The sequence below is a fragment of the Lemur catta genome, chromosome 16 (assembly GCF_020740605.2).
Source record: "Lemur catta isolate mLemCat1 chromosome 16, mLemCat1.pri, whole genome shotgun sequence".
Classification (NCBI taxonomy): domain Eukaryota; kingdom Metazoa; phylum Chordata; class Mammalia; order Primates; family Lemuridae; genus Lemur; species Lemur catta.
The window spans coordinates 11,720,726-11,987,337 of NC_059143.1; the positions used below are offsets into that span (position 1 = coordinate 11,720,726).

General features: G+C 39.7%; 4 protein-coding genes across 5 annotated transcripts; 1 reads left to right on the forward strand and 3 right to left on the reverse strand.

Moving 5' to 3' along the window:
• Nucleotides 1–50,927: 50,927 nt before the first annotated feature.
• LOC123621566 (myosin regulatory light chain 12B) lies at nt 50,928–63,232 on the reverse strand. Its single transcript, XM_045527394.1, has 4 exons — nt 63,107–63,232; nt 52,637–52,835; nt 51,795–51,956; nt 50,928–51,440 (listed from the first exon to the last, which is right to left on the reverse strand). The coding sequence occupies exons 2-4, from the start codon at nt 52,818–52,820 to the stop codon at nt 51,268–51,270; spliced, it is 519 nt and encodes a 172-aa protein (XP_045383350.1). The 5' UTR covers nt 52,821–52,835; nt 63,107–63,232; the 3' UTR covers nt 50,928–51,267.
• Nucleotides 63,233–69,127: 5,895 nt separating this feature from the next.
• LOC123621565 (myosin regulatory light polypeptide 9) lies at nt 69,128–77,222 on the reverse strand. The gene is made up of 4 exons (XM_045527393.1): nt 77,098–77,222; nt 71,926–72,124; nt 71,322–71,483; nt 69,128–69,638 (listed from the first exon to the last, which is right to left on the reverse strand). The coding sequence occupies exons 2-4, from the start codon at nt 72,107–72,109 to the stop codon at nt 69,466–69,468; spliced, it is 519 nt and encodes a 172-aa protein (XP_045383349.1). The 5' UTR covers nt 72,110–72,124; nt 77,098–77,222; the 3' UTR covers nt 69,128–69,465.
• An 857-nt stretch (nt 77,223–78,079) lies between these two features.
• On the forward strand, nt 78,080–225,810 carry MYOM1 (myomesin 1). 2 transcript variants are annotated; one of them, XM_045527395.1, is made up of 40 exons: nt 78,080–78,400; nt 80,587–80,748; nt 94,380–94,455; nt 98,257–98,598; nt 118,458–118,598; nt 122,299–122,584; nt 123,053–123,210; nt 132,012–132,104; nt 134,109–134,197; nt 134,301–134,363; nt 141,316–141,480; nt 144,903–145,064; nt 149,970–150,111; nt 153,115–153,314; nt 155,675–155,731; nt 161,300–161,424; nt 166,622–166,805; nt 167,615–167,789; nt 170,260–170,381; nt 171,607–171,897; nt 173,766–173,962; nt 177,889–178,015; nt 180,949–181,133; nt 185,199–185,313; nt 197,183–197,339; nt 198,887–198,993; nt 199,112–199,156; nt 204,572–204,708; nt 205,811–205,955; nt 206,707–206,766; nt 207,062–207,129; nt 210,292–210,405; nt 211,052–211,139; nt 212,136–212,174; nt 212,275–212,380; nt 215,520–215,683; nt 218,860–218,896; nt 219,151–219,173; nt 221,424–221,479; nt 225,045–225,810. In XM_045527395.1, the coding sequence occupies exons 4-40, from the start codon at nt 98,282–98,284 to the stop codon at nt 225,336–225,338; spliced, it is 5,034 nt and encodes a 1,677-aa protein (XP_045383351.1). In that variant the 5' UTR covers nt 78,080–78,400; nt 80,587–80,748; nt 94,380–94,455; nt 98,257–98,281; the 3' UTR covers nt 225,339–225,810. The 2 variants fall into 2 exon arrangements, with proteins under 2 accessions (XP_045383351.1, XP_045383352.1); XM_045527396.1 differs by lacking the exon at nt 171,607–171,897 and having other exon boundaries at nt 78,085–78,400.
• Nucleotides 103,896–104,718, reverse strand: LOC123621568 (60S ribosomal protein L7-like). Its single transcript, XM_045527398.1, has one exon. It carries the CDS (start codon nt 104,700–104,702, stop codon nt 103,956–103,958), a length of 747 nt encoding a protein of 248 aa, XP_045383354.1. The 5' UTR covers nt 104,703–104,718; the 3' UTR covers nt 103,896–103,955.
• Nucleotides 225,811–266,612: the final 40,802 nt, after the last annotated feature.

Below are 266,612 nucleotides of genomic sequence, written 5' to 3' on the forward strand. Positions count from 1 at the left end.
TATCTGAAATTCAAATTCCACTGGGTGTTGGGCATTTCTGTTTGTTAACTCTGGACGCCCCAGCTGGAAGCTCCTCTTTCTGGAACTCTAACCACTGGCCGCCAAGTTATGTGTGGGGCATGCTTTGGGAGTTGGCTGGAAGTTATTTGAATCTGGTTACTTTCTTTCTCCTTGCGCAGGAAGCCACTTACCGAGATGAGGCGAGGAAGTGCTAATCAGATGCTGCTTTCTAGAAACTCTATTGAATAAGTAGCCTCCATCTCTTCACCTTTCTTCAGTCTTGGGACGGGGATAGTGAGAATAAAGTCATTCCACTAAAGTCATTTAAAAACTCTGTTTTCATACCCTTTACTGGATTATCATCCTTTAATGTAGTTTTGAGTCAAAAGCCCCATTCCTGAGGCATAGTAAACATCTTATTATCTGATGTTTCCCCTGGGGACACGTGAGCAGGAGAGGGGCAGTCCTGGAGCTGGTTCGGACTCAGTGTATTTCCGCAGACTGAGGCTGAGCCTTCCCCTTTGGTCTCTCGGAGTATTCCCAGCTCTGGGCCCCCTGTGAAGCAGCAGAAGGTAGCAATCGGGGTAAGGGCTCTAGCATGTGACCACTTTGTCACCTACTACCTGTGTGTCCAAATGCAGTGACTTAACCTTTCTGTCTGTGCCTCCTTTTCCACATCTATAAAATGAGGAAAATGTTGCTATTGTGCCGATTACACAAGTAAATAAACAGCACTTAGTGAATTGGTTAAATCAGTAGATCACACCCTCCATGCTTGGGCACGTCCCCTCTTGAGACCTCAATGACCCCATCTGTGAAGTGGCTGTAGCTTATTCACGCGACCTACAGGAGTCATAAAGAAACAAGTTAATAACCTTCAAGCAAGTGCAGGTTCTTAGAGAATAGAGCCGTTCTCCTGGGAAAAATAAAGTATTATCATCAGGGATGAATACTTAAAAAAAATGTGGGAATTTTTCTGTAAGACACAAAGAAAGCTATGGGGGGCGGGGGCGGGAAGCACCCTTTGGAATGGGAATGCCTCCACAGTATTGAGTCCCCAGGCTGCTCCTGAGCGAGCGGCCCGTGTGGCTACTTGCAGGCAGGGCCCTTGGAACATATCCTGCTTTGCCTTCAAAGTGATTGCCCAGCTGTGCCTTCTCTCATCTCCAGGATGTTAGCACCAAGCAACTGGTGACAATTAAATCTGAGAACCCAACAACCAGAGCACTAAGATAGAAGATTGCTTCGCCGTTGTGTTCCAACAGGTGTGGAGAGCTAGAAGGAGGGAAGCTTCATGAAGGAAATGTCATCAGGATTAAGGAAATGTAGATAATGATGAAAAATGGCACAACTACCGAAGCACTATATTAGGAAAGGGGTGTGGCACTAATATTTCGTACAAATGCCTGCTTTAAACAACAAGAATCATCACTTGTCAGGCTCTCAGAATGGTGGCGAGTGTCCTTGGAGTGGAGTCTGAGCACATATGGTTTTAAAAGGCCCCAGGGGTTAAGAATAACTAACTTTGTAAATTCTAAGTCTCATATTTGCATTATATTTTAGTGAAGACAAATTGGAGGCTGGCTCAAGAAAGTCACTCTATATTATTTGCAGTGTGTTGCATGTTTCTATGAACTGTATGGTCAACTGTACATCATGCTCATTTCTGGGCATGCATTCATTCCTGATTACCTCCTTCTGTTGCCTTATCAAATTCTGATTTAAAGTACCCTCCAGATAGGCCAGGCACAGTGGCTCATGCCTGTAATCTCAGCACTTTGAGAGGCCAAGGCGGGAGCATCACTTGAGGCCAGGAGTTCAAGATCAGTCTGGACAACATAGTGAGACCCCATCTCTACAAAAAATTTCTAAAAATTTAGCTGGGCATTGTGGTATATACCTGTGGTCCCAGCTACTCAAGAGGCTGAGGAGGAAGGATCGCTTGAGCCCAGGAATTCAAGGCTGCAGTGAGCTATGATGACACCACTGCACTACAGCCTGGACAACAGAGAAAGACCCCATCACACACACAAAAAATAAGTATAAATAAATAAAGTACCCTCCAGATATTGGATCTAGATAACTCTCAGAATTAGATGGCTCCCTCTAGCCATGAGAGTCAAGAGGATATTTTTAAGAGTGGGAGTGTAAGCAGTCCCTCTTACATCTGGCTATGTTAGATTGATTTCTTTCTGGGTGCATCATGAGCTGTATGTCAGAAGGATGGCAGGCTTAGGAGTAGACCTGCAGCATACTGGGACGAGTTCATTAGCAGGCTAGATTTCACCAAGCTTGGAGCCCTGCAGAAGATCACCATATTCAAATGTTACTGTGAAACCATAGAAAGAGCTGACCCGCTGGAGAGATGGCTGGAATTTAAAGCCTAGTTCTTCTGTGTACTGAGTAAATGACTTTGGTGGATTATTTTAAGCCTTCAGAGTCACAGTTAAAACACCATCCGTCTTAACTTCTTAAGGAACGAGTGAGCCAGCACACATGTGGAAATCATAAAGCCCTGTCCAAATGCAATGCATTAATAAATAAGCACATGCTTAGATGAGCAGGTTTGGTTTGCCCTGGAGGTTGTATTTATTACACAGTCTCCAACAGCAAGGACCCATGTTTCACTACATGGTGCCCATGTGTGGTATGTACGAATTAGCTGAAAATGATTCTGTTATTATCACCAAAGGACAAGTGCGGTAAGTGAATTTTGTAAAACAATCTTGAAGACTATGGTCTCTATGAAACACTCTTATCTACGTGAGTAAGCAGAGAGAGGCTTACACAGGTTACAAAGGACTTCACAATGGGGTCACCCATTTCTCCGTGGTACCCAGAAAGGCATTCCCATTCCAAAGGGTGCTTCCTGCCCCCACCATAGCCTTCTTTGTGACTTACAGAAAAATTCCCAGGTTTTTTTAAAAGTATTCATCCTTGATGATAACAGTTTGTTTTTCTCAGAAGAATGGCTCCATTCTCTAGGCATCTGCACGTGCTTGAGGGTTATTAACTCATTTCTTTATGGCTCCTGTAGGTCACATGGATTAGCTACAGCCACTTCACAGATGGGGTCACTGAGGTCTTGAGAGAGCACGTGCCCAAGCATGGAGGGTGTGATCTACTCATTTAACAGATTCACTAAGTGCTGTTTATTTACTTGTGTAGTCATCATAATAGCAACATTATCCTCATTTTATAGATGTGGAAAAGGAGGCACAGACAGAGAGGTTAAGTCACTGCATTTGGACATAAAGGTAGAAGGTGACAAAGGGGTCACATGCTGGAGTCTTTGCCCCGATTGCTACCTTCTGCTGCTTCACAGGGGACCCAGAGCTGGGAAGACCAAAGAGGAAGATCCAGCCTCAGTCTGTGGAAATACACTGAGTCCCAACCGGCTCTGGGACTGCCCCGCTCTCCTGCTGTCATGTCCCCAGGGGAAAACATCAGACAGTAAGATGTTTAATATGCCTCAAGAATGGGGCTTTTGATGCAAAACTACACTAAAGAATGATCATCCAGTAAAGGATATGCAAAACAGAGTTTTTAAATGAGGTAGTGGAGTGATTTTCTCTTCACTGGAGATTGAAGGAAGGTGGGGAAGAGATAGAAATATTAACGGGGGCAGATGCTCATGTTTGCTAATGGGTGTACTCATTCCCTGAAGGCAAATCCATGAGAAAATCGTGTTGAAATACTAACCCTAATACTAATACAGAGCACAAGATCAGGACGAACGCAGGTCAGGAAGTTCCTAGCACCACTGATTTCACAGCTGGGACCTCCATTTCCAGCTTGAGGCGATCCTGCCACATCCACCAACGGGGCCCCCTCCCTCCTTCTCCCCCTCCCTCCGAGGTTGCTAAATAAGTAGTGTAAGTCATGTCAAAATGTTTTAAATAAAGAAATAGAAGAAAAAAAAATCACAGAAAACATTGTACCTAGCAATAGTAAGATTTGTTTCATGAAACTTTTGTTTTAGTTTAGCCAGATTGGATAGATAGATAGTAAGAGAGAGAGAGATTAGATAGAGAGACATAGATTAGGTAGATAAAGTATTGGGTCCTATGTGAAAAAAATAATGTTCTTACAGTGACTGCTTTCCAAAAAATGTCTAACATCTTCTATTGAGAGTCTAACGTCTTCTATTTTTAAAAGATATTCGGTGCCTACTCTGTATTAACAACTCTTCTCATGGAGATTCCAATGGGGGAGGGATTATGAGAGAGAGAAAAGACAGGCAATGAACAAATAGCAATACCCTTTGGGCCCCCACTTTCTCTGGTCCTGATACCTCCAGTGACACACTCGCTCTGCGTGCAGATGCAGCCCCGGAGGGTCCATCTGGTCTACCGTCCTAGGCTGATGCTTGGCCTTTGAGCTGGCCTCTGCCTTAAAGGTTGTCCCTTACAATGGATCTTTGCACAGACGGCTGCTTTCAGCCACAACCTGCCCAGTCTTCCACTTCCTTTTTGAACTCTTCATTGTTTATTTCACCCACCCACATTCTTGAAATAGCCCTGTGGTTTTTTCACTCTCTAGTGAGATATCTAAAGATAACCAGGCAAAATATCACATAAATATACAGTTCAAGAACCTGAATGAAGAAAACTGCTGAATGTTATAGCTGGAAGGAATCCTGGAAATTATATTTTTTAACTCCCTTATTTTCAGATGAAGAAAATGAGATCCAAGAGGGCTGTGATTTGCTCAAGGTCAATGACATCCAGTAACAACAGATCTGACACTAAAGCCAGCTCTCCAGACCTCCTGGCCAGCACTCTTTCATTGAGCCATGCAGCCTATCTAAAAGAAATCTGACTTTAGAGAACACCAGAAATGCTTCTTTTCCAGATTGCTGAAGATGCAGCATCATTCTGCGATGGCTTGTCTCTATAACAATTACAGGCATGGAGAAAATGGAGTGAAACATTCTCATGATGAAAGACTGAAGGAGCTCTATTATTCATTGGGATAAAAATTGTAAAGCATCACTGCATTCGTAGTCTTAATAAATCTCCCATCTTGTAAATGATTTCATTTATTTACTCATTCATTCATTCAATCAAACAATATTTACTGAGCACTACTCTGAGCAGACAGTGTTCTGAGTGCTGGTGATATATCAGTGCTTATTAGAGAATAAGTCCCTGCCCTCATGAAGTTTCATTGTCGTGGGGGTGGAGGTGGGTGGGCATGGTAGGCACAAAGATGTTCCACTCAGATCCCCCTTCAAGGAAGAACGTGCTGCCCAGCTGTGGAGGTGGTCAGCAGTAGACTCCAGGCCTCAGCTCCTTCAGGGTCAGTCTCAGCTGCAGGCTGCTCTTTTACCCAAGGTCATACCCTTCCCAGGGCAAACTGCATCCAGTGGTGCAGTATAAAGGCTTGGCCATTTCCATCCATTATGAAACAATTCTATTGGGCAACACTTGGCTCTATAGCTCTCTGCCAAACTGGCCAATGTTTTGTCGAGCCTGCATTGAAATTCACCTTCTCCCTCTGCCTAATCCTGCTTCTGCCATTTCTCCCTTTCACAGGTACTGAGCCCTAATAAACATCCTGCGTTCCAAACTGTCTCACTGTCTCAGTGTCGGCTTCCAGAGAACTCAACTTGCAACAGTGTGTGTGTGTGTGTGTGTGTGTGTGTGTGTGTGTGTGTGTGTGTGACTGCTTTAGATAAGGTGGTAAATGAAGACCTTTTTTAATAGGATGAGATTTCAGCATCTGAGCAGAGACCTGGAGAATGTTAGAGAATAAGTCTTGCAGAGATATGAGGGAAAACAAGATCTCAGGCAGAGGAGAGAGCTAGTGCAAAAGCCTTGAGGCAGAGGCATGTTTGGTAGGTTTGAGGAACAGCAGAAGGGCCAAATAATTTGGAGCAAAAATGGAGAAAGGAGGTAGGAAATGAGGTGCAAAGGGCATGTGGGGTACGGGTGAGGGATGACACTGTCCCGTCACACAGGACTTTGTAGGCCATGGTAAGAGCCTGGCTTTTACTCTGAGATACAAGAGCAGCTTCAGAGGGTTTTAAGCAGAGGATTGACATAATTCGACTTATACTTTAAGAATTTCACTCTGGGCAAAGGTAGAGGCAGGGAAGCCAGATGGGAGGCTAATGCAAGAATCCAGTATGAAGCAATGGTGGCTTAGATCACAGTGAAAGCAGAGCTGGTGGCAAGAAGTCGGGGGCTGGATGTGTGTTGAAAGTAGAACCAAAATGAATTGGAAGTGGGGCACAAGAGGAGAGAGAGCAAGGGTAACTTCAAGGGTTTTGGTCTGAACAACTGAAAGGAAGAAGTTGCCATTTGCTGGATCAGGAGTTAAGTTAGGGACATGTTATGTTTGCAAATAGAATCTGTTAAGTCCATAATTAATATAACTTATCATCCAAGGAGGGACACTTAAAAATAAAAGACCATGTGATTAATAATTTCTAGGGAATAAGAGGTGTAAATCTGGATTATCCAAGGCAAATCAGAACATATAACCTGGGGTAGCCCAGGACTCAAGAGAGGGTGCTGCAGCACGTGTTGGGGGAAATGGCACTCTGTCACTGGTGTCAGAAGGTGTCTGGCCTGAATATATGTGTCCCCCTAGAATTCATATGTTGAAACCAAACCCCATAGTGATGATATTAAGAGGTGGGGACTTTGGGAGGTGATTAGGTCATAAGGACTTGCTCTCATGAATGGGATTAGTGTCCTTATAAAAGAAGCCTGTGACCCTTTTTTGTCCTCCCACCATGTGAGGATGCAGCAGGTGGTGCCATCTATGAAGGAGAGAACGATCCTTCACCACACGCCAAACATGCCGATGTCTCGATCTTGAACTTCCCAGCCTCCAGAACTGTGAGAAATAAATTTCTATTATTTATACAGTATCCAGTCTAAGGTATTTTGTTATAGCATACCAAAGGGACTAAGATATGAGGAAAACTTTTTCTCTACCCACCTTGGTTCAATTGTCAGAGACCTGAGAATGAACTAACAATGGACAGACTAACGAAATTAAAAACAAGGTTTATTTACACATGCAAGTGGGAATACTCGGCAATGAATATTGCTGAATAGCCCTGAATACTCCCTGAATAGCCCTGAATACTCCCTGAATAGCCAGGAGTGAAAGTTTATATACCAACTTAACAAAAGGGAGGGGAAGGTTTGGCTCTGATGGGAAAGTAGGGAAGGTTCTGTTGGGCTTTTTGATGCTAACAGGTAGCTGAAGTCTTACTTGCTGGTACTAAGGTCAGTCTTCTCCAGAACAGGAAACTTCCTCGGAGGGGGGGTCAATGGTGGCTGTGATTCAGGAGGTCCTGCTTCAGTTTAGATCATGTTTCTCTCTGTGACTGCTGGTTGCTCAGATGTTTTTAGTTTATAGTAACTTTCAAATCACTTTGGTGGGCTGCTACTCCTTTCATTGGCTAGCTTTGTGAGTTGGGCAAGCGACTGTGCTCTAACTAGGAGAGAGTTGTGGGCCATCGAAGGTTTGCTCTGAGAGAAATGTATCCCATAGAGTTAACACGTTGACTGCCACATTAGAAAAATAAATTTTCCTTGGGGACACTGTGTTTTATTATGAAAATAGAATAAAAAACTTTGAAAACAAAACAATCCTTTCTAATTTAATGAAACATTTGTTATTTTTTATTGCTTTCTGTGCCTGGCTTATATACAGCTCACACGGCACTAGAATCAATTTTTGCACTGCACACGCCATGTGAGTTGTATGTGACTCACAACATACTTACTGAATTTGTTTCTGGGAATTGAGTCTTTTGTCATTACACAGGTATTTAGTTGTGTCTGGAGTAGACCGTGGGTGGTCCTGAATGACAACCTCTCAATCATAGCCCCCGAGTATGTGCAACAATGTAACATGGCCACATACTATTGTAGGATTTTGTTCAAAGAGCCACCAGGCAAACATTCAAGGGAAGTGCGCAATCGGAAGTTATGGTGACTGGAGAAGACGGTCCGGCACGTGTGGTATGCTTGGGCAGCCGGCTGGAGGAGGGTGACAGGAGGTGGGGGGGACGTGCCAGCTTGACAGCAAAAACAATGAGCAGAGGTTTCGCAGCTTGCAGGCATGGACCTTCCCGCCTAGCCACCAGTTCTACTTTGGTATAGCTTCTGTGACCAGAGCTGTGATCATGACGTAAATTTATTTTGTGTTTTTCATTCTCAAGAGAAAATGTCTGGAGAAAACGGGCATATGGAATTGTTGGAGGAAATGGGGAACAAAGTTTTGGACATGAGTGATGAAGACATTGATCTATTTAGTGATGTCTCAGAGGAGTGCCGTTCTAGTGGAGACAGTGGGGACAGTTCTGATAGCAGATGCAGCCCACCGAGAAAAACTAGAAGAATATTACATGCAGATTTTTCCAGGGGGAAGGTTGTTCAAAATCTATTACTAGACCTTGGACAATGGAAGCAGTTGTGGCCAATTTCAGTGAGCGTGACTCTTCGTCAGGTGTTTCTGAAGAACCTGTAGTGACTAGTGTGAGTTCTCTGACCTGAGGTCCAGTTTCAAGAAGCAACATGAAGATTTTTGACATTGTAACCCTGGTGTTCTAACCAAGATTTCAGTAGATCTCATGAAAAAACACCTTATGATGTTTTTCAAATTCTTCCTAACAGATGATATTATTGACTATATGGTAAAGGAAAGTCACATCTACACAAGTCAGACTTCACAAAAGGGTAATATCAAACCCCACTCCCAACTAAAAAAATGGTGTGATGTTACTTCTCTAGAAATGGAACAATTTGGGAGAGTATTGTTTTGGATGGGCCTTAGCAAGATGGCAAGACTTCCAGACTATTGGTCAAAAAATATTTTGTATGACAATTCACTGGAAAAGCTCATATCATGTAATGCTTCTGAGAAACGCTTCTGAGAATGTGGCATTTCTCTAACAGTGAAGAATGTCCTCCTGGTGACCATCTTTTCAAGATGCAGCCACTTCTTGATCATCTTCTTGAAAGGTTTCAGGTTGCTGTAGTTCCAGATAAGGAAATATGTACTGACGAAACAATGGTGCCATTTCGTGGATATTATATATGCTTCATGAGGCCCTGGGCTCAAAAGTAGTGTGAATTAATCCAACTCACATGGCAGTTAACGTGTTAAGAGCCCAACCATGTGATTTCTCGGCAACTTGTCCAGTATAAAGTGTTTCAACTGAATTACCTTGGAAGTGGTAAACCAGTAGTCAGACAAACCCAGAATTCAATTGGATATCATGTTAATACCCTGTAAGAGTTATGAGATCCTGAGACTAAGAGAATACAGTCATCAAGCAAATTCAAAGTTCTTCAGAGGGTCAAGGAAAATACATTTACATTTGTTAGGAGCCAAAGAAATACAAAATCCAATCACGTGATGTGATAGGAGCAGACTCCTCTAAGGAAAGAATAAGGAGGGCCTTGGTTGTGGGCTACTAAACCCATCCCTCTCCTGCAATTAAGTGGTAATTGACATAGCAACCGCAAACAGAATTCAGTTAGTCACCAAAGAACTCAGCATCCTGGCTGAAATCTTCAGACCTTTTACACTGCACTTATAAATCTTGGGTGGTTAAGCAACCTCAAGCTATAATTACATGGGCAAATTGTAGCCTGAGTGGGAAAGTGCCTCATAACCCCAAGAAGATTTGAGGGAACCGAACTCATGGTATTTGTATTTTGGAGTTAAGGAATTTGTACATATTTGATGTTTTATAAAGTTGTCATGTTTTAAGATGATTGAATTATTTGAGTAGCTGCTTTGTAAATCCAATTTAAAATATGCAAATGAATAATTGATTCTGATGTGTGTAAGTTTATATCCAAGACTGAATTATTCAAGAGAACTTCACATTAAACATAAGTTTAATTTGACATATCAAATGTATAAGAATTACTTAGTGCTCAGGAAGGTTTTATTTCTTTTCAGACAATTATTTAATAAAACCAAATGTGTATTAAATGTATAAGTGCAGTGTAAAAGGTCTTAAAATATTTGATTTTATTTATAAATAAGACTAAGTTTTAATCAAAGTTTTCAGTACAGTGATTGCCAAAATTGTTAGACATATTAAAATAGAATTTATAAGCTGGACTTAAAATCCTAAGGAAGCATTACATTGTGAGATTTGTACTTTAATATATTGAGTATTAGTATTAAAATTTAAATTAATTTTTTCCTATAAACAAAACCACCCATGAAGATAATCCAAAATTCACATTTCACACAGATTGATGTGAAAATTAAGAGTGAAAACCACTGTCAGGTAGGGCACATTGGCTCTCGCCTGTAATCCCAGAACTTTGGGAGACCGAGGATGACTTGAGCGTAGGAGTTGAAGCCAGCCTGGGCAACATAGCAAGACCCCATCTCTACAAAAAATACAAAAATCAGCTGGGCATGGTGGCATGCACCTGCCATCCTAGCTGCTCTGGAGGCTGAGGCTGGAGGATTGCTTGAGCCCAGGAATTCAAGGCTGCCGTGGGCTGTGGTCATGCCACTGCTCTCCAGCCTGAGTGACAGATCAAAACTCTGTCGACAACATAACCTCGATGACATAGAGGTTATTAAAATCCATAAGACGGTGCTTCCCAACCCTTTGAGCGCATGGCAGTACGTCCCATTTACCAGCCAAGGTGACTTTGGACAAGTTGCCTGACTTTAAGCTTCACTCTCTTACGGGGTTGTTGCAAATACGAAGCAATACAGACCAAATTTTAGTGTTAATTTCTTTAACTGTAAAAAAAGAGGACATTATTAGCATCTAGCAAATACTACTGTTATGAGGATGAAATTTATGTAAAGATCTTACAACAGTGCCTGGTATTTTTACTGTTGTTATTTCCAGAATACCGAAGTGGACTGCAAAGACCCTAAGGGAGTGTGTCCCAACAGTTGGGCCCAATGGTGGGTGTTTACAGCCTTGGACATTCTGTCACACAGCCCCACTATCTCCTATCATCACGGCCAGGTCTGCAGCAGAGAATTCAGAGAATTTATGAGTCTACAGAATTCCAGTTTTGGAAAAATTCCTCCGGGAGATTCTAGAGGTTTAAGCCAGGGAAGATGGGGTTCTAAAAGTAGTTAATATTTGTCGCTCATTCCTCCTGACAACACTTGTTGACACAGGGGATACAGAGATGAACCTGACCCTCACCTGTCCACGAAAGAAGTTCATTACTTCACTCCAGGAGCTATGATGGAACCATGCATAGTGCATAGTGGGGCACAACGGAGAGAGAGGTTTCTCTTACTGGGGGAGTGGGGAAATGACTCAGAGGTGAGGGGATGCTTGGGCTGCCCTTTGGAATGTTGAGTAGAAGCTTGAGAGATTGATTGGGAGAGTGAGAAAGGTGGGGAAGAGCTTCCAGTGGAGAAGGCGGTGACCTAAGGCAAGTGACTTTTTTTTTTTTTGAGACAGGGTCTCACTCTGTCACCTGGGCTAGAGTGCAGTGATGTCATCATAGCTCACTGCAGCCTCAAACTTCTGGGTTCAATTGATCCTCCTGCCTCAGCCTCTTGAGTAGCTAGGACTACGGGTGTGTTCCACCATGCCCAGCTAATTTTTCTATTTTTCTCTAGAGATGGGGGTCTCACTATGTTGCCCAGGCTGGGCAGTGACTTTTAACCTGGGCTACACATTAGAATGACCTGGGGACCTTCTACAAAATGCGAATGCTTGGGCTCCCCCCAAGAGCTGTTCCATTAGACTCTGTAAGGGTGGGCCCAGGCATTATCTGTTTTAAATACTTCTCATTTGACTTTAATTTGAAGCCAAGAGTAGAACCACTGACCTAAGACTAGGATTAGTGAAAAAGAGGAGGTATGGTAAGGTTAGGAGGTGCTTAAAGAGAAACTGGATTAGGTTGGGAAGACTGGCCGTTGTCACATCATGGACAATGACAAAACATATTGTTTTACAGGTAGCTTTGTTCCTGATTTAAAAAACAAAAAACAAACAAACAAACAAAAAAAGCAAACTACACTAAACACCACTGGCCTCAAAGGGGCTGCTTTCATGGCAATAACAGGATCAGCACCTAATTTTTATTTATTGAATAAATGGCTAACCCAGAAGCCCAGTCTTTGTAAGTTAGGACTACTTTTTAGAGGTCTCTTTAGAATCCTGACTGGTTTCTCTGCTCTTCCGATCTCCCAGTCAAAAGACAGGCTAGCTTCGCAGTGATAATGATCACTGAACAGTATTCAGAATATTGCTGCTTCTAGAAAGACATTCCCTCATCAGCCCCTAACCCTGGATGAGGCTAGTTACACACAATTTAATTTCAGCAGTTTAGATTTCAAAGTATCCAAGCAACTAGTATTCTCATTTTGTTAACATTCCCCAAATCTTCTATGTCTAGTGTGTAATTTGAGGAAGCAGTTGGGCCCTTGAAGCTCTTGGCAGACCTCTTGTCTGATGAATATTTTAGTACTTTCAGTAGCCCTTCAAAATTGGCAGTTCTCCCTCCAAAGATTCGTTCAAGCACATGTGATAATTTGAAATTAAAATGCTGCCAGATTTTGCGTTTGTAAAAGTAACTTTGATAGTACAGCACCAACAGATGAATTTTGTCAGCCATGAATGGGTAAGCGCAGCTGTTTTCTTTACTCACGAGAAGGACTGGAAACTAAAATTACAGGGTAGCCTATGGGCCTATGATTTAAATTTTTACACTGACTCTTCTGAAGTCTAAATAAATTAATGATGTTTTGTTGGGTTAAGTACATTGCACTCCATAGTACAAAAATCAAAGGTTTTAGAGTAAGAGTATCTTAATAACTTCCTAAAATAGTCAAAGAAATGCCTGAAGCTATTTATTAATAATTTATTTAAAGCCCCTTATTGGGTAAAGAGAAAAACCCATAAATCTCTGTAAATCACAAAGTCTAAAGGCATTCTTTTTTTCTAATTTCTCAATTCATTAAAAGAGTATCTTCAAAATATGATTCATAAAATCTCTCCCAATCTAAATATTAAATAGAAGGTAAATTTGTATAATTAGAAATAGTCTCTGTGATGAAGTCCAAAAGAAGGGTGAAGTATATAGGTAAATAAACATTCTTTTCTGAATGTTCATCACATAGTGAACTATTTTCTAGTTTTAGCTGGATAAGAAATTAGCTTGTTCAGTAAGATATTAACAACTAATACTTATTAATTTTTATATTTATTAATGGATTCATTTTATATTTATCCATATAAGATGTGCATAATCATTCACTTACTCATTTGTTCATTCATTCATCTATTGAGGGTCTGCTTGCTTTCAAGGACTCTAAAACACAGGATTAAGCTAGAGTCCTATCTTGGGTTACCTCACAATTTACTGGGGAAGACAGACATGTAAATGTATAATTATAGAGCAGTGTGGTAAAAGATATAGATAAGATTTTCAAAGAACTACCAAATTACTGGGGAGAGAATAGTTACTATTTAGAAACCAGAGTCAGTGGGTTCTCCATAGAGGAGCTGACAGTCTCTGCAGAAGGGGTAGCTCCAAATCTTTATCTTCAGCTTAGATCTCTTCCCTGGGTTTTGGATTTGAACATCCGAATGTCTACTGGATAACTCATCTAGATGTACTACAGGCATTTCAAAGTCCAAAACCAAACTTCTTTTCTCCACACAAACCTATTTTTTCTCTCATACTGTCTACTTCAATTAGTAATATCACCACCCATTCGGTCACCCAACCTCAATACTGGAGAGTTATCTCTGTGTTGTAGTTATCTGCTGCTGTGTAACAAACCTCCCCAAAACTTTGTGGTGTAATATTTCACAGTTCTGTGGGTACATTGGCTCAAGTGGGTGGTCCTTGTTGGGTTCTCTCAGGTGAGTAAAGTCAGGTATTGGCTGGGGCTGCTGTCATCTCATGGCTCAGTTGGACTAGCTGCCCAAGATAGCTCACTCCCATGGCTGGTAGCTGGCTGGTAGGTGGGACCTCACCTGGTAGCTTGGGCTTCTCCCAGAATGAGAGGTGGGTTCTCATTCCAACAGACCCAAGCAACCTTCCTCCCTCCTAGCCTTAGAAGTCTTGTGGTACAATTTTGCCTCATTCTATCAGTTTTAATGGACCAGCCCATAATCCATGTGAGACTACATTACTGGGTATAGTTTGTTGGGGACCATCTTTAGAGACTAGCTACCACGTCCTGACTGTTCCCTCTCCTCCATTTACTTTCTAATAGTCTCTAATCTCTTCTCTCTATCCTGACTGTGAAGGTCTTAGTCCTGCTTCTTGTCATCTGATACCTGGATTGTTGCAATAGCAACCCTCTTCCATCCCCAGCTGCTCTATCTTGTTCTGCCTTCTATCTTGTTCCTCTTTAATTCATACAAGACATCCTTTCCAAAGGTAAATGATCTTTTAAAATAAAAGACTTTATATTAAGAAATACAACCAGGCCGGGTACAGTGGCTCACACCAGTAATCCTAGCACTCTGGGAGGCCAAGGCGTGAGGATAGCTTGAGCTCAGGAGTTAGAGACTTAGCCTGAGCAAGAGTGAGACCCTGTCTCTACTAAAAATAGAAAAAATTATCCCAGCATGGTGATGCCCGCCTGTAGTCCCAGCTACTTGGGAGGTTGGGGCAGGAAGATCCCTCGAGCCCAGGAGTTTGAGGTTGCTGTGAGCTATAACAACGCCACTGCACTCTAGCCTGGGCAACAGAGCAAGACTCTGTTTCAAAAAAAAAAAAAGAAAGAAATGCAACCAATATACAGAAAAGTACATAAAATATAAAAGTAAAGCTTAACACATTATTATAAAGCAAGCTTCTTATAACCACAAGCAATAAAATATTGCCAGCACCTTGGGAGCCCCCTCATGTCCCTTACCAATACGCCCGTTCCCCTGTCCTCCCTGCCCCCTGCCATAACTACGCTCTTGACTTTTATGGAAATCACTTCTTTGCTATGTTTTATTCTTTTACCATCTAAGTATTCATCCCTAAACAACACAGTTTAGGTTTGCCTGTTTAAAATTTTTTATACATGTATAATTTCATTTATAGAAAAGCTATTGTATGTATACATGGTTTTTTGTGTCTGGCTTCTTTCACCCAAAATTGTGTAGATTTGTTTATCTCATGCCTCTATCTGTAGTTCATTCATTTCACTGCTGTATAGTATTCCATTGTATAAATAGGTAACGCTTTATTTATCTGTTCTAGAAATAGGGTAGGCTGATTACTTCTACTGTTGTCTTCTTTTTCAAAATTGTTTTAGGTATTCTGGTTTCTTTGCCTTTCCATATAAATTTTAGACTACTATTGTCTTTATCTATAATAATCTTGCTGAGATTTTGATAAGAAGTTTGTTAAACGTGAATATCAATTTGGGGAGAATTAACCTTTTTCTATGTTGAATATTTCAATCCATGAACACTGTATGTGTCTTAACTTATGTAGACATTCTCTATCATTAGCATTTTGTAGTATCTCATATATGAGTCCTATACATGTTTTGTTGGATTACACATATATTTCATTTTATTTTGAGTGACTGTAAATAGTACTGTATTTTTAATTTTGGTATCTGTGTGTTTATTGGTAGTATATAGAAATATGACCGATTTTTGTATATTTATCTTACATTATGTGATTTGCAGAATTCATTTAGTAATTAGAGGAGTTTTCTGTAGCTTCTTTGGTATTTTTTTATGTAAAAAAATCATATCTTTTGCAAATAAGAACTACTTTATCACTTCTTTCCCATTTTGAATGTCTTTTATTTACTTTCTTGCCTTATTGCACTGGCTAGGGATTAAAAACACTGAATAGGAATGGTGGGAGTGAACATCCTTACCTTGTTTCCAGGTTTAGGGAGAAAGCATTCATCCTTTCATCATCAAGTGTGATGCTAGCTGTAGGGTTTTTGTAAATGCCTTCTATTAGATTGAAAACGTTTCCTCTATTCCCAGTTTACTGAGAGTTTTGATCACCAATAGATGTTGAATATTGTCAAAATGTTTTTTCTGTTTCCATGTCCAGTCATGTATCGCTTAATGACACAGATACGTTCTGAGAAACGCATCCTTAGGTAATTTCATCCTTATGCAAACACCGTAGAGTGTAGGTACACAAACCTAGACTGTATAGCATAATACACACCAGGGCCATATGGTATAGCCTATTGCTCCTAGGCTACAAACCTGTACAACACATTGCTGTACTGAATACTATAGGCAATTGCAACACAATGGTAAGCATTTGTGTATCTAAACATAGAAAAGGTACAGTAAAAATATAGTATTATAATCTTATGGGACCACCATGGTATATGCAGTCCATCACTGGCTGAAACATTGTTATACAGCACATGGCTATATATGATCATGTGTGTTTTCTTCTTAGACTGTTAATATGATTACATTGATTGATTTTTGAATATGGAGCCAGCCTTGAATCATTAGAACAAACCCTAGCTGGTCATGGTATATATTAATAATTCTTTTTATATCTCTAAATTTTATTTGCTAATATTTTGTTAAGAATTTTTGCATCTGTGTTCATGAGGAATATTGATCTGTAGGTTTCTTGCTTATTTGGGTTTTGTTTGGTTTTGTTTTAGTACTGTTTTTGGTTTTGACATTAGGGAAATACTAGCTTTATAAAATAGAAAACTGTTCTCTTCTGTTTTTCTGGAAGATATTATGTAGAATCATTGTTAGTTCTTGTTTAAATGTTTGGCAGAATTCTCCAGTGAAACCATCTTGTCTTTTCTTTGTTGAGGAGTTTTGTTGTTTTTTTTTTTTTTTTTTTTTTTTTTGCTTAGGTCAGGACTTTATTCACAGAAAGTACTCAGTAAACATTAGTTATTAATATTATCGTCATCACTGTCATCATTCTTTTTTTTTAAATTCAAGATATTATGAGGGTACAAACATTTTGGTTATATGAAATGCATCTGCCTCGCTCAAGCCAGGGCTATGAGCATGTGCTTTCCCCATACAGTGTGCCCCGTTTCCATTAGCTGTGGGTTTGCCCCCCACCCACTCTACCCCTACTCCCCCACCTTCCCGACCTGACCGGCACCCAGTGAGTATTACTACCTTGTGAGCATCTTAGTGTTGATCAATTAGTACCAGTTTGATGGTGAGTATACGTGGTGCTTGTTTTTCCATCCTTGTGATACCTCACTTCCAAGGGTGGGCTCAATCTCTATCCAGGATAATATAAGAGGTGCTAGATGACCATTGTTTTTTGTAGTTGAGTAGTATTCCATGGTATACATATACCACATTTTATTAATTCACTCATGTATTGACAGGCATTTGGGTTGTTTCCACATCTTTGCAATTGTAAATTGTGCTGCTATAAACATTCGTGTGCAGATGTCTTTATTATAGAATGTCTTTTTTTCCTTTGGATAGATGCTTAGTAGTGGGATTGCTGGATCAAATGATATTTCTATTTTTAGCTCTTTGAGGTATCTCCAAATTACTTTCCAAGGGGTTGTACTAATTTGCAGTCCCACCAGCAGTGTAAGAGTGTTCCAATCTCTCCATATCCACACCAGCATTTGTTATTTTGGGACTTTTTGATAGAGGCCATTCTCATTGGAGTTAGGTGATATCTCACTGTAGTTTTGATTTGCATTGTTGAGGAGTTTTTAAATTACAAATTCAATTTCCTTAAGCATTATAAAGCTATTCATATTACCTATTTCACGTTGGGTTAGTCATAGTTTATGTTATCAGAAGAATTGGTTCAATTTATCTAAATTGTCAAATTTGTGTGCATGATGTCTGTGCAGTCTCAGTGATGTTTCCTGTTTCATTCCTAAAATTTCTAATTTGGGTCTTCTCTCTTTTTTTCCCCTCTGTCAGTCAAGCTCAGCAGAATTTGCCAATTTTATTGATCTTGTCAGAGAATAAGCTATGTCTTTCATTGATTTTCTGTATTGTTTTCTGTTTTTAATTTCATTGAGTTCTGCTTTTATTTTTATTATTCCTTTCTTTCTATTTGCTTTGGGTTTATTTTCCTCTTCTTTTTCTAGGTTCTTGACTGGGAGTTTAGATAATTGCTTTAGACTTTTTTCTTCTAATATATTTAGTACTATAAATTTGTCGTAGAATTGCCTTACTTCTGTTCCACAAATTTTTCCATATTATATATTTATTTTCATTCACTGTAGTATATTTAACAACATCCCTTCGTCTTTGACCCATTGATTATTTAGAAGTATGTTACTGAGTTTCCAAATGTTTACAGATTTTCCTATTATATTTTTGCTACTGATTTCTCGTTTGACTCCATTGTGGTCATCGAATATGCTCTGTATGATTATAGCTCTTTTAAATTGGTTGAAATTTGCTTGACGGCCCAGGTTATGATCTGCCTTAGTATATGCTCTGTGGGCACTTGAAAAGAATATATGTTCTGCTGTTGTTGGGTGCATTATTCTGTAGGTGTTGATTAGATTCTATTGGTTGATAATATTGTTGAGTTCTATATTCTGCTGATTTTTTGTCACTTAATTGTTAATTACTCCTTTCTAATTTTCCTCTCCATCCTTCCTTCTGTGTCTCTTGTTTCTTCCTTTATCTCTTCTTTTTCAGGTTTCATTGTGGTTATTTTAAAAAGCACGTCTGTGGCAAATACACCCTCAGACACTTTTTAGAGGATTAAATGATAAACAATACAGTAAGTCCTCCCTTAATGTCATTGATAGGTTTTTGAAAACTGTGACTTTAAGCAAAATGGTGTATAATAAAATCAAATTTTTTCCCTCATCAACGTTATAAGGAAATGACGTTGAAAGAAATGATGTTATTCAAAGACCTGTTGTATACCATTTCACTTAAAGTTGCAGTTTCCAAGAACCTATCAACGGCATTAAGGGAAGACTTAATGTATTTATAAGCAAACTCTGGAGATTAGTTCATGGCAAATAGATGTTAATTTTTGTAGCTCAAAGAAAAGTTGTGAAAACGTCTACAATTTTCTTGTGGGTGTAGTGAACGTTAGTTGTGTGTGATCGTTTTTAAAGCACCAAAGGTTTGAAAATCTGAAATTGTTTTTCAGGTGTGCCTCAACCTAATGACTTTGAATTCATTACTTATTGTGTTGAATGTCATTTTTCCTTTCTGTAGATAGATGTTCCAACCAACTCTGCTCATGGCAGTCTAGGAAGTGATTGAGGCTCGGCTCAATGGCTCACGCCCGTAATCCTAGCACCCTGGGAGACCAAGATGGGAGGATCGCTTGAGCTCAGGAGTTCAAGACCAGCCTGAGCAAGAGCGAGACTCATCTCTACTAAAAATAGGAAAATTAGCCAGGCGACATGGTGTGAGCCTGTAGTCCCAGCTACTCAGGAGGCTGAGGCAAGAGGATCACTTGAGCCCAGAAGTTTGAAGTTGCAGTGAGCTATGATGATGCCATTGCACTCTACCCAGGGCGACAGAGCAAGACTGTTTCAAAATAAAAAGTTGATATTCAATAATGATGTTTCTGCCTGAAACAATATCAAGGTAAGATATTTATACTCTACCTTTCTTAAAAGATTACTAGGTAGCTGTTAGGATGAACCCTTCTAGATTAGTGAGGAAAATCTACAGTGAGTTAACCTGAGAAAACCGTGCATGCTTTGTAAAGCATAATCTGTTTTCCTTTAACCTAGTGGTTCTTAGAGCTGTTCATATGACAGGACACAACGCAGCCAGTGAAGTGTGCATTGTGTTCTCATCTATATCAGCTAAATTACAGAAGATGTGTACAACAGGGCACATTTTCTGAGACACAGTGCACATGTAAGGTAAGCGCAATATTCTTTATTTGCATGAGAGAATTTGGTTAATTGTTAAACTTCCAAAGTTACCGTAGAATAAGTTGACAAGCTGACAAATGCAAAATACCAAACAGTTAAGGATAAAAGGAGCCTCTCTGTTAGGCCAAATACAATACAATGAGATTGGCAATCTTACATTATTTAATTCTGATCTTAAAATCTACCACTCACCATATTTTTTATCTATAATTGACAAATAATGTAATAATTGATAATGACCAGTGTTGACAAGAGTAAGAGCAAATAGGCATTCTACTACATGGTCAGTTGGAAGATAAATTAGTAAACCTTTTAATAGGGTACTTTTGCACAGACTACCAAAATTTAAAATGCACTTATCATTTGATCCAGTAATTCTACTACTGGGAATTTACCTTATAGTATATATTTGCAAAAGTATCCCTAGTTATATGCATAGAGAGATGTTTATTATAGCATTTATTATGATGACAAAATTCTGGAAATAACCCAAACATCCATAAGTAGGGGACTGATTAAATTGTGATGTACAGTGAAATAACATTCACCTGTTAAAAAAATAAGGTAAATTTGCATGCTTTGTGTAAATATCTCCATATATGTTATTGAGAAGAAAAGCAAAATATAGGCAGTATTTAATATGGTGTCATTTGTATAAACATCTTCAAGACTATACAAAAATGTTGATATTTGCACAAAAATTTCTCAAAGGATAAATAATTATGGACATTAATTATATTTAAAGAAAGGGACTGGAAGTTAATGGAGAGGGAGACTTCATTTATATCTTTCTGTGCTGCTTGAATTTTTTTTACCCTCTACATATCTTGTTTTCTAAAAAATCACCTCTCCCATGAGAACAATTAACTGCACAAAACATCCATTCAAAGAGTTTCTCAAACTCAAATTTTTGTAGTCTCATAATTCTAGATTTGAGACCCTCTTTTCTCATAAATAAGAAAGCTGAGATCCAGAGCATTCAGATGACTTGGACTTGAAAGTGATTCAGCAAGTTGGTGACAAAGCCACATGAGAAATCAAGTCCTCATCTGACTTAGTCCCTGGCCAAATGACTGACTATTGCACATCACTACCTTGATTTTGTGGTGTCTGGGAAGTTTCTCCAAATGTGCCTGAAATTTCAGTTCATTTAGATCTCACCATTAAATAACCATTTTCTGAAAAATATCATGCATCATACATATTAAACAGTGGCCTCAAAGTTATTCAATGTTTTCGTTTAATAATTCTGAAGTGTCCTAAATGCATTGAAACAAGCAATCCCCTCTAAACTGAGGTCACTGCTGGTGAGACACCCCTCTGGCTCATTGGTGACTGGATATACGAGCAAAGTGCACAGCAGTCTGTCGGTCCACCCCTGTGTTCACAGAACACATGTGTGAGCTGTCCGGCATTGCACCAAGGTAACTAGAAATGATATTTAGACCTCTTAATAAACTAGTGTAGGTCAAATCTTCACTCATTTTTAAGTTATTTTTTTAATTGAGGTTTAACTTGTATTCACTAATGTGTCCAACTCGTAAGTGTTAAGCTTGACAAATCTTTACACACACACACACACACACACACACACACACCCTGTAGCTACCACCCAGAAAAAGCCAGGGGGCTGCCCTAGGCTACTTCCCATGGACATCCCACAAAGGTAACCCTATTCTGGCCTGTAACACCAAAGGTTCATTTTCAATACTTCACTATTAAAATAAGTAAATAAATAACAAAACCCAGCAACTGGTGATACGGGATGGTGGGCTGGATAAGGAAAAGGAGCCAAGTGTTTTAATCGATTTCATTTTTTTAAAAAAAGCCTCTCTCACTATCTTTTAACTTATCTTTCTTGCTCACTGTGTTCTTTGAAAATATAATTGTGTGAAAGATCTTAGATTAATGCATCTTCTAAAGGAAAATTTTTCTAGACTTCTCTTCTTATTGTTTGGTTGTACCTGAACTTTTGGCATGCTCTAGCGATCAGAGAAAACCTAACAATGCGGAAGGAGGAAAAGAATTACAGAAGGACGTTGTTTTTTTCCCTTGGGTTCTATTTTTCATACCTGCTGTATTTCTCACTGCTTTTACTAAGCTCTACATATTCACCAAATGTGTGTATAACATCTCAGAATACACATATTGAAATATTGTTATTTCTCATTTAATGCTTCAGAATAAATAGGAAAAGACTGTAGAATTTGAGTATAAAGACTTCAGGGAGAAAGCAGGTCTGGAAATGGATTTTGTTTAAAGTTTGGGGATAATGATGCTGCAGTCCCAAAGCCCTAACTTAAAGGATAATGAAATTGGACCCCATTGCAAAAGGCGTGTCTGGTATGGAATACCAAGGTGTCAGGGAAGGGGCAGCCCCTGATGAGGTGCAGCTAAGCCCAGAGATTCAGCATCTGGCTATCAGCTGACCTCATGTGACCCTCCCTCTACCTACCTAGAGCAGATGCCCTCTGCTGGCATCTGTGGGGACTGAGAGAGCTCCACTCCAGCACCCTTTCCGCTGTGTAGAAGGAAGCTCAGAAACAACTTTCGGGAGACTGGAGATGGCAGTGGCAAAGACAGCCCTATCCCCTACAGACAGTGACCCTGTCCCTGGACACTTAGGCCAGAGAGCTAGGACCTGAATAGAAAAGCTTACAAAACAATTGGGTAAAAACCTTGTGCAGCATCATATTGAGCGGTAAAGATGAAATTCACAGTTGATCTGGTATAACACTATAAAAGCCATCTTCACTATAAGTTTAAAATGTGGAAGCAAAAATGATCATTGATATTTATTTAAAATCTTGATTGTCCCACCACACTATACACTTGCCCTTTAAACTACTCTCTACGGATATATTTTTTTCAGACTACAAATATTTTCTGACATTGTGCAACAAGAAATATGAACATGCTGAGAATGACAAATGAAAATCAGAGTGCCCATAAGTAGAAGTGAAACCTCAGGCAGACACAAAATGATATTTCACTCTAGAAATAAGAATTGAGAGGCTGATTCTGAAATGCTATGCCTTTTCAGTGGACTGGCCTGGGACAGGGTGGCAGAGTTCCTCTGTTCTTCCTGCTTTCACAGGGGTGTAAATTCTCCCTGAGCTTCAACCATCGCAGAGCTCACATTACTCACTGCACTTCCTACGAAGAGTTCTGATTCCATCCAATTCCTGCAAGTTGGGATTCCTGTGCGTGCAACAAAGCAAAAGCTACAACTCATCTCTCTTGACCATGGCACTCATTTAAATGAAAACCAGAATTACCAACACATTTCCTCTGAATTTACATTTTCCTGGAAAAAGAAAACAAAAATCTCTGCCTATATCTACATACCCCAAAAGATCTATATAAAGTGAAAACCCTTCCCTCTTCCAAAAGAAAAGCAAAGCTACTGAATAGTGTCAACGAAAAGTCAAACTGCCATGGTCATCAACCATGTCATGGTGCATCTGAGTGACCCAAAGGGGTAGCAGAGGTAGTGGGAAGCAGAGGTGCACAAAGGGAAGCTGCAATTTTGTCTTCCTTTCAAGGACGTGGGCAGGAAAATGAGTAAGCAATACATGACAGCTCCCTGGGCCCTAAGGTCAGTATTATAATTTTGGAAGGCAATGTCTACAACGTAAGTGTCTCATTAAAACAAAAAGGAGGGCAAAGGAAGGACATGTTCATCCTAAAGTAGAAGAGTATAATTTTGAAAGAAATATTTGAATATATGAAGGTTTGAAATAATTGAAGGTTAGCGGCAAGCTTGCTCTGAGCAAGTGTATGGGCACTGTTTTCCCAACAGCACATGCTCATTCGTGTCTCTATGTCACATCTTGGTAATTCTCACAATATTTCAAACCTTTTCATCATTGTTATATCTGTTATGGTGACTGTGATCAGCGATCTTTGATGTTACTACTGTAATTGTTTTGGGATGCAACAGGCTGCACCCATATAAAATGGCAAACTTAATTGAGGAATGTAGTGTGTTCTGACTGCTCCACTGACCAGCCATTCCCCCATCTCTCCCCATCTCTCTTTTCTCAGGCCTCCCTATTTCCTGGCACACAACAATATTGAAATTAGGCTGGTTAGTAAACCTCCTATGGCCTCTAAGAGTTCAAGTGAAAAAAGAGCCACACATCTCTCACTTTCAATCAAAAGCTAAAAATGATCACTGTTAGTGAGGAAAACATGTCAAACGCTGAGATAGGTCAAAAACTAGGCCTCTGTAGCAAAAGTTGTGAATGCAAAGTGAAAGTTTTTGAAGAAAATTAAAAGTGCTACTCTAGTGAACGTACAAGTGACGAGAAAGTAAATAGCCTTATTGCTGATGTGGAGAAAGTTTGAGTGGTCTGGATACAAGATCTAACCAGCTACAACATTCCCCTTAAGTCAAAGCCTACACCAGAGCAAGGCCCTAACTCTCTTTAATTCTTTGAAGGCTGAGAGAGGTGAGGAAGCTGCGGAAGAAAAGTTAGAAGCTGGTAGAGCTTGGTTCATAAGGTTTAAGAAAAGAAGCCATCTCCATAACATAAAAGTGCAAGGTGAAGCAGCAAGTGCTGATGGAGAGGCTGAAGCAAGCTATCCGGAAGATCTACTAAAGCAATTGATGAAGGTGGTTGCACTAAACAAGTGATTTTCAATGTAGAGAAACAGTCTTCTGTGGAAGAAGATGCCATCTAGGCCTTTCATAGCTAGAGAGGAGAAATTAATGCCTGGCTTCAAAGCTTCAAAGGACAGGCTGACTCTTTTGTTAGGGCTAATACAGCTGGTGACTTCATTAATAAGTTGAAGCCAATGCTCATTATGAAAATCCTAGGGCCCTTAAGAATGATGTTAAACCCACTCTACCTGGGCTCTATAAATAGAAAAACAAAGCCAGGATGGCAGCACATCTGTTTACAGCATGGTGCACTGAAAATTTTAAGCCCAGTGTTGAGACTGCTCAGAAAAAGATTCATTTCAATATATTACTGCTCATTGACAATGCACCTAGTCATCCAAGAGCTTTGATGGAGATGTACAAGGAGATGAATGTTGTTTTCAGGCCTACTAACACAAAATTCATTCTGCAGTGCATAGATCAAGAAATAACTTTGATTCTCAAGTTTTATTATTTAAGAAATACATTTCATAAGGCGAGAGCTGCCACAGATAATGATTCATCTGAAGGATCTGGGCAAAGTCAATTGAAAACCTTCTGGAATGGATTCACCATTCTAGATGCCATTAAGAACATTTGTTCTCTTCTTAATCTTCTTGTAAAAAGAAAAAGAAAGAGAACATTTGTGATTCACAGGAGGAGGTCAAAATATCAACATTAGAAAGAGGGAAAGACATGAACCAGAGTATGGAAGAAAGAAAGGAAGTTGTAGTTTGGTGACAGTGAGTACATTACCCTGGCTGCATTGACTGAAGAAAGCATTTAGGGAAATAAGGTGACCTGAGTGTCTTTGAACTGGCATCTGCTGCAGGGGTGGGCTGAGACAGTGACCCAGCCCTGCTGGTGGCCATTGCCAATCTGAAAGCTGATACTTCATCCCCTAAGGAAGAATACAAGGTGACCTCCCCACTCTCGATCTTTCTTGCCATTTCCCTCCCACTTCTTGCCACCAAACTCCTCTTCCTTCTCCGGCATTGGGAAGGATGGTTACAAAAACAATATTCATTGCCTGACCAAAGCCATCATCCAGGTGTCTGCTGCCCTCTTCATGCTCTACTACAGGAACACTGAAACTCACCTGGAGGAATTTCTGGTGGTGATCATCCTTCCTGACCCTGGGTATGCCGGAGTCCTGTTTCCCTCATGTACTGCTTCAAAATACCATGATGTCAGGAGGTATCCTGGGCCTTCCACCTAAACCAAGTGTCTACCAGCAGGACCCGTAGAAGGGCCCTCGGGACCTACCTAACCCCTACCTCAGAGGAAGCTGTGGTCATTTTCTCAAGGGGTGGGAATGGGATGGTGCCACTAGGGAGAGAGTCAGGAGCCAGAGCTAATAGACAGGTGCACAGAGGAACAATCCAGAGCTGAAGAGTCAGAGAGGTGGGGCAGGCTAGGGGCATGGAGGATGGTTTATGGAAAAAGTTAGGGAATTTTGGCCACATGCATGAACTTTCCAATGAATAAACAAGTGACATACAAGTATATTTTCTACCTTCTGGTGCCAGAGCTCGAGTTCTGACAGGCATGGGTCCCTTCAACATTCATCACGACTCTAGGATAATGCTGGTGGGCAGAGATGGTCAAACACCATATTAAACCATAATGAGCTCGTAGTCCTCCCACTGGAGCGGCTACTGTCTCCTGCACATTCGTAGGACCATTATCTCTTCTCTCCTTTTTCCAAATGTGCTCAGCGAAGATTCAGCCTCTCCTACTGCAGAGTCTCGCTCTGTTGCCCAGGCTAGAGTGCCGTGGTTTCAGCCTAGCTCACAGCAACCTCAAACTCCTGAGCTCAAGCAATCCTTCTGCCTCAGCCTCCCGAGTAGCTGGGACTATAGGCATGCACCACCTTGCCTGACTAATTTTTTCTGTATATTTTTAGCTGTCCAGATCATTTCTTTCTATTTTTAGTAGAGATGGGGGTCTCTCTCTTGCTCAGGCTGGTCTCAAACTTCTGACCTCCTCCAGAGTGCTAGGATTACAGGCGTGAGCCACCGCACCTGGCAAGACAGTGGTTTCTTGAGATGGAATCTACTCCTGGTGAAGATGCTGTGAATATTGCTGAAATGACAACACAGGATTTATAACATTACTTAAACTTAATTGCTAAAGCAGTGGCAGGGTTTCGGAGGATTGACTCCAATTTTGAAAGAAGTTCTATTGTGGGTAAAACACTCTCAAACAGCATCACGTGCTACAGAGAAATCTTTCATAAAAGCTAGAGTCAGGTGATGGAGCAAACTACACTGTTGTCTTATTTTAAGAAATTGCCGCAGCCACCCCAGCCTTCAGCAACCACCACCCTGATCGTCAGCAGCCACCAACATCGAGGCAAGACCCTCCACCAGCAAAAAGATGATGACTCCCTGAAGGCTCAGATGATTGTTATAGCATTTTTAGCAATAAAGTATCTTTAATTAAGGAATGTACTTTTTTTTCCTTAGGCATCATGCTGTTGCACACTTAATAGACTACAGGATAGTGTAAACATAACTTTTATATGCACTGGGAAACCAAAAATTTTGTATGGCCCACTTCATTGCAATATTTGCTTTATTGGGGTGGTCTGGAACCAAACCCACAACATCTCCAAGGTATGCCTATATCATGTTTATTATTATTATTCATGCCAATTAGGCATTTTAAATGAGCTAGACCCATCATTATAGGCTAGTCTGATTTTTTAGGAGACAGCTGTCTAAGGAGGAAAATAAGAAGGGTGAGTATCAGGCAATAAAATGCATCAGTAAGATAGTTTTCTAATCTTCCCTGAAGCTCTATCCTGAAGTGTCATAAAATGTCTTCATTTATTCAGTAAAAATACTTTCAGATTACCATAACCAATAGAGTTGGGAGCTGAAAGACAGCCAACAGCACAGGAGAGAAAAGAATTATCACTTCTTGGTAAAATTTTATAAATGATCTAGTAATTAGCTTTCTAAGAGAAACAGAAGTACCGTAGTGTCTTCAGACAAGTCGGAGTCACCGCTCAGCCCTTACTGCCAGAGCTTCCAGCAGAAGGACCCCGGGGCCAGTAAAGGGAGAGGTTTCTCTTATTCTGACAAATTTATCCGACCAATTTCCAATTGTATATTTTGTCTCCATCTAGGGATACCTGAAGAGGATAAGATGAAAAACTTGTGAGGCTAGACCACAGAATCTTCCCTAAAATTAAATGAAGTGAACAAGGAAGACGCACACAGAAGTCCCTCCTTCCCCCACTGCGGATTATCAGAACCCACACGCTTCCCTTATCTCTTCTTTCCTCCAGCGGCGGGGAGCGGCCTGGCTGCCGGGGAAGGGCGTTGGCAGGTGAAACAGAGGTGAACTGCGGGAAATAAATGCCTACCTTTTTCCTTTGTCAGAAACAAAGGCTTCATGGTTCTACCCTGACTTGGAGAGCAGCTAGAACCAAAGACTAAATACACCCCACCAATAAAGTGTGATGAATTTGGGTACAGGATTTTATTTTATTATTATTATTATTTTGAGGCAGAGTCCCACTCTGTCACCTTGGCTAGAGTGCCATGGTGTCAGCCTAGCTCACAGCAACCTCAAACTCCTGGGCTTAAGCGATCCTACTGCCTCAGCCTCCCGAGTAGCTGGGACTACAGGCATGTGCCACCATGCCTGGCTAATTTTTCTATATGTTTTTAGTTGTCCAGCTAATTTCTCTCTATATTTCAGTAGAGACAGGGTCTTGCTCTTGCTCAGGCTGGTCTCGAACTCCTGAGCTCAAACAATCCACCCGCCTCGGCCTCCCAGAATGCTAGGATTGCAGGCGTGAGCCACCGCGCCCTGCCCTGGGTACGGGATTTTAAATCCAAGTACAACAGAAAGAGCAATGACCAGTACACCAGTCATGAGACCCCAAGAACCCAGCTGAAGCCCCTCCTTTCTTCCCACTCCCCCTCATTCCTGTAGAAACCAAGAGTTGCCCCCACTGACTATTTTTCCCATTTCCTTAAAAAAAAACTTCGCATTTTTACTGGGCACAAGGGCACCCAGAAAAATGTGTATATTAATATTTCTAAGCCACCCTTGTAGTTAGGTTAGGCTAAACCAACGTGTACAACCTGTGGAAAGGTATTTAAATGGAGTGGACATTCCCATTTTCTCTTCTTTTCTCTTTCTTTCTGGCTGTAAAGCAGATGGGATGGCTGAAGGTAGAGTGAGCCTCTTGGACCACATAGTGAACTTGAGCTTCAGACCCTATCACTGCAGAGTGATAGCCTATGCAGACTTCCAGGTGAGAGAGCAATCAACTCTCTGATTTAAGTCACTGTTACTTTGAGTTTTCTCTCTCAGAGTTGAGTCTAATCCCAGGTAACAATGCTCCCTTCAACTTTTCCTCAGGCAAAGGGAGAAAAGAGAGAATACAAAAGACTCAGCCTCAAACTTAGTTTCTAAGAGGAAGACAAGTCTCAGAGCAATGTGGAAAAGATAATACATAAAAATTTGGCTGGGCATCACGCCTGTAATCCCAGCACTTTGGGAGGCTGAGGTGGGAGGATCACTTGAGCCCTGGAGTTCAAGACCAACCTGGGCAACATAGTGAGACCCCATCTCTACAAAACTTTTTTTAAATTATCCAGGCAAGGTGGCAAGTGTCTGTAGTCCTAGTCCTAGCTTCTTGGGAGGCTGAGGCAGGAGTATGTGTGTGTGTGTGTGTGTGTGTGTGTACATATATACATATATTTCTTACTGATTCTGTTTCTCTGGAGATCCCCACCTAACACACAATCCTAAGTAAAAAAATGAACACCACAATGCACTATTAGAAAATTAATTAGAAAGCAAGGAATAGAACAGACATGGCTGAAAACTAAATTAATAACATGAAGTAAAAGCCTGTGATCATCATGGAGAATGAAGAGGAAAAAGATAAAAGTATTTAAATATTAGCAAACAAATTAGGTATATAATAGACAGCAATAGTCTAACATCATAATGATTGGTATCCAGAATTACAGACTGTAATAAATGGAAGAGAAATGATGTTCAAAGATATGATAGAAGAAAAATTTGTTGAAACAATGAAGGAAATAAATTTGCATATTGAAAGGGGCTACTGTGTTCCAGGACAAATTGTTTAAGAATGATAAAAACAAATACCTATCTTAGTTAAGTTACTAAATTTTACAGCAAAGAAATAATTTTTTAAGCTTCCAGCCCTCCCCCCTAAAAGAGAAACTACCTACAAAAGAGAAAAATGGGGCTGATGTCAAGCTTTTACACATCAGTAGAAGCTTACAAAATTCTGAGAATGAAAAGAATTTGATTCAAGAATGATACACCTAATCAAATTGCCTTTAAGTATAAAGGAAATGACGAACATTTTGCAGATGTTAGAACTCAAGGAATATAAAACTCATGAGCCCTTGATAAAATAAAGACTCTTTGATGATAAAATAAAGGTAACTCAGAAATGAGTCAAACTACAGGAGCATGAATCAAGCGTCATTCTCAAAGTGTGGTCCCTGGACCAGCACCATCAGCATCACCTGGAACTTGTTAGAAATGCAAATTTGGGGGCCACTACTCTAGAACTACTGTATCAGATACTCTGGGGTGGGGTCTAGCAATTTATGTTTTTTCAAGCTAGCCATCCAGGGGGTTCTGATGCATGACAAAGTTTGAGACACGCTGGAATAGAGAATCTGTGGCTAAAGAACAGGTTATAGGCATTTGATCTATTTAAATAGAGAAGGAAGTCTAAACAACTTGAGGAAAATTTGGTTAAAGAAAATGACAAAAATTCAAAAAGAAACATTAAAAATATATAGAACTAGCAATAATTAGGAGTTAGGAACATGTGAAAAGAAGTCTAAGTTACCAACTTTTCATCTTTTATAGTGCAGAATCAATCGATAGCATACAAATTTTATCACTAAAGGCCGGGCACAGTGGCTCATGCTTGTAATCTCAGAGTTTTGGAAGGCCAAGGCAGGAGGATAGCTTGAGACCAGGAGTTTGAGACCAGCCTGAGCAACAAAGCAAGACCCCATCTCTACAAAAATTAGAAAAATTAGCCAGGCAAGGCAGTGCATGCCTATAGTCCCGGCTACTCAGGAAGCTGAGGCAGGAGGATCACTTGAGCCCAAGAGCTGAGGTTGCAGTGAGCTATGATGGCATCGCTGCACTCCAGCCTGGGCAACAGAGTGAAACCCAGTCTAAATAAATAAACAAATAAATGTATTTATTTTATCACTAACAAGAGATTTGGTCTATTAGATACATTTATGAAAGGTTACTGTTAGAAGATCTAAAAGTAAACAAGGTTTCCAAATTTCAAAAAGAAAAGTATTTACTTAAAGCAAGGGAAACAGAAATCATTAAGTAAAACAAAGTATATTAAAAATACGAAATACGATATGATGAAAAATTAATATCAAATATATGACATGAATAAGTATAAAAGTATTAAATATATAGTAGAGGAAAAAGAATCAGATTAGGTAAAAAGAATTAATGTCATATATAAGAGCATTAGAAACAAAGCTATTCAGAAAGATGAAAGAGAAAGGTAGATCAATACATCTCAACGTAATGAAAGCAAAAAAAAGAGCTGATACTAAGATCAGTCAAGGATGAGTTCAAAGCAAAAAGAAAAAAGGTTGAAAATGATAAAGAGGTGAATTTTATGATGGTAAAGGAGTGATTTATGCCTGCCATAAATCTTTATGGATCAATTTTCATATTCTTAAAATACATGAAGAAAAAAATTACAAATACACAGAAGATGGTAAAAAAAGATAATAATAGTAAGAGACATTAATTCCTTTGGAAACTCAACTCCAGTTCTACTTTGCAAAATAAATATGCAAAAATACCCAGGAAACAGCAAGGAAATGAATATGCAAAAAATACTAACAAAGAAAAGAATTGAAGGAGGTTAGTCCTACCAGAAATTAGCATCAATTATAAAACTTCAACCATTATTAGACAAATGGAGTAGATTAAAGAGTCCTGACAAAACCAAAACCATAGAAGTATTTTTAGATGATAAAAATCTGTGGGACAAGAGTAATTATTCAATAAATGGCATCAGTTCAATTGGCTAACCATTTAGGGTAAAAAATAAGTTTCAATTTCTGCCTTATTACAAAAAATTCTGAGACAGAATTTTATGTAAAATACAAAGCAAGTGAAACATTAGAAAAATTTGTGTGGAAAAAAGTGTGAAAATTTTAAATATATAATGTTGAAATGGATCTTCTTTCTAAGCAGAGCACAACCCCACAAGCCAAAAAATAAAAGATATACACTTAATTAGAGGAAAATACAAGGTTTCTGTTTAGCTAAAAAAAAAACAAAATTCAAATGAGTACGGTTTTTAAAAAATAAGCAACAAAACCAGGGAAATATTTGCCATACACATTACTGAAAGGGGCTAATTTCATTAATAGATACAAAAATTCTTATTCAAAAATAAGTTTGATAAAATCAAGTTTCTGGGCTGAGTACTGTGGCTCACGCCTATAATCCTAGCACTCTGGGAGGCTGAGGTAGGAGGATCACTTGAGGTCAGGAGTTCGAGACCAGCCTGAGCAAAAAAGAGTGAAACTCCATCTCTACTAAAAATAGAAAAATTAGCCGGGTCTCGTGGAGTGCACCTGTAGTCCCAGCTACTTTACTTGGGAGGCTGAGGCAGGAAGATAACTTGAGCCCAGGAGTCTGAGCTGCAGTGAGCTATGATGATGCCACTGTACTCTATGCAGAGTGACCGTGAGACTCTGCCTCAAAAAAAAAAGAAGGAAAAAAAATTGAGTTTGTGGAGGGTGTAAATAAACACACTACTAACTCCTGAAAATCTTTTGTCTTTTTTAAAACATCTTTATTGATATGTAGTTGACATATAATAAATGCACATGTTTAAATAATTTGATCAGTTTTACCTGTGCAACCATGACCACATGAAAATAATGAAGATATTTGTCACCCCAAAGTTCCCTTGTATCCATGTAATCTTTCTCTCCCTCACTCCTCTTCCCCACCCTCAGTCCCCAGGCAAGCACTGATCTGTTTTTTGGCCCTATAGTATGCATTTTTATAATTTTATATAAATAGAATTATACAATGTATACTCTTTTTTGTCTGGCTTCTTTAACTCAGCATAAATATTTTGAGACTCATGAGTGTTGTATGTATCAATAGCTCATTTTTCAAAAATTGTTGATTGGTGTTCCATCATATGGATATTCTAGTTTGTTTAGCTGTTCACCTGTTGACAGACAATTGGGTTGTTTCCAGTTTGGGGCTATTACAAATGGAGTTTCTATGAACATTGATATATAAATCTGGTATGGACATCTGCTTTTTATTTCTCTTGGATAAAAACCTAGGGATGGTATAACCTGATGCGGAAAGATATCCAAGATATGGTACTAAATTTAAAACTAAATATAGCATGTACACTTTGGTTCCATTATGTACATTTTTAAAAGGTATATAATTTTGTACGTGCTTGATCACAAACTTCACAGTTTAGCTGAATTCCAAATGGCTGGCTATTAAAAATCAATATTTAGTTAAAGACTGAAGCAGATTAACATCATAGAATGAACTTGTAGGTTACAAGAATAAATCTGAAATTTAATTTAAAAATTCAAATATTAGTTAAAATTTGCTGGTCACATTTTTTTTTTTCTTGAGACAGAGTGTCATTCTGTTGCCCAGGCTAGAGTGCTGTGACATCAGCCTAGCTCACAGCAACTTCAAAGTCCTGGGATCAAGCAATCCTCCTGCCTCAGCCTCCCGAGTAGCTGGGACTACAGGCATGCGCCACCATGCCTGGCTAATTTTTTTTCTATATATATTTTTAGTTGTCCATATAATTTCTTTCTATTTTTAGTAGAGACGGGGTCTCGCTCTTGCTCAGGCTGGTCTCGAACTCCTGACCTCGAGCGATCCTCCCACCTCAGCCTCCCAGAGTGCTAGGATTACAGGCGTGAGCCACTGCACCTGGTCCCTGCTCACATTTTTAAATGATAAAAATCTGTGGGACAAGAGTAATTATTTAATAAATGGGATTGGTTCAATTGACTAACCTTTAGGGGAAAAAATAAGTTTCAATTCCTGTCTTATTCTAAAGTAAATTTGAGAGAATTTCATGTAAAATATAAAGCAATTGAAATGGTAGAAAAGTTTGTGTGAAAAAACTGTGAAAATTTTAAATATAATTTTGAAGTATATCTTCTTTCTAAGCAGAGCACAACCCCACAAGCCAAAAAATAAAAGATACACATTTAATTTGATGAAAATGTAAAGTTTCTGTTTGGCTAAAACAAACAAACAAAAAAATCCCATAAATACAGTGTAAAAAAAAAAGAAACCAACAAAACTGAGGAAATATTTAATAACAAATAATTAAAGAAAACTTTTTTTTCCCCTCCCCCTCAAAGAAAACTTTTAAAAAATTTTTAAATTATTATTATTTTTAAATAGAGACGTTTCTATATGTTGTCCAGGCGTGAGTGCAGTGGCTCTTCCTAGGCACAATCATTGTGCACTACAGCCTCAAACTCCTGGCCTCAAGCGATCTTTCTGCCTCAGCCTCCAGAGTAGCTGGGACGACAGGTGCTCACCACCATGCTTGGCTTAAATAAAATTCTTAAGAGTTATTTTGATCACCTACTTCACCAAACAAGTCTACAGATATTTGAATTTTAATACTCTATAATCTCAATTATTCTCCTTTATATGAATACTTAATTTGTATAAGCATTTGTGGTCTCAAAGATGGATTTTTATTCTTGTAAAGTTATCAAACTAAGTTTTAATCTTTGTACTAAAAGTCAATCTATTGCATTATATTTTATTTTATTTTAGAGACAAGGTCTTTCTCTGTTGCCCAGGCTAGAGTGCAGTGGCATGATCATAGCTCACTGCAGCCTTGAACTCCCGGACTCAAGCAAAACTCCTGCGTCAGCCTCCCAAGTAGCTGGGATTACAGGTGTGAGCCATGATGCCAGCTATTGCCTTATTTTTTTAACTATTCAAAAACTCCTAATATATCTAAATTAATATCTAAACAAATGAGTGTAGTGGATTGCAATAAAACTTTATTTATACAAGCAGGAGGGAAACCAGATTTGGCTTAAGGGCTGTAAATTGCAGACCCTCCGATCTAGATGATAATTGATCATACACAAGACTGAGAATGCCAGGATTGATATTGAAGTAGGCATTTGACTATTCAGTCGTCCTGAGGCCAAAGATGTAGCCAAATAGCAGATTTTGTCAGAACACTGAGGATAGGCTTAACTACGGAGCTTCCATGATATATGCCATACAAAACTTTATATATACCTTGATACATAAGCGTACAAAATTTTTGGAAAGATAAATAATTGTAAGTCTTGGTTATGTCTGGGGAGTAGAGAGGAGGCTGGGGTTAGGGATACTTTTACTTTTCATTTTACACACTTGTTTACTCTGAATTTTTTATCATGTGCATTTATTACTTTAAAATTAAATCAAAGGACATTTCCTCATTGAATTATTTGGGATACACAGGATTAGAAAGTTTGCTGTTTTGTATCAAATAAATATTTGCTGTTGTGGCATTTTCTTTTAAATAGGAGATTAAGATTAGCAGACCTGAAATTCCCTTGTAATGATAATATGTAGCAACTCCTATAGCAGGATAATTCAATTTAGTTGTTTTGGCACAGGACGGCCTTTGCAAGATCAACCTGGCATGCCAACCCATGTGTTCAAAAGGCTATAAGGGGCATAAATGGAGAACATATTTGACTAAATAATATTAAAAGGCATGAAAAACTTAATTCAGTTCATTGATAATGTTTTTAGTCTTCTGTTATCATATTGATCATGTCCTTGATTCAACAAATTTTTACCAAAAATGACTTTATGATTAATGATAATAATGTGCTGCAAGGCAGAATACTTATCAACAAACTTTGGAGAAATATTAATGACTAATGTATCTTGAGTACTTATAATGAGCCGGACACTATGCTAAGTGCTTACCCTGAATTATAAGGACCGATACTCACCCCACCCTTCTGACGTGTGTGTGCTAATATTTTCCCCATTTTACGGGTGATAAAAAATGAGGCTTGAAAATGTTTACAATTTTGTCCAGAATGGTACAGCTGGTTCTGAGAGTCAAACCTGAGCAGTCTGATTTGAGTCCTTCCTTATACTCTTATATTTGACCCACGAGGATAGGATAGCGTGGATAATTCGGAACGCAATTGGATTGCCTGTGGCATCCCCTCTGTGACTTCCCAGTGTGTCAGGAGGTGGGAGGACTGGAAGGGAAGCGGGGGATGGCTCCAGAGTCACCTCCCCAAATATGATTGGTTTGAAATAGTGAATAAAATTGGCACTCCGTTTCTGACACAGTGTCACTGGGGCTCCAGGAGAAACAGAACTTTTCAGAGCGTCAGTAAAACTTGTGCAGATTTTAAACTGGATCTGCGTTTCTCTGTCTACTGACTGAAGAGTGATTGTCATGGAAGAATCATCATCCACTCAACGTCATCAATTCCTCCCGTGACCCAAATACTCTAACGCAGTGGAAACACTGCAGGGTTTCTGGCAGTGTTTAGGAACGCGGCAAGCACACTCTCAGCAGCAGGCTGACCTGGGGTGAGGGCCAGAGGGCGGAAGAGAAGAAACAACGCCTGGAAGAAGGAAGCCAAGACTGCAGGAGCTGAGCGAAGAGGGGCCGGAATCTTATCTGCCGAGGCCCAGGCAGCAGGTGCAGCTGGAAGAGGAAATACTGTAAACGTGAAGAGGGAGGCTCCCTCAAACCCTCGAAAGTCTGAGTTTGCACCCTTAATGACCCACACTCGTGGAAAGATGACATTCGCAACCAAGCCAGCTGTTTGCTGCAAACATTAGGGCCGCATGAGATAGCCGGGCCTGGAAGGTTGGGGACCCAAGGTTCGCTGTGGCCCAGCAAGCTCGTGCCTCCGTATTCAAATGTTCCTCTGTCTTCACGTCTTTCTCTTTTTGGTGAAGTCTGGCTTAACGTTACTGAAAACAAAGTCCTAATGCTTATTAATAATTTACAGATTCTGTTTCCATTGTTCTTGACCAAGATCCAATCTCTTCAGAGGTGGGCAACTCTAAGTTCATCTAATGAATCTGAAAATCCAATATAAGTGTGTGAACGGTACCGCATGCAAAGGTATAAACACCATGCCCCTCAGTGGTAGTCACTAGAGTGCATTAATGCCTTAGCCCCTCAGCCAGTCAGTGAAATAACATATGCAGACTACCACATGCCTGCATGGAAGGTATGGAAGGACCCTGTAAACCCTAGGTGCTATATAAATGCAGCCATGCATTGCTTAACGATGGGATACATTCTGAGAAAGGCATCGTTAGGTGATTTTGTCATTGTGCAAACATCATAGAGTGTACTCACACAAACCTAGATGGCGTAGCCTACTACACAACTAGGCTGTGTGCTCCTAGGCTACAAACCTGTACAGTGTGTCACGGTACAGAACTCCGTAGGCAACTGTAACACAATGGTTAAGTATCTGTGTATCTAAACACAGAAAAGGTATAGTGAAAATATAATATAAAAGACAAAAATTGGTAGCTCTCTATAGGACACTTACTATGAATGAGCTTGCAGGACTAAAGTTGCTCTGGGTGAGGCAGTGAGTGAGCGGTGAGTGAATGCGAAGGCCTAGGACGTTGCTGTGCACCACTGCAGACTTTACAGACACTGGACTCTTAGGCCACACTAAATTTATGTAAAAAAGTTTTTTCTTCAGTAATAAATTAACCTTAGCTTACTGTAACATTTTTACTTTATGAACTTTTAAATTTTTGTCTGTTTGGCTCTTTTGTAGTAACACTTAGCTTAAAACACTAATGCATTGCGCAGCTGTACAAAAATATTTTCTTTCTTTATATCCTTATTTTATAAGCTTTTTATTTTTTAAATTTTTTAGTTTTAATTTTTTTTTTTACTTTTTAAATATTTTTGTTAAAAACTAAGATACAAACACACACATTAGCATAGGCCTACACAGGATCAGGATCATCAATGTCACTGTCTTCCAGCTTCACGTCTTGTCCCACTGGAAGGTCTTCAGAGGTAGTAACATGCATGGAGCTGTCATCTCCTGTGACAACAATGCCTTCTTCTGGATGCCTCCTAAAGGAGCTACTCAAGGCTGTTTTATAGTTAATTTTTTTTAATAAGTAGAAGTATAGTCTGAAATAACAATTAAAAAGCATAGTATAGTAAATACATAAACAAGTAACATAGGCATTTGTTATCATTATCAGGTGTTATGTACTGTACATAATTGTATGTGCTGTACTTTTATAAGCCTCACAGCCCAGTAGGTTTGTTTACACCAGCATCACCACAAACACGTGAGTAACGCATTGTGCTACAACCTTATGACGGTTATGATGTCACTAGGTGATAGGAATTTTTCAGCTCCACTATAATTTTACAGGACCACTATCATATATGGGATTTGTCTTTGATGGAAATGTCGTTATGCAGAGCATGACTATATAACGCATCAGTTGTACTTCAGTGGTTTCTAAATCCACTCTACGTAAGAATTCCTGGGGAGCACCTGTCAAGCATCTTCCATAGCTCTTTCCTCATTGATTCTGGTTCGATGGGTCAGAATGGGACACTATTTCTAACAAGCCCCCAATGTGCTTCTGGTGAGCAGACACTGGACTGGTTTTTGAGAACTACCACATGCAGTGGATCACACCCACTGCCCCTGCTCTGATCGGCCAGCCCTCCCCTTCCTTCTATCCAAGTAAATCTTGTAGTAGTTTCTATTCCTATCTTCTACCCAATCTAGGTCTTCTCTCATATCATGTTGATCTGCCCTCCACCTTCACAAACACCAAATATAGATCATCCTTTCCCTGAAAATTATTTGTGTGGAAAACAATTGGTATAAATTGGGCCTAAACTTTAAACTGCAGGGAATATTGAAATGAACTATGAGAAATACAAGATACTAGTGGAAAACTTTTGAATTGTTTATATAGACATTTTGGAGACAGCATTATAAGTTACACAAAATAAGGCTGTCCATGCAATTCAGGAAATCTAACCACAAGTTTAAAGGGAACAAAGAAACATGGTAAGGGCACTGTGAGGATGCAACCATGGGAATCCACACTAAAGGAAGCTCTAGATGTTGCTATGCTAAGTATGCTCCATGAGCCAGCAGTACCAGCCTCACCGGGGAGCTTGCCAGAAATGCAGCATCTCAGACCCCACTCCACATCTGCTTACTGAAACAGAATCTACTTTTTAACATGATCCCCAGGTGACTTGTGTGTACCTGAAAGTTTGAGAAGCACCATTCTATTAGAGAAGATGCTCAATTTCCCCAACAAGTAAATTACAAGAAAAAAAGAGAAAAGAACATACAGATTAAAAGGGACTATGTGATCTATCAACAAGATGTGATATGTGAACTTTGTTAGGTCCTGATTTGAACAAGTCAGTTGTAAAAAAGAGGCAATAGGGGAAATTTGAACACTGAATATTATTATGTAATGATATTGAGAAATCACTGTCAATTTCTTAACATCAATTAATGGTGTTATGGTTATTTAAAAAGGAGGGGCCTTGTCTTTTAGAGATATCTGCTTTTTTATGTATGGACAAAATGATACCATGTCAGTGATTTGCATCAAAGGAATCCAGTGGTTCATGTAAAAGGAGTGAGGAATAGGATGGAAGGAAACTGGGAAGGGGTTATAGATGAAACAGGATTGGCAATGCATTGATTATTGTTGAAGCTAGGTCATGCCTACATGGCGGGGGGAATGTCATTATATTATTTTGTCTGTGCTATGCAATCCTAGCACAAACCACCTGGGGAGTAAGGTCAAATTTCACAGGTTAAGGGCACAGCCCCCCACAAGACTCCTCTTCCTTAAGATACCAGATGGAAGCTCCAGGGTTCCTGAGCCACCTCTGTTTCTGACCAACTGACTACAAATTCAGGGATTCCCACTACCCCCTCAGGTCTGAATTCACCAGAATGACTTACAGAACTCAGGAAAGCACTATACTTAGGATTACAGTTTTATTATAAAGAATACAAGTCAGGAGAAGCCAAATAAAGAGGTACATAGAGCAAAGTCTGGGAGCGTCTCAAACTCAAAATTTCCATGTGCTCGGGACCTGTCACCTTTCTGTCACATCCAAGTATGATTGCCACCCTGCAAGTTTCCCCTTGCTTCCACGTCCAGAGTTTTTATTGGGGTTTCATTACGTAGGCATGATTGGTTGAATCGTTGGCCATGTGATTGAACTCAACCTCCAGCCCCTCTTCCCTCCCGGGAGGTCAGAGATCAGGCTGATATCACATGGTTCAAAGCCCTAACCCTCTAATCACGTGGCTGGCTTTTCTAGCACGCCCAGACCCTATCCTGAGTGACATCATTAGCATAAACTCAGATATAATCTGAGGAAATTATTTTGTAAAAATTTGTCCTTCCACAATTTTTGGAACTGATTAAGGTTGTAGTCTTCTCGTCTGATACTGGAGCTTGAAGTCCAAAGGGTGGAGAGGTGGGAAGGGAAAATGAATGTAAAGTAGAGAAGATCACGAACAGGCTGGAACCCACAGCGGGAACTGTCACCCAGGAGGACAGATTAAAACTCATGTCTGTTGACATTGCCTCTGGTGTTGCCAGTGGGAACTCATCCTCATGGAACTAAACCCAAACAACAAGCCCAGGAGTCAGGGAAGCTGTGAGCGGATCCAGGGGAAGGTAGAGCAGGCCCAGCTGCTACTTCATGCCGATGAGGTGAGTCAGTAGATCAGCAACGATACGTGTGAGCTACAAAACAGCTGCTCCTTCCCACCTGCCTTCCAAATCTCACCTTGTGAATCTCCCTTGTGATCCACCATAACCAGAAGGACACAAGAAATGAACTATGTGACAAATGTAGTTCAGCATAACCAAGTCAATATATTACAAGGCCACCACACTGCACCTAATAAAAAGTAAACATCTGTAAATCAATCAATCAATCAATTAGTGCCTGGAAGTGTTTGTTTAAGGGCCAAGCTATTTCCCAAAGAAAACTGAGACATACCTGGTTAAACCCCACCCACCGCTGGAAACATGTTTGCCTTACCACCTGTCATTCCTTCTCCACTCTAGAATAAGAAGAGAGATTCTCCCTCCACCTGATCTATACTCCACCCTCTCATGCTCTCCCAAGAATCATGCTTCATTAGTTAACTGCTGTGTCTCTGGCTTAAAAATCTTCTGTTCCAATTCTATGTCCTCAGCTCATCTTTAAGAAATCTTCTCATGATTCTGTAAACCCATATAGCAAATACCCTTTCTTTTTTCTTTCCATTACTGCCAAGTCTATTCATGCTATTGTTACTTCTGTAATATGATTTTTCTGTAGTATTTGAGAATATTTAATTCTTCTATATATAATAAGAGAAACAAGCAAGCAGAACAATGAGTGAAACTCATAAAACATGTTTGAGGCACAATAGCAAATATGTTAAGTTAGAAATCTTTTAAGTTAAACACAAATAGCATAAAGAGAGTATTTGATGAACATAGATAAATTAAATGAAACCTACAAGAGTGGTACTTATAGATAGAAAAGGATTGGAGGACCAAATAAACCTAAAATATTAAGCACGAATAACACATCCTCCAGAATGATAGCTATGTCATCCTTATATCAGCTACTGAATGGTGACAGCTATTCTTGCCCCATATGACCTCTGTCCAAGAAATGCAGATAAATCCACAAGTCCACAGTTTATTGGTGAGTTTCTGTTGTGCACAGGCTACTTTCCCTCCATCTCTTTCAAAGAGCAAGCATGTGTTGGTTTCAGGCACCTTCAGTCTGCTGAGTCCCCTTGCTCACCTTCAGCTCTAGTCCCTGCATCAGATCACAGCATCAGCAGGGAATTCTGATGAGAGGGAGAGAGAGAGAGGAAGAGAGCGAGAGGGATGGAGATGAATAGGTATAACACAGGAGTTAGTTCGTATGGCTCTTCCACCCAACTTGCATCCTATCCTCAGTGTAATAACCTACCCCATCTCATTCCTCTTGCTTCTTGCTTTGTGTTTTAAATTGATTCTATAAAATTTGTATTTCAGGCATCTTAATTTTATCTCACTCTGTATATTTTGTGAACTCAAGGACAGCCTGTCTCATAGTGTAGTTGGAGGTAAGATGACCAACTTACCCTGGTTTGCCTGGGACTTTCCCAGTCTTACTACTGCAAGTCTAGTATCCTGGGAACCCATTCTGTCCTGGGCAAACAGGAACAGTTGGTCACCCTACTTAGAGGTAACCATTGCAACAAGTTCATTTCCCACGGAAACAATCTCCTTCTTCACTGATTGTAATCTGGTTTCTATTAACACCACTTGCTATGATTTGAATGTGTCCCCCAAATATCGTGTGTTAGAGACTTAATCCCCAACGCAACAGTGTTGAGAAGTAGGACCTTTAAGAGATGATTAGATAATGAGGGCTTTGCCCTCATGAATGGATTCAGGCCATGATCACAGGAGTGGGCTCCTGATAAAAGGATGAGTTCAGCTCCCTTCCCGTCTCTCTTGCACATGTGTTCTCTTGCCCTTCGGTCTTCCTCCGTAGGGTAATGTGGCAAGAAGACCCACACCAAATGCAGACTCCTTAACCTTGGACTGCTCAGCCTCCAGAACGGTAAGAAATAAATCTTTGCTCTTATAAATTACAAAGGCTCAGGTGTTCTATTGTAGCAGCACAAAAAGGACTAAGACAGCATTCTACCAAAAATGTTCTCACTAAGATCACCAGTTACTTCCATATCGTGAAATCAAATGTACACAATTTATTTCGCTGAAGCAATGGACATTTTAAAATCACATTTTCTTCCTTGAGACCCTTTTCTCTTAGTTTCCCCACATGTCTTGCATTATCTAGATGCTTTCTGGATTTAGGTGGACCAGATGGACGCCAAGCAGCTGTAATTCAAAAAATTCGAAACTGAACTCATCATCTTCTCCCCCAAAACTTTCTTCCTGAGCTCTCTATATCTCTCCACTATCCCTCCACCCACCCAGCTGTGTAAGGCAGAAAGTGAGTGATCCTAGGCTCCTCCCCAGTCCCATATGTGTGTTCCATGTTGGAACACACGGAACTCAGGGCTCCTAGGAACTTTAGGGCTCCTAGAACACTCACCAGCAGTTGCAAGTAACCCACAAAATCAGGCTACTATGGTACCTGCTTGCACTTTCTCCCTTCACTTTCCGTCCCACCTGGCCTCATCTCCTTCCTCCCTTCTCCTGGATTAGTTTGAATGATTTGGTACTAGCTTCGGGCTACTTACCTAGGTTTGTTGTTGTTGTTGTTGTTGTTGTTGTTGTTGTTGTTGTTGTTGTTTTAATACAAAATCTTGCTCTGTCACCCTGGGTAGAGTGCAGTGGCACCATCATAGCTAACTACAACCTCAAATTCCTGGGCTCAAGTGATCCTCCTACCTCAGCCTCCCGAGTAGCTGGAACTACAAGCCCAAGCCAAAACACCCTGCTAATGTTTCTATTTTTAGTAGATACAGGGTCTTGCTCTTGCTCAGGCTGGTCTCAAACTCCTGGCCTCAAGCGATCCTCCTGCCTCGGCCTTGCAGAGTGCTAGGATTACAGGCGTGAGCCATGGTGCCCAGCCTGCTTACATGGATCTTGATCTGACATAGGCTCAGATGCTGTCTGGTCTTTCTCCTCAGCTCTTTCAGGCAGACCTGCAATGATGTCCTAATCCCTGTTTGTCAGGGGAGGAAAATCACAGAGTCACTCCTACTGTTGTTTTTATCCCTGTTCTCTTTTCCTGCAACTGCTGCCTTACTCATCAGCTCATTTGTCCTTGGCTGATGTGCTGCAGGAGCTGCTTAACTGGTCTCCTAACTCTGACATTATAATATTATCCATACCCATATCCCCCTCCGATACATTTTCTTTCCTGCTATCAACAATCTTTGTAAAACACGAATCTTATTGAATGTCATTCACCGGCTTAAGGGTCCTTCCAACTCCTCAGCTTGCCATTTAAAGCCCTTCATCTTCCTTTCCTACTTCTTACCCTGTCTCAGACTCTGTGCTTCCACCATGCTGAGCAATTTGCTATCCCTGATATGCCATGGTTGTTTCTCATTTTGCGTATTATTAACTCTTCCTGAAATGCCCTACACTCTCCTCTCCCACCCTCCTCCCACCAGCAAGCAGCAGCACACACTTTCCCAGTCGCCCACATGCCCGTCCAGGGGCAGCTGGGTCACGTCTTTGATCAGCACCATCACAGTCTGGGTTGGATGCCCCTGTAGATATTCCTGTATCAGGCTTAAGTTACACTAATACTTATCAGACTATTATGAGCATGTATTTTTAAAAAATAATCTATCTTTCCTACTAGATCATGAACTTCCTGATGTCTGGCCAGCACAGATTTTGGCATACGGCAGGTATTCCATCCATGGTTGTTAAATGAATATGTAAGTAAGCAGCCTGAGTAAGGCAGACTGAAAGATACAGCTAAGCTGTGTGCAGTCTGCATTCTGTGTTGTCATTTATCTATTTGTTCTGGGCCCTGTGCAAAGAGGGAGAACGGATCATGCTGGAAAATCTGGGGGGAATTAGAGAAAGGGCTGGATTCATGTCCCAGGAAAGTGAACATCCACCTAGTGATGGCAGCAAGGAAGGAACCAGGATGGCAGAGCCAAAGAGTTATGTGGGTCTGGACACTCCAGGAAGACCTTGAGGGTCTTCTTCCAACTCATTCATTTTCTCAGTCTCCACCACTCCAGCCTTAGTTCATATCTTTCCAAAAAGGTGGGCCTCCCAGTGACGGGGAAAGGGAGGTGGCATCCAGGCCCAGACCACACAAACTCCAAAGTCCTCACCATCTTCCATAGCTAGGCTATCGGGAGATCTCCCCACCTACAGTATCCAAGAGCCACTTGCTTACGTGGGAACAGAGCTTGGCCCTTTGACCTCTCTGTGGTAAAGCCATAGCTATAGACGTGCCACATTAATCTCCCCTCAAACTGAAGTGACAAGTAGGATTTTATTCCTCTTCTGCAAAAGGAGAAATTGCTCTAGCGGACTACTTTTAGATGTGACTAGTCTCATGGAATAGATTCTTTTGTTAAGATGATTATCAAATGTTTTAGTCTTTAATGGGAAGTGCAAGCACAAATTCCAAAATTTTTAAAAGAAAGTGTTTACAATGAAATTTAGTTTTCCTCTCACTCCTGGCCCATGGCTACTAAATTCCCACTTCAACGGCAACCAGCTTTTGGCATGTCTTTCCAGAGCTATCTGATGGATTTATGTCTGCATGAACACACACGTGTGCACACATGCACAGAACACACATACTACGTATGAATAGATTTCTAAACACAGTATGGACACTTTCTCGGCTCTCTTTTAAACTGAGGTCATGGATTTCCATATGTGCTTGTCACTTCTGGCCTCTATGACATAACAAAGCACAAATACTGGAACACACACTGGCCCTGGCCCACACCACCCCAGCCTGGCCCACCCCAGCCCCCGTCCACACGGCCAGCCGGCAGCCAACCCCCGCTCAGTTTGCTGGTCAGCGTCTCTCCCCCTGGTCAGGAAGTAGCCCATTTTGCTGTCTACTTCCAATTTAGCCCAGATGCAAAGAAAGTAGGGCAATGTCTTTGTATTTCCTAAACCAAACATGTCTTTTCCAATAAAAGAAAAATGTGCCAGGGAAGAATTTTGAAATTGAGGTCTGTTTTGATAGATTCAAGTAAAGTTGCACATGTCTGGTGAAGGTGACAGACATGTGCAACACATGGGGTCAAGAAAGGAAAAGGCACAACAAAAACCACATGCATAAAAAACCAGATCTACACTGAAAAGAAAAAATAAGCATGAATACTAACATTGTCAAGCCCCATGATTGTGGAAAGTGTAGAAACACCTATTTTTCATCTCTTTAAAATTGCCTTGTCTGTTTCCTCTTTGTAATAACTTGATTGCATCCATTTGCCTTCTGCTCCACTTGGTTCACTCGGCCCCGGCCAATCCTGCCAGCCTGAAGGCCAGCCTCAATTTGCACGTCTCTCCAGTGTGGCCCTTGTGGACTGGCGGAGAGCCGTCCTCTACCCCTTCCCTGGGCAGGGCGCGGTGGACCCCACTCCCACCTGCCAGCCAGCCAACCTTTCTGGGCCACCCATGTGGCAAGCCCATTAGATACCTGGGGTTTCCTGCTTTTGTGGGGTTGATGTTCTGTGAAGATGTTGGGGGTGCAGACTCTTTTTGTCTGTCAACAGGGAAAGAAATTGCCAGACTCACAAGTTAGGGAAAAAGGTTATATGAATGTGATATAGCTCGGGGGGTGGGCTACAAAGGTCCCCTCACTCTCTTAGACCTGGGAGCTAAGACTAGAGATGGAGTAAGAAGAGAGGCTCAGATGCAAACCTTTTTTGCCCAGGGAGAGTTTCTCAGCACCACTGATTGAAGTTCACCTTGGTCGTCTCTGTTTATCCCCCAGGAAGCAGGCACTGTTCCCCACTGGCGTCTCTGTTTACAGATTCTTTTCCTTCCATATTTGCATCCAAGATTTGGGCCCCAAAGGCGTGAAAACACTGTGGGAAGGAGGAGGGGGAGAAGAAAGATGCTGAACTCAAGGGCAATTTAAAAACAAAAAATGCAGGCCAATCCCACTGGCTAGTAATTGGGGTGAGCCTAGGGGGATCACAGAAGCTGAGGAACCCTGGATTAGGAGGGTAGTTCTGGTGCTTTGCGGCCTTAGTCTTCCAATCTGAGAAGCTGGACTTTATCTCTCAAGATGCCTTTCAGCAAGGGGACCCTGCTCCCAACTGTTTGTAATCGGGTAGGGATGTCACATGGATAACACATTGAACTTCTTTAGCTGTCTCTAAAATAAGCAGGAAATCTTGGATACTCTCAGTATAAACCTCTTAAAACCGAGGTTTTGTTTTTCACCTGTTTGCTTGAGCTCTTAGCTATGTGATTGGCTGGTAGGAAGGCCAACAGTGGTAGTCTGGAGAAAACATCATTGTCAGAACAAGCATTTTTTTTTTTTTAGAAAACTGTCTTTGACCTCTTCAGTGAGCTGTTAGACACCAGTCATAGCTCCAGAACCGCTCTGTTTGAGACTCTGATAAACGGAGGGAACTAACATTTATGACATATTTGTAAGGTGCTGGGCATTGTAACACTCCCAGAGAGAAGGATCATAGTTTTTGTATCACTCTCAACACTTGGATATAATGTACCTTTCAATAAGTAAGAACCGAATAAATAGATCCTAAAAAGATTACTCGAGGAAAGTACAATAAGCACAACCTCCCTCATGCACCAACGTCAATTTACACTCAGACTATTTAAAAACTTGAATAGATTAAGGCTCTCAGATTCATTTCTGCTGTGCTAGTTCCCAGTGTGCATGAGGAAATCTGCATCATCATCAAGTTCATTCAGAAAGAGTGTCTGAAAGGAAGCCTTGTGCCCTGGGAATACAATCAACAGCAGTAGGAGTGGGACTGGTGAAAGATTAGGTTGGTTTCCTGCAAGATATGCTGAAATAATTTTTTATATTTAAACACACCCATTCATACACATCCCACAAAATATTCTAATACCCTTCCGCCAAACCGCTGCAGGTTTATCTACTTTATTTTTTATTCTGATTATATTTCCAGGAGGCAGAGAATAGCTACACTCAAAAGCTGTTTCATAGGTCATCTTGTTGGAGCTGACTTTAATAAGCGTAGATTGTGTGACTTGATAGAGAATATTATCTAGAACTATTATACAAATAGTCCTCAACATTCTTGAGGTAGTAACAATAGCACTCATATATAAGGCATAATTTGACAAAAGTATTTTCATACATAGCTACTGGCTCTGTGCTTTACTCTTCTCATTTCTAATAATGAAAATAGCAATAATGACTTGCATAAGATAATCCAGTGAGGAAGTGGAGAAAGTTGTCTTATAAGTGCAAAGCCTATGATTGTACTCTCAACAAAGTCATTACTTCAGTGTGAAAGCAACCAGAGCCTAGCTGAGATTCTGGCACTTTCCAAGCATTCAATAAATATTTGCAAATGAATGATGGAAAGAAGGAAGGGAGGAAGGAAGAAAAGAACCAAGAAGAGGGAGGGAGGGAGGAAGGAAACCATTTGCTATTGATATTTGTAAAAGGGAATGCGAGACATTGCTCCCTAAATTTGGGGTTCTTGGAATAGTATGGATTTCACTGTAATAGAATTTTCATAATTTTTTCTCTTTAAGCAACAGCTTTGACCAAGTTACGGCATTACTGGGACGAATGTAGTTTACATACTCATGACTGGCCACTTTATCATGGTCAAGTTCATTAGGGAATGGGTTACTACAGAACTATACTAAGAATAATAGTGCCACCTAGTGACACTTCGAGTTATTGCTTCCCAAAATTGCACATGACAATCGTTATAGCAAGATCCACTTACACTAAGTACACAGTGTGATGTGTGCAATCTATTATCTTCATCATTTTTCTATCCAAGAAACCCTTTCTCAAAATTTTCATGTGATAAACTTTCACAACCTCATTCAGATTTCTCAGATTATATTTTTATGGAGTCTTTTACACCAGTTTTTTCAGTAGTTTATATTTCAACGATTGTCTTTTTAATATTTTAAGACATAGGAGTTTTGAGATGCAACGTTGACAGAATTACTACTTTTTAGGACAGACAATATTAAATATACATCTTGATTGTGAGACATTCTGATCAGGCTATAGGTACTCATTATTTAGTTAGGAAATTATAGGCTTAATGAGAAGCAGCCTATCTCGGTCAGAAAGCTCAGAAACTAGATGTCGTCTAGTCTGGTTACACAAAGTTAAGTCAGGTAACTTCTGTAATTCAGTATTTTCATCTGCAAAATGGGATGACAATGCCTTCTTATCCACTTCCTAAAGTTTTGAGGATCAAGCCCAGGAACAAATGCTTTTAAAACTGCCCTACAACAGTAAGAACCTAGTGGTGGTGTTTCCACGATAATTATCCTGAGAGCTCAGCTGCTTGGGCTCAGAAATGGCCTCATTGCTCACTCAATGTATATCAGGGATAATAAAAACAGCTATCTCAAGGGCAGTCGTGTAATGTGCTTAGTACATAGTAAATGCCCAGTATGAATTTTTAACTACATGATCACACACACACACACACACACACATTCACTGTGATGGCCACGGATAAACTGTCAACATGGGAGATCATCACTATGTGGCTCTTCAAAAGAGAAAGATATTAAATAGACAGAATCTTCATCATCATCACTGGTAATTTTATTAGACACCAAAGAGAAACAAGATCTTGGCCCAGGTGCCTTACAGTACTAGATTCCACAATGCTCTTTACAGATAAAGTAGATGAAACAGAACAGTACGTGTCAGGTAAAACATAAGGCATTCAAAAAACTACTGATTTTTCTGTTTTTAATATTCAAAACTTTTCTTCCCCCAAGTTTTCAAATCTGGCTTTAGGTAGAGTTGTTGAATAAACACACTTACAGTCATGCCAGAGACGGTAACACAGCAGAGTCGGCGGGGAGGGAACAGGCAGGACCACGAGAGGTATTTTATAGCATCTCCCCCATTACCTGAGTCCAAGCTGCCCTCATTTCTTGCTAGGACAAGGTGATAACCTAACTGGTCTTCTTGCTTCTCGTCTTGCCTTTTTATTCTACACACAACAGTGATGTTGAGTTTTTTAAAACATAAATCATGTTTCTTCCCTGCCTGAAGCCCTGTGATTTCCCACGTGGACTCTGCAGCCAATACCATCCTTGTGCTGGAATCATCCTCAGCTCTCCCAATGCTCCTGCCCCACGTGCCTTGGGGAGAGCTGTCCCCTTTGAGTAGACAGCCTCGCTCTGATCTTCCTTTGGGAACCCCCTTCTTGTCATTCAGATCTTAGCTTAACATCACCTCTCAGAGGCCTTTCCTGCCCACCCTCTGACACGTGTGCTGCTCTTCTCTACACAGGACCGATCTGACATCTCGTGTGGATTGTCACTCAGCCGAGAATGCAGCCCTGTGAGGGCAGTGTCCTTTTCTATCCAGCCCTCCAGCAATCCCCAACACCTAGAATAGTGCCTGGAATACAACAGGTGATTGATAAGCAGTGCTTTAATAATGCTCAAGATTAAACCACTATATTTTCCTTTTCTTAAACATACAGCTATTTTCCACTTGGTTTTTTGACACTTCATGGTGACTAAGCTTCTAAGTTGAAAACATACTTGTGGGGCCTTGGACAGGAGCCTCAGCCTTTCTAAACCTCGGCTCTATCAATAAAAATTAGGAATACCTTGTGGGTCACGAGGATTAGGTAATACATGTGAAAGCTCATATGAGCTGCAATTACTAGACCTCCAGAGTTGAGGTGTTCCTTCATTTTAAAGATGATGAAAAGGAAGCCCAAACAAACTGATACCAAATGAATAGATTTGCCTATTGCACCAGCTATAAAGCACAAATATTAAACAAATGCATTGATTTTAAGCATGTAAGATACCATTACAACACTTTTATGAGGGTGAGTAGGTGCTGAACAATGTTGGGCAACTTCAATTAAATGGATTTTTTTTCATTTTTTAGACTTTTTTCTTAGTTCTCATATTGCTTGGCCTTGAGGATTTTAAATGAGTTTACAGCAGCCTTGTCTTTCTGTCCTTCCCTTCTGTCTATACTATGTGAACTGTCTTCAAACAACAATAGCATTATTTATAATCTTTTACCTTCTATTTTTTTTTACCATGGATAGAATTTTCCAAAATTGTTTTCAAATAGTCAATTGCCCCAAGATTATTTTAAATTTCAGTAATGACTACAGCATCATGTTAGGATGCAATGGAAATGTCTTGACTCTTTTAAGCATTTGGGGCTTTTCATGGTTCCTGTAGCACCATGAGCTCTGGAGTTAGGCAAGCTGGTAGGAAGGAACTCTAACTTTCATTTACTAATAGTGACAATGATCAATTACTTAACTACAGTGAGCTCAGCTCCCCTACTTGAAATACGGGGCTAATAATCTATTTCATAAGGTTGTTGGGAGGATTTACTGAAAATCATACCCATATAATGTTCCATAACAACTACTCTTTTCTCCAGAATTTTGCCTCATCTTCTTAGAATCTTAGATTAATAAAATGTTTAATGTTTTCTCAGATACATCTAAAGGTATCACTTAATAGTTTAAACATCTGACTTACCCAAAACAAAAAAAAAGCCTAACTGGTTTTTAAATGCATAATGATGTTAAAGTGTACTTAAAAGTTCTGAAGAACACTATCCCATATCCATATATGTGAAAAATCAATTTTGCCATGAAATCTGAATTATATGAAGTCAAAAACCTGAAAAAAGGACTACCCCCAACTACCACTCATTTGTTCAGCTTGCCATTACATTGCATTTGAGTCAGCATAATCTTTATTTCAAAATAGCATTTTTATTATATAAAAATGTAAAAATCCAGCAAAACCAGAAATATGGATGTATTTTCCTGGGCTTTCACATTTGTTGATTTTTATTCTCAATCTCTTTTTCAATACAATTTACAACCCCATCCCCATTTCCAGTCTGATTATACAAGTGCTAAGTGGCAGAAAGATCTGGAATAAATACATCAAAAAAAGAAAAAGGCAAAGCTGTGAAACTAAGTTGCATGCAACAGGTTCTATGAGGGCGGGCGAAGCATCTGAGAAATAAAAGAGTAAGACAATGTAATTGGAAGGTTCCAGCTAGAGTTCTTTCAGTCATCTTTGTCTTTTGCTCCATGTTTAAGGATGCGCGTGAACTCGATGTAATTGAAATTCCCCTTTTTGTCAATGGGGGCTTCTCTGTACAGCTCATCCACTTCCTCATCTGTAAACCGATCTCCCATGGTTGTCAGCAGCTCTCTCAGGTAATCTTCCTGAATGGTGCCTGGGAAGCAATAGAAAGAAGGGAGCCATGAATACTTCCTGGCACTTTAGTGGTGCATTTCTAAACCCATTTCAGAATATCCATATCTACACAAACAAAATAAATCAGCAAACTAAGGCAACATGTAATTAGATCATTATGTTTTCTAATTACTTTTAGAGTTTTTTTTTAATATTAGATCAAATCATTTTAAAAGCTCAGAAATAGATTATATGCTTACAAAATTAACCTTAAATATTGTCTAGAGGTTAAACAAACACAAAAACCCCAAATCTTCATTTCAGAAATATTTCAGAGAAGTGCTTCATATAGTCTGGAATGAGGCTAGACATAAAAAAAACAAACAGCACTCACCTGTTGCTTCTTCATCAAAACAAGCAAAAGCATTTCTGATGACATCTTCAGGATCTGTGCCATTTAACTTCTCACCAAACATGGTGAGGAACATGGTGAAATTGATGGGGCCTGGAGCCTCATTCATCATGGCGTCAAGGTATGCGTCAGTGGGATTCTTCCCTGTAAGATTTGAATTTTAACATTTAAGGACAAAGAACTAACTTCAATAAATAGTTACTTTGCCATTGTTATGCTCTCCAACATATTTTTTAAATTTACATCACTTGAAACTAATTTTTCAATTGATTTTCATTAAGAGCATTTTAAAAAGACAATTTTGACAACTTAAAAAATCTTTGATAAAAATGTATTCTGGGCTTAGGTTGAATGTTGCTTACTCATTGATACTTTATATCAACTTTCTCTTCATTAGTTTTCATTAAATACAAAAGCCTGAAACTATGAACCAGGCAATGTCACATTATTACATCTTGAATATTGATAACATTAAAGGTCCATCAGGGGAGTTAGTTCAATAGTAGTTATTAAAAAAAAACCTAAATATTCATGTTTCCAATTGTGGTACAGTTGCCCATGAACTGGTATGCTTCACACATTTTATTTATAAGTTGGCCATTTAAGTTAAAACTACTAGGTTGGTTTAGAATTGGGAGCTTATTTTGAACAATGTTAAATATTATTACAGCTATCACCAAATATGGCACTTCCTATACCCAGAAAGTTCTCAAGAGGCCTTTTGAGACAAGGAGAATAATATTTGTATAGCCCACAAAAAGTGATTCATAACAAGCTGAATTACTATTTTTGGGAAAAGGCATATAAAGAAGATAAAAGTCTACCCAGAGAAGCAAGCATATCATGCAAATCTTCCTTGTCAATGAAGCCATCTCTGTTCTGATCAATCATGTTGAAGGCCTCTTTGAACTCCTGAATCTGTGACTGGTCAAACATGGCAAACACATTGGATGTTGCGCGCTGAGGGCGCTTCTTGGTGGTCTTGGTCTTTGCCTTTTTGCTCGACATGGTGGCTGTTTAATTCTGGAGTTAAAAAAAAAAGGAACATGGAAGAAAAAGGAATACATAAAACATAAAGCAAAAGAGAATACATAACACCTAAAGTTAGTGAGTAAAAATATCTTAATATAGAATTATTACTTCAATTGGATAGGAATAAATACACTGTACTGCACTATACTATACTATACTTTATTTTCAAGGTGACAATTAAATGGCTGGGGGAGGGAAAGCATAATTTTGAAAGAATTAAGAAACAGAAATTATTGATGTACTTTCCCCCTAAATTTCATGAGACAAATTTTTATTAAGTGGGAATTAACTTAAAATATGTAACAATATCTAGCATTCATGGAGTACTTACTCTGTGCCAAGCACTGTTATAATGGCATGGGGCTCAAAAGAGAAAGGCTCCAAAGTTGATCTCTAATAAAGATTGTCCCATTTAATCTTCTCAATAACCTCTGCAATAGGTGCTCTTATTAATTTCCGTTTTACTACCAATAGAACATAACCTCTCTAAGCCTCAGTTTTTTCATCAGTAAAACACACTAGCTACTTCAATGAGAGAACTAAATGAGACAGCATAAAGAGGCTAGTATAGTTAGCATATGGTACATGTTCAAAAAGCTCTAATCTTTAAAAGTATCATCAAAACCTACTCTCTCATCTTGTATCCCTTCTTAGCTATACCTCCATTTCCCCTTTCTCTTGACAAAACTTTCAGAATAGTAGTCTCTATTTTCTCTTCTTCCCAATCACTCCTTGACTGTAATAGAATTTTGAGGTAGCCTCCAGCATTATACTGAAAGCTATCAATAATTTTAATGTCAAATAGAATGGACACTTTTCATTCCATTTTTCATTTGCAGTCTTAAACGCTATCAGTTTTGGTGTTAGGAAGTCCTGAGTTCAAATCTCAGTCCACCATTACTAGCTATATATCACCTCTGAAAGCCCACGGACCATAACATATCTGTGAGTTTAACAGCTATCAGTGAGTTCTGTGAGTCCTAGCAAATTTGAGGGTGGTTTTGGGACACCCAACCTTGGAACTGCATTGAGAAGTGGTCTTGGGGACTGCTACAGCCACATAGTGTGAAAGCAGATGACTAGCAGGCTCAGTGGTTAAAAAGACCTGAGTCTCCATGATTCCAGTCTTGGATTTTTTATAGATATATTGTCTACTTCTCTTTCTTCAATCTAGCAAACAGCCCACAGGGTATTTTGAAGCTGGGAAGAACACCAGCTGTACTGTCCCCCCTCTAACATTCCAACTCCTTCACGTTCCAACATACATGTCCTGAATAAATGTTAATTTTCTTCTCTTACCAGTAGCTTAGCTTGTTATTTTACCTTAGTTATATCCATGGTTAAATCAGAGACAGGATGTGCTCCACTACCAAGACACTTGGCTATGTTTTAATTCTTCACATGCCAAAACTGTTAAAGTTCATTCTCATACTAAAAATTCTATGACTCCATTTCTTCAAGATATAATAGGTAAGTCAGTAAGTCTGAAGGCAAGAATTAGTTTTTTTTCTTTTTTTCTTTTGTTTTTTCTCAGTATTTGTAATAGAGCCATTTAGAAAAACTTCCCAAAGAGTAAATCCTTATTTTTAAAAAATGATCAGTCCATTATATCATGCTAACTCCATGGCTAACCCAAATATATACTACTAATATATTTAAACACTTTTGAACCTTGGTCTGAGTTCTCCAAGAAGCTGTTGCCAAGATGGGATTATAACAAGCAAAGGGATTTTATTAGGGTAAATCCCTGTGAGAAAGAATGGAGAGGTAGCCCAATAAGGCTAGAAGAGCCATCAGATGGTGAGCAAGTCTGACCCCCAAGTGAGGAAAACAGAGAAAGCAGGTTGATGGAAGAGAACTAAGAGCAATTCACTAACTGACCCTAATTAAAATATGTTATAGAACAGATATAGGCTCAATGTAATAATATTGCAATTTTTAAGTTTTTTTCCTCATACTCCATTTAAAAGAAGTGGCACACCTGTATACGTATATGGTACATACAAAACCCATGCACACACTAAAATATCAGCTGAAAAGTGAGGCAAAGTTGTACCAGAACAATCTGAAGGGAGCTCTGACCACCCCTTCTTCTTACCTTCTGAAGTAAGTCCCTTGGCCTTCTCCCCTTTCTCAAGTCCCACTCACTTTTCAACCCACCACAATCTGGCTTTCTCTTCTCCATTGCAACTGCCTTAATTGCCAAATCCAATCTAAATCTCTTTGGACCACTCTACTGCTTCTGACACTATTTTATCCCTCTTTTCTTCAGAGACTCAGCCATGCTTGGCCTGGTTCCCAGTAACAGTAGAGATGAACTGTCCCAGGCAAAAAGCGCAAGGGTCCGGCCTTGAAGACCCCCACACTCTAACGACTGAGACTGCTAAACACTACATTGGAAAGACTGGTTTATGTGCAAAGCTGTATTCAACTCACTCTCTCTCACTTCTATTTCTATGATTGGTCTGCCTCCATTTTCTTCTTTGACTTTTATCTCCGCTCACTTAAATATTCACGTTTCCCAGTATTCTGGCAGTCCATGGTTTGTTTAAAGTTCTTTTCACTCTGCTTTCCTCAGATGATCTCATCAGCTCTTACTATCTTGAAAACACCTACAACTTCCAAGTCTGCACCTCCAGGCTTGAGCTTTCCCTTAAGCTTCGGACTTAAATACCCATATGGATGCCCCCAGACACATCGTAATCAACATGTTGCAAATGGAAATCATTATCTTCCCCCTCCTGAACTTTCCCATCTTGGTTTTCTCTCGTCTACCCACTCACCAAGGCAGAATCCTAGGAGTCATCCTGCACAAACCCTGTGCCTGATGAATCAAGCCTGCCTCAGATTTGCTCATCTGCCTCATTCCTTTGCCACTACGCTAAACTGCATCCTCATCCTCTCTTGTGTAAAGTATTTCCACAGCCTCTTCACTAGTCTCCTTGCCTCTTGGTTCCCTCAAGACAACCCTTCTATTCTAGCCAGAGGTGTCTATAACATGAATATGTCATCAGTACACTTTTTAAAACTTACTTTGGCTCTCCACTTCCTAAAGGACAAAGTACAAGTTCTTAAGCGTGGCACACAGTTCTTCCTTTCCCTACTCTAGAATGACCTTTCCAGCCTCATCTCTAGCCATTCTCTTTTCTGCTTTGTACTTTTCCTTCAGCAACACCAAACTGCTTACATGTCCCCAGGGCACCTTGAGTACCCCTGTTCTTACTATATTTCCAGCCCCAAATGCCCTGGTCCACTTCTCTGCCTTAGGACCAGAGAGAATTAACTGTCTACTCAACTTATAACTGCTACCATTTACTGAGTGACTCGTGGGCTCGGCACATCATATGCACTAAATGAAACATGCCTGCCTAAGAAATGAAGAAGCTGAAGATCAAAGATATTAAATAACTTGCCCAAGGTCACTTGGTGGCAGAAGTAGGATTCAAATCCCATTTGTTACAGGTTGTTTCTACCTATATATTTTCTACTTCCTACTAAATGCTCTTCTAGTTATTTTGAGTTTAATACAAATTTTTTAAAAATTTTCAATGTAACCAATATAATCTAACACTGATTTCTGAGCAGCTACATTCCTCTAAATTCAAATGCTAGACAAATTGAGCTTTCAAATAAATTCAAACTATAGTGGAGAAACCAATGTACAGACTAGAACTGCACAGTGAGTAAATAAAATGTGAAAGGCACTCTCTGAAATTGTGAGGTGTTAGCCTTGGTTAGGTTTAATCAAGTGGCAATATTTTCTATCACTCATGGTTTTTGTTCGAAAACATTACCTAAGTCTATCAAATTATTAATGTTTAACCTAGTGTTGGGGAAAAAAAGGAAAAGCCAACTAACCCTTCCCTTAAACTATACTTATAGACAGAAAATGTCCATAGAGCATAGCACATAACGTAATGAATAGCAGTAAAAATACTTCTTGCTTCCTCTTCAACATTTTCACTCTATTATTGCTATTAATTTCTAACATAAAGTGAACTAAAAAATACTAGTAGTACTCGTAGGGTTAAATGAAGGTTAGGGATGAAGAAATACTGATACAGTTGTCCCACCTTATCCAAGTTTGGTACTATCCCCTAAACTGGGGATAGTACCAAACCCTATACAATCAGCCCTCTCTCCATATCCACGGGTCCCACATCCCTGGATTCAACGAACAGAGGGTCCATAATATGGACCTTGGAAAAGAAACCAAAAATAATTTTTAAAAACCCAATACAATAAAAAATAATGCAAATGAAAAATACGTATAACAACTATTTATATAGCATTTACATTGTATTAATATTAGGTATTATAAGTAATCTAGAGAAGATGTAAAGTATATGGGAAGATATGTGTAGGTTACAGGCAAATACTATGCCATTTTATATCAGTGACTTGAGCATCTGGGGATTTTGGTATCTGTGGGGAGTCCTGCAATTAATCCTCTGCAAATACTGTTTTTTCCTACATATAAATACCTACGATAAAGTTTAAATTAGGCACAGTAAGAGATGAACTAATAATAAAATATAACAATTATAACAATAAAAGTTATGTGACTGTGGTTTGTCTCTCAAAATATTTCATTGTACTGTACTCACCTATTTTCGGACTGTGGTTCACTGTGGGTAACTGAAATGCATAAAGCACAACCGTGGGCATGGGGGACTACTGTACTGTGTATTATAGGTGGCTGTGTTGTCAATATGGTTAGTTGATAATCTAAATGTCTGCAAAGTCACCCACAGTACTGATATGCAAATAAAAACATGGATACCATAATCATTAATAAGCAGAAATTCTCTGTGAATTTTATTGAAAGCCTGGGAAAGATGCTCATAGAGCACATTCTGTCAGCTATCTATGACTTCCTCGACACTCCTTTGAGGCTTCTTCCTTTAAGTATCTTAAGTCAGCCAGTTGTCACCATATAGCATATATGGTGCTCACAGCAGTTAATCCTCCGGTTTCAATCTTGGCTACACATTAGAATCACCTCAAAAGTTTAAAAAAACTGATGCCTGGGTCCTCACTAGCCCAATGGAAAGTGAGTATCTGGGAGTGGGGCCTAGGCATATGCATTTTCAAAAAAGGCACTAGGGGATTCCAATGCACAGTGAAGGGTGAGAACTACGTAGATCAATAAATTAACCACTTAGATCACATTGGCTGTTTTTGCATCTAGGTCCCCTTAGTTTTTCAACACTGGTCATGGTTTAATGGAGAGCTGGAGGCCTGGATTCTAATTCCAGTTCTGTCGTTCACAAGTTGTATGACCTTTGGTGATTTTAGCTTTCTTGGGCCTCACTTTCTTGTCCATAACATAAAAGCGTCAAGTAGGTCAGCAGTGATAACCTGGCAGCTACCAAAATACGTGCAGTCTGCAGAGGTTCGTTTAGTTCCCCCAGGCATCCCTTTAAAATGCCTCTTTTGAAAACTGAATTAGTTTGTCAACATTTAAAAAAACTGAACAGTTTATATAAAAATATAAATTTTAGACATCTTGAACAACCATACAATAAGGAATCACCTGACCATCAGCATCCCAAAATTCCTGTAGATAGTGAGTATTTAATGACCAATGCCCTCTGCTCCCTACATCTCCTTGTCCCAGTTGGCATTTGTTTATGTTATCTGCCTGGCCCCTGAAAGCATTAGTCCTTGCTCCTTTGGCCATGGTGGTAGCCAGTTTCCTCACCAATTCTCATCCCCTTGTGCAGTCCCCTCCAACAGTGAAAACGGTTGACCTGTGTAACCAATAAGATATTATGAAATGTTGGTGTTTGACTTTGTCACAATAGACATTGCAGCTTCTGCCCTGATCTCTCTTAGATCACTCAATCTACAGGAGACAGCACACAGCATTATGGACAGGTCCACCTTGCAGGGAACCGAGGCTTCCTGCCAACAGTCAGCACTTACCTGCCCACCATATGAGTCAGCCACCTCGGAGGCTGATCCTCCGTCAGATGATTACAGCCCCAGCACACAACCTCATGAGAGACCCTGAGCCAGAACTTAAGCTGATCTAGTCCTGACCCTCAAAAATTGTTCACTGCCTTTTTTTTTTTTTTTTTGAGACGGAGTCTCACTCTGTTGCCCAGGATAGAGTGCCATGGGGTCAGCCTAGCTCACAGCAACCTCAAACTCCTGGGCTCAAGCGATCCTTCTGCCTCAGCCTACTGAGTAGCTGGGACTACAGGCATCCACTACCATGCCCGGCTAATTTTTTCTATATATTTTTAGTTATCCAGGTAATTTCTTTCTATTTTTAGTAAAGACGGGGTCTCGTTCTTGTTCAGGCTGATCTCGAACTCTTGACCTCCAGTGATCCTCCCGCCTCAGCCTCCCAGAGTGCTAGGATTACAGGCGTGAGCTACCGTACCCAGTCTTGTTCATTGCTTTTTAAGGTGCTAAGTTTTAGAGTAATTTGTTATATACCAATAGAAAACTAATAAAGCCAGTTTCCCTGACCTCTTTAATGTTAAAATAGGGCAATGCCTTTATTTCAGAATTATAGCCACAGAATTTTAGAAAGCTCAAAGGGATCACAGTCGAGTTTGCATTGGATAGGCAATTGTCTATTTCTGGTTAGAAAATCTTAACTCCTTCTATTCAATTTCTGTCCCAGTTCTGTAGGTTCCTCTTTTAACTGCAACAGAGTCACCCTTCCTCAACATTCCCATCACCACTATCCTATTCCTCTGGATGAATTCCTCTGATGTGCTAGTTCTTCTTGCTTCCTAGAGTTTCCCTCAAAGTTCAGTCCTTGAATGTCCTTATCTTAAGTACTGGTTGAAAACTGGTAGCATAGAGGTTCCACTCAAAAATGAGGTAACTGGGGAGGGGTGCGGAGGAAGGAGCTGGTTTTGTGAGCAAAGAGATGGTAAATAATTCAGAGTTTTAGCCAAGTGATGCCTAGAGGACAGGATGCTTGGGGGTCTTAATTAGCAAGGCTAATTTGTGAGTAGTGACATAAGGTGAGACCCTGAGCGTGGAAGAACTCACAAAGAGAGTAATTCTTGGGCTAAAATTAAAATCTAAGGTCATTTTTTGATTCAATCTCATCTTCACCAAGGTCTGTCAGAATCTTCAGAAATTTCTCATGGATTCCTGCTGTCACTAATATAGTCAAGACTCATGTTTGTTCTAATTGGGAGGATCAAATAACTGCATACATGAGCAAGCTGAAAACAGCAATCATAAAGAAATTTTAATATGTAATCAAGTTAAAATACAAAGTTAATCCCATATACTTAATGCTATATAATTGCTTTTACGGTGCATATTTAGGCAAAGAAAAAAAAAGCAGTCAGTTCCATAAATTGTTATAGCTTTTTCTTTTAGAGAGCCAAACTCAGTTTTTTACAACTTCTCTTACCATGTAAGCTTCCCCCCTGTAGTGTATATGCTGTGGTTGGTTTTTTTTTTTTTTTTTTTTTTAAAAGATGAAGTCTTGCTCTATTGCCCAGGCTGGAGGGCAGTAACATAATCATAGCTCACTGCAGCCTTGAACTCCTGGCCTCCAGCGATCCTCTCATCTCAGCCTCCCAGTGTGCCTGGCTAATTTTTAACTTTTTTTTTATGGACTGGTATTGCTATGTTGCTGAGGCTGGTCTCAAACTTCTGGGCTCAACTGATCGATCCTCCCACTTCAGCCTCCTGAGCAGCTGGGATTACAGGCATGAGTCACTATGCCCAGCTGTATATATATTTTACACTTACCACATACATTATAAGACTGCCACTACTTTCTCTATTATGGGTTTTATGATCATCTCAGTTGGCAGTAAACTTTCCATCCTCTGAACTCCCATATCATTTTGTTTCACTGTAGTGAAATTTATATAGTGAAATGTACAAATCTTAATAAGTTTCTGGAAAACATATACCCATGTAACCATCACTCCAATCAAATTACAAATGTTAACATCCTGAAAGTTCCCTCCAAGTCAATCACCATCTCCCATAAGCAACCATTGTTCAGATTTCTATCACTCTAGAATAGTGTCTGTCTTTGAACTGATAAATGGAATTATACAGTATACACTCTTACATATATGCCTGACTTCCTTCACTCAGTACAATGTCTTTGAGATTTATTTCTCTTACTGGGTTAATCAGTGGTTCACTCTTTTTTATTGCTGAGTAGTAGTCACTGCCATGCAATTTACAAACACATTTTTACCGCCTTTTGCCTGTCCACCCTGGATTGCAGGACTTAGTAGAGTGCCTTGTACATGGCAGGTGCTCAAATAAATACTAGTTAAGTTTCCCTCCTGTCACAAATAGAATTACATATGTTCATTATGTGAGGTAGGTCCTGGATCTAAATTCCAAAATAAGGCTTTTCTCTAAAACCTAGCCAGGGTCCAGGTCTCTTCCCCAAGAGATTCCTAAAGAAACTTACCGGCTACCCCTTGATCTATACCTGGAAGGAGCAGTACTAACTAGGGACAATAATTGAGTACTAAAGATGTGCCAGGCACTGGTCTAAGCACTTCACATGTATTAATACATTTAATCCTTACAACATCTTATGATATGGGTAGTTACTATCCTCTTCTCTTAGATGAGAAAATTAGGGTAAAGAGAATAGACAACTTGCCACAGAGCTAGAAAATGGTGGAGCTTAGAGACAGGATCTGTACTCAGGAAACCTAGCTCCAGAGCTTGTACTACCAGCCCCTAATATCCTGCATACAGGCAGCTGAAATTCTCTACCATGAAAATGTGGATAGTCAGTTGGGGGTGACAAGCTATGCCACCACACAGCTAATGTGTCAAATGAGGAAGGAAGATCCCAATTAAAGGTGCTGTCAAACAGGGTATGATAAAACTCATCCCTAGACATAGGAGTCTGAATCTTGGGAGAAAGGAAAAACTAGCCCCATTTAGGGGCTCTAAATCCTGTTATCTTTCCTAACCTTAGCAACCCTCACCTGGAGATCTGCCCTTAAGATGTTGCAGTTTATCTTATCCAAACTCAGTCTCATTAAAGCATAAATGACTATTGAGTCAGCCATCAAAGAAGTTGTTTCACTGAACAGAGCCTGAAAGACAAAAGCTGTGCACTTACCTAGTTATCAAGTCCAGCAGGGTAGACCACCTTGGGCAAATTACCTCACCTCTGTGGTTACTTTGTTTCCTCAGTTATAAAATGAAAGGGTTTCACAAGATAATCTACAAGGTCCTACAGAACTCTAAAATGCTATGAGTTTTCTTACCAAAAGGCCATCCCAAATCCATCTTAAAGAAAAGCTGCCAAAGGAATCCTCTAAACACCCCTTTCTTCACAGTACTCCCTTCGTGAAGAATCCAAAACGATTCCCTAAGGCCTCTTACATAATCTTTTCTTTCTCATCAAGTCTTCAAGATATCCATAAAAAGGCTCCACTTACCTACTTACCTGCCCTTATTTCCAACTATTTTATTCGTTATAGTCCTGTTCCATTCAGGCTGGTCGCCCCTCTGTCTCCTTTCCACACGACACAATCCCCATCTTTTGAGCTTTTGCTCTTGTTACCACCTACCACAGATCTAGCCAAAAATACTGTTAAATAAGTTCTCCCTCCAAAGGCTGAATCCAAAGCCCTCGGAAGCCAAAGCCCTCAATGATGTCAGGATTCTTTTCCAAAGAAGCCTTTCCTGATTTCTGGTATTTATCCTTTCTTCAATCAACACGAATGAACTAAATCTTTATAAGATACAGTGAGAGTTACAACTCCCATGGAAATCATTACATTTTTGCCTATACTGAGCATACACTCTGGTCCCGGTTCGCTAATAGTCTCCTTGGGCACTAGCAGGCCACAAAGCACCCAGCACAGTGTGGGGCACGGAGCAGATCCTCCTGCTCCACCCGAATACACCCTGTTGGCCCTCATCGGTTGCGTGGGCGCGGCGGGGCCGAGGGCGGGCGCTGGCAGCGGGGCCTCCGGGCGGTCCGAGGCACCAGGTGTGTTAAGTCATCCAGGTGACGCGGGGCCGGCCCAGGCGCTGCCGGGGACCCCGCCACCTCTTCTGGCAGGGCGTCTCCCCAGCCCGGCTTCATCCGCCTGGAACTTCCCGGCGCCTCCACTCCCAAGCCAGGGCCTCACCGCTGACAGCCCTCCCTTCACCTCCGGCCCTGCGTCCACTTCTCGGGCAACCTGACAGGTCCTGCCGCCGCCGGGACACAGGCACGCGGCGGGAGGGGACGCGGAGGGACGGATGTAGCCCGAGGGGCGTCGCGCGCGGGGCCGGGCGCCACTCACCGGGCGCCAAACACCAGAACGGGGACCGTCCTGCGCGAGACGACGAGCGACGGCGAAGAGCGCTGGGCCGCGGCCGGACAGTGGCGGCGCCGGCACTTCCTGCCTGGAGAGGCGGGGCGGAAGGCGCACCGGAAGGCGCGGCGGGTCCAAGTCGGACGGGGGGTGCGGCTCGTGTCCCCGCCGGCACCCGCAGAGCCCGAGCGTCCGCGAGGAGCGGGGCTGCCTGGGCCGCGGGCGCGCAGCCGAGGCTTTGGTTGTCTCCCCCTGCCCTGCTCCGCTCGGACGCGGCGGTGGCCCCGCAGCCCGCCCTGCTCCCCGCGCCTTCCCGCGCCGGCTCCCGCGGCCCTTCCGCGTTCCCGGCCGGCGGGGCGGGGCGGGGCCGGGGGCTGGAATTCGGCCCGCCGTGGCCACGGTTTCGGGGGTCCCCTGCTGCCGGAAGCGCCCCACCCTGGGTTGCCAGATTTAGCAAATGAAAGTACAGTTCGCCTAAATTTGAATTTCAGATAAACAAGTAATTTTTTAGGGTATGTCCCATGTAGTATTGGGAAAGTAAGAGCTGTCGGCTTTACAAACCGTCTCTCTTTTAAACCGCACTCCCGCCTAAATTAAAACGTTTAACCTACTCCTTTCTTACCCTCAGATTGTAAATCTTAGGGTCTTAATCAGGCTACACAGCTTATGACTGTTTCATTCCCCTAAAACAAAGTTTTATTCAAATTATTTGCTTTCCTTTAGGTTATCAAAGACATGACAGAATTATGCACACACATACATACATGCACATGTACACATTATATAATGCTCTTGGCCAAAACAAAGGAAAACAAAGCTACAGTGTTCAGGTTTTGTTCTAGATCTTGTTTGTGGCTATATTCTTCAGGATCGTTTCCCTCACCTAGTAATGATCTAGACGAATAGCATTCTTTCAGGATAATGGAGGGCAGTCAACGTAATAGCAAATCTTTATTGAGCACTTTTTGCCATAACATGTGCCGGATGCTGGGGAAATGAATGAATAGTTCAGTCTTTTTCCTCATGGAGTTTGTATTCTACAAATCTTTGATCAGAAATTCCTAGAAAGCAGGGACTGTGTTCAGCACTCTACAGCAGTAGTTCTTCAACAGTAGTTCGCCTAAGAATAACCTGGAGGGCCTCCTAAAACAGATTCTTGAGCCTTAAAAACCATATTAGGATTCAGTAGTCAGGAGTGGAGGACAATTTGAATTCCTAGTAAGCACTCAGGTGATGCTGGTGCTGTGGTCCTTCTCTGAGCAGCACTGCCCTAAGTCCAGTTCCTAACAATGCATTTTCTCAACAGTGTTAGAAAAGCAATTGCTGACAAGTCACAACTGGTTCTACAATATTTACTCTTTCCCTCGGCTGCAGTCTGCGTTTTGGTTTGGTAGTTGAAATCATTTTCTTTCCACTCATCAGATTTTGGCTTCCCAGGTCTTTGTCACAGAGCTCTTCCAAGTATGGTCTATTAACACCCCATAAGCCCTCATGCTGGCCACCTTAAGATCATATAGCTGACTCATCCTGACTGTACTTTAACTTTGATCTCTACATTGAAGCTTCTAGAACTGTGTGGTCCAATACAATAGTCACTAACCACAGATGGCTATTTAATTTAAAGTTCAGTTCATCAGTTGTATTAGACACATTTTAGACACAGGGATCTCGCTGTGTTGCCAAGGATAGAGTGCAGTGGCTATTCACAGGCTCAGTCAAGGTGTGCTACAGCCTGGAAGTTCTGGCCTCAAGTTATACTCCCACCTCAACCTCTGGAGTAGCCACAGTGCCTGGCTGTATTAGATACATTTTAAGTGCTCAATAGCTACATGTGTTCATACGGGACAGGATAGAGAGCATCTCCATCATTACAAAAAGTTCTGTTGGACAGCACTGTTCTGAAGAAGTAATCCTAAGGTACATTGTTCTCTCTAGATATAAAACAAAAACATTTATTAGTGAAAAGCTCGATATTTAAATATCTAGCACCTGGGAAACTGTACATTATGTCAAGGATAATTGTGGTCATTAAGAAGAATGGTTGGAAAAGTAATATTCTCAAAACAAAACCAAAAAGAAAAAATAATGGTGGCTATGTCAAAACATGAAAAGTGATTTAAGAAATATTACACTAGAGGTGGGCACAGTAGTGTGCACCTGTAGTCCCAGCTATTTGTTTGAGGCCAGGAATTCCAGACCAGTCCTGGCCACATAGCCAGACCTTGTTTCTAAAACTAAATAAACAAACAAAAACTTAAAAAAAAGAAATATTAAACCCCAAAACATACTGTAGGCCGAGCGTGGTGGCTCATGCCTGTAATCCTAGCACTCTGGGAGGCCAAGGCAGGCGGATCGCTTGAGGTCAGGAGTTCAAGACCAGCCTGAGCAACAGCAAGACCCCATCTCTACTAAAAATAGACAGAAATTATCTGGACAACTAAAAATACATATTAAAAAAATTAGCCAGGCATGATAGCGCATGCCTGTAGTCCCAGCTACTCCAGAGGCTGAGGCAGAAGGATCACTTAAGCCCAGGAGTTTGAGGTTGCTGTGAGCTAGGCTGACGCCACGGAACTCACTCTAGCCTGGGCAACAAAGCACGACTCTGTCTCAAAAACAAACAAACAAACAAAAAAACATACCGTAAACTCCTTACAACTCTAAAATGTATGTGGAGAAATACTGGAGAAAAATCATGACTCCTGCTATTTGAGCAGGCACAGAGAAATCTAGAATAAAAGGATGTAGGTACTTGGAAGTTGGGAGAGCAAAGAGAAAAGGGTAAGTGGCACTGGAAAAACGGGACATTTCTTCAATGCGGGATTCACTCCAACAATCCCTTTTGGGGAAAAAAAAAACCAACACGAGGTTTCAGGGAACTCAAGAAATTGTACACTTGAAGACCTGATGAGACACACACAAGTCCGGCATATTGGACCTGCTCAGGAAATTGAAAGAAAACTATTTTGAGTATCCAGTAGGTACCAGGCAAACTGATAGGCATTTCTGTGCATAGTCGTATTAAATCTTCATAACAACCCTCTAATGAAATTTTAGTTGAAATAATTTACTACCATTAACTAGGAACCTTTCTCCTAACCTCAGACTTTTAATCTCCAATTACCATGAAACACTCATTTTCACCTACCCTTCCAGGAGAAGCATCCATCTGTTTTTCTAAGGATAATACTACATGTGATCTAGGTTCTATCCCTTTCTATCTTGTAGACATGATTCATTTTGTTTCACTAATCGTCTTCCTAGACAAACAGCCTTGAATCTCTACTTTAAAGACACACCCTTTAACCCTTCTCTTCACTGGCCCCCTGTTAAACAAAACAAAAATAACTATTTGGATATCTATTGTGTGCCAGACCATTAACCTTTTGTGTTTCTAATTTTCACAACAAACTTGGAGGGTACTGTCCCAGTTCTGCAGATGGTGAAACTGACTTAAGAATGATCTGTTCAAGGACACAGAGCTAGTCAACTAATGGTGCAATTCACTTAATCAAGTATGCCTCCAAGCCCATGCTGCTCTTAATCACACAAATGCTGCTTTATATATTACGTTCCTATTATGAATCAATAGCATTAGTTCCTTTTCAAAAATGAATAAATAGGTCAAGGGAGGTTAAATAACTTCCTTGAGGTTATAATGCCATGATGTGGCAAAAAATGGGATATATTTAGGGTTTTGTTCTGTGGCCTGGGATAAAGTGCAGTGACATGACCATCCATAGCTCACTACAGCCTCAAACTCCTAGGCTCAAGCAATCCTCCTGCCTTACTTAGCCTCCTAGTAGCTGGGACTACAGGAATGCACCACCACACCCGGCTTATCTTTGTATTTTGTAGAGGCAGGATCTTGATATGGTGCTCAGGTTGGAAAAACTGAGATTTAAATACAGGTCTGCCTGACTCCCAAACAGGCATTATCCACTATCCTGTGCTGCACTATGGATTCTGCACTCAAAACTCCACCTAACACTTCTAGCAAATATAACTAATGACTTGTCAAATATAATAGCCTTATTTAAACTTTTCCATACTTGACTTTTCTGTGGTTTGACACTGTTGACTAACCTCCTTACTCTTGAAATGAACTTGGTTTCCATAACACTGTTTTTGTGGCTCTACTCACCTCTCCAAACCCTGTTATTATCTTTTATCTGATGCTGAAGTCCAGGTGTTACACCTCTTGCTGTCCTTCCTCTCCTTAAACTTTGTTGAAAATGGTTCCCTTTTCTTCTCAGAATTTGCTTTTACTTTACTTTTATGGTCTGGCCTTCTTCCTTTTTCCCCCAGGAGAATTCAATTCCTGCTCCCAAGTCATAAGTTCCTTGATCAAATAAAATTTGGGCCTAAGTCCAAATAGGCATGCATCATTAAGCAGGTAGATAAGGATGCTGCCCTCATTAGGTTGGTTTCATCAAAACTTTTGAAATGGTTTGTTCAAGTATGACTTTCATCATGGAAACTTTTTAGAGACTGATTTTTCAGTCAAACTCACTGTTAGAGAAAACACTTTCACCTTTTTACTGGCAATCAATCATTCTTGTTTAAGCAAAGCCTAGCTCACTAAGCAGAGAAGGCTATTACTAAATTAGGAGACTTATTTCATTCAGGGTAGATCATCCACTGTTCCTAAAGAAGGCTGGTTCTTTGAGCAGTTTTCTGAAATGGAAATGGGGACACTGAAAGAAGTAATTTTAGTAGTATCTTTTATATTCTGTAGTGGAAACAATGTTGTTATTAGTTCTTCACTAGAGATTTAACAAAGCAGAGGTGGTAATTTTTTCTATTGAAATGAAAATTCAATTCAACAAACAAGATTTTACCACCACGGGCATAGCCTGGAAAAAGTATTTTGCTTCAACACTGAATGAAATTCAAGAATAAAAGGCAAAGAATTAAGGCAGGTTCGAAGACTCTAATGTTGAAGAGGGCAAGGACTAGTTTCTACTAGTCCTTTTGTTCCTGTTCTATAAAATTTGCCTTACCAGGCTAAAGGATCTAGTTCACCTATCCTATTGAGGGCAAAGGCCTGCAGCCTAGAAGGCATTCTGAATTGTTTACTGAATGAGGTAACAGTTTTGTCCAAGGCTAGTCTTGTTAATAGTAGCATAAAATTTGAAGTTATTAGAGTAATTGTCAATTACTCATCTTCGTAGGCTAACAGGCAACTCTTTTCAACCAACTTTCCCCCCAATGTTTCAAATCTTTTTAAACTCATGAATCTTTGAGTCAGAATTCTGAAGCCCTTTGAGAGTCAGATTTTTGAAGCCCTAAGAGAATGAAGCTGCCTACCACTCCCTGATTAACTCTGAAATAGTTCTGCATTCTGTAAATAGCAAAAGTTATTTTTAGGATAGAAACAATGACCTCACTTTCCCAGGCATGTAGCTTCAGCTGTTTTGTTTGTGGGTAAGTCAGGAATGTTCAAAATTCATACATGGACTCATGGTGAACTTCTGCATAAACAAACCTGATCTTTCAGTAGGGATTGTCGTGTTAAAGAAAAACTATACACAATTTAAAAAATACTGTGTTGTATTTCCAACACTTTGAAACACAACACAAAAATCCCTTTTTGGTAGCATTCCACAGAACCTTGGGGGCTAAAATAGGTTTAAAATAGGACAAATTAAAATTATACTCAGTGGCCTGGTCTAATTTTAAATGACATGAAATAATGTACAAAAGCTTAAAGTGGAAATGTTGGTAGGTACGTTAAATGTAAGGACTTAAAGCTACTAAAACTATCACATTTATGCAAATTCTACAGGAAATTATTTTAAAAATCGGAAGACAAATTGTAGGAAACCTGATCAGGGCAGCTGAATTTCCTTGGGAGGAGAAAGAATGAACAGGAGTAGAGGAGACAGGATTGTTAGGAAAACTGGAGGAAGGAAGGCAGAGGTCTAACAACTATATCATTTTCTAGATATCACCACCTTTCTTTGGAAGATGCAACTAAAACTAACAGAAACCAATTTTAGCAAATAAGAAGTTTAAACAAGTATTTTATTGTAAAGTTTAATTATGGTTCAGAAAAAATTGAGTGAATAACTTTCTCTGAAAAAATATATTGACTCTGTAGACTGCAGTTATTGGGGGGATGGGAGCTGGTAAGTTAAATTACCACATTTTCTATTCTGAAAGTGATAAAAAGTCCCATTTCCAGTCTGATTATAAAGATACATATGCCCAAAATGGCTGAGAATAAATACAACAGGAAAAGCAAAAGCTGTAAAGCTAAGGGCATGCAACAGGCTCTAAGAGAAAAATCTCAGAAATACCCAAAGTGGCAACAAGGAACGTTTGGCTGGAATCTGAAGTTCTTTTCAGTCATCTTTGTCCTTTGCTCCATGTTTAAGGATGCGTGTGAACTCGATGTAATTGAAATTCCCCTTTTTGTCAATGGGGGCTTCTCTGTACAGCTCATCCACTTCCTCATCTGTAAACCGATCTCCCATGGTTGTCAGCAGCTCTCTCAGGTAATCTTCCTGAATGGTGCCTGGAGAACAAAGAACTGGGGGTCAGAATATATACTACTCTGAGGATTAATTACAAGGAATATCTATACTTGACTAAGTATGTTCTGGATGTTAAACACTATAAACATGCAAATATATGAAATACAGGATGTTTCCGCTTGCTTAACGCAGCATCAATAAACAGTTGCCTAGAAAAATGCCCAGCTGCTTAGTAGCATCACTCTGCTCTATGAATCTGCCTCTGCTTCCATCTTCTGATCTCTTGATAATAGGGACTAAACCTGTGCCTAAACAAAAGTAGTAAAAAGTATGGTTAAGGAATCTAAATCTCATGGTTCCCTAAAGCAGCATGCATGGTTACACTTATTCTATAAGCAAATAACAGTCCCCTGCCACACTAAAATCAACCCCATATCATAAACATCAATAAAGTGCTTCAGTAGAAACAATACTGGAGTCTTGAGGCCCAGTTTTAACAAGCTGTTATTTCAGGCATTTCACTGTAGCTTTGACTCCAGTTTTCTCATATGTAAAATGAGACTTTTAATGTTTACAAATCTAATTATTATGTGATAACAAATATGGCCAGGCCTAGCATGTACAAAAACATGGAATAAATATTTGAGCATCAGCTGTGTTGCAGAGACTGTGCTAAGCAGTGGCGATGAGGAGTGGGTAAGCCAAAAGGTGTGCTTTTTACTCTGGGTTTTTGATACCAGGGTTTTCATAAAGCCCGCCTGCCTATAAGGATCAGATGTCACCCGATTTATTATCTGGTATTGGTATTTTTAAAAAGTTTCCCAAGTAACTAACATGCACATATGGGGAGCCTTCAAAGCATAGGTGAGACTATGCTTACATCAGCAGGCCCTGACAACCATTCCGTATTTAAGCTAGCCCAAGTAATGCAGGTAATCGAAGGGTGTGCCTTTCTTCCCTAAAAACATTTGGCTATGCCATGTGAGTTGGGAATCGTAGAAAATATTCCCTTATATGTTTTCCCTTATATACACTTCTCCCAAAATATCAGGCCTTTATATATTTACATTTTGTTTTTTTAAGAGTTAACTCTATGCCAGGCAGTATGCACTTTATGTATATTATCTCATTTCCTCATTTAATCTTAACAATCCTATGAGGTAAGTAATATTACTGTCCATTTTACAAATAAGAAAACAGAGGCTTACAGAAAGTTAAGTTGCCCCAAATTACACAGCTATTATGTAGCAGAAGAAGAATTTGAAACCAGGTAGTCTGACTCTAGAGCCTAAGTTCTACTTGGTTTATTTTAACATAGAGGTTAGATACCAGATTTAAACAATTTTATTTAGAGCTAAGAGATACCTGGTAAACAAACATAGAACTATACCATGTTATAGCCATGGTCTATACTTTATCCAAGATTCCTCTGGTAAAAGTTATTTATTCAACAGATATTTACTGAGCCTAACCCTTGTGGAGTTAACATTCTAGTAAAGGAGTAATACAAGTTTCCCAAAGAGGTTTCAAATACAACCTACTCAATTGTAAACTACTAGTATTTAAGGGCAGAGGCAGCAAAGCATGCCAGAAGAGAACCGTGTTCAAAAAACTAGGTGTGGTACACACCTGAGGGTGTTATGTTGTATTGCAGGTTACTGTATATTTTAGTTACCACAACTAAAAATTAAATCACTTTGTAATTAAAGGTTACTCTCACTTACCAGTTGCTTCTTCATCAAAGCAAGCAAAAGCATTTCTGATGACATCTTCTGGATCTGTGCCATTTAACTTCTCACCAAACATGGTAAGGAACATGGTGAAATTGATGGGGCCTGGAGCCTCATTCATCATGGCATCCAGATACTCATCAGTTGGATTTTTCCCTAAATAAAAAAGAGGGTCATAATTTTAATACATCAACTATTAATGATAAACATTTTGGCAAGAAAGGTTATCATTCATACAGTTTGCTGTTTGCATTCATGACTGCAAAACTATTTGGGGAAAAAAGGCTTCTTAACGAATAAGGCTTAAATTAAGAGTCTGGAGATTGTATGATATTCCATTGGGATGTTGATGTTAGAAGGAATAATATGGCTTTCACAATCCACATCAGTATTTTTATACGCACACATGGACTCCAGCCCAATCCTGAGACAGGGCCAAGAATCTGCAGGTAGTTAGTGAGAAACACTGCTCCAGACTTTACTTAAACCTTAGCAGACTCATTAGACAGGCTTCACAGAGCTTTAAGACTCATGAAATAAATATGAAAAGTATTGTGAAAATTCTATGCAATACATTAATATTAAAACTGAGCATTACCTAGTGAGGCAAGCATATCATGCAAATCTTCCTTGTCAATGAAGCCATCTCTGTTCTGATCAATCATGTTGAAGGCCTCTTTGAACTCCTGAATCTGTGACTGGTCAAACATGGCAAACACATTGGATGTTGCGCGCTGAGGGCGCTTCTTGGTGGTCTTGGTCTTTGCCCTTTTACTAGACATGGTGGTGGTTAAATCCTAATTAGGACAGGAAATACAATGAAAACGTAATCAACATCTAAGATTACTTAAGTATGAATCAAAACAATGATTAACAAAAAAAAAGTAAACAATCAACGTTCCACATCTGAGCTACTCAGAGATGTGTCTTCAGCAGGACAACATTACTTGGTAAAAATAACCATTACTTACAGAACCAAACTAAAGGAGACAATTTAGACCTGTGCATTGGGTTTACTTACCCTTATAGTTGTGACATTTTATACACAGTACATCACTAATTTCAAATTCCAAACTATAACCAACTTTAATTCAAAGCTCACAACAGGTTACATACCCCCAGTACTGCTAATAACCAATTAATAACCAAATCTGCTCATTTAATCACAATAAAAAAACAAGCAGCAAAAAAACCCGTAGGTACCTGGGAAAAGTGCCAGGTTCTATACTTCAGTGCTGTAGGGGTGTTGAGGAGTACTAACTCATTTTCAAGAGGTCCACCGTTCTGTAGCCCTAGCCTAAACTAGCTATCTCATCCTATGGTGGACAGAAAGACAAAGAAGTAGGAAGGAGGACTGAGGGAATAGGTCTTCATCTCCTAATCTCTATTGCCAAATATTGTTCTTCCATATCCAACTAACATTTCTTATTGTACCCTCTCCTCTGGGCTCAAAGCACTTCAAGAAATATTTGCTGAAAGGCTAACAGAAAAGAATTAAAAAATTCAAGTTAATTTATCTATAGTTTTTATAGACATTGCACTCTATCCAAACCAGCTTCTTGCATTAGAGCCACACTGAATCACTTGAAGTACCTAAGACTGCTAAAGAGAAATCAGAGCAAAACTTTTTAAAGCAATTTAGTCTTAAAAGTTTAGAAAACATCTTAAGAGTCACAGAAACTACCTTTGCTCTCTAATAACCTAAATTTACCCCTGTAAAATTTAAGGTAAAAATAAAAAGAATGTCTAATAATTTCTAAAATGAAAAGGCAATTTTTCTTGCAACATTCAATCTTTATAGTCTATAACAATTTGTTTGAAGTTAAAAATTTCATAGTTAACAGATAATAAAATTCTACTGTACCATCCTTCAGAGTTGAGGTGGAGATGGTAGTCTGCAAAACCTCTAAGCAGCAAGAGTAAGACACTGTATTGAGTTATATTCTTCCAAGCAGGTCTAAAATAGGCACTACTGATTTCACTGTGACCAGGATAACAATTTTAATGCTTACGTTCTGAAAACAACATTTAGCTATGATGTGGCATAACACTATGCTGTTGCTCTAAAAATAAGTCTGTGGACTGCAAAAAATGAACTACCTAGATCTCAGCACTCCAAAGTGACCCCAAGAATATAATGTTTCCTATGTATTTAAAAAAGTTATTTCTTACATTCTTTCCTTCATTACACCCACTTCACTCAGACTAAATACAGTTATGGAAATAATTAGAAAAAGCTCTGCCTCAAATTTTTTTAAGATAAATCTGTTTTCAGATTTTAGTAGGAAATTCCACAAAGGGTAGTCACAAATTCCAGTCTGTCCAATATAGCACTCCACGGCAATACACTGGAATGTATTGTTGGAAAGATATGTCTTATACAACACAGAAGTTGTGATATATACTCTCCCCAAATTTCTTAGAATCCTTTAATCATTTTTTAGGAGTCTACCTTTCATGACTTATTTAAGCCATTCATGAATGCTATTTTCATTCTGTAACTCTTTTGTGGGGTAATAAATCCCATTATTATCTAAACTACATAGAGTTATACTTTCCCCCTCCATTCTAAATGTTGTCTTAAAAAGTACAAGGAGTTATGGAGTATATTATTCCTCCAACTCTTAAATGTACTCCAGGACTCAGGGTGGGTGGTTGAGAACCTATGAGTGGCACACATTTACCAGTCTATCTCTTTTTAATATGTTAGGCATGTCATGCCTTTGCAGGTCAAAGGACATCTTTAAATATAGTCTGTTTTATGTGACAACATTGTCTTCCCCTAACGATACAGAAATGTCAGCTATTTTAAGAACAAAAGAACTGATGAGAATGATAGGTCAAATGGTTGACACAACTGATTTTTTAATCTACAAAATCTCCTATCACTAAATTTGGTGGCGGGGGGGTCTAGATACCTTTCCAAAATGCTTAGTTTTGGCTGTCAAGTAATATGTATGTTTTTCAAATACTGATGAATTTCCTTTTCTTTTAATCATGCATTTTTTGAATTTATAAATGCATTATAAAAGTCTTTAAAAGTTAAAAAAAAAAGGGTGTTTTTTTTTTGGGGGGGGGGTCAATACTCCCAATGGTCTCACATAGAACTCATCCTTAGCTCATTCAGTATGCCATCTCATCAACCTCAGTATGATCGGTTAAGTACACTAACATGTATCAAACACCATTACTGTTGAAAACTAGTTAAGAAATATAAGGCATGTGTCCTATCTTCAAGGAGCTTAAAATATAGTTGGGGAAGCAACTATAAAGAAATAAGATGATTGGTTTAACTTACAAAATGAGTCATAGTTTTCATTCCAGAGGTATGACTCTGAAGTTAAAACAATGTGTGACAATAATGAAAAATAGCTCCTAGAATGGTACATGATTATCAAATACTGTGAGTTCAAAAAAGATCTTTGTGAGAAGTTAAAAGATTGGGGGCAGGGGAAAACCTTGAAAAACCCAGTGTGGTATCATTTAGAAGCTACAAGACACCATTAGAATTAAGAGATTCAGGTGTTAGTCTTAATTCTAACAAATTTAGCTAATTCTACCAAAAACTGATAGTGTGATGTTGGGCAAGTCACTACCCTGGGCCTTTATTTTTTCCAGGAGGCTGGATTCTGATCTATGAGTTTATCTCCCACCAGAAATCTGGAGCCTTTCAGCAATAGAGTTCAGCTTCACATTCATTGTTCCAAAATAAGGAAACTGGGTTTATTTTTTCCTATCACACCAAAGGTATAGATGGAATAAACACTGGTGAAGGGAGTGAAGCCAGGACCACTGCTATGATCTCAAGGAGCAGATCATTTTTGATACTGTCGGTGTACTCTTTGCTATAATTCTGGTTTGTTGTCCATTTTACTTTCCCTCAAATAATGAGGTTGCTACCCTTCATGTAACAAGCCTTCAGGAAATGCCCAACTCTAATGTAAGTTTAGAAAGCTACAGTAAAATAAAATTTAAAGTATTTCAAAAATCTGTGTAAATATTCTTTATTTAAGATGAGAAGATCTCCAGGTAAACACCTGAAATATCCTAATTATGAGGTTCCTCAATCATAAAGTTGACTCTTATCTTATTTCTGAAGGATTTAATAAAAGATCTTTGGTGTGAAGGGGTATTTGTTGTATGGAACTTCAAAGGAGGAAGAATTACAGAGCAGGCTTCTACAAAATGCATGAGGATTTCAGATGCATGAGAAAGTGAATAAAGGGCAGTCAAGAAGATTCAGTTTACAGATCTAAAGGAGCACAACCTTGTTTTAAGCCAGGGGAGGGGAATGCGAGTGGCAATGAATTTGTGATTTTATTTTCAGCTTGATGAGATAAGAAGGGCTATGACAAAAGGAGGGATACAAACCATGTAAGGAAGATGTCAGATTACAAGGTGGGAGAAATGTTAAGACAGAACTCCTCAAAGAGGCTTTCCCCACACACCATGAGCAACCAGAATATTTTCTAGAAACTATGGTTTCACTTATAAAATGGGACTAATCCATACTAATATATACATTAGATTGCTCTAGTTAGAATACTACAGTCCAGCAGTTATAGTGGTAATAAATGTAAAATAATCTACAAACTTTTTCTACATAACACTCAATTTCATAATATTCTAAGAAATATATATTCTTTAATAAGAAAAACTCCCATCTTACAAAACACTGCATAGTGTGATAGTACCTAGTGTTTGGTCTGCTTTCCAAATCTTGACCAAATCTAGTGTCTCATTTAATCAATGCACTATGCACTTTTTAAAAATCTAAGTAATTTTTTCAGTGCTAATCACAGTTTTTAAAAAGCATATTTTCAAGTTGGTGCTTCCCTTCCAACTAAACCAAGTTTTCATTTCTCATGCAAACTTCCGGTTGAAGGTAGGATTAGTTTTCTTAAGACTGCCACACCCAAAAAGTTCTTACCACTTGACAATTGTAAGGATTGACAAAGGCTCGCTTTTGAAAATAAAATGTTCTTCTGATTAACGTTTATCAAAGGCCTTCCAGAACATGAAACTAATACCAGTAATTTTAAGAAATATTCGCCTTCTTCACCTTTAAATATAAAAGTTTTTGCACTTAAGAAGTTAAAAATCTCAACTGAACACACAGGTCTCTAAAGAACTGAAACATACTTTCATACACCCACTAAACTACTTTAAAAGAAAACGATTCTTTGGCGAATTGACTTAGCCCAAAGTCTCCACCCAAAAGGCTCACGTTATTGTATTTGGGGAGCTCTTCCTTGAGCCGCAAACTAAACCCCAAACCCCTCTTTGTCCAAATATCACTCAAAGAAAAAAGTTCTAGTCACAGGATCGGATTCTGAGCTGAGAAAGTTCCAAATTTAAGTTAGGTTATTCCTACTAAACGTAGCTACACAACTGCAACAACAGCTGCAGCAGGGGGGGAACAGTGGGCTACGGTTTTTGCGCAAACTCTCTCGAATCAGGCAAGTTTACGTTAGAAACTAAACATAGTCCCGGAGTCAGCTAAGCAGGGCTCGGGTTTCGCGGGACCGGCAGTCTCCCAAGCTCAAGGCGCCAGCGAGTCAAGCCACATTTCCCGAGTTCCAAGTTTGGGCACAGGAGCGAATTTAGCGTCTGGGCCACTCCGCCCCGGCCTTGGGTCCCACAACTGACCCCTTGAGCTCGAAAGTGGGGATGTGGCTGGTACACCTGCCCGGGTACGCGGAGCCCCGCTGCCCTCCCAGCCGGCCCCGCGGAGATGGGGCTCACGCGCCCGACCGCCAGCACCACTCACCCTGCACAGCCACGAGAACACGAGCACCTCAGCGACCCCCTCGCTGCAGCTTTCACCACCCTTCTACCCCAAGAGCCGCCGAAAACCAACACTTCCGGGCTCCGCTTAGCAAACCGGAAGGAAGTCTGGTCACCATTCTTGGCTAACAGGGAGCCCGTCTGAATGGAAGGGCGGCAGGGAGGGAAATTGCCGGTGTGGTCAGCGGGCGCAACATTGACCGAGTGCACTGGAAAGAAGTATAAAGCGGGCGACTTAGAACATAGAGGACTATGTAATGATTCGTTGGGTCCGATTACTGAGTTTCCGTCTTTCTTGTACCCTCTTCTTGCAATGTACAAAGTTTTCCCCCCTTTCCTTTCCGCAGATGGTTGCGTCTGTCCTGTGGCTTGGCCTCTTCGCACATTCCAGGGCACGGCGAGGGGTGGGGCCCGTCAGCACAAGTCCATGTAGGGAAATCGCCGAGCGGGCTCCAGGGCCCACGTGACTGGGCTTAGCCACGCCCCCGAGCGTCCGGCTCCAGCAGCCGGGCGGTAGTGCGCCTGCGCGTGACAGTCCGCGCAGAGTCTGGGTCTCTGCCTCAGAATGCCGGGACTGTACGCGTAACCCGTGAGGGGACTTTGTGCAAGCGATTTGCTCTCTTCGTGCAGAGTTATTTTATGAAAAGTCCCACCCCTTCCACACAGGAGGAAACGTTGTGAAGTCCCAAAGACCCTCAGCCTAGCTCTCACTCTCCTTTTGGCTCAGATTTCATAATGTCACGAGTAGCCACTTCAGTTAGGCCGAAGACTACCTCTTCAGAAGCGTTCGCTGGTACTCGGCCCGCCAGGGCCTCCCTGTCCCCGACTCGGGTCCGGCTGGGGAGGAAGCCCGGCGACGTTTGCGCCCCCCTCCACGGTGAGGGCTCGCGGCTTGGTGAGAACGGGCATAAAACATTGGATCTATTCTCCGTTTTCCTTGCCCAGAGCAGTTTGTAACAGCTTCTTGCTGAAGGAAGAGAGAAAGCCCTCCCTGACTGTCTCTTCCGTGCTCAGTCTGGTGAGAAGACTGTCGTTCCGGCCGCCTCAGCTCTGTGACCTCAGCTGCAGAGGTGTGATTTGGGTCCCGTGACACTCAGGTCACCATCCCGGCACCAGTGTCCGGTGGCTAGCCCGGCTCACGTGGCCAGAACAGTTCTGAAGACTGGGGCGGCCCTCATTCCATCCTGAGAAGGGCGGCATCGGCCCAAGCGCTGTGGAAATGAGATAGTCTCGGTATCTGTGGCTTCCGTCTCCAGGGAACTCAGGAGCATCCCGTCTGTTAACCGGTAACATGTTCCAGAGTTAACAGAGAGAAAGTCACTGTGGACGAATAATTGCCCTAATTCTATAGGTGACTGACAGAGAGGTGACTTGTTTCCCAGACTTCCTTGATAGTAAGAATTACTTGGAGTACCGGTTAATGATGCAAATAACGAACGGGTCTCCAACCCACTGGATCGGAAGCTTCAAGGGCAGGTCCTGGGAAGCCATCGATTTAACAGGGGTCTTAAGTGACTCTTATCAGCGACGGTGGGGACGCGGAGCTAGAGGGCAGGCGGTGGCAGGCAAACTCCAGAGGGCCGCGTGGTGTGTATTTTGCCGGGGGAGGGTGCAGTTCCTGCAGCGTGGCTCGGGCGGCAGTGCCCGCTCCTGCAGTGCATAGCCACCTCCACAGGGTGGCGCCCTACCACCGCTAACGTGCTCTCCAGCAAGGAAACTAGATCCTAATGATACGGACGGTTCCGTTTTTCCTTCAGCTTGAAGGCAAAATTCTTTTGCTTTTCTAGTGTCAAATAATTTCCTTGTTTGTCTTCCTTCCACTCAACCAACAGGTATTAAACAGCAGCTGCATTGCCAAGCACTGATGAGGGCTGCAGTTTATGCTTTTTGAAACAGAACATAGCTGCGATGGGAACGGGGACGGTGAGGGGAAGCAGAAAGGACGCAGTTATTTTACTATACTGTGCTTTCTCCTTTGGTCTAAAGTAGGGAAACTCGTTACCCAAACAACAGTGAGGAAACGTAGCAGAACTGATCCTTGATATTTATGACCTAAGTCAATGATGATTCTATATGGATCACTTGCATTTTTAAAAATTCATTTATTTATTTTTTTAGACAGAATCTAGTTCTGTTGCCCAGGCTGCTGGAGTACAGTGGCCTGGTCATAGCTCACCCTGACTTCAAACTCCTGGGCTCCGGTGATCCTCCTGCCTCAGCCTCTCCACTGGCTAGGACTACAAGTGCATGCCACCATGCCTGATTAATTTTTTTTTTTTTGTAAAGACAGGGTCTCCCTGTGTTGCCCAGGCAAGTCCTGGCCTCAAACTGTCCTCCCGCCTTGGCCTCCCAAAGTGATAGAATTCCAGGCATGAGCACTGCTCCCCACCATAATTTTTATTGCATATAAGAAACTATTGAATGTTGAGCAACATGGCTTACATTCTGGTTTTGCCTGCATAAATGGAATTCTAATTATTCATGTATGAAATATGTATGCTGTAACAATTAGCATTACTCCAAGAAACTAGTAGAAGGAGCTCCTTTCTATTAAATGATTAAGAGTGTTAAATCTGTGTGGAAATTAATTTTAGAACACCAAGACTACAAGTAGTGTATTGAAAAGGTATAGAAAATTCTACATATATAAAAAATTGTTTCTTTTAAAAAAAATTAATCACAATTATTTGTAACTTCGGAAATGATAAATAAGAAAAAAGAAATTATGTGAAATTAAATTAAGCATATTTGGGGAATCTTACTTCCATACTGGCAAATTTGAAAAAATAAGTTCAATAGATAAATGCTTAGAAAAGTTAAAATACTAAGTGAGAATAAAATGCAAGAAGAGACAATATTGAATAAAGCAAACCAAAAGAAGAAATAAGAATTTCCTAGATAATAACTTATCTGGCCCTGATAGTTAATTGAAGAAATGCTTGTCCAATTGTTAAAAGACAAAGATTCCTAATATCATAAGCTGTTTTGAAATACATAGCCTAACATGGTGGATACTAATAATAGTTTGTTAATGTATGAATGTAGTGATCAAATTACAATTGCTGAATTAATTTTATGACACAAATATTATTTTTGAACCCTCTCCTCGTAAAACTAACACCTAAAACAAAAATTATAGTTTAGGCTTACGTTAGCCAATACTTAGTTTCCTCATATGAAAAAGGGCATAATAATGCTGCTTTATTCAATGGTTGTAAGGATCAAGTGAGATAATCCGTGTAAATTTCTTAGGGAGAAATCAACTTTGGTTATGTTGAGGCACTGAAATTTGAGGTTTAGAGCAATTAGCCTACTCCGACTAATTAATATACTAATTCTTTATCTACTTGACTGGAGGAAATAAGCTGAATATTCGCACTTTAAATTAATGATCACAGAGTTTAAGTGGGCCCTCAATGTTCATGGTATCATGCTCCTGTTCTCTTAGATGTCACTTTTTTTTTTGAGACAGAATCTTGCTCTCTCACCCTGACTGGAGTACAGTGTGGCATCATCATAGCTCACTGCAACCTCAAACTCCTGAGCTCAAGTGATCCTACCGCCTCCGCCTCCCAGAGTGCTAAGATTACAGGCATGAGCCACCACGCCTAGCCCCTTAATGTTTCTTGAAAGAGTAAGTATTTTCCCACCTTAACAACTTTACATTTGATTGTCCTGCTCATTTCAATGCTCTTTCTTCTAATATTTTCACTGCTTGCACTCTCAATTCTTTCAGGTCTTCATGCAGATATCACCATCTGAGTAAAGCCTTCTATTTCTATTTAAATTCCCATCGCCCATCTTCCACCCCTAGAATTCTCCTCCCTTGCTTTAGTTTTTCCATTGCACTTATTACCTCTGAGACACTATACACTTTGCTTATTTTGTTTACTATCTCCCCTACTAAGTTCCATCAAGAGGATTTTCTGGCTTGCTTTGTTGACTAAAGTACCCCAAATCCCAGAAGAGTAGTTAGCACATTATAGGCACCTAGTACATAGAAATACATATTGAATTGGAAGGCAGAGCATAAGGGGGAAATGTAGAAATATGAGGCCAATGGGGTGAGCAGGGACGATATCCCAAGTGGCTTCTAAGGTCAGTGGGATACCACTGATATGTCTTAAGTACGATTGTATTCTTTTAAAATTGCTCTCATAATAGTATTGAGGATTGGCAGAGAGTAAGCCCGGGAGAAGAAGGAATCAGGATTGCCGACAGATGGTAAGGCCACTCGTGGACATAAGGAATACAGGAGGAGAAATAGTTTCGAAGGTCGAGTGTGGTGATGGTAGGAAATGACAGCTGTCATTTGGGACATTTTGAGGTAGTGGATTAGAATACAATACTGAAGGCTTCACCAAAAGACAGCACAAAGGGACAAAAAGAAAAAAATGTCAAAGAGCTGTCAGGAGTCATAGAGGTTGTATTGAGATGATTCAGTGTCTTTTTAATAGGAAATCCAGAACAAGATAAAATGAGAATGATGGAAAAAAACAGTATTAGGAAAGATAATGACTGAGAGTTTTTTGGAATTGAAAGAGAGTAAAAAAATCTTCATTCAGATGGAAAATGCACTCTGAATATCAAACAGGAAAAGTAAAATCTATACCAAGTCACATCATAGTAAATCTTTAGAACATCTAAGATAAAAGAAAAATGGTAAAATCTGCCAGAGAGAAAAGACAGAGTGCCTACAGCGGAGTGCTAATTAGACTGGGCAGCCTGCTTTCCTCCAGCAAAGTTGTTGCTGAAGGTTGGGCAGATGTATCTTCAAAGTGCTTTGAGATGCACCACCCAGTCCTCACACAGTGTGTGTGTGGAGGGGCTTGGTGCACAGCATGCTGACAACTGTCTCCAGAGAAACTTAGATGCTGATCTCTCTAGAATCTCTTAGGTCTAGAGATTGATCTTCTTGCTTCTTATGATTCCTGAGAGATAATTAACTAGGGGTCACAAAATTGGTTTCACAGTCTTTTAGCATGTTCTGAACAGACGTCCTGACAAACTAATGCTCTCAGGCTTTGGGACATCCCCCACAATTCTAAGGTAACAGGAATATCATGTTCAACATTCTGTTACACTAAGAAATAGTAAATAATTTTGGGTTATCCTCTACTTTTTCATATATGACTTGCTTCCCAACTAGCCTGTAAATAGATCTTATATGACTTTTACAACAGCTAAGTAGAAGTTTCTCAGTGTATGCTTTTAATGATAATAATAAAACAATAAATTATTTTTATTATTCTTTATTGAGCCAGGCTCTCTACTAAATGTTTCATTCATATTACCTCTCATTAATACCACCTGCAAGGTAATTACTGTGACATCCATTTTATAGATGAGGGACCGGAAGCTTAAAGAGGTCAGTGACCTGCCCAAGGTCATACCGTGGGTAAGAAGAAAAAACAGGAATCTGACGCAGGTCTGTGTGACTTCACAACCTGAGCTTTCAGCCTCTATGCTGCATTGATTGGAAGCATACTCACTATTGATAAGGATGACTGTGTTAATAATTTAAAGTGGGAATATTTACTCAAAATGTAGACTCTTTTTTTTTGTTGTTGTTCTTCTCAGTAAAAGAGACTCTATGGTCTCTTGCAGACCCTCCAGAAAGGCTTAATTCCTCTGAAGTCAGTGCTTTGGGAAAATATCTATTATATGTTGTCAGCCACCTGTAAGTGTATTATGACTTTTGATTCTGAGTTCCTCTTTCTCCTGGAGAAATAATGGTAGATGATTTCCGTGGGCAGTTTCCATTTCATATGACTTGTCAATATTTAATGCCGAAAGCCTCTTTTTGCATTGCCCCTCAGAGTGCCAATTCAGTAAAGCATTAAAGCACTGACCTAGCAGCATTACCCAGTAATCCCTCAAGGTCCAAAGACCTAAAGGTTAGGTTCACAACTTGGCTTTGCCAAGGTCAGTATTCTTAAGTGTCTACTGTGTTCCACAGTTCATGACTTGCTCCAGGAAAAAGAAAGAACCATGATATTTAGAGGGACATGTTATCCAAGAGTGCCATATTCTGTTTGTACTCCCAGTACCTTGCAGATTGCCAGGCATGTCATGTGTGCTCAATAAATCCTTAGTTAAGACTGTAAACTTTATTTAAGAACACTGTGGCAAAGGCAGTAGAAAAAATAAGGGAGGTTTAGGAAGTGGTCAAATGATGAAAGTAGTCCTGTGTTGAAACTCAACGAGATGAATGTTGTTATCAAATTTCTGCATGGTCTGCTAGGTCCAGAATGAAATTTTCTTGGTACATGGGTAGTTGAAGTGGCCAGATTTGCCATAAACAGGTTAGATAGTGTTTGGGTAGATAGGCCCAATAAAAATTATTGTCTAAGGCAGGGGAGAACAATGAATAAAATATTTAATATTCATTCTATTTTATACTCTTTTCATATAAAATGCTCATTAAGATCCATGCATTTAGCATGACTTTAAAACATTACAAAGGAATGAAATTCCAAATCTCCAAACCAGATGGTACTAAGTTTTAAAAACAGGAAAATTGGGGCTGAGTGCAGTGGCTCACTTCTGTAATCCCAGTACTTTGGGAGGCCGAGGTGGGAGGATTGCTTAAGGCAGAAATTCAAGACCACCCTCGACAACATAGTGAGACCTGTCTCTACAAAAAACAGAAAAATTAGCCGTGTGTGGTAGAAGCTGAGGTGCGGGGATCACTTGAGCCCAGGAGTTCAAGATTACAGTGAGCTATCATTAGGCCACTGCATTCCAGCCTGAGCAACAGAATGAGACCTTGTCTTTAAAAAAAATAACAACAACAACAACAAAAAAAAAAAACCTGGAAAATTGGCCAAGCAATGAAAAATATTAATAGAAATAGATTTTCCAACGGTGAAAGAACAGGAATCATGTGCTTCTAAACATCAGCAAATACTCTGAGCAGAGCAGCTTTCCTCAGGAAGGTGTGTGAGTAGGGCAGTCATTGAGTACTTAACTGTCTAGAAAAGAGAATGGAACTTTACAGCCATTTGAAACTGGATTCAAATCCCAGCAAACAATTCAAATCCCAGTACATATTGTTCACTAGCTGTGTGACTTTAGGTAACTTGCCTAACCTCTCTGAACCTTAGTTTTCTCACTTATTACTTGGGGATGATAACTGACTTGGAGAGATTTTGTATAAAATAAAATAATATCTGTAAAGCACTGGTACAGTATCTAATACACAGTAGGTCTCAACTAATAGGTAGCTATTTTATTATTATATTAACAGATTAATAATGATCTCAGGAAAAATAATTAATCTCCATGGCAAAGATCAAAGGATAGCTCACATAAGAGGAAAGCCAAATAGTGGGCTAACATTTAAGGAAATGTCCAGCCTCACAAAGAATTTTTAAAAATAGCTACGAGATACATCTCACATCTGTTAAACTTGCTAAAACAAATTAAAATTAAATATCCCAATATTGATGGGGTAATGAAGAAAGAGTACTTTCATATTTAGTTGGTGGCATTATAGATTGGCCTAATTATTCCAAATAGCAACCTCATAAAACATACCCTTCAATTCACAGTACCTTCTGGGAAAATACTTCCCAAGAAGGTAATTGAAAAGGAATAATACTTCTATTTGTACAAAATATGTATAGCTTTCTTTTTAATTTGGAGGCTCTCATCATTTTAGAACTGCAAGAGACCTAAGAGATTATTTTTTCTCTTGGGCTGCATGTTAGAATCATTTAGGAGCTTTTAAAAAATACTCATGTTCATGTCCCATGCCAGAGATTCTGAGTTAATTGTCTTGGAATATGGCCTGAGCCTGAGTACTGTTAAAAGCTCCTCAGGTGACCCTAATGTGTAGCCAGGAAGTAGAACAACTCTTCTAATCCCATTCTATTAGAGGATCTATGAAAACACTAGAGTCAGAGAGGCTAAAAGGCTGCTCAAAGGGACACACACAGAGGTGATAAAAGAGCTGGGTTGAAAATGAAGACGCCCATAATGCATGCTTCCAACTTCTAGTCCTGGTGAATGACTAGAAATACCCATATGCTCAACATTTAGAGACACACATTATGGTGGAGTAATACAATGCATTCATTAATTGTTATTGAAAGGGCAGCTATGGACAGGGAAGAATGTTGATGAGAACCAAGTGTGATACTGGTGCACTCCTTGCTGCCCCTCATGGAGAGCCCTGGAGAGAGGCACGGCTCTCCTTTCATGCTCTTCCCACCTCCACCAGGTGGCCAAGCCTCCCATTTCTGTTGTGGAGGGTGAGGTTATCAACGTCCAGGACTGCTCAATGGTGATAGATCAACAAGAGTCCCTTGTCCCTTTTTTTTTATTATGGTGAAATGTATATAACATAAAATTTACCATTTTGATCGTTTTTAAGTGTAGAGTTCTCTGGTGCTAAGTACATTCGCATTGTGTTGCAACCATCACCGCTACCCACCCCAGAACTTTTTCGTCACCCCCAGCTGAAACTTCATACCCATCAAACACTAACTCCTAATTCCCTCTCTCCAGTCCACCGTCACAGCCCCTGGAAACCACCATTCTACTTTCTGTCTCTATGACCTTGACTGTTCTAGGTACTTCATAGAAGTGGAATCATACTGCATTTGTCCTTTTGGCTCATTTCACTTGGCAGCATTATGGCTATTCTCAAGTTTAAGAGTCCATTTTTAAGGATAAATTATCCTACTTCCTTCTCTCTAGTCCCTTGTTCTTCCCACCGAAGTTCCTTTTCCTTCCAGATTGAGGGTCACCCATCCTGGGACCCTTGCTCTCCTGTTCTAGTGGCTACTCTGCCTTTTTCCTCTTCTTTTCAGGTCCAGTCTTATCTAGTGAGCAGGATAGGAAAAGCCAGCACTGTGAGCTTGCATCTGAAACTACGGAGTCTACAAGTTGGTTTTGTTTTGTGTTTGCATCTTTTTTTTCTGTCTGAGTGTGGACTAGGGGAAGAAATAAATTGAAACTGGAGAGTCAGATCTGCTGATCTTTAGTCTGGTTCTCATTTTAAAAAATGAAAAAAACGTTTATTGTTTTGTAAAAATAGCACATGTTCATTGTTGGGAGACAATTCTCCGTGCGTCTCTCATGCTTCTGCACATGTAGCAGGCAAGGCTCTGCTCTCCTTTGTTCCAGGCTGCTTTTTCAGGGTTGTTTGTACAGTGAACAGCCTTTGAAGACAGGGTCTCTAGCCACAGCAAAATACAGTCATGCTTGCTATCCAGTATAATAAGGAGCTTTTTTTTCTCCCTCTGCAGCAAGTATGCTTAATGCTAACTATAAAAGGTCAAGATTCCTCTCCTGTAATGCAGCCCACTGGGAGTACAGGTATCATCGGTCCTCTTCATGATGCCCTGTGGGAACCGGGCGTTGGCAAACCGGTGAAGAATATGCTGATGCTATGGCTGCTGCTATTGCTCTTTGACTCTGTCTTACCATTTCTTCTGGCAGCATCCATGAAACTGTAGCAGGCTCACTTGTTAGCTTGCAAGTAGGGTAAAATCTCTGACCTCTCAGTTCTTTTTTTTAATTGTGGTAAAATATATATAACAAAAAAATTTACATAACATAAAATTTACCAGTTTAGCCCTTTCTAAGTATACAGTTCAGTGGCAATAAGTACATTTACATTGTTGTGTAACTATCCATCACCATTATACATCTCCAGAACTTTTTCATCATCCCATATTGAAACTCTCCCATTAAACATGCATTCATCCCCTTTCCCTCATCCCCTGGTAACCACTGTTCTACTTTCTGTTTCTATGCATTTGACCACTCTAGGGACCTCATACAGGTGGAATCATACATTTTATCTGTGTCTGACTTATTTCACTTAGCATAATGTCTTCAAGGTTCATCCATGTTCTGGCATGTGTCAGGATTTCATTCCTTTTTAAGGCTGAATAATATTCCATTGTATGTGTATACCTTCACAGTTATTGATGCTAATTATATTAAAAAATACAAAAGAAAAATACAAACAAGAAAGTAAAAAAAGAAAATAAAGTGAAAGGGAAAACATCTCACCATTTGGAAGTAGTTATCATTGACATTGGGTGACCATCATTCCAGACATCTATTTATGAATAGACAGAAAAATGCATAGAGAGAAATAATGTTAGACAATGGGCTTTGGGGTCTTGCCTTCTTGTACTTACCCACAGCTCCTTTGACTGGACTATGGTGCAGGAAGGCTTGTGGGTTTAGAGGCTTGGCCCACTCCCAGGATCCAGCCACCAGCTCCTGAGCCACACATGCAGGTTAAGAGGTACTCAATTCTCCTCCCCTCAACTGAACAGTTGATCCCAGGCCACCTTGACTCTTAGCTCTTGTTTTTCCCCATCTCTGAGTAGTCCCTAAGCCTTGAGAAGTTATTGTATACCACATTTTCCAGTTTTCTTTATACAACAATTATTTACGAAATGCCTAGTATGTGTCAGGAGCTATGCTAGGACTGGGAATACTTAGCCGTCAATATCCAGCTCCTTCCCTCAAGTAGCTCACAGTGCAGAGGGACACAGAAAAGTAAACACATAATTTAAATACTGCATGATAAAATTCCCATCCTAGTGAAATTAGGGATGTGTTCCAGAAGGACATAAGGCATGGTGTCTTAAAGGAGTGGGAGTGAGGGAAGTGCTGTGCTGGCAGGGCCCGGAGGGGCAGCACGTGTGAAGAACAGTCGTGTCAGAGGCCTGGGGTCTGAGGATGTGTTAGGAGCTACCTGTGGCTGGAGTTCAGGAGGCAGGCTGGGAGGTGGAGAAGGCGGGGCTGGAGAATTATGCAAGCTCAGACAGCGAAGATCCCCTTATGCCATGCGAAGGAGGACACCTGGAAAAGAACAGGCAATGAGGGGCCACCCGAAGGTTTAAAGTGGCAGAGGACAGAATGAGCTATGCCTGAACGCATTCCCCCTCAGTCTATAGCTGCAGCCGGAATTCTGTCCTTGATACCAGTGCCTGGGTCATCTTAGTGTCCATCCTGGCTTTCTCAGGCAGTGCACCCTTAGTGTGGACAAATGAATGGATCACAACTTTCCATAGTTCTTTGGCAAAGCCCATTTAATGTATGCATTAGGGTTAAAAATGAACAGATTCATGAATTGGTATTTTGATTCTATAGTAGTTTGGTTCTAGTAGTTGCTAATACCACTGTGTGAAAATACTGATGGAGCCAGCTCTCTTTTCAAAATGCAAGATTTTGAAATTTTTTCTTATTTCTGGAAATTCAAATGTATTCTTTACTGACAGTCATTAGCAAGTAATGAAAGCGCAATATTTCAGTCCGAGTTAACCAAAGTCCTGGCAGATCATAGGAAGGTTTAAAAAAAAATAATGACCAGGCTTGGCTGCCTGACCTGTTCTTTGTCCTCAGCCATAATACAGCATGCAGAGCAGGGGCAGGAGGGGCACACCGAGAGGAGGGTATGCATCAAGGTTAACTTTTCATGATCTTGGGATTTATTAAAGCAGCTGGGACTTTGGACATGCTTGACATTTAGGATGCAGCCCACTCCTATTGAGTTCTTCCCTCCTTCACCTCCAGAAGGTATAGTCTAGGAAGAAGAGTACCAAGCCTTGATGGAGGAGGCCAGGAACACTCCTCCACCTCTGCATCAGTGAGAGCTTCAGTAAGGGCTACTTGCTATCCCCCTGTCTTTCCACTTCTAGGGAAGTATTTTATCAGCCTCTGCCCAATTAGCCAACAATCCCTAGGGCTGGGTGCACCTAGCAACTACAGGGCTTCCCTCCTCCTGCAAATCGAGGAAGAGGGTCTGGATAGACAAAGTGAAGGTTCTTGTGGTGCAGGAGGGAACTGAGAAGAGAAGAGAGAAAGATGGGCAACTAGTGAAGAATAAAAAGTAATTCCATTTCTGCAGCCATGAGTGCAGCATTCACAGAAAACCAAGGCTACTGTAGAATCATGTTTGTGCTTCGTGGTGGTCTGGAGTCTCGTCTGAGGGACGGGGCAGTAGGTGAGGATCTGAGCAGGGCTTGGTGCCCCATCCCACCGCTCTCCTGCCAGTGCTGTACCATGGCAGGCTTGCCCCCTTCCAGGCCCAGGCTGTTGACCACCAATTCTTCTCCCAGAATTGGGGGAAGAATCCTCAGTGGGGAGGGAGCCCACAGGGACCACTCACAGCCTGTGGCTTCTGATGCAAGATGTTGACTGCATTAGCTTAATTTTGCCATTCCCCAGATACAGGTAACATTCGAACTAGATCTAATTTTAGATTTACATCTAGTTCATCTAGTTTAGATCCAGTTCATTTAATAACTAGATGAAATTTGGCTTCTGTTAAGGCTCTATCCTCTAGCCATTTCCACCATCGCCCCCACATCCCAGCTCTGCCTTCCTCCCCATCCCCTACTTGTTATACGCAAAGACTTAAAAAGAAATAATAACCTGCTAAAACATCTTCCTGGATAATTTTCAGTATAGTAGGGATTAAAGTCATAAAATGACATTCTTAGGAAGGAGTATTTCAGGACAGGAGCTCTAGCAGGTAGAAGCAGACTTTTTGGATCAAGAAAGATTTATTTTATTCTTCCCTCAAATTGCTCTGCATAGAATGTTGCTAATCAGCTTATGAGCAAGGCAAGAATAGAACAGTCACTTTTTGGATTGATAGCACAGGTTATTAGAGCTGGAAAGCACCTTAGACATTGTCTAGCTCAAACCCTTTATTTTATAGATGGAAAAATGGAGCTTCAGAGCAGTGATGATTTTTCAAAGCCCTTCAGTGAGCAACAGGATTAGATGCCAAGTGCCTTCTCCTATCAAAAATATATATACATATATACAAATATACATATATATTTTAATTAGGTAACTGAGATAGGAAGAATCCTACAAATTTATAGCTTTCAAAAGAGCACACTGAACAAATTATTTATGCTTTTCCTTGTATGGAAAGCATCTGCTTTGGAGAAATATTGCTTAGAATTTGGAAATCCTTGACCCCAAGGCCTGTGTCAGTTATTTTTGCCTCCTGTACCTACTATAGTGCTTTGCATATTAGGTGGTCAATAAGTGATATCATTAGATTTGTTCCCTTAGTCCCTATCTTTTAAAGAAAAGGTATTCTTTTTGTGTTTGCTGTTGTTACAGATATAACAACTAATCACATCTTCCTTCTGTACTGTTTCCATCATTTCATCATTTCACTTATCACACTGTAACATAATTATTCTTTTTTTTTTTTTTTTTTTTTTTTTTTTTTGAGACAGAGTCTCACTTTGTTGCCCGGGCTAGAGTGAGTGCCGTGGCGTCAGCCTAGCTCACAGCAACCTCAAACTCCTGGGCTTAAGCGATCCTACTGCCTCAGCCTCCCGAGTAGCTGGGACTACAGGCATGAGCCACCATGCCCGGCTAATTTTTTTGTATATATATTTTTAGTTGGCCAGATAATTTCTTTTCTATTTTTAGTAGAGACGGGGTCTCACTCTTGCTCAGGCTGGTCTCGAACTCCTGACCTCGAGCGATCCACCCGCCTCGGCCTCCCAGAGCTAGGATTACAGGCGTGAGCCACCGCGCCCGGCCCATAATTATTCTTGAGTAATCTTTGTCTACCCAACTACAGGGTGGCTACTTTGAGGGCATGAGTTAATCACTTGTGTATATGCTAGGGCACAGCACAATGCCTGCCATAGTCATAGATTTCCAATAAAAACTTTATGAACCAAACTAGTAAATGCAGACCTGTCTTTTTCCACATTGTTGATCCATGGGTTTTATTTGTTAACGCAACTTAAGAAAAAACTTTCTTGATTTCAGTTGGAGTTTAAGTTTTGTTGTTTCCTTTATATTTAATTTATAAAGACTATTTCTTATATTTATTCCCTCATACATAGAATGATAATTTGCTACTAACTATTTAATTTTGTGCTATAAAATGAGAATAACATGGAAAATTGCTAGGTGGCTAAATATAATAGATACATTTAATTTGGCTTTTAGGTTTTACTATCGTTAAACTCACTTCACACTTATGAAAATATTAATGCCTTTACAGTTAGTTTGAAAAGAGAATGTATCTCCTTTAAAACTACTTTTGAAAAAAAAACTAACTATAATTCTGGAGCAAATACTTTCTGAAGTTTTGAGGCTTTTATAGTTATATGCTTTTTTTTTTAGAAAGAGTCTCTCTCTGTTACCCAAACTAGAGTGCAGTGGTGTCATCATAGCTCACTGCAGCCCAAACTCCTGGGGTCAAGCGATCCTCCTACCTCAGCCTCCTAAGTAGCTGGGACTATAGGAGTGCACCAACACACCTAGCTAATTTTTCTATTTTTTGTAGCAATGGGGATCTCACTCTCGCTCGGGCTGTTCTTGAACGCCTGAGCTCAAGTGATCCTCTCACCTCAGACTCCCAAAGTGCTAAGATTACAGGCATGAGCCACTGTGACTGGCCAGTTATATGCTTTTTAAGAAGTATTTTTCATTATATGGTTTTCGGAGAAATTTGAAATTAATAGCTGATTAGCACTCCATTAAGTTTTCAGAATAATTACACATCTATAAGAGCATTATTCATAAATAAGAGTAATTGACAGAATCCACATCTATAAAGGAATTGTGATTAAATCACAATAATTGATTTGTATGAGCCAAACTAAATTTTTCTTCTTTAATTATAGTTTATTATCCAGTACATCACTGTATGTAATTTATTATCTGGCTAATTGTCCTTTTGATAGATATGCTATTAGACCTGAATCCATACGATGCTACCGCAGGAAGATCATTTAGAAGACTAGGCTGTGCCTAGCTCATATTTCTTTTGCCCAATCTTACTGTATATTTGTTTGGAATAAATTCTTAGGCTTTCCCTGGGATCTTGAATGTCAATGAATTAATGATAATATTTTAGTTTTTCACAGTGTATGTGGACTTCTCTCATTTTTGCATTTTTAACAGGGATTAAAGTTCAGTAAATATTTCAATGTACTAATATTTGCAGCCAATACATTTTGATCTAATAAATTGTCTGTAACATAAGAAACATAAATGAAATTCTTCTTCCATAACAGTTCTTCCTTCTAATGGACATTATTGGCACTTGATGCTCCCTATCTATCCACACACACAGGGGCACACACACACACATACACACGCACACACACAGAGTTAAATGGTTGAGAGGCAGCACAGTATGATATATAGAAGGCAGGGCTCCATGTAGAACAGTCCTGGGTTCGATCGTCTGTCACATTCTGGTTGTATGACTTTAAAGATATTAAACTCTCTAAATCTCAATTTCTTGAATCTTAAAATGGTTTTACAAGCATATGATGATCAAATAAGATATTGTAAAACGTCAGTATTAATGCCTAGCATGTAGCCAATAGTCATTAAATGTTAGCTAGGATTATGATGATATATATCTCTTATATTTGGTTATTTTCCCTCTTTCCTGCTTTGAGAAGATTTAAAACAACTCCATGTTCTCTAGAGAAATGGCTTATCAGGAACCATTGCAATGGATGGTGGATAAAAGTCAAGAAAAATCACTGCATTCTGTATTGGATGTTTAGAGAACAAATGGTTGCTTGGGGAACATAAAACTTGGAAAATTCTCCTATGGATTCGAGACAGCTAAAATATCAATATGCACACTAACAGAAAACGTATTTAGGTAAAGAAATGCCAGGCTGAGTTTCACCAAGTAACTGGATCAGAGCTAAGTGGAATACATTCTTTCATATACTTTGGGGAGCTCAGAAGCTAGCCCTCTGTTATGAGTAGAGACCTATGTTGTACTTGAAAGACCATTTCAAAATATCTGGTTTCTTATCTACAAAATATCATGGGAGATACAGCAATACATGACTACAAGTACATGGGCTTTGGAATCAAATCTCTCTCAATGAATTGCATTTATGTTATCTGCTAGCTGTGATCTTTGGCAAATGCCTTTACCTCTTGAAGCCTCGCTTTCCTCAGCTATGTAACAAACCTAATGATACCTACCTGCAGGATATTATGAGAATTCAACGGGATCATGTACATGAAGTGCCTTTCCCAGTGTCTGGCACTTGATAGGTCCTCAACAGTGTTAACTGTAGTTATCACCAAGACAGTAATTATAAAGTATACTATAATATTGAGTCCGTTCAATATTTTGATAAATACAAGTGATCTTTATTCAGTTGATGTATAATAATATCGTTGTCAGAACATAAGCCAATATATCAGAATACCAGCCTGCACAATGCATGTAATCTGAACAATGACCTTTTTTATTTATTGCTATTGGTAATAATAGTTGATATTTACTGAATATTATGTGGCAGTCACATAAAGGCTTTATCTGCATTATCACATTTAACCTCCATAGCAATCCTATAATTTGGAAATTATTATCCCCATTTTATAGAGAAAGAAACTGAAGTTTAGGGAGGAGAAATAAATTGCTTGAGATTGCATGAATACTAAGTGCTGTCAACGGCCTGGACTGTAGATCTGGTCTGAATCCACAGGGCAGGCTCTCGCCACCAGGTTACACTACCTCTTAATTGGTTGCACAAAAAACAAAGAAAGAGAATCTCTTGTTACATGAACTGACCCTACTCTGAGTCAGGAAAGATAAAACATGGAGTTGTTTCTCAAAAGGCTTTAGTTAATGAACAGGGATTCAAATATTCAGACTTGAAGCTGTGACTTACTTTGTAAATTTTCCTGAAATGATAGGGGTGACTATGTATTTTTAGGCCAAAATTGCCCCCACGTGTAACCCATTTGTTACTTGTTTTGTCCCTAGTTTGCCTCAAGTTCTTTTTTTACTTTGTATCTTTTAAATGTACTGTACATCTGTTATTAACAGCACGCCCAGAACCATATCTTGGCATTAAAATTCCATGAAGTCCACTTTGAGAATCAGATTACCATACCTATTTTTAGCTCTCAACCCAAACCACTCTTTCCATTACACTTTTAAATATCTAGTGATAAATGACACTGAAAGTAGCTCTTATAACCCTCTTCCCCCCCAAAAATCCTATGTTTGGTTTAATCAGGCCCAACCCATTAACTGTTTTAAAGTAAATACATCGCTAAAGCAGCTACCTGCCTGTGCCTCTCTCCTTCTCCTGGTTTGGGACTACCCTCCCCATTTGCTGCTATATTTATCTGCCTTGTTGGCCATAAAAGGCTGGCTGTGTGGCCCTGACATTCTACTGCCTGACCACATGCATTATTTTTGAACTGGGCCCCAGGGTCCTGCCTTTCGTCCTGCCTCTTAACTTTTTCTTGGATTCCACCTAGGTGGAGTTTTCATTCTCTCCTCCAGCTCCTCGGCGGCAGCAGACCATTTCCACCACCATTACTCCTTTGCAGACTGGTAAGTGTGACATTGAGGCAGAAGAATGCACTTGACAGTTTATGTGCTTAACACCTCTGCGGTGTAAGTGGTTTCTTTCTATCCTCTGAGCTCAGCAGTTTTCTCAAAGAGATGTCAGAATAGCAGTGAAATAAGAAAGTGAAGCTCCAGAGAAGGAAACCAGAACAGCAGGGTGCCAGTTTGGGCTGGCACAGCTATTCTCTCGGGTCATTGTATTCTTTTTAAATTAAGCCGCTATTCCTGGAACTATAAGACGGTCATATTTGTCTCAGATTGAATCATAAGTGTGAATTAGGTACTCGTTCCAAGTGTGGTTTGGTTGAAATCTGGAACGGATGAGGGACAGGAGATCTGTGTTTTCATTCCTTCATGTACCCATACAATGCTCCCTGATTACAAATTAGACCAAAGGGAGGCAAATTAACTCTGAAGTCACTAATTTATAATTCAGTGATTTTGCTGTTTTGATGCAATGTGGATAAACAAAGAGTGCATAATGATATTCCCAGCCTAAAAACGGTTAAGTAATATTTCAGAGGCAACATAGAGGCCTGCGTGATGATCCTTCTGTGAATAATTTTTGTCAGAATTTGGCCTCTAATGCCTGTACAAAAGTATCGTATCAGAATTACAGCTATGGAGTTTGTATTTCTTCCTAAATTCCCAAATTATTTTCAGAAAGAAAATTTAAGTCTTAAAGAAATAGAAGACAACCAAACCATCTTTTCTCCCAACATACTCCAGCTCTCATGTGTTGGGGATAATCCTTGCTTACTTGATGAAGAGGAGGTGGTTGTACCTTCATTCCAGAGGTCAGAGCTGTGGAAATCAGCTCTGTTGACTTAAAGTCAGACCCTGTTTACTTGTAATATACTATCTATGTGAGTGGAATATTAAGTATTATTAAAAATAAATATATTTGGGGACAATAGAAATAAAAAGAGTAGTAAATAGTACTGGGGCAAGATATTGAAAGATTTTATTTTGTGAAAATAACAGCATTTCAAATCATCTGAGTGTGAACTTAGCTTGTAACAATATATAGGAAGATCTTTTATGATTTATTTGGAAATCATTCAAGTAACATTTGCCATGTTACAATGTAGTATGTATCATTACAGAAATTTATCTAATATCTTTATAATTGCCTAACATAATTCTATATTAATGTATTGTAACCCTTTTCTTAATCAAAATTCATCTAATAATTACTCTGTATATTTTATAACAGAAAATAGCAGTCTATTTAAGGGTTGAAGCAAAGTTGCTCGCTAGTAGCTATTTTTTTCTCTTAGGAAATGCCATGTAGACTGATATCTTCCATGAGTCCTAAGATAAATATTTTTGGAGTGAAGTTTGCTGAATTTTCTTCTCTAGGGAATACATGCTGACTTTTAAAATAGTTTAAATAAAACGTAGTTTTAAACTTGACAAAAAGTATGTACAGTGTAGGAGTCATTCCTCATTTAGAATTTTTTAAAAAACAAGGTTTCCCAAAACTGATTACTTCAAAATTAATTCTACTCATAAAATTGAAAAATAACATTTCAGAACATGCACAAAAGCATTAAGAAATTGGGGGTGGGGGCTTTCATAAAACTATTACTTCATTCAATGTTGTCAATATATCTGATAGGCTTCCTGTCAGTGGACTGATTATTCAAGAAAGCTAAGGTGATGTGAAGTCTCCCCTCCCTATACTGAGCAAACATATCTTTGACTTTCGGTAGAACTTTTAGCTCAAGTTCACAATGCCAACTGCCACACTGGTGACGGACTCTCGTACTTCTCTATGTAGGGAGACTAGAAGCCTTCATATTCTTAACAGGGCAAATGGTTTTGTTTTTTTTTTCTGGTTTGAGACAATATCATTTTGAAGGGTTTGTGAGATTTGAGAGAGCTTATATGAACATTAGCATACTCCAGAGTTCGGTTCTAGGACTTTCTTTTCCATTTATAATGATTTTCATCTATTTTCCTTGGCATTCAATACTACCTGTGTGCGGTTGACTGCCAAATGTAGATCTTCATCCTGGACCTACCCGCTACACTCCAGAGCCATGTATCCAGCTTCGCACTTAACATCTCCACTTGGAGTTCTAGCAGGCATCTCAGATGTAGAACATCTCAAACCTGTCTCCTGTTCTTGCATCCCGAACCGATGCTTTCTCACATTCCTCCCCATCTCAGTTAATAGCAACTTGATTCTTCTAATTGCTTGTGCAAAAATCCTGCAGTCATCTCCTTTTTTTTTTCCACATCCTAATTCAGAACTTTTAGCAAATACTGTTGGTTATACCTTCAAAACCTGTGCAGAGTCTGACTAGTTCTCTTACTCCCAGTGCTACTGCTGTCATCTCTGGCCTGGACCATTACAGTGGCCTTGTATTTGTTTCCTAGGGCTTCCATAACAAAGTGCTACAGACTGGGTGGCTTAAACAGCAGAAATTTATCTCCTTACAATTCTGGAGGCTAGAAATCCAAGATCAGGGTATCGGCAGGGTTGGTTTCTTCTGAGGCCTCTCTTTGGCTTGCAGATGGCCATCTTCTCCCTGTGATGCCACATGGTCTCCCTTCTGTTATATACATGTCTGCGTCCTGGTTTCCTCTTCTTATAGGGACACCAGTCATCTAGAATTAGGGCTCACCCTAATGACCTAATTTTAATTTAAACCTCTTTGAGGACCCTAATCTCCAAATACAGCCACATTCTGAGGTATTGGAGGTTAGGACTTCAGCATGTGAATTTGGGGGATACAACTCAGCCCATTAACAGTCTCCTGGCTTTCTCTCTTGTTGCAGTCTGTTCTTCAGACATCAGACATCAGAATTGCTCTTGTAATTCTCGGTTCAAAGCCTTCTAATGGCTTCTCAGCCTTTTCAGAATAAAATCCAAGGTCCTTACTGTCACCTATAGGACCCTACACTATCTGGCCTTCCCCCACGCACACCACTCACCTCTCTGACGTGATCTCCTGTACCTCTGCCCCCCCCTTCCCCTGCAGCCACACTGGCCAATTTGCTATACCTGAGGGTGTACTCATTCCTCAGTGCCTTTGCAGAATCTTCTATCTAGAACACTCTTCCCCCAGATAGTCTCATGCTCAGATGTCACTTTCCAGAGAAGCTATCCCTAATGAAGCTGTTTAAAAGTACATCCGTACTTCTTTCCTGCTTTTTCTCCGTAGCACTTAGCACATTCTAACATATCTCATACTTTACTTATTTGTTTTCTCTATTGTCTATCGCCTGCAGTAGAATATATAGTTCCGTACAGGTGATTAGTGCTGGGATTTTGTTTGTCTTGTTTACCACTGTATTTCCTGTGCTGGAATAGTCCCAGGCTCAAAGTAGGTGCTCACTAAGTATTTGTGAATGAACACCACATCACTCTCCATCATTACATATTCTCCCAAATGAAGGCCCCCTCAGAATAAAATGCCAGAAAATTAGAAATATGTATTATAAGAGGTTTGCAGAAAAAGCACAATAGCCAAGGTAGAAAAACTTTCTAAAGACCTTCTAGATACATGAGGGCTGTCCGGAAAGTATCCAGCCATATAACCATTCTCGTTATATTAACAATGGCTGGATACTTTTCAGATAGCTCTCGTATACATATTAATCTGGGCTATGACGTTGGGAGTTTATTGAATAACTAGTTAAACTAAACTTCACATCATTTTCCATTTACTCTTTGGAGAAGATAAGAGTATTAATTTTTACACGTTGGTTTTAGATGACTTGTTCGATGGATTTTGTTCTTTAATAGTCCACTCAGAAATTACTGTTTTCTTGCAGGTTGCCCAGTTCCCTCAAGGGGCACATGATGGCTTTGCCGTTTTATCAGAGATCCCACCAGCACTATGATCTCAGCTACCGCAACAAGGACCTTCGCACTACCGTGAGCCATTACCAGCAGGACAAGAAGCGTTCTGCCATCTACACCCAAGGCTCCACAGCCTACAGCACCCGCTCCTCGGCAGCGCACCGCCAGGAATCGGAGGCCTTCAGCCAGGCGTCCGCCTCCTCCTACCAGCAGCAGGCCTCTCAGGCCTACAGTCTTGGGACCGCGCACTCCTCCCTGAGCTCTGAAGTCAGTCGGAAGGCAGCCTCAGCCTATGACTATGGCTACTCCCGTGGGTATGTCAAAAGAGTCTTCCAGCGTTAGGGAAGAGGCGTGTGCTCTGAATAATCCTCCCAAATCACTTCTTAAATATGACGCCCTACATTCAAACCAGGTGTGGAGACAGACCTGGTTTGGGAACCTGGGACCTGTGTCTACCTACTTTCCTTTATTGTCTCTTTGAGATTCACAAAGAGCTTCATAATCACAGCCCTGCTTGAGTTGCCAACTGTGCTATTTCTAGAAGCAGGGAAATTTTGCCACAGGTTACTTTAGCAGCAGCAGGGCCAGAAAATATCATTTCAATACTCACAGCAGTTTTCCTGGCTCTCAGAATGTTTCTGCCTAGATGAGAAGCCAGTACAGAATTTAAAATCCACAAGTACACACGGGGAGTGAAAACTACAGCAGAGGTATCTTCTAGTTTTTCAATATCTGAAAGCCAATACTTAAAATTCTGAGCTATTATTTAAGCAGCAGATTATTTTCTTTAGCCGGGGCATTTTATAAAAACATGGCCCTATCTCAGTCAGCCTAATAATAGGAACAAACTTGCATGCCAACAAAATTAGATTTATTGACCCAATGCAATGTGGGAAACTAGACACTAGAGGATTGTTTTAGGATTCTAGGAAGAGTGGGATTTAGATGCAGGTCTGGTCTGCAAAGTGAACCCAGGGCACTATTTCTTTAGAAACAATAAAGTTAAGATTCATGTGGATGGTTGTATCCAGAAGTCCCTTATCAGGGCCTCCTCACCTGGAATGGGAGTTGAGGTTGCTTTTCTGTGTCAACAAGCAACTGAGGTCCTCTAGGCAAGAGTGAGCTGTTTCATTGTTACTGACAAAATTTCAAACAGCAAACTTACTGATAGTCTTTGATATGAGAGAAGAAGGTTTCTCAGTGCTGTAGTCACTCAAAGAAGGAGGCTACCTGACACTATAGCATTAATGTCCCTGGGAGACACGTTGTTTCCCATTAGCTTTGCAGTTGGCTTATCTGTGCCTGTTGTTCTAGCATAATGACTGTTGGGCAGATAGTTCCTTTCTCAGACCAAGGCAATTTTTATTTTCTCAATATTCAGAATGAAATGTTTCATAGAGACTAAAAAACACTTGCAAGGTACATGTAGCTTTTATTAAAAATCTATCTATAGTCCACAGGAAGAATTGCTGATCTTCAAAACGTAGACATTTCTGGGCTATGTGGTAAATAACCATCTCCTACCCCTAATCCTCTTCTCCAAAGCATCTAGCATTTTTTTTTGCTACAAAGATAATATGATTTTAAGTCTAACAAAATTTAAGTCCACAAAATATCTGGTAGGACAATTGCAAAGGGTACTTTACTCTGGGAATCTAAAAAGTTATTGAGGAAATAATAGAGTGGTTTGTATGAATAGAAGTGAGGAAGGTTTCCAAAGGCAGAAATTCCTAAATCTCTTTTGGGTTTTAGCAGCACCTGATCAACAGCCATCATTTTGTCAGTGACAGTGACCTGGGAGCTTCTGCTAGATTCAGTAACAGAGCCAGCGTCTGCTGGGGTTTACCTGGAATGTATGATGGCAACATTCTGAAATTCCATTTAAAATGGAACAGGATCGTTTTGCAATCTCAATTTCATAGGTCATATTCTGCCATGGGATATTTGTGAGGATCTCACGTTGGCTACAAATATGGAAATATTGTCGCTGAAGCAAATTCATTTCTTTTAGCACTTGCTTCAAAGAAAAGTTGGGAGGAATTAACATCATGTATATGTGACAGCATCATTTTGTTCCCTTGAAAAATGTTCCACAGATACATTTAAGAACCTCATTTAGGAAAGCAGCTGTCTCATAATAGAGGAGGATTATATTTTAAATATCCATTTGCCTGGACTGTCTGTGCCGGCTCTGTAGAAGATGGGTATTTTCATTAACTTACAGTTGTTCACATAACTCCTGTGTACTTATTTAACTTCCCCAATGCTGTAGAATCTAAAGAGAGAGTCTTATGAATTTGTATTAGTAAAGGATCTCTAGTTCTTCAACTCTATTGTTTAATTTTGTATTAAAATTATTTTAATTTTATGTAAATTGTTTTTAATCATATATGTAATATTCATATTTATTCATAACCTGATATATCAAACATTAATAATTGAACCCATGAGCATGTTTTATTCGGAAAACATTTGCTCTATGTACTCTTTGGAAGACTTAGCTATTTTAGCTATAAAGAGCCTTAGATGGTAAACTTTCTATAGGGAATGGAATTGTAATTATTTTTCCATATTCAACCTCATATCTTGTTTCTTCCTACTGTGCATGTTCATGTAAGTAGGTATTTATTAATGGCTTGCCATGTTTGAACAATTCAAACTTTTTGGTAAAAACATGTTGACCCAGAAACAAGAGGGGGAAGAAAATGCCAATATTTTTTCCCTTGTATAATGCAGTGTGAAAGACAAAGAAAGCCAACCCAATCCTGGAGGTATTTTAGTCTTTCTTTTTTTAGACCTAGAACTAACAGGTGCAGATAATATTTTTGAACACTTCAAAGTCTTCATAATTCCTTTAGGTTGTGCTTCAGCTTGTTCAGAATGAAACAACTTTTCCCTGCTAAATGAAATAACTCTCTTTGGATTGAGAACAGTATTGTTGATTAAAACCCCCAAGATTAGAAGCCTTGTGGAGTGTATGTAAGCACTAGGCTTGGTCTAATTTTAGCCGCTGCTTTGTAGTTAGCTGTTCAGTGTTCAGTGGAAACTATGGAGATTTGTATGTGCTCAGGGCTTGGCTGACCTTAGTGAGTCTTAGCAACAATGGCTCCTTCAGTGTCAATGTGGCTGTAGCACAGATCAGTTACCAATTGTATTCTGAGCCATGGGTTGTAAAATAAATTCTGGAAGGCATATTCTAAATGCCTTTACTCTTGCTCACAGTGAAGAAAAAAGCTAAAGAAAATAATACAGGAAAACAAAAACTGTCAGAATGACAACATTATTGCCTTATGTTAATAGTCAATGAATATTATCAAGGATTAAAGGAGAAATGGTACTCATGACTGCTTTGTGAACTTGAAGCCAGGGTTCTTAACTTCTGTACACAAGTGGGTTTCAGTAGAGTTTTGTACAATCTAAAATTATGTGAAAAATTGTGCACAGATGAGAATTTTTCTGGAAAGAAATACTGTAGCTTTCATCAGATTCTCAGAGAACTCTGTGACTCAATGGAGGTCAGAAGCACTGCTCTAGAAAGTCTACAAATAAAGACCAGACAGTCCAGCATGTGACCTGAGGACCTCTTTCCTAATGCCAATATTATAAGGACTTGGGATGAAATAAGGCAAATGTTTACAGAAAATGTGGTATTATGGAAAGCAGGGGTACCTTCCATTCTTTTGAGTAAGGTGTATCACACATTAAGATGGAAATTATAAAAGGAATACTCTGTTATACTCGATAAGTAGGAATGAATAACTTTCAAAAACCAGAGAATAACACAGTAGATTTTTTGGATGACAGGAGGATTTAGAGTTGACTCTCAACCCGCTATGGTAATGGTAGACATGTAATTGTCTTATTCTAAACAAATTAAAATTCAGCCCATATGATGCAGTTCAACATCACATCCTCTATACTATTAGTCTTTACAACAACCTTGAACAGTAGAAGTATTATCCTCATTTTACAAGTGAGAAAACTGGAGACCAAGGAGATTAAATGGACTTTCTTCATCATGCTAAGAAGTGGCAGAGTAGTGATTTGAGGCCCCATCCTACCCAAGTCTCTCCCTTCCTGCAGGTGCTGATACCAATTAAAGTCAGCATCTCCCCTTGACCACACTGCTACCAGATTTTTCTTGAAGCATCAATACATAGTTTTGCATTATGCTCCCTTTTATTTACTCTTCTCATAGAGAAACTATTGAGCACCAAAATAACCAAGAATTAGGGCAGGGAGCAACAGACAGAAGGGCCCAAATTCTAAGAAAGAAAATCTGAGGAATGATCCTGAATGTCAAGGCTGGGACCGAACAGACACTTTAACCTGCTGTTTAGAATCAAACATAGAGACTTCTAAAGGACCCTAAGAGACACCAGTTTGGGGATGACACTGAGGCTCGAAAGACTCTCTCCCAGGGCACCCTAACTTTAAATCATGCTTCTCACCTACACCTGTGTCACATTATCAATTCCCCCCACATATTGCCCAGATAATATCTTCTTTTGAAACTGCTAGACTTTATGAAGACCATACTAACATTCAAACCAGTTCTAATTCAGACAGAGGATACCAATGCTAAAAATAAAGACCACTAAAAACAGCAGGGACTGGGGTGGGAGGTGAACCTGAAAGCTTGTTCCATCTCCCACTCCAATGTACTGTTAAAAGCTGTTACCAAAGAAGTAAAGAAATCTACTGCCTTGTGGACATTTTTGTGTCCTGACCTCAGCTGTTGGCTTGGGATTATGTTGGCTTTTTACATATCCGTTTCTGTAAAATGAGGGAAATGATTGTCCTTCACGTTGTGAGGCCTAAGAGATAATCATGTAGGATATTTAGTGTAGTAGCTGGCACATGAGGGACACTCAGAGAGGTTTAGGTGGTATTATTCATTAAGTAAGTATTTACTAAGTTCTTCCTGGGTGCTGAGCACTGCTCTAGGTGGTTGGGATAATGTACTAAACGATAATTCACAATATCACAGTACATTGAATTGTATTAAGTAATATTATATATTATGCCAGAAGGTAATAAATGTTATGGAAGCAATAAAACACAGAGTAGGGTAAGAGAGATCCAGTAGGTGGGGCAGGGGTGCAGGTTGGAATTTTCAAGAGGGCTGTCAGGCCTCATTGAGAAGGTGATATCTGAGCAAAGACAGGAAATAGCTGAAGGAGTTAGCCATGAAGTTATCTGAGAGAAAGGGACATCAGGCATCAGGAACAGCTGCTGCAAGGCTTTACAGCAAAGAACGGCATTGAGGCCAGTGTGAGGGAACGAGGGAGTGACAGAAAGCCTTGGTGGGAAGATGGCAGAACGTGATGGATGGGGAAGGGCTGAACACAGAGGGCTTGTGGGCCATTGAAGGGAGTCTTTATTCTGAGGTAAAGAGGGGAGCCATGATGTTTTTGAGCAGAGGGGTGACATGATCTTACTTAAGTCGTAACAGGATCACTGTGGCTGTTGTGTGGAGAGTAGACTATGAAGCAAAAGCAGAAGCGAGCCCACTGCTTAGGAGGCTAATGCTGCAGTCCAGCCAGGGCCAGATGTGCTGTAAGGGCGGATGTGGTGAGCAGTGGCCAGATTTTTGTTTTTTTTTTTTCAATTTGAAAGCAATCACTGTTTATTAACTGACCAGATTACAAAAATAATCATGGTAGATACCTTAGTTCATTCTTCTAATAAGCCTGTTGATCTGGTCTTCCCTGTTGCCAGCATCTCCACCTTCTACAAAATGGGTTGTCTTTTTCTTCATTCCACCCCGTGGAGATGATAACTTGAAAGGCCACAGGAAATTATTTGCTTCTTTGAAGCGTTTCCCAACAGTATAGATCTCATGAATCAGATCTTCCATGCAGATGATGCCGTATTTACCAAGAGATCGAGCAATCAAAGCGTTATCTGTCAACGCAATTTGTTTCTTATTGATTTTGCCATAACCACGCTTGTAGATTAGTTCATTTACTGACTTCAGGTTTGGGTACCCCCATGCAATATATGGTTTTACAATCCTCAGAATGTTAATTGAAGCCTTGTTGAGCTTAACAAAGGTTCCATTGAAGATCTGACGAAGGTGAAGAAGCTGCAACACCTTTCGGACCTTTGGGCTCACACCATTGATACCTCGGATCCTGATGACGAACGCCAATTTGGGTTCTGCAGGTACATAAAAGTTGCCCGCTTTTCTCGCCATCCTAGCCATTCGAATCTCAGTTCTGTACATCTGCCTGTATTCCTTGTGATAATGCTTAGCTTTTTCATAGATAAGCTTCCTCCTTGCCTTTCGAAGCATCTTTTGGGCAAACTTCTTTCTCAGGCGTTTGATCTTCAGCTCTGCGAAATTTCTTCGCTTTTTCTTAAGGGTTTCTGGCACAGCAGGAACCTTCTTTTTCTTCTCTTCGACACCCTCCATGGTTCCAGCCGGAAAAGAGGAATGGCCAGATTTTTGGATCAATTAGTTATCGCTGAATTCTTAATTCCATCAGACTTCTTACCGAACTCCTCAGCACCTTGGCCATGGAGTTTTGAAGCTGCAAAAAGGTCTGTGTAGATTTTTTTGTATGCAATGAATCTTCTGAGACTCCCTTAAGGTGGTATGATGATGGTAGAACCATTTACTTATTCTCCATTCCCCAAGATTTCATGTCATATATAAGAAATACCTTATTCTGTTGTTAGTGTTTTTCTGATATTTAGTAAGAAAAACATCTTGAAATAACCATAGTTGTATGGAGATTCAAGTCCATCTATAGATTGAAATGGCTGAATCTGAATTACAAAAAAATATTGAGCTGATAGACTGTTATGGGAAATGAAGTTTGCTTAGCAAACTGCTGATGTATCAAGACTTTGTATTCTTACCTTTTTTCCTCTGGAAACGGTCTTATTGCCTCTTCTCTAAATACATTTTAATTATTATATATATGGAAAAAGCACCATAGTTCCTGGGTAACAAAAATCAATAAAATATTCTGGGGTTTGTCTTCCAGTATTTAAGTACTAAGAGAATGATGAGTTGTGTTACTTCCTGTATGGTAGGAAGTCAGAGGAAAATCTAATGAAAGCAGAAATATTATAAAAGGCCATTGAGTTATGTTCTGAATTCCAAAGACCAACCCTAAATCCAAGGAGAGTGTCCTCACCAGGTACCAGTCGCTCCCACTCTCTCAACTATAAACACAGGGCTTGTTTGTGGAGAGAGAGCTAGGAGTCTCTCTCCTGGTAATACCAAGTTCACAGAACTGTGGAATATTAAGGCAAGAAGGGACCAACAGTTCATCTAATTTAAGCCCCTCCTTTCACAGATACAGTAGAATGAGGCCCAGAAAGATGTGATTCATTCTTTCTCTGCTGTGCTTGATTTTACATTGAAAACATTATTTGTCAGGCTCTTCTGCAGATTAAATCAAGTTTAGATGACATGAGATACTTCCAGAATGGCATTAATCTTCTCTAGGCAGGTGAATCATGCTGTAAGAAGGAAGGCATGTCCTCTTATAGAGTGGGAGTATAATGAGTCAGCCAAAGGTGGAGGAACGGCAAAGCTGTTACCTCCCTGGGCTCACAGGTGAAATGTTAGCTCTGTCCCTATAGGGCCTTGGCCTCCACAAAGTCAGCACCTTCCTGCTGGCCAGGCAGTGGGGTGTAACTGAGCTTCCCCATGAAGATCTCTAGATTTTAGAAGCCCAAGGGAGCCATTGTAATAGGCTTGAGCTTTTCTACAGCAGTCTTTCTAGATGAAATGAGAAAGTAAGAACACCTCAAATGAGTACAGTAACTTTCATGCAATGTCTAGTCAACCCCAGTGACCATCCTAAAGTAGGGTAGGATGTGGATGTCTGGGCTGCTTTGTAAATAAGTTAATAAGACTAATTTTTACAAACCCTGGACAATTCAATCCACAAAGAATTAATTTCTGAAATAGTCAGAAATGCATAAAAGCTGAAAGATGAATATAGATAAGGACCACTCTCTCAGCATCTTACCTATCCATTTCTAGAACACATGACTGCTCTACATTCATGTTGACAAGTGGTTCAGGCCCCCATGGTATTTGCATTTAGATCATGGCTATACATCAGCTGTGGAAAGTTTCTGAAAAGAAGAGCAAAATGTTACTTGTCAGTGGAAATTTAAACCATGGAAAAATAAAGCAATAAATAGATGGGAAAAATTGTGGTTATATTCCTAGTCAAGTAGTTTTTAGAAATCTCAAAATGAAATATTTCTTTGGCCAAGAGAATGAAATGGAGAGGAAAAAAAGAGATACGTGTAAGATAAATAATGCGGAAAAAAAAAAAGAAAAGAAAAGCCAAGGGATAGTTATTTATTATTACTACATATCAGTAAATTTCAAGGGTGATGTAACTGAATTCATGTTTGTATCTAACAAGAAACTTTTTCTGCAAAATTTATTAGCAACAAAGGGATTCATTTCAGCCTCCTACTTGTCCACTAACTTTGATGTTCTCCTGAAACTTCCATAAGTGTCAAGACCGGGAAACAGAAGAATTGAAAAGTCAGTAGAAAGTGTTGAGGCCAACAGGATGCCCATATCAAAGGAGGAGCACACAAGGAAGCTGCTCTAGATCCAAAACAACCTTTTAACAAAAGTCCAAAGAAAAGTATCATTTTTCAAGGAGGAGGAATGATGGCCAATAGAAAAGTCGAAAGGAGAAAAGAGAACACAAACTCCAAGTGACTCTCCACAGGGTCCTGAAGATGAAAGAGATGGAACGTCAGATACCAGAAGCCCTGAGGAGTGGCTAACAGGAGCCAAGACAGCCAAGAAGAAGCTGACTCAAAGTTCTTTAAAACCGTGGCCTCTTTCTCTCTTCTGATAAACAGCTGAGCATGTCGTGTATATGTAACAGTACTAGATTGTAAATCTTCATAAAGGTGCAGTTTTAAGAAAGCATAATTAGAATAATAAAAATGCATTCAGCTCTTTTGTGACCATTTAGTAAAGTCTAATGACAATACGTAGACAAGACAGCAATAAAAACAGAGATTTTATTTTCAAGCCTTAGCACATACCTGTCTGCGATCCTGGGATATCCTACCCATCTTTCAATGTCCACTTCTTCCACAAAGGATTCCCTAATAACCCCAGATAGAAATTCCCTCTCATGCCTGTGAATTCAAAATTTGTTTGCGCTGGTCTTTCAGCTTATCTGTCTGCCCTCCTTGCATTCTCCCATCCTTTCTTCCTTGACTGACATGATAGATTTACTTCCTTACTAGACTGTAAAGCTCTCAGAAAACAAGAGTTTTAAATTTATTTTCATATCCTACTCCCACCCTGGTGTCAAGCACAGTATTTTGCACGTGGTGGATGCTCAGTAAGTTTTTTGTTGAATAAATAAAATTGCTACAGAAAGTTAAGAAATAAACCTGTGAAGAGTTCAGTGGTACTATAACATATAACACAGTCTGAAAGGTGATTGTTCCGTAATGTTTGAAATCAACTTTCTCCTGTACTTTCTAAAATATCAGCTGGGTTGTATGCCAAGTTTATGTTTAACTTTATAAGAAACTCTTCTCAGGCTGGGCGCCGTGGCTCACGCCTATAATCCTAGCCCTCTGGGAGGCTGAGGCGGGTGGATCGCTCGAGGTCAGGAGTTCGAGACCAGCCTGAGCGAGACCCCGTCTCTACTAAAAATAGAAATAAAAATTATCTCGACAACTAAAAATATATATAGAAAAAAAATTAGCCAGGCATGGTGGCGCATGCCTGTAGTCCCAGCTACTCGGGAGGCTGAGGCAGTAGGATCGCTTAAGCCCAGGAGTTTGAGGTTGCTGTGAGCTAGGCTGACGCCACGGCACTCACTCTAGCCTGGGCAACAAAGTGAGACTCTGTCTCAAAAAAAAAGAAACTATTCTCAGCTGTTTTCCAGAGTGGCTATACCATTTTACATTCTCACAGCAATGTGTAAGGATTCTAGTTTATCCACATCCTTGCCAACATTTATCATTTTCTGTCTTTCTTATTATGGCCATTATAGTGGGTGGGTATGTAATGGAGTCTTGTTGTGGTTTTGATTTGCATTCATTTAATGACTAATGATGCTGACCATATTTTTATGTGCTTATTAGCCATTTGTATATTTTCTTTCATGAAATACCTATTTTTTTTGGAGACAGGGTCTTGCTTGGTTGCCTGGGCTAGCTCACCACACCCTCAAACTCCTGGGCTCTAGGGATCTTCCTGCCTCAGCCTCCCAAGTAGTTGGGAGTACAGGTGTGTGCCCCCACACCCGGCTAATTTTTCTATTTTCTGTAGAGATGGGGTCTTGCTGTGCTGCCCAGGCTGGTCAAGCAATCCTCCCACCTCAGCTTCCTAAAGTGCTAGGATTATAGGTGTGAGCCACTGTGCCCGGCCTCATTTTGTAATTGGATTTTTTTCTTATGAATATTGAATTGTCACAGTTATTTAAATAATTTGGACACAGGTCCTTCATCAGATATATTTGCAAATATTTTCTCTCATTCTGTGCCTTTCCTTTTCATTCTCTTCACAGTGTCTTTCAAAGACCAGAACTTTTTACTTTTGATAAAATTTGTCAGTTTTTTTGTTTTCAAATCATGCTTTTGGTGTTATATCTAAGAGCTTTTTGAGTCAACATCTTAGAGAGTTTCTGTTATTTTTCCTTGTAAGAGTTTTATCATTTTAGCTCTTATATTTAGAACTGTAATCCATTTGGAATTATTTTTTGTGCATGATGTTGAATAAAGTTCTAAATTCACCCTTTCATGCATGAATATACAGTACAATTGCCCCAGCACCATTTGTTGAAAAGATTATCCTTTTCCCCGTTAAATTCTTTGACACCTTTATCAAAAATCAATTGACCATAAATGTAACTAAGGGCTTATTTCTGGAGTCTTAATTCTGTTCCATTAACCTGTATGCTTGTCCTATGCCATTATCACACTGTTACTGTTGCTTTATAAAAAGTTTTGAAATTGGTGAATGTAAGTCCTCAAACTTAGTTCTTTTACAAATTTTTTTTTTTTGCCTATGTAGTTCCTTCATATTTCCATATAAATTTTAGAATCACTTTGTCAGTTTCTACAAAGAAAAAACTGCTGGGATTTTGATAAGGATCATGTTTAATCTATCAATAAATTTTGAAAAATGTGCCATCTTAAAAATATTGACTCTTCCAATCTGTGAACAAGGGATGTTTCTTTAAGATCTTCTTTCCTGTATCATAATAATGTTTTGTAATTTTCAGTGTACACTTCTTTGTTAAAGTTATTCCTAAATGTTTTATTATTTTTGATGCTATTGTGAATGGAGTTGTATTAATTTTATTTTTGGATTATTGATTGCTAATATTTAGAAGTTAATTGATTTTTGAGTTTGGATTTTGCATCGTATGGCCTTGCTGAACTCATTTATTAGTGCTAGCATTTTGTGTATGTGTATTCCTTAGGATTTTCTACATATAGGATTATATCATCTGTAATGAAGGGTAGACTTACTTCTTTTCAATTATTTTTTTAACTAATTGCCCTGACTGGAACCTCAAATGCAATGTTGAATAGAAGTGGCAACAGCAGATATCATTGCCTTGTTTCGATCTTAGGAGGAAAGCATTCTGTTTTTTACCATTAAGTGGGATATTAGTTGTAGATTTTTTATAGATGGCCTTTATCAGGTTGAGGAAGTTTCCTTCTATTTCCATTTTATTGAGAGTTTTTAATATGAATGAATGCTAAATTTTGTCAAATGTTTTTCTGCACCTATTCAGATGATAATGTAGTTTTTGTTCTTTAGCCTATTAATATGGTATATTACACTAATTGATCTTCAAATGTTAAATCAACCTTGCATTCCTGGGATAATCTTTCCTTGGTTTTATTTATTTTATGTGTTGCTGGATTCCATTTGTTAACATACTGTGAAGGATTTTTGCATCTATGTTCATAAGGGATATTGGTCTATAGTTTTCTTTTATTGTAATGTTTTTGTTTGGCTTTGATATCAGGTAATACTGACTTTATAGTATGAGTTGGAAAGTGTTCCCTTCTCTATTTTTGAAAAAAATTGGAAATGATTGGTGTTGTTTCTTCTTTAAATATTTGACAAAATTCATCAATGATGCCTTTTGGGCATGGACTTTTCATTGTGGGAAAATTTTAAATTACTAATTCATTCAAGTTCTTTACTTGTTATTGGTCTATTCATACTTGTTATTTCTTCTTGAGTTAGTTTTGGTAATTTGAGTCTGTAGGAATTTTTCCATTTTATCTAAGTTGTCTAATTTGTTGTCATAAAGGCATCTATACTATTTTCTTGAGAGCCTCTTAATTTCTGTAAGATTGTTAGTGATGTCTCTTCTTTCATTCTTGACTTTAATAATTGTGCCTTCTATATTTCATGGTCAATCTAGTGAAAGCCTTGCTAATTTTCTTGATCTTTTCAATGAACCAACATTTGTTTAATTGATTTATCTATTTATAGTTCTGTTTTATATTTCATTGAATTCTACTCTAATCTTTATTATATCTCCCTTCTGCTTGTTTTGTATTTAATCTTTTTCTAGCTTTTTCTGGTGGAAGTTTGAGTTTGAGACCTTTCTTCTCTTCTAATATAGACACTTAAAGCTGTAAACTTCCCTCTAAGGACTGCTTTAGCCTGTGTCCCATAAATTTTCATATGTTGTGGTTTTGTTTTTAGGTAGTTCAAAATATTTTCTGATTTCCCTTGTGATTTCTTCTTTGACTAATAGGTTATTTAGAAGTATGCTGTTCATTTCCTGATATTTGTGGATTTTCTAAATTTCTTTCTGTTATTGATTATTGTTTAATTCTTCCATTGTTAAGGAATATACTTTCTATTATTCCAATCATTTTAAATTGATTAAGATTTTTTTTGTGGACTAGCATATGAATTCTCCTTGAGAATGTTGACAAGAACAAGTACTCTGTTGTGATTGGGTGAAGTATTCTAGAAAGGTCAGTTAGCTCAAGTTGATTGATAGTGTTATTTAAGTCTCCTATATTCTTGCTGATTTTTGTCTAGTTTCTCTATTAATTATTGAGAGTGTAGTATTGAAGTCTCCAACTATTATTTTTCAATTTTCTATTTACTGTTTCAATTCAGTCATTTTTGCTTCATGTATGTTGGGCTCTGTTGTTAGGTACATATTTATTTATAATTTTTATGGTTTTTTTAGGAATCTACCCTTTTATCATTATGAAATGTCCTTCTTTGTCTCTAATGATGTTTTTATTTGATGTGTATTTTATTTTATATTAAGATAGCTACTCCAGCTCCTTAAGGTTACTATGTGCATGTTATAGCTTTTTCATTCTTTTACTTTAACATGTATGTCTTTAGAGTGTGCCTCTGGGGGCAGCATATAATTGAATTAATTTGATCTTTTTTTTTTTTTTTCCCATCCAGTATGACAACCTCTGCCTGTTTCTTGGAGTTTTTATTCCATTCACATTGAATAAAATTACTGATATGGTTGGATTTATGTCTGACACTTTTGTTGTCTTTTTTTTAGTATATCTCATATTTATTTTGTTCTTTTGTTCCTCGTTTACTGCCCTGTTTTGCATTAAATAGATTTTTTAGTGTACCATTTTAATTCTTTTGTTTCTTGACTATATTCTTTGAGTGTTATTTTAGGGATTGATTTAGGAATTATAGTACACTTATTAACTTATCACTATCTACTTCAGATTTAAACTAACAATACCAGTAAAATATAGAAACTTTGCTCTAATATAGCTTCATTTCCTTGCCTCTTCCTTTGTACTATTGTCAGATATATTACAACTATGTACATTAAAAACCTGACAATGCAATGTGATAAGTATTTTATGCAATCTTATTTATTTTAAAGAGTTTAAGAGAATAGAAATATATGTCTGTGTGTGTGTGTGTGTGTGTGTGTGTGTGTGTGTGTGTATACACGCACTGTCCTTTGTATTTACCCAATTATTTACTTTCTGGTGTTCTTCATTTTTTTACATGGGTTCAAAATACTGTCTAGTGTCATTTCCTTTAAGCCTAAAAGATTTCCCTTAACATTTCTTGTAAGGCATGTCTGCTAGCAATGAATTCTCTCAGTCTTTTTCTGTCTGGGCATATCTTTACATTTAGTTTTGAAGGATAGTTTGTTGGATATAGAATTCTTGATTGACATTTTTTAGCACTTAAATACATCATGTCAGTGCCTCATGGAATGTATTTTTCCTGGTGAGAAGTCAGCCATTAATAATATTATTGTTCCCTTGTAGGTGATGAATCATTTTACTCTTGCTGCTTTTAGGGTTTCTATTTCTAGGTATGTGTATGTATCTCTTTGTGTGTTATTCTACTTGGATTTGTTGAACATCTTGGATTCATAGATTAATATTTTTCATCAAATTTGGGTGGTTTCAGTTTATTGTTTCTTCAAATATATTTTCCTGCCCCTTTTTGCCTCACTTTCTGGCATTGCCATTACTCATATATTGGTATGTTTGACATTGTCCCACACGTCTCTCAGGATCTTTTAAATTTTCTTCATTCTTTTCTCTGTCTGTTTTTTAGATTGGATAATTTCTATTTTCAGGTTCACTGATTCTTTCTTCCTCTATCTAAAATTTGCTATTGAGTCCCTCTAAGAAATTTTCACTTAACTCAATGTGCTTTTCAGCTCCAGCATGTCCATTTGATTCTATTTTATGATTTCTATCTCTTTGTTGACATTCTCTATTTATTGGGTCACTGTTATAATACATTCCTTTAACTCTTTAAACATGGTTTCCTTAGTCTTTGAACATATTTATAATTGCTGCTTTTAAGTCTTTGCTAAATCCAACATCAAGGACCACCCAGAGGCAATTTTTGTTCCCTGCTCTTTTCTGTTGGTGTGAATCACACTTTCCTATTTCTTGGCATGTCTCATAATTTTTGTTTGTTTTTGTTGTTAAAAATGGACATGTCAGGTAATATATTGTTGCAATTCTGGATTCTGAATTTCCCCCTAAGTGTTTTGTTGCTGTATTTTGGTTTTGTTTGATATCTTGCCTGGACACGTTGATAGAATCTCTTTATCCTGCACTGTGTGGCTGCTGGTGTCTCTGTTCAGTTTTGTTTGTTTTTTAAATTTCCTGTTTTCATTTTTAAGCCTGAATTGCTAGGGATCACACTGTGTTTGCGTAGATAACAGGCCAGTCAATGAATGGTCAGATATTGTGCCCAAAATTCTCAAGGCAGTAAAGCTTCCACCCTCTGGCGATAGATCTGTGTCTAAGTTGGGAACACAGTTAAAGTGCAGGTGGTTTTAAGTAAGTCCTGGCTTTGCTTAACTCTAGGCTTTCTTGCCTCTCCCCTGCACTTGTGAACAGGCTTACAATAAGCCAGTGATGTGTGGACAACTTGGTCTTCTCCAGTTTTTCCTACACAGATATTATGGAGAGCTTACATAGGCCCCCTATGACTATCTTATTTTCCAGATCTTCCTGGTAAATTTCTGGCTGATCTGCCAATCTGCTGCTTGCCCCAACCACGATTGCAACCTTAGATTAGCTGAGCTGCTGGTCTTCCCTTGTTTGTTTGTCACCTAGATTGCTACTGTAACTCACAGTGGACGTGGGGATGTGCTGGATGTGGGGTTTTATGCTCTGGTCTGAATCAAATCAGCCCCCTCTAGCAGTGAACTCTCCTTCTCAGGCATTTTCCCACCTTGGTAGAACTACCATATGGACTGAAGTGGGAGTTAGGAGAATCCTAGCCAGGAACGCCACACAGACTCTCACTGCTTATATGTGAAGTTCAGTAGGTTTTTTGTTTTGTATTGTTTTTAATAAATACCACTTTTCAGTGTAGCGTATGGCTTTGATTGATTTTCAGAGCCTTGGTTTGGTTGTTTCTGACAATGTGTCCTGTTTTACCATTGCATTTTGGGGAGAGGAACTGATGAACTATTCATTCCACCATGCTAGAAATCCTGCCTCTGTAGCAGTCATTTTTTCTAGCTTCTCCATTGATTCTGATGTGAAACCAGGGTTGAGAATTACTGAGCTAGTATATGATTATATAAAAATAAATCTTGATTTCACTTCATTCAATAAACACTTATCGAGCGGTGTCAGGCACCAGATGCAATGCTGAGGATACAAAGATGACTGAGACCATCTCTTTCCTTGAGTAGTCACAGGCAGGGGGAAAGACAGAGAAACTGATTGTGCAGTGTAACTTTGAGCACGGAGAAATGGGCAACACTGACTTTGGGAGCACAGTCAGCAAAGGCAGTGCCCACCGTGCATCATTTCTCTGAAACATGCTAATAGGCTCTGAGTATTTTCAGAAAATAATATAGCCATTAAGTAGATCTCATCTTAAGTATGAATAAATTTATTAATCATAGGGAACTTGGAACAGTTCCTAATATTATATGGTGATTATAAACATAACTTTGAGGGACCAGCATTTTACTTTATGTAAACTTTAATGAGTTTTTCATGCTTAATTTATAGCTGGACTGTGATGATTTCATAACCTCAATTTATGTGAATAAATTCAGGAATAGATATTAGAGTCTTTATGGGCAGAGTGACATGATGTTATGGTCTCTGAAGTGGGGAGTCCACAAAGGCAAGCCATAGGAGTGTAGGAAAAAATATTAATGTTTCTATGTTTTTTAAAAAATAGCATTTGGTCTTTACATTTTTTCTATTGAATGTTTCATAGTGAGAATATTTATACAGCAATATATGGATAGAACTTATAAATAAACAAATATATATAGGTGACATGACCCCAATATTTTTTTATCAAGAGTACTCAATCACAAAAGTTGGAAAACACTGGTATAGTGAAAAGAACAAGAACCAGAAAATCAAGGAGAAATGGGTGTTAGTCCTAGTTCAGCTACCAACTCACCATGTGAGCATGGGTGAGTTACAAAGACCCTTTAGCTTTAGTCTCCGCATCAGTAAAATCGGGGGCCTGGTGTAAATATCTCTGAGATCTCTTCTAGCTCTGGAATTCTATAAATGGTTTGTTCTTGCTTTTCCTGTTCACCATTATTGTGAAGTTGCATGAGCAGAGGGTTATAATATTTTCTGTTCAGTATTTGGATTAGATGCAGGTGTGAGCCTATTTCTGGGTTCCTGGAATATTTACAGACAGTTCCTTCTGTACCTTGGCCAGAGCTCTTCTCTGTGGTTCTGCTGGCCATAGATGTGATAATGTCATATACACCAGGATATTTATTTAAAATCTGTTAACAGTAGACATATGAACAAGGGCATAGCAAAATTAGTAGCAGAGTACAAAAAGATGTACCTAGGCACAGTTACAGATCCATGGATGCATGTATGCACACAGTCAACTCTCACCTATTGCCTTCATAAATCAACATTCTGAAAGTTTCCTGATTTAAGCTAGTACATAAAGAATAGTATGTGTACTTTTAATAGGTAAAAAACCTATAAATATCCATATATATCAAGTTTGGTATCTACTCAGAAATTGAGTTGTTAGGGGATTATTTTTAAAATTGAGATACAACTAAAAGCCCAAGAGGTTAGTAAGCCCGTATTTAGCTATTTGATTTAGGTTAAAGGAAATTTAAAATCTACATATTTTATTTAACTTCTCTAAAAACATTATTCAACTTTAAAATTAGATAGAGTAAGATGTTGGCCTTCAGTGTTCATGGATCATGACAAAATAGACTATTGATGGGTTTTCTTCAAATAATTACACCGTTTATTACATAGTCACTTCTTTAAAACTTCATGTTTCTCTGATTTAGTTTTGTTTGCTAGCTTCAATAAATGACAGCATTACTAAGTCATCTGTTTTCATAGTATTTCAACATCTAATCCTTCACACACTCTTTTTTATTAGAAATCAAAAGCTAGAAGAAACTCTAGAGAACATAACAAAGGTGGAGGTCTTGTCTTTTCTAAATAATACTATGTAACACATAACATCATAATGCTTTTTATGAAGTTTTTTGTTCCAGATGAAATATGAAATGGAAGCTAATGAAAGTGCCATGATTCTTTAGCATAAAGTTAAACTATTAACACACTAACTGCCATGTGAGTTGTATTTAACTCACACTAGTTTTGAGCCCAGGGCCTTGTGAAGCATATGTAACTCACACCTCTCTTCACCTTGGGAGCTGCAAGGACTATTTTTCAAGTTGCATATAACTCACGCACAGAAAACAATAAAAAATAACAAATTTTTCATTAAACTAGAAAGGATCATTTTGTTTTCGAAGTTTTTATTCTATTTTCGTAATAAAACACCATGGCCCCAAGGAAAAACATTTTTTTCTAGTGTGGCAGTCAATCTGTTAAAAATCAGCTGCTGTGATTTACCTGTGAAAATGGAATAATCACATTCTGGCATGTTCTAGGTAGTAAATGCATCATTTTAAAAATTTGTCTTAAAAGATAAATGACAGAAAAAGGAACAACACAATGAAAAGAATGACAAATCATATTTCCTATTTTGATGTAAATCAATGTTGAAAAATATGAGCTTATGAGACTAAGACTGTAGAAAGTAGAATGAAAGTAAAGAAAAAAGAGCAAAAACATAAAAAAAAGAGAGAAATTAGAAAATCCAACTGTTATAGAAATGGGGAAAAAATGAAACTTTTAAGCCCCACAGTTAATTTTATTTTTTACAGTAATGGAATAAAGGGGTGAAGGAAAATACCACTTTAAACTTGGACCTGTAGAAGCACAGCCTGTTCTTTGTGACCTGCTGGGGTATAGAATGCTGTCATTTTGCTGCTGCCTGAACAGCCAGCCAGGAACAAATTTCATTCTGGCTTCCAACTGGTAACCAAGCCACAAGCTTGAATTCAAGTTCTAACCTTTAGTTTTAATGCTGATCATAGAAAAGGAGCTAGATATCTCCCCCTGGGGGGAGGGGGTGGATAATGGGGCAGGAAGAGGTTTGTCACGTCCATGGGACCTCGCAGAGGGTTAAGGCAGTCGTCCACCCTGCACCTCCAGGTTTGCAGCCACTGCTCGCTCTGCACTTCCTTGAAGCCTTTTGATTTTGGCAATCCATTTTTCTTTTCCAGATGATTTTCAGAGATTAGGAGTGGTCAAGATTTGGATGGTTTGAAGGTTTTCTGCTTCCGCTGGGCAGCTGGGTTTTTCCTACACCACACCATTGCCATTCACCTTCTCCTCAAATATTCTCTAGATCAGCAGATTTTTTCTGTATTAACTTTTTCCTTTAGAATAGTTTCACATTTACAGAAAAATTACAAGGATAGTGCAGAAAGTTCCTAAACAGGCCCCTATTGTTAAATCTTTCATTACCATGTGGATCAGGGTCTTTTTACCCTGAGTCCAGGAATTGACTTTAAGCAGGCCATGAACTCCTGAAGTTTATGCCAAATTTTATATGTTCATATGAAAATGCGTTTGATTTCAATCAAGAACTATATAGATTAAGACTATACTTTTCGTTCTATCAATCCTTTTTCTCTGCAATCTCTGCTCTCGTATTTTCCACCTCCCCAGTAAATTTTTTGGTTTATTAGAACACTACCTCCAAGTGCACATTTGCACCACTGTGCATAGGCAGACAGAACTTTACCACACCCCTATTCATCTCTGAGTCATTTGACACCATATGTTCACATAAAATATATTAACTTTATTGTTTGATGAGCCCAGTGTCCCTTCAAATGCAGGAGTCTACCTACAGTACTTAAAGATCTCAAAGTGTGAACCTAGGGCCCTGCATCAGAATTGCCTAGGCTCCCTGTCCAGAAAAGTATGCATTTTTAACAATCCGTGGAAAGGATTTGGATGCACAGTGTATCAAAACCATTTATGCAGACTGCCTAAATTTTAAACATTACATTAACAGCAAAAGGTATTTGGAACTATTATAAAAGCATCATTCTTTTCCCTTGAAACTTTAAGGGGAAAAAAGCCATGAAATTACTGCAGCTGTAAAATTACTCTCACTATTTTCTTTTGTGTCTGTACAGAGTGGATTATGAGAGCTCTTTCTAACTCCACTTTAGTTCTAAAGATAAAGATAATTATAACCTTAGAGATCTAAGATTCTGTAAAAATTCTCCCAGGTTAAAACTTTCTTCCATCAGTATTCTGAATATTTTAAATGCATTTTTTGTTACTGTCTTTAATAATACTAGGGAGTTTGTTTCAGACTTACAGATTCCAGTCTGCTGTTAGACGATTATTCATCCAAGTTGAGTACCAAAACAAAGAGAGCCAAGCACAGCCTTCTATCTGGAGAAGAGAAAGAAAATCTACCAAGTGACTACATGGTGCCTGTTTTCTCAGGACGGTTAGTGTACTTTTTCTTTCTGGCTTTATTACAAAGTGGGGAGTAAATGTTACATAATAATAATAATAGCAGCTAACATTTATTGAGCACTTACCATATACTGGTTGAGAAAGATCTGAGGAAGTTTGGAGCCCTGTGCTAAAAGAGATGTGTTAACTTTGTAAAAAGGGATTTCCTTTTCAGAAATCTTTGCCATCACATAGGATGGCTACATGATGAAAGAGAAAGATTAGATCTTATTGCTTCTTAAATGGCATTAAGTGGGAAGTGGAGCCTTGGATGCTAGTGATTGAACACTAAAAAGAAAAGCTCAAAACTAAAATATTGGGTGAACTAAAAAAAAAAAACCCAGGTGATTTGTTTAGGTAGCTGGAAAACATCTTGGTTGTCAGTGTGGTTTTAATTATTATTCGTTAGGGAAAAAATTTAATCATAATTTGAATGCCTAGCTTATATTTGTTCAATGGAAAATAGATTGCATTTGCTTTGAGGCAAACTTCAAACAAAATAACCACTAAGTCACAACTCTATGTAATGCCAATTTCCTATCTTTAAACATTTTTTTTTTTTTTGGTGATAATAATGTTCAAAGGAATCTTGAAAGGAAATTGGTCCGAGACACCAAGATTAAAGTTTAACAGGAACTTTCTGGCTGGTCCCCTGTTTACTTTCCTTTGAATGGAAAGTTATTCTCATAGCTAAGGTGACACTCTAAATGAGGCCATCCTCTCAGGGCAAATGTCATGGAAAAGTAGATCCTCATTGAAAGTCAGGAAGTAATTTGGTCATGATTTTTTGGTGACCTACGTCTGTTCCCTGTGTCTTTCCATTGCCCTCTGACAGCTGCTTTCTGCCTTGTGTCAGAGGCTAATGTCATAAGTTCTCTGAACCTAATTAGGAAGGTAAGGGGATAAACAACATTCTATTTTTAGCTTTTTATCTGATATCTTTGATATCTATGATTTTTTAAAATTAACTTTCCAGAGAAACATCCGTATATTGTTAAGTATGCTTGCCCAGATTTGGCCTCCTTTAATTCCCACTTGTATTCGTTGCAGGAGATGGCTAGGCTAGAGGAGTATTTTGTGTTCAGCTTTTTTTGCCACTCTGTTTCAAAAAATCATTTAAAAACCACGTCAGCTTAGCATTAGCCTATATGACATGCCTCTCCACCTGGATGGTATGAAATGAAACTTCTCACTCCTAATGTCTTCTTCCCGCTCTGTTCCCACCAAACCATTTTGTCTCTTCCAGGCCAGTCTCAAGAAATGATCATTTATATAATCAACTGTGATAAAAGAAAAGGATAATAAAAACTGATCTTCTATGTTCTATTTCTAGTTCTTCTATACATTTTATATGGATCCATCTCCTATATTCTATTACTGTGTTGAAAATAACATTTCACAGTAGTGTTGATAGTATTAACAATCCGAGAAGAGGATGGGAAAGAAATTAACATTTGTTGCATACCTGCAGTTCACTGGGAATCATACTAGGTGCTTTATATAAACTGTCTTGCTAAATCCTCCATACAGCCCTGGAAAGAGATCAGTATATCAATTTTTTTGGATGAGGAAATCAGGGCTCCATGCCTTGCTGAAGGTCACATGTCTGGCAGTGAAAGAGCTAGCCTAGCCAATGCAATGTACATGCCCTCTACAAGTAGAGTATGTCTCTGGAAAATGCCATTTCCTCTACATGCCACCTGAGAATTCCTTCTTATACTCCAGCAAGTTCACTTTGTGTCAGCAGTAGGTTTTGAGTCGAAACTGTGAGAGATACGCAGAGTATTGGGAGGTTTTTAATTTATTTTTAATAGTACTGTAATGTATTTTGTCAATATGTTAGCATCACAATCTTGATCTTATGCCCAGATTGTAGAAGGGTTACCACTGACAACCCCTTGTATTTACTTAAAGGAGAATATCCCTGCTGTCCTGGGTCCAGCATATTTTTTTAAGTGTACTTGAGTTCTCATGTGAAATAATTATAGTATTTTTGAAGTTTATTTTTAAATGGAAAAGGCAAGGTGGTTGTAACTTCATTCTGCCCTTTAGAGCTATGTTAACATGTCTGGTATTAGAGGTAATGAGAGCTTAAGCTTAAAGTTCTCTCACTTAGAGCTTGGGACAAGACTAGCATTGAATGTGATCTGTTATTCTATGTATTGAAACATATTACAAAGCTCATTTCAAATATCTCTATTATATATTGACATCTATAGAGAAGTCCTAGCTAATTCTCCTGATGGTTTGTGTTGTGTTCACTTATTAATTCATTCACTTCCTACCTTATTCCAAAAAATGTTAGAGGTAGTTATGTCATGACACTAAGATAGAAATCTTTCATCTTCCCCCCACCAAATGATAGGGGATTAATATAGCCACTCACTTCCACAGTTAGGACTAACTTATTAATATTTATAGAGATAGAGAAAAAACTTAAAATTTACTCACTAAGTTTGGTCAGAAATAAGGTGGACTTATCTTGTCTGCCAGATGTTTTCATAGCATTCCATGAGAAATTCCAAATTCTGGCAAATACTGAGTCCTGTTCCTCAGCAAACTGCGTAGATTCAAGTGCTTGGAACTTGCAAACACAATGGTAGTACTTGCTTAATTTTTTAAGTAATCATTCTTATAAGAAAACCAAATGTACAATTCTGACTTAAGAGGTTTAAGGAGACTCAATTTCAAAAGAATCTTCAATGTAATAAATACAGTCTTTTACTAAAACATCCAATGGGGTTTACAATAAAGGCATTGAAGGAGGTTAAAAATAATCCAATATGTTTAACAACATTAATAAATCACAGCACAAATTATATCATAAACTACCACATTAGACACAGCACTTTTGGATATTGTCACTGACCTGCCATCATCATCAATTATGAGTAATAAATAAGTCACATTTATAAATATCACTACTTTGATTACAAGTTTGATAATTTCTTTTCATCAAGGTTGAGTATCCAATATGACAGTCTTCATATTGGATACTCACAAACATAGTGTGTGTGTGTGTGTGTGTGTGTGTGTGTGTGTATATATATATATATATATACACACACACACACACAACCTTTATTATCTTAGAAAGAAACCTAGTGGGCATAAGGATCTCATGTAAATTTAGAACTTATTTATACATGCAACAGCTCTGGGTAATACATTACATCAGCTGAGCTACAGAATCCAGATCAAACTCATAGTCATATATCAGGATCACAAGCACACAAACTATATCTCATTTTACAATATGTCTTTTCTGGAAAGGAAGCCATAACTTAATCTTTTATTGTAAATGAAATCATATTTAAACACACTAAGACAACCAGTGATATGACCTTGAGCAAGTTATCTAACTTTTCTGAACCTTGTTACCATATGTCTAAAATAGAAATGATAGTTTACCTCATTGGGTTTTTGTGGGGATGAAATGAGATAATGTATGTGAAAAGCACCCAGGCCATATAGATATTATTATTTCTGTTATCATTGTTATCACTATTTGTTAAGGGGATGACCACTTCCGTACATGAAGAGTCAGCTTCTGATTTACCAGGTTTTTGTGTGTCAGGTTTTCTCTGGGTGCAGGACACAATGTCTGAAGGCGGATACTTTGAACTTAGTAAAATAGGCAGTCTTATCACTGCCATCCACGATATTCACATTTTACTATTATTGTATTTTAGTCAAGTGCATGTCAGTGGAGTTACAGATACAGAAGAAGAAAGAATTAAAGAAGCTGCTGCTTACATAGCCCAGAGGAATCTTCTTGCTAGTGAGGAAGGAATCATATCATCTAAACAGTCCAAAGCGTCCAAACAGTCCACAGCATCCAAACAGTCCCAAGCGTCCAAACGGTCTGTGGAATCCAAACAGGCCACATCCACTTTTCAACAGGAGGAAACTTTTGAGAAGAAGTCAAGGAAAGTTGCAATTCGAGAAAAGGCAGAACACCTGTCACTGAGAAAAACAGTAAGAACAGACAATTAATGCAACTTACAAAAGTGGAAATGCATGTAACAAGTTGTGTGTGTGTGTGTGTGTGTGTAGATACAGATTGATTTGTTTCAAATGAAGAAATTATGGAGAAACAAAACTAAAGAAAACAAGGTGAAAGACATTAAAATGTGTAAGTCCAAAGAAAGGTAAACTTAATAATTTTAAACTTCATGGAATTTTAGGTTCTGAAGAAATTAAGGTTTTAAAGAACCTTAAGAAATTCACCTTAGGGAAGTAAACTACATTGCTCAAGCTTAAAATATTAAATAACTACATCAGTTTTTAAAAGGAGGAAAGGGAATGCATTTTATCTAAACAAAAAAGTAAGGTTCCAAATGGAAAAATGCAAATTTTGGTTTCCACTTGTTATTTTGACACCAGAGATCACTTTGATCTAGTAGTATTTTGATAATATGTTTGTTTGTTTGTTTGTTTTTTCAGTTAGAAGAAACTGAGGCATTTCATGCCAAGTTGAATGAAGACCATCTTCTGCATGCTCCTGAGTTTATCATTAAACCTCGTTCCCACACGGTTTGGGAGAAAGAGAATGTAAAATTACACTGTTCCGTAGCAGGCTGGCCAGAACCTCGTGTCACTTGGTATGTTATCTTTATGAAAGCTAACAGAATTCATTACACAAAGTTAAATTTCCCTGTAGTGAAAACACACGGATATATCAATATGCAAGAGTCAATGAAGGCATCTAGAAGTTTGTATCGGTTTTCAAAAGAGTAAAGAAAGGATATTGGGATGAATTTTTGTATATGAGAAGAAAAAACAGTCTTGCATATATGTGATTCATTATAGTACTTTATAATCCTATCATACAAATGGGTCTTTATTTTATATAAAGTATTAGATTTTAGTCAACATATTTATATACCAAAAATATGTCTATAACTTCTATGGTCTATAAAAATTTATTTCTATAAATGAACTTTATAAAATAATATGATTATGTGATCAGAACAAATGCCATCTTTTACAAAATAACTAAGACCCACAGGGCTCCCATCTCTGCCCCTCACGTGAGCTGAGGCCTCAATGTGTTTTCTGACACCAAACAAAAGAGAGAACTGAGTGGGAGACAATATGGGGCCTTAAGACATTTTCTTTTAACAAAGAATAAGCACTGTTTTTCTCCTTCTGGTATATATCCTATTGCAGTTGTCAGTACCTTTGTGATCCCTAAACTGAGAACTTTCTGTCATATGCCATATCTGCCACAGAGAACAGTAATATGAAAATAATCTAGATACTTAAAAAAGACGTTCCCTTTTTATTCTCTGACACAGGTATTTTGCATGCTGCTTTTTTATCCTCAGAAGTGGTGGCAAATGCCCCTTAGGTTGTAATATAAACAAACACTACACAGTTGTCACCATCACCCAGAGTGTCTGCCTACTTCTTTCTTTTCCATTATTTCTAATGTTGATGCCTGACTTGGACTAATGGAGGGAGCTGACAAGATAAACCCATTTAACTGTCTATGGTTGTTCTTAAGAAGCAGGTGGTGAGTTTTTAAAAAATTCACCTGTGATATTAGTCTGCCTTTGATAATTTTGGACTTATAATTTTTCTATGTATGTAAACTCTTTTCAGGGCTCTTGAGTTTGAAAACTAAAGAATAAAAATCAAAGCTGGCTATGAATTATCAGGGCAAATAATTTATAGTAACAAAGATGAGAAATGTAGGAACATATTTCAATGACAATGAAGTTTTAAAAAAATCAACTTATAAGCTTTACAATATAAAAGTAAATTTCTGTTAACAGAAAAACCAAACTGTAAAATATTTTAAAGAGGTTTATTCTGAACCAAATATGAGTGACCACAGCCTGGGGAAAACACAAATTCAAGAGGTGTTGAGTAAGAGGTCCCAAGGTGGATTACATTTTGGTTTTGTACATTTCAAGGAGATAAGAATTGCAGGCAAAGACATAAATCAGTACATGGAAGGTATACATTGGTTCTGCCAGAAAAGGTGGGACATCTTGAAGTGGGGGCTCACAAGTCATAGGTGGATTTAGAGATTCTTTAATTTGCAATTGGCTAAAGGAATAAAGCTTTCTCTAAAAACTTTGAGTTAGCAGAAAGGAATGTTCAAGTTAAGGGGGTCTGTTACCTGTCATATGATACCATGGCTGAATCAGCTTTGTGTCTAAACTCCAAAAGGACAGGGATATGGGAAGTGTGTCCAACCTCCTTTCTCATCATGGCTGGGAACTCAGTTTTAAGATTTTTCTGGAGTCCTTTTGCCCAAGAAGGGATCTGTTCAATTGGTGGGAGAGGGTTTTATTTTTAGTTTACAAATCAATATGCCTTTGCCTACCTTTCTGTGACTATAGAGTTGCACAATTTGTCCTATTAAAGGGACATTTCCTCTTAAAAAACTGATTACTTCTCACCTCAAAAAAATTCCAAATTTTCCTATAGAAATCCATAAAGAATAACAAATTTACAGCTCCAAGAAATATTATTTAGTCAGTAAAAAGTTCTCTTCTTTTATGAATTAAAATATGTGAATAATAAATTAGTAACTGGAGATCTTAGTTGAGTAAATATATTTATTACACAGTTTCCTATCTCTGTTTTCCTCTTTTTAAAAATTAAAGTTAAAGATGATTTTCAAAAGGATACAAAATAATTTCTGGGAGATCTATATTAATTTCCTAAGCATTTATTTATTCTCTCAAGTACACAGCAACTGGAATAAAAACCTAACCACAAACCATTGATGGTATCATTAAGCAAAAGTGATGTGATTTCACAAAAGCAGAGCTTAACCTCAGAGATTAAACTCACATTGTGCTTTGTTGGCCTGGAAAAGGAGTAATTTAAAAACAAACAAAAAAGATAAAAACTCTCCAGAAAAATATGAGATGACCAGACTGTCAACCCTCCAAATTCTAGTTAAATTCAATAATAGAAATACTATATGTTTTGGTTATCTTCACTAACAGAGCTGAGTTGCAGTACATTTGACCCCCAAATCTTTCACAGGTGGTTTTAAAATATTTATTTCATTTACATGTGAATTTTTATGTCCTAGGGGATCATTTCAAACTAAAGTGAAGGCACAGAGACAGCTTTGTGACAGGAAGCACTGGAAGAGCCTCCTCTGGTTCCTGCACCCCCTTTAGTGCTAGGAGAGGACAACTCACTCTAGCCTGATGCAAAGCACCAGTCGTAGTGACTTCATTCCCTACCATAAATTCTCTAGGAGGGACAGGCCAGAGCATTATGCAGAAAGTCTTGTTGCCTTGCGAGCTAAGTGAAAAATAAGTATTAAAACAAAGAATCAGGGACAACTAAGAAAATAGTTGACTGTACTCCTGAAAGGAAGATTTGTCTTGCTTTTACTGTTGTTGTTGTTGTGCTCAGTTGCCTTTTTTCTTGTTGTTGAGATAGTCTCACTGTGTGTCCCTGGGTAGAGTGTAGTGATGTCATTGTAGCTCACTGCAAGCTCCAACTCCGGGGCTATAGGTGATCCTTCTGCCTCAGCCTCCCTGGTAGCTGGGACTACCGGTGTGCACCACCACACCCAGCTAATTTTTTTATTTTTAGTCGAGACAAGGTCTCACTCTTGCTCAGGCTGGTTTTGAATGGCTGTTCTCAAGCAATTCTCCCACATTGGCCTCCCAGAGTGCTAGGATTATAGGCATGAGCCACTGCACCCTGGGTAAAGCTGAAATTTGTATAATCAGCTAGCAGATAACTGACAACGAGCTATGGCAATAAACAGAGTCAGATCCAGGTTTTGTGGAGCATGAAGCTTATACAGTTTTGGGGGGCACTCTTTACAAGAAAGAATATAAAGTTAGTAGTACACATTAGGCATAGGGCCTTGCAGGGACTCATGTTTGTGAGGGACCCTGAAACTTAAGCTTCATTCTCTGGGAGTTGACTTCTGGATGGGATTAGTATCCCACCTTTTTAAAAACTCATTAACTGGAGCTGTAGTTTACTTTCAACGCTAGTACAGAGTAGACAATCTTCAGTAAACACCCTCCCCTCAAACAGCAGGGATCCCACAACCCAAGCAAGAACCAAGGTTGTTGGGTGGTTAGTTTGCTGGCATTTATGCCTTTTTGGTACCCAACTGCAGCTTCCTGGGCCTGACACTGAGCACAAACGTGAAAGAAATATTGAGAATGCCCTTCCTGAAGAGAAGGAGGTAAATTAAAAGAATAAGGTTGTGATGATGCTTCGTACAATCATGCTGCCTTCACTTGTAGCAGTTAAGTCCTCAGCCATGTCTTACAAAGTTGTGTGTACCCAGGCCCTGGCTCCGCCAGAGCCCTTTCCAAAGAGAGTTTGGCTCCAAGTTTCCATTGAGCATGTTTATGTCATGGGAGTCGCTGAGGCCAAGAAATTATACAAACACACAACAGCTGTTCTCTGGCCAACTCCGAGTTACCAACCAAATCTATTTAAGTGGAACTTAGAGGTTACCCAGAGAGCACTGAATGACAGGAGCACATGTCACTCATCAAGGGTAGTTAGAGATGGCTATAGAGCACCATCCTGTTTCCAGCTCACCCTGAGGGCAGAAGGAAGCCTGTCTATGCTTTGAGCTCAGTGGAAAAGTTAGTAACGGGGAGGCAGCAGTGACACCACAGTGAAGCTGGCCGTCCTGGAGGAAGGCTTTGTCAACATAGAAGGAAAAATATATATGTAGTGAAAAAACCAAAGTTTTAAAATATAATAGGCTTTTTTAACATAATAACTTACATAATAGTCTATTTGTTTCAAAGTGGAGGAAAAGAGAATTTATGTTTGTACTTGTTTTATTTGGATAATGAGATTCTGGAAGAATATGTAAGAACCTAAGAAGAGCAATTGACTCTGAGGAAGGGGACAAGTAGCAGGAAGGTGCCAGGACTCACTAAGCACCCTTTATAGCTTTGGTTCTTGGACCATATAAGTGTATTGCCTAGTCAGATTTTTTAAATTATATGAAATAGGGGAGAAGAAAAAAGTTTTCTTTAAAAGGAGAGAATTGTGTTAATTTCATACTTTTAAAAAGAGCCAGATTCAATTGGATTTCTGGCCGGAAGCCCAAATCAAATTTGTCAATGGAAATCTTGATTGGAACCTGCAGGGAAATGCGAGAACACTCACTGCAGCAATGTGTTAGTATTAGTGCGTAGCAGTCATTCACTCACTCACGCAGCACACATGTTTTCAGATCTGTAGGTTGGATATTGGCCTAGATCCTCAATTAAGACATTAAAATACGTGCATAGGCTGGGCGAGGTGGCTCCCGCCTGTAATCCTAGCACTCTAGGAGGCTGAGGTGGGAGGATCGCTTGAGGTCAGGAGCTCGAGACCAGCCTGGGCAAGAGCGAGACCCCCATCTGTACTAAAAATAGAAAAATTAGCCAGGCGTGGTGGTGTGGGCTTGTAGTCTCAGCTATTCAGAAGACTGAGGCAGGAGAATCACCTGAGCCCAGGATTTTGAGGCTACAGTGAGCTCTGATGACGACACTACACTCTACCCAGGGCAACAGAGCGAGACTCTGTCTCAAAAAAAAAAAAAGAAGAAGAAGAAAAGTGCGTAAAATTCTTCAGTTTGGCCCTAAAGTCATTGTCAAAGAGATACTTAAAGAAATTTGTTGATAAGCATTATAATAATTCAAAACCTGGGAATAAAAGAGTATAAAAAATGTATATTCGGAAGAGTCTGGAGATTTGGAAAACTCTTTTTCTATTTTTGTAAATTATGAGAATTTGTAAATTCCATAATAGAATCATAAGCATCGAGTTTATTTACAAGATTAGAGTCATTCATCACATATTTAAATTTAGCAATTACTATCATATTATCATAAGAAAAACAGCCTACACTGAAAATGGTTAACAAAAATTATTTACAATTTATAATTGTTTCCTAGCATAAGGATTTGGAGTTTTATTTTAGATTCTTCTTATTTATTTAATTCCAAAATTGATCCTAATGAGACAGATCTCTCTCAGATAACTGGTTTTTAAAGTGGGTGTGTAGTTATTTATTCAAAACAGGAGGTTGAGTTCTAAGCAGCAATGCCACTTGTGGTGAGATTCAACATATTAAAGATCACTTTGGTATGTATAATTTGTTGATAGAAAAAAATTATCATGAAGCTTTTTTGCTTGACTATACATTGCTGAAGAGATTTTACTGTAACCTCGTATTACCAAAGTCAGCCCAACATCTCAACTGCAATTTTCCTGGGGGGGATTAAGTGTATGTTTTACACATATAAGTTAAAGTCACTGAATAGCAGAGTGTTATTCTGGAAATACTAAAGCATACTGAAAGCTAATTAATAGCTCATAGACTCTACATGAAAATGATAAGGGAAATGGTACAAGTCTGAATATTCACAAGGATTTAAGAAAGCTTTTGACACATAATCCCAGGGTGTAGATTAATCTCCAAAATTAGCCAATGACTGGCCAGTTTGGAATTTCACTTTCCAGAATTAAGAAGCTGTGAAGTATATACAGAGCAGGCCAAAAATCCTTCTTTCCTGACTTAATGCTAAAGACAACCAATCTCAGGTGACCCCAAACTTGAATGCCTTGCTGGGTAAAATTCCTCAGAGAATAGAATTAAATCACTTCCTGACTTAGTCCTTGTCCACTGCTTTAAAACAGGAATGTCTCACACTGGCACCTGGTCTCCAGAGGAAAGATGAGAAGGTCCGAAAGTGGTGTGCGTGTGTCTTTTAAACCGACTTCCTTTGCCAGGTGCTCATAATAGAAATGTCATTAGCTGGGGAAAGGCATTGAGGTGCTAAGTTGGGAAGTACTGGAAGGCAACGAGGCTGAAGCAACCACCGGAGCCACAAAATACTTTAACACAAACTTTATGGAGATATGAGGAACATTTTGATCAGAAGCCAAGGAGTGTCACTCAGTTGTTTGGTCACACAGCACAGGCCACAGCCTTTAGCATCATATTGCTTTTCTTATGAGAAGAGGAACTACTGAAAACCCTCCAGCACATGAAAAACCTCAGCACAAGGGAGCAAGCTTCTGAGTCAAGCATGAAATTACCTAAACCAATCAAATCAGAAGAACGTGGCAATGAACATGGTCTACTCTGTCATTCACCCAAACGGGGAATGCTGGAGATTAGGGGTGGCCAGTCGATTTCTTTTTACAGGCCATCTCTGATCAGATCATCCTGGCTACCTCCAGCCCTGCGCTCGGACACCCGTCTGCGGCCGTTTCTGGGCTGGCAGGAAGCAGCATGAAGTCAGTGGCCTCCTGTGGGTGCGGAAGGAGGTCGTGCCGCACACCTGCCACGCAGCTGCGATTCTGGAGCTAGTTCAACTCTCTTCATTTCACGTTTTAGGGAACCAAGACCAAAGAGCCTCAGCTAACTTTCTTCATGTGCACTTATTTAAAATCATTCCCATCATCAAGTATATGTCCGTCAGAACTCCATTCCTTCTGCTGAAAAAGTATGAAGCCACAATTAATCTATTGTGTTACAGGGTTATTCTGTTCAATCCAATTTAACCAACACTGAGGGCCTGACACTGACCCATGACTATCCTCCCTCAGGAGTGGGAATATTTAATAGAAGTCAATGTGGATCAGACACAGTCCTCATCTTTGAGGGACTGGCAACTTAGTAGGAGAGCAACTTAGTAGGAGAGACACATATCCAACCATAATTTTGATAAATGTTACATTTAGCAATTTGAACCCAATAACCCTGATGCGGAAAGGTAGGAATGATTCATATTGTGTGGTATTTTAGGGAGGAATTTACTGAAGAAGTAGCAATTGATCTGAATCATGAAGGATGAGTTGGGGTTTTACTAGAAAGAGAGTGATGCATTTTTTAAAAATGCTATTGAAAATGAATAACGTACTTTAGGGACATGAGGGCTGTATGTGAGAGAGAGAGAGAGAGCTGAAGAAAGGGAGGAGATGACTGAAGCTGATATTCTTTCTTTCTCTCCCTTTCCACCACTTTCCCTGCTCCCAAACCTCCTTGTAGTCATTTCCTAAAGTCTGAAGAAATGAAATGCAGCTACATAGAGAACAACTAGAAAATGGAAGCATCACATAGTCTCCAGGAGCCAGGCTGCCTGGGATCAAATCCCACTCTGCTATTCCTGGCAGTGTGACCTGGGCAAGTTCCTTAACCTCTCCATGCATTGGTTTCTTCATCTGGAAAAGGAGGTTAAAAAGAGCACTACATCATATGGTTATCCTGAGGATCGAATTTACCAGTATATACAAAAATCGCTTAGAGCATTGCCTGGCGCGTAGGCAATTGTCTACATCAGTTATGGCTATTAGTGTTATTTACATTATCTGTGCACACAAAGTGGCGTGTCTGAAAGAGAAACAAGTGAAACCCAGTTCCTCTTTTGGGCAGAAAACGGGTTAAATAGAAAAGCCTGGTCTGGCACCATAGCCACTGGCTACTGAGAGCATGAGGATGTGGTGAAGAGTCAGGTGCTGCGTACAGACCCGGAGGACAGTGTCTCAGGGAAAGGCCCCTCCAAGGAGCCCACCCACTGAGCGCTGAGAGGCTAACCAGAGATGGAATGGTCAGAAAAAGGGAGGCTTGTAGCTTTTATTTGTCAGAAGTTTCCTTTCATGACTTATAAGTTCTTCCAGGGAATGAGCCATGTTTGCTTGTGACATAAAATAAAAAACTTAAATATAATGATCTTTCAATACAATGACTTTTTTTTAACACCATGCAAGAATGTTAGCAAGAAGAATGTTTTACTTTCATCCTACACAGACAGCCAACAATAAAACCCCCAACACAAAGCCTCCCTATTATGTCAACAATGCTCAACTTTGTTTTAAGCTTCTTAATTGTAGTATAATATACACACACAAAAGTGCATATTATGATATATAAATGTATAGCTTTGGTGAATGTTTATAGATTGCACACACCCATGTAACTAGCACACAAATGGAGAAATCCAACTTTATCAGCACCCAAGAAGCCTCCTTCACGTCCTTCCACTCCACCCTGGGAAATCAGTATCCTGACTTTTAGCAATATTAATTAGTCTTTTTGTTTTTGTGTTTTATATAAAAACAATCACTGTACTATGCACTCTTTTGTAAATGGCTTTTTTTCACTAACATTACATACATGAGATTCATCCACATTGTTGTGAATGGTCAACTGTTTCCATGTAAGTTTACAGAGGAGGGGAAAGCACTTCATCGAGATGTTTTATTATATTGTTAGTGTATTTTATTTAAGTTAATACAATTTACATTTGTTGAATAGATGCTGCTGCTACCCTCAGTGCCGTGTTTACAGAAGGTGCTCCCTGTGTGTGTGTGTGTGTGTGTGTGTGTGTGTGTTTAATCATGATGTTATTTGCACTTCAATTTACTTCATTTTGTTTCCACTATCTTTCAGGTATAAAAACCAGGTGCCAATAAATGTCCATGCAAACCCTGGAAAGTATATTATTGAAAGTCGATATGGAATGCACTCTCTGGAGATTAACGCGTAAGACAACATCAATGTCCGTGTGTGTTGCCCAACAGTCACTCAGAGAGGTGCCTCACTGCTTCATCCCAGTGCAGCGTGACCACACTGAGGGACATTCCCACACGTTTCTTTTGGTGCACACCTAAAAGTGATATGCATGATTAATCTTATACTACCTCCCAAAGGGATTTTATGTTTGAATTTTGTCAAAGGTGATAAGCATAATTTGTATCTTTTTATTTAACCTGTCATATACTTGAGAGTTTTTCTTACATACTAGTAAGAAAATAAGTTGTATAAATAGGTATTTATATTCAGTAATCATTTCAGAGTTCCAAATCAATATCATCATCGTACTCCTTTGTTTTTAGTAAATAAAGGCCACGGAGGTTGGGGTGGGTGCCATTGAAAGTGGGCTGAATTTGGAAATACTATTCTTTTCTTCAGTTCACCAGGAACTATGGGAAAGTATTATGTATACACTGTCAACTGTGTATGTGAGACAAGGCTGGACATTCAGATGTTTTAGGGTGAAGTAAAATCCAAAGCAAAATTTGAAAACAAAACCCACATCAAGGGTGGAGGAGGGGAAGAGGGGACGGGGGGGCGAAAACCTACCTAACAAGTACAATGAACATTAACTGTATGGGTGACAGGCATACTTTTAACCCTGACTTGAGCTTTACAAAAGCGATCCATGTAACCAGAAACATTTGTACCCCCATAATACTTGGAAATTAAAAAAAAAAATAAAGATTAAAAAAACCCACATCAAAATTTTTGAGTTCTCAAAGCTTTATCATATGTCCCAAGATGGTTTTGAAATCCAAACCTAGTTATCGGGATGAAAAAGCTAGGCAAACTCACCATTTTCAGTTCAGATAGAACCACAGCGCGCTGAAATGTCAAAGTGAAATTTACACTGTTCACTCTCAAGAGATTTATTGCCTTCTTCTCAGATCAGAGGAGTTGGCCCAAGTGATGCCGGGCCCCTGAGATGTTTGCCGAGCACTGACCCCAACCTACAGTCACATCAGTTCTGTCAGTGGGTGGTTCTACTAAGGCAACTGTGAGCTACACTGTTACTTTCAGGATTAAATAGTTACGAGAAGGGCAACTGTATTTGCCTTCCTGGAGTTCTATTGATGTCCGTAAAATTTCAGCATGAAATAAGTTTACACAAATGAAACTAAACCCTAAGGAACAATGAAGAACGTGGGGCACTGGTAGTGATAAGACACAAAACAACAAGCTTTGAAATCTTAGTCTGTTCATCTCTCTGTGAGATCATTCTCTCCCTATTTCCATTTTTATGAAACATTCCAGTTTGTGTAGTCTAATTTAGAGGAACAACCAAGTGGCACTTCTTGTGTTGTGCTGTGAGCTGAAACTCCCAAGTGTGGCCTGAACCTTAGTGGAATTGAGGTGTAAATAACTTGTGTTTTGAAACTAGAACACAGAACCATACATAAGACCAAGACCAACCTGGCTCAGGTGTGTGGCTCAGGGAGGCTGTGGGGCTCTGCAAGGAGGGGCTGCTTCTTTCCCTTCCCTGTGGCCCCCAAGCGGAAACCCACCATGAGGGCAGGACAGCAGGGAGACCACGCTCTTAAGTATGCCTCTGGCTAGTTACTGCTTCGAAGGTACATGGCTGGACATTTCTCCTTCCAATAGAACTTTAGGAAAGCATATCATAATGTTGTCCCTCTGTAATTTATGTGCTTAGCACTTTGTTGACTTTTTTTAATGTGTTAAATGAACCCAGGCTGGGGTCACAGTGGACTACAGGTGTTCTCCCCCTACTCTGTGCTGCTGGTGAGAAACTGCAGTAGATCCCTTGCGCTATATACAAAATCCTGCCGGTAGCAACATCAGACAGCAGCTTCATCAGAAGCCCCAAAGAGCCGTGTGTCAGCCACTGATTTGCAGTGTGCCATGTTGGCAAAGAGTTCCCTGATACAACAGCTAGTAATTCCAAGGATGGTCACTACAATGGATATTCATTTCCATATGTTCTTTCAGATGTGATTTTGAAGATACAGCTCAGTACCGGGCCTCGGCCATGAATGTTAAAGGAGAGCTTTCAGCATATGCTTCAGTTGTGGTAAAGAGTAGGTTTGCCCGATTTACTTTATTCAAAGTGTTTTTTTAAAATTTCTTCCCATTGCAAAGAATAGGAATCCGTCACAAAGCACTTCACTTTGTCTTTCCTAGGATATAAGGGAGAGTTTGATGAGACTCGCTTCCGTGCTGGGGCTTCTACCATGCCACTCAGCTGTAAGTTTCAAAATATATTTGCTAAATATCATCTTTGTGTAAAATACATAATAATAAGCTATTCTATGGTGCTGAAATAAATGCATGCTATATATAACATAGTATATGCTAGGATGGATATACTAGGTATCTGTGGTTAGTTTTATTTTATTTATTTTATTTATTTATTTAGATTCTTTGGTTACTCTTTCTGAATCTAATTGCTTTGTTCTGATTTTATGAAAGCCCAGATGTGATGGGCTAAAAATGGCAAATGCTTTTGAGTATTTCTGTGTTAAATTGAGACAGATCATTATACAAACCTGGGCAGAATGATTTAACCAAATACACACATGCACACACACACATGAGTCTGGACTATGTCAAAACACTCTTACTCATCCCTAATTATCCAGGTCGGCATCACCTCCTTCAGAAATCATGTCTGGAACTTAAATTTATTTCACTTTCTTACTATCACTCACTGCTTAACCCTCTTGAGTTTGGCTTCGGTCCCACCACTCACTCAAGGTACCTCTTACTCTTATTTACCAAATCTGGTGCAAAAAAACACTGACAGACCGAGTGCTATTTTCTCAGTCCTCATCTTTCTGCCTCAGTAGCAGCTGCTAGTCTTTATTCACCCTCATGTGGAAACTCTCTCCCTCTTGGGTCCTTTTTCTTACCATAAAGGTCTACTACCCTCATCCTTCTTTTTCTTCTCTCTTTATTTTTTCTAGAGCATCTCATCTTCTGTCATAATTTGAACTACCCTCTCTGGGGGTTAAACCCTATATTTCTGTTTGGTTCTAATCCCAACTTCTTTTTAGAGGGACAACCAACTTCGGTGCTATAGTCAGCTTTCTTAGTAACAGTTTCCTCCAAATCCCACCAAACTCTTTGTCTAAAATAGAATTGATAATCTTGTATTATCATGTACTTATCTCCCTCTCCCAACTTCCCCATTCCTTTTATTTACATTTTTAAATCTACACCCCACCCCAACCCCACCCCCATTCCTTTTAAAGGCACTTTGTCTGCCCAGAAACCTGGGCTGAGAATCACAGTGTTATCTCCGGGTCTGCCTTCTTCCTTCCCCTGTGTATCTGGTCAGTCAGTTCAGAATATTCTGTCTTTTTGAAAAGCTTCTGAAATGACCTCTCTCTCCTCTATCATTCTTGCATTCTCTCATAGTCTTTTTCCAGATCATTTTTGCTTCTGCTTAATTTTATCTTTCCAAAGCACATGATTGGTTTTGTCTCCCACTACTACCTGTTTCAGAAAACAGTGCCTAAAGTGTTCAACATCCATTGGTGTGGATAATTAAATCAATTTAAGGGGTTAAATTAGCCTTTTATGTAAAAAAGTAAAATAGAATAAAAATTATCAGAGTACATGGCAAAATTTTTTAAAAAATCATGTCTGACCCCCACCGCCACTCCCATGCCCCACCCAGTCAGGGTTAGGTGTCCAGGTGAGGCCTCAGCACCTCATCAGAGGATCTGTGACACTGGACACTGTTGCGTGTTATGTGTCAGTCTCTCCCACTGGTCCACAAGCCACTTGGAGGCAAGGCTGGACCTTTTATCGCTAAACTCCAGGGCCTGACACAGCAGATATTCAACAATGAATGAATAAATACCTTAATTTATAAAGTGCAGTCTAAAATGAAGTCTAAATGTGGTTAAATAATAAAATATTGTGGTCAGTGGTAACTTGTGAATTTTGTGAACTTCAATCATTTCATCTACATCAGAACTTCTGTTCATGAGAAGCAATAGTAAAATCTTTATGGTTGTTGAAATAATTATATGTTTACAATGGACAGACTGAAAAAGGTAGTCAAGCACTAACTTATTTTTCAAACATTAAAGAATAAATGGTAGTTTTGAAAATGACTGAAGATTCTTTTTCATGGGTCAGTTTTTCACCTAACTGGTTAGTTTGGTGTCTATAGATGACCTATTCCACTGACTTCATGGGATGGCTCCTAACTTTAATATTGCAAGTCATAATCATTGGTCCCAATCCTATGGGCAGGAGGGGATGAGGGTGCAACAACAGAGGAGGACATCCCATGTCATGTCCTCCTTCCACAACTTGATTGAGATAGAATAGTTGGAAATTCTGGAGCTATGACTTACCTCCCAATGTCCCCGGGACTGGCCTGTTGGTCACAGTCAGTCCTCTGAATGTATCCTGCTCATTCCCACGGCTGGCCGTATCCTCACCCATGTTTCTCCCTTTCCCCTTCTCTCTGTTAAGCGGGTTCTGAAAGCCTGGTGTGGCCCCACTTCTCTTACTGCTCAACCTTACAGCACCTCCTATGGCCAACGCCTGAACTCAGTGCAGTTGTTCCTGACAGAAAATAGAGGGCTCATAGCCATGCATTCAACTAATATTTATTGAGCACCTACTATGTGCTAGACACTGGTTTAGATGCTTTGAATATGCTGGCAAATATCACAGACATAGCTCCCTGCTCTTCGTTCTGTTCTGATAGTTATTTATTGGTCAGTTGTGCCAGACACAGTACTAAGACATTTTTTGTATGCATTGATTCATTTAATGTTCCCCCAAAGCTTATAAAGTAGGTGCATTTTTATCTGTTCTGTGCAGATGAGGAAACAATTTAGAGAAGTTAAATGGCAGGGCAAGACCCACAGAGTAGTGGAATAGGGACTTGTAACTTGGTCTTTTTCATTCTAAGCCATATTTTAAACAAATGGTCAGCAGACATTCTCTGTAAAAGACTAGATTGTAAATATTTTAGGCTTTACAGAGCATATGGTGTTTGTCACAACCACTCAACTCTACCACTATAACACAAAAGTACCCATAAACAGTAGGTGAATGAATGAGCATGGCTGTGTTCCAAGAAAAACTTATTTATGAACATTGAAATTTGAATTTCCTATGACTTTTCACATCACAAAATATTCTTCTTTTGATTTTTTTTAACCATTAAAACATTTAAAAGCCATTCTTGATGGTACTAAACAGGAAGCAGTCCAGATTTGGCCCACAGGCTTACCAACTCCTGCCCTAAACCCTTTTTCGCTGGGATGGAAAGTATGTGTGTGATAAAAGGTGAGGAAGTGACGAATGATGTTTTGTTTTCTGGTTGTCAAAGCTGAAGTAGCTCCCTTCTGAACCCCAATCTCAGATATATAGAGAACCTAGGATTTACAGTCTGCTTCCCGGGGGCCTATTTGCATTTCCAGTTGGGTCTGGAACATCCTGGTCACTACAAGCCTGCCTGGTAATCCTCACCTCCACTGCCTAAGGCAGCTTTGGAAGAGTCCAGCCTCCCAGTGCTGTGCAAGATCTGATCAAGTTTCTCTCTCTGGTCTCAGTGGAACATCCTCACATAGAAGTGAGGCAGCTGGGAGATATGCCTTCAAAGAGAACTTATTTCTCTGTTGGTTTGTGGTTGCCTGAGAACACACAAATTCAAGGCAGGACAATGTATTGATCGAGGGCACGGGTTCTGGAAACAGCCTGCTAATGCAAATCTGGTTCTGCGGGTGAATGTGGGCAGTTATTTAGCCCCCTTATCCATCAGTTTCCTCTTCTGTAAAATAGAGATAATAATGGTACTTACCTAATGGGGCTATTGTGGGGTTTGAGTTAATAACTTTTAAATACTTGGAATAATACATAGCAAAAGGTGAACTTGATAAATGTTAGTTTGCATTTTCAAGTTAATACTAAGAGGTGTTAGAAGGAGAGACGAAGTATGTGAAAAAGAGCCTAAGTTTTGGATTTGGGAAGTTATGGGTTTGAATTTCAATTTCACACTTACCAGCTGTGAATTTTTAGCATTAGCTGTATATTACCTCTGTGAGCTTCCATATCCCCATCTTAATAAAAGGAAAAAGTAATATCTATGCCAAGGAGTTGTTGTAAGGCATAGATGACATGTCAAATGTGAAGAGCCTGGCATGTAATAACCCATCAATAAATAGTTATTTCTTTCCTAAGTGCTGTCTTCTGTGAAAAGAGAAAATAAAACCTAGGAGAATTGATGCTGCAGGTATTTATTCAATCTATAAATAAGATATTTCTGAAAATAATCTTTTTAAAAATTTAAATATTTTAAACTTTTCCATTTTCTCCCATTGATATTTCTTACATTTTGTACTCATATCATTAAAGAAACTGAAGCAACTTACTGAAAAATTCCATTTTTAAAAAAAATTTTGAATTAAAATTTTTTCATTATTATGGATATGTAATAATTGCACCTATTTGTGGGTACATGTGATATTTTGATAAAAGCATACAATGTTTAATGATCAAATCAGGGTAATTGGGATACCCATCACCCCAAACATTTATCATTTCTGTGTTAGGAACATTCCAGTTCCACTCTTCTAGTTGTTTTAAAGTACACAATAAATTATCGTTAACTAAAGTCATCCTATTGTGCTACCGAGCACTAGATCTTATTCCTTTTATCTGTCTTTTTGTAACTATTAACCAGCCCCACTTTATCCCCCTCTCCACTACCCTTTCCAGCCTCTGATAACTAACCGTCATTCTACCCTCTGTCTCTGTGAGATCAATTATTTTTCAGCTCCCACATATAAGTGAGAACATGCAATATTTGTCTTTCTGTGCCTGGCTTCTTTCACTGAACATAATGCCCTCTAGTTCCACCCATGTTGTTGCAAATGACTAGATTTCATTCTTTTTATGGCTGAATAATATTCCATTGTGTATACGTATCACATTTTCCTTATCTGTTAATCCATTGACTTACGCTTAGGTTGATTTCATATCTTGGGTACTGTGAAGAGTCCTGTAATAAACACGCAATCACAGATACCTCTTCAATATACTGATTTCTTTTCTTTTAGATATATACCCAATAGTGGGATTTCTGAATCACATAGTAGTTCTATTTTTAGTTTTTTAAGGTGCCTCCATACTGCTCTCCATAGTGGCTATAATAATTGACATTTCCACAACAGTGTATAAGGGTTCCCCTTCTCCACATCCTTGTCAGCATTCATTATTGCCTGTCTTTTTGATAACAGCCATTTTAACTGGCTTTTTTTTTTTGTAGTTTTGATTTACATTTCTCTGATGATTAATGATGTTGAGTATTTTTTCATATAATTTTTGGCCATTTGTGTGTCTTCTTTTTAAAAAATGTGTTTTTCTTTTTTCAAATTGGTTGTATGTCTTCTTTTGAGAAATGTCTGTTCAGATCTTTTGCCCATTTTTAAATCAGGTTATTTGGTTTTTTTGCTATTGAGTTGTTTGAGCTCCTTTTGTATTCTGGTTATTCATCCCTTGTCAGATGAAAAACTTTATTTTTATGAGTAATTGATAGGGCTACTTTGTCCCAAGAGTAAAAGCAGTAGAGTTTAAATTAACTCAAAATCTAAAATTAAAAAGTACACATATTGCAGCCATCGATTTAAGTCTAGGCTAAATGTGGTATTAATTTGCATTTAAGACATTAAACCTGACCCTTTAAATTCTATTCATTATAATAATAATAAAAATAAGCATTTAGCTTATATGACCAATGAAGAATTTCCATACAAATGTTACTAGGTTATTAAGTATGAAATGTCTGATTTCCTTAAGTACTAAGTTTGACAGTTGGTATCTCTAACATTTCACTTTGATACTTCTTGTTTTATTTTTATTGTGTAGGTACATCTTCATTCTTTCAAACGCATAGTTTGGCTTGTGATTGTCTTTCACATTTTTTTGAAGCAATTTTTGTGAAGCCATGGATCAGTTGAAAATTCATGTTATTTTCAAATATGAGTTCAATTGTGGAACTAGTGCAGCGCAGACAGCTTGAAATATCCATGATGTGTTTGGGAAGGATGTGGCTGATGAATGCACAGTACGTAGATGGTTTGAGAAGTTCCATTTTGGTAATTTTAATCTTGAAAATGAGCCACATGGGTGACCTGAGACCAAGGTAGATAATAATGAAAGCTCTAGAGACTAATGGAAGCAAATCCATCTCAATCTATGTGTGAGTTAGCAGCAAGGTTTGATGTTACTATTCCAACAGTATTGGACCATTTGAAACAAATTGGCAAGGTAAAGAAGCTGTATAGATGGGCACTGCATGAATTAAACAAATGTCAGAAGAGAAATCGTCGCAAAGCTTGCCTTTCTTTGCCGTCATGACATAAAGGTGAACCATTTCTACGCTGTATTGTTATGTGTGATGAAAAATGGATTCTTTTTGACAATCATGTTTGGCACAATAGTTGGATAAACATGAAGGGCTGCTGGTGTCTGTTTGGTGGTCCAGCACTGGAATTATCCACTACAGCTTCATGATACTTGGTCAGTGGATTACAGCAGATGTCTAGTACAATCAATTAGATGAAATGATGAGGATGCTTTCGATTAAGCAACCGAGATTGGTCAATAGAGACAGGCCAATCCTCTTGCAAGACAACACTCAACCACATGTCACACAAACAACCCTGCTTAAACTACAGAGGCTGGACTTGGAAACTCTCTGCTATCCACTGTGTTCACCAGACTTTGTACCAACTGGTGACCATTTCTTCCAGGATGTGGACGACTTCTTGCAAGGAAAAGTATTCAATTTTCAACAAGCTGTGGAAAACACCTTTTGCGATTTCACGGCCACTCACTCCCCAGGCTTCCTCGCTGCTGGCATAAACAAGCTACCGTGAAGATGGCAAAATTGTGTCGATAGTTTAGGCACATACTTTGATTAATTGTGCTGCTGCTTGTTTGAAATACAGTAAGCTAAACTTTTGATTTGAAATCAGACATTTCATATTTAATGACCTAATATATGCATATGTTCTATATACTTCTTACATAGAACTTCATTTTTGCCCAGATAAGTCAGTTGATTAGTCTTTATTGTGACTGCTTTCTGCCTGTACTTATTAAAATGCTTGTGTCTCTTTGATGAGAAAAAAAATAAATTACTGATATTTGTTTTTGTTGTACCCAGTTGCTGTGACCCCTTATGGTTATGCATCCAAGTTTGAGATCCACTTTGATGACAAGTTTGATGTGTCTTTTGGGAGAGAGGGAGAGACAATGAGTCTAGGCTGTCGTGTAGTCATCACTCCTGAAATTAAACATTTCCAACCAGAGATCCAGTGGTACAGAAATGGTGAGTCTTTATAAAGAATTCTTGTTTAGGTTCTTATTCACAGAAGGTTGCAGACCAGATTGCAGATCTGTTTATCAGAGCTGGCAGAATCAGGAAGTTAGAGGGGATTGCCTACTGCATGTTTAAAAAGTTTTTACATAGACAGCAAAGTAGCAACACTTTCATAATATATTTGTAGAGATGATATTTTCTTATAAATAATATGTGGAAGAATTACAAGAAATTATATTCATTTCATAAGTTAATTTTATTTGGTAAAATACCCTCCTTCATAGAGACCACTGAAATTGTATGAAACTTTAAAAATCATCACCTTATAAAACAATAAAATCCTGATATTCTTCATTAACCAGCATAGTAAATGAAGATGAAATTTAGACCTTGGCACTTTTGTTCTAATGTTTTAAAGGCTCCTTATAATTTTGAAACCTCTGATAAGTATATTCTGCATACAAAATATGCAGGTTATACTGATGTCCCTTAAGAACACAAAAGTAGATAAAATCACTCTTTTGTCTTACATCGTATTATAACTGAAGCTGGTCGAACAGAAAGAAAATCCTTCTATTGTCAGTTCCTCTGAATCTGGCTTTAAATCACAATTCAGCCTTACTTTGCGTCAAAAGAGCCTAGAGCCACAATACTTTGGTGTAAGAAAGAAACAAGTATTTAATTTTCCCTTTTAAATCCAATTTGGGTCAAAGTCTATTTAAAGCCTAGCTAACACTCCAGATCAAACCTAAACAAAACAAAAAAGCTATCAAAACAAGTTGATTAGCTGAAGCATTGAATTTAAGAAATAATGTTACTTCTAAAATAACGACAAATCTTAGATCCAAATATACTGAGTTTCTATACCAGATTGTCTCATTCAATAGACTAAGATGAAACTATCTGAGGAGAATAAGGGGTTGCCCCAAATCCCACAGCCAAATTCTGGCCACATGAGACCTTCAGAGCTGATGGTTTTCATTCTAAGCCTAGAGCTCTTTTTACTACCCTGCACCTCCTCTTATATCACTGAACCATGAGGTCTAATGAAGGAAAAGAAAACCGCACGGGAAAATTTGTACTTTCTCTGACCTCTGCATCCCTTTATGCCTAGGTAGTGAAAAAAAGCATTGAAATTTATGAAATCGAATTTGCCCCTAGGTGCATATTTATCTGTGAAGCTAGCTCCTAGCTGATAAAAGATGTGTTGTGGAGAGAGCAATGAATAAACCCAGAGACTCTCATCGTCCCTTTTAATTCATCCTAAAGTCTTCACCAGATTTATTTCTAGAAAGAATTATATTTTAAAGCCTTTAAAAACTTTAAAATTCCAGACACACTTAGCTACTCTGTGTATTAGTAATGTCATCATATAATTTTTTGTGTAACTGTTTTATAAAATAAACTTGGAGCAATATATAAAAATGAAAGAAAAAATAGTTAATGGTGATCCTTTGTGGTATTTCCTTTAAGGTACTTTATGATGGTTCAAACTCCATTTTGTTCATGAGAAAAAACTAAGGCCCAGGAGAGTTAAGTGATTTGCCCAAAGTTGTATAGTTAATGAAAGAGATAGGGCTAAAACGTAGGTCCCTTCTAGGGTTGACCCTTTGGGCATGTGAACTGTGCAGTCCCACAGGAAGGGAACCTGGGCTTGGTTTAGTTCTCTTCTGTCACAATCTTGAAATTCATAATCATTTTATCTTTGAACTTGTGTTTTGTACGTGAAGTCCAATGGGACTATGGAGCATGCACATGATCAGAGGAGATAGGCCAGCGATCAGGTAGACGTAGGCCCCCCAGCATGGTGGGAACTGGGTGACAGACAGCATGCTCACCAAGCAGCAGGCCTGGTGGGCACGAGAGCACCTGGGGCAGTCTGTGGCACTGTGAGGTTCCAAGGTGATGGCTGGGACCAGGACCTGGGCCCAGATTGGAATTAGCAATGGTGGTGGCACCAGCAGCAGCAGAGGTGATGGTGGCTGCAGCCCCAGAGGAGAGGAGGGGCTCCACGTGGAGGTAGCTTGGGGACACACAGTGGGAGGTCAGCTTCCCCATCCATCCCCAGAACTCATCTCTGTGGGCTCTGCACAAATATTAACTCCCTGGCCTGAGCAGTAAACTTTGTCAGCAAAATATTATGAAATAAAAGTGTACATGTAGGCATTGTAATAAAGCACATAAGGCAGTTATTAGAATTCTCAAAGACTTTGGAACCTCTGATCTTGAGGCTTGGAAATAGAAATTAAATTGAAAGATTTTTAGCATTTGATGGAAAAAACATGATTTTTATGTGAAACTTTGGATGAGCCAATTATTAACAAAGAAGACAGTTTTTAAATTAAAGCTTGTAATTGAAGATACAATAATAGAATGCACAGCGGGTGTTCTAAATTATATACAAATCACAAGTCATTTTTGGTTTTAGTATCATTTCCACAAGTTAGACAAAGCATTAACATGCAATTGTATAAATTTACATTTAAAATTAAATTTGGACTTACACAAAACTGTATGAAGAGTTAAATCATTTTAGAAAACTTGTTCCTCAAGTATGATCAGTTCTAGAGTACTAAAATTTATACTTTGAAATAGTTTATCAGAAAGTTAAGCTAATGTTGTAATAGCCTATGTAACCTTAACAGCTCAAGTAATAGTTGCATCAGCAGAAAAGTCCTTCTCAAAATAAGTTATGGAAGCTCATTTGTGAGCTTGTGTTTATAAAGAGTGACTTTATAAATTCTATAAAACAAAGTTGCTAAAAGTATAAATTTAAATGAATTTGTAGAAAAGCAGGCCACAAATGTTATTATCAATCAAGTCATCACATTAGTAAAGCAAAAAAAAATAGTAAAGTAATATTACTTATTGTAATAGTATTCACTATTTTGTAATTAAGCTGTAAAGTTATAGCACCAAAATATATGTTGCAATTTTTATTATCCTATTATACATTATAAGTCATAAAATATTCTTAAAGGAAAAAGCTTTACATTTTAGCACTTTTTTTTCTCTTTGTAAAAATTATTTTTTCTTTAAAAATTTTTTTGTTTTTTTCATTTTTCTTATTACTCTTTTTTTGGTCTTTTTAAAAATACCTTTCTACTTTTGTTTTCCTTCTGCACAATAATCTGCAGGAATATTTTAGCACCTTTAACTTAACTTTTTCTCTGCCTTTTGAACAAGGGGCTTTGCAAATTAATTTTGCACCAGGCCCCTCTAAATTATATATCTGGCCCTGGTTCCCAAACTTTTGGTCTAGTATTTTTACTACTATAAACATAGCACAATGACTCAAAGTCCTAGAGACTTCCTCTAGTAATTAAATAGCTTTCAATATAGAAAAGTTTAAGGGAAAGGAATGGAGGGTGGGAAGAAGAAGGAAATAATGCAGGCAAAATAAGTTAATTTGCTTTTTTTTTAATTTTTAGGAGAACCTGTTTCTCCATCAAAATGGGTGCAAACAAACTGGAGTGGAGAACGGGCAACGCTGACATTTTCCCATCTCAACAAGGAAGATGAAGGCCTCTATACAATTCGTGTACGAATGGGAGATTATTATGAACAATATAGTGCTTACGTCTTTGTCCGAGGTAAGTCCTAGCAAAAAATAGAGCACCCAACAATATTTACCACATTGAGCCGAAGTCAATTTATCCGAACATGTTTTTGTAATGATGAAAGAGCCATTTCAAACTTCTTCCAGGTTACCTGGGCTAAGAATTTTAGTTTCTAGTAAAACTAGACCTAGTGTAAAAGGTGAACCCTGAAGGCACCAACCCATGGTTTCTAGACCATCTTACTGTCACTACTGTCAGGACTTTCCTCATCTTTAGTAAGCCACTAATATAGTTCCCTGCAGGTGTTTAAGTGGAGAAGCTAAATCCTAATAATACAGAAAGCCATCTCAGTTCACAGAAGCTGCCACAAAAGAGGCATGTATTATTTGGGGGCTTACCCTTTAATATGTATGTATTTAGGGAGCAAATTTATTATTTCATTCCAGGCCCCTTCTTTATAGCTTCAGTTTTGATAGGAAGCAACGGGCTACAACTTAATTCCTGAGACAAACCATAATTGTTGATTTTAGGAGTCTTTCTTTTTCTCAGTGGTGTCTTAAATAGATTGGCTATATACAAGTAGAATGTCATTTCTCCATGGGATCCCACTTTGGAAGACCCTTAACACTTTCAGGATACCAGGTAGTGTTCTGTGTTCTACTACATGATGGTCAGTCAGGTGCAGCCAGAAGAAAAGACACAGAAGAGGCTCAAGAAAACAAAGTTTATGGTACACACAGGTCCTAGAAACAGAAGGCACAGCAGGCCACACGGGAGAGCACCTGTGTCAGTCAGGAGGCAGAAGGGGCAGGAGCAAGGGGAGAGCTTAGACCATGCCCTTTATTGGAGTTTCTTGGGAAAGTCAAGGCAGGGCAAGTGAACAGTTTAAGATTGGCTAGTTCGAATAATTTTGGTGGGCTCTAAGCTATAGGTGTCGTCCCTAGTTGCCTGGTACCTGGCCAGGGGATGATTAAGACAGAGGGACATTCCCTCCTGGGTTACCTGGATTATATGGGCCAGACGAGGGGGTATGGCTTGGATTACTTAGTTTGCACATCAAAGGCATGCTCCCCACTGGGCCCTTTGCTACCTCTAAGAATTGGCTGTCCTCTGGAGGGGCAGTCTGCTGTCTCTTCTTGGCCAGAAAGGTTTTCAAGATGTAAAAGCACCCTAGTATTCAGAAAATTAAGGATATAAGCAATACAGGTGACCTTACTAATTTTTATCTCTCATGCACTAAATAGAATCATAAATTCATAGACATTTTGACCAAGATGGAACCTTAAAGGTCATCCAGATGTACTTAACTGGGATCCACAGACTCCCAAAGGGTCTATGATTAGAACTATTAATATATTTCAATGTAATTGGTTTTTTTATAATCTTATGTATTTTATTTTGTGTATTTAGAAGCATTATTCTCAGATGGGCCTCTAGGCTTTACCTATTTGTGAAAGGGGTCAATGGCACCAAAACTGTTAGGATTCCTATTCCATCTAACCCCCTAATTTTAAGAGGCAGAAACTGAGACTCAAAAAAAGTATGGTGATTTACCAAAAGCTTCAGTTAATTAGAAGCAGATGTGGAATAGGTTACAGGTCTTCTGATGCCTAACCAAGGCTTTTAATTAGGGTATGTGCTAAGTTGCTAAAATGAAACAACAACAAAAAGTTTATTTCTCTCCTTGATGTCAATCCAGAGGTAGAGGATGGTCCAGATGGCTTTACTCCACACGGTCATTCAGCATCCCAGGTCCCATCTACGTTGTTATTCCACAGTGCCTTGTGGTGCTGTCCCATGTTCCCTTCCAGCCAGAGTGGAGAGGCACAGGCAGATATTTATCATATGATAAATTTATGTTTAAATTTTTAAGTAACTGCCAAAGTTTTAAATATCTCATGTGTTTTTAAAATACTTTGTATCCATTGAGTTATATGAGGCTGTTTCAATGCATTGTTTTAGATATTTGTGCTGCTTAGAAAATAGCTTCCACAAGACAACGATCAGTGTACAAAGCACCATATGTCTGTAGAAACACATGGCAAAGAGCTATACATATTTAGCCAGGATTTTATTATTTAGATAATATATGTATTCATTGGGGAAAATAGATAATGTAAATTTAAAAAGAAATAAAGGAAAAAGAAAAGCCATCTATAAGACCACCCTCTAGAGATATTCAGTGTTGTCATTTTGTTGCATATTCTTCTAGGTTTTTATATATTCTTTCCTTCTCTTCCTCTCTCTCTCTCTCTCTCTGTCCCCCCTCTCTCTCTCACACACACACACACATACAGAAATAGAGAAATAATAAAGTGATGAAGGATGGTATAGAAATGTCATGAAAGAATTGAAAATGGCAAATAAGTATATGAAAAATTTTCACTAGTAATCAAAACAATGAAAATTGAAATGAGATAATGTTTTTATCTATCTATTGAAAAATTAAAAGACTTTTAAAAACCCACTGTGGTAGAGGCACGGAGAAACAGGCACTCCTATACATAGCTGGTGAGTGTAAATTGGTTCAACTTTTCTCGGGTTGTTTGCCATTGCATATCGAGAGCACACATTGCCAACAATTCTAGTTCTAGGATATAAGTGGACAGAGGTGAAAAAATGTTTGTATTGGAGAAAACTGGAAGAAATCTAGATATCCACCAATATGGGGGCTATAAAATAAAGTAGAATAGATGCTCCATGTGAACAATGCAGCATCACACAGCAATGAAAACTAATGCTATATACCTACATAGATTGATATGGAAATATATCAAGAGAAAAGTTTACCTGAAACTGTATAGTACAATCCCATTTTATTTAAAAAATAATCATTTCTGAGTTTATAAATAAAGAAAAAATATCTGGAAAGATTTAGGCCCATATGTTAGTGGTAGCTATCTCTGAATTATGGAATGAAAAGGGATTTTAACATATTTTTGATTATCATATTTTTATAAACGTGCTACTTTTACAATGAAGACAAAAAATAGAATTATATTTTCAAAAAAGTTGTCAGTAGTCTGTGTCAGAGGTCAAAATATAAAGAGTAGCAGGCTAGTCTTTGACCCAATTAATCAAACCTACAAAAAGTTTGGCTGTTTGGAGCGTTAGAAATTCATGATGCCTGAATGGGTACTGTGGGCCGGACATTGTGCAGCAGCTGCTGGAAGGCAAATACTATGTTCTGGTGCTTTGCAGTTATGCTTTTGTCATTCCAAGTATATTCCCCCCCCCTTATATTATAACTCCATAAGAGAAAGAATGATCCTTATTTTTTAACTTTTGCGTTTAGCACCTAGAAAAATACTGAATGAGTGAATGAACAAGTGAACGAATTGAATGCCTGAGTAATTTGAAAGGTTGTTAAGCCCACCCCAGTGAATGGTATATTCCAAGCAATGCTATAAAAATGTTGAAAAATGGCTCCCTGAATGCCTACCATCTGCCCGGCTCCTTTACAGTGTATTCCTTCCTGCTAGAGTGCATCTGTGCAATGGATGCTCGGCTAACTAAACTCTGCTCTATCAATGCAGGAGTTGCTGGTGGTTGTGCTATATAGGCTTTTTGCAAAAGGACATGGCTAGAGGTCACCAGCTATCCCCCTGGGGGCGGAGTAGCTTTCCAGCAGCACCTCCTGTGCTATTGAAGCACATCAGCCTCAGCACAGCCCCCTCCACTCCCGATCTGCTCTGCCTTTATCAGCAGCACCACCCTCGCCCATCCAGTGCTCTCAAATCCTGGAAGGAAAGAAGTTTCTCTGCACCAAAATGCTCATTTTCCTTTGTTTGCCATGCAGGGATTCTGCATAAAGTTTCAGGCACAATAATTTAGTTACATTCTCCTGTAGCACTTCTGCAGGAGCTATTTGCCTAGAGACACTTTCCTACTGGTTGGTGGGGCAAGAAACAGAATGTTCAAAATGCAAGTGACTTAATGCATACCTATTATATCCAGAAGTGTACAAATATTTCTGCCATGTCATGAGATGTCTTAGTAACTCACAAGAGTTACAGAAGTGTATATAGAGCGTAGGAAAAGAAAGTGTTTGTTCAGTCAACATGGGTGCTTTCCCTTGGGTGAGTGGCTCCTGCATGTCTCAGCCTCTTCTAACTCTGTCTATGAAAGCTTTGGTCAAATGCCAGGCGAATTGGCAACTGTGGACTCCCTGCCCCTGGGACCTTCCCTCTTGTCTTAATTATTCTCACTTAAAAGGTTACTAACTTGCATATTCTCATTCCCCTTCCTCTCCTAAAAACATCCCTGATTCACTAATTTAGCTGTGCCCAAGGGGACCACACGGTCAGGGGATCATGTTTCATAAATAGTCACTGTCCTCTGTTCCTTGCATTATCCTGGACTTTTACTAAACTCAGATAAACAAAGCTCAGATGTGAGTATTGCCTCAGAGGATCTTTAGTTCGGGAACAATCATTTGATTAAAACGAGTGTATTTCTTTCCCTTGCAAAATGGTGGTGTCTAGCATAGGGATGGGCAAAGGGCATAGTTCTTATTTTCTTACCGTTGTACCCAGAAGGGGCTGTTTGTCCCTCTTTGGAACCTTTCCTAGTTTACATTGCACAATCAATGTCGTAAGAACAGATTTTCTGGTAGAATTGACCTGTTGAATAGCAATCTCCCACATCTCCATATTAATTTTCTTTTGGAACATTTTGGGCAGCAAAGGTCATGAGGCAAAGGTCATGGGTTCTTTTTTGAGCCCTTTCTATTTTCTAATAGGATGTTCTTCCTACTGACGGTAAAAAACACACATGGTTATATTGGTATACAAATTATACGATCTGAGGCTTGCTCTACTGGGACCAAGATATAGCCACTGTGGTAGGTGATAGGGAATGTGTGCGCCGAGACCTCAGCCCGCCAAGCCGACAGAGAATGTCTGAGAAGGTTAACGGGATCTTTCTGTATCTCCACAGATGCTGATGCAGAGATTGAAGGAGCACCAGCCGCTCCCTTGGATGTGGTGTGTCTGGAGGCCAACAAAGATTATATCATCATCTCTTGGAAACAGCCAGCTGTAGATGGAGGCAGTCCTATTCTGGGATACTTTATTGATAAGTTAATGCTTAGTCTAACTTCAGTTAGAGTTATTTGGCCATAGAGATGCATGCTTGATTTCTCCCGTCATTTCTAGGCGAAATTTTTTCTTTTCTGGCCTTCCCCTTCTCTCTTTCTCTTTGTCTCTGTTTCTCTCTTCATCTCTCTCTTTATCTGAGTCTGTCTGTATCTATCTATCTATCTATCTCTCTCTATATATATACATATATATACACACCCACTCTTTATATCTATATCTATATGTTTATATCTATTTACCTACCAATTTGCATAAATTCCAGATGAATTCTTTGAATTTGACTACTAGCTCAAGTCACTAATTTGGAAAATACCATCAATTCATTTGCTATGAATTTGTATGCCTAATAGAGGCCACTTTGGAAATGAAATAGCTGATATTCAATATATTTAATGTCAATATTCTTAATATGTTGGTAATTTAAGAATATTGACTTTAGGAATACTAACAGAATCTTATTTATACCATGAGATGTAGTTTTAACTTATGCAAAGAAATAACAACAAAAATCAATAGTATTAAATTATACTCTAAGTCCTTGTTATTTACATTGTACAAAACATAAGCTCTGATATTTATAGTAACTTGGTTTTACACATTAATTATGAAGTGGGTTTGGACAACATAGGCAGCAAATTTAGATTATTGGCCTAAATGCATTGTTCTATGACTTTTGTTTCTTTTTTTTTTTTTGAGACAGAGTCTCGCTCTGTTACCTGGGCTAGAGTGAGTGCCATGGCGTCAGTCTAGCTCACAGCAACCTCAAACTCCTGGGCTTAAGCAATCCTACTGCCTCAGCCTCCGGAGTAGCTGGGACTACAGGCATATGCCACCATGCCCGGCTAATTTTTTTTTTTATATATATATTTTTAGTTGGCTAGATAATTCCTTTCTATTTTTAGTAGAGACGGGGTCTCACTCTTGCTCAGGCTGGTCTCGAACTCCTGACCTCGAGCAATCCACCCACCTCGGCCTCCCAGAGTGCTAGGATTACAGGCGTGAGCCACCGCTCCCGGCCTATGACTTTTGTTTCTATTCAAATAGTTGCTCCAATTCTCTTTTCATTTTTGAATGATGAAATATGATTGTAGAAACCACTAAGGACAGATAATCTGTATCACCATAGTACAATGGGTTTGTACCAAGGTGTATTTAACCACATATTTATAACAACAAGTAAATATACACCTATTAGTCTCAAAACTATCCAGAAAAATATCTGTACTGAATTATGTACTGTTTAACTATACACATGAAACAATGCTTCCACATTATTTCATTTAGTAATCATGAATTGTGAAGCTTTAGATAGATTCTTTTTCATGCTTTATTGTCTTTGGCAGATTTCCAAGGGATTTGCAAACTTTGATCAGTGAAAGACTAGGGACAATCAGAACATTTTGTTCCCCTTTTGCCTTAGTCATAATAAAAATATCCACATTGTGGCTAGTATTTATTAAGCATTTACTACGTGCATGGCAGCATGGCACTGTTCTGGACACTTTGCATTAATTAACCACTAACCCATAACCGCCCTTTGAGGTAGAACCTATTATTATAAGTAGCTGGCCCAAGACCACATGCCAGTGAGGAAACACTAAAGTCACTAAAGTCACACTGGTAGTAAGCAGCAGAACTAGAATTCAGATGCTAGCCTGGCTGTAGGTTTGTGCTCTTTCTACTCCAATATGCTGTAGAAGTGTCAGGAGCAGCAGCTCTCCACCGTTTTTTCTGCCCATGTGAGAGGAAGCATTCTCTAATACCACAGGGTCACCACAACAGTGTCTTCTCAGGGAAGAGGGCAAGTCCTGGAGGATCTCTGGAGATGGGGGTGGTTTGAAGAATTGTCCTAGCTCTCTCGGCTTCCACCTTCCCCACCATAGCAGCTACAGAATTTTTATAAGGGAAAGATTTAGGAGAAATGGATGAAGGCATGGGATTGAAGGCAGGGATTCAAGCTATGTTTAATAGCAGTTTACATTTCTCTAAGGAAAATGTCTATTGTCTAAATCAAAGAATGGAAGATGATAGTGAGGAAGGCAAGATAAACCCCCCACCTCAACCACCTTTGTACTGCCACCGGCAACCCGCGCCCCCATCAGAATTATTTGGAAATCATACATTTTGGACATAGAGCCATGTTGAGGAAATAATATGAACTAAAAGTGCAGTGCTTAGGTGTGAGTTACTTCATCCTAATGCTGTATAATTCAATCACACACTGAGCCCCTTAAGCTCGGTGGATCAGGCCAATAACGTGGTATGAGCTGTCATCTTTGTCTCCCAAGGAGTGACCCACTCCATCCCCAGGTACCAATTGCTGTAAGAGCACTCAATTAAAAATCAGCATTTCCAAGCACATATTCAAGCTTCCCCTGCCAGGCCTGGGAATCTCCCTGCCTCTCATCAGTCTCCTCTAGTAAAGAAACAAATGTATTACAGTAACCTCCTTGCCTCGCCTCCCACCCACACAGGGTGCAGTGACCATCCAGTGAGAAAATATGGTGAGCTGTTTTCCAAACTACAGTGTAAATAGGCATCCTTTAAGGTGCCAATTTTCTCAACAGTTCTTCTGTATTTAAAAGAAAATACCTAAGAAAGACAAAGAAGTCACTAAGGATAGAATTTTAAAGGCATCAGCCAGGGAGATGTTTGGGGGATCCTCTACCTAAGCTTCTCCAGTGTAAAGATTGCAAATACCTACCTGGTGCTTTCCCTCAACCCCCTAAACTCTTCTGCTTAGCACGTGAGGCTCCTTGATGCCTCCTTCTATGGGTTCAGGAAGGATCTGAGGCTTCTCTCCTCCTGTTAAAGAAGACACACTGCATTGGAGCGGGACGAGTGCCTACAGTTTAATAACCAGCTACGCTGAGATGGATATTTTACAGAGAGATCGGAAACATCTGGGTGGGTTTGCAGCTCTGGAGCTATTAATTTAGCCACACTTCTTTTAACGTCTTTGTCAATCACTCTGTTTTTCTTAGATGTGAGGTGGGCACAGACAGCTGGTCTCAGTGCAATGACACACCTGTGAAGTTTGCCCGTTTCCCAGTCACTGGACTGATAGAAGGTCGTTCCTATATATTCCGAGTCCGAGCTGTGAATAAAACTGGAATAAGCCTACCCTCTCGAGTCTCCGAGCCTGTGGCTGCTCTGGACCCAGCTGAGAAAGCTAGACTTAAAAGTAAGCACTTTTTATTTTTCAGGATCTTCCGTAAACCTTTTTAAAGTAACTGTTAAGAATAGGCTTCATTGCAAGGTTATTCCTCTCCCTTCCACTAGAGGGAGATGAGAATGAGAAATCCTTTTCTGATCAGACAATCCAAGCGGGGCTGGAGGGCACTCCAGAAAACACTGATTTATCCATTCTCTAAAGGGCTTTATTTTATTTTATTCAAAAACGTTTGTCTTGTTTAACTGAGTTCCAGGCATTGTGTGTGGAATGAAATATGGATACAAAGAGCCTGAAGAGCATTTTTATTCATGTTATTAATGTATACCAAATACAGTTTTCTTTCTGGCTCAAGGTCAATTTCTTAACCTTGAAGTCCACCCTTACAGCATTAATGTCTCAACACAGTAAGATTCTCTATATCAAAGGAAATACAGATTTACAACATTATAACTAATCTATATCTGAGTTTTCCTATTAGACAGTCAAAAATAATTTTTTCATATATTTGGCCTCCAAGTTTTTTTTTTTGTTTTGTTTTGTTTTTTTTTTGAGATAGAGTCTCACTTTGTTGCCCAGGCTACAGTGCCGCGGTGCCAGCCTAGCCCACAGCAACCTCAAACTCCTGGGCTCAAGCAATTCTTCTGCCTCAGTCTCCCGAGTACCTGGGATTACAGGCATGCACCACCATGCCCAGCTAATTTTTTCTGTATATATTTTTAGCTGTCCATATAATTTCTTTCTATTTTTAGTAGAGATGGGGTCTCACTCTTGCTTGGGCTGGTCTCGAACTCCTGAGTTCAAATGATCCGCCTGCCTCGGCCTCCTAGAGTGCTAGGATTATAGGCGTGAGCCACCGCGCTGGGCCTACCTCCAAGTCTTAATGTCAAAAAATGGTACATGAATTATGCTCTGCATTTGTTTTGTGGGAACCTGTACGGCATCTCCAATAATAGGGACCGTAAAATGACATTATATAATAAGAATTGCTGGGCCCGGCACAGTGGCCTGTGCCTGTAGTCCCAGCTACTCAGAAGGCTGAGGAGGATCGCTTGAGTCCAGGAGTTGAAGGCTGCAGTGAGCTGTGATTGCGCCACTGAACTCTAGCCCAGGCGACAGAACAAGACTCTGTCTCCAAAAGAAAAAATTAATAAAAAACAAATTGTCAGATAGTAACATTTCAGTCTATTCCAGACTTTTCAGCCTTGGCCCTATTGACATTTTAGGACAGTAATTCTTTGTTATGTGTGGGTGGAGGGGGTTGGAGGAGTGTATCCTGCATTGCAGCGTGCTTAGCAGCTCCTGTTGCCTCTACCCACTAGGTGCCAGTAGTGTCATGAAGACACTGCCAAATGTCCCCCGAGGAGTCCCCTGACTGAGGACTACTGGTCTATGCCATATTCACAGTGTTATTCCTTACCTTAAGCACATGTAATGGCATCATAAAAATTTAAGTAAAATAATGTCACCTTTTTCCTGTGACTGTTACTAATCAGACTCTCTGATTGCTCTCCAGTCACTTTTCACCAACCATCCAACTTCCCTCCCTCTTTCCTAAATTCCTAAATTTGCAAATTCCATCTCATATAGTCATTTACACCTCTGTTATAAATTCCAATCAAAATAAGATTTCTTGCAATTGAAAATAAGCTGTCTTCTTTATCACCTTTCTGTTTTTACACAAACTCAGACAAAAAGTCTCCTGATTAAAGCAGGAGTTGAATAATCTCTCTTTCTGATGTTTCTGCAATCACAGAAATGAATTTCCTCTTTAACTTTATACCAGTCTCATTTATTTCCCTTGCTCAGGGTCTCAACTGATTTCCTTTGTAAATAACGCTTTTCAAAGTGGAATGGGGGAAAACTGCTTTCACCGAACTTTGAGGCAGGATTAGCACCTCTGCTCCTCTTTCATCCTCATTGTGACAGATAAATAATGGCTGGGCTTACAATTGGTCTAGAAATATTTCTTCCAAACACATGCTATCTCTTAAGAAGGGATGAGAGAGACTGCATGTTTCAGGAGATCCTTATAGAACAGTCAAATGAGCATAGGTTACTCACCTTGCTTGTGTAAGTACAATTTCAGAAATGTCACCTCAGTCAGTCCTGATACTTGTGTCTTCCCTCTTTTCATCCTGATTGATCTGACTTGAGGTTTAGTTCAGCTTCTAGCACATCGTGAGTCCCTCAAGGAGAGGGGCTGTGTCCCCACAATACTCTATACATGCTTGATAAAATGGATTAGAAAAATACATAAGTCACCTAGTAACAAACCCATTTGTGAGTAATCTGGCCAGCTTGTCAATTTATCAGTGCAATTGAAACTGCGTTTGTGAATGTTTATGATTTTTGTATTTGTCTTTGTTCAGGTCGCCCTTCAGCACCCTGGACTGGACAGATCATTGTCACTGAAGAGGAACCTTCAGGTAAAAACTCTGGTTTCCCCAGATACTACTGCCGATACTTTGCTGTGCAGTTTAGCTTTTCTTGTAGAGGGTACAGTGTATACTATTTAAGATGTTTGGGAAAGAACATTCTAAAATATTTTTAGATCATAAGTAACTTATGTTGTTGGAGAATCATATTTTATTTTTAAAGCTATATTCAGATGTAATTGTACAGTAAACTGCACATATGTAAACTGTGCAATTTGATAAATTTTACATGTGTATGCATCTATGAAACTATCACTCATCTGCTTACTGTCACTATAGTTTGGACTGTCCAGAATTTTAGATAAATGGATCATACTCATTTTTGTCTAATTTCCTTTACTCAGCATAATTATTTTGAGATTTATCCATGTTGATTGATGTATGTATCAATTAATTCCAATTTATTTATACATGCACCCTTGAAAGCTTCTATGAACATTAAATGTTTGCTTATAGACATATGTTTTCATATCTCTTTGATAAATACAAAAGAGTTGAATGGATGGATTACATAGTAGGTGTATATTTAATTTTTAAAGGAATTGCCAAGTGTTTTCCAAAATGATTATACCATTTTACATTCCCATCAGCATTATATGAGAGTACCAGTTACTCCATATTGTCACTAATACTTGGTACGGTCAGTTTACATGTTTGGTTTTCTATTTCAATTGTTTAAAAGAGCTTGTGTGAACTTTTATTTTTCTCTTAAATGTTTTGTTGAATTTACCAGCAGAGCCATCTATGCTTAGAGTTTTTTTGTGGGAAGGTTTCATGCTACAAATTCAATTTATTTAATAAATTTAGGGCTATTCAGTTTATTTCCTTTTTCTTGAGTAAGCTTTGATAATTTTTGTCTTTCAAGGAATTCATTTATTCATAAAGTTCATATTTTCTTATTATCCTTTTAATAGCTGCAGAATTTGTAGTGATGTCCCTGTTCTCATTCCTGATATTTGTGTCTCACCTCTTTTTGTCAATTTTATTGATATTCTCAAAGACAGAGCTTTTGCTTCCATTGATTTTCTGTATTGTTTTTCTGTTTCAAATTTTATTCGTTTCTGTTCTTATCTTTATTATTTCATTTCTTCTGCTTATTTGAGTTTAATTTGCTGATCTTTTTCTAGTTTCTGAAGGTAGAAGCTGAGGCCATTATTGTAAGATCTTTCTTCTTTTGTAATGTTGGCATGCAATGCTATAAATTTTCTTCTAATTAGTTTGTTAGCTATATCTCACACATTGTGATCTATTTTATTTCATTTTTATTATGTTTAAAATACTTTCTAGTTTCTTTTGATATCTTCCTTGATACATGGGTTATTTGAAGTGTGTTATTTAGTTATTAAATATTTGGAGATTTCCCAGATATCTTTCTCTTATTGATTTCTAATTTAATTCTACTATAGGAATTAAATAGAACATATTAACATTTTGTATGACTGAAATCCTTTTAGAGTTACATAAAACTAATGGCCCAGAGAAAATGTCTATCTTGGTAAATATTCAGTGTGCACTTGAAAAGAACTGTATTCTGCTATTGTTAAGTTCTATAAATGTTAATTAGGTCAAGTTAGTTGACAGCATTGTTCAAGTCTTTTGCATCCTTAATGATTTTCTATCTACTTGTTCTATGAATTGAGAGAGTAGTGATGAAATATATAATTAATGGTGGATTTATCTATTTCTTGCAGTTCTACCAAATTTTGCTTCATGTATTTTGAGACCTGTCATTAGATGCATTAACATTTTTATTGTCATACCCTCTTAGGAATTGACTGCTTTATTTTGGAAAATGACTCCTTTTATCCATGATAATGTTTTGCTTGGAAATCTACTTTGATTTTAATATAACTATTCCAGGCCGGGCGCAGTGGGTCACGCCTGTAATCCTAGCACTCTGGGAGGCCGAGGCAGGAGGATCGCTTGAGGTCAGGAGTTCGAGACCAGCCCAAGCAAGAGCGAGACCCCATCTGTACTAAAAAACAGAAAGAAATTATCTGGAGAACTAAAAATATATAGAAAAGATTAGTCAGGCATGGTGGCACATGCCTGTAGTCCCAGCGACTTGGGAGGCTGAGGCAGAAGGATTGCTTGAGCCCAGGAGTCTGAGGTTGCTGTGAGCTAGGCTGATGCCACGGCACTCTAGCCAGGGCAAAAGAGTGAGGAAACTGTCTTCAAAAAAAAAAAATTTAAAAAAAAATATATATATATATATAACTATTCCAGCTTTCTTTTGATTAGTGTTAGCATGGCATATTATTTCCATCCTTTTACTGTTATCCTAGGTATGTCTTTATATTTAAACTGTGTTTCTTATAGGCAGCATATTATTGGGTCTTGCTTTTTTATCCAATTTGATAATCTTTGCCTTTTAACTGGGTGTTTTAACCATTTACATTACATTTCATGTGATTATTGGTATGGTTGTATTTAAATCTATAATCTTGCTGTTTGTTTTCTATGTATCCCATCCATTTGTTTCCTTTTTTTTTTTTTAACTTTCTATTGGATTGAGCATTTTTAGTTTTACCATTTTATATATATTATCCCATTGGTTATAATTCTCTGTTTTGCTTTTTAGTCATTTAGAATTTGTAATATGCATCTTTTCACAGGCTACCTTCAAGTAATGTTATGTTACTTCATGCGTAATATAAGAACTGACAACAGTATTATTCCATTTCCCCCTCTTAGCCTTGGTGCTGTTATTGTTATACATTTTATTCATATATATAAAATAAACTACAAAATACAATATTATTATTTTGACTGTAGTCATGTATCTTAGAAATTTAAAAAGAAAAAAGTTTGTAATATTTACTCACATTTTTACCATTTGTGTTGCTTTTCATTTCTTTGTGTAGATCCATATTTCCATCTGATATGACTTTCTTTCCACCTGAAGTACTTTCTTTAACATTTCTTGTAGGGAAGTTCTGCTGATTAGGACTTATTTTATCTTTTGTATATCTGAAAAAGTTTCTATTTCACCCTCATTTTTTAAATATATCTTCACTGAGTATAGAATTCTAGGTTGACAGTTTTTTCTTTCGGTGCTTTAAGAACTTGGTCCATCATAATTCAGACCTGCACTATGAGAATAACTGCTTGTCATTCTTATCTTTATTCTTGTTATTCTTATTTTTACTCTTATTTATGTGTAATGTGTCTTTTTTTCTGTATCTGCTTTTAAGATATTCTCTTACTCACTGGTTTTAAAAATTTGATTCCCATTTGCATTTGTGTAGTTTTTTTTTCATATATCTTGAGCTTAGGGTTTGCAAGTTTCTCTGATCTGTGGGTTTGCAGTTTTCCTACAGATTTGCAAAATTTTTATCATTATTTCTTTAAATATTTTTTCCTGTACCTCCCTCACTCCCCCTCTCTCCTCAGGAAATCTATATTTTACATAATCCTATAGCTCCCTCTCTTCTCTACTTTAGGAACTTCAACCACAGGCCACTTGAAACCATTTGAAATCAGCCCAAACTCTCTGATGTTTGTGTTCATTTTTCCTTTCAGTCTTTTTTCTTTCACCATTTCATTTTGGGTTGTTTCTATTGCTGTGTCACTAAGTTTACTAACCTTTTTCCTCTTCAGTGTCTCACCTGCTGTGAATTCCAGCTAAAGTTCTTTGTTTGTTTGTTTTGAGACAGGGTCTCATTCCATTGCCCTAGGCTAGAGTGCAGTGGCACCATCATAGTACACTGCAGACTTGAACTCCTGTCCTCAAGTGATCCTCCTGCCTCAGCCTCCCAAAGTGTTGGAATTACAGGTGTGAGCCATCACACCCAGCCTAGCCAATGTATTTTTCATCTTAGATTTTGTAATTTTCATCTCTAGAAGTTCAGTTTGGATCATTTTTATATTTTCCATGTCTTTAACATATTCAATCTTTATCCTCTTGAACATATGGAACATATTTATAACTGTTTTTATGTTTTTGTCTACTAATTGTTATTCAGTAATTCATAGATGATACTACTACCATCTGTAGCATTTCAGGTTTTGTTTCTATTGATTGATTTTTCTCCTCATAATGGATTGTATTTTCCTGCTGCTTTACATACTTGGTAGCTGTTATTAGATGCCAGACATTGTTTGGTGCTAGATATTTTTGTATTTCTAGAACACTCTTGACTTTTGTTCTGGGAGAACAATTTGATCCTTTCAAGACTTGCTTTTGTTAGGCTGCAGGGAGTGCAACCAGTGGATGGGGAGCTGGGGGGGGGGCGGTGGACCTGTGAGACTGGGCTTTTATTAAGGTCCACAGGTGTTATTGCTTAGGCTTTCCCACAGGGTTTGTGGATTGACTAATTTAAAGAAAACACACAGAAAGGAGGAACTTGTTTACATGATTCTGGTGTTGACCATCAGGTTTTAGCATGTTTAGCACCTGAGGTATGTTGGTTTTTGGGTCAGTGGGATGAGGAAGAAGCAGGCTATATCGCATACAACCACATGGAAAGGGGGAGTTTTAAGTAGGTCAAAGGTGACCAGGTACAACTGGGTTCCAAACAACTTATGTCAAACCTAAAAATAAATACTGAGGCAGCAACTATGTTAAGCAAATTTATGACACACATTTATCAAATAAAAATATAGGCACACCCTCTATCCTATCTGACAACCTTAACTGGGTATAAAATTAAAGTTCTGAGGCCAGGTCAGAAGTATTAGGGCAAAAGCAAGGATAGACTTCCAGAAGCACCCAGACCCTAGAAGTCCCAGAGCATCTAGAGTTTAGGGCCAAATGAACCCTCTGAAAGCAGGGTTTTTAACCTGGCTCAGAGATGAAAACAAGGTGACGCACAGATTCCTATGAGCATATAGGCAGGAGCCAAGGTCCTAGTGGAGTTGGACATACAATTATAGTTATAGTAATGCTGCTCTTAGCAAGCAGGGAGTGAGGAACTTGGAGTACATAGATGCCAGAGGTCAAGGTAAAAGTAAGTGGCTCAAGGCCAGAGGGTAGAACAGAAATATAAACTCTACTGAAAACTAAAGGACACACCAAGGGAGTCAGGAGAATACACTGGAAATACCAGTACCAATAAAGGAATGACAAATATTTGCTTCATCTAGGAAGCTTTTCATATGTTTTTCTACTAAAACTGGGAATAAATCATGAGATAGAGCCAGACAGTATCATATTATTTCACCACATCTGGTAGACTTTGACACAGAAATCAAACCCTATCACCTCATGACACATTCTTGACCTCATTGTGCTCTTCCTCATGTCCTTTAGCACATGAGCACACACTGCCTGTGCTACTTAGTCAACTTCTTGTTTTACCAACTCGGTTGTAAACTAGTCAAAGATAAGAACAGTATCCAGGTTCCTTAGCTCTGTATTCTAAATGCTTAATGCCATTTGAATGATTGAATGAGTGATGAATGAATGATGTTTAGGAAGATTTTTAGCGATAACACATTTCTTTATACTGTGGAGCAATAATTAACTCTTCCTCCAGGAGGAGAGAAGCATCTCATGGCTCTCTGAGTATGATGGGCTACCTGAAATGTGTGCTCCTCAATTTCTTTGTTGTTTTTCAGAGGGTATTGTTCCTGGGCCCCCCAGAGACCTCTCTGTCACCGAGGCTACCCGCAGCTATGTCGTGCTCAGCTGGAAGCCCCCTGGCCAGCGTGGCCATGAGGGCATTATGTACTTTGTTGAAAAGGTAAGACTCCAGAATCAATGCTACCTCATGCCACTTTCTATAAAGATTTCTTTAAAGAAGTAGAATTAAATTTCCAGAGACAAGTGGAGTGAGGGAGGAGGAGGGAGGATGTCCTGAACTCTTTTAAGTCCGTATAAACTGTGAACTCCCTCCACAGAAAAACGTATATCACACAGAATTCTGCCTTAAAGTTAGGGGGTTTATGGATCGCCAAGACTCACCCATAGACTCCTAAGAGGTCCACAGACCCAGAATCATAACCCCTATAAGAAGAGCAATGTTTCTGAAACGGTAGACTACCCTTACGGCAATATTTTCTAGAGACTTTCTTGTCTCCCTTGCTGTGGTAATGGTTTTTCATCTCTCTGCCACTTGTCCTTCTGTAGGAAGGCATGAACATCAATGAGGCTAGATGGGAGAGAGGAAAGGAGTCAAGGACAGCAAGCCCTAGGCCTCCGTGCTTCCCCCAAATATCTTACAATTATGTTGGGGATACATTAGAGAACATTAGAGAGGACAGCATACAATGAAGGCCTAGAATGGGTGGAATGGATGAGAATGATGTGTGCCTTAATCATATACCCATAGGGGAGTCATGATAAGCATTAATACCCAGGAAATGGAGAAGACCTGGACAGGACATTATTTGGGGGGACTGACCCAGCCACAAGTGCAGAAACAGAAGAGCCTGCCAGGCAAGGCACAGGTCTAAGGGGCACTAGAAGTCCTTGGCTAACAGGATCCTGGCTACTGGAAAAAGCATGTTCAAAGAGAATTTGCTTAAAATGAGGTTCAAAATCCATTTGTTAGGAAAGTTTTTATGGCCGGGCGTGGTGGTTCACGCCTGTAATCCTAGCACTCTGGGAGGCCAAGGCGGGTGGATTATTTGAGCTCAGGAGTTCGAGACCAGCCTGAGCAAGAGTGAGACCCCGTCTCTACTAAAAATAGAAAGAAATTAGCTGGACAACTGAAAATATATAGAAAAAATTAGCTGGGCATGGTGGTGCATGCCTATAATCCTAGGTACTTGGGAGGCTGAGGCAGGAGGATTGCTTGAGCCCAGGAATTTGAGGTTGCTGTGAGCTAGGCTGATGCCACAGCACTCTAGCCTGGGCAACAGAGTGAGACTCTGTCTCAAAAAAAAAAAAAGAAAGAAAGTTTTTATTAGGATATAATTGAGAAAATGAAACAAGTTTATTTTATCCTATATATAAGATGTAAGAACACTTACATTTTTATTGATAGCAATGCACCATTTTTTTAGAACAATAAATGAAACAAGTGTTCATACTTTTAAATTTTATCTTTATGAAATAGTGGGATAGCATGAAAAAGTATCATTTACTTTACATTTTACTTTCATAGCAAAATCATAGCAAGGATTGTTTTTTACAAAACTATGGAGCTCAATTAATTTTCCTAAAAGTCTCTCTCTTTTATTCTTAATACTATTCTGATCATTCATTCAATTGTAAAACACCTATTAAGTTATCTTCCCTGACAATTATTGCAAGAGAATAGATTTCATAGGTATATAGGTGTATGCAACCATCTGCAAATTAGGTAACAACACAAAGACAATATGCAAAACTCTTTGAGCTGCATTCCTCATTTCCTTCTTATCCCTTGAAAACTGGTAATGATAAATCCATCATCTCTTCAACATGCAATATGGACATCTTCCAAGAGAGTCTGGATGTATGAAAATAATACTAAAAATTTACATTTTTATTGTCATATTTTCTAGATATTAGCCTCAAATAAAATATAATGAGTAGCATTCTAAGCTTTTTAAAAAAAAAAAATAGAGGGCAAGACTACAGTGATAGATAAATGTTCCCTTCCCGGTGTGTTTAATATCTACCCCCCACTGAATCTCTGAAACACTCCACAGGAAGAGGTTCTGAATAACTTTTGTGATAGTAATTACCATCTTTCCTATAATAGTGACATGTAACAACCTACTTCTGAGACATTTTCTTTAGATGAGTCAACTTTGGCTTCTGTTGAACATTTCCACTGATTGCATAAACTCTGATTTCTCCATGAAAGTCTATAACCTCTCTAGACCTAACTACGTATGAGTCTGTGAATAAAAACTTAAATATTCTTCTACCTGCACACTTGTTTGTATGGAATAGGAGGGGACATTTACAAGCATTGAGTAGAGAGGCCTGTACAGAGCACAGAACACCCAGGATGTTGAGGTATTGGGGATGCAGAACACATGCAGAGACCTGGGCTACGTTTACAGAACTACCCAAATGTCAAACTACTCTGAGCTGAGTCTAACATTATTTCTGATGAACCACTTCTGATACGTTGATCTTTCTGAATGGAAATGGTTCACCTGCTCTTGTCCCGTGGTGTGTTTCTGTCCCCAGGATGTCCATGCGCCCTGCAGTGCTGCCTCTTGGGCTACCCCTGTGATTGTTCCTCCTCACAGCATGTCTGTGAGCCCCGAAACGGGTGGAACTGAGGGTTTATGAGCAAGGGAATCAGACAAATCAGACTTTGGCACTCCCAGCCTCCCTATCCTACTGTGTTCTTTTCAGCCCCAAATTTTTCCTGAGGTGTCTATGTCTTAAGCTCTTTTTCTCACTCCCCTACCAAAAATGTGGTCATGTCAGGGACAATGACCGTATCACATGCTAACAGCAGGAATGTAAATAGCACTGTTGTAAGCAGTCCACTCGTGTTAACCCACTTAATTCTTACAGTAACCTTATGAGATAAAGACTTTTATTTTCATCATGCCTATTTTGTAAATGAGGAAACTGAGCCATCAGTGGGATATATAATTTATCCAAGGTCACCCAGCTGAGGCAGAGCTGGGATTTGAACCCAGGCAGTCTGGTACAGGTCCATAAATCCAGCTGTTACGCTGGGCTGCCTTTCAGTCTTCCCAAGCCTAAGTCTTCTCTGGAGAACTTTGATAATCACACAATACCACCTCCATAATACCTACTTCATAGCATAGTTGAGCAGATTAAAAAGTTGTAATGCTTACAGAGTTCTTAGCACAGTGAAAGGCAGCTGTTATTTTTATTATGAAAGTATAAATGACTGATAATTGTTTAAGTATTCCCCGGGGGTGAGGGGAGTAATATGTCAAAATGAATCAAAGCCATAAATGAAAGGATTAAAGGTCCCTCAGTGGGCAGCAGATTGTGCTACTTCTCCCCACTCACACACAAGTGACCCTTTATCCTAAAAGACATTGCGAGGAAGTTTAGAGGTTACCTTGTTGAATTTGCTCATTTTGCAGATGATGAAACTGAGACCAGGAGTATTCATGTGACTTCCCAGAGTTATGCAGCTTGTTATTAACACAGCTGGGACCATGTCCTCACCTCCATGACATGTCGCCTCCCACTTCAAGTCAATGGAGTGTATGCTGAGTGATGTACTAGTAAACTTCAGTCCCGAAAATGTGTTATCCTGACAGCTGGCAGTCTGTCACAAAATTTGGATTCCTGTAAAAGTCTTTCAAAATGGTTAAAAAGTTTGGTAGCAAAATCAGGCAAGAGTATCTAAATTTCTGCTTCCACCAACCTTGGGCAGAATTGGAAGTTAGAATAGAAGGACAAAGGATGGCTGAAGACATTTTCTGACAGTTTTCTTACTATATCCCCTGCCAAAGGTCAAATATATACCACATCCTTATAGTCAAGGATTTCCAAGTCACTCTACATCATTTTAATTGTAAGAATAGAACCTTTTAAAATTAGTTTTCCCATTAATTATTCCAAAATTTGGGGCAAAAAAGACCTGTTTTTAAAATCTGGTTTTTTATTGATGCATAGTAAGTATACCTATTTTGGAGTACATGCAATATTTTCACACATGCATACAATGTGTAATGATCAAATTAGGGTAACTGGGATATCCATCACTTCAAACATTTATCATTTCTTTGTGATGAGAACATTCCAAATCTTCTTTTCTAGCTATTTCAAAATATACAATAAATTATTGATAACCATAGTCACCCTACTGTGCTATCAAACACTAGAACTTATTCCTTCTATCTAACTGTTTGTACCCATTATCCAACCTTTCTTCGTCCTCCTGCCCCCTTCTTAGCTTCTGGTAACCATGATTCTCCTCTCTACCTCCATGAGATCAACTTTTTTAGCCCCCACATATGAGTGAGAACACGTGATATTTGTCTTTCTGCTACTGGTTTATTTCACTTAATATTATGATCTCTAGTTATATCTGTGTTGCTGCAAATAACAAAGATTTTGCTCATGGCTTAATAATATTCCATTGTGTATATGTACCCCATTTTCTTTATCCATTTCTTCATTGATGGACACTTAGGTTGATTCTATATCTCGGCTATTATGAATAATGCTAAGATAAACATGGGAATGCAGATATCTCTTCGACATACTGATTTCCTTTCTTTTGGGTGTGTATCCAACAGTGTGATGACTGGATCATACGATAGAAGAACATCTTCTTTATCTTTCATTCGTTCATTCATTCATTCAGAAAAAAAGAGAAGTTGATTATCTACTATGTGCCAGACACAATTCTAGGCTCTGGGGTAAAGTGGTAAACAACACAGTTCCCTGAAGTCATAGAATTTGCTCTTCGGTGAAGGAGACAACAAATAAATAATTTAATTTCAAATAGTAATAAGCATTTTGAAGAAAAATAAGGCAGGCTAAGGGATAAAGAGTGATAAGAAAAGAGCAAAGGATTCTTTTACATTGGTGATGGGGAGGAGGTGGTCAAGAGGGCCTTTCTGAGGAGAGGGTATTTAGCACAGACCTGAACGATGTTATGAGTCATTCAATAACACTCTATTAAAATAATACAGTTTATGACAATGTAATGGAAATGTAAGTATCAAACACAGCACATTAAATTTAATTACCTACCCTAAGAATTAGAAAAATACCGAACCCCAAACTATCCTCAAAATAAAGACTTCTCTAAGTATATCAATGATCTTACTTAGTTAACAAAGGAAGTGAGGTATTAAAGTAGCATATTTGTCAAACAATACAAAGCCATACTTGATTAGAGAATCCTATAGACTCTGGATGCCTGGTTCCTCGTTTGCTCCAAATCTATTCTCTAGTCCAGCTTGTGTAAAGGGAGTAGCGTGTTGGCAGGAGATGCCCAGCCTAGAGTTCCTGTGTGCTTGCCGTGCTTTCACTGGGTTTCCCTGTTCTTGCTGCAGTGTGAGGCAGGAACAGAAAATTGGCAGCGGGTGAACACGGAGCTCCCGGTGAAGTCTCCCCGCTTTGCTCTGTTCGACTTGGCTGAGGGGAAATCCTACTGTTTCCGCGTCCGCTGTTCTAATTCCGCAGGAGTTGGGGAACCCTCAGAGGCAACAGAGGTGACCGTGGTAGGGGACAAGCTTGGTAAGTGTAGAGTTAGGTTAAGCAACTGTAAACCTATCTTACTTCAAGAGAAAATTTCAGAGCAAGAATCTAATTAGTAGACATATATAGTATGCATCTTTGTATAGTCATATGCATACATATTATCAGAAGTAAAAATGGTGACATTCTTCTTACATTTTATACATGTAACACATTGACTGCAACAGTAGAAAAAAAATTTTTTTCCCTTGGGGCCATGGTGTTTTATTAAGAAAATAGAATAAAAACTTCAAAAACAAAATGATCCTTTCTAATATAATGAAAAATGTAATGAAAAACAAAATTTATTGACTTCTATTCATTTAATGCACATTTTTAGAATTAGTTAGTCAATATTAATTGTAACAATAAGAACATCAAGTAACATTTTCACAAACAAACTGCAGGGATTTGCCCAGGTTTTGCTTCATGAGTCCCTGAGCTCAAAACTGATATGAGTTAAATACAACTCACATGGCAGTTAATGTGTTAACTGAGGGCTGTACTTGGCCTATGCATTAGGCAAAAACTCATTGTTTTTGCTTCTGAAAAATAAATTTTTCTGGAGGTTTCAACAATATTGCTAATGGGTTTTTCCAGAGTTCATGAATATTCAGTTTGTCGTTATGCTCCCAAATTAACTTAAAAAAAAATTTTCTGCTTTAACAAATACATTGTGAAATAAAGCAACTGTACGTTTGACATGATGATGTGTGTAACATTTCTATGCATGTGTGTTTGTGCATGTGTGATAAGAATGAATTTTTTAAAACCACCCTGAGTTTGATCCCTAATTTCCTCTTTCTCAGATATCCCAAAGGCCCCTGGCAAGATCATCCCAAGCAGAAATACAGACACCTCCGTGGTGGTTACGTGGGAGGAGTCCAAAGATGCTAAAGAGCTGGTCGGGTACTACATAGAGTCGAGCGTCGTGGGCTCTGGCAAGTGGGAGCCCTGCAACAACAACCCCGTAAAGGGCTCACGGTAACTGAACAGGGTGTGGCGGGCTGGCCTGAAGCCTGCAAAGATATCCAGTGCAGGGGGATTTTTAAAAGACGCTACATTCCAAATGAATTTCAAATTAAACCTTTCTAATGCAATACATTTGACAAAAAAGGTTTACTTGTGATATCAAACACTTAAAAGCACATAATGTCAGCTACTGTGAGAGTTCATTTTATAGCTCTTTTCTGATTCTTTTCCCTTATGCTATTTCTTTTTTTTTAACCCCTCTGTTCTGGTCTTTAATATGCAATATGATAATAGATTCCAAGGATCTAATAGGTCCTGCTTAATGTAAATTACCCAGGCATTTTAAATGATACAGGAAAAAATATCAACATTTTACAAATTCTGGACATCAACATGATTAAACCTAGTGCTAAGAAGACATAAATAACACTAAAACAAAGACATTCAGAACTGAGCAAGAGCGAGACACCGCTTCTACAAAAAAATACAAAAATTTGGACCAGGCATGGTGGCTCACGCCTATAATCCTTGCACTCTGGGAGGCCGAGGCAGGAGGATCACTTGAGCTGAGGCATTCGAGACCAGCCTGAGAAACAGTGAGACCCTGTCTCTACTAAAAATAGAAAAATTAGCTGGGTGTGGTAGCATAGGCTTATAGTCCAGCTATTCTGGAGGCTGAGGCAGGAGGATCGCTTAAGCCCAGGAGTTTGAGGTTGCAGTGAGCTCTGGTGACACCACTGCACCCTAGCCCCAGCAACAGAGCGAAACCCTATCTTAAAAAAATAAATAAATAAAAGACATTCAGAATACTTTGTCACCTCTTTGTACCTGTTTCTAATGTGAGGAGAGTTATTTTTTTTCTTGCTTTCAACTATTTTATCAACTAGCTTAGCAAACTGATGGCGAGTTCTGGCGTGCACCCAAACTCTGAGCCTCCTTTGATTTAGGACCAATCTGAGAAGGGGATCTTCCTCCAAGAAATTCTCAAACAGGCTTGTTAGGCAGCCTCTGGCTTGGGCCACTTCTAAGTCCCAGGACACCCATAGGATGAATTGGTTCCTTTGCAGAGCATGAGAGAGTAGAGACAAAATAATTGATGGGAGAAGGCAATATGTTTTTCAAGAGACAGATTGCAAAACATGCTATATATAGCATGTTGGTGCATTTCATTTTGACTCTGACTTCTCCAGCATTTTCCTGGACTGTTTAGAAACAGTGGTGAAGTGTAGGCAGAGTCTCTCTCCCTTTCTACAAACAGACAGGAGCTGCTGGAGGGCAGGCACCATTTTTTACTCATTTTTGTGCCCGTAATACCTAGCTCAGTGTCTGGAACACTGAGAGATCAAGAAATATTCCCTGAACTGAGCAGACCCTAAGGACTGAAGGACTGGCCTGGATTATGGCTGCCTTTATTAAATATTTGAACATGCTAATAGTAAGAGTCATTAGCAGACTTGTTATTACCTCTGGTTACAGTCCTTAGGATGGATTCACATGTCACAGTGATTCATGAAACAGCTATTTATAGCCACAATAGCTATTAAAGAGAGAGGTGGTTTTATGGGTGAAACTGCCCATGGATTCACACCTCATTATTGGAGCCTTATATCTAAATGGTAATTCTGGAGTCCATTTTTTACCTTATTTTCAGATTCTAGTATAATTTCTCAAGTAATTGTACCTTCCCTGGCATGCAGGGAGACAGAGACTAGGAGGAACCAACGTGACAGGAATCTTGCGACAAGGAGCAATACAGCCACCAGCATATACCTGAAATAGCCATTAATAATATTAAGATGATGTATTATTTATTAATATAAATACCTCATATATAAATACCTCATATATGTCAGGCCCTGTCACAGGTACTTTATATAATTTATAGCTACTCTTTAAATGAAAATTATTATGTAGGGGTTACTATCCCTATTTTATGAGTATTTGATGAATATTCAGGGAAAAACCAGGACTTCTCATTTTTTGGCAGAGTGAGGTTAGAAAATTGCCTTAGTTGCCATCTTGTCTAAAGCACATATGTTACCTGAATCCTTTTTCTTCCTTTTTTTTTTTTTTTTTTTTAAAGGGACAAGGTCTCACTCTGTCACCGAGGTTGGAGTGCAGTGGCATGATCATAGCTCACTTCAACCTCAAACTCCCTGGTTCAAGTGATCCTCCTGCCTCAGCCTCCCAATTAGTGAGGACTACAGGTGCATGCCACCATGTCTGGCTATTTTTTTCTTTGATTTTTTTGTAGAGGATGGGCTCTTGCTATGTTTTCCAGGCTGGTCTCAGATTCCTGGCCTCAAGTGATCCTCCCACATCAGCTTCCCAAAGTGCTGGGATTACAGGTGTGAGCCACTGCACCCAGCATTCTTTTTAAAAAATGAATTGTTTTCATAAAGCCAGGTCACTCAGTTAAGCTGACAATCATCTTCCCTAATTTTCCTCCTAAGAAAGCTTTTTAAAACTTTTTTCCTTTAAGATTTACTTGTCATGGATTGGTGACTGGTCAGAGTTATATTTTCCGGGTCAGAGCAGTCAATGCAGCTGGACTTAGTGAATATTCCCAGGATTCAGAAGCTATTGAAGTCAAAGCTGCTATTGGTAAGTTCCTAATGCATAACTTTGTAGGGGAAAATGACTTTTTCTAAATTATAAAGGAAGATATCATCTTTTTCAGAAATTTTTTAAAGCTTCCAATATTGCTCAATGATTCCATCCTTAGATGATCATTTTTCTGACTCTAGGTGATATCTAACCCTCCATAGCTGTCATTTTACAGCTCTTCATCACTTATCCAGATTCTGTGCATCTGTAGCCTTTTCATCTTCACAAGCCCAAGTTTCCTCAGATATTTCCCACTGTGTGAAACTCCATTCTAACTTCGTGCTCATCCTGGGACTGTGAAGGGCCACTCCGACCCCATGAAGTGGTACATCACCCCTAACACAGATCATCTTGTACTTATAGGCATTTCATCTAGGCCGGAGCCTGGCTTGTTTTCACTAACAGCTCATTAACATGCTCCCTATAAACTCCTGTCAAGTTCATGCAAGGCTTAACCATATGTTTCATCTCTGCTCGCAAAGTAACCAACAAAATAAAACCAGTAATAAAGTAATTATATGTATGTATGTGATGTACCTCCCAATCTTGGATAAAGTAGAAAAGGGACCCAGGTAGCTCAGAGAAGTAAAAATAAAATTTGTGGTATGGTAACATTTTAAAAGAAAAATTATTTAACATTGATTGTCTTCAGTTAGCAACTCATATTACTTTTTTTAATTCTTATTCATATTACTTTTTAACACTCTTTATCATATGGACATGTTTCTTTGAGGTTGAGAGGTACAGACCATTACTATTGCAGTAATATACATAATTCTAACTGTTATATTTAAGGATCTTTAATATTATGTTCTTATGCACTTTATGGTCCTTTTTTTTTTCATTCTGTTGAATAGTAGGGCTTTATCTTTTAAGAAATGTCTCAGATTTGCTTTTTCTTGTATATACTAAAAACGCTTTGGGTTCTGCAAATTGAAATGGTTCCTGTTCTATCTGTGGTATCTGTGTTTTTGTTTTTTTTTTTTTTTTTTTGCTCTCATTTCTCCTTTTTCCAGAATGTGGAGAAGTTGAAATGTTTGTTGGTGGACACTGTGTGACGTGTATGCTTTTCATATTTCTTGCAAGTCCAAGTGATTTCCGTTAAACCAAGATTGTTTTGTTCTGCTTGTGGTCCTAATGTTTTTCTTTGTTCTGTCACATAAGAGCAATTGGTACCATGTCCAGGGCTCAACACGTTTCTGTTGTTGTCTGGCAATTGTAGGGGGAGGAGTGTCTCCAGACGTGTGGCCTGCACTGAGCGATGCACCTGGTGGACTAACAGCCTCCAGGGGGGGCGTGCATGAAGCCTCTCCACCAACCTTCCAGAAAGATGCTTTACTCGGGGGTAGCAAACCTAACAAACCTTCACTACCCAGTAGCTCCCCAAACCTGGGCCAGACAGAAGTGAGTAAAGTAAGTGAAACAGTTCAGGAAGAGCTTACCCCACCACCACAGAAAGCAGCTCCTAAGGGGAAAAGTAAGTCTGACCCCCTGAAAAAGAAGAAGGACATAGGTGAGAGTTGAAAAAGTGAAACTGTTCCATCCGTCTCCATCAGTGTCCTCACCTCCCATCGTCTGCGTCACATTCTTCATCTGTGTTCACTTTCATCGGTGTCATTCTTAATTTTATTTGTTTTCAGCTAGTTATTTGAAATAACTTTCATCTAATGAATTGTAAAAGTAACTGTATATGGGTTTGGCTTTTACACATTATTTTTTGGGCTTAAAAATCATAGAATCCTTAATTTGGTTATAAAGCCTTTCTTGGTCTATTAGGCACACACACCTCTGGGCTCATTTTGCCAAGAGGATTAGACAAAAGAGCAGGAAGGAATTGGTTATCCTAGCCTGTATGAGGTCCATTGAAATATTCAAGTTCAGTACATGGAGAGGAAAAAGATTTCACAAAGAAGTGATGTATTACCAGTGTCATAGTTTTTAATTTCTATTGTTTATCCTCAGGTTTTTCAAGTGATTGTTTGCATTTAATGTAAATAGTTAAAAATAACTCTCTTTGATAGTGATAGTGATAGCTATGAAGAGTTTAACCTGGTGTTATAATCACAGATATCCTATGATGCACGATCAACATTCTCAGCAGTGATTTATTTAAGACTATTTACCAGTAAGCCAAGAATGCTCTGATTAAGATTTCAGGTATCTGTGGCTTATATATTCTAGGACACAACGGTTTTTCTTACCAAATAAAAAGGAAATGATGAGCATATGCTGATAAGTTTTCAAATGCCTCTCATTCATTCCTTATCTCTACCCCACCCCAACTTTTGTAAACTATTTTTTGACACCTTTATTTGTCCCTTCAACCTAAATGAGAGGGGATATTTATTTGAAACTTTATATTCAACAGTGCTCTGAAATTGAGATGGGAGGGAGAGAGAGAAAGCTTTTTAAAATGTAAAGCATAAAGGAGGTTGGTGAGTGGGGAAGAGAGAAACAAATGTATTTTATTTTAAAAGTCTTCATTGTTCTGAGAATCTTTTTGAATAAGAATGAGATAGTTCCCTTTATCTCCTATAATCCAAATAATCCAGAAAATTATTTTTGATGTTATTGCATATCTAAATGGATTTCTTTCCATCAATCCACCTTCTCTTCATTGAAAACTATAATTTCAGTAGTTGAGTGAAAAGTTGATCAGCAAAGCCACATAAATGAAGGACAACTTTTAAAATATTTTCCCAATATTTTTCTGGGTAAGCACTAATAAACACAGTGACAGCTGTATAGTATTTTGTGCTACATGAATAATTTTCCAACATCAGGTTAAAAATAATGCAACAAAAAGTATGTACTAAGAGAAAGTCACATGGCATATTGTGCCTGTTTTTTAAAAATGTTTTTTGAAGGTAGCATTTAGGTGAGCTCCAGAATAAGATTTTTCCTGTGTGTAGACAGAACCTGTATAGCTGTAAATTTTCACAAGAGTAAGTGTGCCTAAATGGTGACATGCTAGCCATTTGGAAATATATGGAAATTCTAACTGAGCAAATTGAGTCAGGAATTGATATACACATTCCATTTTCTTCAGGGAACAAATAAAAACAAAACCACGTAAAGAAGCAAAAATACGTACTTCAAAAAATACTTATTCTTATGGGAAAAGGAATCTTTTTTTCAGGATATTGTACCATTGTGCTGGGACAGGTTCTTTTTATCTTTGGAATAACAACTGAAGTGCACTTTTTATTGTGTGTCCATTCTTTTCCTCATGCACCAAGTCGGATGCTAACTGATCAGCCTGACATTTTAGTTTTATACTGCAAGAGCTCGTTGCCCTCATATGTGGCACCAGTAAACAAATTTACATATAGAGTCATAAATGCATTTCTGTCTACTCACGAGCTATTCCTATTGCAACAGCGGCACCGTCTCCACCCTACGGTATCACTTGTCTTGAAAGTTGTCGTGACTCAATGGTTCTTGGATGGAAGCAACCAGATAACACCGGAGGGGCAGAAATTACTGGCTATTATGTGAACTATCGAGAGGTAATTGGTGGGGTGCCAGGAAAATGGAGAGAAGCCAACATCAAGGCTGTCAGCGATGAGGCATACAAGGTGAGAGTGTGACTTTCTGTAGTATGGCATGTCCTGTGCACAAGGATACGCTTGCTGCTCACGCATGTGCACACCCACACCTTGTAAAGGATTCATGTTGTCTCTCCAGCGTCCATTGTTTGCAATGGCATGATTTTTGTGCTAAATACAAGTAGTTTGGCTAACAAGGCAAAATTTATGTATTTTGGTCAGGCACGGTGGCTCACGCCTATAATCCTAGCACTCTTGGAGGCCGAGGTGGGAGGATCGCTTTAGCTCAGGAGTTTCAGACCAGCCTGAGCAACAGTGAGACCCTGTCTCTACTAAAAATAGAAAAAAATTAGCTGTGTGTGGTGGGGTGTGCCTGTAGTCCCGGCTACTTGGGAGGCTGAGGCAGGAGGATCTCTTGAGCCTCTTGATCCCAGGAATTTGAGGTTGCTGTGAGCTAGGCTGATGCCACAGTGCTCTAGCCCAGGTGACAGAGCGAGACTATCTCAAAAAATAATAATAATAATGTTTTCTGATTCATATACAAAAGCATAGTAATTTCTTAGAATATTTACTATAAAATGTGTACTTACTGTGAAAACTAATGTCTTTCAAAGTATCTGTAACCAATATGCTACTAGTTTCAAGAGTCCCAGGATCCAATGACTCTGGATTTTTAACAGGCAATGCTCAAATTACAGAAGATATAGGGGCATAGCCTTGATAGCCAGGAACATCTCTCCATGTGCAAAGTGCCTCCTGTGATAGTGACTCTGATGGCCGCAAAGAGGTGCTTTTCATGTGTTCCCTTCTACACAGGGGCCTCCACTGCTTGGCCACGTCAGGGCACCTGAGGGGTCTCCCTGTAGCCTTAGTTGATGACTTCCTTCTTTAGAGCATCACCAGCTAGGCCCAAGGTCCCACTTCCCAACACTCCCAGAGTCCCTTCTCATTACTGTGTGGTATTCCATTATGTAGCCATATCACAAATTATTGATTGCTATTTGGGTATTTTTGCATTTTTAGCTACATCAAACAATGTAGCTATGAACATTTTTGTACACATCTGCTGGTACATAAGCAAACAAGTTTCTCTAGGTTTTTGCCTAAAAACATAATTGCTGGGTCAGAGGGTCTGTTTATCTTCCACTTTACTAGAAAACTCTATACTATTTTGTGAAGAGTAAGAGAATTCCCATTGCTCCACATCCTTTCCAACCCTTAGGATATTCACACATTTCCAGTTTTGACAATCTGGGTGTCAAATGAGTTTGAACCTTTTCCTGTTTATATAGTCCATTTTGAGATCCTCTTTCATAACGTGCCTGTTCAAGGTTTTTGCCCATTCTTCAAATGTTTTTCTTATCGACTTGCAAAATTCTTTCTGTGTTAGGAATATAAATCCTTTGTGGCTCTGTAAATTGTTAATATCTTCTCCCGCTTAGCAGCTTGTTATTCCTCTCTTTATGGTGACCATGTTCATTTTAACGTCAAATTTATTGTAGTCAGATTTACCGACATCTGCCTTGTCATTAGTGATTTTTGTGCCTTTTTGAAGAAATGCCTTCTCTATTTCAAGATCATGGAGATACTGAGTAGATTATATTCTAAAAGCTTTACAGTTTTGTCACTTATATTTCAGTATTGAACTCACCTTTATATTTTGTATGTGCTGTAAGGTAAGGGTCAAAATTCATTCCCCTCCCCAATGGAGACATAGTTGTCCCAGCATCATCTATTGAAAAGTTTGTCCTCTGTGTACTGTTCTGCCAGGCTAGCTATATCGTATATCAAGTTTCTGAATATGCTTGAGTCTGTTTCTGTGCCCTCTATGCTGTTCCACTGGTCTGTCTACCGCTGATTTAAATATGATAGTTTTATAGTAAATTTGATAACTGGTAGATCAAGTTCTCCCAGTTTATTATTCTTTTTTCAGGGCTATTCATAGTCCTTTGCATTTTGATATACATTGTAGAATTAGTTTATCAAGTTCTACCAAAAAACAAGACAATCCAAAGAAAACACGATAAAAAAATTAAATCAAAAAACCATTAGAATTCTGATTGGGATTACATTCAATCTATAAATAAATGAGGAATAATTGATATTTTAAAATAGTGAATCTTCTAACCCAAGAACATGATATTTCTCTCCATTGATTTTGGTCTTCTTTAAAGTCTATCATCAAAGTTTTATAATTCTCTATAGAGATTTGCATATCATTTGTTATTTATTTGTAGACACTATATATTTTCAGTGTTGTAATTATATTTTTATATCAGTTTTTTGTTGCTAGTAAAGAGAAATATAACTAATTTTTATATATTGATTTGGCATATAATTATTATGTATCATTTTTTACTTAATTTTCTTATAATTTTAATGTTACCTATAAGTTTTTTTAGATTGTCTCTCTCTATATAGTCATATTATGTGCAATGATAGTTTACTTCTTCATTTCCAAATTTTATATCTTTTATTTCATTTTCTTACATTATTTTCTGCCTAGAGTCTTTAGTATAATGTTGAATAAGAGCAGTAATGTTGGTTATTCTAAACTTGATTCTTATCTTAAAGAAAAAACTTTCAACATTTCACCATTAAGTACTGTATTATGTTTGTTATAGGTGTTTTATAGACACCTATCATCAGTTAAAGGAAGTTTCCTTCTATTCCCAGTTTGTCAAGAGTTTTTATAAATTATCAATTTTTTTCCTGAGTCTATTCAGATAATCATATGATTTTTCCCTTTAATTTTAATTTGGTATATTCTGGTAATTGTCTAATGTTAAGACAACCTTGCATTCCTGGGATAAACTCAACTTGGACATTATGTACACTCTGTTTACATATTCCTGGATTTTTTTTTCTAGCTATCAAGTAGGATTTCTGCTTCTATGTTCATGAGTAAGATTATCCTGAGATTAAAATTGATTTGGTACCAATAGCTCACAAGGCCAGTACAGGAAAAGAAAATTGCAGGATAATCACACTTTATTAAGATATGATTCATATATCATAAAATTCACTCATTTAAAATGTCGCTTTATATATTTTGAAGTGATATTATGAGATATCACTCAGGCCACTCAGTAAAAACAGAAACATTACAAGAATTTGAATATTTTGATTCCTAGCTTAGAACTCATTTGATGTTCATCTGTACATGCATTAGCTTTTTATTGCTGCATAACAAATTACTCCAAATTCTGTGGCTTAAAACGACTCGCATTTGTTATGTCATAGTGTCCATGAGTCAGGAGCCTGGGCATGACATAGCTGGGTCCTCTGCTCACAATCTAGGTGTCGGCTGGGCCGCATTCTCACCTGGAGTTTGAGTTCCTCCTCCAAGCTCATTCAGGTTGTTGACAGAATTTGGTTCCTTATAGCTGTAGGGCAGAGGCCTCAACTTCTAGATGCCACCCTTCTCCAAATGGGAGTGGCTAGGCAGTTTAGAAGCAATGGCATTTGCTTCTTCAAGGCCATCGGGGCAATGTTTCTCTCAGGAAGGGTCCAAACCCCATTTTAAGAGTTCTTAACCTGATTAAGTCAGGCCTATCCTGGGTAGTTTCCCTTTTAATTAACCCCAAACCAGCTGATTGGAGACCTTAATTATATCTGTAATGTTCCTTCTCCTTTGCCTTATGATGTGATACAATCACAGGACTGATGTGTCTGCAGCAACTGGGTTCCAATCTGAGTCACAGCACCAAAAAAACAAACAAAGAAACAACAACAAAAAAAAAATCACAAGACTGATATTCCAATACCTTTGCCGTATTCTATTGGCTACAAGCAGATCATGGTTTCACCCACACCCAGGAGGAAATTACAAAAGGGTGTGACTCCTTGAGGGTCACCTGTGGGTGTGTCTGACACAGAAGGCAAATAAAATGTTGAACAACTAGAAAAAAACAAACCTGAAACATTCACTGTCTGTGATGTTGTCAATGTTGCAGATTAGCGACCTGAAGGAAAACATGGTGTATCAGTTCCAAGTGGCAGCCATGAACATCGCTGGGTTGGGTGTGCCCTCAGCAGTAAGCGAGTGCTTCAAGTGTGAAGAGTGGACCATTGCTGTCCCAGGTAAATGGGGACATCATGTCCCATCGCTGCAGCTTGGAGTTTCTTCCAACAGCACCTCTAACTTGGAACTAAATTAAAGTATTATACAGTTAACATTTAAGGAAAAAGAATTCTTTTGGTGCCTCATGTTTACTTAAAATATTTTTATGATAACATTAAATAATAGGTAGCAATGTAAAACCAAGTATAAATTCCTTATGCTTGTGTTCCAAATAAATCCTAGAGCCCCCATGCTCAGCATTTGCACAGAGTAGGATTGGCAAAAGCACACAATTTGAGTGCAAATGAGCATTTAAAAGGAATTCTGATCTTTGCTTTTGCTTTTTAAAGGGCATCCAATTCATATGCCACAGCAAAATTTCTCAAAAATTTCCTGCATTCCCTAGTTCTCATGCATTCTCTCACTGCTCGGAAGCCTCTCGTTTATCAACTCCCCAAAATCTCTCTCAAAACCCAGCCTCCTTGGCATCTCTCTCCTCCATCCTCTCTCCCAGCTCTTTACCATACTTTGTATATGAATTTCACATGCCTGCATAGGACTTAAGGCTGGCTTCCCTTGCTCGCCTCTCTCCACTTCTCCAATCCTTTCTCTCTCTATATATACATTTCCCAAACTCTGAATCACAAGAAAGATCACGGAACCGAGCAAATAATTTCCTTCGGAGTTTGTCATGGGCGTGGTTGGGTAGGCAGGGAAGAAAATGGGAAGTACGTAGAAAAACCAACCTATGCTTAGAACTCTTATAGAGCTATAAAACCAAACACATTTAAAAACGGAATATAAACAAATTTACTAAGCCATTAATATTTAAACTATCAATGTTAATGTATTTGGTGGATTATTTTATTTTGCTTCCAGTGGTACTGACTTCAGAGATCCAAGTACTTTGAGTGCCACAGGATAACTAAATTCTCCCATCGGGGTTTGAGGTTCAACATATTTAACAACTGGTATCACACCACCATTGACCACGTTAGAGCCCCAGGCCACACTGGGGACCCCTAGGTGGACAGCAGCCCTGCCCCAGTTCCCCCCTTCCTCTGTTTGAAACCCCGTGCCCTTAAGAGTGAGCATGCTGCCTTTACTAAGTGAGCTCCCATCGGCAGCACTTCTCGGTCCAGTGTGAATAAAAAAGATTATAAATGAAACTCAAGAGAAGTTCAAGTGCTCATTCAACTTCAGCAAATATGAAAAGGCAAACACACTGCCTTTCCTTGCACCTCCTTGAAGCCAGTGGATATTTCCTAAGTTCTTTCTGCCACTGGCACAAAGTGGATCTGTTTTCAAATTCTTGCAATTCCTGAATAAGGTAAAATGTGAGTGACCAGAGACTAAGAAATTCTGAGCAGGCCTGTAGAAAATGTTTCAATAGAAAGTGATGGAGTTGACCAAAAATGTTGCCGGGTGAGGACTCTTGACTTGTAGAAGAAACGAAGGGGGGCAGTCCTCCACCCTCCCAACAGCCTGGCTTCTCAGACCCATCCTTGGCTCACTGAGTGGAGTCGGGCAAGTCTTACATCAAGAAAGCTCTTAAAGAAGAGAGCAGTAAGAATGTTTTGCCATCCTTTCATTTGACAGATGAAAACACTGAGACTTAGGTTAAATAATATATGTAAGGTTACAGAAGTAGCAAGTAGCAGAATTAAGATGAGAAATTAGACTTTTTTCCCCCTAGACTAGAGGTGGTAGGCAACAGCAGATACAGTCCCTCCTCTGTAAAGTAGGGGTAGTGTCCTGTTTGGATGCCTCACCGGGTTCTAAGGATGACACAAGATCTAGGTCATAAAGGGCCTTTGCAAAACAGAACATGCCACACTAGTATGAGGTATTTGGTGTTAATATTTAAATATGTTTTCATCCCAGATGTCGGAAGACAAGGATGACACATATTTGTAACTGATAATCCAAGGTAAAGGGCCAAACAAATATTGAACTATCAATTGCAAAACACCAAAGCATGGCATGATAGAGTCTGTGCTTATGCAAGTTGGCTTTTAGGCCACTGTGAGTCACTCTGGCAATTTTTGACTGCTTGTTTAGAAGTCAGTTGTTATTAAAAAAAAAAGAAAGGGAAGGAGAAAAAGAAAATAAATAAATATATTACCTGCATAGCAGCTGGTGGTCATGCCAAGATATGGGCACTCGCTTAGTAGTGTGGACTCTTCTAATAATGCGAAGATATTCACACGGGGCACATTCTGGCTTTCTCTCTTCAGAGGGTTGTCAAATTACTTGGCTTCTCTGAGCTTTCTGTTAATTGTCTTAAGGATGAATGAGATAAATGAATATAAAAATACTTGAAGTATTTAGCACTGATTCAGGGTCCGTGGGGTTGATTATGTTTATTTTGGTAAAAGTTTTTGTAAACCATTATCTGTCATTTGTTTTTACCCATTGGTGGGATATGCACTTTAGGGGAAAGATTTCCCTCCAATTAGGAGTTATTTCTTTTTCCTTCGAAAGAACTGTTACTAAATACTATCTATAGTCTTATGGCATCAAATAGAGTTGCTTTCTTCACACTGTTTGAGATTGAGGGAAATTTTTAGATTATCACTCAAAAATAGTCTAAACTGAATCTGCAACTAACTCAAACTGTTCTGATAAAAGGTCCTTACAACTAACACAAGCCTGAGGATAACATAAGGCAAACTTTGATCCAGCCTCAGAGAGGCACCTTGAGGTGGCCTTACCCACCTATGCCCATGAAGGGACTTAGGCTGATGCAGAGCAGTGTGGAAACTTGATATGAAAAGACCACAGAATACTTATTTACATGGGAATGCTAGATTTGAAAAAAAAAAAAAAGGACACCAGTATCAGATTCAGCCTTCAAACTTTAAATGTGATTCTAAATTATACGTACTTGAGTTTTCTAATCTACATTATGATTTCTATTTTTTCGTAATTCACTGGGTTCTCCCTGTCTCAGGACCACCACAGAGTCTCAAGTACAGTGAAGTCAGGAAAGACTCCCTGGTTCTCCACTGGAAACCTCCAGTCCACTCTGGGCGAACTCCAGTCACTGGTTACTTCGTGGACATGAAGGAGGCCAGTGCCAAAGATGACCAGTGGCGAGGACTCAACAAGGCAGCTATTAAAAACATATACCTGAAGGTAAGAGGGTGCTCGTGGTTTTGCAATACCCTTTTTTCCTTTAAAAGGGAAAAATCCTCTATCAATCATATTAACTTTAAAGTTAGCAAGATAAAAACATAGTATCTCTGCTTTCATCTCTTTCATATTTGGGCTTCCAGTAAGATTCCATTTCATAGTGGTTGGGATTGGAGAAAGTCTCTGAGTTCCTGAGGCTTGAAACAGTTTGCTTATATTTAACCTGAATTCCTTAGCCTGGCTTTGAAAAACACCCCGCAGCTCTTCCCTCCTTGCCGCAACTTACCTACCTCACATTTTTGTTATTCAGTCTTAAAACATTACTGCTTACCACCCTCAAAACGTGACTTTTTTATTCATATCTCTGATTGTTTTTGAGGGTGCTCTTTTTATAGCGTTCACACCAGTAATCCTGTAACTGCTGATTCTGTCAAGTCATGCCCTGTGTCACTTCACCTGCTCCAGCTTGTGCTTGCATTAGTAGAATGGGTTGGCTCAACTGTCGGCCTTTGTCCTCATCCTTATCTGTGTCATTGCCTTCCAGATTCCTCTAGGGTGTGCTAACTGACCCGGTTCCCAACTCTGTCTACCAAAGACGGTTCTGCTATAGCCACTGAATCTCTCACTTGTACCAAATGGAGATTTCAAAAGAATGTTTTCCCCTATTGTTAGCAATGGCACCTGGAGACCCCGAATCCACACTAAGGCCTCAGAAACCGTGGGGAATATGATCCCATTACTTCTTACTTAGAATGAAGTGTGATTTCACCACAGTCATTCAGAAAGTTGCACACTGCATTCCCACAGCCCTGTGTGATGGCAGAATAGGGTGGGCCTTGGAAGATATTCAAAATATACCTGGCTCCATGACATCTGTGAGCCACTCTCTGAGGTTAAGGCATTTATAGCCACTATAAAAAATTTAAATATATCCTCCAGGAGAGATGATCCACAGATCATTACACAGCACATGCCATTAGCTCAACTTAGCATACGCCAATCAGACCTCCAGACCCTTACAAAATTCTGAAGAAATAAGAAAGGTCATCTTTTCTATGAGGAGGAGAAGAAGTCAGGGAAGGATTGGAGCCTAGGATGCCATTTGATTGTCCAGATGAGTTCAGAGGCCTCTAGATTCAAAGAAACCCCCAAAGAACAGTATAAAATAAAGGTCGGAAACATCCTGGATGGTGGTGTTGGGTGTATGTGGGACGAAGATTTCCAAGTCCTCAATCTGCCACCACACAGGATGCCAAGGGCCTGAGGTTGGACCTGACTTAGGTGACACAAACAAGGCTGAGAAGCCAAGCAAAGGAGACCAACAACCCAGAAAAAATAACAGAGTTTAAACACATCGAAGAGTGGCTAATGTCACTCATGTAGGAAAAGAAAAAGAAGAAAGGCAAATTTAGGGAGGAGAGAGAGAGAGACACTGAGGTTGTGTACACCCAACAAACCTGAAAGTGAACTTCCATAAGGAAATGGTCTTCTTGTTTATCAACAGCTTTTAAAGTAAGAATAGAATTTTTGATTTTTTCTGATTATAAAACTAACACATGCTCTGATGAAAAGTTCAAACAATAAAAGCATAAAGAGGACAGTAAAAATGTCCTCCAATTCCCATACCCATTTTGGCATGCATTCATTCTTCCAGATGTTTTTTATCCAAAAAATGTTCAAGCGTATAATAGGAAAAAATTTACATATTAGGAAATATAGTATGATAAACTTCAGTGAGGACAGGAGATAGAGCTCCACAAATGGCCTTTACCACAGTTGCAGCTGGAACTTAATGGGCTAACTGGTTTCTGCTGGAAGCACCCACATTCATTCCAGCATCTGGTGACTAGGCGTTCCCAGAAAGAGTGAAAGATGCATTACTTTCAACCAAAAGGATTTAACCAAACATAGTTCACACTTCCTAATTTTCCTTTTTTTATTGGTAATTACAACCCAGTGAGACAAGGTGGTGAGAAGGGAGTAATTGGAAGGGATTGGGGACCTGGGTGGAGGAGGCAAAGGAATGCAGTTCCTTCAGAAATTATAGGGAAGGAAAAAAATCCAAGAAAAAGAAAACAGATGTGCATCAGTTATCTAGATTACGTATTTGTGATGCTGTTGCGACCAGTGGTCATTGCCCCCATGGTGATGGAAGAGTGGAGTGGTGCTCTTGTCATCCCGGTGACTGGACTCTGGAATAAGAATACACTTCCTGCACGTGTTGCAGTCTGACTCACAGCCACATGTTACTTAAGTGGCAAGTGCAGATGTGTCAGGCACCTGGCTATTGGTCTATTTTTATCACAATAAGGAAATATTTCTGTTTCTTTCTGGAAAGCCACAGTTTCCTGGCATTATTTCTAAACATAGAATTTAAATATATCAAACTCTATGCATTTAGCTTCTGCCTAAATTCAAGTTCATTTACAGATTAAAATCCATTTCAAAAATCCACAAGCTACAGGGAACATTTCAAAAATCCACTAGCTCCAGGGAACGCTATCACTATAAAAATAGTGACATTCTATTGTTATAAACACAATACAATTAAATAATTAGATTAAAAACATAACAATGTAATGCGTAGCTCATTTAAATACATGGTCACAAACACTTCACTTAAATAAATTTATTCTAGCATTCTTTGATTTAAATCACATTTTTGATATTGATTTCCATCATACATTTTAGGCATAAAAAATTATGCCCTCTGTATGTAACAAATTCCTTCTTTTTTTTTCTTTTTTTTTGAGACAGAGTCTTGCTCTGTCACCCTGGCTAGAGTGCAGTTTGCATTATCATAGCTCACTACAATCTTAAACTTCTGGGCTCAAGCAATCCTCCTGCCTTGGCCTCCCAGAATGTGAGGATTACAGGCATGAGCCACCGAGCCCAGCCAACAAATTCCTTCTTAAAATAGAATATGGGTTTTAAAAGTCACATGTTTTAAAAATAAAAAGATAATTTTCAATAAAAATATTAACAGTATTGATAAGATGAGAGTATGCAGAGCCCAAAGAAAGTTACAAAAATTATGAGTGGGACTGTTATACAAAAATAGATTATAAATGTTTTTTTTTAACAACTGTTTGTAATGCTAACTTAGTGGCACACATGTGTTGGGTTCACAGCAAACATTTAGATTATTAACAACTTGAGTATTTAGAATTTTAAGACACTTGGATTACTCATCAGTTATTTAAATTCACAATTATTTTAATTTCATGTCTGTTTAGTGAGAAATACCTTTATTAAATTTACAGGGATAACTTTTTTTTCCTAGTGCTTTAAATGCTTTTAAGCAAATGGAAAATGTTCTTGATCCATGCTTTTAATTCTCTCTTGCCAAGAATTTCATCTGAAATTATTCATGGAATGTCTGAAAATGATCAGGGGCTGGGAGGAAAGGCAACATATATGCTATAGTGAGCACTTTGTATTTTTTCTTTTGTTTTCAAGACAGTGTCTTTGCTCTGTCCCCCCGCCTAGAGTGCAGTGGCATCATCATAACTCACATCAACCTCAAACTTCTGGGCTCAAGCAATCCTCCTGCCTCAGCCTCCCGAGTAGCTGGGACTACAAGCACATGCCACCACACCAGGCTAATTTTTCTATTTTTTATAGAGACGAGTCTCACTGTTGGTCAGGCTTGTTTCAAACTCCTGACCTCAAGCCATCCTCCCCTTTCGGCCTCTCAGAGTGCTAGGATTACAGGTGTGAGCCACTGCACCCAGCCTATTTTGTCTTTTTGACCAAAGAATAAGGTGGCTAACTCGTTTAAAGCATACATACATTAGTCTCTGTTTCTGACGTTGGTAACCATTAAATTATATGAAAAGGAGAGAACATCAGAGTTGAAATGGATCTTGGAAACTCCTTGTCTACTTACAGTGGTCCAGAGAGACGAAAGTCTAAAACTAAAGTCACCTCTGAGTCTTTGACAAAATCAGGTCTAGAACACAAGTCCTGCACCCTTGGTGCTAGGTGACTAAATCGTTGTTACAGAGGAAGAGCACATCTGTTTAAATGACATAAATTACCCATTGCTTCTACACCTGCTTCTTCCAGGTGCGAGGTCTGAAGGAGGGTGCCAGCTACGTGTTCCGCGTCCGAGCCATAAACCAGGCAGGAGTCGGGAAGCCATCTGACCTCGCTGGCCCTGTTGTGGCAGAGACCCATCCAGGTGGGCTTTTACTTTTTTGTTAAAATTAATCTCGTCTGTGTAAGATACCGAAGTAATGTTCAACCTAACTTTTAGTTTTCCTAATTTTCAAAATCGTCAATATGTGCTATCCGAATATAATTGGTAAGTAATGACCTTAGGACATGACAATCATTGATCCCATCACAGGACAGGGATGGGCCAGGTTTGAAGTGGTCCGGGGGCTATTCTGATCCCTACCTAAAAACAGGGAAGTTCTTGATCAAGTTATGCTTCCTGGCCCAACTGTTTCAAGCATACATTCCTGGGACATTGTTTCTTTTCTTTTACAATTTTATTTTATTTTATTATTTTTTTGAGACAGAGACTTGCTCTGTTGCCTGGGTAGAGTGCAGTGGCATCATCATAGCCCACTGCAACATCAAACTCCTGGGCTCACACAATCCTCTTACCTCAGCCTCCTTCCAGCTGGGACTGGAAGGAACTCACCACAACGTCCAGCTAATTTTTCTGTTTTCCATAGACACGGGGTCTTGCTCTTGCTCAGGCTGGTCTTGAACTCCTGAGCTCAAGCAATCCTCCTGCCTCGGCCTCCCAGAGTGCTAGGATTACAGGCATGAGCCACTGCGCCTGGCCACATTCCTGGGACATCGTTTCTGTTATGCCTTAGCCATTAATTAAATGTCACGAGAATATTTTCCCAATCATAGGCAGAGCTGAAACAGCCCAGTTTGCAGGCACAGTCCTTAAACGAAAGTAAGATTTATGTAATTATAGCTATTACCTCAAGCCAGAGGTCAGCAAACATTTTCTGTGAAGGGCCAGATAGTAAATATTTTCGACTCTATGGCCATATGGCCTCTGTCACAACTTCTCAACTCTGCTATGGCATGAAAGAAGCCATAAAGGACACATAAACTAATGAGCATGGTTGTGTTCTAATAAAACTTTATCATGTATGTTATATGCATTCTGTAATATGAGGCATTATACACATTATAAAAGCTCAGTCTTGTATAATTGCCCCAAGTCTTGAAATATTAGTCTTCTTTTGATTTTTTTCAACTGTTTAAAAATGTGAAAACCATTCTTAGCCTGCGGGCCATACAATAAGAGGCAATGGGCCAACTTTAGCCCACAGACCATAGTTTGCTGACCCCTGGGTTAAACCAACAGCTCCCAACTGAATAGTCCATACAATTGAGGCAGCCCTCACTTCCCAACTGCAAGAGATGCCACGACTGGACCAGAGAAGACAATCTTTTCCTTTATTATGAGAACAAAGTTTATAGTGCTTATTGCCCAAATAGTTTCACATCATTACATAATAATTTCTTTTATCATTTAACCTGTATCATTTTTCAAAGTTATCATATATTTCAGTTCACTAAAGTTACATAAAACAGTGGAAATGAAAGACGATAAAAAACATCACCCAATTATCTCAAGTTTATATTCATTCTAGTCCAAGCTCTTTTGCTTTCATCTGTCCCTGTTTTCAGACTGAAGTAAACAAAGAGCAGATACATAATGTAATATTTTTTTCCTAATATAATATTTTTTTCCTGATGGGAAAGAAACGTAAACATAGAAAATTCTGCTTTCACTATTAGTTCCTTGAAAAGTATATAAAATGTACCCTTTGGGGAAATATCAGCTCCTTTCATTCTATTTCTATTTTATTTATTTATTTATTTATTTTTTGAGACAGAATCTCACTCTGTCGCTCGGGCTAGAGTGCCATGGCATCAGCCTAGCTCACAGCAATCTCAAACTCCTGGGCTCAAGCCATCCTCCTGCCTCAGCCTCCTGAGTAGCTGACACTACAGGCACGTTGCCATCACACTCGGCTAATTTTTTCTATTTTTAGTAGAGATGGGGTCTCACTCTTGCTCAGGCTGTTCTCAAACTCCTGACTTCAAGCAGTCCTCCCGCCTCAGCTTCCCAGAGTGCTAGGATCACAGGCGTGAGCCACCGCACCTGGCCCATTCTATTTCTTTATAAACTGTTTTCAGCTATTCTTATAACTACTCTCTAGACATGGGTCCAACTGAAGTGATCTTCTTAAGCAAAAGTGTGGTAGGTGTTTGGAGAGAGTACTGCACTTCATATAGGGAACCTTTGCAAAAGTTGATGAGAAAATAACAAAATGCTAGGAATGTATACAGAGGCAAAAAGTAACACACAAAGACACCAGGACGCACATTCCTATAGAAATCAGACTCTTCAGCTGACAACTGTGTGGATATTAAACGCTCCAAAAGGGCATCCCAAAGGACCCAGGTGCAGAATCTATAATATCCTCCCAAGAACAACATTTAGATTGCTATACAAGCAAACTCTTAATCTAGGCAAGTAAATCAAAATCACCCTTTAAGGCATGGAGTCTAAATCTGATTGACTGAAGAAAGCTTAAATCAATTTCTTATTTTCTCATCTATAGCCTCAGAATGGCAGATGGCCAGGCTTGACAATAACAGAACCATCACTAGGGAAATTTTGCCACCAGAAAAGGATCTGCTGGTAACCTCCTGGGTGAGAGTTTTGTTTAACAGACTTGGAATAAGGCACCACAAGTCATTTTTGTGGCCATTCCATTCCCAGGATATAACTATAAACCACACAGCAGCAGACATTGACACACTGGGGAGCATCTTATTAACCCATCCGTGAACCACTCACTCAGGGCCTAGGAAGGAATCCTGGGAGGTCAAAATGCTTCCCTATGAAGGACCAAGATCCCAGTGACATCTGGACTTGTGTTCCATGCAACAGGCACATTTATTCTTGCCACATGTATTTCTTGAGCTCAGGGTGCCGGGTGCCATTTGGTCCCTGCATGCTGGGCTTACAATCTAGTTGAAAAGCCAGAGTTTGCAGCATGGGATGATAAGAGCTAGGATAGATGTTCATAAAATATTCCCTATAGCTCAAAGGCTACAAACTAGGTTTTGAGATTGTATAAGTCCCTGTAAAAACTTCTATGTAGTCTAAAATTGTATTTATTCATTTTGTAAAATATCAATATGTTACTTTTACCCATGTATTTATTTTATGTTAGAATAGGTAGGGCAGAGGGGAGATGTTATCAAGTTCAAGATTTGGGTTGTGAAACTTGTTTCAGAAGAACAACTTCTTTGGGGATGCATTATTAAAATTTCTGATAGAAAATAAAGCTTATCATGTAACTGAAAACCACAAATACATCTAACACGATACCTTAAGTGTAATTTGAATTCTAGTTAAAAGTTAACCTAATCCACTGGGGTTGCTAGGATCACTGGTGTCCCTTTGAAGTCAAACAATATGCAATTAGATAGAGCCCAGCCACTGCTACAAAGTCTAAGTGTGCTGCTAATGAGGATCTAGATAATTGTCTAAATGTGTTGTGCTTTACCAAGAAATTCGTTAGCTAAAGAAGCCTATGAAAAGAATAGGCTGAAAGTATTTAATATAGATTTGTTGGTACATAAAAGGATGTTCTCTTCTTGGTATTTGGTATTTTAAAAACAGTATCTGTGGTTGATTGTATCAGACCTGGGGTGGAAGGTGGAGGCCAGGTGAGATCAGATGGAAGACAAGAGAGAGGCCTGCCAAGGCGTGGCAGGTGATCTGGAGGGCAAGAAATAGCTGGCGGCACAGGCTGCAGGTATTCTTCCCAGTTGATGAGCTGCAGAACCCCAACACCTGTCAGAGTCCCAAGCAGGAAGTGGGTTACAGGAAGTTAGGACTTGCTCATGAGTAGCAGGCAGGTTAGGAGAATGCAGTGCTAGGAGGAACAATGAGTCAGGAATGAGTGGGCAACCTCCTAACCAAGAGGGTGGGGAACCTGCGGCCTTGGGGCCACATGTGGCCTTCTGGATCCTTGAGTGCCACCTTTTGACTGAATCCAAATGTTACAGAACAAATCTTTTAATAAAGGGATTTGTCCTGTGAAGTTTGGATTGGGTCGAGGGGCTTCACTTGGGGATCTGGAGGGCCACATGTGGCCTTAAGGCTGCAGGTTCCCCACCAGGCTGACTTTTAAAAATAAGTTCAATGGGCTGATTTAGAAAACTGCACTTATATTTGCTTACTAACTGATCTCTTTCACCCCCTAAGACAGTAGTTCTCAACCTTGGCTGTACATTAGAATCATGCCAGGAACTTTTCAAAAATATTAATAGTAAAATGCTGATATCCAGACTCTACTCCAGATCAATTAAACCACAATCTCTAGGGCTGATGGGCTGATGATGGTAAATAAGGCATTCTTTAAAAAAAAAAAAGGAATCTCTAGGGCTGAGCTCCTGGGCATGGGTTTACTGTTGTTTGTTTGTTTAGCTCCTTGGGTAATTCCAGTGTGAAAGCAGGCTTGAGAACAGTGCATTAGACTGTGGGCTCCTTCAGAATAGGAACTTTGTCTTCTCTGTATATATGCTGAGAGCCTAGCAAAGTACCTTGTATATAGTAGTTTATCTAGTAAGTGAAAAAATAATGAATGACTACCATGTTTTGGCCAGTGAGTGTGACTCTGTTTTGTAGCTTCAGCTTGTGCACTTAACCCTGGGCATCTAAAAATGCATGCCCTGGTTATAAAGGGCGAGGTAGGAAAGAATTGTCCAGTGCAGGGTCCAGTGTGGACACCAGGGTGGCACCAGGTCAGCCAACAGTCCTCATCTGAAGCATGGGGAGGCTCAGTATTACATGTGACCGACTGCATTGATTCACTTCTGTTTGTTTCTGTTCTGTTCCACTCTCCAGGTTTTAAAACATCAACACACACACACACACACACACACACCATGGAGAAGGACAAATATCTAAAGCCTATAAAAGTGATATATTCATGATGATTCAAAAGACCTTAAACTATGTGAGAAAGAATTCTCATATCAGATTATTAAATGTATCGGAAAGTGAACAGTTTACTGTGATTTTATTTCAGCTTTTAAATTTTATCTATTTTTTTCATCATCTTTTTGGAAGGGAGAGAAGAGTGGGATGGAGTGAGTTAATTTCCAAATAGCTCATTTTAGCCCTGGACTACCCACAACCCATTTACATAGGGTAGGTTCCTTGTAGTCTGGGGGCACCATTAAAATGTCATCTATGCAATCAGATATCTGTGTGTCCATATTAAAGATTCGTTTAGGGTTGAGGAGCTGACTAGAGACATTCTTCTTAAATCCTTTTCAGGTAAAAACAAAAAACAACTCTTTCATTTGCTATGCACAAATCTCCTGAAATCTTAACTGAAATCTTCATGTTTTTGAACAGACTCAAAGGTAGTTTTTGAGAAAAATCTAAGTCATGCCAAATTTTGGTCCACTTTTCCAGCCCAACTTTGTGGGAAAATGAGATGGCCTTTCGTCTGGATGAGAATAGCCATAAGAATTCTTTTATTAATACTTTGATAGCAGAACTTCAAACTTGTTTCCTGCCCATAATTATCTGGGCCATTTTCATCATGCATTAATCAACTTTAGAGAATGTGTTTTTTAGGCATTTATCAGAGATCAATCATGAATTAATTGACAGTAGCTCAGCCCTTGGCAAAAGCTTAGTGTTAGGTCCGGAGCCAAGAGAGAGAGAGAGACACGTGAAGCCTCATGCGTAGCAAAATACTGTTTATTTTGGGCATCTGGGTGCAGATGGGTAGAGGCAAAAAAGTGCCCACCCCGATGGAGGGAGAGAAAAGCCTTGCATTTTATAGAGGGTTTCTTAATGGGAAGTGAGTACCTAGGCCGGAACAGCCACTGCAATAAAAAAAATGTTTTTTAAACAACCAATTTCTGGGACCCCTGGGTCAGTCTCATCCTGTAGAGGTAAGGGAGGGGGGTAGTTCCATTCTTATCAGGGGGGATAGGAATGCTGGCTGTGGCTGTCTGTTAGGTTAAGTTACAACCTCCGGGGACTCTCCAGACTTCTTCTGCGGCTATTGATTCACAAACCTCAGTTTTGTTTTGTGTTTTTTTTTTTTGAGATAGAGTCTCACTCTGTTGCTCAGGCTAGAGTCCCGTGGCATCAGCCTAGCTCACAGCAACTTCAAACTCTCAGGCTCAAGCAATCCTTCTGCCTCAGCCTCCCGAGTAGCTGGGCCATGCCCAGCTAATTTTTTCTATGTATATTTTTAGATGTCCAGCTAATTTCTTTCTATGTTTTTAGTAGAGACGAGATCTCGCTTTTGCTCAGGCTGGTCTCGAACTCCTGAGCTCAGAGGATCCTCCCGCCTCGGCCTCCCAGAGTGCTAGGATTACGGGCATGAGCCACCACGCCCAGCTACCTTGGTTTTCTATTAACCGCATTCCGTCCCATACGTACTTTTCAAGTTCCCACCTGGAACAAACCTAACACTTAGTTAAGTTGTGGGACATTCTAAAAAGAAAATTTGAGGCTGTTGTAGCTAGACCTTCCTCTCAGGCTTTCTCTGTGACACTGTACCCACGGCACTGTCCGGTAGGTTAGCCTGGGGAATGTTAGAAATGCTGTCATTGATTTATCGGTTAATACATTGGTCTTGGTTTTGCTAGAGCATCTCTAAAAAGAATCATCCATTTGAATATCATGTATCTTTTGTAAAATTGCAATAGAATTTTTTGCCTACCATATATCCAGGACACCTTATTTAAAGAATTCCACTATTCATTCCTTTTAGATTTTAGAAGTCCAGTGCGCTATCCATTGTGCCACGGAGCCACCTCCTTTTAGATTTTAATATGTGAAAAAATGGCTCTCCAGATTAGCATGTCTACCTCCTCTTATTATATAAATAGAAATCTACAATCCTACATTTTCTTCCTTTTCAGATGCAAAAACAACTCTGAGCTCATTTTTACTTGCTTTTCCTACTCTTAAATTTTCTAAGAGATATCTTTTTGTTTTAAATTTCTACTTCCTCACATTTATTTCTTGTTGTCCCAAGTAATTTCTTTAAAATATTTCCCCAAAACATCCTTTTTCCCTATTCATAAACCCAGGATAAAATCTATGGTTTTTCCAAAGTCAATGTCAATTTAATTTCTCATTACAGATAACTTGGTCTACTAAGTCACTCTTTTAAAAATGCCTTTATTCAAAGAACTATGTTAACAAATTAGTTAAAACCAAACAGTAAAAGAAGGCTTTGAACTTGAAAAGCCATATTGAAAGGTTATAACATCAGCATTGTAATTCATGTGACAAATAGGAAAGGAACTATAACTTGTTGCATTCATCATTTTAAGACAATAACCTTGTCTTACGTTTACACAATGATATGGTTTCAAGTGCATTCTTTCTTTGCAATATTAAGTTATTTGACTAAACATTTTCTAATGAGAATTGTGATGGAACTCCAGAAATATGCTTAAATAACTGGTATTTGAAATATTTTCAGTGAATTTTGTATTTCAGAAGTGTGAGATTATGATTACTTTTAGAATGATACTTTCAATTAGTTGACAGCATCACTGATTTGTCAGGGAGGAGATTAACCTTCAAATTCTGAGTATAAAATTAAGTAGGAAACCCAGTGCCCCTAGAATATTTTCTTTTTTGGTACTTTTAATTTCTCTCACCTGTTTATCAAAGCATTGTTGTTAAACTTTAGCTTTAATAAGACAAGTTCCAATAAAATAAATGTTGCAATTTTAAACTGCCATTTTTCTTTTAAAGCTGTTTTTTCAATCCAGTCCCTGGCACATGTAAATACATATGGAAAATATGAAAGACACATCCCTGTGTTTGTAGAATTTAACCCTGTTCTCAATAAACTAAACAACCAGTGTAACATTTTGAAAAATTAAAATCCAGTCAAATACTCATCTTAATGAGTTTTGATTTTTAAACCTTAAGTGCCAAAGGTAGTTTCAACTGTTCTTTATTCGTCCCTTTTACTGTTCATTATTTAAATAAATCAACCAGTAGCACTCATCATAGCCACAATTATGTGTGCATAAGTTGAAGAAATATTCATGCCTCTTTTCTACCCACTACAAATGTTACAAATATGCTGATCTGACGTGATTAATCAAGGAAAGCTTCACAGATGAGTCGCACTCTCTTAGATACTAGATGACATTACAAATAATCCTTACCTCTTACTTTGTCTCCCTGAGCAATTACTTAATTTTAAATTATAAATTCTAATCCAAGACTTGGAAAAAATTACCACATTCTTTTCTAAAAGTATAAATTATCTCATTTCTTATGTTACAAGTCAGCTGTAAGGTAATGATGTATGACTCATAGGTTGAGGTAGAAATATATATATTGCTTGGAACCTAAAAATAACATCTTTTACAAAAAAAAGGAAAACAACATCTTTTGTTTTACTCTATATTTTCACTAAAGATCTCCAAGTGCTCTACACAAATTAATTTTCCAGAATACAGTCCCCTCATTGTCCTCAGGGAATTGGTTTCAGAACTCCCTGCAGGTACCAAAATCCATGGATGCTCAAGTCCCTTATATATGGTATAGTATTTACATAGTCTACATCCTCCTGTACTCTTTTTTTTTTTACCTTGAGACAGAGTCTTGCTCTGTCACCCAGGCTAGAGTGGTGTCAGCCTAGCTCACAGCAACCTCAAACTCCTGGGCTCAAGCAATCCTCATGCCTCAGCCTCCAGGTAGCTGGGACTACAAGTGCACACTACCACACCTGGCTAATTTCTCTATTTTTTGTAGAGACAGGGTCTTGCTCTTGCTCAGAGCAGACTGGTCTTGAACTCCTGACCTGAAGTGATCCTCCCGGCTGGGCCTCCCAGAATGCTAGGGTTACAGGCATGAGCCACCGCACCAGCCCCTCCTGTATACTGTAAATCATCTCTAGATTACTTACAATACCTAATATGTTGTCAATGCTATGTAAATAATTGTTATACTGTATTGGGTTTTTATTTGTATTATTTTTTATTGTTGTATTTTTATTTTTTATTTTTATTTTTTTTAAATATTTTCGGGATTAGTTGAATCCATGGATGTGGAACCTGCAAATACAGAGAGTCAGCAGCACTTCAAGGATTCAGCTCTATATTCTTCTTTCAGTAACTGAGGCAATTGAGACAGAAACTAAGCAGGATTTTCCTATTCTCCAAGTCGCATGGGTTTGGGATCAAATTTGGCCGTTCGAAAACCTGAACAAATTATTGCTTTAGATACCCAATTGTTCCATTGACCTGAGAGTTTACTGCTAAAGCATCAATACTTTAAAATTTCATTTTAAGATTCTTTGCTAAAAATTCTTTTAAAATAGATTACACAGTTAAGTAAGTGCTTTTCAATCTTCTTGGATGCAGTATACTGAATCTTATTTACCTTTTTCTGTGCCTCAGAGCCATAAGTATAAACCTTATTTATTAGTGTTGCACGATATAGCAATAGCATTATGGGGTGAGGAGCTATTTATCCCTATACTAAATAATGTCTTTCAGCCTACTTTTTAGTTTTTCTGCCTCTTCTCTTGCTGTCATTTTCCTTATTCTCAGTGTGTCTGCTGATAGTAGCTTCTTGTATCTCTTTTTTTAGTTGAATCTACTGAGGGAAACCAACCAAGTAGGCTTGTCTCAAGCGAAGTATAAATAGATTCCAAGTGGTGGTCTATGGAATTCTCCAGTGAGTGTGCAGGATACCAGTGTGTGCGCTTTGTCATATCCGTACTGGCTCTTAGGGATTATTTTCCTTACTTCTTGGTTTGGTGCAAGGTTCCAAATGGGTGAGGTGTTACAGTACAAAGGTTAGCTACAGAATTGAGAGAAAGATGAAACTAATTAAATCGTCCATATTCTTTCCATTTCGTGGCTCTTTTGTTCACAGAAAAGTGAAATCTTTCACTTTAGTAAAAGCAAGATTCTTAACCCAAGCAATATTTTTCTGTTGTAGCCTTAAGCCCTACCTCTAATATAACAAATAGCAAGCATGTGGATAATTCACTTCCTTTTAAAAAAGGATTACAGATAAGATAATGAATGATTAATAAAGCAATCTGTCATGCTTCCAAAATAGATATTATGCAAAAAGTAAGATTCCATCACTCCATCCATTCTCTCTGTGACTTGGCCCTGCAAACTGTGTATTGTAACATTGCCCAAACCTCAACACTCTTCAGGGTTAGTCTTTTCTTAAGTTTTAATAAGAGCATTTGTTCAATATTTATCATACTACAATGGAGTGTAAAGATTAGTCATATGGTATCAGGAACAGAAATAAAACATGCTCTGCAACTTCCAATGGAGAAGACATAGCCCTTTAAAAGTAACACATGGTGGACATTTCATTTAAGGAACAATTAAGCCTTTAATTGATCATTATTTCAGTTTATCTATGTAGGCAAATATAAAAATACCCTATATTTGTTTGTTTAAAAAACTAATTTTTTTTTTTAAGACAGAGTTTGGTTCTGTCACCCTGGGTAGAGTGCAGTGGCATCATCACAGCTCACTGCAACCTCAAACTCTTGGGCTCAGGCAATCCTCCTGCCTCAGCCTCTGAAGTAGCTGGGACTACAGGTACTTGCCACCACACCTGGTTAATTTTTATATTTTTAGTGGAGACGGGGTCTCACTCTTGCTCAGGCTGGTCTTACACTTCTGAGCTCAAGCAATCCTCCTGCCTTGGCCTCCCAGAATGCTAGGATTACAGGCATGAGCCACCGCACCTGGCCAAAAAAAAAAGAATTTTTAAAAATCTCCTGGAACCAGTCTTCTCTAAGCTTTACATGTACTGGCAATAACTTTCTGGAGGTTTATAGTTGAAGCACACACTGCCATCAGTAAGGACACAAGTCAGATCAACTGTCAGGCTCAGGAACCAAGATCCTTCTGTCAGTAACTGTTTGGTCACTGGTTTCCTCTTGGCCTTCCCCTGGGAGGACTTTTGCAATTTTTTTTCCACTGATAAGTTTTTATTGGACGGTATGTCAGAATGTTGGCCTCTTATGACACAATTGAGAGAGAAAACATTCAATCCCTTGGGAAATATCTACTGGAAGATTTTTTTTACGATTTTTTAAAAACAAAACTGTACCTTTCTGAGATTAAAAATAATATATTTTTCCTAATGTACTGAAACAAACCAAGTTTAGACTGGCAAATGAATGAGTATAAATTCTAGTAAAGCATTTCAACTGGATTTAGGCATAGATATGAATGTTTAATATGCTGTCCAAACTCTCTTTGAATTGCTATATTAGTTGCAGGTGCAATTTATTATAACTCAAAAATAACCCAAAACCATAACTCAATTGTTTTCTTTTAAAATCCAAAAGTCAATATTTTTGAAACAGCTGAATTCTTGAAACTCATTTCCATTTAAATTTGTTCAAAGATAGTCATTTCTAAGTTGCTATCATTCTAATCTAGAGGGGCATCTTCAAGTTGATTTGTGGTTGTGTGATCAGCAGAGCAAGTTTCCATATATTTCTCCATTGTTAAGTGACTTACAAACTTTGAGCATATGAATATAGGCAATTCTTAGTCTCTCTACTTTCTCCCCTTTAATATCCTTTGGTTTCTGTATCTCTTTCTATCCTTTCCTGATGACTCATTAACTGTGGCTGTCATTGAAGGAAAAGTCATGAATTATGGCCTGATAAGGATCATTTGACTTTCCTTTTTTTCAAGGTTGACTTGTCCCCTGTTATAATCAATCTGTTCCCATAACTGTACCATCAGTCACATCAACCAATTTTTCTTCAGCCCTGGAAAAGCAATACCATCCGTGGTGTTAAAATGTGGCATATTCATTTAATTCCATATTATAGTATAAAAGTTGAATTGTAGAGCAGGACTGTCTGTCTACACTGAGCGTCTGGGGTTTTTCCCTTGCCCAGGCTTAGGCCCTGCTTTAAGGCTAAAATGAAGGATCTCAAGGTAACAAATTCTTACTTGGCTGATTTTTACCACAAAGTGCCTTCTTTTTGATCTTCTAGGAACCAAAGAAGTTGTTGTACATGTGGATGATGATGGAGTCGTTTCATTGAATTTCGAATGTGATCAGATGTCTCCAAAGTCCGAGTTCATGTGGTCCAAAGATTATGTGTCCACTGAAGACTCTCCACGACTAGAAGTTGAAAGCAAAGGCAACAAGTAAGGACTATTTCAATCATAATAATGGGTTTCCTTTTAACTACAGGAGTGCAAAGTGAACTCTTTGATTCCCACTTAAATTACTTGGAATAAGAGGATGAAGTGACAAATATTTTGTGTCTGGTATTATGAGAAATCATAACCAACTTAAACCTTAAAAATAATAATCCTTATAAAGTACTTTTCCCATTATTCCATTTAAAGTGCTTTCTCACATATTATCTCATTTATGATGTTAGAAAAGCTTAATTGACATTAAAGTCAGGTTTAAAGATGATTCTCATTATCTATGAAATTTTGAAATCTTAACATAGGGATGAGGAAGTTTATGGGGGACTAGGAAGAACTTGCTACTTGCTGATCCAAGTTCTGGTAAATTAAAAGGACTAAGTATAATCTCTTCTGCTTTTTTCACCATCACTTATGAGTGATACAATAGTACACTGAAAGGAAATCTATATGGAAGCATAGGATAAATAAGTTCTAGCCCAGGCTCTACCAGGAGCTGGCTATATGACCTTGGGCAGCTATTTAACTTCCATGGACCTCAGATTTCTTTTTCTGTAAAATTCAGGAGGGGGAGATTTTATAATCTATCACTTCCTTTCAGCTCTAAAATTTTGACTTTTCATTTTACTTTGCATTATAACAAAAGCTTATCGAGCTTTATATTTTCATAGTGTCAGCCATATTGGATTATATTTGATAAAACAAAGCATTTGTAAGTATTTTTTCCTATTACAATGAAGCCCAATATATCTCAGATATAAAAGAAATAGTGATTTTATTGGAGAATGGCAAGGAAATACTGAATATAATTAAAAGACATTTTTATGTCACTATGCTGTGAAGTTCTTAAAGTAAAACATATTGGGCCCAAGAAAAGATAATCAAACTATAAATTTTTCTTCCAGATTGTGCATTTAGCATTTAAATGTTTGGTTGCTCTTAGACACTGACTAGCAATATAACTTGCCAAAGTTAGAAAACACCATGAACTGAACCACTGAGCCATTCATTTATTTATTCTGCATGTTAAATGCCAAAGTGCTGGTGCTGCAAGCACAACAGTAAACAAAGCAGATCCTGCTGTGAAGGCACAGGCATTATACATTGGGGAGAACACAGATGCTGTATGATAAGTTCAGAAAAGGGAAGTGTTGAGATGACATAGGAGAGAGGCACCCAGGGTTACCAGCAGCAGGTTCTGCCCTGTGGGGAAAAAAATTTCAGGCTCCCCAGCAAGGGCTGATCAGCTAAATATCCTTATGCAGGATGTGTACTGATACGCAATAGTCTGAGATTGGGGATTTGTACCAGCTCCAGTCTTGTATCACCACCGCCCCCTGGAAGGGGTCGGGAAAGTCTTCCCAGAGGAAATGACACTTAACCTGAGACACCAAGAATGGGTAGGCTTTAGCTCAGCAAGAACAGAGGAAGTGTTCCAATGAATGGAGTAGCTTATGCAAATGCCCGGAGACAGGGTGGAACACAGGTCCACAGATCCCACACAGCCTCATTTCTAAGAACAATATCTTGTTCTGAAGGACGAAAATAACCTTCAAAGACCTCGGGATGGATGACGTGGGCATTTACTCTTGCGATGTAACAGACACTGATGGAATAGCATCAAGCTACTTAATAGACGAGGAAGGTAAGTTTCGAATCAGTTCATTCACAAGTCTAATGTTGCTTTAATTTCTCAACTATTTTTCATTATTAAGTGACTTTTGTTTTAGTAGTTTAAGGTTTGCTTTCTTTTTTCCCTACAGAATTGAAACGTTTACTTGCTCTCAGCCAAGAACACAAGTTCCCAGGTAAGTATCCACAATACATTCACAGATTTTAGCAATCTTTCTAGGAGGCAGCTTCTGGAATAGATCAGATGACAGCTCCGACAAGATTAGAAGAGGCTCTTGAGAACATATAATGAAATGCACATCATTAGCTACAGATGTACTTTCTAGAAGTAATGTTCTTCCCTTTGCTGTTGTTCTCCAGAGATACCAAGGATATTAACATAGAAAATATATCCCACGTGCCATTACATAAAAAGTGTCAGGCTCCATAGGTGTAACATCTAGGTAATTAAGTTCTCCCCTTTTTACAAACATATTTTGGAATCACATATCTATCTTCTGGATATATTCTTTAGGCAAACTAAACTCTTCCTAGTGAGGTTGGCACTTAATAGAAGAATCATTATAATTCTGTAAATAAAGACAATCTGAAGACAATACCTACCAATTTCAAACTCCTGGAAAATAGGGTAAAGACGCCTTGATCAGAAAAAGAATCCCTCTGAACTGTCTACAAACCCTTCAGTAAAGCACCTTCTACATAAAAGATTAAATCCCACAGTTGACACCTAAGAGAAGAGAAAGAAGTCTGAAATGTCACTCGGAAGGTTCCACTGGCCTGATAGAATCTCCTGCTGTTAGTACTCATTGGCCAAAGTTGTGAAACATCCAGAAAATTACACCCCAGAGTTTGAGAGAAACAAATAGAAAGTGATAGCATACACTGATTTTTTAAAAAATAAGGTATTTTAAATAATTTTAATATTTATTGTATAACTCTTTTACTAATGCAGAAGTTTCAAGAATCCAGAAAACTATATCACAGAAGTTTCAAGAATCCAGAAAACTATACCCCAAACTGTGGGTGAAATTCTGTATATTTGTGTATGTGCATTTTTCTAGGAAGAGAATTCTCAGCTTTCACTGAATTCTCCATGGAGGCTGTGATTAAAACAAACACACACTGCTCTAGAGCCAATTGCCTACCTTCTCTTACATCTGCAAAGAATGATTTGTTTGATGGCTGAGTGCTGGTGACTGTTGGCCTCAGCTGTAATGTTCTCAAAGCCAACTTTGTTCAGCAAAGCAGCAGAGTGGAGTGCCCCTGGGGTGCAGCTATAAGATGCAGATTTCTAAATTCTAAGGGAGAGCCTGCCACATGGCATTCACAAGCTTATTCACCATAAAACTGCAAAAGTAATATCATGAATGAGGTTTTAAAGTTAATTCTGAAAAATTGTATGGAAGGTAGAGGTTTGGCCTGGACTCTCCTTGTTCTATAGTTTTGGCTTACTCCGTGAAGCTGAGCAGCTTACTTCCATTCCCTGTGCCTTGGCTTCTCTTCCAGGAGTGGCTGTCATAATAGTTTATAGCACCTACCATATAGAGATGCTGTAAGAGATAATAAATATGGTATTGGTTGATCTGTGAACTCTTCAGGAAAAATATAACATGGATTGAAACAGAACAGTGGTTCTAGAACCTACTGCTCAGAGCAGAAGTGTCTCCAGGTCACATAGGATGGTCACACTTGTACTCTCAACCATTGGTAGACGTGGGAAGAAACAGCAGCATCTACTAATCTCAGCCAGACAATAAACATTGATTAAGTGTCTAGGCAACAACTGGTCCAAACAACATTTACATTTAGCTCAAAAGATGGAAAGAAAGGGTGGGGCGTCACTGTTGGGCTAGAGCCATCTAGGCCTCCCTGGAGTTCAATGATCATATGGACTTGGAGATAGAATTAATTAAGGCAGTGGACATTGCCTGATATCACTATCATTTATTCTGAGATATTTTATTTAGCACAAGCCTAAGGTGCCTGATTGTTGGTGCTAGGAGAGAAGGTAGCAGCAAATTCATGTATCCTTTTATTAGATACCCACTGTAGCATTTTGGTAGGCACAGAGGGAGAGCCCCAGGATGTGTTTAAAACAACTCTGACATTCAAGTATCGAATGTCCCAGCCCATTAAAGCAGCATTTTAAACATGACAGCTCCAGTATTTCTCTTTCCCCTGCCACTAGCAGACCAGTGAGGTCATTACATTAATGTTTTCAGTGATCTTGTTAGATAGGGATGAAAGTATGCAGGTGGCGTTAGATAAAAATAAGGATGTGCAGATGGCAGGGTAGACAGACATACAGGTAGCAGGGCAGGCTATAGGGGAATGTGGTCAAGGGCCAAAGGTCAGGACCAATAAAAACAGGAAAAAGAAACCACAACAACAAAAACTTAAAGTTGAGAACTTTTCCCAACCAGAAGCATGTGCAGAAGTTAGGAGTGTATGACCAAAGCTAACCTTTCTCTCATTAACATGGTATTAATAAAATTCACACCCCCTGACACCATGACAGCTCCAGAACCAGCCATACAAGGACAGAATATGGGAAAGTACATGATTCTGGGAATCTCCTCCCACTTCCCCGAAAAAACATAAGTATTCCACCCCCAGCTTAACATATTATTAGAGATTAACATAAAGGACAAACCCTAACCCTGAAACGAGAAACCAAAAAACCAGGACAACACCTCTGAAAAACCACACCTGACAATCTGAAGACTGGGTCAAAGCAGCATATCTAATTCCATAATTCATACTCACTTCCTCTTAGTAAATGTTGGCATGTTAGTAAAGTCATTTTATTGAGCTTTTTGTAAGGTTTTAAATGGTCTCATTTCTTACAGAATGTAATAAAGAGTATGGTATTCCTTTATCCTTTGGCACAATAAATTCTATGTTAAGCTATTTTCAAAAATATTTTGAAAACCACTAAATATATGCCTTAAGCCTACAAATAACATATTTTGCTGGAGCAAATTAACTTCCAGAGAAAAGAGCCTAAGGAAATTTAGAGCTGAGAAAAAGAAAAAAGAAAAATGCATACAGCTAAAAATAGAAAATAACTTAGTCTGTCTTGCCAGTATTCACACTAAATTGCATTGCAGAAAGGCAGGTTATTTGAATATATATTGGTACATCAAGAATTTGAGGTATTTTTGTTGGGGGGGGAGGGTATACTTTGGTATTGTCAACATCTTGCACACTAGCTCTTCATTTATAGACGTTTGTTATTATCCCTCTTGTCCACATACACTGTATGTGTGTGGATATACTCAAGGACACACACGTAAATATAGATGTGTTGGTATGTTCTCTTAGTTGTCAATATATTATATTCTAAAATTGGTGGTTGTAGGGTATTGTTGAAACAACTGGAGGAGAAAAGAGATACCAAAATATTAACAGCCAACATCAATAGAGCAATTATAACAAGCCAGGCTGTTTATAGGGTATTTAAACAGAATCTATAATTTAAACTCCACAATGACCTTAAAAAGGTCAGTACTGTAATGACTTGACTCAGCTGGTTAAACCTAGGTGTGACTTAAGAGGCTGTTCCCTTCAACACAGGCTATCCTTGTTCATGCGCCTACTGTGTTTGCTCTGTGCCCTCTGTGGCAATTCACGTGACCAGTGTTCCTCAGACAATGTTCTTATGACTCAGAGAGGACGGTAAACATTATGTGAGCTGGAGGCTTCCAGGAGGGCCCACCCTTCTCCCTCCATCACCACTCCAGGCCTCTTGGGAAACTGCCTCATTCATATATAAGGTTCCCCAGAATGGGGTCTCCAGACATTTCTAAAAGAGATTGTATTTTCCACTCTACTCGGGACTGACTTGTAGCAACCTTGAGCGTCCCGTAGGGAGAAAGCTTAGCCTCTGCCCTTGCCACCCTGGGTTCTGTCCACTGTCTGCTTCACTCAGATACCACACTCACACTGGCAAACCACCAGTGTTCAGAGTGGACGCTCAGGACAAGAACAATTTAGAATAAAGGGAATAACCCTGGTCTCAGCTCTGCTGCCCAGATACGTTACTGCTCTTTATTGGGGTTTAATTTTCTCATCAGTAAAATGAGGGGAGGAAGAAGACTAACCTTCTTGAGCAGTGGTCATTATCCACAGTGACTTAATGTGTTCTGTTACTAAATTTGATCTTCTTGATAGCACATCCATGTTAGCAGGTGAGAACACACGGCTTAAGGAGAGTAACTGGTCCAGGTCAAGGTGTGACCCTAGAGCCCATCTTCTTCCACTATGGTACCCTCAGCAGACGTCTAGCCTCCTCTCAGACCTGAATTAGAGAGAATCTATCATTGAACTTTATAGCAAATATGGAATAATGCAAAGGAAAGCATCCCTTGAAGCTTCAAAAGGGTAGTTTTAAGATAAACAGAAAGAAATATTAATGTACATTTGACACAAATTTGAAAAGGTTGTAATTTAAAACATAGCACATGCTAAAATTTTGAGTAAATGTAAGAACAGTTTAGAGAAAGTAAAGGGTGATGGTTTCCCCTTAAGGAAGCTAAGGACTACTTAACTGTGAGAAACAGCCATGCTTTTCCACAAAGTACACTCTGGAGTCACATCCGATACAAAACTATGGTTGGGGGAGCCTTTCTGGAGAGCATTTTCAAGTTACAAGAAACTGAAAAGCTGGTTTTGAGAGAATGCCAGCCAACTTTTAAAATTTCACTGAGACTTAAATGCCTTAAATGATATAGATGTAAGTCAGTGATCCCATATGATTCCTTCGCTTTCCGTGAGAAGAAAGCCATGGTGTATTTTAATATAGGTTCTCAATAGTGACTCACTTATCTGCCTCTGGAAATTTTTGCTTGGTCTTAGAACTAAAATGAACTGATATGTCACTGGGATACATAAGGTTTAAATGACCAGCTAGCTCATCTTGTATGTATAGTCAGCATTAATTTTTTTTAAATTCATTTTAAAAAAACATTTAAAAGAACCCCCAAAGTGAATTAAAATGTTTGAAAAAGTCAAATTTAACTCCTTTCTAAATATTTTGAAGTCATTAAGATATGGAACCCTTGAATGTTGGAGGTGGAAAATCTCTTGGCTAATTAGGGCATTTAGTTTAATTCTACTCATTTACAGACAAGTCAAGTGAGGTGCAAGGATATGAAGTGACCTGCCTAATATCACACAGTTTGTTAGTATCAGACTTTGGACTAGACTCCAGCTCCTCTGGGGTCAGCCCAAGTCTCTTTTCATCCCAACTTGTTGTTGCCCCTAAGGAAACCTAACCAAAGCCCCAGTATAGGGTCACAGATGTTGACTAGCGGTGCCCCTAGAGGTAAGTTCGTCCTCCTCATTTTTACAATTGAGACGACTGTGATTCCGAGAAAGTGAACAACTTGCCCAAAGTGACAGTCCCAGGATCAGAGTCCAGATCTTCTGTCCTTAATCGGAGGCTTTCCCTATAGCACTGTCCTGCCTCTGGGCTTTGCAAGAAGGTGCTACTTTGCCATTTCCATTGCCTATTTTTTTACTTGTTAGAAAATCCATATTAATATAATTGGTTACCAATATAATCAATATGTTTATTTTTATTTTTATAGTTGTCCCAGTTAAATCAGAGTTGGCAGTTGAAATTCTGGAGAAAGGGGAGGTCCGGTTTTGGATGCAGGCTGAGAAGCTGTCTGGCAACGCCAAAGTCAACTACATATTTAACGAAAGGGAAATTTTTGAAGGGCCGGTAAGGTTTTACACTTTTTAGATATTTTAAAGTATCATTGTAGAATACTCTGAGGAAGGCTTATTAAGATGTAGATAAGTTGTTATGAAAACCACTGGGTAGTGGGCCAGGTAGTTTAAATCACTCTCACAAGTAGAAAATGTGAAACGAACATACAGATTGACTATGCCGTATTATCCACACTGGGACACTTTTGAGAATGAAAGGGGGTGCTATTAACAGCTTTTCCAGGACAACGGTCACAAACCAAAACTGTCTCAGGCAAACCAAGAAGGATGGTCACTCATGAAAACAGAGTGGACTTCCTGGAAAGGCAAAGGGAGCCGATACCCTACCTGAGTCTACATCAGGCTCACATCAGGAGCCCCAGCCGAGACCTGATACATTATGTGGAGAAAAGTCCTCTTGTTCCAATGGCTCAGAAAAATGCAAATATCTTTCATTGTTTTTCTGGCTAAAAATGTGATACATCCTTATTATAAAAAATGTTAAAGACTCAGAAAGGACAGGACAGGCATAGTGGCTCTTACCTATAATCCTAGCACTTTGGGAGCCTAAGGTGGGAGGGTCACTTAAGTTCAGGAGTTTGAGGCCATCCTGGCCAACATAGCAAGACCCCATCTCTACAAAAAATTTAAAAATTAGCTGGGTGTGATGGCACATGCCTGTAGTTCCAGCTACTTGGGAGGCTGAGACAGAAGGATCACCTGAGCTCAGGAGTTTGAGGTTGCAGTGAACTATAATCGGCCCACTGCACTCCAGCCTGGGCAACAGAGCAAGACCCTGTCTCAAAAAAAAGTAATCTGGAAGGTAAAATGAAACTCTAAAATCAGCTTTTTGACAACATTTTTTGACTTGGGGTAACAAAACTTTATTTAGATTTAAGAAATTAAATTTCAGACTTTTTAGTAATCAATTCAGGTCTAGGTCATACATCCCACGTATTTCCCTTTTCCTGGACATAATATTTTAAAGAACTTGCTCAGTTGTCAAGAAATTTTATTAAAATTATGGGGTTTATTTTTATTTCATCAGGCTTATTGTCATCAAAGTAAAATATCTACCTCACTGATTTCTCTGTCTTTTCCTTTCCACACTGAAGAAATATAAAATGCATATTGATCGAAACACTGGCATAATTGAAATGTTCATGGACAAGCTACAGGATGATGATGAGGGAACATACACTTTTGAGCTTCATGATGGAAAAGCAACCAATCATTCTACTCTTGTTCTCATTGGAGATGGTAAGAATCCTGAGGAACATTAACTGGAGGACTTTGATACTCCCTTCAGTCCAAACACCCTACAGCACAAAACCAGTCGTGTGAAAGATAGTAGGAATTGTTTCTTAAATGAATTCTACTGTTCAAAATACAATTTTTAGTTAACACTTTACATAGTATTTCATTTTATAGATGTGAAACTTAATTTAAAAGAATATCACATTTATCCCTAGCCCACAGGCAAGACTATACTTAAATAGACTCATATATAAACAAATATTTATCACGAAAATTCTCCAGTGAGGGAGGTTGCAGTACAACCAAGACTATATATGTGTCTCAGAAACAAACCATCATACTATTTTACAATGCACACTTACTTTAAATTACTTAAATTGAGAAGAAAAATAGGCAAAAGTAGTACATGCCAAATCTATTAATCATATATTATAACTAGATTGTAGTAAATCAGCTGCCACAAAAACTACCAAGATTTAAAATGTAGCATTTAACAAAGCAATGGAAAGGCTGGGCAGATCTTTATATTTGCAACATCCAATACTGTTTCATTATTTCCTAGCTTTATAACCTTTATAACAAATTACTTAACCTTTCTAAGCCTATTTCTTCACCTATAAAGATTGAGAACGAGTAGGGTTATCACAATGTATGAGTGTTATAATAATGAATATAAATCACTTAGCCCAGTGGCTAGCATGTGCATTTATACTGCTCAACTCAATTTCATACTGCCTTGTTTTTCAATTTCTAGTTTACAAAAAACTCCAGAAAGAAGCTGAATTCCAGCGGCAAGAATGGATCAGAAAACAAGGTAAAAATAGGCAGTGGGAAAACAGAAAAACTTCAATTTTTTTTGTACAAAATATTCCAAGGTTATTTCCATAACAAGTTAAAATGAATATTATTAATTATGTTAATAATGCCTGGTGAATAAAAATAATGAAAATATTTATTGTTAAATATATAGATGTTAAAATATTTAAAAACCAAATCTAGAATTTTTAAAATTTGACTTAAAACATAAATCACCTTAGGATATAGGAATGGGCTTTGATTTTGCATTCGTGATTAATAGAGTAATTGGTGATGTCATTAAAATTTTATAGGTCCACATTTTGTTGAGTATTTGAGCTGGGAAGTGACTGGCGACTGTAATGTACTATTGAAATGCAAGGTAAGAGGTGGATAAATTTTTAATATTTGATTCAAGCAAAATAAAGATAAAATAGAATGTGGAGAAGAGGAAGATCAATTTTTCAACCCCTCTGTTTGAGCCAAAATGATACGGAACACATCCTTACTATTGAATGTTACTGTAAGTATTTGTTGGTAAGAAACATTTAAAATAAAACAACATAAAAAGTTGAGAAGGCAAGATGATCATTCCTATTCACTACCCATGACCTAGTTAATAAAGACACGGACTCTTTTTTTTTTATTTCAGCATATTATGGGGGTACAAAAGTTTAGGTTACGTATATTTCCCTCCCCACCACCCCCGTCCCCAGTCAGAGCTTCAAGTGGGTCCATCCCCCAGACAGTGCGCATCACACTCATTATGTATGTATACACCCATCTCCTTCCCCCCAACATCTGTCCAACACCCGATTAATGTTACTCCTAAATGTGCTCTTAGGTGATGATCAGTGAAACCAATTTGATGGTGAGTACATATGGTACTTATTTTTCCATTCTTGGGATACTTTACTTAGTAGAATGAGTTCCAGCTCTATCCAGGAAAATACAAGAGGAAGACATAGACTCTTAATTAGTAATCTCAGAAGCCCCTGACATTGTTTTTGTTTTAGGCCAAGTCTGCATTCTAAGTGGTGGACCTATTCCAGAATCAGTCCATTCACAGTGTTTTTCCTGGACCTTCTTATCTAAATTGTGAGACTGGCATAGATAGTACCTCTGCATTTCCCAGCTGTGCTGCTGGTTCCAAGCCACTGGGCTGCCTTGAGGGCAGAGGTTTGATAAAGAGTTGGCAGCTCACAACCAATTGTCTTTATTAGGTCTTTGGAAAGATTTAGAAAAAAAAATCTGTAGCACATTCTAAAGTAGTGTGTACCTTAGCGTGTGGTGTTTAGCCAAGCAAGTCATCAGAAATGTTTTGGGTGAGGAACCGTCAGATGAGGTTGGAGCTTGAAGGTGGTGCTGGCCAAAGGTCACTCCAAGGCAGAAGCATGGGTGTGGTGTTTGGCAAGGATTTGGCAGTTGTCATTATAAAAGCCAGAACTCAAGTGCCCCAGTCTCCACTAGGTCTGATAAATTCAAAGAAACAGCAGTCTACCAGAAATATATGCAAGAAAAATCAATTCTGGGTTTTAGCTTCTCAGGAAATGGCAAAACTGCTTTAAAAACTCTTCCACAGGCAGCAGCTAAAACCCTCCCCCTCTCTGTCACCTGGCTGCCCACTGCTGTGCTGCCCCCTACTCACCTTCTCATCCAGGTGGCCCCTCCTCATAATCCATCCCTGTCCCAAAAGCCCATGTGTCCCTCCTCCTCTGTGCTAGCTGTGTCTCTCTGGGAGGTGAGCTCTGGTGTCCTACCCCGATGGCTTCCCTCAGGGGAATCATTTCCTCACCCAGATTCTGAGCAACCAAGGGGAGCGCAGAAAAAGTGGTGGATATTTACACATTATGTGTTTATGCTGTTCCAATGCCCGGATAGTCGCCTTCTTTCAGCTCCTCTGATGATCCTTCCTCAGGCCACACATAGTCGTCTCTGTAAGGTGACTTCTCAGCCCAGGTAGAACGAACCTTCCTCTATCCTCCCACAGTTCTTTGTTCCATTATTGTAGCAGTTTATGTAATTTTAGCAGTTTACATACTGCGTTATAGTTCATGGAGTATGTGCAGCTAAACATTCAGACTCACTAGACTGTCATGGACCCCACCTGGCGCTAGTCTACTCAAGAATGTAGAGGGACCCCCAGCTTTCCTGAGAGGCAGTGCTGGGCATTCCTCTCCTGCAGGAGTCCACATGTGGAGCTGTTCCCTTTGCCACCTCAGATAAAAGGAAGCTCAGGTGCAAGGAGACAAGATCCACATCGGGAAGGTGTGGGAGGCAGGCATCATGGCGTCTAAAAAACCCTCATGCCCACGGATCCAGTACTTCTTGTAACAACTTCCTAAGCAGAGCTTCCAGGATCCCCACAAAGGGTGTGTCCGAATTACAAGAGATGGTGTACTAAGCAAAGCCCAAAGCTGTGGAGTCCATTTCTAGTTCCTCCCAGTCCAGATGTAGCTTTCCAACACGGTCATTTTTATTATACGTCAATGTCACCTAGTAACACAGTTTCTATTAATTCAGGGGAACCAGTTTGCAGGGTCATAAAGAATGATTGTGCATACTGGTTTCACTACAGCTACCAATGTTGGTTCCTGTGTTCATTTATTAGCTGAATTTTTTTCACATTTTAAAACTTAAATGTTCTTGTTTACAATAAGACTTAACATTTTCTTCATCTGTTGGTTTTGGAGTTGTATTTCCTCTTTGGGAAATTGTATATATTGTATCTGAGATTATTTTCTACATTTGTGTAAAGCCTTTACTTTTTCATACAATTTGAATTATACAAGAAATACATAAACATATTCTCCTTTTTTTTTTTATAGAGACAGGATCTCGCTCTTGCTCAGGCTGATCTCGAACTCCTGAACTTAAGTAATCCTCCTGCCTCGGCTTCCCAGAGTGCTAGGACATATTCTCCTTTGTAAAACATTCAAACATTATAGATAAAGCTCAAAATCCCTTTAACCATGTGAAGTTGTTCAGTCCATTTGAAATTTATGATATGATTTGTAGATCAGGATCTAAATGAGTCTCCTCAAAATTGCTAAGCAATTAATTTATTAAACCATTCCTCCCCTCCACATATATTTGCAATCCTTCATTTATCTTTTTTTTTAAATGTTTGGCTATATATTGGGACTACCCATTCTGTTCCTTTAAGAAAGCCATTTGTTTTTGTGATAGCCTATATTTTAATCTAATGGGATTTGTCTTCCTTTGGTTTTGAGATTTCTATTTTAAGTGTGTATGTTAGCATGTTCTGTATTCTATCTTTTCTTTTCTACCAAATGATTTTAAAGTCAGTTTTTACTGCTGGAAGTAGAGATGCTATTGCTTTAGGTCTATTCATTGGTATCCACTCTTTTCTAAACTCTTTTCTCCATTAAAATAGCTTTCAATTGATTTCTTTAGAAATCTGTGTCTTCCGACTCCACGTTCCGTGCTTTTTCTTCTATACCTGGATGCATTTAGAACTATTTAGTTTCATAAGAGCAAAATTTCCTTATTTCAAGAAGGGTAATTATGGTTTTTCTTGTAGGTGGCAAATATTAAGAAGGAGACTCATATTGTGTGGTACAAAGATGAGAGGGAGATATCAGTGGATGAGAAGCATGACTTTAAGGATGGTATATGTACCCTGCTTATAACAGAGGTAGGTGATTATAAATGTGAAATGTAATATATTAGCTCTGTACCCTACATTGTTCCCCAAAACAGAAATTAGAGTCGACATTCCTTTCATGCCCAGGGAATTTCTAATAGCTTATTTCCAACTGCTATAGGAACACAAAAGCTTCTCTCACCTTGGGATGTGCATGGATTTGTCAGATATACAACCAGTATCAGCTGGATAGTTCTGAGCTGCTTTTTTTTCATATATGGGCAGTTAAGTGGATCCTTCTTTGTTTGTACTTAAGCCTCATGATAAATTGTTCCCTAAAAGTACAGAGACAGTCAGACACAGTATTCATTTAAGTATAGATTTTTATCTACGTTTTGTTGAAAAGAGCACAGCTTTCGGACATATGAGATCATTATTTTTTAACAAGTGATGGCAGAGTAAAAGGTAAGGACTTTAAGCCTCAAATCAGTTATAGCCTTAGAAGGTAAAAAGTCAGAACTGCTAGCTGGTCAAATTATTATGGATAGCGTCTCCGAACCGTTCATCACTCGCATGGCTGGATGCTTGTTTAATGTGTGTTTTGATGGCAGTTCCATAAATCAAGAGCCTTAAAAATGCAGACACCATACCCTGTGGCTATGATAAGCTGCAATGTGGCATATGCGTTCACCCTTAGTTTTCCAAGAAAGATGCTGGGATTTATGAAGTTATCCTGAAAGATGACCGAGGAAAAGATAAGAGCAGACTGAAGCTTGTGGATGAAGGTTAGTCCACCAACTGCCGGGGGCTGTTTTTTCTGTTCCATATGCAGTTTTCCAGGATTATGATTGAGGTTGGGCTGATTATTGAAGTCATGCTGATTTTTTTGTCCACAGATTTTGGTTTAATTAAAATTCCAGCAGAGTGAACTACTGTCTTCAATGGTGAAGTATTCAAAAATACTTCACCGTTAGTCTTTCTAGAAATCAGAAATATACTTTTGATCCTCAGAGAATTTACAGTCCACAGTCTACAAGGGGTCTGTTTTCAATTTAAATCATCATTTTTGTTTCAACTCTAAAAAATTGTTCCAGGATCAAAAACTTCTAAAGAGGCATGACGAAAAATAGTCCACTCTTAAAGGTAGCAAGAAAGATTTATATAGGAAATTTGAAGCCTCACAGTTATTAGCAAAGCAAGAAAGCAATTTCCATTTGTCAGAAACTACCGAGGACAAATATATCATGATAAAGAAAACCTACATGGGACGCCCCAGACTTCCAACTTTGTTCCTTAGCAAGATCTTTTGACAATATTGCTAACACAGCAGAAGTCTGACCGATTTCACCTTCCTGTTCTTGGTAGAGCAGGGCTAAATGTGTTTATTGGCAGAAACCACTATTAGGCTGAGGAAGACCAGGGGACCTAGATGGTTAATTCATTATGAACTGATGATACAGATAAGAAAACATCCTCTAATGTAAACCAAGGCTTCCTGGGACTTAAGAAAGAGAATCCTAAAGCCAAGAACCTTCCTGGAAATCTCACTGTAGCCCTTTCTCTAGAATGTAAATATGGCAACAGTTATAAAGAATTAAAAGGAAAATATCAAAATAAGCAGAGATCTTTAAAAACCTGGTAAAAATTGAGTTAATTCCTCAAAGAGAACTTGTCCAATTCCCTTTACTAGACAAGGAAGTTTTGAGAACTAACAATTTGAGATTTGACTTTACATTGAGCATTTGTATGCTAAAGTTTTTACTGTGAACCTCTACCCACAGCCTTTAAAGACCTGATAACAGAAATATGCAAAAAAATAGGTAGGTTAAAGTTTTCATACTACAATATTATCATTATTATTCTCCCGCCAGGATGGGCTTACAGGTGCATGAAATGTGCTGTGTTTTTCTTTTCTTTTAGCTTTGTCTGCTACAGACCTGAAAATTCAGAGCACAGCTGAGGGCATCCGGCTGTACTCTTTTGTTACTTACTACCTGGATGATCTGAAAGTTAACTGGTCCCACAAGTAAGTAAATAGGAACTTAATTGCTGTGTAAAATTCTTTCTCTGCTGGGGAAGGGGGAAATGAGAAAAAAATCTTCTGTTTCTCTCAAGTAGGGAGTCTTCTTAATTCTCAAGTCTGATGTTGATGAACATAGCACAGAAACACCAGGGCATTCCCTTGCTGTGAGGTTAGCTCTCTCCCTCTGTTTGTACATGCTGAGGCCAGTAATGGCTACAGTGCATCTTTCTCTGTGATCTAAGAAGTTTCATAATTAACAGATGTCTCCATAATGTAAACCCCCACCTCCAGACAGTCGTGCCTGGGCTACCTCTGCTCTGCCAGGTGTCCAGAGCCACATTCTTAGCCTTCTCTTTCCATACACAGTTAACACATCCTATGGACTGGAATAAAAATGAAGCAGTGTGCACCGACTTTCCCACTGTGTGAATTAACGGCCGTTCACCAAAGAAGCCTAATCCAGAGGAGTGCCCAAGATTATTGGTGGTGGTGGTGGTTACCGCAGTTGGCATAGTTGGGCATTAGCATGTTTCTTGTGTATCCTCAGAAGGCTTTAGAGATCTCAAGATGACTTTGGGGAATATGTATTTGAACTGGGTTGAACCTGAAGATCTGTTCTAATCCCGGGCTACCTTTGTGGAGTTATAGAGGGATTATATTCAAGTTCACTTCTGGGATTCCAAGAGCTGAAATAGGTTTCAAAATGGAACCCTCCCATACACACTCTTGCTGGTGTCCTTAACCTCTGTGCTTCCTTGAAAGATTCTGAGCTGAAAGGGAACAGAGGCCTGGCGTAGATAATCTGATGGGGCACAGCCACTCTCAGTCCAGTTTTAAGATGTAGCAGACACACATTCCAAACCACCAAATTTTCCTAAAAGCCCCACTGAGAAGGCCACGTGGTATCTCCAGGAGGATGCAGATAACAGTGTTTATTTGTACGGTACTTTTAATAGGCACTGACAGTATGCCGGGCTCTGCTCCAAGCTCTTTAGGTATGTGATTTTATTTCATCGCCACAATGCTATGTGGCAGGTACACCTCACTTTCATAATGAGGGAGCTCAGACTCTGGCAGGTGACTTTGCCCAAGGTCACACAACTAAGAGACTCGTAGAGGGCTGAGCCCAGACAGCCTCCCTCCAGAGCAGCTCATCATGGCCTCCCCACCCGGCGCCCTCGTTGCATAAACTCTAGATTGCACAGTTAACTAGAGCCGGGTCCCACAAAGCAGTCATTTGTGTTTACTTTAAAATGACTTTATTGTTATATAGAACAGTGTTTTTATTATTATTTCCTTAGTCCTAAAAATGAGAAATAGTAAAATTTCAGTGTAGAATGCTTGGGGTTTCATTCCTTTGTTCTGTTTTCTTCAGAATACATTTTAGGAAAGTAATTATAAGTTAAAATAGATCAAATTCTAGGAATTTCTCTGTGACATCTAGGACATTCTCATATATCAGACTGAAGAATGAGAGAAGTAAAATTCATTGAATCATCAATCAAAAAGCTTTATATCTTCTCTATAAGAATTACTTGTTTAAAAAATTAGAATATTGAAAATGTGTTTTGAAGAAATTGTTATTAGACTAGCAAGGCATAAGCTTCTTACATTATTTGGTCTAGTCAGCTACATGAGTTTTTTGTGTATTCATGTTCCTTTAAGATTCAATAATCTAGGATTGTCTTTGCTGTCTACATGTGCCATTGTGGGAAAAAAAATCTTAGGTTTTAGTCCTGACTTTGCTGGTATCTTCCCTTGTGATCTTGGGCAAGTCATTTAATTTTTTGAATATCAGTTTTCTCTTTTATAAAATAGGAGCAATAATACCTATTCTATCTGAAGCACTTTACAAACGTAAGGTACTATTATGCATGTTAGCCAGAGATTAAAGAATTCAAACATTTATTGTGACAAAGCAGAGAACAATCTTTCTGTGTAATTCTAGACATATCTATTGCTCAGGCTAAATTTGTAGGGTGCAAATGAGTTTCTTTACCCTATATTTTATGGCATTTTAGTTTTTGATATCTTTTTAGATAATAAATAAGCATTCTTTGAAGAATATAGTGGTATAAGAAAAATGCTAAATATGTATTTGAAAGCTAAAACGTTTTTGGTGGAAAATTTGTTCTATGTTTTTTAAAGTTCATTTTGTTTGTTACAACTACAAACATAAACATGCTTGTTTTAGAAAACACATTTATAATATTGTATTACAAGTTAGAAAAATTCATAATATGATATCATCCACAGTTTTACTAGCCAAAACATGAACAATTTGGAGCACTTCCTTCCGGTGTTTTTTTCTATGCGTGATTGTTGCTATAATAGTTTTGTATACTGCTTTTTTCTTATTTCCCCACATTTTTACAAACTCCTCATAAAGTTTCTTGTGACATCATTGAGAGTACATCTAACTCCTTTTTTCTTATTTCATCTATAACAGTAGCATTTCTAGACCAGCAGATCACAAAACAAAGGGCTATATCTCCTTTTATTCTCCTGTAGAGAATATAATGCATGAGTCTGCTCATGGCCTACTGTAGAATCCAGAAAAACTCACCCAGGAACAGAGAACGTGCCTCATTCACTTTGGCAGCAACTCTGCTTTTCATTCACTCTTGGCTCTACTACCAAGTGCATTTTTACCTATATTTTAAAAGGCTTTGTAACAGCATATGTCAATAGATATCAGCCACAGATGAGACTCCAAAGTGCATTTTTGACTAGCTTGTAAAGTCTGATTTATAGCCACAGATTCTCTGTATGAAGTGTGCAGTAAAATAATATGTAGTTTGGCCTTTTAGCTTTAAAGATTCCCTTAGTCCTACAAATAAACCCAAGCAAACACAAAGATAATTAATACCACTGAGAAGTGTTGGTGTTGCAATCTGTCCTGGGCCCCAGATTGCTATGAAGAGTAAAATAAATGTTCAGACACTACCAGGCCAGGGCCTTGGAATCCCAGCTCTGTACATCAGGGCCCATAATGTCTCTGAAGCGGAAGAATAACATGTGCAGATCCCATGTTTTTTTGAAAGCCTGTAAAACTTTATGATAAGACCTTCAGTAAGAGACAAAGTTAAGATTAGCTCTGGATGAAAGCAAACACTGAGGATGTTTTCTTTGATTTTAACAGTGGGACAGCTATAAGGTACTCAGACAGAGTTAAGAGTGGGGTCACCGGGGAGCAGATCTGGCTGCAAATCAATGAGCCCACTCCAAATGACAAAGGGAAATATGTGATGGAGCTCTTTGATGGCAAAACTGGACACCAGAAGACAGTGGATCTTTCTGGACAAGGTAAACAGAAATTCTGCAGGTTCAAACTTACTATAGAGGAGTGGACCTTTTAAAAAAAAATGAAGGGTAAAAAGAGGCTATTATGTCGATGATGTCAAAAGAGATATGATGTTGGTGATGTCAAAGAACAAAATTTCGCCAGGTGCGGTGGCATGTGTCTGTGATCTCAGCTACCCAGGAGCTAAGGCAGGAGGATCACTTGAGCTCAGGAGTTAGAGACCAGCCTGGGCAACATAGCAAGACCCCATCTCTAAAAAAAGAAAAGTGTATGAATAAAAATTATTTTTAAAAAAGAACAAAATTTCAACAAATTAAGTTTAAAAATCTAATTGGCTTTTATTAGCAAGTCATGAATTGGGCAGTAGCCCATCTACGAAACAGAAGGGCACTCTGCTGGCCATGGCAGGACAATTGGTTTTTGTAAGGTAGCTTGAGCAGGATCAAGGAAACAGCACAGTGTAAAAAGCAGATTGGTTGGCATCAAGGTGCTTCAGGTTAATTTCCATGTGGGATTAAAGCAGAGGGGACTTCTTTATCATGCTGGCGCAGGTTGACTGAGTCCCTTCTGATTGGTTGCTGTGAATCTCCTGTTTTTTGGAAAACTGGCCTATTTTAAAGTTCGGTTTGATTATGTGGCACCTAGTACAAGGCCAGACTCCATTCCTGTTTGGTCTGCTCTGCTGAGGCCTAAGTGCAGGAGCTACCGAGCAAATCAGTGGCCTCCCGTGAACTTTATATTTACCAGTGATTGTGATAAAACAGTTTTCATTCAGCCTTGGCGGTTGAAGCAAGAGTTCAGTGGGTGAAGAATCAGTGAAAAGTAAGGGGGAGACAGTGCGTGAGGAAAGGAAGGAAGCATTGCCCTTCCAGGGCGACACTTTAAAAGAGGGGCAGGCTGACACAGTCACTTAAACAAGAACGAGCACTGGAAAAGGATTGTTTTATGGTGACTAATATTTGAGCAGGTTTGTAGAGTCCAAGAAACCAGATGAGTGAGAAGGACTGAGACGCGAGTGAGGGGGAATCGTTGACAATCACAGTTCTGAAGAACGGAAGGTTTGAGTCCCAGGGCAGAGGCGACTGGGGGAAGGAGCAGGCATACCTGTTCTTCAGAACCCAGAGGGGTGTGAATAAGCAGAGACAAATATTGAGGTGAACAGAAGGAAGTTGGAGAGGTCGGGTTCTTATGGCCTCAGATTTCTTAGCAGTCTGCTGAAAGAATGAGGGATTCTGGAGAGAAGAGAAGAGAGTTATGAGAGATGGAGACAAAGGTTTCCATCTAAGAGCAAAGACAAAAGGTGAGGTGCAGCTATTAATGAAAATTTTTTAACTTAAAACATGCACAATTAGAAGTAAAAAGTTAAAAACAATGTGCCGTTCCTCCGTCTCCCAGTAGTAGCCTCTTCATCTTATTCTTTCCTATAAAAATGAAGCAGTCTACATTGTATTAAAGTAACTAAAGGAAGCTGGAGACTGACTTTTTCCTCCACTTCTTCGTATAGTAAAATACAATCTAAATATGCAATAACTCGGTTTTTTTCATCATCCTCAGAGAGTAGGTTCATCATTTAGAGAGCAGCCTTTCAACTCTGCCTGGAGTTTATTTGGTGCTGAGTCCCTTTATCCCCATCCCCACCCTTCATAACTGGAAGGGCCCCTGCGGGACGGCCGTGTCGGAATGGCTGCTCCTGAGTGACACGGGCTGTCTAGGCCACACTCTGCCTGCGTCACAGGTGCACAGCGACAGGGGATTTCTTCTGCAGCCCATCTGACCACCTGAAACACAGTAGGAGGAGGGGAGCAATACGTGGGTGGATAAATTTAAATTTTTTCTAAAACTTTATTTATACTCTCTGGCCCACCAAAGCTTATTGAACTACCCAACTCTCAAATCCTCCTTAAGCAAAAGGCTGTGGAGTGTCTTGCCAGCATTGCCACTGTCCCCAAACACAGATTGGCTCAGCCGTGCCCATCTCCTCTCAGTGTGGTGGGGGCACAAAGAGCAGCACTCAAAGCTCAGGTCGGGTTGGCCTGACCAGTACCCCTCTCATTCTACAGATGAGAAAAAATAAGGACCAGCGATTTTAAGCCCAGCTTTGTACCTATTTTTCCATCTGTAAAATAAGGGTGAGGACAAGTATTATATAAGTATTCTCTAGAGACTTAAAATATTATGATTCCTAAACCACAGAGGATCTTACAGGTGAGGTAAGAGGGATTTCAAAATGAAGCCGCCATTTACCCTGAAGTCTTCAGTCAAAGTGGCTCACTTTGCAGGCACAGAGAAAAAATTATTTTAGAATTACGTAGTTCTCATTTCCTTGTCTCACTTGTCTTTTGTCTCATCTCCATCACGGCATAAGAAACACTGCTTCAGGCAAGCACCGTGTGATTACAGAAACTCATTGTGCTCTTTTGCCCAAATAGACCAGACAACATAACATAAAGGTGTTTAACTGTCTAGCTAGGATGCTGTGATGTCTGCAATAACTTAATTGAAGACAAAGCTTTTCTGATGCTCAGGATGCTTATCAGACAACTAATTTTTATTTGAAACAGGCTTTTGGGCAGGGCGTGGTGGCTCACACCTGTAATCGTAGCCCTCTGGGAGGCTAAGGCGAGAGGATCGCTTGAGCTCAGGAGTTCGAGACCAGCCTGAGCAAGAGCAAGACCCCGTCTCTACTAAAAATAGAGAAATTGGCTGGGTATGGTGGCATGTACCTGTAGTCCCAGAAACTCAGGAGGCTGAGGCAGGAGGATTTCTTGAGTCCAGGAATTTGAGGTTGCTGTGAGCTAGGCTGACGCCACAGCACTCTAGCCTAGGCGACAGGGTGAGACTCTGTCTCAAAAAAAAAAAAAGAAAAAAAAGAAACAGGGTTTTGTTCCCATTTTTTTTCTTTGGTGGAGCAAACCTTTGCCTTTCCATTCGAGGGGTTGAAGGTCTCTCACTGAGTTGAAAGCTTCTAAAATCTATTATTTCACATTTTGTGCCTAGAAAGTATTTGCTTGTCTTGTTATGTACATTGAGCTGTGGAGTTAATGCTTAGACACAGTCTTATTCAAAGTTGGTTTAGTCATGTCTAGACTGATCATGACCTCGAGTTGTGAATTTTAATCAGCCCCTGTGTGGTCCATTCTAGGTGAGAAAATTCTAACTTTTCTTTTTTCTCTTAAAGCATTTGACGAGGCTTTTGCTGAGTTCCAGAGGTTGAAGTAAGTCCCTTGTCCTAGTAAATGTCACTCCCATGCACTAAGTTCTCTGGAAACTTGTGTACTGCTTGCCCATCCAAGTGTTAGAAAGAGTCTTTTATGTCAGCCAGTGCCGTAAAAGCAGCACTTACCACTGTTATATTGAGCAGCAAGTTGTTTCTGCGGCAATGAAATACAGTCAAGATGAACTACTTTGAAGTAACACTAAAACACAATTCTTCTTTGTTTGTATGTTTGTTCGTTTCTCTCAACCACAGACAAGCTGCCATTGCCGAGAAAAGTAAGTAAACCTCTTTCACGTTTACTCCTGGTATAGATTCAAAATATAATTTTATTTTGCCATTATGACTACAGATGGAAGACAGTGGAGTGGTTTTTCTTTTCTTTCTTTCTTTTGTTTTTAAAATCTTAGGTGTTCTACATATGTTTTCATTTTAGTCTTTTGAGAAAGAATGTCTATGGAAAGAGGGTCTCAGGTTACATTATAAGAATTTCACCTGGCCCTTGTCTTGAGGTATCACCCAGACATCCTGAGAAATCACTTCACTGCAAATCACACCAAAGGTTGATAGTCACTTGCAGGCACAACGTACCAGAAAAATATGTAGCCATTAAGGAAGAGAAACATCAGGACACATGGTAAATTTGACATCAGGTAAATCACCAACAAGTGCTGTGCATTTTCCTACCAGCCCCTGTAAGAGAAAAGACGCTGAGTAAGGCCTTCCTTACTCTCATTTAATGAGACACAGTCCGAGGGAGCAAACGCCAAACTGTCAGTTCTGCGTGCCCAGAAACGTACTCACTGCTGCGCTTCTGTCTGCTGTTTGCTTCACACACAAAGATTTTTAGAACACAGTCTTACAGGATCCCAGAGGTCACAGACTAATCCATAATACTAATTCAGTTTCTCTCTCAGTGTGGGAGCCAGAATTTAAAATTTTTTATGAGTTAAAATGGTAGAGTCGATTGGAGCTGGGTTTGAAGGAGAAGGAGAGAGAAATGAAGTCTTCCCTCCACCTGCTTGTGGCTCCAGGGCCTTCAGGATGGACTTCGGACCTTTAATTTGCACTGTGTCCCAGGGCTCCTTTCTCCTCTTTCCCTCTCCTGGCCCAGGCCCTGCGTCTGTGAGGCTGCTGCTGGTGGTAAAGGGGCAGGTGCCGGTGCCGGTGCCAGGGGCACAGAAGCACGGTGGGGGTGGTGCTGGGACAAGAAGGAGCATTTCTTGTCTGGCACCGAGCAAAGCCCACATCTCCAAGCAGTGTCCCCACCTCCTCCGATGTTTGATCCTCCAGTTTGTGAACTCTGTAGAGCTGGAAAAGACCTTGGAGACCTTCTAGCTTTATGTTTTTTAAAGTTTTATAAGCCACAGAACACTCATTTCAAGCAGTCTTCCACACAGACCCAATACCTAAGATAGGTAAAAGCTGAAGCTGGGATGGGCTCCTGGCTCCCTAACTCAGTGCCCCCTTCCTTGCCTCCTCTCATACCCCCCAGAGGAATTCCATGGACTCTGTGGAGCAGAGTTTGGAAACTTAATGTCTAGGGGCTGAAGTAACCCCTCCCCCATTCTACAGATATGGAGACGGAGGCCCACACAGGAAGTGACTGGCCCAGTCTTGCACAGCAAGTCACGCAGGGAACCAGGTGACAGGTCAGGCTTACAAGTGCTGTAATGGCATCAGCAGCAGAATGCTGTCGAGTTCCACTCAAAGCAAAGCTTCCGCCTGACTTAGTGGAGAAGGAAATTGTAGAAATGAGAGTTAAGAGTCACAAATTAATTGAAGTAGGCCTAAAAATGAAAAGAAGGTTGGCCGCTGTATTCATGCCAGAAAGGATGCCTTTGAGCAAATTACAGAAAAGTGCTCTTCCCAGGGGCTGAGGCAGTCGCACCCAGGTGCATGGCTTGGCTCAGGACGCCAGCTGTGCATCTCAGCACCCACCCCATGCCTTGTGTCCCCTCGTCTGGGGGCCTTTGTACTCACAGCCATAGACATGGCCTGCACAGCACTACCAAGAACTACCAGGAGACAAGAAAGGGAAGCTCTCTAGGGTGGGCCTCAAAGAAAGCTCACATCTGCATGAGCTTCCAAATCTCTCGAACATACAGCCCATTTGCAACCTGTTTTCATCATATGGAAACCCATAAAAGAGGCCAAGCCAAGCTTGGAAACTGTCCACAGAGACCTGTTCTGCTTCCTTGAGCTTAGCCCCACTAAGCTGCAGAAGGGCCAGGGCTGAAAATAGCTATGAAAATTATAGAGCAGGTCTTGATACGACAAAGCTATAATATTTTAGCTGGTATTTCAGGTACAGATACAGGCACCCGAATACACACAATATGTGGGTAAAGAAGGATTAAAATCCAGAATCCCTGGATCATTTTTTTCTTTTGTGTATTGAAAACAATATAAAATAACTGTCAGGAGAGGGGAACTACATTGGACAATTAGTTCCCTGGGGTGTTTTGTGGGTGTGATTGTTGGTCCTCATCACTGCCGTGATTAACCAGAAGTGCCTGTGCTTGCAGATCGCGCCCGGGTGCTGGGTGGTCTCCCCGACGTGGTCACCATCCAGGAGGGCAAGGTAAGCATGGAGCATTCCTGCTGGAAATGGGGTCCAGCCTTTGTGCCTTCTTTTAAGATACACTTAACATCCCCCCATCTTCATCTTATTCCATGGCGGCTTATACTTGACCAACATGACCAAATGCAAGGTTACAAATGCTGCTGGTTTTCCAATCATCTCAAGCATCAGCATACAAGTTTGTCTCTTATAGACATACATGGATCACTTAGTATCTTTCCAGAGTAACCCTTGAAAATTGTGAGAAACTGAAAATGTTCAGTCATAGCTCTATGACAAATATAATTGGAGAAAGAAACAACCTCTAACACATAGTGGGAAATGGACTGTGCTATTAAGTGCCTCACCTTGGAAGGGAAACAGGCTGCTCCGAGAATTTCTGTAGACTCTTTTGCTGTTGAAAACTGGTTTCCTTCCATTTGGTTTTAAACTGGTATAACCTGACTCTGTGATAATCTTTCTGAGAGGCAATGAACATAATTTCTAACCTGGATTCACTTTCTTCATCTAAATGTTTCATTATACCAGTCCTAGGGGTAGAGATATTTGTAGCGGAACAAAAATTTTCCACTTCAAAGGGCAGTGAAGACCTACAGAGGGTGGTTGGAACTCAGGTAACAAAGCAAGGCGTGTCGAAATGCCTCAGCCAGAGGCAGGTTTCATGCAGCTGTTTCTTCGTGGGTGGAAAATGTGATCACAGTTGACTTTAAGCTCAACCATTGTGCAAGGCTGCTTTTATTCTTAGACTCCCTTCTCCATTTTTCTCACCTAATGAGGTTAAAAACATACAATTCACTATGTTGTAGTGAGAATTGAGAGAATGTATGTGAAAGCATTTTGTAATCTATAACTCAAATCTGAAGTATGGGTAAGAGTTTTCTATGATGCCTAAGGTGTTTGGGAATTTTTGTTTGATTTTGTTAAAAGTTTTAACTCCAAGTAATCATAGTTTCCAAAATCATACAACTGGTCTGCTTAGATAAGTTTAATGGCAATAATTTGATTTACATTTTTCTTGCTGAAATGTATTTGTAGAGTAATTCACTAAGATATGTTCATTAGTGATGGGAGGAAAACAGATTTCTTAATCTATCCGATTTGAAATGATACACCTACAAAAGAGGTACCAAGTGATCACATAGGCCCTTTAGAAGGATATTTAGAAGGGTAGCCTTTTCTCTCTGTATGGTGAGCCTAGTTCCTTCTTATAATTTCTGGATTTTAATAAGAAAAAAATGCAAGAATGGAATTTAAAATGTGACGTAAATTCAACATTGTTAGCCATTAGGAAAATAAAAATTGAAACCACAATGAAATATCATGACACACCTATCAGAACTGCTATAATGAAAAATAGCTGGGCATGGTGGTGCACGCCTGTAGTCACAGCTACTAGGGAGGCTGAGGTGGGAGGATCACTTGATCCCGGGAGTTTGCATTCAACCTGGGCACCATTGCAAGACCCTGTCTCTAAAAATAAATAAATAAATACATTTAAAATAGTACATGACAACAAATGGTGGTGAGGACATGGAGACACTGAATCACTTGTGCATTACTGGTGGGAATGTAAACCAAACTTGTACAGCCACTCGGGAAAACAGTTTGGCAATTTTGGGAGAAAAACAAAACATACATTTGCCATACAACCCAGCAGCTGCACCCCTGGACTTTTATCCCAGAGAAATGAAAACTTATGTTCACATAAAAACCTGTATGCAATTGTTCATAGCAACTGTATTTGTAATAGCCTCCAAACTGGAAAAAGCCCAGACAACCCTTATGGGCATATACACACCATTGTTAACGAACCCGAAAGGGGGGTTCCATCTGTTGCTCACCCCACAGAAAGGCAATTACTGAGACATCAAGGATTATCAAGGAAGAAAGGAGATTTATTATGGAGGATGTGTCAACTGTCAGCCGAGAGCTGGGAGGAATGGTCTGCCTCAAATATGCCTCCCTGACCTAAGGGGTCAGGGTTTTTTCTAGAGGTGAAAAGAATAATGCATGAAGTGAGTGAGCATCATTGCATGTTTGGGGTGGAGTGCAGGGCATGCAAGTGCGGTGAGAAATCATGCTAGTACATATGCTGCATGATAAAAAGATGGTGGATAAGTCCCTTCCAGGGTGGAGGTTTGGGTTGTATAACGAGCTAGGGGTTAATATCGGTCATTCTTTCCGACTTGTGCGAAGGTGGGAAGTGGGGAGTAGGTTGCTCAGCAGGTCCTTAGGCAGGATCTGTGGTGGGGTTTCGCTTTTCTTGTCTTCCCTGGACAACCAGGTTATGTGAGGCCTTGTAGTTATCTTGTGGCTTCGAGGAGATTCTCCTGTCTCTAGGGGGGTGGGAAACAACTCAAAAGGGAATAGATCAGTGAAATATAAAGTTACAAAGTTCTTCTTACTAGGCTGGGAACTTGAAACATAAGAGAACTACAAAAAAGCGTTTTTGTCCATGGAGCCAGTTACACCGTGACATCCTACTCAGCAGTGAAAAGGGACAAACTATTGATACATGCAACAACTGGGATGAATCTGTAAGGAATTAGGCTGAATGACAAAGGCAATTCTGAAGGGTTACATACTATGTGATCCTATTTACATGATAGTTTTGAAGTAACAACATTTTAGAAATGGAAAACGGATTTGTGGTTGCCAGGGATTAGGAACAGGGCTGGGAAGTTGGAGGGGGAGGTGGATGTGGTTATAAAAGGACAACACAGGGGTCGTTGTGGTGATGGCAATATTCTGTGTTTTGACTGCGGTGGTAGACCTACACTAGTGATAAAATTGAATAGAATGAAACACACACACAAACATAAATAAGTACAAACTGGTTGTGATATTGTACTACAGGTCTGTAAAATGTTATTAATACCACTGGGGAAACTGGCTAAAGGATACAGGGGATTAGTTCTTACAACTGCATGTGAATCTACAATGATCTAAATTTTTTTCAATGAAAAAAGTAAAATAAAACTGTAGACCTAAATATCGATCTTTTAGAATAAGAATGTTTCGGCCCCAGTGGGAATATTTTCTTTAGGAATACATTTTGGTGGTGCACCTCTGCAACTGCAACAGATTGAATGGGGTCTGAGGAGAGAAGTAGAAGGAGGAAAGCGGAATTTGAAAATTAATGGCATTCTCTGAAGCAGCTGTTACAATTCTGCTGCTGGGATCTTTGACGAAAATGAAATGCAAAAGAGAGCAGGTGGTGATTATGGCAGTGGGACGATCTCTCTCTTGAGACAGAGCCCAAAATGCCACATGAGAGCAAAAGGCATCTCTGTGTTTATGGAAAGGAAAGTGGAGGCAGGGAAGAGAAGCAAACTGCTTCATGTGTTTTGGATAATAAGCTTCCAGAAGCCAGGAAGCCCCAGCCTTAAAGAGACCTCCTCAGATGTTATTTCCAAATGTAACTCACACAGGTGCACGCACATAACTACTTTAAACCCGGGTCTGGAGGTTTTTATTTATCCTCTGGTCATGCCAAGTTGCCAGCCAGCAAGATTCTTGAAGGTGGATCAATATATCTGATCTATACCCTTCCCTCTCATAACAGGCCCTTAATCTCACTTGCAACGTGTGGGGCGACCCAAGTCCTGAGGTCTCGTGGTTGAAGAACGAGAAGCTCCTGGCCTCAGATGACCACTGCAACCTCAAGTTCGAGGCTGGGAAGACGGCCTACTTCACCATCAACGGTGTGACCACCTCTGACTCTGGCAAATACGGGCTGGTTGTGAAGAACAAGTACGGCTCGGAGACCAGTGACTTCACTGTCAGCGTGTTCATCCCAGAGGAGGAGGCCAGGCAGGCCGCCCTGGAGGCCCAGAAGGGCAGCAAGAAGGCCAAGTGACCGGAGCCTGGCGGCGGGGGCGCCAGGGGAGCCGAGGAGAGCTGAGCTGACCCGCGCCACTGGTGTGAGAATGGTTTGGGTTAAGGATGAGGAAGGCTTCAAGCTTTCTCCTCCCGATTTTGTGCTGGTTTGGGGGAAAATCTGTCAAGTCTTTTATTGGTATAAAAAAAAGCACCAACTAGTAGGTTTTCTTTCTCTACAAATTATGTGTTAAGAAAATATCATTGGTGGTACGAATATTAGGAAACAGTTTTACAGAAAAGACCAGAAAAAAGTTGGAGGGACATGGAATGATGATGGGAGAGCAGAAGGATGTGTTGTGGGACAGTCTGGGTCTGAGCAGTTGTGAAGCCCATTGGTACACTTTGGTATGTTTCATGTGTTGTTAGGGCAGTGATGTGCGTCTTTGTTGGCATCTTGTGGTTCGGAACCTCCTCGGTGTGAATAAACAGTTCTCACATCTTTCCTCCTCCCCAACAGTGTTTCTCACGTGCCTGCTGTTTTGCTGCTCAGTTGGGTGGCCTCCGCTGCATCTTTCTTGACACTTCCTGTGACACAGCTTCTGATTCATATTCCTTCTGGTAAAGCAGTACCTCTGCAGCATGATCAGATAAGTCACCGGGGGCCAACTGAGGTTCAGAGGTGTGAAATTACAGTCATTGCACATCTGGTAGCTTCCCACACAATCAAGCCAGTTCCGTTGTTAAGAGACACAGGGTAATTGATTGTAATGTGTCAATTACACGTGATCAGATGGAGTGAGGGGCCTGCTGCCAGAATTGGTGACGAGGGGCCTACAGCTAAGAATAAAAGGCACTGAAGAGCCCTCATAAACTGAGAGAACTGCCAGCTTTGGGGCCTGCTGCTTCCTGCGGGGTTTGCAGAGAGGGAGCATCCCAGCAGCAGCTGCTTTAGGAAGTTTGGTCCTCCCTCCATCACACACACACACACACACACACACACACACACACACACACACACACACACACGCACGCACCCCACTCTGGGAAAATAGTCATGGTGAAAAGTTTTTTCGTCTTCTTTCTCCTGCCAAAGGGTGGGGGATGGGGCAAGAGTCTTCCCTACACATCCTCTCCTTTCCAAAGTTCAGGGCTGAAAATTATCTCTCCTCTGACAGTTGCCAATTCACTTGTCCAGCCAGGTGCCCAATGCTGCTGCTATTTCATTGAACCCCAGGCAGGAGCGAGATGCTGTGTTCTCACTCTCAGGCATGGCAAGTACATGGGTTTGCTAAAGGTCCAGCAGGCCACATGGAAGGTAGCTGGCCTTGAGCAGTCTGTAGTCCTGTCTGCCTCGGCAAGAGGGCTACCTCTGGACAAGTGGCCCCAAGGACACTTGCAGGAGGTCCAAAGAGAGGAGAAAAGGGTCAAGCAGTGGCCGCTCTCCCATGCCATGGGGCTGCGCAGGAGAGAGGCACCTAAGACTCTGCAAAGAATTCCCAGTGCACCCTTCACTAGAGCCAGCGCAGAGTCAGGAGAAGTGGGGTGTTTCCAAGTAGAACCTGCCTCCCCATTCCACAATTCCACCCACTGGAGCCCAGACTGGGAAGAAAGCAAGAAGGATTTTGAATCAGATGAAAACAAAATTTTAAAACAGCATATTCCAAATTCTGAAATTCATGAAAGCGTATGAAGTCAAAGTGTGCTCTCACTAAGATCCCTGCGGTCCAGCTGAGAGACTTGATGGGACACAGTTGCATTCAGTGAGGGAAATAGCTTTTGTATTCAGAGCTCTATAAGCTGAGATTTCTCAATAAAATGGTTATGAGAATTATTTCAGCCTTTATAATGACCAAACTAAACCAACGACACTGTGATTTAATAGCTTAGGTAAAAAGCTGCTATTTCTACAGGGGAAAATATAACTGAAACTCTAGATCCATCAATTTAATGATGCTGAAGGTACTTTCTAACACGTAAGGATTTATGAATCTGTAACCTGCTAAATGTGAGCTATTGGTACACAGGGGATCATATTGCCACATAGAAAAGACTATTCAGAGTTTAGTTTTATAAAATAAATATGTAATAAGTCAAGTCACAAATTTTAAAACCTAGATCTTCCTAAATCCTTTAAGTTCAGCTTTGCAGTCTTATTTTTCTATTTAAAAGTTTAGCCATTAAAAAATAAATTTACAGCTGCTTTTTATAGCATACCTAAATTCCCTTTAATTTGTTAAACTATATTTATAAATTAATATATTTTCTTTCCATTTTAGACTATTGTCTGACTTAAACAAAAACATCCCAACAAATTGAATAACTTTAATTGCCTACTAAATTAAGTATATAAGTATGGAAAATGTAGGGTTCTCTTAAATGTTCTCATATTGTATATAAACTTAGTAAGACCAACATAAAATTATAATCAATTAAACATTTTAAGTTAGAATCACAAAGCTGAGGTGCTACTAGGCTAACTATCTAAAACATTTCAAGTACATAAAAATCAAATATGCACAGACTCCCATAATGCAAAAATACAGATTTTACCTAGATATAGTCCCTAGAGTCTGGGACTGGAGTTTTAATGCCCATGCACAAATCTGGGATGTATAAAGGGTGGCTTAGTCAAAACAAAAATGGCAATAGTAAAAATATCACCAACTAACATAGAGAAGCTATACAGAAGTTTGCCATCTGCCTGGGGGTGGTTCTGGATAGAAAAAAAAAATTAATGGGTTCCTGAAACCAGTAATGTATGCTGGTGGGGTCCACATTTATAGCACCATGTGGTAGGAATCTCAAGCCAAGAATTCCCATAAAAATGGTCAATGTCAAATGTAAAACTACACTACAAGGGACTTCTGTGTCTACCCACAAAGGATCACTGTTATGGAAATTGTCCTCCCACCGTGAACAACTAGAAAACAAGGAAAAAAAGAAGAAAAGGGCACAAACCAAACTGTGAACAACTGTTTTAGCTGTAGGGTGGGATTATGGGTGATTTTTACATTATTTTGTTTTTACTTTGTCCTTTACTATATTTTTGTATAAAAGCAAAACTAAATATGAGTGTATTTAATTATCAAGGAAAATATCCAATTTGATTTTATTCCCTTGCTGTGCAAAATGTATTCATCAACCAGCTGTTTGGGGCGTTGGCTAGGACTTTGATTCCTGAGAAAAGGAGAGTAAGTGACTGCCCCAGCTGCTTGTCTGGACAGAGGGTGAAGGCTGCAGTTCTGCCAGGGGAACCTGTCAGTTTCATTGAATTGAGGAGATGGAGATTGAAGTGCAAGTAGGCAGAGATACCTAGAATTTGTGAGAAAGAGTACTAGAGAAAAGAGGTACACAGAGACAGTGCTGGAGAACTGCAGATGGTCTCTGGCTGAGTACTGCTCTGTGAATGCTTAGGGACAGAGCCACTGAATAGTCGTAGGCTGAACAATTCTCGGAGCTTACACAGGCTGGAAATAGTTCTCATTCCCATCAGCTGGAATTAAAAGACGTGGTAATACATAGAGCTTTGGGCAGAGTCCTCAGAAATTTCTCACCTTAATAGTGGAATTGAATTAATCCTAGACTAAAAACTGCTCCAGACCAACCCTAACAACGTTTAAAAGCAAGCCTCAGAAGGATCAAATAGCTGCAATAACTTAATAATGTGTCAGAATAAAGTGCAACACACTTTAAATGAGTACATTATTGAACAGTATAAAATTCACAATAGCCAGTATCTAATCAAAAGTTAGCAGGCACTGGCCATGTGGCTCATGCCTATAATCCCAGCACTTTACAAGGCCAAGGCAGGAGGATCAATTGTGGCTGGAAGTTCAAGACCAGTCTGGGAAACATAAGAAGACTCCATCTCTACCAAAAAGTTTAAAAATCAGCCGGGCATGGCACCAGGCACCTGTAGGCTAGCTACTTGGAAGGCTGAGGCAGGAGGATCACTTGAGCCCAAGAGTTCCGGGCTGCAGTGAGCTATCATCATGCCACTGCTCTCTAGCTTGGGTGACAGAGTGAGACTCTGTTGCAAATAATAATAATTATTATTATTATGCCAAGAAGCAAGAAAATGTGAGTAATAACTAGGAGAAAACTATGTATATAAAAACAGCCCAGAAATGACACAGATGACAGAATTAGCAGATAAGGACCATAAAACATCAATTAAACTATATTATATTCCATATGTTCAAGAAGCCAGAGAAAAGATTGAATACAAGTAGAAACAGAAGAATACCAAGGCATATCATAATACATTTGTTGAAAAACATAGACAAAGAGAAAAATCTTAAAAGCAGAGAAAAAAACAGCAAATCATGTACAAAGAACACAAGTTAGATTAACACAAGATTTCTCACTAGAAACTATAGAAGCCAGGGGACAAAGGAACAAGGTCTTTAAACTGCCAAAAGAGAAGCCAAGCGCAGTGGCTCACACCTGCGATCTCAGCATTTTGGGAGGCCGAGGCTCCGGAGGATCACTTGAGGCCAGGATTTTGAAACCAGCCTGAGCAACATAGCAAGACGCCATCACTAAAAAAAAAAAAAGATAAAGGAAAAAAAGAAATAACCAACTGGGCATGGTGGCACGTGCCTAAGTCTCAGCTACTCTGGAGGCTGAGGTGGGAGGATCACTGGAGCCTGGGAGCTTGAGGCTGTGCTGAGCTATCATGGTGCCACTGCACTACAGCCTGGGCCTCAGAGTGAGACCCTGTCTCCAAAAAAATAAAATAAAGTTTTACAGACAGAGGCAAATGATATGTGGAAATTCAGATCAAAAAAAGAATGAAGAATGGCAGAACTGGTGAATATGTGGGCAAATATGAAATAGACTTTTTCTCATTTTTAGTCTCTTCTTGCTCTGGATGCACCCCTGCCAGCCCTGTGGCCCAGCCTCATACCCAAGTACACACTCCTTCCGCAGCAGCCTTGGCCAGCACCAGGGCTCTCGGGCCTCAGGGCCAATCCCATCAAGGGCGCGGCATGGGAATAGATGCTGGCACAGCCCGCACCACCCCTCCACCCCTCCAGCCCTGGGAGTCCAACTCTACCCTGGGCTGGACCACCGAGGAGGCTCTTGCAGTGTCCATGAAAGTGGTTGCCGAGAGGAGGATGCACAGATCAGGATATTTAGGAGGTGTAACGGGCAGAACTCGGGGGTGGATTGCAGAGGGGCTGAAGGAGCGGGAATTGCTGGGGAGGACTCACCTACCTACAGGCCTGAGCAGCTGGGTGGACGGTTGGGTGGCTGAAAAGGGAGCCGCCCAGAGACAGAGGAGAAGGGGTGGGAAAACAGCATTGTGGCAAAATCTACAACTCGGGGTAAGAAATTATGGCTTTCAGAAGATATCAGCTACAAAGAACCCTGACTACAAAAGAAGGAGGCAATATGAGATGTATGACCAGAACACAGCAGAGGATGATGTTTACTCGATTACTGGGGTTGAATTCTAAGAATAAATAAAAGAGAAAATGTGAGTTAAAGTGCCGGGAACTCTGAATTCTTATACTGTGTATTATAAAAACTAAAACAACCCCCCTCCCATCTTTGTGGTGCATTAATCCACATTACAACAGCAAATCTTTCACAATAGGGGTATTAGGACTCCGTTCTCTCAGGCACAGAAGAAGGAATTTTCTTCACTGTTCTGGCAGTTGCCCCCACACTTCAGGTACTGCATTTGCGAGACAGACTAACACTGTATCGTTGTTAGCGCAAACTGTGTGTTCTGGTTCCTCCTAAGTATCCACCACTATCGACTGAAAAAGTGATTTGTGAATTAACAGTGCCCCTGGCACAGACTCGCAAGTGTTCATTATGTTCCCCACGGCCCAGCTTCACTTACCCACAGCAAGACATGTAGATACAACAGCATAGATTGTATGGATGATCACGGGCTCGATACACATAGTGGCTTCAGACATTTGCATTTTGACCTATACCTCAGGGCCTTAGAGATAGGTATGTTAAAAAAAACAGTCTTAAGTTATTTAAAACAGTTCTGAAGAATTAGCTGATACATGGAAATTAAAATCTCAATCTCTAAAATTTACATGAAAGTTTCCAAAATAACTTAGCTCATAGTTATTAACATCTAAGTGATTTTTTATATTTTTTGCATTTTATTTATACACTTTAATTGTAGTCCAGTGTCAAGAGGGGTAATAGCATTTGTCACTCACATATGCTGGGTACTTTTGAGGGCAAATATTCACATTCTGAAAAAGAGAGAGAACAATATGCAACTAAGTTTAATTTAAAACACTTTGGAAACAAAATAGGCCCTGCTTTGAATAAATGATCAAAGTCATGTTCCCCTCCCCTGGCCTTGAGTTTCTGTGGTTTCCTTCTATGGTTTCTTCCCTCTTGTTTCTATTTTTAAAAGGATGAAGGTCATAACCTATAGGGCCAGGACTACAGCCAGATGAGTTACTGGTGCCCGTGATATCACATAAAAGCCACCTACTCTGCTTGCCAAGAGCTGGTTTCAAGCCAGGAGAAAAGGTGCCACATCTCTGGGACAGATAGAAGTGAAGAGTTTCCTTTCAGAGACCAGGGGACACGGCCCAGAATCAGAGGGTGTTTTATTACATTGACTCTATTTTGACTGCTCCAGAGCTGATCTTAGTTATTTCAATGTGCCCTACTGAATGTGCCCAGTAGCTGCCCACAGAAAGCCTCTCCAACCAGACCTCCACGCCAACTGCAACACATATATGCCCCATCCTGCCAACCCCTTGTTCTTTACAGCTTAATATTCCCTCCTGGGAAGCACTAACCAGGCCTCGGAACCCTCTTTGCCCACAGGCTTCTGTCTGCACAGGCACCTCCAGTTCATAAGCTTCCCATGCAGTCCAGCCCCATTCATCAGAATTCCACACAAGTGTCTCTTCCTCACGCACTCAAAACTAGGAACTGCATTGCCAAGAGCAGTCGTCTTGTTTCACAGAAGAGAAGACTATGCAGAGAGAGAAGAGAAGCGACTCATTGCTGGGGCAGAATCAAGAAATCTGAAATCCTCCTCAGGAGAAAGTTTCAGCAGCATTGAAGTAAAGGTGAGGAAATGATAAAAATGAAAATAATTCCTTGTTTTCTTCTCAAAACTGAAGGAGAAAGCAATTACCTCTAAGTCATGCTTTTAAAAACACAAGACATCATTTCTTCATTCATTCATTCATTCATTTAACAAACACTCAGCACCTGGTCTGGGTCAGGCCCTGTTCCCCCAGCCCCCTCAGCATGACAGGCTGACCAGCCTCCGTCCCTAAAATTCCTGCCTTCTAGCCAGGTTTCTGTCCAGTGCTAGTGGAAAATCACTCACAGCTTTGACCTCGGAACAGGCGCTGCCGGAAGCCATGGAAGTGAACTGGGGTGAGGAATTGGTTTTTTCCGTGTCACTACGTGTGGCAGGACAGAGCCACTCTGGAGTGTGGGGGCGAGAGGTGAGGGAGGAAATGGGAGAACAGGCAGAAATCTGTATTGGCTTCTGCACATAAACTTTGTATCTGTGAAGAATTGGACTACTTCATTTAGACATTTTTAATTAGAATATTTCTCAATTTTATACTTATGAGGCTCTCAATTAATTTTGTTTCTTATCTAGGCTACATTACATTATTGTTGTTAACATTTCAAAAAATCGTTGAGCACTTCTAACACTGTGTGGAAGACAGTCGTTGCCTTTAAATATAAGGCCCCAAAGAAATAGAAAAGCTGTCTAAGTAAAAATGTAATGACAAGCCACTTTAGCTAGAGTAATAGAAAAATTTTATTTGCGTTTTAAAATACAGTCATGCTAAAATCACTTTAGCTTACAAAATAGAGACATTTTGATGTCCCTAGTTCTACTAGAATCTGAGTCAATGACATTTGAACAACTCTTGTGAAGAAGCAGATTGATCTCCTGCCTAGAAGGGGGGCAGAGTCAATTTGTCCCATTTCCATCCTACTTTGATAATACAAAACTAAAATAATTGGAAACTTTATAACCATAAGGCTGAAGATATTCAGTAAGTGCTCAGACATTTGTTGATAAATAATTTCAAGCAACATAGGTCAAGAGACTAGAAGAAGTTTTTAAAAAATTCACACATTATTTCAAATATTTTTTATAGTGGTATGTTGTAGAGATATGTTGTAAATTATTATTGTATTAATTGTGTATTATACAGAAATATATTACTTATAGAAAGATATAGTTTATCACCGTGGTATTATAGTAATAGTATCTTGTATTATGGCTGTATATTATAGAGCCACAAGCATAATAAAAATTAGGCAATTTGAACTCTAAAAAAAATTGTATAAAGACCTTAAAATAGTAGGGCTTTGGCTCCTCATTTCCATGGTAGCCACAGTTACAGACATGCAGCGTGTCCTTTGTCAACACAGGAAGTTTGTTACAAAGACATCATTCAGAACAAGAGTCAGTTTCTGGGAACTCCGTTTAAAATGAAATGGGAAAAAAATTCAGAAGGTGTTTGCTTCTATAGCCGTTAAAGTAGTTTTTGTAGAGATTAGGCAAGTTACTGCAAAAAAAAAAAAAAAAAGATTCCAACCCAATTCGCTTCTGCTGTGGACCTCTTGCACGGGTCCTCGAGAATTGCACGCCATTATCGCATAACGTCCCCTCCTGCGGAAGGTATCCGTGCACCTGTATGAAGGTGCACATTCACGACACGCCTCCTCTGCCCCCGGAGCAGGTGGTCAAAGCGTTTACCTGAGGAGCTGATGAAAGTTCTTTTAAGCATGTAATGTCTTAAAATTAGTCAATTATTGATCAGGGATGTTTGGAACTTCTCAGTATAGTATCTGCCAGTTTTGCTGTTGTTGTTACCCTTCATTTATTCCTTCAACAAATACGTACCCAGCAAACACTGTGAGGAACCAGAGACAAATCAGATAGAGATGCCCTCAGCGTGCTTCCTGCCAGCTGATGCAGGGACTGGAACATGCGTAACCATAATACCAGCAGTGCGTTCATGGGAAGATACATCACATGCTAGCACCTGGGTTCTGAGGAGGGAGGCGATACTTGGTCTATGAGGAGGTGAGGACGAAGAAGAAGGTGGAATACAGGAGTCAGTAAAGGCTCTGAGGACGCAGGAGCATTTTTTCTGAGCTTTGTTGAGCAGGTAGGTGTTAGCCATTTCTAGAAGGAGGGGAAGGGTATTTCTGTTAGAAATCACTCAGCACCATGAAGACATCCCTGAACCACACAGGTATGCACAGGAGTGAGCTTCAATACATGCTCCCAGAGAAAGGACATGTCGAGCAGAATTTATTCTGCCCTTGTTAGGGGCTGAATTGTGGCCTTCAAAATTCGTATGTTGAAGCCCCAGTGCCCAATACCTTAGAATGTGACTGTATTTGGAGATAAAGTCTTTAAAGAGGTAAACAAGTTAAAATGAGGTCAGTGGGGTGGGCTCTAATCCAACACGACTGCTGTCCTTATAAGAAGATCAGGAGACAGACACAGGGAAAAGATGGCCATCCACAAGCCAAGGAGAGATGCCAGGAGAGACCAGATCTGCCAACACCTTGAACTCAGGCTTCCAGCCTCCAGAACTGTAAGGAAACAAAGTGTTGTTGCTTAAGCCACGTAGTCTGTGATACTTTGTCATGGCAGCCCTAGCAAACTAATACAGTCCCCGTGGGACTTCAGACATGCCCCTGGGAACTCCGTTTAAAATGAAATGGGAAAAAAATTCAGAAGGTGTTTGCTTCTATAGCCGTTAAAGTAGTTTTTGTAGAGATCAGGCAAGTTACTGCAAAAAAAAAAAAAAAAAGATTCCAACCCAATTCACTTCTGCTGTGGACTTCTTGCACGGGTCCTCGAGAACTGCACGCCAGTATCGCATAACGTCCCCTCCTGCGGAAGGTATCCGGTTTCTGAGCTCCCTAGCTTGCTCCAGCTTACAACTGTGTCCAACCACGCTGGCCAACCACTGCAATGGGCATCTCACCAGCATGTCCTGAGCCATGAGGCGTGAGATGGAAGAAACCAAAATATGCCAATAAAGGCAACAATAAACATCGTTTGAAGACCTGCTAGCCATAGAGTATTATGTTTAGCACTGGGTCACTGATGTTTGTGTTACATCCACTAATAAGTACTTACCACATGCCAGCTTCTGTTCTAAGCCCTTTACTTAGTGTGTCCTCTCTTTAAGCATATAAGGAAGATACTATTATTGGGCTGCTTTTCCAGACAAGGAATCTGAAGCACCAAGAGGGATTTTTGCCCAAAACCACACAACTAGCACGTGGTTGAGCTGGGTTTTGAGCCTAGGTATTTAGGCTCCAGAGTTTACTTTCTTAACAGATAATTATACTCTGCTGCCTCTCAGGTTAAACGTGGATAGAAATATTTTCACAGGCCAGGGTTGGTGGCTCACACCTGTAATCCTAGCACTGTGGGAGGACAAGGCTTCAAGATCTGCCTGGGCAACACAGTGAAACCCCATCTCTACCAAAAATAAAAAAATTAGCCAAGCATGGTGGCACACACTTGTAGTCCCAGCTACTCAGGGGATGAGGCAGGAGGATTCCTTCAGCCCAGGAGTTTGAGGTTGCTATGAGCTGTTATGACACCACTGTACTCTAGCCCAGGAAACAGAGTAAGACCCTGTCTCAAAAAAAAAAAAAAGAAATGAAATGAAAAGGAAAGGAAAGGAAAGAAGGAAGGAAGGAAAGAAAAAGAAAGAAAGAAAGAGAGGGAGGGAGGAAGGAAAGAAAGGAAGAAAGAAAAGAAAGAATGTTTTCACAGTCTTCCAGTCTTCAAGGCATGCCAGCGTTACCATCCTCTCAATTGTGCAGGACACGTGGGGGGACATCTAGGCATTGCTGCAGATTGAGTTGCTGAAGGAAGAGCCTCCACAAACACACACACTCCAAACATAGACATGCTGGATAAAATAGAACAAAAATGTTTTTAGTACACTTAGAGCATGGAAGAAGAAAGAGAAATCTCTGGAATGTATAATCATTTAGAGCAAAGACATTATTTTTACTTCATTGCTGATTCTCTAGGGCTTAGAATTGTGCCTGGCACATTAGTAGGCATTCGGTAAATATTTGTTGAATGATAAAAAAAAAAACAAACAAGGGGCTGGAAATGAACAGTAAACTTAAAAAGTACTGTTTCAGAGTACAACTGCATGGGTAAAGAAGGTGTTGGAACTCAACATAAGCTTCAGGAATTAGAAGCTGGGTTCTTCATGCTCATACATCAAATGTCCACACATCAAATACATCATGTTCACACACGTCAAAAGATGAAGCTGCTAACCTGTGTGAGAAGAGGTTAAAGCCAAGGAGTTGTCCCATCTGTGAAACAGAGACTAGAACACTCTAACCAGACAAGGAGTCCTGAGAAAGTACAGCCAGCTGACCTGTACTTCCTGTAATTTGTCTACACAACCCAAAGAATGGGGGTCTGGGGGGCTTCGAGAGAAAGACTCTGATAGAAAATACCTACCAGAGATGTGCTTATAGGTAAAAATTAGAAACCATCAGGGAAATGAAGCGCCACGAGGAAGAATCACAAAAAGGGGAATTCCCATCTAATAACTAGAGTTAATAGAATAATATAAAATAATCTTTAAAATAATTGTGTTTACAATATTAAAAGAAGTAAATGAAGAAATGTGATTTATAAGGCAGGAGCAGGATATTATGCGGAAAAAATAAGGGAATTTGGAAAATAATATATAGAAATCCTACATTTGAAAAGTATATTAATTGGAATTTTAAACTTAATGGACAAATTAAACAGTTGATTAGAGAGAGAATTAACGAATTGGAAAGCAGATCAAAGGAAATACCTCATAAATAAGACTAGAGATATAAGAAAGGAAACCATGGAAGGTCATTTAAAAGACCTGGAGACTAAAATGAGAAATACCAACACAAATCTCACTGGAGTTCCAGAGAGCAGAGTGAGAAGAACACAAAACATCATTATTGAAAAAATGATGGAAATTTTTTCCATAATTGAGGATATGTGATAAAGCTCCCTATCTCATGAGCAGAATGAGTAAAAAATAAATCCAATCTAGAGCCATCAGAATGAGATGCAGAATAACAAAGAAGAAATATTCGAGCTGCACGCACGAGTACGTCTGAGCCCATGAGAAAACTGCAGCATGGGGTAGAGAGCGGTGCGGGGCAGGCAGCCGGCCCTGCGTTCTCGCCCATTCTTCACGCATTTGGCTTGGATGGGCGGGGAGAGCACTCCTTTGGCAGGGGACGCAGAGCCCGGCCCTGTCAGCTGCGGGAGGTGGGTGGATGCAGGGGCTGGGGGGCAGGGGCGGGAATGGCCAGACGGCCATTTTATCACAGTCTCAGGAACTATCTCAAATACGGTATTTAAAACGGCTGACTCTCAAGTGATGCCAGTGTATTATTTCTAATTCTACCCCCTTTTCTCTCCACTGTAATCCTGCTCCAGTTTTGGATAGATGCCCAAGCATATTCTTCGCTGGAAGATAATTAAACCCTGAATCAATCCATGTACAAGTTTCATTGTGCAGCATCATTTGTTTATTCAAAAAATATTTATTGGGGGGGAGCAAGAAAAAAAATTAAGAAAAAATATTTATGGAGCTCAGAGATGCTGTGTTAAGATCGGAGAGGAGTAAAGACTCCGTGTCGTGAAGGAATTCACTAGGCTTTTTCTGACCCCTTAGTCCAGAAACACCCCATGCACTCTCTCTGGCTCCTCTGTCATTCCTCTGCTACCCCTCACGGAAACACAGAAACACACATGGCTTTCACACAGTAAGTCCCATGTACTTCTGGGTCCACACACTGGACCAGAGGGACAGATCGTGGAGGGCACCCAAGGCACAGAATGGCTGCTCTGAAGGACACTGTGGCAATGCCTGGCACTCTGGAGTCTTTCTGGCAGACAGGCCAAAGTAGAACATCACAAAAGTATAAATAGACACAACCATAAACTGCAAATGTTTAAACATATTAAGAAATACATTACATATACTTTTACATACCAAAATCTATTAGATATATTATGACAAAATTTTATATATTCGATTTATATGTAAATATACTTTAATATATACATATATAATAAAAGTATTTCTTGAGCATCTGTTAATACTAAGAGTAAAGTACTTTGTTGAAAATTTTAGAGTTAAGAGCTATAACAGGACATGACATAACAGGACAATGAGTGATGGGTTTGAACTAGTTTAGATAGGACGGTCCAGGCAGAGGGCACAACAAGTGCAAAGGCCCCAGGGTATGTCTACACTTATCTTGTTTGAATAACAGAAAGTAGGTCCGGTTGATATGCCTGGAACGTGAGTACAAGGTCAGAAAGAGAAGCAGGGGTCAGATCATATGGGCCATTAGAGGGGTAAGGAATTTAAACTTTAAATCTAGTAGGAATCCACTGGAGAGTGTTAAGCAGAGGAACAACATGCGTTGATTAACTTTTATGTCTGTTTAACTTTTCAAAAAGATCTCTCTGAGCTCTTCGTGGAAAACGGATTGAGGTGGGATAAAAATGAAAGAAGGGAAAAGAGTGAAGTTGCTTTTTGCACTGATTCGGGAGAGAATTGAGAGCAGCTTAGACTGAAGTCAGAGGTGCAGAGAGGTGCACAGATCTGAGACATAATCTGAGGATAAAGTTTTTTTGCTGCATTAGATCGAGTGAATGAGGGAGAGAGGGAAGAATCACAGACAGCTTGAAGACTTTTGGCCCATCTGCTGGAAGGGTGGTCGCACCGCTACTTGACATTGGAAAAATGGGGGGAGAGAGGATTGGCAGAAGATCCAAGGGCTAATATCAGGCACACGAATCCATACCTGTCAGACCTACAAATGGAGACGGCAGGGAGGAAGGTGGATACCCGTGTGGGGTTCAGGGGAGAGAGCATGAGGGGAGGGAGATGCAAGAGTCATTGGACTACAGATGCTACCAAGAGAGAACTCCTTCTGGGAGGAAAGAAGTGAGGAGAGCAAGCCCGAGTTCAGGCACTCGCAGAGTTCCAGAAGAGGAGGATGAGCCAGCAAGGACGACCCAGAGGGAGCAACGTGGGAGGCGGAAGGAGGACCACAGAGTGCCAGGCAGGCAGAGGAGGAGAATGCGCGCCCCCCCGAACAGAGTGGTGAACAGTGACAGGTGGAGGTAAGTTTGGTTTCTGTGACAGGAGACGTGCAGTGGGCTCGAAAGAAAACGGAGGTTGAAAAAGTGAGGACACGGAGTACAGACAATTCACTCAGGCAGTTTTCTGAATGCGTAGGAAAGAGATGAGATGGCGGCTGAAGGAGCTCAGAGTAGGACGTTCTTTGGGATGATGCATAATAGATTAGAAGATGCTGATGAGACCGAGTGGAGAGAGAGAGAGTGAAGATGCACACCGAGCCCTGAGTAGACAAGAAACAGTGACATTCCAAGGACAGGTGGAGGTTTGGCTGTGCTTGGGTGGGGACACTGCCCTCCGCCTTCACAGGACAGAAGGCAGAGAAGCGCGAGCACAGACAGAGGTAGGTAGTGGTGACATGATGAGAAATTCCTAACTCTTCCATGTTCGTAAGGAATTCTGAGGCAGAGTCACCAGCTGAGAGGGAAGGATTGAGGGGAAGGTGGAGAATCGGGTTAGTGAAGAGAGGAAAAGGCAAGATATAAATATCTTGGAGAACAGGGGGTGTGGGAGGGTTTCCAGGTGGTGTCAGGGCCCACTGGAAATCTGCGTGTCATAAATTTAAGATGAGACTTGTCAGCCGGGCTGGGATCTACACATTCAGTTGCACAGATGTAGTTCTGCCCAAGGACCAAGCCTTTGCCAGGTGAGTAAATGGAGAAAGAATGAAGAAACGGGCGAAGGGTGGAAATGATTATAATGTTGGACCTTGGAGTCCCAGGCTGGGTAAGAAGGGAGAGAACACTTGAGCAATGAAATTCAGTAGACTGTTAGTCCAAATGAGAAACATTTGGAATTTAAGCTTTTTAGTAAGTAGACCAGAGGATAACACAACATGACCGGAGAGTGGAATGCTTAAATCTGGCGTTTCAGAGAGGTCCCCCCACTTACAAGTCCCCTTAGGAGTAGGTAGAATAGTTATCTATGGGATGAGATTCCAGAAATAGCAAGAAAGGTGCATTGTCCTCGGCTTACCCAGCTTCCTCACAGTGTGCTGAAATTACATGATTAGAAAACCATTCCTCCCATGGTCAAGTTACTTCCTATTAAAATGAAAACCCCGTGGGAAAGATGACTTATGCCGACCCAGCAGGGCGCTGCGCCACTCCTTCTTTTAGTGAGTACGAATTAATGTGTGGCCAACCAGGTGGTGCGCAGCACTGGGCAAGTCTGATACTGCTTCCAGCTTTGTGCATCTGGCATCCTCCCAACTTCACCTTTGGTTCAGAAATAATTTATCAGATTATTTCCAGAGGACAGGTTTTTACATGGGAAAGAGCAAAGATCTTCAGCACCTGAAACAGAAGATTTGGGCCTTCACAATTTAGCAAACTACAAGTTTTGTTAAAAGGGAATAAAAAACAGAAATATATATTGAAAATCCTTAAAATATGTACCTTTAGACACAGAAATTCTGCATTAAATATTTTATCAGAAGGAAATAGAGACAATGTCCTGAGATGTCTGAATAAGAATGTTCGTCACTGCAGGGCACAGGGGCTCACGCCTGTAATCCCAGCACTCTGGGAGGCCGAGGCGGGAGGATCACTTGAGCTCAGGAGTTTGAGACCAACCTGAGCAAGAGCAAGACTCCTGTCTCTACTAAAAATAGAAAAAATTAGCCAGAAAATAGAAAAATTAGCCTGGCCTGGTGGTGGGGGAGTAACTGTAGTCCCAGCTACTTGGGAGGCTGAGGCAGGAGGATGACTTAAGCTCAGGAGTTTAAGGTTGCAGTGAGCTATGATGATGCCACTGCACTCTAGCCTGGGTGACAGAGTGAGACTCTGTCTCAAAACATAAATAAATAAATAAATAAAGCTTTTAATTCACAATATTTATTCTGACAGCATCTATCACAAAGAAGCAGTTGACTCAAACTGAATTACTTCATTATAAAAAGAAATGATTCTTGCCAAAAAATAATGATGCCTACATCCAGACAGGAAGGTACATATGTTTTTTCTGATAACTACATTATCCTGCTTTGGAAAATGTAGTTAATGCAGTAGCCGGAGCTTGAAGACAGGCGATAATACAAGGCCTGGCAAAAATAGTTCAGGCTCTTCCTGGAGCGGAGGGAGAGCATTGCAGGAGGACATCATGGGGGATAATTGCAACAACTGCCAGCAGAGCAGTCAGCAGACTGTTCTGGGATGTGGCACCTTCTATCCCATTTCCTGGGCTCCTGCTGTAGGCTCCAAACAGACCCAGAAGGGAAAGGAAGGAGAGAAAGGTGGATAATGAATCCAAAACTGGGGAAGCAGAGATTTAAAAAGAAAGAAAAGACAGGAGGCAGAAGAAGGCAGAGTCATGTCACCTACGTATACCCTTTGGAATGAAAGAGGGAGGGTAATACATTTATTGCAAAATAAGACAATCATTTATTCATTCATTCTCTCAACAAACACATTTTAGGCCCCCACAATGGCCCAGACCCTACATTATGACAAGAAAGAAAAGTATCTTTCTGTCCAGGTGAACACAATAGACCAGTCTTTTAGAAGGTACTTTTTGTTATTCTCCTGCTCAAAACTCTATGACCTTGGCTCATGACCTTGCTCAATAAACTTGGCTCACGATTTTCCTGCCCTTGCAATCACTTTTTCCTCCATGTCAACTAGCCAAATTCTAATTTTTCTTTGCCACTTACCTATTCCATGGAGTCATCTGTAACTTTTCTCTCCAGGCCATGTGGATATTTCTTCTCTGAACTCCTACTTTATCTATAACGAGTACTATATTTATGTGTTAGACTGAAATTATTTTCTATGTGTGTGTTTCTACTCAGTTTGTCAGGTGGGTCATGTGGGTTTCCTCACACTAACATAGAAGTTGACACTCAGTAAATACTGGCTGATCAACACACCCATATGGTTGACATTTAGCTTGTCCATCAGTCACTAAGAATTAACACAAAGCCAGGGATGAACATTTGGTTATAACAAAGAGTCATAGAAATCTGTTGATTTGTTATCATTCGTGCATTCAGTAAATATGTATTAAAAATTCAATCGTTAGGAAGATACTTCCTTGCTTTCTGTTGTTTTGCTTGTAACCAAAAGGGTAGAGTAAAATTCTAAATGGAACAGAAAAAGAGCAAGAAAGGAAGCTAATGAATACTTGGCTAAAGGCACCCGAGGCTATTAATGTCTCCTTCTACACAAAAACATACATTCTGGGTATGTATTTACTTAGACAAATTCCAAGAAGTGTCTCAAATGCTTTGGAGGAGGGGACGAGCGGGAGGAGGTGCCTTATTCTTTTCAGATTGTGAACTGGGGAAATTCCAGACATCCTGATATTTGAAGACTAAAGCTAATCATTATCAGAATCATCAATATCAACACCACCAAACATTTTATTTAGTATTTCTAAGAACTATAAACTAGGCAATATGTATAGAGTAAAATTATGAATAAAACACAGACCCTGCCCATGAGAAGCTTAACTGTCTTAATTGCTTAATTGCCTGTGTATTCAGTACCACCTACAGGTTTGTACCCCGGGAGCAAAGGGCCATGCCATATAGCCGGGGTGTGTAGTAGACTACACCACCTAGGTGTGTGTAAGTACACTCTGGGATGTCACAAAACAATGAAATCACCTGAAGACGAATTTCTCAGAATTTCCTTGTCATTCTGCAACACATGGCTGTACAATTCAAAGAAGAAATGTTATTGAATAATGTTCTTTTTTAGGAATGGTTTTGGCTCTCAGAATTAAAAACCCAAAATATAACACAAAGAAATGTTAAATGCCTGAAATGATGAATACCCCACGTACCCTGGTTTGATTAATTCACATTGTATGCCTGTATCGAAACATCACAGGTACCCTATAAACTTAGATAACTATTATGTACCCATAATAATTACAAATAAAAATTAAACAAAGAAGAAGAAAATCTCAAAAATCACAGTGACTTACACCAGATAGAGGCAGATTTCCCTTTTGTGTGAAAGTCCACAGGGAGGTGTCCCGTCCAGGCCTGGCATAGTGGCCCTACCCCACGAAATTCCCAGGGAGCCCAGTCCGTCCCGCTCACTGCTCCATCATCTCTAGGGTGTGGCCTTGGTCTTCGAGGTCCAAGATAGCAGCCAGACCTCCTGGCACCAAGCTCTCGTTCCAGAAAGCCAGACAGAAGAAAGGGCAAAAAGAAGAGACGAGAGACACAGGTCAGTCGTCTTTTGAGGAAGGTTCCCAGAAGTCACCACAGGACAATTCCACTTGCGTCTCATTGGTGAGCACTTCGTCACCTGGTTCCACCCAGCCATAAACAAGCCTAGGGAATGGAGTCTTTTCTCGGTGGCCATGAGCCCAGCTAAAAATTGGGGGTTTGTTTCTACGCAAGAAGGAGAAAATGGATTTTGTAAAAGCACTGGTGTCTCAGACACAAATAGCAAATGAAATGCTTTAGGAGTAGAGAAAGATCAATTTAAAACTAGGAAAATTGGAGATAGTTTCATGGACGAGAGGTAACTCTTGAAAGCTGTATTGCTTGAATGGGCAGAAATGGAAAGAACGTAATGGGGAGTGAAGAGAATGAACAAATGCACAGGAGTGGGTCAGTGCTGTTCATTCACATTCATTCATCCCTTCATTTCTTATTCATTAATATGTTAAAAAATTTATTATGGAGCTTTCCAATCATACATAAATGTAGAAAAGAATATGAATCTTCAGGGATCATCAAAAATTGATATTTTGAAAATTATCAATAAACATTAAGCAGGATTTCAACTAAGAATTTAAAAAATAATTAAAATATAATGGCCCCAAGGAATTTACAGCGCAGTGGGTATGTCCAAGGGACATGCATTGAAGGAACTGGATGAACGTTTGATGAAGTTGGGTGGAAAGGCAGCAGCAGATGTACCTGGGATATGTGTCTGTTAATTCCCTGCTGTGTTCCAGCCAGTGAGTTGGAGAACCCTGGGTAAGCAGCACCATCTCAGTCCTGTGGAATTCTACAGTCCTGCAGAGGTATGAACATTCTCATGGAAAAAAATGGCTGCAAAATCAGGGAAGGGCTGGACCGTTGTACCAGGGGATATGAACTTCATTCAGGCAATTAGGGAATTATCAGAAGTGGCTAACCAGGAAAATGGCATAATATTAAATCTGGATTTTAGGAAGATAATTGGTGCTAGTCCGAAGGATGGATTGAAAGGAGAAGAAAAAACAAGAGCTGGGCACGATGACACGTGCCTATGATCTCAGCTACTTGGGAGGCTGATGTAGGAGGATCACTTGAGCCCAGGGGGTTGAGACCAGCCTGAGCAACATAGCAAGACTCCATCTCTTTAAAAAAAGAAAGAAAGTAGGCAAAAACAGAAAAATGGAAAAATGGTTAGTAATTAAAAGTTAATTTCAAGGCCAGTCATGGTGGCTCATGCCTGTAATCCCAGCAGTTTGGGAGGGTGAAGTGGGAGGATCTCTTGAGGCCAAGAGTTTGGGAGAAGCCTGGGCAATATAGTGAGACCCCATCTCTACAAAAAATAAGAAAAAAGTAGCTGGGTGTAGTGATACGCATCTGTAGTCCTAGCCACTCGGAAGGCTGAGGCAGGAGGATCCGAGAGCCCAGGAATTTGAGGTTACAGTGAGCTATGACTATACCACTGCACTCCAGCCTGGGTGATTGTGTGAGACCCTGTCTCAAAAAAAAAAAAAGTTAATTTCAAAACAATCTCAGTAAAGAGGAAAGAGAGAGAAGAGTCAACAGATTTTGATGTCCATGTGGTGCCCTGAGTTGTACCAGGCCCTGTACATGTGCTACACTATTAACCCTCACGACAGCCCCAGGAGGAAGGTGTTATCTTGATTTTTATGAGAAAGTAACTTACCTGTGCTCTATCCCTAGATTGCAGTGGAATCAGAATTCAAGTCTGTCCCACTGGCCTCGAAAGCCTCCATCCTTGCAGCTGCACCACATGCCTCGGAGTCCTGAACTACAGAAGCAGCAGAAGGACGAGGAGAGAGAGCACGGATGTGAGAGATGCTCCCAGAGAACAGAATGTAGTGACTAATTAGGTGGAGTGGGTGGGGAAGAGGAGGGAGGGGAAGAATCAAAGGTGACTGGAGCTCTAAGCCCGAGCGCTGAGAAGATGGGAACGTGTGTGTCTGAGATACACGAAACAGGAGAAGCAGAGTTGGGGGAATAATAGAACCTGCATTTGACTTTCCGTGAGTTGAATCGAAATTGCTGCTGATGCAGCAACTGCGAACTTGGGTCTGACACTGAGGAAAATCTCAAGTCCCGGGGCACACATTTAGGAGATAGATAGGGGCATGGGCATGACAGCAGTAGCTGCCAGTGTGTGACATCTCCCAAGAAGAGATGGAGTAAGAAAAAACAAGAACCCAAGTCAGGGCCGGGTGTGGTGGCTCACACCTGTAATCTTAGTACTCTGGGAGGCCGAGGTGGGAGGATCGCTCGAGGTCAGGAGTTTGAGACCAGCCTGAGCAAGAGCAAGACCCCATCTCTACTAAAAATAGAAAGAAATTATATGGACAGCTAAAATTATATATATAGAAAAAATTAGCCGGGCATGGTGGCACATGCCTGTAGTCCCAGCTACTCGGGAGGCTGAGGCAGGAGGATCGCTTGAGCCCAGGAGTTTGAGGTTGCTGTGAGCTAGGCTGACGCCACGGCACTCTAGCCTGGGCAACAGAGTGAGACTCTGTCTCAAAAAAAAAGTATATATATATATATATATATATATATAAATTTTAAAAAAAGAAGCCAAGTCAGACCCTTAGTTAACGTCCACATTTCCTGGACAGAAGGAAGAGGAGCCAGGGCAGGGGCTGGGAAAGGGCCATCTGCAGAGGAGAGGAGAAACAGGACAGGACTGTGGTGTGTCACAGAAGTCCCAGAAGGTGATAGGCTCCGGGTTCCTGGATGGGTGAGCGGTGACTTAATGGCACAGTGAGGGTGTTATCCATGAGCTCTTCCAGGGCAGATGTGGCGTGGGGGTGGGGTGGGAGCCAGACCCCAGTGGCCGGGGAGGAAAGAGGAGGATCATTCCACGTGCGGAATGATCTGATTGTGGAAAAGAAGGGAGCGCAGGAGAGAAGCAGGATAGGGGAGGCGGGGTTAGAGGAGAGTTTTCTTTTCAGGATGAAGGGGACCATCGGTTTGCCAGCAGAGAGAAAGGCGCTGCAGAGAAGCGACAGCAAGACAGAGAAGGGAGAGTTCTTGCCCTGGGAGAGCGGGAGAGGAAAGGAGACAGGAGGGAGGTGAGAGAAAGTGTACAGAGAAATGCATCCCGGGAAGCTGAGCGGTGAGATGAGATATGCAACGCAAATGCAAAGGTGTGTTTATGGCGTGGGGACAGTGGCAGAGGAGTGGCGCTGTCTCTGAAGGGGCCCCTCCAGGGTGCAGAATGCACGATGCACGAGGGAGCGTCCAGCAGGGCTGAACCGTGGGGACTGCAGGGGCCAGCCTGGGTGCTGGGCAACTTTCCCCAGCAAAGTGCGGCAGCCCAGGCCCAGGAGCACTGGAAATGAGTGCAAAGTGAATCCTGAAGTGGGAGTTGAGGGCTCAGGGAGGCCGGCCTGAGAGAAAGAGCTCAGCTGAAAAGAACCACCAAAGGCTCCAGACCGTGCAGGTCACCAGCGAGGGAGGGAAGGCTGAGGGCCACCAAGCACCAGAAGGCAGATGCTGCATCTAGTGCCTCGTTCTATCTCCCAACTCCCTGGCACATGGTGGCTTCTCTGTAAGTATTTCATTGTAGATGAATGAACTGATTCTAAGATGCAAAACACCAAGAAAGTGCCTACTGGGTAGTACAGACAGACGCCAGGTGCGGCACAAAGAGGGGTCACCCGAGGCGAGGCAGAGGCAGTCAGGTCAGGGAACGCTATGTGCCCAGACTTCCTGTTGGCTTGCTTCCCACAGCTGGGGGCTGTTTGCCTTTCTGCCCTTTCTTTGCTTACTTTTTAGATTTATTTTACTTCTCTTTGCATCTAGCACCGTGTCTTGCACAGAGTAGACATTCAATGCATGTTCACAAGACTCAATGCAAACCGTACCGTGACTGGTATCTGGTTTTCTGTTTGATTGTTTATGAATTGGGAGCATCAAGCCTGCTGCGTATAGGAATTGCTGCTTCGGCTTCCATGGCCCTCCCTGATCTCACCATGCAATCTGTCGTGTGCATTTTAGAGCTACCTGCAGCCTCCAGTCCTTCCACCCTGGCTGGCTTGAGATAAGCACCCAACGAGCATTCCAGCACCCAGCCCAGTCCGCCTCCTCACACAGGGAGCCCCCGGCCCTCTCTGGACTCCCTCCCAGGGTGCTCAGTGCAGCCTTCCCAGGTCTTGGCTACACTCCACCAGGATACAGTCCTTGCTCAGACGATCTTGAGTAAACACTTCTCCCTGCCGAACCCAAGTCCGGGCCATCTGTGGGTGGCCCATCTGCACTGTCTACCCATTTCAGCAAGCAGAAACCAGACCAGACTTGTGGATAATCCTCAAACCTTTTAAATCTGTATTTCTGGAATTCACTGACTACTTTTCCACAATGGAGGCCTTTTTAAGAGGTTAGTTTGTGAGCATGAGAAAGTATAGGTGATGCTACTAGCGCTATAACAGCCATGCAAGAGAAGCCAGGACAGAGGCACTGGCCTCTGTGGTAGAGATACACAACCGTCCTCAGTGTCCACAGGAGACCGGTCCCAGGCCCCCTGGGGATACCGAAATCCGAGGATGCCCAAGTCCCTGATATAAAATGGCATAGTATTTGCATATAACCTACATACATCCTCCCGTACACTGTAAATCATCTCTAGATTACTTATAATGCCTAATACAATATAAATGCCATGTAAATAGTTGTTATACTGTATTGTTTAGGGAATAACGACCCCAAAAAAGTCTGCACATGTTCAGTATAGACACAGCATCCATTTTGATGTTTCTGAATATTTTCAATCTGAGATCGGTTGAATCCATGGATTTGGAACCCATGGATATGGATGGCTGACTATATTTTAAAACTTTACAAGAAGGATGAATATTGCCACAGTTTCTTGTCTTTCTTAAGGAGGAATCCCAGCTCCTACAAATGAGGAAAGTTAGCACAGAACTTAATGTGTAGAGTAGTCACAGGCTAGACCAAAAATGTGGACCCACAACTCCTGACTGTAAGAAGGTAACTTTTAGGATGTTTTTCATCAAGTTAGACCTTATCTTGTTCAACACGGACGGCAATGTAGGCAGAACCTCATTCACATCATTAAACTGAATGTGTTCAAAATGTCTTCTTATGCACAATCAGAAGTTCTCTATCTCATGCTAAAAGCATGACTGATGTAAAGATCATTTGAGAACATAAATAAATCCTTTGTGTGTGTAAATTTTACTCCCCGTTGACTCTATTATCCCTGTCCCTACAGGGTCACTGAGCAAGTTGGTACAATCCATGGCAGAATCATAGAGCTAGACAGATTAGCTTCAAACCCACCACTTCCTGACTGTGTGAAAGTTAGACACCCGCCCCCAAGACCCCCTCTAAAATGGGATAAGGACACCACAGCATCTCCCACATGGAGATTTTGCAAGGATTAAATGAGGTGATTTTTTTTTAACAGTGCCTAGGAGAGTGCTTGGCCATAGTAGGCACACAGTGAGGGGCTTCCCCTTCCCACTCCCCTGCAGTGTACCTGCTGCCTGGTTTCCCCAAGGGTGACCCTTTCCAAAGGGCAAACAAAAGCATATCATGGAATGGGAAAGGCCTCTGTTTCCCTCCATAGCACAGAAATCATTTGAAGTGCGTGGAATCAGGAATTCATTTTTGTGGGATTTTCTTGCTTGAGTTGCCTAAAAATTGTATTGAAACTATTTTTGTATTAAATATGTTTTTAAGTGCTTTATAGTTGGGACAGCATAAAATAATATGTACAGCCCAGTGGGGCAGTTCCTGGTCAGGTTACTGTCCCCATTTTCTAGATTAGCAAACTAACACTCCAGGAAGTGAAGTCAACCAAGCCATCAAGTTCATGTGACAAGTACGTGTGGGAAGAATGGAACCCCAGTCTCTCCACACCTCCACCCTAGTTATTTTCTCTCCCCAGCTGCACTGAGGTGCTGGTCTTCCAAGGCCCAGGGAGCCACAGGTGGGAATCCACCTTTGATGAATTCGAGACTCGCTGCTGGAGCATTAAGAGAACACAGTCCTTTGACTAGAATGGCTGGTGGAAATGACAACTGCCCCCAAACACCTAAGCTTTTCTACTATTATGCTGCCTTAGAAAAAGAAAGTTCCTATGACCCTCTCCCAAGAGTCTAGTACTATTTGTGCAAGCACTGTCATTTGAGCCAAGTGAAGACTTTGTCCTGGAAAAGACAGATGAAAAGTGGGACGGGATAAAATAGAAGACAAGAATCAAGACAAGAGTCTTGTTCTTGAGGCGGCTTTCATAGTGTCATCGAGGCAGATGGCAGCTGTCTATAAAACCTGTTTTCAGATCTTCCTTCCTTCCTCATCGTGGTTTGTTGTGACAACTGGAGTTGAGTTTTAGGCAAATAAATATATAGGATCATATTTTCACTCTGAGTATTGGGATAATTAAAGCAATGGGATGCCTCACTTTATGTAGGAAAATTTCTTTCTGTGAAGCAAGTTTTACTCTGCTTTGCTGTTTCGACGGGGGGAGGCGGGTGGAGAAGGTCAGGGTGCACAGCCACAGCTCCCCACATGCGGAACTATAAGACATACGGAACCAATAAGCGTTAGCCCCGGCGCAGTTTATCGAGCAGGGGGACCATCCTCACTCTTCTGCCATTTGTGTTCCCCGCCTTCCTTCTGCACATCTGCCTGCGGCTCACTCACCCGATGCCGGTTCCCGGTTGTCCAGACCTCCGGCCCTTGGGCCTCGGTGGGCACTGCCGGCTGATCTCCCATCGCAGCCCTCCTATCCCCAGAACCGGCCTCCTCAGCATGTCCCTGTCTTGCGCTCTGTTCCCTCAGGATCCTCCAAGCCGAGCGAGGGGATTCCTGGTGTAAAACGCTAAGCCATTTTGAAAAACACATTGTAACAAAGGCTCCTCGAGCTCAAATCTGGGCTCCCGCGTGGGGACCGTGTTTTAGAGGAGCAGGACGTGTCGGGGCTCCGGCTGTGCTGCCCCTGCTGCCAACGGCGGTGAGGACGACACCAGAATGATCTGACAGAGGGGTCACCTCGGTCCGCCAGTCGCCAGGAAGGAGCATCTTTCCATGACTCAGCGTAGAAGCTCCAGGGAAAGAATGCTGCACGTCACGAATGACTAAAATTCAATAAAGCAAGAGCCGAGTAGCAAAGGACAGAAGGGGAATTAAGTGAAAGATTAAGAAAAATATCTGGAAGGACAAGTAATAAAAGGAGACTACATGGGAACACGCAGAAATGGAGTGTAAGGAAGGAAACATCGGACAATGAATGTCAGGTGGAATTAAGAGCAAGAAGAAAATAAAATTAGATGCTTCAGGATGGTTGCTCTATGGTGTGGTAGCATAATTTGACTTGATTAGACTGTCCGGAGTTTCTGATTTACATAATGCAGGAATAAATGCTCAGGAATCATATACTGTTTACCTTTGAAAAACCCTGTGCTTTTTGGCTTATTTTAAATCCAGATTTAGTGGGTCCTTTGATGTTTATTTTATGCCAGTTTGTTTCTTTGCAGTAAAACGGACAAGAAACTACAAGAAACAAAAAAACAGAAAACACTACTGCCTCCCAAGAAATTACAAATTACCTTTATGATTGAAAGGTGAAGGACATTTGCTGACTTTGAAATGTCCCTTTTGGGCCTTAAGAAGTTTTGAAAATAATTTTTTTCCTCTCTTGTGCCTTTTTCATGATTTCTTCTATTTACACTGATTAGTACAGGTATTAAAAGTTTGCTAGCCAGGCATGGTGTCGAGTGCCTGTGGTCCCAGATACTCAGGAGGCTGAGGCAGGAGGATCACCTGGGCCCAGGAGTTCGAGGCTGCAGTGCACCATGATCACAACGCCACACTCTAGCCTGGGCAACAAAGTAAGACCTTGTCTCATAAAAATAAAATTTTTAAAAAAGTTTTCTATTTCTATACTCCTAATGATTGAGATGATATTGTTTCTCTGATTTATAACATTTTAATGGATCAGGACAGAAAACAACGTAAGGGAAAAACTAAATTTTGCAAAGGCATTATGTAAAGTTGAGCAAGTACAATGGTCCATTTCTCACATGTGCTAATTAGGCTTATATATTGTGGTGGCTGATGATACAGGCTCAGGGCCTCTGCCACTTGCTAGCTGTGTGGCCTTAAGCAAATTACTTGATCTCTTGGGCATTAGTCTTTCATCTGTAACATAAGGATAATAAATACCTGCCTCTTTGAGTTGTTGTGAGGATTGAGTTAATATACATGTAAAACACTTATTAAGCCTATGTAAGTGTTTGCTGTTATTACTGTCCAGTGAATTATAGCCGTACTCAAGAGAAGCCACAGAGGTTAAAAGTTATGCTCATTTAACACTTAGAAGAAATCTTTTAGGTAAAAATGTAACTTAATGTATATTTAAATACTCTTTATTACTGTGTAAAAATATCAGTTTCTTTTGCAAGTTACTTCCAAAAAGTCTGACATGAAATGCTAAACAACATGGTTGCTATAGAGACCATAATTAGCTTAGTCCATAGCTGGAACTAACACATACTTAGCACCCATGTCTAATAAAGGGCAATTTTTAAGAATCAAAATGTTTGCATCCACTTTATGACTTCCACTCAGCGTTTCGGCCCTGCAGTGGGCGTTCGTCCTTTTGTGGCTACCCAACATCCAAACTCCCTTCTTGTGTTCAGGAAAGACACTGTTATATAACATGAGTCTTGTGGGGGAATGCAAAGAAGAGCGCAAGCCTTATTTCTCTCTGCCTTGTGCTGTGTTTAGCACCCTTCTAGGTGCACAATAAACGTTGATTAAACTGAATGTAAACAGGAAGAAGAAACATTTCCACAACCAGAAAAGACTGCACAGTGAGTCAGGGCTTTATAATCTGTTCCCAACTAGCTCCTCTGTGATTAACTACCTTCCGGCAACTTACACAACTTGCTCAGTTAGTTGCTACTTTCTGCATCGGTTATTTCAAAAGGAAATGAACCTGCTGACTTAACTGGAGTGATGTCAAGAGTAATCAATGGGCCGGGTGCGGTGGCTCACGCCTGTAATCCTAGCACTCTGGGAGGCCGAGGCGAGTGGATAGCTTGAGGTCAGGAGTTCAAGACCAGCCTGAGCAAGAGCAAGACCCCCGTCTCTACTAAAAATAGAAATTATCTGGCCAACTAAAAATATACACAGAAAAAATTAGCCAGGCATGGTGGCACATGCCTGTAGTCCCAGCTACTCGGGAGGCTGAAGCAGTTAGGATCGCTGAAGCCCAGGAGTTTGAGGTTGCTGTGAGCAAGGCTGATGCCACGGCATTCACTGTAGCCCAGGCAACAGAGCGAGACTCTGTCTCAAAAAAAAAAAAAAATTTCCCATAACTCTTATAATTATTATTTCAATCTCCTCTAAATGTTTCAACCAGCTCTCCTAAAATATGTGATTTGAGGGTGAATAAGCCAACTTTATCTTCTAGCACCCGGGTAAATCCCCTGTTCAGAATACATGCATACATACGTGTGCACCTCTGCTTTATGTTTTCCCTGCCACTGTTGTCAACGCCCAAGATTTTTGCAAACAGCAAATCATAGCCACTAAATACAACAGACCAAACCTCTCATGTGTGTGGCGCTCCCTAAAGCCAAGGTAATATAGGATGCTAAGCTTAAAAGAAATATCACTGCTCTTTATTGACCTGCCCTGCCATTGGTGGCTTTTCCCAATGAAATGAGACAGGAAAACATTTAATTAGAAGTGCACACAATTTGGAAGACAAGCGGTTTCTACCAATCTTTGTCAGTTAAATACTGCATGTGTGGGAGAGATACAGATGTACTTTACTTTGTGGAATATTGTTACTATGCTCTGAAAATTTGAACGTAAAAGGAATTTTTGAAAATGAAGCTTAATTCTTTTTGAAATTTGTCTTGAATCTTTTTACAAAACAAAGGGGCCTTCTGACATGTGAGCAATAAACCACTGGTTTATCCTATTTTATCAGTGTAGATTTTAGCCTAGAGCTAAAACTGCATTAAGCATTTAGAAATTTGGTTAATGAAGGCAGGAAAAATGCAAGCTCGCCACCACATGATAGAAACACTGTGCTGTGCTTGCCCAGAGTGCTCAGCAAAGTTGTTACAAAGTAGATTAACCAAGTATCAAGATAACTACTGGGCCCGGGAAAAGTGCCCAGCACTTGCTTCAGCACCTCAGCACTTTCTTGCCTTAAAATGGCCAGCATAGACCGGCCCTGACTTTTTTAGAACTGTTTTGGCTGTCCTATAGTACCCTTTAGCTACTTGTAGTACTAAAATCCCCACCTAATGGAAAATTGTAATATTATTAATAAAACATGGGTTGCATGGCAGTGCATGATAATGGTGCTGCCCCTGCATGAGTTATTTCACTGTGAACAAGCAACAATACAATGTAAAAGCTCTGGTCGCTCATTGGGAAGGGATCAAAGGCAACCCCACAGGGTGGGCAGATGTGGATTTTGCATGCAAGAAAGCTCCTGTGGAAGAAGTTCCTGTGCCACCCGGGAGCAAGCAAGTGACCTCTGATAAACTCATCTAACTCATCAAACTGGACTTGCCCGAGTCCTTCTTTGGTCTTTGGACCCCCTTTCACTTTGGAGGGCGATTTTTCTAACTGCACAAAAGGATTTTCCTGAAGCAATGGATTAACAAATATTTATTGAGCACCTACTAAGTGCCAGTCCTGATGTCATATGCTCAGGTACATTGGTGAACAAAACAGACGAGGTCCTGCTCGGATGAAATGTGCAGCCTAGCAGGTGAAACGAACAAGCAAACAGATGACACAAGTACAGGAGGAAATAAGCCAAGATGTTGAGATGGAGAGGAATGGGGAAGGCAACATTAGGAAAGAGAAGGTCTCTCTAAGGAGGGGCCATGTGAGCTGAGGCTTGAAGGCTGAGAATGACCCAGCATGTGAAGATCCAGGGAAAGGCATTCAGGTGTGACTTGGGGAAGATTCTGTATGTGCAGCAGCCAAGGAAGGCCCCAGGGAGAGCTTCTTCTTAGACCTGGGTTTATCCAGTACACATACAGGAGAAGGTTGGAGATAGGGGGAGGCCAACATCTTGGCTCAGTGTTCTAGTTCTCTTGCTTTTTCAAAAGATGTTGCCTATGATGGCATATTTGAAATGGTAATATTTCCTCAGGAATTCATAGGTCTGTTTTTAAAAAATGATGATTAGAACATGTATTTCTTCCCTTATGAAGCTCAGATGCTATGGGATAGGGGTTAAGAGAAAGGAGATTCATAGTGAAGGCATACTTAAAAAATAATAGCCACAACAGCACCCTTCTCTTGAGGGCCTCTGCTGAGGGATATGGAAGATTCTAAGAGATTTACATAATCTCATTTATCTTTATAACAAGACTGTGAAATGGCGAACTCATTAGAGATGCACTTAGCTGCAAGTAATAGAAAACCTCAATGAGAGTGGCTTAAACAGATGGGGAACAGGAATAGTTTTTCTCATATGACAGGAAGTTCTAAGGTATACAGTCCAAGGCTAGACTGCTCAATGATGCAGTCAAGGACCCAAGATCTCTCTATATTTCTGCTCTACCACCCTGAAATGTTTGTTTTCATTTTCTGCTTACCCCCTCATGGCTACAAAATAGCTGCTATAGCTCTAGCCATTGTGTACATTTTTCAGTCAGGATAAAAGAGTACACAGAAGAGAAGCAACAATACCTAGAGACTCCATTTATGCCTTACTGGTGACAACCGTGCCCCATTGCCAAGTCAAGCTGCAAGAGAAACTAGACTACAACAGTCTATTCTTTCTAGCCTGTATAACAGAGGCAGACAGGAGAGAAGGGGGTCAGAAATGAAGATCAGGTTGACCATTCAATGATACCTGCCAATATTGAGATTATTTTTCCTGCATAAAACTCAAATAAGAAAACTGAGGTTTTAAAGAGCTACGCTAAGGCACAAAGTCATGAGCAAACAAGGGGTGGACCCATGGTTTTAACCACTATGAGTACTGCCTGTGTCAGTAGACAACCCCTCCATTCCTGACAGCCAGACATACAAAGTACATTTGTGGCAGCAACCCCACCCTCCAAGGAACATTAGGAAAAAGGGCACATGCATTTATAATTATCTGTTATTGTCATTATTACCAAGAACATTTATTACCAAAACTTCTATCCTAAATGACAGGGCTGCAAAAAATTAAAGGACATATTTTTAGTCCTTTAGGGAGTTACAAATGAATTGGATGAACCAGAAACATATATTAAAAAAGATAAATAACAATGTAGGTTAGCATAGATTTGGTACCAAGTGAGTGGTTGCAACAATACAAGTGCTAGAAGTTCCAAGATTGGAGAGAGAAACATTATAGAATGTATTAACCATTAGGGCTTTAGACACCAGGTGATCCAAGTTCTTGTTTTACAGATGAAGAGTCAGAGGTCAAGAGAGACAGGGCAAATGGCTCAGCCAGTTGCTGAGCAGAAACTAGAATCCAGAGATGGTGATTCTTAATCTATTGCCCTTTCTTCATGGCACGCTGCTACCAAAGACTAGACTGGTCAAGGAAGGCTTCCCAGGGGTAGTGGCCTATAACTGAGCCTTGAAGGGAGGACAAGACTTAGAAGCAGAGAAATAGGATATTTCAAGTAGGAAGAATGTCATAATTAAGGCTGCAGACCAGGGAATGTGCCTGATGTTTTCCAGCAGTGACGAAAGAGACGGGTTTGGCTGGAATGCAGAGGGAAGAAACGGAAACCAAGGTTGGAGATTGGTGGAGGCAAATGCCCTAGGCTCTTGCTGCCTGGGGACAGGGCCAAGACCCTGCTCGCTGTCCAGCACTACTGTCTTCCCACTGGACATAGCTGCAGGGCACCGTCCACCCACTGAGAGATCCAGCTTCGCTCTTACTTAAGGCCACATCCACCCTTTTGTGCATCATGTGATTACTGAGCTTCTGCAATGTGTTAGACACAGGGCTAGTCCTCCTGCAGAAACAAACACAAATTAGCCACGTATCAGGCAGTCGAGTGTCTAAAATATGGAAAGAGAGATTAAAGTTACACATAAAATCCCAGTGCAGGGCCTATGTGGGATCCAAATAAATTGCTTTGCCATTCAGTAAAATGAAAGGCAAAATGACGTCTAGTTGATGAGATGAGGCAAGACCCTTCAGGAGAGGCAGCACTTGCCTAGAACCTGGAAGGATAAATAGAATCGAGGGGCCGGAGAATATTCCAGAAGAAGGGAGCAACTGGAGCAAAGTTGGGTGGGAGGACGGGGGTGTGTCTTGTTAGCAGAGAGGACCAGAGGATGTATGAAAGGAAAGGCGGGGACCAGAGCGAGTGTTGTACGTCCCCGGCCCAACTCCCTTGGGTGTCCCTGGTCTGGCTAAGCGGGTCCCTCAGGGGTCACGTTGCTGTGGTCAATATCTCCAGGTTGCTGGAATTTTTCTTAAAACTAAAAAGTCAAAGGCTATTGAGACTATACATTGGGAATAGTTGGCTCCAAACGACTCTGCCAGTCACACCAAGCAAACATCCTTCAGGTTCTATTTTCTCACAGAGAAATGAAACAAGCTTTCGCAGACGTGATGAGGTTCCACCGAGTACAACTGAGAAGTGAGTTGCTAAGCCTCTCTGAAGCCGGGGGCTGGCTTTTCGGGAGGCTTCTCTCTCTCCAAAACAAAACAAAAAAAACCAACATAAAATTTCCTCTAGGAGGCTAAAAATGGATGCGCTGAGATGTCAGCCCGGCAGGGACAGCTTCCCAGGCCTGTGCATGCTCTTCTATACGGTGAGCTACATTTAGACTCCAATCCGAAAGCAAGTCACAGACTGTTTGTTTCTGTTACAAATTCCACATTCCGCGTCTGAATTTCCCTTCCTATCTTGCAGGATCGTTTCAAAGGCTCCCATCCCAGGCTGCAGCTGCTTCCAGACTGCAAACACACAGGGCTGTGTTTTCTGGCACAGGATCACAGGAAAATTCCAGAAAACTCCTGAAAAACTGAGGAGACATGAAATTTGGAAAGGAAGGTGGTTATCTGACGGTGATAGTATCAGCTATGGGGGAGACTGTCTACAGAGAGCCCCCCCACCCCCACCCCCAGACTGCCCTTGTTTCATGCTCACAGGGCACCGGGTTATTAAGGCTCATGCCTGCCTGCGAACAGAGGCCTGGCCTTCTTTCCTGCCATCGTCCTCTTTGCCACTCTGTGTGTACCTTGCTTTTATCTCTCCCCTTCCGGGCTGAAGCAGAAAGTCTCAGGATCGTGCGTGTTGTGTTGTGGAGGGGAGGATGGAACAGATGTGTTGGCGACAAATGACAGAAACATTTGAGAATCTGTGCACCTTTCCTTTCTTTCTCCACTCTCTGAGACAAGTGCTGCCTGCTCCTCCTCCCAGAAGTGAACACCCACAAACTGGGTCAACGCTGGGTCCCAAAAACCTCATAAAAGTTTGCGGAGGGTGCGCAGTAACTAGCTAGCTCCCAGGGCTGCTCACGCATTAGCTGATTTTAATAACTGCACAGCGCCCTAAAATTACCGGGCGGTTACTCCGCAAATTCTGGGGCTCGTTACTTAGTGACAGAAGAATCTCCTAGCAAGAACATTAAAACTCTAGCTTTAACAGAACAGATAATAATCTACAGAGCTATATAATTTCCCCCTGATTTTTCTAACATGGGAAACCATTTCTCTAACTTTAATAAGCCGTTTAGGGAAATAAAGAGAGAATGAAAGAAAAACACTTTGTGTTGCTAAGAAAATTAATCTGATTTGAAGAGCTTACTTAGATGGGGAAGAAAATGGGGAGAGGCAAAGGAAGGGGAAGAGTGAAGAGTGAGAGACAGCCACTCATTTTTGGCTGAAATGGAATCACTTCCCTAATAAGATTTAGCTTTCCCGCTTTTAAATAAAAATGACAGGAGGCCACTGTTTGGGACTAAGCTCCTGTACTGGGCCCAACAGACCAGAGTAAAAGCCAAAACGGAGTCGCCCGTGCTGAAGTTCCACTTCACCAAACCCACACAGAACTGTTGTCCGACTTCCTGAGAATTCAGGGAAGAGGGAGGTAACAGCCCGTTTCCCAAACAGGCCAGTTTAAATCTTCAATCAGCAGGATCATGCAGTACCCTCTGCTTTAATCCTTACAAAAAAACAAGTAGCCTGATACAACCTGATGGGAACTTTTCAGTTATTTCTCTATTGTTCTGTCTCCGGGTTCCCCCCTTACAAGGAAAGTGGCTTTGAAACAAATCCATTCTTTGTTCTCGGCTTCTCCAGCAATTTACCGTCTATAAAGCCATCCCCTCTGCTCAGCTCATCGAACACTTAGGCTATTTTATGGAATGAAGTGTTGCCCAATTCTAGAATCACAATAAAGCCAATTGAGATCTAAACTAAATTTGTTGTAATTTTGTCTTTTGACACTGATAGGCAGAGTGCCTCCCTCAGCAAGGATCATTATGCAGAACAAACACCTTAAAAACCAGGGAGAAAGAAAGGATGGTTTTTGAAGGTTTTTTTTGAAGGGTTTAAGGAGACCACACATAGCCTGGAAACACATTCTTAAGAACAGTTTGCCATAGTCCAGACGTTCCATTCAAATTAGTGCCTATTCTGAAAAAAAAAAAAAAAAAAAGTAAGACAGTGGCTGCTGAGACAGACAATCTGGAAGCACGAGGAAGTTTTCCAGGCTGGTCTCTGAATCATTAATGTACAGCAGTTGAAGCGCTGAGGGCTTTCAGACACACTCGTGAGCACATTCCTTCTCAGGTGAGCGCCTCTTCAAATCTCTCCTCCCCTCCATAGCTTCTAAAATTATTGTTATTATCATTATTTGTTTAGTTATAACGTAAAATACATGATGACGAAGGCTTAGTGTTACAAAGGGGCAGAAAAATCTGAAAGTGCTAATAATCAAATCCTTCTTATACAGATTTTACAGAAGATATTTTCTCTAAACTGCCCAGTTGAAACCTATGAAAACCAGTGGGGACTCCAACAGGATAACCATTTTCAGAGAGATTCCATCTCCTAGGTGACATTGAGTGACCTCGGGAAGGTCACTTCTATAGATAGTTCTGCCTCCTGAGTAGGACAACATCCTAACTGCTTAATCGTGGAATGAATTGCCCACATGATGAACTGCCGATGACCTGAGGGACTCAAGCAGACAGCACAAGATTCCAGAGGGGATTTTTGCTCCAGGGCAGTTCAGGCACCTTGGCCTCCAAGGTCCCTGGTTTTATGACCTGGCGGCACATGACCAGTGAAAATAAGAAAGTCCATGGAATGACTAGAAGAGTCTTTGCTCCCAGGCCTAAGAATGATAACCACTGAGTTAAAAGAAAGCAAACAAAACTAAATGGAATGATTTGGAGATAAGTATATTGTGAGTGATTTATTAGAAGAGCTTTCATGCTTCTGCTATTTCCTTTTGCACATCTGACCCATTTTACAAAACTTATTCTTCGTCATCATTCTTCTAAATTTATTACAAAACAAACTGCAATGCCCTGTTAAAAAAAAAAAGAAACATTCCTTAAGGCATATTAGGAAAGTTTTAAGACACTGAATTTGTCTTACAAGAGATGAAGGGAAACTTACAAAACTTATAGGCACAAAAAAACATTTTTGAAAATACAGAGATGTATGTATTTATTAATTCGTCCCCCTTTGTCCCTCGTTTATTTTAATTTTTATTGTGAAATAAAGATACACACAAACATCTATGCACCACCCGTCACACAGGCCAAGAAACAGCAGCTTACCCCACCCCCGACACTGTACGCCCACCTCACATTGCACTGGTCTCTTTCTCACAGGCAATACTGTCACTCATTTCCTTGTTTTTCTTTATAGTTTTTTATCAACTATAATTAATTTAATTATTCATTCTACCTTTGGTGGTCACTTGGATTGTTTCTCCCTCTTTGCAGTTATGAGCAATGCTGCTATATTCCCATATGTGTCTTTGAGTACACTTGTGTAAGAATTTCTTTCTTTCTTTCTTTCTTTTTTTTTTTTTCGGCTATGAGGAGGGGTGCTCAGTTGCCTTCTTTGTTTTTGTAGAGACATAGTCTCACCCTGTCGCCCTGGGTAGAGTACAGTGGCATCATCGTAGCTCACTGCAACCACCAACTCCTGGGCTCTAAGAGATCCTTCTGCCTCAGCCTCTGGGGTAGCTGGGACTACAGGTGCAAGCCAGCAACGCCCAGCTGGGTTTTTTTCCCTTTCTTTTCTGAGAGAGACAGGGTCTCGCTCCCGCTCAGGCTAGTCTTAAACTCCTGAGCTTAAGCAACTCTCCCATCTCCAACTCTCAGAGTGCTAGGATTACAGGCGGGAGCCACCAGGCCTGGCTGTGTAAGAATTTCTTGAGAGCACATACCTAATGTTGGAATTGCTGGGTCTTTGTGTATGTGCATGTTCAACTTTCTAGGTAATACCAAGCTGTTTTCTGAAGTTGTCAGAATTTGAGTTTGAACCAGCAGTGTGTCTGAGTTCTGCTTGGTCACTCCACGGCCTTGGCATCGGCAACAACCCCAACAGTTTGCACTGAACGACTTTTTAAATTTTAGTCATTCTGATGGGTGTGTAGTGGTATCTCCTAGTAGTTGAAATTTATATTTGCCTGATTACTAATGAAATTAAACAGCTTTTCATAAGTTTATGCACCATTTGTTCTTGTCCTTTTGTGAAGTTCCTCTTTGTTTCTTTTGCTAATTTTTTTATTGATTGCTGGACTTCTACTTATTGATCTATATGAGTTCATCATACATTCTGGATTCTAATCTTTGATTATATATGTTGCAAATATATTCTTCTAAGATGATGCTTATTTTTGTTTTGTTTTGCTCTCTTTATGGTCTCTTTTAAAGAAGTCTTAACTTTAATGTCGTTCAGTTCATCAATCTTTTCCTTTACAGTTAGTGCTTTTTCCAAATTAAGAAATACTTCCCAGGCCAGGCACAGTGGCTCATGCTTGTAATCCTAGGACTTTGGGAGGCCAAAAGGCGAGGATTGCTTGAGGTCAGGAGTTGAAGACCAGCCTGGGCAAGAGCAACACCCTGTCTCTCTACAAAAAATATAAAAGTTAGCCAGGCATGGTGGTGCAGGCCTGTAGTCCTCGGGAGGCTGAGGCAGGAGGATCACCTGAGCCACGGAGTTTGAGGTTGCTGTGAGCTACGATGAGGCCACTGCACTCTAGCCCCGGTGACAGAGCATGACCTTGTCTCAAAAAAAAAAAAAAGAAAAGAAATACTTCCCTACACAGAATTTGTTAACATATTCTCCTATATTGGCTCCTAAAAGTTTTATATCACAAATCATTGAATCTAGGTTGGCATTGATTGCAAGAAACATCACAATTTCAGAAATGGTAAAATGTGAAAAAGAAAATATATCCTTGAAATGATGACAGCAACACAATTTTGTTTTTCTCATTTAGGACTTTAATCCAACTAAGGCTGATTTTGGGATATGGTGTCGAGTGGAGTCCAAATTCACTTTTTCCATCCAGATGATTGCTATGGTTTGAATGTATCCTCAAATTTCATGTGTTTGAAACTTAATCCTCAAATTCATATGTGGATGGTATTTGGAGGTGCGGCCTTTGGGAGGGAATTAGGATTAGATAAAGTCATCAGGGTGGGGCCCCCATGATGGAACTGGTGGCTTTATAAGAAGAGGAGGAGACCTGAGCTGGCACACGCCTGCCCTCTCACCACATGATGCTTCAGCCGGGTCATTACGCCGCATGAAGGCCTTCACCACATGTTGCCCCTCAACTTTGGACTTCTAGCCTCCAGAACTGTGAGCTAAATAAACTGCTTTTCTTTACAAATTACCCAGGCTGTGGTATTCTGTTATAGCAAGAGAAAACAGAGTAAGACAATAATCAATTGCCTCCTTACAATTTATTGAAAAGTCCATCTTTTCCCCAATATTCTGAATTGCTACCTCTGCCATACATCAAGTGTCTGTATATGCTGAACCTGTTTCTGAGCTTTATATTGCATTTTTAAAAATTAATTTTTAAATTGACAAACAAAAATTATATATATTTATGGTAAAAAACATTACATTTTGATATATATATGTACACATTGTGGAATGGTTAAATCAAACTAATTAGCATATTCAATTCCTCATATATTTATTTTTCCATGGTGAGAGTTTCTATTGTGTTTGATTGGTTTATTTGTTTACCCCTGCACCAACATCACCCTGCCTTCTTACTACAGCTTTCATATATAAGAGGGTGATTTTTTCCTCTATATTCTTCAAGAGTCTTTTGAAGAAGAGACCTCTATTTTGAATGGATCTACCTTGAATCTATAGATCAATTTATGGAGAATTAATATTTTATGAGATTGATTCTATCCATAAATATGGTATTTTTCTAATTGGGTCTTCTTCATAGTCTTTTAATGAAGTTTTATAATTTAATTCTCTTTATAAAGGTCTTGCACATATTTTGTTAGATTCATTCCTCAGTAGTTTGTTTATTGACATCATCCTACATGGATCTTTCAAAAATTTCATTCCTGTTTATTGCTAGTATATATAAATGCTAATAATTTTGTATATTGACTTTAATATCCAGCAACAGTGCTAAACCTTCATACTTATCTCAATAAGTTATATATATCTTTTAAATTTTCTACATACTCAATCATGTTATTATGATTTTGTCCTTTCCAATTTAGACATATTTTGTTTCTTTTCCTTGTCTTACTCTACTGTTAGGACTTCTAGTCCAACACTGAAGTGAGGTGGAGATTGGCCTGAAATTTTCATGTCTCACACTCTCCTGGTTAGATTTTGGTATAAGGTTACACTAGCTTCATAAAACGAGTTGAGGAATAACCCACCCTTTTCTGTGCTTTGGAATAGCTTGTGTGAGATTGGAATTACTTATTACTTGAATGTTTGGTAGAAGTCACTGGCAAAACTGTTTCAGCCTGGATTTTTCTTTGCAGAAAATATTTAACAACAGATTCAAGTTCTTAAATGGTTATGAGTCTACTTTGGTTTTTTAGTTGTTTTATTAACTTACATTTCTTGGAATTTCTTCATTTCACCTAAGTTTTCAAATTAATTGGCATAAAAATCTTCCCAGAGTTCTTTCATCTTTGTAATTTCTGCATCATGTGTGATTATAGCTTTCCCTTTATTCCTCACACTGCTTGTTGTGCTTTCTCTTTTTTTCTGATTATTTTTCATCAGAGGTTTGTAAAATTTATTAGGCTTTCACAAACCCAGTGCTTGGCTTAGTTGGTTCTTTCCATTGTATGTTTGTTGCCAATTTTATTATTTTATCTTTATTATTTCCTTCTATTTGACCTTAATCTCTTGTTCTTTTTCTAACTTTTTAGCTCTTTACATTTCAAACTATTTTCTCTTGCAATAGAAGCTTTTAGGTCTATAAATTTCCCTTTAGCTACTTGTTTACTTTTATACCTCAAGCTTTGATATATGGTATTAAATATTTGATATGTAGCATTTAAATATTGTCACATTTCTATAATGATTTGTTCATTGGACCATGAGTTTCAATGAGTTTCAATTTAAAAAATTGATTCTTGTCTTAATTGCATTGTGATCAGAGAATATAGTCCGTATGATACAAAATTTTCAAAATTTGTTGAGATTGCTTTATGACTTGTGTGATCACCTTTAGTGAGGTTTTTGGGTGGGCTTGAGAAATGATTTTTTTTTCCTTATATATTATTTTGCTTTTGAGGTTCCACTTTTCTTGGGCCTTCTATTCCACCTTTATTAGGTCTTCTCCTCACTTAAAGCACACACTAATCTTTACTTCTGATCCACAAAACTCCCAAGGCTGCAAAAACCAATATTTAAATTCACTAGATTCTGCAAATACTCTCCAGACAAATGCTGATTTTGGGCTCTGCTTACATCTCAGGGTTCTGACCTTTACCCTCTCCTGATGCTCTTTCTTAATTTCTTGCTAGTCTATAGAATATATTTTTAATATTTTACCCAGTATTTTTGTTGCTGTTTTTTTCAGTGAGAAAATCAGTCTAGACATCTAGCTGAGCATACTATGAGGAATAATAATTTCTTACTGCATATTTGTTGAGCACCTACCATGTGTGTAATAAGAGCTGTAGTTGTGATCCGCACAAGGTAGACTAGAGGTATGAGAAAAAGTGACATTGCCTGGGGTGGGGCAGTGGGGGCAACTGAGGGAACGTGGTGAGAATTGGTTAAAAATACAGTTTGGGAGTCAAGCAGGCCTGGGACAAGTTCCAGCCTCGCTGCTTACAAGTTGTGAGATCTGGGGCAAGTTAGTCTGTGCCTCAGTTTCTCCATCTATAAACTGGTGCTAACGACAGTAGTTAGCATTACTAGAAGACCTGCACACACAGCCATGGCACAGAAAATGCTGGCCATTCTTTGTCCTCACAGAGAAAGAGATGCTGAAGTTTGCAACAACAAAGCTATTTCTGCCAGACAGGAGGGCATAGGATCGCCCCCTTCCAACCCCAGGCTGGGGGACTCCATTCGTGTTCTAGGGAAATTCCCTCCCCTCCCCTTTCAGGATTCCCTCCAAGACACATATTCCTCCTTACCCTCTCCCTCCTGACTTAGGTTCCTCAAGCCAAGTGTAGAGTTTTGGAAATAAAAGACAGGGCCGGGCGCGGTGGCTCACGCCTGTAATCCTAGCCCTCTGGGAGGCCGAGGCGGGTGGATCGCTTGAGGTCAGGAGTTCGAGACCAGCCTGAGCAAGACCCCCGTCTCTACTAAAAATAGAAAGAAATTATATGGACAACTAAAAATATATATAGAAAAAATTAGCTGGGCATGGTGGCGCATGCCTGTAGTCCCAGCTACTCGGGAGGCTGAGGCAGGAGGATTGCTTAAGTCCAGGAGTTTGAGGTTGCTGTGAGCTAGGCTGACGCCATGGCACTCACTCCAGCCCGGGCAACAAAGTGAGACTCTGTCTCAAAAAAAAAAAAAAAAAAAAAAAAGGATGGAAATAAAAGACAGGAAGGAAACATCTTTCAGACTTCTGCTTTCCACCCTGCCAGCAAACACCCTTGAGACAAGCAGAATGCCTGGGTGCCTCCTTATATAGGGAAAAAGAAATGGAGAAATACAAGGAAAAACACAGAAGTTAGCATTTGAAAAATTATCCTGTTGCAAAAGGAATGGCTGAAGCATACAGGCTAGAAAAAGCAGGAGAGAAAACTGGAGAGAAAAGGAGCACCCTGGGTGCCACACTCGGGTACTGGGACTTTTCCCTGAACCTGCGCTGTGGCCACATCTGCAATTCTGGGTAGAGGATGGTCAGCACCGTGCGGGAATGAAGGACAGGGACAGCAGCTCGCAATATGCCTACAATGGACCCCGGACGGGGAAGAGATGGAGAGAGCCTGACTGCAAGCAGGGGTGAGGCCACACAGTTGTGCAACTGAGGAGGGCCCTGAAGGTGGCCGGCACAACACGGTAGTCCTGCAGAGAGCCTTAGAGTAGGAATGACAGGACTTGGTGGATGTGGAGTGGCCGTAGAGGGAAATGGGAAGTCCCGCCTAGGTTTCTGGCAAGAATGCCTAAATGGATGATGATGTCACCAGCCAGGATGGGAGACTCGGGAGCAGCCGGTTTGAAGAAGCTCGAAGGATAGGACTGAATTTGATTGTCAAAGTGGGCCCGGCTGGTGGCGATGTCCAACGCCACCCAGCACAGGTGTGTGGATCTCAGAGGAGCTCCATCTGTTGAGAGCCGGGGGAGTTTCAGGAAGGAAATAGTGGTCAACAGCGTCTTGCCCCACAGAGATGGTGAGACACAGGACCTGAAAGGGGTCCACTGTATTTGGCAACTAGAAGGTCATCGGTGACCTCAGCCAGAGCAGTTTCAGAAGTGGCAGACGAGCACAACCGTGAAGAAGTGAAACATTAGGAACTCTTCCAGGTAGCATCGCTGGGAAGGAAAACCGTGTGATTAAGTCGA

Coding starts and splice junctions, on each gene's coding strand:
- LOC123621568 (XM_045527398.1), bottom strand. CDS start 104,702: ATGGAGGGTGTCGAAGAGAAGAAAAAGAAGGTTCCTGCTGTGCCAGAA.
- LOC123621565 (XM_045527393.1), bottom strand. CDS start 72,109: ATGTCTAGTAAAAGGGCAAAGACCAAGACCACCAAGAAGCGCCCTCAG. Junction 71,484..71,925: donor TGATATGCTTGCCTCACTAG/GTAATGCTCAGT, acceptor TTTTTTATTTAG/GGAAAAATCCAACTGATGAG. Junction 69,639..71,321: donor CTTTGATGAAGAAGCAACTG/GTAAGTGAGAGT, acceptor TTTGTTCTCCAG/GCACCATTCAGGAAGATTAC.
- LOC123621566 (XM_045527394.1), bottom strand. CDS start 52,820: ATGTCGAGCAAAAAGGCAAAGACCAAGACCACCAAGAAGCGCCCTCAG. Junction 51,957..52,636: donor TGATATGCTTGCTTCTCTGG/GTAGACTTTTAT, acceptor CAAATCTTACAG/GGAAGAATCCCACTGACGCA. Junction 51,441..51,794: donor TTTTGATGAAGAAGCAACAG/GTGAGTGCTGTT, acceptor ATTGCTTCCCAG/GCACCATTCAGGAAGATTAC.
- MYOM1 (XM_045527395.1), top strand. CDS start 98,282: ATGATGGCTTTGCCGTTTTATCAGAGATCCCACCAGCACTATGATCTC. Junction 170,382..171,606: donor TGAAGTCAAAGCTGCTATTG/GTAAGTTCCTAA, acceptor TGGCAATTGTAG/GGGGAGGAGTGTCTCCAGAC. Junction 199,157..204,571: donor CCAAGAACACAAGTTCCCAG/GTAAGTATCCAC, acceptor TTATTTTTATAG/TTGTCCCAGTTAAATCAGAG.